The 253118-nt window shown below is 43.3% G+C and overlaps 1 protein-coding gene across 12 annotated transcripts; it reads left to right on the top strand.

Moving 5' to 3' along the window:
* The first annotated feature begins 23202 nt into the window (after positions 1 to 23202).
* On the top strand, positions 23203 to 229882 carry TANC2 (tetratricopeptide repeat, ankyrin repeat and coiled-coil containing 2). Of its 12 annotated transcripts, none has more exons than XM_077917510.1 (28): positions 23203 to 23399; positions 47899 to 48050; positions 48324 to 48423; positions 91731 to 91802; positions 97400 to 97582; positions 130150 to 130260; positions 154151 to 154299; positions 166954 to 167143; positions 172827 to 173090; positions 178869 to 178994; positions 179963 to 180244; positions 181323 to 181456; positions 183145 to 183376; positions 183496 to 183662; positions 185613 to 186220; positions 189828 to 189936; positions 191400 to 191522; positions 197382 to 197618; positions 199288 to 199473; positions 201999 to 202092; positions 207606 to 207739; positions 210135 to 210258; positions 210982 to 211157; positions 213475 to 213607; positions 215051 to 215142; positions 217822 to 217968; positions 219938 to 220038; positions 221616 to 229882. In XM_077917510.1, exons 3-28 carry the CDS (start codon positions 48357 to 48359, stop codon positions 223558 to 223560), a joined length of 6186 nt encoding a protein of 2061 aa, XP_077773636.1. In that variant the 5' UTR covers positions 23203 to 23399; positions 47899 to 48050; positions 48324 to 48356; the 3' UTR covers positions 223561 to 229882. The 12 variants fall into 12 exon arrangements, with proteins under 12 accessions (XP_077773636.1, XP_077773637.1, XP_077773635.1 ...); XM_077917509.1 differs by lacking the exon at positions 23203 to 23399 and adding an exon at positions 23471 to 23830; XM_077917511.1 differs by lacking the exon at positions 47899 to 48050.
* Positions 229883 to 253118: the final 23236 nt, after the last annotated feature.

The following is a 253118-nucleotide window of genomic DNA, read 5'->3' as shown; positions in this document are numbered from 1 at the left end:
GGTTGGCAGGAGCAGGGAACAAGCAACGGGAGCTCACCCCGTCGTGGGGATTCGAACCGCCGACCTTCTGATCGGCAAGCCCTAGGCTCTGTGGTTTAGACCACAGCGCTACCCACGTCATAAAGGGCCATATATTATGTAATTAGCCAAAGCCCTTGGGAGAAGACGGATGTTTTCACCCAGCACCTAAAGATATGTAATCAAGACACCCGGTGAGCATCCCTGGGGAGAGCACCCCACAAGCAGGGAGCCACTACAGAAAAGGCCCTGCTCTTGTGTTGCCACCCTCTGACTCTCTCGCAGAGGTGGCATGGTGTCTCAGTGTCTTCATTATGTAAACTACTAATCTGTCAACATAATATTGTATTATACCTTGTAATTGTCATTCGCATCCGTCAGTCTTGAGAGACAGTGGAAGGGAGTGCGCCATGGGGGGGGGGGGTGAAGTCAAACCATTGGAGAGTTACAGCGCCTGCTGCAGCTGCAGAAACCAACACAGAAGAGACATGTTTTATTGCAGCTGCGGCAGATGAAAGCGTCCGGTTGCGCTGATGCAGGTGTAATGTGGCGTTTCTTTCTCGGTGTTCCCCCCCAGTTGTCATGTCTCCTCAGTTCACTGCTGTGGGTACACAACCTGATTGCTTCCAGGCAATGCGGTGGTCATCTGCAAGGGATTGCCACAAAGCAGGGTTGATGTTGACAGACTTCATGCCATGTTTGTATAAAACTTTGTAACGCAGGGTGTCCGTATATTATATATACACTGTTGGCATTGTTGAAGGAATGACATAATCCCGGGCATAGTCATCGAATAGTTGTCACCTGTTGGTAGCGGACCATTCAAAATTACCGTATTTTTCGCTCTATAAGACGCATCAGACCATAAGACGCACCTAGTTTTTGGAGGAGGAAAACAAGGGGGGGAATTCTGAATCTCAGAAGCCAGAAGAACAAGAGGGATCGCTGCGCAGCGAAAGCAGCGATCCTTCTTGCTGTTCTGGCTTCTGGGATAGCTGCGCAGCCTGCATTCGCTCCATAAGACTCACACACATTTCCCCTTACTTTTTAGGAGGGGAAAAGTGAGTCTTATAGAGCAAAAAATACGGTAGATAGCACTCCTGTCCGAGACAAAGAAGTGTGGTTGCTTGCCCAAGAGCACCAGGAACATGTAAATATTACTACAGTATTGTCTTACTTGATGGGTGTAAAGTGGAGCTCAGGGAAGGGTAGGGGGCAAGCCCTGGTACTCAGGTTACTGCCACATAGCCCTTCCCTTATGTGATGTAACGATGATGTAGTTGTGATGTCGTTTTATGGGTCTTACTGGTAATTTTGGAAACTGACAGAAGTTTGAACCCTCCTTTGTTCTGGCCTTCTCTCTGCTTCTCCCATGTGGAAGTGCTGTTGCAACAGTCTTGTTGAATAAAGATCAAGCCTACTGGCTGCTGTTTTGCTCCTATATTCTTGGCTAGCATCTTTGTTTGGTAATCCAAAGTGAGCCCAAGGATTTTCCTTCAACAGCATCCCTCTGTCCCAGTGTGGTGTAGTGGTTAGGAGCGGTAGTCACGTAATCTGGGTAACCGGGTTTGCGTCTCCGCTCCTCCACATGCAGCTGCTGGGTGACCTTGGGCCAGTCACACTTCTTTGAAGTCTCTCAGCCCCACACACCCCACAGAGTGTTTGTTGTGGGGGAGGAAGGGAAAGGAGATTGTTAGCCGCTTTGAGACTCCTGAAGGGGAGTGAAAGGCAGGATATCAAATCCAAACTCTTCTTCTTCTTCTTCAAGAGACAATGGAGTGCACCTCCAGGGGTGAAGTCAAACAATTGTGTTAGCAGCACCAAAGTGACCCCCTTGGGTGCGTATGGAAGTCTTGGGCTGCCCAGGCGACAAGACCCCACTCTCGGCCTCACCAGTGGTTCAAAGGACAGCAGAGCAATGCATTTGGCACCAGCTTGGCTGAAGGAGTTGCCGGAAGGAGATGTACAAGGCACCATCCAAGTGTCGTAGAGACTCCACTCTGGATTTGTGTAGAGTTTGCTCTTTAGCCTTTTTTTTTCTGACAGAGATATCCCTCCAAGGCAGTGGAGGTTTAGGATAAGAGTTTTGGGTGTTAGGGTAGGTGTAGCACCTCTGAAGGGGGAAACATCATGCTCCTTTTGCAGTGTAGTCATACCTCATATTACGTCCGCTTCGTGTTACATTCTTTCAGGTTATGTCCTGTGGCGACCCGGAAGTACCGGAAAGGGTTACTTCCGGGTTTCGCTGCTCACGCATGCCCAGGAGCACAAAATGACGTCATGCGCATGCGCAGAAGCAGTGAATCGCAACCCGCGTGTGTGCATATGCGCCGCTGCGGGTTGTGCTCTTTTCATGTTGCGAACGGGCCTCCAGAACGGATTCCGTTCGCAACCAGAGGTACCACTGTAGTTTGTCCACCTTTGGTTTCTACCCTGCACTCAACTCTCACCTGTCAGCATATATATTTCAAAATGTAAAAACCAGGACACCCCGAAAGTTATTGAGTTTTTTTGAAGGAATGCCGAAAACCCTGATTTTTCAATTTACTTCCCTAAGATCCAGGACAAAGCACCGCCTTTCAGAAATTTCCCCTGGAATTCAATTCCGCCTCTGAAATCCTGGTAATGTATGGCAGCCCTAGCCTACAACAGTGGCCAAACCCCCAAGAAGGGCTTTGACAAATGGCTAATAAGTTGATAAATGACTTTCAAATGACAAATAAGAATAAATAAAATAAATAAGTATTTAACGGTATTTTGTGTGTGTGTGTGTATTTGCTGCCAGTTGCATGAAGACCTTCATGTGACAAGTGACTAATAAGGTTAATAAGTAAATTAAATAAATAAAATCTTGATGGTTGTGTGTGTGTTTGCTGCAAGTTGCACAGAGACTTTGAGAAATGGAGCAACCAATAAGTTTAATAAATAAGTAACTAAAACAAAATATTTGATCCTGCTTCTGTTTTCATCTTGGGCGCTCGCGGTGCTCCCCAAAACCCCGTGTTTCTCCATTGCTTTCTATGGGCCCCCAAGGGCGGCGAGGCGGGATAGCCTACTGAATATTGTCTTCTTCTTTTTTAACTCTCCGTTTCGTATTACTCTACATTTTTTCTATCTCTGTGGCAGGATGCGCCGGGGGGCGGGGCTGACTCCGGAGGGCCGGGCTTCAGCAGCTGCGCGCGGTGCGTCAGGAAAGAGCGATGAGCCAATCAGAGAGCTGGGCGGGGAACAGCGCCGCGGGGGCGGGGGGAAGAGGAGTGAGCGAGCTGGGAGTGAAGAGGAGAATATTGGACGGGAAGCATCGCATTTTGATTGCTGCTCGAAGGCTTGCAGCGCCGACGTTTGCGCAAGTCAGCCGTCGTCATCATCTCTACGCAGCCAGGGACCAATGTGCAGCTCAAGTACAGAAATACAGAATGCAGAACGAATTCATATAGCTCACCTGGGATTATTAGGTGGGAAGGATGGGATGAGAAACCAAACTTCCGAGGAAGGCTCCCGTTGAGTAACACTTTAAAATAAATTTGCAAATGTGCTAAAATCAAAGAAGACAGCAAAATAAATAAATATTTATTTCCTCAGGGTGCCCACTGATCAACAACCCAAGCAATTCATTACAAAAGGTATTAGACATTTAGGTAAAGGTACCCCTGACCATGGGGGACGCGGGTGGCGCTGTGGGTTAAAGCCTTAGCGCCTAGGGCTTGCTGATCGAAAGGTCGGCGGTTCGAATCCCCGCAGCGGGATGCGCTCCCGTTGCTCGGTCCCTGCTCCTGCCAACCTAGCAGTTCGACAGCACGTCAAAGTGCAAGTAGATAAATAGGTACCGCTCCGGCGGGAAGGTAAACGGCTTTTCTGTGCGCTGCTCTGGTTCACCCGCAAGATCTTGCCCCAAATCAGTACTGATGCCACAAGATCCTATCCCAAATCAGTACTGATGCCAGTACCACTTCTCTGACGACAGCAGCAGGTAGCGGCGGCAGGGCTGCTGGTGCTGGTGGCAGCTGGCAGGGCTGGGCGGCACTTCTCATTTTGCCTCGTGTGGCGAGATGGGACACACCTCCACTGTGTGTATTTTAAAACAACAGCATGTTCATGAAATGAATTCAAACCCAGTGCATATGTCAACTGTAGAACAGGTACAATTTTTTCAAGGGGGAAATGGCTCCAAATGCCAACTTCCAAGCTATCCAAAACAATGTCACGCAACTGTTGATATGCGTGATGTAGTGAGAAACAAAACATTCACAAACCCTGTATCCAATCCTGATAATAAACAATATACTGTGACAGGGGGCGGGGTGGGGGGAAGAGAGAGAGAATCCTGAAAAACCAATTTATTTGTTTATTGCCCTGTTTATTCCTCAAAATAGGTAAAGGTAAAGGGACCCCTGACCATTAGGTCCAGTTGTGGCCGGCTCTGGTGATGTGGCGCTCATCTCACTCTATGGGCCGAGGGAGCCGGCGTACAGCTTCTGGGTCATGTGGCCAGCATGAATAAGCCGCTTCTGGCGAACCAGAGCAGCGCACGGAAACACCGTTTACCTTCCCACTGGAGCAGTACCTATTTATCTTCCCACCGGAGCAGTACCTATTTATCTACTTGCACTTTGACGTGCTTTCAAACTGCTAGGTTGGCAGGAGCAGGGACTGAGCAACGGGAGCTCACTCCGTCGTGGGGATTCGAACTGCCGACCTTCTGATCGGCAAGTCCTAGGCTCTGTGGTTTAACCCACAGCTCCACCCGCGTCCCCTCAGAATAGGTAGCAGAATGCAAATGGTGATTCTGTGTACCAGTTCTGTTACCAATGCCAGGTAATGTGTGAAATGGATAGAGAGGAAGTTGGCATGTTGCAGGGTTTGTCATGTGGATTATTGCTTACAAATAGCAAAATGTAGACTCTTTGGAAGTTTGGTGACTTTGGTAGTCTTCTCATCTGTTCCTATGCAATGCATCAATTCGATTGGTTCTGATCAGGGGTTGGGAACCACAGGCCAAATGTGACCCTCCTCAGGAGTCTTCCCGGGCCACAACATGCATTAGTGCTGCTCCAGACCCTCTCAGGTGCTTTTGCTGGGGTGGCATTTGTAATTGAACTGTGATAACACCACTTCAGGGACGCGGGTTTTTGTGTGAAAAATAGGTTTCGGCTGGGAAGGAGTTAATAACATTTCAAATAATGTACTGATCTCATTGCTCCTATGTGTATCTTGTCTAACATATGCCCCTGCATAATAATCAATTCATTATTTCATTATTGCAGGCGTTTCGGTTCTAAAACATTGTTCTTGGGTATCTCTGACACATCCCACTGTTTTTTGCAACAATTTTATTTATAAAAGGGATGCGCTGGCCTGTTCTCTCTGTTTTTTGCACCATCCCTATCCAAAGTGTTTGTTCTCACTTATTCAGTCTCACTATTTGAATTCCTATAGAACCATTGCTTTTTGAAGCAATTTGAATCATGATTTGTTTTTCCGATCTACAGAAGGAGAATATCTGCCATTCACATATAAAGGTAAAGGGACCCCTGACCATTAGTTCCAGTTGTGACCGACTCTGGGGTTGTGGCGCTCATCTCGCTTTATTGGCCGAGGGAGCCGGCGTACAGCTTCAGGGTCATGTGGCCAGCATGACTAAGCCGCTTCTGGCAAACCAGAGCAGCGCACGGAAATGCCGTTTACCTTCCCGCCGGAGCGGTACCTATTTATCTACTTATCTACTTATTTATCTATTTATCTACTTGCACTTTGATGTGCTGTCGAACTGCTAGGTTGGCAGGAGCAGGGACCGAGCAACGGGAGCTCACCCCGTCACAGGGATTTGAACTGCCGACCTTCTGATCGGCAAGCCCAAGAGGCTCTGTGATTTAACCCACAGCGCCACCCATGTCCCATCGCCATTCACATATAGAGCACAGCATAACTTTATGAAGACAGTATGAAATGTTGTCATAGGGTGTATGGTATATTTAAATACCTTAAGAATATGTGTTTGGGTGCTTTGATACGTTTGTGGAATTTATAACTTCCTCAGCTTGCTGTGTGAGAGAGCAGCAATTGCAGTCGTTTTTATTTCTTCTTTTGTGTAGGTTTTGTTGTAGAACGCCTTGCAGCCGTCTGATTGCGAGTTTACAAATGCCTGAAATAAAAGCAAAATGAAAATAAGTAATAAAAGCAAGTGCTGCTTCTAGAAATCAAGCAGAATGTTGAAGGTCATTAGGATTCAGATAGAACAGTAGGTAATATGAAAATACAAGTCCCCAAAATGGAATGTGCACAGCTAGTTCAGCAACCCACTCTTAGCTGGGTGTCCCAGGACACAGACAGGCCAAGCATTTGAAACTTAGCCTACATTTGGTTCTGCAGTTGTCTTTGTTAAGTTGTGGGTGAACATATCAGACGACACAGCGATTCTTCAAACAGCTCTTGTTTATTCACAGGCCAGAACAGAACTGAACTGAAGGGTTCAGTCAGCCTGCTTATATAGAGCTCCAGTACAACCTAACTGTAACAATTTTCTAAAACTATCCAATCACTGAACGTCACTTTCTATCCCTTATTTGCATAACTATCTACAGATTCCCCTGCTGTCCCAGGGTGAGAACTCCAGTACATAACAGTCTTTGTCATCTGTGCAGGCGCAAGAGGGACTGAAACCCGCTGCCTGTGCTGCTGTAATGCGTCAGATCCCTGAGACACCACTTTGGAGCATGGATGGGGAATCTGTGATCTTCCATCTCCTATTTCCCCTCACCACTGGCTATGCTGGCTGGTACTCATGGTGGGAGTTAGGAGTCCAACAATATCAGGTTTGCTACCCCTGCGTTAGGGCTTGTTGTTGTTTAGTCATTTAGTCGTGTCCAACTCTTCATGGCCCCATGGACCAGAGCACACCAGGCACTCCTGTCTTCCACTGCCTCCCACAGCTTGGTCAAACTCATGTTAGTAGCTTCGAGAACTGTCCAGCCATCTCGTCCTCTGCCGTCCCCTTCTCCTTGCATCCTCCATCTTTCCCAACATCAGGGTCTTTTCCAGGGAGTCTTCTCTTCTCATGAGGTAGCCAAAGTATTGGAGCCTCAGCTTCAGGATCTGTCCTTCCAGTGAGCACCCAGGGCTGATTTCTCCTCCAGCACCATAATTCAAAAGCATGAATTCTTCGGCGATCAACCTTCTTTATAGTCCAGCTCTCACTTCCATACATCACTACTGGGAAAACCATGGCTTTAACTATATGGACCTTTGTAGTTAAGGTGATGTCTCTGCTTTTTAAGATGTTGTCTAGGTTTGTCATCGCTTTTCTCCCAAGAAGCAGGCAACTGTTAATTTCGTGACTGCTGTCACCATCTGCAGTTAAGGGTACTATGGAAAAAACTGAGGAGCCATGCTGCATTAGACCAAACAAACATCTAGTCCAACAGCTGTTCTCTCATAGTGGCAAATGAAATGCACACATGATAAGGTTACCAGATGTCCCTGTTTCCCAGGATTTACAAGTCAGTCCCCATACAAAATCCATTGAAGTTGAAAAGTGTCACCGGATTCATTGAAAAAAATCTAGTAACCTTAACCTATGAAGTTCACATGCAGAGCATGAATGGGATAGCTCCCACCCCCTCTGCTGCCATGTCCTCTGGCAACACTCTGAAGATGGACAGACGCAGTGCTTTTTGTCTGCGTCTATTTTTGCTCCTCACCAGCCTTACATCTCATCTTATTACAGGGTTCGTATGAAACCCTCTTTCTCTTTCAAAACCCGCCATCGGCAGCCTGTAATTTAAGCAACGAGAGACCTGGACTTCTCGTCCCTTTCTTTAAACTTTACATCTACTGTGATGGGGAATTTCCGTCCCTTGTAATCAGTTACTTTGACAGAGGCTTTCAATAAGCCCCCAGCCACAGAGTAGAAATAGGCTTGTCCATTTACCAGAACAGATAAAGTCAATGCCAGACAAGGGAAATAATTTCCCCCCTGAAAGAATATATGATTTAGGGCAACATTTTTTTTCTTTTTAAAGGGGGAACTATCTCCAGAATTCCGTTGTCAAATTCCACATACATGCACATTTTTTAAGATAGTGAAGTAGCAAAAGACTGGTAATGCGATCCCCATGCATGTTTCCTAGGTAGGAAGATAGTTTTGTTGTGTTCAATGAAGTTTATTCCCCCAAGCAAGTGTGCCTGAGACGAAAATCCTACGCATTTTACCAGGAAGCAACTCTCATTGCATTCAGTGGATCCTACCCCTAGGTAAGGGGCCTGATCCTGGACAGCATTTGTGTGAGACTAACTTGGGGGGTTTATTTTTGAGTAAGCATCCTTCTGATCGTGCTGACATCATAAACCAGGAAGATCTTGCCTCCGTGTCCCCGTTAAGTAATAATACTGGGCTATCAACCTACTCTGTTTGAACAGTTGCTGAGACTGGGTTAGTTTCTAGTTACGCATTTCTAGGGATTATCCCAGAGGGGGGCTAAATATGCAAGTGGGTCATTCAGATCTGGTTTTTACGTGTATGTGTGTGATTGAAGAAGAGAAGAAGAGTTTGGATTTGATATCCCGCTTCATTGAGAGCCAGTGTGGTGTAGTGGTTAAGAGCGGTAGTCACGTAATCTGGGTAACCGGGTTCGCGTCTCCGCTCCTCCACATGCAGCTGCTGGGTGACCTTGGGCCAGTCACATTTCTTTGAAGTCTCTCAGCCCCACTCACCTCACAGAGTGTTTGTTGTGGGGGAGGAAGGGAAAGGAGATTGTTAGCCGCTTTGAGACTCCTGAAGGGGAGTGAAAGGCGGGATATCAAATCCAAACTCTTCTTCTTCTTCTTCATCACTACCCAAAGGAGTCTCAAAGCGGCTAACATTCTCCTTTCCCTTTCTCCCCCACAACAAACACTCTGTGAGGTGAGTGGGGCTGAGAGACTTCAGAGAAGTGTGACTAGCCCAAGGTCACCCAGCAGCTGCATGTGGAGGAGCCGGGAAGCGAACCCAGTTCACCAGATTACGAGTCTACCGCTCCTAACCACTACATCACACTGGCTCTAACATGTTAGGTTCCTAACATTCCAGGTTTTTTAATATATTTCTGCATGCCACCCCAATCTCTGAGCGCTGCAAGACTCCTGGGGTTCCAGGCATTTATTGAGGGTCCGGTTTCCTTGGAACCAGGGACAGCAAATATCTCATATGTGCTGTGTTGAGATCCCTGAGGGAACAACTAATCCGAACCAGGTTGTTAAAATTTGGAAAGCCCTCAGCATGTAGGAACTGGTAGAATCAAACATGCTTTTCTCATTTGGGTTGCCAGAAACAAAATAAAGAGGTTGCAGTCAGGTGAGGAAAAAACAGAAGCGAAGGAGGAGCAGGGATAGCAGGCAACCACCAAAATGTCACCACACATGACAAACCTCTCACCCACCCCCAAAAAACCACCAAAGAGCTTTCACGTCAACAGTGTCTGTGGGTGTATATCACATGTTATTATTCCTTGTTTAAATTTTCCTGGGAATCTGTAAATCCACATTAAATAAGGAAAAGATAAGGGCTGGCATTTTGATGACGACTGTTAAGTTGTGGGTGAACATATCAGACGACACAACGATTCTTCAAACAGCTCTTGTTTATTCACAGAACAGAACAGAACTGAACTGAAGGGTTCAGCCAGCCTGCTTATATAGAGCTCCACTACAACGCAACAGTAACCACTTTCTGTAACTATCCAATCACTGAACATCACTTTCAATCCCTTATTTGCATATGTGGACCTGAGTGAAAACTATCTACAGTATCCCCCTGCTGGCCCAGGGCGAGAACTTCCGTACATAACACCGATGACATTATGTGGACAAAACAACAACTTCCAAGTAGCACTGATTCCACCATAAGCTTCTACCTGGAAGAACCTTGGGCAACAAGGTTGTCTTGGGCAACAAGGTTTGGGACTAGCTTGAAACCTGGTATTCTTTTTCAAGCAAAAGGGCCACCTTTCAAGTTTCTTTGAATGGGCAGAGACCACAGAAGTTCCCTGAGTTCCCTCATGTTTGCAGATTTCTTATGGTGGCTGTTGTTCAGATTCCCATCTTAGACTTGGATTTTATTGATACTGTCTAGAGTCTTATGATGAATCATGCGAAACTGAAGATGTTGTGATGGCTCAGGGGTCCAGGGTGGAGTTGTAGAACCACACGCTCCTTGTCTTGGAGAATGTGAAAATACTTCATTTAAACAGCCACCAGCACTCATCACTTTGGGCTAATGAGAAATGTATTGCAAAAGATCTAAATAAGCCCCCCAATATACTTTACGAACTAAGGAAGATAAAAACTCTCTTAATAAGTAGGGTTGTGTATGAATTTATTCTGAAGGATAGATTGTAATAAAACAAAAATGTTTACAGAAATCAGAGTTTCGAAGCATTTAATTTTTTTTTTAAAAATAAAGCATTTAAAATATGATAATATACACTCTTAAATCCTGGTCGTTCCCAATGTGTTTGTGTCAGGAAGCTTTTAGTTCTTGGTGGCAGAAAAAAGCTTTACATTCACCCAACTTTACTAGAGAGTGTATAAATTTGGGGAAATAACTTTAAAAACCGCAATACATAAGGAGAAACAAAAATGTGCATGTTCAACAAAATTGTATATAAAAATGTATATGTTAGGCAAAACCTGAACCAAATGCTGGTGAATTTTCATGATGACCTTTAAAAAATAATAAATGCAAACTGATATAGAAATGTGGAGAATGGAATTTAAGATTGAAAAAGTGAGAAACTAGAATTGACAAGTTTGCCCATCCCCATGTTCACCCTATTCTAAGAAAAGAGGGAACACAGTAATATTTTCCACTAGCTTTTCAGTTAATATAATACTTATGATATTACATTACAGTATTGGCAATTAAATTTCTCATTTTAATTCTTCTGGAGATTACATCAATTTAATTCACTTAGAAATAAATTAATTAATATGTATTTTGTTTCATTTGAATGATTAGTTGAGTTGTTGATCATTTGGTATATTGGGGAAATGAGTGAATTTGTATTTATGAATAAATAAATGTCTATCTGGCGGGATGTGGGTGGCGCTGTGGTCTAAACCACAGAGCCTAGGGCTTGCTGATCAGAAGGTCAGTGGTTTGAATCCCTGTGAAGAGGTGAGCTCCCGTTGTTCGGTCCCAGCTCCTGCCAACCTAGCAGTTCGAAAGCACTTTAAGTGCAAGTAGATAAATAGGTACCTCTCCAGCAGGAAGGTAAATGGCACTTCCGTGCACTGCTCTGGTTCGCCAGAAGCGGCTTAGTCCTGCTGGCCACATGACCCGGAAGCTGTACGCTGGCTCCCTTGGCCTATAGAGTGAGATGAGCACGCAACCCCAGAGTCGTCCGTGACTGGACCTAATGGTCAGGGGTACCTTTCCCTTTCCCTTTACCTAAATGTCTATCTAATACCTTTTGGAATGAATTGCTTGGGTTGTTGATCAGTGGGCACCCTGAGGAAATAAATATTTATTTATTTTGCTGTCTTCTTTGATTTTAGCACATTTGCAAATTTATTTTAAAGTGTTACTCACTTCATAATAGGTTTTGTCATTATGTTTTTCTTAATTAACAGAGCCTAAAACTACAATTAGCATGTGGGCATCTGGAAGAAGAAGAAGAAGAAGAAGAAGAAGAAGAAGAAGAAGAAGAAGCTGTTAGACGGGGTCCTCAAAGGTTCACATTAGGGTAATGTGTTCATAAAAGTGCATAAACGAGTGCAAAATAGCATACAAAGTACATTATAGAGGGGGAGATTGCTTTTCAAAAATGTGTATTTTATGCAAAATTGCATTCAATGATGTGTTTATTAGGATAAATTCACGCTAAAATGCTGCTGAATTTTCATGAGGACTTCTTTCTTGAAAATTCACAAAATGATGAGGAAATGTGGAAAACTGAACCTAAACAGTTCAGCCTGAACAGTTGGTCCCTTACCTTTCGCGCCCCGACCTGGCCACAGTGATCCATGTGATGGTCACCTCCAGGCTTGACTACTGTAATTCGCTCTATGCGGGGCTGCCCTTGAAGCTGTCCCAGAAACTCCAGCGGCTGCAGAATGCTGCAGCGAGACTCCTCACGGGGTGTCTGCCATGGGAGCATATTCACCCAGTGCTTTTCCAGCTGCACTGGCTTCCGGTGGAGTACAGGGTCAGATTTAAGGTGCTGGTTTTGACTTTTAAAGCCCTTCACGGCCTAGGACCCTTGTACCTACGGAACCGCCTCTCCTGGTATGCCCCATGGAGGACCTTAAGGTCCATATATAGCAACACCCTAGAGGTCCTGGGCCCTAAGGAAGTTAGATTAGCCTCAACCAGAGCCAGGGCCTTCTCAACACTGGCTCCAGCCTGGTGGAACGCTCTGTCTCATGAGACCAGGGCCCTGCGGGATCTGATCTCTTTCCGCAGGGCCTGTAAGACAGAGTTGTTCCACCTGGCCTTTGGCTCAGAATCAGTTTGATTCCCTCACCCTCTTTCTTTTCCCCTTTCTCCTCCTATGAAGAGATTGCTCCCTAATTGTTTTAATGTTGTATCTTAATCTTTTAAATTGTATTTTAATCAACTTGTTTTTATTATTGGTTGTTAGCCGCCCTGAGCCCGGTCTTCGCTGGGGAGCGCGGGGTATAAATAAATTATTATTATTATTATTATTATTATTATTATTATTATTATTATTATTATTAAAAATTGGGAAAAGCCTGTTAATCAAGCCTTCATCCTTATGTGCTTGCACAAAGTTCGCAGGGAGAATATATGATGCCAATTGTTGTACAGTGGTACCTTGGATTACAGGCCCTTCAGGTTACAGACTCCGCTAACCCATAAATAGTACCTCGGGTTAAGAACTTTGCTTCAGGATGAGACCAGAAATCGGGCAGCGGCAGCGGGAGGCCCCATTAGCTAGAGTGGTACCTCAGGTTAAGAACAGGTTAAGAACAGTTTCAGGTTAAGAACGGACCTCCAGAATGAATTAAGTACTTAACCCGAGGTACCACTGTATTGAGTTTTCATTCTGATTTGTTTCACGGGAGATTATATGATGTCGCATCAAGCAATTGTTATCCCACATTTTCCATTGCATTTTCCTGCCCCTTTCATTACCTCAAAAGGGCTGGTGGGTTGTTTTTTTCCTGGGGAGGGGGGGATCCACTTTAATTGTGTAACCTGAACTTGTTCAGTCCCACCTGTGATATATTGACAATCTGGAAGCAGCCCAAATGTAAATGCATATACAGTGGTACCTCAGGTTAAGTACTTAATTCGTTCCGGAGGTCCGTTCTTTACCTGAAACTGTTCTTAACCTGAGGTACCACTTTAGCTAATGGGGCCTCCCGCTGCTGCCGCACCGCCGAAGCACGATTTCTGTTCTCATCCTGAAGCAAAGTTCTTAACCTGAAACACTATTTTTGGGTTAGCGGAGTCTGTAACCTGAAGCGTATGTAACCTGAAGCGTATGTAACCCAAGGTACCACTGTATATTTATCCTAGCCTACCAGTTTGACAGGTGAATGCAGTTGAGTTGGAAAATATAATACATTTGAGCTTTGTTGTTTTCTATTTTCCTCTTTGCTTTAGGTCTTTAGGTAGCTTTGGCATTGGAGAAAACTTACCTCTGGAAATAGGTTAGCTAGAAACACCGCCCCGCCCCCAATGAATAACATTACTGGATAAATTAAACACTGGATAATTGCAGCCTGATGCAAAAGCTTATCTTCTTAGTATGGCTGGAATTGTTTGTCACTTAGTTTATCACCACTAACTTGTACAATTTGGGGGCGGGAATGAGACCTACCATATGCCAGCTATGATGCTTGGGGAGTGTGTTTTTAAAAAATAATAATAATAAATAAATAGGGAAATGGGGAGAAATATATTCTTTAGCAGTGCCTCAAAACTTGGGATCCATTGCTTATGTATGATCACCATGGCAACCAGGAGACTAGAAGAAGGGGAAATGCCTTTTATGGCCTATTTCCGTATTGAGCATGGCCAGAGCGGCTGCCTGCAGAATCCACGGTTTCTTAGCAACCTGTTCCTTATGCTGCAGTCGCTAGGATACACTGTCCATTGCAAAGCGAGGTGGGGTTTTGGTTTTTTTGTTGGTCTCTCCCCCCCCCCCCAATTTTAGCAGAGGCTGACATCATGATCATATGTTCCATTCTGCTTACTTTTGTTTCCCCCCCCTCTCCCTCCCCCTTTTTTTGCTATGAATAATTAGTATGAGATAAAGCTGTAGCAAAAAACTGCTGTTCCTCCTTTGTCATTGCTGCTGCTGCTGCTACTCCCCCCCCCCCCCCACGACCATGATTATTTAATGCATTAGAGAAAGGACAACAAAGGCACTCAGATCTCGTCTTTGGAAATAAATGTTCTCTTTCAATGTGATGCTTATCAGGTAGATTCTCCCCCTTGTTGGTAGTTGGCACCATGTAAACCTGGGGGGTGTGTGTGTGGAAATGACATAGCCCCCTAGTTTTGTGATTATGTAGTGGGTGGCGCTGTGGTCTAAACTGCTTGGGCTTGCCGATCAGAAGGTCGGTGGTTCGAATCCCCGCGACGGGGTGAGCTCCCGTTGCTCAGTCCCAGTTCCTGCCCACCTAGCAGTTCGAATGTACATCAAAGTGCAAGTATATAAATAGGTACCGCTCCGGCGGGAAGGTAAATGGCGTCTGCGTGCACTGCTCTGGTTCGCCAGAAGCAGCTTAGTCATGCTGGCCACATGACCTGGAAGCTGTATTTCAGCTCCCTTGGCCAATAAAGCGATATGAGCGCCATAACCCCAGAGTCGTCCACGACTGGACCTAATGGTCAGGGGTACTTTTACCTTTACCTTTAGCCTTGTACAGTGGTGCCCCGCAAGACGAATGCCTCGCAAGACGGAAAACCCGCAAGACGAAAGGGTTTTCCGTTTGCGAGTTGCTTCGCAAGACGAATTTCCCTATGGGCTTGCTTCGCAAGAAGAAAGCCCATAGGGAAACCTCCGGGGACCTCTTTTAAATGCTGGCGGTGGGGAGCAAAGCCTTCCCCCCCCCTCCGGCCTTCAGAAGAGGTCCAGGAAGGCCGGCGGGGGCCGAAAGGCTTTGCTCCCCACCGCCAGCATTTTAAAAGCAGTCCGGGATAGCAGGGAAGCGCTTCCCGCTATCGCGGACGGCTTTTGAGGGCAGGCAGGGGGGAGCAAAGACTTTCGCTCCCCGCCCGCCTTCAGAAGAGGTCCTGGACCTCTTCTGAAGGCGGGCGGGGGGCGAAAGTCATTGCTCCCCCCTGCCTGCCTTCCCGGGAGAGCGGAGAAAGGCAGCGCGTTTCTCCGCTGTCCCGGATGGCTTTTGAAGGCAGGCGGGGGGGGGAGCAAAGACTCCAGGACCTCTTCTGAAGGCGGGCGGGGGGTGAAAGTCTTTGCTCCCCCCCCCGCCTGCCTTCAAAAGCCATCCGGGACAGCGGAGAAACGCGCTGCCTTTCTCCGCTCTCCCGGGAAGGCAGGCAGGGGGGAGCAAAGACTTTTGCCCCCCGCCCGCCTTCAGAAGAGGTCCAGGACCTCTTCTGAAGGCTGGCGGGGGGCAAAAGTCTTTGTCCCCCCTGCCTGCCTTCCCAGGGGCTTTTAAATCGCCCCGGACAGCGGAGATTTTTAAAATGCTGGGGGTGGGAAGAAAAGCCCTTGTCCCCCCCCCCCAGCCTTCAGAAGAGGTCGGGGGACAGACTGTCCCCAGACCTGGTCTGAAGGCGGTTTCCATAGGAACGCATTAATTGATTTTCAATGCATTCCTATGGGAAACCGTGCTTCGCAAGACAAAAAACTCGCAAGAAGAAAAAACTTGCGGAACGAATTAATTTCGTCTTGCGAGGCACCACTGTATATACTTAGAGCAATCTTCCTATAGTGCTATCCAATATACTATTGAATACAGCGTACATATTTAGGGTCCGGCCTTATACGCAATATGCTAGCTGGGGGAAAGCGTTTTAGGATATAGTAGAAGACCTGCGGTGCTGCCAGAACCTCCCATTTGCCTCAACCAGTGTAACTATGCTGGTTCAACCCAAGAGGTGCGCAACTCCATGTGAGTGTATCTGCATCGCTACACAAATTGACCAGTGTTGGCAGAAACAAGGGTGGGAGCAGGGAAGGAACAGATATATTCAAAATCCTAAATTCCCCTTGTCTCTGAAGAGCCCACATCGTTGTAAACAATATTATTATTATTATTATTATTATTATTATTATTATTATTATTATTATTGAAGTCAAAAAGGTACCACTGAACTCAGTAGCGGGCACAAACCAGCCTCCCCAACTCCTGCGACGAAACCCAGCTTACCACAACAAGGACATGATTCAGGCTACATCTGTGAACATTGACAGCACACCAACCCTGGTATCTAGCTCCCTGACAAGAAGGCCACAATTCAGGGGACAGGCTTTGTCTCTATTTGTATTGTTTGTATTTTTAATCTTTGTTGGAAGCCGCCCAGAGTGGCTGGGGAAACCCAGCCAGATGGGCGGGGTACAAAGAATAAATTATTATTATTATTATTATTATTATTATTATTATTATTATTATTATGGCATGGGCCCATATATCTCTGACCACACGTTCAGATACGGAGCACACACAAAAGAGACACACAAAAAATAGGACATACCCAGGGATTTTTTTCAGCCAGAACTCAACAGGAACTTGGTTCCTGCACCTCTCAGGTGGGTGCCATTGCCATTCTAAGAGGAGGTGTTCATGGTGAGTTCTGGCACCTCTTTTTCTAGAAAAAAAATAGCACTGGACATCTCTATTTTCATCAGAGAAATGTTGGAGAGTATGTTTTAGTTGGGCCATACGTCATAGCTCACTTCAGGCACATTGCTCTCTACTTTGCTTCCATAGTGTGGAGACACAAGTGTAGAAGATTCCCAATTGATAACCTGACATATTTTCATTAACCTCCCCAGTGTTAGAAGGCTTCAAATGTTTCTTGAGCACCTTTGCTATTTTACGACACACCTGGGGAATGGAGTGCAGAGCACGCACTGGTGGAAGGCAGAGCATGATGGCTTCATTCCTCTTTGGTGATGTTTCAGTATCGGTAGCAGAACACTTGCAGTGCTAGTGTCTTCCGCCAAGACAGTGAATGTTCATCTGCACCTCAGGTAATATAAAACCAACAACAGGAAAATAGGGGTGTTGACGCAGATTACACTTTCCATACTCTCATTATATGACATTTCTCTGACCATTATTATACCTGTCTCTTCAAGATGAGTAGCTTTGGGTTCTGCCCTTCACAAGATACCTGGGCACTGTTAACAAATTAATACCTGTCAAGTGTACATTAGGCTGGTGTTGTAATGATTATTCAGTAATACATCCGAGCAAGAGGTTCTGTATCATATCTTCTATGCTGCATGCCAGGGTGTGCTGTTAGTTTAACTTGTAAATCAGTAATAATGTCTGTTAAGTAAGTGTCTCAATGTCTTCATTATGTAAACCACTCATTTGTCAACATGATCTTGTATTATAGCATGCAATGGTCAAGGGATAAACTGTGGGAATGTTCAGGGAGGCAGGAGAGGATATATTGTTTAATAATATCCTTCCTAACTTGCGTTAGCAAGTCCCTTTACTTAACAGACTGCATTTCCCTTTTAAACACACAGCGGTTAGCTTGTTGCAAGCTTGTTTAAGCTTCTCAATTTAGGATTCCTGGTAATCCCCCTTTCTCCCCCTTAAAAAGAATAGACACGACACAATCTTTTGTAAAGTATAAAAGAAGTTTACTCACGCATTCAGTTCACAGATGGATCCCTGAAGGCAGACTTGTGTTACAAAGTATATACATGTGGAACTACCCCATATGGGAGTTAGTCCCAGTGACTGCAGATAGGCAGTCACTTGCTGTTCACTAGTCAAAAACAAGATGGAGAAGAGGAGAGTGTGGTACCTGCCTTGCCCCTTTTGATACCTGGGCAGGTAAGGTCACACCCACCTCTAGTCACATGCAGAGGAAGTTTGCCCCAGCTCAGGAGGAAACAGGAAGTTTTCTGGAGCAAACATCCCCTTTCATGTCCACTCTAGGCATGTTGTATTTGACTGCTCTCTATGTGTCACATCCCACATAAACCAGGGAATTGCACATTTATTAATGATGATAACTTGTGAATGTTCAGCTACACTCCTTTCAAGGCTTGCGTTGCCATTACAACAGCCATATTACCAATGGTGTTCCTATAGGCATAATTCATACATAACAACGTTCAGGAGGTCTTATTGAAGTGATGCTTTCGAGAATTATTTCTGAATATATCCACCCAAAATTTCCCAGGTATTATGGGGATTCTTAGTCACAGATGATTTATTACATAATGTGTGTTCTGTTGCTTTCCTGTGGTAAGTTGTGCTTTACTTCAAAGTAGCATGACAGGGGGTAGCAGTTTTTTCTCCCCCCCCCCCCCCCCAATTTCTCTCCTTCTATCCAATCCTGCCTCTCTGTTAAGAGGAGTACAGGTAAGGAAAGGAGTTTGACTGGGCTGAGATCTCAGCCTATTAATAGTTTATTTTCACTTAATTTATCAATTGGCTTATTTATGTTATCTCAGGTATACTCTTTATTTCTCTATTTTTTAACTTATCACTTCCTTGCTATGCTAGTCCACTGACTATACCGAACAATGGCTTCATCTAATGAAACTTTGCTCCCCAATTAAACAGAAGAGAGCAACGCAATCTTTCTGAAGGAGCATCCAGACACAGTAACTTTCAAAGTCTCAGCCTGAGTGAAAACTTGCCTGTTATATCTTCTGAAGGGAAATTTTGACACGTAAATCCAAATTGCCTAACATATTTGCTCTTGTGGCAGTTTTTTGATGTCTCAGAGGAAATAGAGTAGGGAATCTATTTACCTACCACAGACACATTAGAATTTTATGAAATTGTTCCAGGGTCCAATTAAATTATTTGTTCTTACAGGTGTACTACAGGGTGACACAAACTAATTGTTTGGGATGCTTCTTAACTAATATTACTACTTTTCTTGGTGGACACTACTTTTCTTGGTGTCTCATAGATCAGTTGCTTCCTCATCACACTTTAATTGGATGGTTACGTGGGAGCCGGTTGAAGCTAAATCCTTCGAAGACAGAGGTCCTGTGGCTGGGACGGGGCGATATGGGATTGGGGGGGCAACTCCCATCTCTTGCGGGGGCGCAATTAGTGCCAGCACCGTCCGTTAAGAGTTTGGGTGTAATCTTCGACACCTCCCTTTCCATGGAGGCGCAGATTGCAGCTATAACAAAGGCGGCATTTTTCCATCTCCGCCAAGCTAAGCAGTTGGCTCCTTACCTCTCTCGCCCTGACCTAGCCACTGTGATCCACGCGACGGTCACCTCCAGACTGGATTATTGTAACTCGCTCTACGTGGGGCTGCCCTTGAGACTGACCCAGAAACTCCAGCGGGTGCAGAATGCTGCAGCGAGACTCCTTACGAGGTCTTCGCTGCGAGATCACATTCACCCGGTGCTATACCAGCTGCACTGGCTCCCGGTGGAGTACAGGATCAGGTTTAAGGTGCTGGTTTTAACCTTTAAAGCCCTATATGGCCTAGGACCCTCGTACCTACGGGACCGCCTCTCCTGGTATGCCCCACAGAGAAACTTACGGTCTTCAAATAAAAACATCTTGAAGGTCCCAGGCCACAGAGAAGTTAGGCTAGCCTCAACTAGAGCCAGGGCTTTTTCGGCTGTGGCTCCGATCTGGTGGAACACTCTGTCACAAGAGACCAGGGCCCTGCGGGACTTGACATCTTTCCGCAGGGCCTGCAAGACAGAGCTATTCCACCAGGCCTTTGGCCAGAGCACAGCCTGACTCCCTCCCTCGGCAATCTTCACGGAGCTCTGGCCCAATGGTTGCCAGTGGCTTGAATTAATTAATTTTTATAATGAATGATTTTAGAATGTTGTTTATGTTGTACTTTTGTACTGTTTTATTGTTGTTAGCCGCCCTGAGCCCGGCTTCGGCTGGGGAGGGCGGGATATAAATAAAATTTATTATTATTATTATTATTATTATTATTATTATTATTATTATTATTATTTTGCTCTGTGGCACATGCAGCCAGGCAACATAAAAGTCTGAGTTTCTTTCAATGCAATCTAACTTTACCTTAAGTTTACTATGTTTTTAAGAAGCCATTTATCCCTCCCCATCACAACACAGTGGGATCCATTCAGAATGGCTATTTTGGGAGAAGCTGATGCATGATCAACCCTGGAATCCCAGATGCTGTTGACAGATCTGTGTTATTTCATGAGCCTATCACATGTTGGATCTCTGAGAGTGGTATAGTTCCATGTTTGGAGCTCAACTTGACTTGTATACTAAAACAGCACTGTGGTGCAAAGATTAATTCCAGCATTTGAATGCAAGTGTGGAACAAGCAGGTGACATTATGATGATGATGATGATGATGATGATGATGATGCAATAACCACTGTTAAACATACACCATCCAAAATAACACCATTCAGATTTCAAGGGCAAATTTCCTTCTGTCATTGTTGTCATCCAGATGGCGACCTATAAAAACTTAAATTCAGCACGGCAATAGAATTCAATAAGATCTGTCAATAGTAAAAAAAATATAGTGTTTAATTCTTAGTGGTATATGGGACAGTATTTCAAGGCAGGCTGTGTACAGCATGAGACACTACAGAATGTGTTGCTTCCTGCATGCAGTTTGCACAGGGAGTGTCCCGCTTTGCTTAACCAAACAATGTAATTATATAGACTGCACTGTCCTATCCCCCCCCCCCCTTCAGGCCTTGGCTTCTGTTGCAGGCAAGAAATAAAGATGTGTATCTAAAATCTGCTGCAGTCTTTTAAAGGCATGTGGGCACTGCTGGTGAAGAAAAAATATGTGCTCTTTTGACATTGTTTTCATTTTAGTGGAATACAGTAGACTAGGTGCAGATGGTGACAGCAGCCACGAAATTAAAAGACGCCTGCTTCTTGGGAGAAGGGCAATGACAGGCCTAGACAGCATCTTGAGAAGTAGAGACGTCACCTTGCCAACAAAGGTCCGTTATAGTTAAAGCCATGGTTTTCCCAGTAGTGATGTATGGAAGTGAGAGCTGGACCATAAAGAAGGCTGATCGCCGAAGAATTGATGCTTTTGAATTATGGTGCGGGAGAAGACTCTTGAGAGTCCCATGGACTGCAAGAAGATCAAACGCATCCATTCTTAAGGAAATCAGCCCTGAGTGCTCACTGGAAGGACAGATCGTGAAGCTGAGGCTCCAGTACTTTGGCCACCTCATGAGAAGAGAAGACTCCCTGGAGAAGACCCTGTTGTTGGGAAAGATGGAGGGCACAAGAAGGGGGTGACAGAGGACGAGATGGTTGGATAGTGTTTTCGAGGTTACCAGCATGAGTTTCACCAAACTGCGGGAGGTAGTGGAGGACAGAGGTGCCTGGCGTGCTCTGGTCCATGGGGTCATGAAGAGTCGGACACGACTAAACGACTAAACAACAAAGTAGACTAGGTTCATGCTATATATCAGTAGCAAACTTAGTTCTCCAAGGAAGCTTGGGCATAGCTGGTGGGCAGAGTGGCAGCTGCCCCCCCTAAATCAAGTAAATAAATAAAAATAGTTAACTAAAAGTAGAAATAATGAGAATATTCAAAATTGAAATGATCGCTGAGGTCACTTGGGTTTTGGGCATTATAGCTCAACTGAGCAACAGGCTTCTGCAAACGGACCAATCGCGTCAGAAACAAAACTATTTCCTTGTTCAGAATCTGCTTAAAACAATGGCTTGTGGTAAGTTGTGCTATCTCTAATTGCCTATTTTCATCACATTTGAATTTATCCTTAGGTGAGGTAAGTGTTGCAGGGCTGTTGTTGTTTAAAGTGACCCTTGCCACTGTCCCCAAGTCCTATTGTGTTCAATGGGGCTTACTTCAAGGTAGATCGGCACAGAAGTTAATAACTGTAGTTTTAATTATTTTTGCAAGTCAATCAATCATTTTTATTGTATACAGTGGTACCTCGGGTTAAGTACTTAATTAGTTCCGGAGGTCCGTTCTTAACTTGAAACTGTTCTTAACCTGAAGCACCACTTTAGCTAATGGGGCCTCCCGCTGCCGCTGTGCTGCTGCTGCACGATTTCTGTTCTTATCCTGAAGCAAAGTTCTTAACCCAAGGTACTATTTCTGGGTTAGAGGAGTCTGTAACCTGAAGCATATGTAACATGAAGCGTATGTAACCCGAGGTACCACTGTATATAGCCAAAGGCCTTTACAATGGACGGCAGAGAATAAAAGGAAACTTTCATCTAAAACCATACATGTAACCTGTAGCAACCACCTACCCACCCAGAGGTGTACCTGGGGGGGGGGGGTCCCTGGAACTCTTGGCAACGGAGCTGTATCAGTGCCCCCCCCCTGAAAAAAAATCACTTTACTTCAATATGCACATTAGAGATTAGGACAATTCATGTCCCCCAAGTACTTGAAATGTCCCGAATGACGACAAGATGGGTGGGGGGCGCAGCATAAGAAGGAAGCGTTTGATCTTACCCCATGACAGCAGAGGCGCATCAATACACACACACACGTCACCGAGGGGCTATTTTTCCGCTCCTGGCGGGGGGGGGGGGGGGAGAGAGAGAGACTTGGTTTCCCCAACCCCCAGGTACACCTCTTTACCCCCCCCCCCCATTAATGGCAATGCTTCCTTCCCTCTTCCTTTAGGGAGCATCCCCGGTTCGTGAAGACCCCCCCCCAGCTCTATTTCGAGAGATGGAGACCCTTACTCCTGAAGGGTCAGGGGCGTGCCTTGAAACGTGCAAGGGAGGCGGCGGCGGCGGCGGGTGGGGGGCTCGCAAACCGGGAAGGGAGGAAGCCGAGCGGCCACACCCCCCCCTCCCGTCCCGCGCGCACCCGCGCCGGCCAGCCAAGGGAGGCGCTTCCTAACCCCACCCACCACCTGTGCGCTGGCAATCAGCTGCGGCTCCTGCTGTTGCTGCCGCCGCCGCCGCCCCTCCTTCCTCCTTCCCCCGAGGGGAAAACGGAGAGAGAGAGTGCGCGCGCACCAGGCGCCCCCCTCGCCGCGCTGCCCGGCCCTGGCAGGCGCGTGGCGCGTGCGCGGCAGGCGCATGCGCGCGGGGGGTTAGCCCTGAAGAAGAAGAAGAATAAGGCTCAGGAGAAGCGCGAGGCGGGACCCCCCCCCCTCCCCTTTTCTATATCCCAAACCCCGCCGTCGAGCGCGCGCGCGCGTGTGTGGAAGAGGGTGGCGCGCGTGCGTGCGCGCGCGCACTCCCTCCTCCTCCTCCTCACTATCTCGTCATTTGCTTCTCCCTTGATTGGTGAGGTGTGTGTGGTGAGGGGGGGGGAAGGAACCAAAACAAAAGCGGCCGGGCTGACTGACTGACTGACTGAGGAGGCGGGCGGTTTTTTTTTGGGGGGGGGGGTCAGCCGCCATCCCCTCCACGGTACCCCCGTCAGCAGCAGCATCGCCTCCCCGCCCCCCTCCTCGCCTTGGCTTGTGTCTGTGTGGAGGGAGGAGGCAGCCGCTCCTCCTCCTCCTCCTCCTCGTCGCTTTCGGGATGTGGTGAGGGAGGCAGGGAAGGCTCGCCCGCTCCCTCCGCCTCGCAGCCCCTCCCTCACCCCCCCCCTCACCCCACCCTAGAAAAAGAAACCCTCCGGGGCAAGAGGAAGGGAAGGAGGTGGAGCTGCCGCGCCCCGGAGGCAGCCGGACGCCCCCCGCCCCACTCACGCCCCCACCCCGACGCCCCTCAGGAGGTGAGTGTGGGATTGGCAAGGGGGGGGGAGCAGGGTGGGCGCTGGATTGGGTGTTACCCAGGCGGGGGAAAGTGGGATTCTGTCACCGTCTCCCCCTCCCCCTCCTCCTCCTCCCAGCTGGCCCTATCGCTCCACAGCCTCGATGTGGAAGGAGGGGATAGGTCGCCCGCGCCGTCTGAAGGAGTGGTTGCGTGACAGCGAGCCCCGTGCACACGCGGGTGCTGGCCGGGCATCGCTTTTCTGTAGATGCCTCCCGTCCTTCCCCTCCCGGGCGGGCGGACGGGCGCACCTTCGCGCGCCGGCCCGACACGCATCCGCGTCCGGCTGCCATTAGCGATGCTCCTGCTACACGCGTAAAGTTATAGGTGGTATGTTAATAGTAATTAATAATAATCATACCTTGCTGGATTGGCCGGCCGGGTTTAGTCGTGGCAGGGTCGCTTGAGGTGAAAAGCACACGCTCTGAACGTAGAGCAGCGGGTCTTAATTCTTAGATCGGGGGCGAAAATGGGGTGGCGTTTGGACTGGGAGGAGGAGGAGGAGGAGGAGGATGTTGCTGTTTGGGAGCATGTTTGGCGAAGAGGAGGATATCCTGGGCTGCTGGTATCCTTTCTCTCCTTCGCCTCCCCGCCATCCCAGTTTGCCATGGTCTGAGGTCATCTGGTCTTGCACGGTGTATGTGTTTGTGTGTTTTGTGCTTAGTTAGAAGTATGTTATTACAGGCGATTGGGGGGGGGGCATGAATCATCTCAGTGACTCAAAAGGGGAAGGGGTTGTGGTATCTTGTGGGGCAGTCGAATTTGCTGACAAGTATTAAATCTAGTGGGGCAGGAGTTTGTGGTACCTTGCTTTTTGTTTTGGGTGACAGATGCGAATGTGGGAGCAGCTTGAGGGGGGGACATCTTCGTTCAGTCTGCATATGTAAGAGTTGGGTCACATCAACCTGGGTGTGTTCAGAGTGGGGGTGCATCATTACTATGGGTTTTGTGTACAGTGGCGTAGCGTGGGGGGTGCAGGGGGGGCCGGCCGCACCGGGCACAACATCTGGGGTTAGGGCAAATCCACAGGTTAGGAGGCGCAAATCCACGGGTTAGGGGGCGCAAATCCATGGGTTAGGGGGCGCAAATTACTTGCCTTGCCCCGGGTGCTGACAACCCACGCTACGCCACTGTTTGTGTAGATTGGGGGCAGGGAGCAGAAAAATCCCATGATGTACCAGTGTAGGCATGAAGCCCTTTGAACAATGATGTCAGCCATGTATAGAGAACAGAGGGTATATTGACATGAAGAGCATGAGAAATCTTTCCGCCATGGGCTGGAAGGTAGAGACATTGAGTCCATATGGGTATTGTAGGGTGAATGGGCATTATAGCATGGTGATATTGAATTGGCAGTCTGTTGTCGAACTGGAGGGGTGGGTCTCTTTAGGACTTGTTGATATCAGGGTGACAAAAGGTGCGTGTTATACAACATTCATACTCATAAGCCTGGATGCGGTATAGCGATTACAGTGGTCCCAGTTGGTGTGGAGGAGGGCGGGAAAGTCTGTTTTCAGTATTACTGATGAGGTAGCAATTATATTGGGGAAACTAGTAATTACTTTAAGAAATCTGAATTCAAAACTTGGTGGCCAGTATTTGTATTGGAGTCAAATAATTCACACACAATAACTGAAAGTAGAGACCAGTCTAATATTATTACCTGTTTCAGTCGGAGCAGCACTAAAACTGTATTAACAGACGTAATATGATATATTGGCTTGTTATGGTTGAAGTGAAGAGTTGCTGTTTAACATTTATTTACTAAAAGTGCTACTATGGATGTATTTACTATTTAACTTTACAAGAATCATGGTCAACTACTCTTCCTCAAACAGTGTGACCTATATACAAAAATGAGGACGAATCCTTTTTCCCCCAGAAGTAAATTCCACTGAAATGATGCCTAGCTTTGATAGCTTCAGCAATTTCCTCCTCAATTTTGTTTTTGTTTGTCTTATTATCAACTTTACATTTTTCTTTTTTCACTTGGAAAATACTTACTCCCCCCCCCCCGATACTAAGGAGTTAAGACAGTTGGGAATAAGCCCCATTAAATTCAGTGGGACTTGCTTCTGAGTAAAGATGCATACCCTTTTGGGCTTGTTTGCCTTTCCTGATGGTCTGTGGCACTGAGCCTCCATGATAGTGGTTGCTTAATTCTCCAAACTTCAAGAAGGGTCCCCCCCCCCCCTTGTTCTGTGTGCCATCTAAAGCTTTAAACAAATAACACAATCGTCTAATTTTGATAGATGCCACTATTTGAAATTATTGTGTTGCATATGTTGTAAGCAAGACTGTGGGAGCTCTACTGTCCCTTGGGGGAAATGCTGAGAATTTATCCATTTTCTATTAATAAGATGCTGGTGCCTAGGAGTTTGAAACATTACTTCCAATTCTGCTTTGGTGGGATCCACTAGAAAATCTTGTGATGTAGAATTTGTCATTTATTGGGGTGCCATTTGTGGCAGGAGTTAGGGAAATAAAGTATAATTCCTTACTTTCATATCATTTTTAAAAAATTAAACTTGCATGTCCTTAAAACTGTTGGAATATAAAGGCCTATTAGAAGGAAATGTATTGGACGCCATTCTTTTTACTTTCTCCAGAATTTAATTTTACCTTATGTTTAGCTTGATTTCACTGTCTTGAGAAAGGTGAAGAAAAGTTTAGGTTCTACTCATACAACTGGCCAGTTCTGTGCTAGCCAGCCACTGAATTACTTTCATGTCTGTTCCTGTTGGGATACCAATTTTATGTTGGTGGATCCTTGGGTAATGATATAATTTCAGGACTGCGAGCCTTATTTAGCAGTGTTGTTGCTACAAAAACCAGAAGAATCTTTAACTCAGATTTCCCATAGCACTGGACTATAGAAAATGTCTGAGGTGGTTTGTGAAAAATTGTTTGCTATGCCTTACAGAACATGTACAGAAACATATCACTGGTTTTCTTTGGTTTGCTGTTTGTCAAATAGTGATTTTTGAAACTTCAGATTTTTGGTACACTTGTTTGGGTGCAAAGGCAACCATTAGAACAGTTTGGTCTCGAGAGTTTTTTTTAATAGTCTGCTTCTGTATAAGCTTTCATTTTGTAAATGGCGCAGTTCCACCCAATTGTATCTTTGTAGAATGTATTGCTAAGGTTTTGAAATTTTAGAAATTAAGCTTTTACATAGGAGTAGCTTTTATATCTTACTGCAATATTGGACTACAAAATGTGCATATGCTCCTATTCTGAATGTGAATATTTAGTTCAATGGTACTATTCATGTTGTGTGTCTTGACATATTTAAGGCTTTAGTTCTTCACAGGGAAGGCTTTGTATGAGGACTAATGGGTGGGGAAATTAATCTGTTAGAGTAGTATGCCTAAAAAGAAGGAAAGCAGATGAATCATGCTTGTTGACATTTCATTTCACTTGTTCTCAGTATTTGCCATTTATTCATGCTAAAAACGCATTTTGGAATATCAAAATATGATTTTGCATAGACAACTAGAATTAAAGCAAAAACATCTATATTAAGGTCCAATATTATGTTTTCAGTTATTGCGAAACATGAAAATAAGATTTCAGAGAAAATGACAACAGGATAAATATACCTTTAAAAAGATCTGACACAGACACCAAAGTTCATATTTATACACGTCTATTTGAAAGTAAGTACCATGGAATTCACTGAGGCTTTCTTACAGTCAGTGGATATAGGGGTTGCAACCTTCATTTTCTTTGTTGTGCTTTAAAGCGTTAGGTTTTGACTTCACTCATTTTTCTTCATATGTGAAGTAGGACAATTACTCCTCTTGGATGTCTGTCCCATCCTGTCTTAGAATAATAGGGTGAGTTAAACAGTAAATTTGGTTAAGGATGAAGGATTCTGATTTGTACTACATTTGGACAAATTTGCAGTATCCAAGGTCTGCCTTCATTCTGTTTGAGTCTTGTGGAGGCATAATGCTCCCAGTTTGCCTAGCACTAGGGAGCAGGCCATGGGACTGCAACCTCCCTCCAGTCCCTGGAGTGTGAATTCCTGTCACAACTTAATTATAATAAAGCATCACATTGGCAGAGATGTACACCATGGTCAGAGCTATTCAGCGTTCCCACTTAATGAAGATTTCAAACTGCGGTTTGAACCCAGCTCCAAATTATGGTTAAGGAAAAGCCCTAATTAGGCAGGTGGTGGAAATTTGCACTCCAGAAAGGAGGGATTGGGAAGGGAGTGCAAGATCCATTCCTGAGCTAACTGGGAGTGTTACACCTGCATTTATTAAACATATTCATCAAAATGTATTACTCTCACTTTCCATTAAAAAGTCTCAAGGAAGTTTTAAAAAGTTATGAGAGCAGTAAAGGAGTGAAGCAGTAAACAAAAATTCAGATAAAGACTTGAATGCAATTAACAATTCAGCAGATTAAAGTTTAACCATTTCAAGATCTCAGTTAACAATTAGCATGAAAGGGGTTGCATGTTGTGGCCTCCCCCAAAATACATTTAGTTGGGATTAGAGCTAGGGTGGGGAACCTGATTGTGTCCTTCCAGATGTTGCTGGACAACAGTCACCCATGAACATTGACTCTGCTGGCTGGAGCTGATGAGAGCAATACAGTGGTACCTCGGTTGTTGTTTTTTTTAAAAGATATTTATTGAAATTTTGAACAGTAAAACTAACTTCACAATCAAAACAAAAAAAAGAAAGAAAAAACATTATCACAGTCAAATAAAAGCAGAAAAATGCAATACAAAACATAAAAAAGTAGAAGAAAAAAGACATAAAAAAGACATAAAAATCCAGTTTCTGACTTCCTGACTTCCCCACATCCCTCCTTCCTGACTTCCCCACATCTCCCTTTTCTGTGTTCCCTTTTGCACAGTCGTATTCAGCAGTACCTTACCCTCTTTCAAATCTTATTCTATGTTATACATTTCAACTATTATGTCTCCAATTTTTCCCTTTATATCATTTTGTTTAAATTTGACATAATGTTATTCTAGCTTTTTCACCCTTATTCTTATAAAACATTTTTTACATATTCCTTTCAGCTATGTCACTAATGCCATATTGTCTTTATAGCCTGCATCATTTTAGCATTCAAACATTTTGCAATGTTTTTGCAAGTAGTCTTTAAATTTCTTCCAATCCTCTTCCACTAACTCTTCTCCCAGGTCACGGATTCTGCCAGTCATTTCTGCCAATTCCATATAGTCTATCACTTGCATCTGCCATTCTTCCAGAGTGGGCAAATCTTGTGTCTTCCAGTGTTTTGCGATGAGTATTCTTGCTGCTGTTGTTGCATACGTAAAGAAAGTTCTGTCCTTCTTTGGCACCATTTGGCCGACAATGCCCAAGAGGAAGGCCTCTGGTTTCTTAGGGGGTACCTCGGTTTTCGAACGTCTCTGCTGACGTACATTTTGGTTCCTGAACGCTGTAAACCCAGAAGTAAATGCTTCAGTTTTTGAACATGCCTTGAAGTCGAACTTGCCACACGGCTTCCGCTGAGTGCAAGATCCTGAGGTCTAGCTGTCGGCTTTTGAGTTTTCGGTTTTCGAACGTTTCAGAACCTGAACGGTCTTCCGGAACGGATTGCATTCGAAAACCGAGGCTACAAATTTCCCACCCCTGGACTGGAGAGCACTTTTGCAGTGGTTGCCCGTGGTTCTGGAACTCCCTCCCATGTGAGGTCTGCTTTACTGCCATGTTGATCACCTTTACTTTTTAGGAAAGCCTCTGATCCTTAAATAAGAGGTGGATTTAGGCTCAGAGCCTTGGGAGCACCACAGGGGGTATCACAACTGTGATGTAGAATGAAAGGTAAGAGGCATGGGGCATCAAATTTTGGCATTGTACAAGGCACCGTTGAGATCTGAGGCCTCAAGGTCTGCTACTGCTTAAGTATATGGAGTTCAGGACAGATAAAAGAAAGTATTTCTTAACACAGTGCATCCTGGGGGAATCTGTTCCCCCAGGAGGCAGTGATGACCACCAACTTGGATGATTTAAAAAGAGGATTCAACAAATTAAAGGAGTGGAGAGCTATTAATGGCTACTAGCCACAGTGGCTAAGTGCTGCCACCATGGTTAGAGGCAGCAGTTTTTTTAAATGCCATGTGCCGAGGGCCACAGGTGTAGAGAATACTCATGTGCTTGAATCCTGCTTCCTGGCATCCTGCATTCATCTGGTTGGCTGCTGTGAGAATAGGGTGCTGGACTAGATGGGCCATTAGCAGCAGCAGGCTCCTCTTACGTTCTAATTCTACCATATATTGTTTTAGCAGAAATGGTTTTAGTGGATGCTTTCTATTTTTCCTTTTAGATTCTCAGCATTGTTTTTTTACACTTGTATTATAATGCTTTCAGGGACGCGGGTGGCGCTGTGGGTTAAACCACAGACCCTAGGACTTGCCGATCAGAAGGTCAGCGGTTTGAATCCCCGCGACGGGGTAAGCTCCCGTTGCTCGGTCCCTGCTCCTGCCAACCTAGCAGTTCAAAAGCACGTCAAAGTGCAAGTACAGCGGTACCTCGGGTTACATACGCTTCAGGTTACAGACTCCGCTAACCCCTAAATAGTAACTCGGGTTAAGAACTTTGCTTCAGGATAAGAACAGAAATCGTGCTCTGGTGGCGTGGCGGCAGCAGGAGGCCCCATTAGCTAAAGTGGTGCTTCAGGTTAAGAACAGTTTCAGGTTAAGAATGGACTTCCGGAATGAATTAAGTACTTAACCTGAAGTACCACTGTAGTTAAATAGGTACCGCTCTGGCGGGAAGGTAAACGGCGTTTCCGTGCATTGCTCTGGTTCGCCAGAAGCGGCTTAATCATGCTGTCCACATGGCCCGGAAGCTGTACGCTGGCTCCCTCGGCCAATAAAGCGAGATGAGCACCGCAACCCCAGAGTCGGCCTAATGGTCAGGGGTCCCTTTACCTTTACCTTTATAATGCTTTAAGTTTCTTATAATCAGCTGGCAGACCTAAAGGTATCGTATTCCCAACTTGTTCAGGGCATTTTGAATTGGAACCAAAAGCAGACCAACAGCCAGGGAAACTGTTGTAATAAGTGGCTCTGGTCAACAGATTGGCCATGACATTGTGGACCTCTGAAACTTCCAAATACTTTTAAAAACGTAAGAGGAACTTGCGTCAGGCTGGCAGACCATCTGTTCCAGCATATGGTTCTCACAGTGGCCAACCAGATGCCCGTGGGAAACCTGCAAACAGAACCTGAGCACAAGAGCACTCTCCCCTCCTGCAATTTCCAGCAGCTGGTATTTTCAAAGGTAGCTCCACATGGAGCACATTGCAATAATACACTTGCAGTGTAGCCAAGCCATGGGTTACTCTGGTAAAATCAGATTTTTTCCAGGAGCAGATACGGCTCATCTACCAGCAAAAAAGGGCAATTTACAGCGAAAGATACACAGAGAGGGAACCTAAGCAATTTCAATTAGCAGGGCATTGTGACATAGCCACAGCAAAGGCACTATCTCTTTTGTTCACTTGCCAAATCTCCTGAAATGCTATCCAGAACAAGGTCTTTGACATTAATCTTAATTCCTAGGCAGGCTTCTCAAAGAGAGAGGTCTCTAAGGTAACCTGGTCCTAAGCTGTTTAGGGCTTTAAAACCTATAACCAACACTGCTTGTACAGCTGCTTTTAAAAATGTTTGAGTAAAACTTTCCATCCCATAACTGGATTTAAAGATGTATTGTAATATGTCTAGATAATCCTTATAATCCTGGAAAATTTGGAGTTGAAACATCTCCCTATGGTTGAGCACGTTGCCCCAAAATAGAATATTAGGTACAGTCAAACCTTGGTTCTTGAACGACTCCGTTTTTGAACGTTTCAGCTCCCGAACACCAGGAAGTAAATGCTCCGGTTTTCGAACGGTTTTCAGAACCCGAATGTCCGATGTGGCTTCCGCTTGAGTGCAAGAAGCTCTTGCAACCAGTCGGAAGCCGTGCCCTGGTTGTCGAGCGTTTCGGAAGTTGAACGGTCTTCCGGAACAGATTATGTTCGACAACCAAGGTTTGACTGTACTATAAAACCTGCCTGAACCCTGATGCTAAGTCTCAACACTGCTTCTTTAAGGCTGGATGGAAAACTCCTTTTCATTCCTCTTACCAACTTGGCCAGATCAACTATGACTGCTTTTATCAGGAGGCAGAGCAGGAAGAACACACAGATGGTTGGCCTTTCTGCTCCAAGAATCCTGCACACATCCTTAGGTCTGCACAGGTACTTTGTCCTGCCTACTAGTACTATTGACCAATGGCCTTCTCCAGTTAAAAGAAATAACTTTGGTACTGAGTGAGGAGGGAAAGGCCTGACAAGTCAGCAGTGATGAATACTTCTCATAAAGGAACATGTTTTTGGAAGACTATGGTGATAATATGGAATAATAAGAACAACTTTGCATATTTCCAGGAGCCTTTTTTTGTATTCAGATTTTCTTTCCTAAATTGAGATTGTTCACATTATCTATCAGTTGTGAATAACTGAGATGGCTAACTTCTATGTCAGTGATTGCAGGAAAATGTGACTTTATATGGTATATTGGAAAGTTCTGCCTTTCTTTCACATGGGATAGAACATGGGTTGGGTACTTCTGGCCTATGGGCCAGATCTGGCCCACTAGGCTAGGTTCCTAATTTGATTCACAAGTCACAACACTTTTCCTCCAGCCTTCTCCACCTGTCATTTGCCTAATGTGTCATTACATTAGATATTAACATTAGATATGGAACAGGTAAAGCTGTGGATGCAAAGGAACAATTGGGAGCCTTATAGGACTCCCTACTGTTCCTTTGCATTTGCAATTTGTATTTGGTGCTGTTTAAATTTGATGCTAAATGCAAAGTCTGCTGCATTTGGCCTGGATTGCATCCACTTGCGAGTTTGAGCGGATCCAACCAAGCAACACAGCTTGCATTCTGCACGAAATTTAAATAGCAATGAATACAAACCATGCTTCAAAGGAGCAGTTGGTCAGGAAGGCTCCCAGTTCAGTTGTGTTTCACACTGAATAAAAATTGCACTGCTTTGGGCTTGCTCTAATTGGAAGGTCGATAGCCCTGTTAAACTGTTAAAACATGTGGAGGGTTAATCAGAATTGTATCCAGCCTGCTGTCTGAAGCAGGTTCTTCACTGTGGCATGAAAATAACTTTGGTTGGTTTTGAGATCCCACAGTTCAGTATTTATTTATATTTATAGGTATATGTATCATATTTATATTTATATGTATCATATTTATATTTATGTTTATATTTATTTATTTGTATCCCACATAATCTGTTTTGCAAAGAGCAACAGCATCTCTTGTGCTGGAGATCCATTTTAAACAGGAATTCTTCTTAGCTTAGGATCTTGGTTTGCGTAAAGAAACGTAGTTTTGAGACTCATCCATTTTCAGATGAATTTAAGGTAAGGCTTTCAAGTTGTCACAGGTTTCTCTGAAAGCAAAAGCAATTTTTTCATCATGCATCCTTTAACAGATGTAATAATTTTGTGTAGTTACATGTTTACTGTCCTTGATTAAGCTAATTCACATAGTGGTAGCATAAAGTAAGAAACTATGATATCTAGATATATATCTATACTTTTAATTTTATTAGCTTTCTAAGAAACATGATATAATTATAAGCATAACAATTGGTCCCCCCCCTCCCCCAGAAGACCAATACAGTAAATTTTCCCATAGATCTATTTGCACAGTTGGTCGGTGCCAGTCATTTGAATACTTTATAAAGTGATGTCATATTTTAGCAAAATCGTCTGTATCAGTTGCATCATGGCGTGTACTCTTAGTTGCTGTAGTTTCTCAGATAAAGCAATTGTCCATCCTTCCTGTGATACTGTGATCTCTTTATTTAAAATATCATTTCACCCTTTTGGTGAGAAGAGCCTCCAAAGCCTCTAAAGAATTCAGCGGTGTGACCACGAATACTTATGGGTACTTTAGCTGGAGAAGATGACCCTGTTGTGGATGGATGCTTCCATACAACCTTGATGGAATAACATAGGAGAAACATGTTAGAAAATCTAAAAAAGGAATGAATATTCTAAAGGCATGGGGGGGGGGGATGGAGGGGTGTTACGTTTAGTTGTCCTGTTATATTTTGTTATACATCTATGAAAACAAATAAAATTACTTTTAAAAAAGTAAACACAATTTTAAAACAAATGATGATACTAAATAGAGATTAAAAACCATAAAGCAATGAAACCAGATTGGTAGCAGCACATTAAGAATTATTCTAAGCATAGGTAAACAGCATGGAATTGACAGTATATCTGAAAAATAGTGAATATGGCAATAATTGAGCTTTCCTGGGTAGAATTCTTGAAGACAGGATGCCTTTGAAAAGACTCTTCCACCTGCCTAGCCTCAGGACTCAGCTATATTGGCAAAGAAAAAGTACTTTATATGCGTTGTTTATGTATTATAACACTGTGATACCAGATGGCAGTGTAGAGTTCCATTTTTGCTAACCCGATTTCTCATACAAAGTTTACAATGCATTTAACGAGTACCCAGAGAAGATCTTAATTGCTGGGTAGACGCTTGCTTTACACTGCACCTGAACTGAAAAGCATCTCTTGACTGAATTCGGAGAAAGTGTAAATCTTAAAGACAGAGAAACAATTTTAACTTATAATTAGGAGTCCATGTACCTGTAATATTCTGCATGGTTCAATTTGCAATGCCAGCTATAGCATAGACTCTGTACCCTGGGCAAGAGTCAGTAAGTACATTATAATTATTGAATGAGGCTTGGTCATGGACTTGGGGTTAAGTTTCTCGAGTTTATAAATCTGTGGTCTATACCTTTGCAGGCAAATATATTAAAGTATTGACTAGTGTGTCTGTGAATATTTGTGTGTTGTATTGTGGCTTGACTGGTGGCTCTGGCAAGCTACTTGCTCAGAAGAAATTGTTACTATTCTGCATTCTAACTGCAAGGATGTCATCTTGGTTAATATTTACGTATTTATTTTATTTATTCCACAATATTTAGAGATCATTTGATTTTAACAAAATCTCAAAGCAGTTTAATATTTGTCCACCCTCCTTTACTCTCTTCCACCTGGTTTCTACGTTGGAGATTGCATATAAATCATGTGGGGAATGACAAGTGATTTCTGATAAAGAAATCCGATGCAGGGAAGGAAATAAGAGTGAATAGATAAGAATATGTAACTGACAGTCGAATACATAATTTGACAGTTTTGGCTATCCTCCCTCAAGAATTTTTCTATCTACTTCAACAGTCACTGTTTAAGGGAGTACCCAAAACTATGTTTGTTATAAAAATATGGGTGCAGCATTAATTTTCATAAGGGTGTCCTGTTAATTCTTTAATATTCTGCTGAGTCTGCTTTCTCCTTTCCCCATCAACATCCCTTTCTAACCTTGATGTAGTATAGTCCTGTGACCTACTTCCTTTCCACTCATTAACATTCTTGCTTATCACTGGCCCTTAAACCTGGACTTAAATTAATAGAAACAACAGAGCTCACACCTGAGTAATTGTTTCTGGTTGACAGAAGATTGCTTTACTCTGTTTATATTTAGAAATTCATGTGTACCTCAGTGGAATGGAAGGCTTTTTCAGAAAATCAAGCAAAACCATCAAGCAAAAACATAATGAAAAATTAAAATAAAAAACACATCCATTTAAACTAAGGTTCACAACTTTATTACTAAACTATCTGTGATGGAATAGATGGTTAATTAACCTACTTCCCTTTTCTTCCTATGTTCGTTGCCTGCTGCTTAGGTGAGAACCAAAAATACTGTCTGCATTGTTTAGGTCACCCTATCTTGGCACAAAACATCAATTCAGTGCTAAAATTGAACCTTGCACCTCTCTGCCAGCATCCCTGAAAGGTGTGTCTAGGAGACCATTGACAGCAGCCTGTGAGTTTGGGGTCAATGAGTCCCAAGGCTTATTCCTTTTCCATGGTGTCTTGGTGACATGTGAGGAATCGTCCATTCTTTCAAGAAAAGGTGAATTTCATTGTCAGTATAGAAATCAGTCAGTAAGTGCTTGATGCCAGGGATGGAGAATGAAAATCTCCAGTGATGTGTGCCCCCCCAAAAAATTAGAAAATGTCCCAGAAAATTAGTTTAATTTACAACAAGAACGGAAAGAAACCATAAAATAGGCAAAACCATTAAAGCCATAAATAGTATGAAAAGTATTCATCCGCCAGCGGTCAGTAACAAGGAAATGTAATTCAGCATGCTTATATTACTTTTATTTAGTATTACTCCAGGGCAGATTTTTGAAAATCCAATTTCTAAATAAATTGTGCCCAAGTCCCCAAAACCTTTACATATGCACTCTTGTACATATTGTAATTTCTATTCTGATTTGAGATGCCATATCATTTATCCTCTTCTGTCTATTTTGCCAGGGCACCCAAATGAAAGATTTGTAATCCCTTGTTTATTGGATAAAGTCTTGTATCACTGGACAGGTGGCTAATGTTTTCAAAACTGCTATATCCATAAGAGGTCAAATGATGGACTGTATTACAGGGACTGCATTAATTGTGTTCTGTATCTAAACTGGATCAGGTCTTATTACTGTAATTAAGGTATCGATTGATTACTTGTATTTAGTAAACAAAACTAAAAACATTGAAATAGCCAGGCTTGCCTAGTTTTTATTTGTAATTGGCATTCATTTGTTGTTGCTAATGAATTTAGGAAACAGATCTTTTGTGTGCAGAAAAATAAAGCAGTGAAGTTTTTTAAAAAAACAAAAAAACTTCCTCTTCACATCACTGACTGTAGCTCTTCCCCTGTCCAAAAAACAAAGGCTAAGAAGAGGATTAAGGCCACATTCATTCTGATAGTCTAGTTGTACCTTAACCTCAACTGAAGCTCATAAAGTTTCTGTATGTTGTGTTAAGATACTGTACTTGACCAAAATTGGGTGAATGTTGCAATCCAGTTGACCCAGTTGCAGTCAACCTGCTTATGATGAATGTTCTCCTGGTCTTTGGCATAGCCTGCCACTCTGATCTTGACTTCATGCTCCTTATTCACTTTCCCTTCCCATTCCCCCCCCCCCTTTTTGTTGCTGCAGGCAGGGAGTAGCCCTCTTTCCAAAATAATATTGTGCAACTCTAATAGAGTAAGCATAGTCACTGCCCACCCATCTGTGGGTTATCCCTGGTTCTTGCAGGATGAAGGCATAATGACCTTGATTCTAGCAGGTTCAAGATCCTGTTTCTAGCAAGTTGATGATATGGCCGCACCCAGCCATACTTGTTTATATGTCCTATGAGGAAGGCCAAGCTGCTTGCTTAGGGCCTAGAACACCCCCATCCTGCCCTTTAATGTGATATTGAGAAGAAAGACACAGCATCTATACCCTTATTATCCACTTAAATCAGGAGAGTCAAAACTCCCTAGTCCTCTCCATCCCCCAGCTATGTGGAATTAACCTATTTGCACTAGTGCTGTCTTGTAATAATTATTTTTTTGTCTTCATTGGATGACCTAGCTGTTCATTGTTCGCTCATTCAAAATCCTGTTAGAAAGTAACTTAAGTTTCTTTCATATTTCCTTCCTTGTATTGGCCTCTGGTTGCCTAGATCAAGCTCTGCTCTATAGGTTGACGTCTGTTTCCCTTTCCTGCTCCAACAGCAGTTGGATTATTATTATTATTTTTTCCACTCCTTGTCCTCAGATGAAATTAGTTCGGTGTTGGATGAATGCTGTTTCCTGGAGAGCCTTTCTTGGTGGCATGCCTACTGCTGCCATTGATGCCCACTGTCATGAAATACAGTAGGCTGGGTCTCTCCTTCGCATGTGTGTCAGAGAGAGGGGGGTTGGGGGAGTTATTTAGGTATTTCCCCCCCTTTTTTGGCACAACCTGCCATGCTGGTGTATGCACCTGCAGGCTTTACTCCTAGCTGTCACTTGTACTATGTGGTCTAAGGGGAAGAGAGAAAAATTGTGTTTTTACTGTATGCAGTTTCCTTTAAGGTACTGGGGCAGGGCTGGCAGCAGCCCAGTCAGTTCACTGTCCCTGGACTGGGAAGAACCAAATATATGCTGGTCCAATCTAACTTCCTCAATAGCACCCCTTCATTTTTTTTAAAAAATAATTTTTATTAATTTTCCAAACATGTAATAACAACAAACAATAAAACAGAATAAAACATACAAACAAATAAACATGTATAATTTCATAAACTCATTTTCCTTCACCTTATTTCTCATACCTCCCTTTTTCTGCATCCTTATTTTTCCTTTTAACAGCAACCCTCCATTTAATTAATTAACTCGTCTTCTTTATAATTCCCTTAGATTCATGATTTACAGCTGCAATTCTCTGTTTCTTAACACCATAACATCTCAGCACTCCTGAATATTACAACAATTTTTAAGATATATTTTAAATTTCTTCCAATCTTATTCCACTGTCTCACTCCCCTGGTCACGGATTCTGCCGGTCATCTCTGCCATTCCCATGTAGTCAATCACCTTCGCTTGCCATTCTTCCAGAGTGGGTAGCTGCTGCGTCTTCCAATACTTTGCCAGAAGAATTCTTGCTGCTGTGGTAGCATACATAAAAAAAGTTCTGTCCTTCCTTGGCACCAATTGGCCCACCATGCCCAGGAGAAAAGCCTCTGGTTTTTTAGAAAATGTCCATTTAAGGACCTTTTTAATTTCATTATAGATCATTTCCCAGTAGGCTTTAATCTTCGGGCAGGTCCACCAAAGGTGATAGAAAGTACCTTCAGTCTCATTACATTTCCAACATTTATTATTGGGCAGATGATAAATTTTTGCTAATTTGACTGGGGTCATGTACCACCTGTAGATCATTTTCATTATGTTTTCTCTCAAAGCATTACAAGCCGTAAATCTAACACCAGTATTCCATAACCTTTCCCAGTCATCAAACATAATGTCATGACCTATGTCTTGTGCCCATTTGATCATAACTGATTTTACTGTTTCCTCTTGTGTATTCCATTTCAGCAGCAAATTGTACATTCTTGACAAATTCTTAGTATTGGGTTCTAACAATTCTGTTTCCAATTTCGACCTCTCCATCTGAAAACCTATTTTCCTGTCCTGTTTGAATACCTCGTTTATCTGAAGGTAGTGCAACCAATCTCGTACTTTAGACTTTAATTTGTCGTAACTCTGTAATTTAACCCTTTCACCATCTTGCTCTAAAATTTCACAATATTTTGGCCATTTGGACTCCATATTAAGTTTTTTTGTCTCTTTAGCTTCCATTGGTGATAGCCACCTGGGAGTTTTACTTTCCAGTAGATCTTTATATCTTATCCAAACATTGTATAGTGCTTTCCTGACAATATGGTTTTTAAAACCTTTATGTATTTTTACCTTGTCATACCATATATATGCATGCCAACCAAATCTATTGTCATACCCTTCCAGATCCAAAATGTCTGTGTTCTCAAGAAGCAGCCATTGTTTCAGCCAGCATAACGCTGCCGATTCATAATAGAGTCTCAAGTCCGGCAGGGCAAACCCCCCTCTGTCTTTTGCATCAGTTAAGATCTTAAAGTTTATTCTGGGCTTTTTGCCCTGCCAGACAAATTTTGATATGTCTTTTTGCCACCTCTTGAAACAGTCCATTTTGTCCAGGATCTGGAGTGTCTGAAATAAAAACAACATTCTAGGCAATACATTCATCTTGATGACAGCAATTCGGCCTAACAAGGAAAGTCTCAACCTTGACCATATTTCTAGATCTTTCTTCACCTCTGTCCAACATTTATCATAATTGTCTTTAAATAAATTCACATTTTTAGAAGTCAGGTTCACACCCAGGTACTTCACTTTTTTTGTTATTACTAAACCTGTTTCACTCTGAAACTTCTCTTTTTCTGCCATTGTTAGATTTTTCTCCAACACTTTAGTTTTTTGCTTATTCAGTTTAAATCCTGCTACTTGACCAAATATCTCAATTAGTTCTAATACTCTTTTAGTACTAGTATCTGGCTGCTGCAAAGTCAATACAAGGTCATCTGCGAATGCCCTTAATTTGTAATTTCTGGCTCCGACCTGAACTCCTTTAACCAATTGGTCCCCTCTGATCATATTTAACAAAACCTCCAGGACTGTTATAAAAAGTAAAGGGGATATTGGGCATCCCTGTCGTGTGCCTTTTTCTATAGGTATTTCTTCCGTAACCACATTGTTCACAATCAACTTTGCTTTTTGCTTCGAATATATAGCACCTATACCATTTTCAAAACCTTGGCCTACCCCCATCCCTTGGAAATAGCACCCCTTCATCATTAAACAGTTTCCTCTTTGTAGGACTTCTCAGCCATTGCTGTCCTGCTGTGATGGAGGGGAGTCCTGAGCACTCTCCAGTCTTTCCACCACTGCCCTGCCAAACTTCTTTTCAGTCATGCTGGACTGCAAAGCCCGCCAGTGCCAGACAAGCAGCAAAAACAATGTTTTCTTGTTTCTGATACTTCACCTACAACAGGGTGGTGGATGGTCACTGTAAAGCAGTCCTCAAGTAGCAGTCCTTCCTTTTGGTGGCTTATCACAGCACTCTTGCCACAGCTTGATCAGCCTCTGCCTCTCATACCTTTCCAAGGAGTGGAGGTTAAAGACGCTGCTCCTCCCACAAAGAATTCACCATTTTTATTTTAAAATGAGAAATTGTTTTGAAGTGAGAGTTCTGACACGAATATTTGACACACATATTCCTGTACCACTACACTCAATTGTATGGAAGTGTTTAGAAAAGATACACCTGGGAGTATAATGTTTCAGTGTAAATGTGTAATATACATAACATTTTTATAGAAGTCGAATTATCGCTGGATTAAGCATAGAAATGATGACTGTTGAAATGCTTACTTCTAGAGTATTTCCTTGGTTTTTGCACAAGTTGTTTCAGGCATGTGTCTTGATTAATATTTGCATTCATAGTATGATTACTTTTGTGCACTGTTGACTTTTTTCAGCTGTACTGATGATATATTTCCTCTTCCCTTTAAGTTGCATTCACATAATTGGTGCCATGTTGTTTATCTCCTAAACTATGTTACCTATTTCTGCAGGCTACAACGATATAGCTATGTAAGCAGTCTGAAAGGTGGCATTATTGCCATGGCAAAGGTGCCAATTTGTGGTAGCTTCAAAGTGGGTAAATTAGTAATTGCCATACTAGTTCGTTGAAATGATACTTCAGTGTGTGACAGTGGCCACACCCCAGGAATGGCTTTGACTGGCCAGCTAAACCAGGCAAAGGTAGCTGATTGGTCTCAAACCCTCAGTGAGTTGGAGACTTCCCCTGCATGTGAAGGCAGGCTCCAGCGAATTGAAAGGATGAGACCAATAGCAGGTCCAACAGTTAAGAAGGTGGTTTCTGCACGATCTGTAGAGGGAAGTGAGGGGCAAATGGATGGCTGCCGAATGCTTAAAGAAGGGTTTTGAGCTCTAAGGCCAACTCTAAGGCAAGTTTCTGCTCTATAACCAACCCTTAGCATTTGTTTTTATCCTCTCTTCCGTTTTATTTCTTAACTCCTTTCAGTGCTTCGTTTTGTTGTTTTAATTTATTGTTTGATCTCGTTGTTTTATTGTTCTAACTCCCCTAAACTGTGAGGCTGCATGAAGCTGGGCTGGGCTGAGCACTCTACTAGGCAGTGCCAAATGCAAGGTCAAGCCAAATCAATCAACCTGGTAAGGCATCCCATCTCGGAGAAGGAAAACTTAGTTCCTAAACCCTCTGCCTTTCGGGATATCTTTGGGAGAAGAAAAGGCTAAGGAGTAAACTCTACACAAATCTGGAGTGGAGTCCCTAAGGCAGTTGGATGGTGTCTTGTATGCCTCCTTCCAGCGACTCCTGCAGCCAAGTTGGTGCCAAATGTATTATGTACTCTGCTTTCCTTTGGACCACATTAGTGAGGTTGAGAGCAGGATCTTGTCATCTGGGCAGCCCAGGACCTCCATAGACAGTGCCAAGGCTTGTGCCCTAGGAGGGTTGCTTCAGTACTGCTAACACAGCTGTTTGGCTTCACCTCTGGAGGCACACTCTATTGTCCCTTGAGACAGACTGATGCCAACAACAACAGCCTTTTAAACAGCTTAGCTTGGATCACTTATACCCTATCCTGAAAAGTGTTTACTCATGATGTAGTTATCAAAACTGACGGGAAAAATAAACTCTATTGATTTATGTTAAATCCAGACAGAGTAGATTTCCTGTGTGTTAGATTAAATTGTCAGTTGACTTGTAGTATAGATAATATTTTTTCTTTGGGGCCTTGGGTTGCTTTGACATGCTGAAATACTACCTGGATTTCTTCCGGGGAAACACTGAGATGACTCAAGTCCACAAGCTAACCACGGTTTGTCGTCATGTCGGGTATGCAGCTTAGTATGGCTTTCAAACCAGGATCTGAAACCCAGCAAAGCAAGCACTCACACCAAGGGGACACTTTTACTGTTGTCTAACAAAATGCCTTCATTTTAAGATACAGTAGCTTTAGTATACTAGTAAACACATATTACATTTATGCAATTTTAGAAGAGATTATCACTGTGAATCTTACAAAGTTAATATAGATTCTGAAACAGGGGTTGGAGAGAAAATAGATTATTTGCCAGGAAGCAGCACATTATATCTATTTCTCATTTGAGTTGGCTCTTCTGTCCCCTTTGCCATCTTGTCTTATAAAGAATACATTTGCATGTTTGGTGGTAATGAGAATATGTCCATTGGATAGAAGCCTAGGGATTTTATTATTTATTTTCCTCAAGAAAAATGATAGGAAACTTTAGCCTGGTAATGGATGGTAGAGGGATATATGTGTGTCCCAATGGTTTTTATTTTAATCTTGCACTGATACAGGACTGGATTTAAGCCTAATACTCAGATATGCTTCTGAAACTGTTTGATGTAACCTGTTGGAATATCCAGTTGTGATTCTGGTGCAACAAACTGAACACAGCTTCTACAGTTCATATCTATTCAGTGTAGATGCATCTCAGAAGTAGGTAAAACTGATACTAGATTTAGATTTATCCATTGTTGTAACTTCTGGTCTTGTCTAGTTGAAGGTTGGAGGATGGATGACTGTGTTCTATGGAGGGATCATACTGCGCAATGATATTATTCACATGCTGGAGTGTATAAAAGGGTTTGCAAAGGCTCTCCAGGGTCCAGGTGGGTTGGTTCACCATTGCCCTCCTCTTCCGTGCTTTCAGTGCTGGAACTTGATCTCACCAGTTCCTCCAGATCTTCCAGACTCAAGGCCTGTTGCCCCTCAATCAGTTCCTCTTCCTCCTCCTGGATGAAGTCAATAAAGCCATCGCCATCAACTTGCCTCACCGTAATGTTCTCAGCCTCATTGGCAATACCTGGAAATCCCTTGAAGTCGTGAATGCATTCCTTCCACAGCTTGTGCCAGCATGTTTCAGGTTTCAGGCTTGGTTGCATCCACTGCCTGCTTGATGTAGGTGACACACATGGCAGTGTTGAAGGACTTCCAGAATGCCATGAGGTTGAGATGTAGATCAGCATCCATCATATTGATCAGCGAGGCAAAGGTGAGCCTGGTGTAATGAGGCTTGAAGCAGTGAATCAGCCCTTGAGCCAAAGGTTGGATGAGTGAGGTTGAATTGGAGGGGAGAAAGGCAACAGTGATGTCGTCGTGTGCTAATGGCAGCTCCTGCGGGTGACCAGGAGCATTGTCCACCATCAGCAGCACTCCAGCCTTTTCTCCTGCAGGTAACACCTCACCTCCAGAATGAAGCACTTGTGGAATCAGTCCAGAAAGCTTGTAGGCCTTCTTGTTGGACTGCCAGAAGATAGGCACCAGATTCTTGTTCTTGCCTTTGAGGACATGGCTTTTTTTTTTTAGCTGTACACCATGTCCAGCTTGATTGAATGCCTAGCCACATTGCCTTCTCTGCTTTGTCAATATAGTCTGCTCAGGCATCTTCTTCCAGGACAGGCCTGTCTCCTCTGCTCTGAAGACCTGCTCTGGAAGGTATCCTTTCTCCTGCAGCAGCCTCTTTAGCTGCTCAGAGTATGCTTCAGCAGCCTCCTGGTCTGTGGATGCAGCTTCACCAGCTGCCTGTACAGTACTTGCCCAGTTAAGTGAAAAAGCAGATAAATGGAGCCAGACTGGTACCTGGGAATAATCTGCACCAGCATGGACCTAAAAGAGAACATGACAAAACACTATTTATAATCTAATAGCTCTCAACTAAAACCACACATCATCAGTGATCTGCAGCCCATCCTGAATAATCACACTTCCCTCTCTCACAGGCCTTGAGTGTTAGGTCTGTACTTGCTTACAGACAGTGCCCAGCCTAAAACAGGCATTTGCTATCAGCAACAGGCCATATATCAAGAGAGACAAACACAGAAGCCAGCCTTGCAGCAGGCTGAGATACCAACTTTATCCCCGTATCTTGCAGGCAACACTATTACAGGGCTTAATAATGTCAGCCACATCAGTGGTTTCTGTGTGTGCTCATATACTTGCCATCATCTCCCAGCAGTGCCTTTCTGCATTCTATATAGGACAAAACAAACCAATTTCTATGCAAAATAAGAAGTAGACTTCAGCCTAACGTTAGAAATAGCAATATGCAGAAACCAATAGGAGAGCATTTCATTATACCTGAACACTCTATAACTGATTTTCAGGTGGTCATCCTTGAACAAAGGCACTTCAGAGGTAAACTCTAGTCTGAATTATAAGTTATTGGGGAATTAATTTTTGTCACTTGCAGCTTGAATTGAGATTAAGGTTTTGTGGGGTTTTTTTTATTAAAAAAAAACATTCTATATGTGCTTGTTTATTAGTTTACCAATCCCAGGATGTTTGTGTTCTCAGCAACAGTGCTGTGGCAATCGGTCATTGCTTTTAGATAACTGTTGCTGTCTGTTACTTTTGCATTTCATTTCCCTCTTACCTCACTCTCTGACATTCCACCTCCCCCGTTCATTACTTGGCAATTTAGGAATACAATTCATGCATCTGATAAATAATTATTATTTTAATTTCTATACTACCTTTCTTCTGAAGTTCACATTCCGCAAGCGGGGAGCCACCACAGAAAAGGCCCATTATCATGTTGCCACCCTCTGCCTCTGTCATGGAGGGGGCACACGAAGAAGGGCCTGATACGATAATCGCAGGATCCAGGTTGGTTTATGTGGGGAGAAGCAGTTCGTGAGGTATTGCGGTCCTGAGCTGAAGGAGACTCTAGTCCACAAATGCTTATTTCCTAACATTTTTTCTTAGTCTTTAAAATGCCACAGGATTCACTGAGTCTTATTTTTAAGCCTGACTTGCATGAATCCAGAAAATCTGTCTAATATAAAATAATGCTTGATTTACCACTCCTTTTTAAAGTACCAGGAAGCAACATTCACAATGGCTGTTAAAAGCTTATTCAGCATAGCCTGAGAAGATTTCACAAACCAGATTGGACAGGGATTGAGTGAACAAGTGTGGAGCCTCAGAATTCCAAGAAACCTGTCCACATATTTGTGCAACAACAGTTGCAGCCCTTCTTAGGACTGCATGAACTATGATACACTATTGGAAGCAGGTATAAGTGATTTAAGCTGCAAAATGTTTTGCAAATTGGTCATAGCGACAGTACTTCCCTAGGAGTGGGTGCATGTGATAACAGTTATCTGTTGTGTGTGTGTGTGTGTGTGTGTATTCCAAAATACCATGACTCTTGGATTCTAATTGAGAAAGTGATTCCTGTTGACAATGCAGCCTACATTTTTACAATATTTTCAGCTCCACTTGTGACATTGAAATTAGGGACATACCATGTGTACAGGTGACAACTGATTAACACATGTCTGAAAGGTCCGTGATCACACATGTGCACACAGTGCCAAACCTGTAAGTAGTCAAAAATGTCACTAAACACGTCACTAAAAAGGGTGGAATGGAGGCAGGATGGGGGGTAGAATGGACTCATATGTGGGGGGTAGAATGGAAATGGTCGTTGATTGTATACTTAAGATCAAAGTAAGAGAGTTTGTGTGTGTGTGTGTGTGTGTGTGTGTGTGTGTATACAGTGGTACCTTGAGTTAAGAACTTAATTCATTCCGGAGGTCCGTTCTTAACCTGAAACTGTTCTTAACCTGAAGCACCACTTTAGCTAATGGGGCCTCCTGCTGCCGCCGCGCGATTTCTGTTCTCATCCTGAAGCAAAGTCCTTAACCCGAGGTACTATTTCTGGCTTAGCGGAATCTGTAACCTGAAGCATCTGTAACCTGAGGTACCACTGTATATATATATATATGAATATGAGACACATGTAAAGAAACTCGTAGAAACATTTACATTCACATCAATAGTAAACAAGTAGGGGTGGGACGGGACATTCATAATGGAAAGAAAGAACATGGTTTATGAAAGTTGATGTTCCAAAATATTTTAAGTAAAGACTACCCTTTGATGAGTGCACACAAAATAGGTTTATCAATCTCTTAATTTCGCTAAAAGTGCAGTATCCCATATTCTCCCATACTAATCACACTTCAGTGGGGCCACTGTTTCCAGTTTGTAGCTATACGTGTTTTCGAAGCCATGACTAAGTTTACAACTACTTCAAGAACAATATCATTGATTGAAGCTTGAAAATGTAGTGGCTAACCTTTTTGGGGCGAGGGCAGCATTGGCACATGGACAGCTTATTTGGGGCTGCATGTCAAATATATGTGTCAAAAGTGTAAAAGTGGGCATTTACTTTTTTTTAAAAAGAAAACTATAAAGAGGGGGTGGGTCTTGGAGGGTCCTAACAACCTTTTGGCATCACAATTACAGCAGGGGGAATGGTCAGTAAAAGAATTACTATTGTTTTTTCAAATAAAAAATGGGTTTACAAAAAAACCTTCTTAGTGGGGTTAGGGTTAGGTTAAGTTAAAAAGTAATAATTAAAAAAAAGGAAAATGGAGAGGAGCCTATCGCCACTCAACAATCTTTTGGTTTTTTGACATCACATAGAAACACAATAACAATAATTTCCTATATTTATTTTTAAAACGGTGGGATTTTTTTGAGTGTGTGTATATTATGCAGTAAAACAAAAACATAACATAACAAAAATTATGCAGGGAGGGATCGATGCTACTTATGGGTTATTCAACCCTGCCTGAATGGGATGAATATCAAGGTTTTTATTTGGGGGGGGGGGGTGGAATTCACAAGGTAAATGGCAGAGGGGAAAAGGTAACACAGGCACATACTGTGGTCTCAGTTTGAACACTCAAGGCTTGTAGTAGCTAACCTAAATCTAAAGAGATGGGAGAACCAGTCATGGATTTCTGTCATTTAATATAGTTCAACCTTTAATCAGATACTGGAACATTAAACTTTTCTTATATTGACTTGGTTTATGATTAGGTCTGTGGGTACTCTGTTGTTCCAGTTTTTGCCATTCTGTCCATATATGCTTGCTTTGCAAAGTTTATTTTAACTTGCTATGGAGAGGAGTAAGGACTTAAGCAGGGCACCAAATGTGTATTCCCGGCAAATCTTATTAAGCAAACCCTCTGAGATTTGCCCAAGTTTTGCCTCTGTGTAACAGTTGTTGGAAATCACAGGTGAGAAGACTGCTGTGGCCCTTAAGTCTTACCTGTGGGATTCTCATAGGCATCTGGTTTCCGCTATGAAAACAATGGACTAGATGGGTCCTAATCTAGTTGGGCTCTTCTTATATTCGTCCGTGATATTACCTCCATGGTTTTAAACTTACCTTAACATCTAAAAGAGCTGGAAGAATTAAAGGTGAATCCTGCACGTGTTCAACATTATTTGAGTTTTCTGAGTTTGTACGCAGCCCTAGGTGCAATCTTGTAGAAATCTTTGTACAGTTCAATATCCTTGGCAAATACTAATAAATAAGGTTGATAATGGGAGCCATTCAAGGTTTGTGTAAACAAATTCACCCTTCAAGTATCCTGAGCCTGTTCCACTAATACAGCTTGGTGGATCTTTCATACCTGGTCTGTTTCTTATTTATGTAGGTTTGGTGCTCTCAACTGCCTTTGCAAGACATGGCCTCTCTGCAATAAAATTCTGGATTCCACATTGTTACCAACATGGGGGCTACTTTGCAAATTTTACCCCATTTGCAGAACCCAATCATGGCAGCATTTTGCCCCAAACTATTAAACAGGTGAGGCAGAACAGAATCCTGAAATATGTGCTGACCATGGTTACTCTCTGGAAGAGAAGAAAAATTACAATAGAAAATTAGCACTTTATTTCATTTACGGGTTTAAGATTTATTTATTTTTTGAATGCTTAGTTTCCTACAAAGAGCCAGTTCAGATGTTACATTATTAATACAAATAGCAGTTGCAGAGACACAATGAATCTTTACGTTGTTCCTTGCTGCTAATGACCAAAAATTAGTTAATGGATGCCTTTTATTTTTATATTTATACAGCTTTGGGGGCGAGCTGATTAGACCAGAACAGCCATGTTTCGGAACAGTCTCAAGATGCTTCTTACGGGTGGGAAATCAAACCGCAAAAACAGATCCAGTGGTAAGTGAAGGAAGGAGTATTTGAATGCAGCACAATCATCCCAGCCCAGCAAATGAAATTTGCATGTAGAAACTGGCTGCAAGGTGAAGTAGAATATTGCCATGCCAGTAATATAGTGATTCCATTCCTTATTCCATATCCTTATTGAGACTCAACTAGTGGATAGACTGCTCCCCGCATTGCTAAGATCCCAGACGACTCGAGTTGATGCTGGTGATGCTCCTGAGACTTCAGTTATTTTGTCACCCCTTAATATAATGATAACAGTATAACTTTCAAGCCAGTTTCATGCCTGATGAGCTGAATAATACTGAATGAGAAGGGAAGAAAGAGGAAATGATTCTGATGATTCATGTGATTGCTGGGCAACCAGAAAAACTTCCTCTATATCTTCTAGATTGTAATCCGGTAAGGCCACATTAAAAATTCATATTTAAATGGGTGTGGCTTCAGGCTTGTGTACCCAGATCCTCTGGGCCACGAGTCTAATTAGACTTGGCAGGGGTCTTAATTTGTGCCATGTGACATGTTTACTGCAAACCATGCCCACCTGTAGCACACCTGACAACATACGTGACATCAGCTTTGGGCCAGCAAAGATGCAAAAGGACAATGGAGAGTCTTACAGTGCTCCTTGGCAAGCGGATCTTGCATTCACCACATTTAAAATTTGGTTTCAAATGCAAATCCTGCTGGGATTGGTTGCACTCTGGAGCTCCTAACTGGAGATCCTGAATACAACCAGGTTGTCTGAAAATCAGAATTTGCACTCAGTTCCAAACTTTTTGCAGTGATCTTCATTTGCAGCTGGTTTTAGCTCAAAGTGGACTGAAAAGAAAGAATTGGGAATTTTTTTATTTTTTTTGAAGTTGGGTCTGTCCTGAAATCATGGTTATGTCAGGCTATTGGTGGGTGGCCCCATCCTTCCGTCATAATGGCTCATAGTGGTTGGGGGGAACTTGCAACACTCTTATTTAGAAGTTGGGCACATTGAACTCAGTATGATTTGATTTTGAGTAAATATGCATAGGATTGGGCTGCAAATGAACTAAACCCTGTGTGAATGAGAGCCATTGTGCTTTGAGTTTCAAATGTTTCTGCTATAATATACAATGTTCCTTTTGATCTGAAGAAAAATGTTTGTTTTGTCATATAGTGCACAAAAGATGAATTATCCACAGACTTCTTTGCAGGATAATTTCTTTTCAAATTCTGGCAAGACTTGATGACTTTATTTTACAAAGTGGCAATATGCCTAATGTGCAGTGTTTTATTTAGTTGCTGTCCAAGTTGTGTTCTGGAGTTTCTGGAAAAAATGTTACTGTGATTTCCCCCCCTGCTACATAAAAGTCTTTGATGGGTTTGCAGGACTGCCACTGAGCACAAACCTTGAATCAGTGAGACCTGTTGGTTTGTGGATCTACAACAACAGTGTGTTTTTGCTGGAATATGAATTGCACACTTTGATTTGATATTTAGAAGTCAGAGGAACTATGTTCATTATGCAGAGTAAGCTTGAAAATAGGAAGCCACTCTATGTTGGATATTTAATAGACAAAGCATAGTTTAAAAAAAACCTTGTACCTAACCTGCTGGCTGTGTTTTGCATATCATGGTAAGCCATGACTCATGGCTTACCATGAACACACAGATGGCTCTAACGTCACTCCTTCCTGCTGGTGAGTGGGAGCAACGAACTACTATCATTGGCTTAGCCTTATGTCTGAACTAGGCATCATGGTTTGTTTCACTTAAGCAAATCGTGATCAATTTTATTTATTTTTCAAGTTCGGTATTATGCCTTTCAGCTATAGTGAAAAGTACTGTAGCTTCTTTCATTTGGGTTTTATTTGTTTTGATTTTTACAATGAACACATTGACTTTTATCAAATTACAATTCTTTGCGGTGTTTTCCCAAACTAAGCAGCTAGCACCAGCAATCAGGATAAATGGAAGTATGCTGAAGATGTCAGAATTTGGTGATGTGGTCCCGTAATTCTGGCTGACTCTTATTTCAGCTTTCTCATTTTGCATCACCCTAGCGGAGTTGTTTTCAGCTTTTTCACTCACAACTTCTTGTTAGTTCTTTTAGATTCCATGATATAGTAACAAAAACTATAACAAAAGAAAAAACAGAAATTGGTGTGTGTCTGCATGTGTGTGATTACATAGATATCAAAAGTTTTACACTTTTACTCAAAAAAGCACTGCTTTAATATGAAGTATTGGGTTTTTAACTTGCAAGATGAATGCGAAGGGATGCACTCTCAATTATTCTTAAACACAACATTAGGGCTATTACAGTTGTACCTTGGTTCCTGAACGGAATCCCAAAACCAAAGCATGGCTTCTGATTGGCTGCAGGAGTTTCCTGTACTCAATCGGAATCCGCAAAAGCAGCGTCGAACGTTTGAGTTCCAAAGAATGTTCAGAAACTGGAACGCTCACTTCCAGCTTTGTGGTGTTCGGGAGCCAAAACGTTCGAGTTGCAAGGCGTTCAACAACCAAGGTATGACTGTATAGTGTTTAAGGTTAATGCTATCCATCTAATGAAGTAAGGTAAAGGTAAAGGGACCCCTGACCGTTAAGTCCAGTCATGAACGACTCTGGGGTTGCGGCGCTTATCTTGCTTTACTGGCTGAGGGAGCCACCACCCGCGCCCCTGAAGTAGGGGCTTGCAAATGAAAGCTCATGTCAGAAAAGGATTGTTTGTATTTAAGTGCCAAGGAGTCTTTGATGTGTTTTCTATGATAGACTAATTATCTGCAATTTAAATACAGATCAGGTTTCAGGCAGTATTTAAATTAAGTGGTGCATCAAAGTTAGTTCAGTGAATACTTGTGTAAAACCAGCTTGCGGGGACATCTTATATTCTGTGTGTTTCCCTGGTGAGAACTTGTGGAAAGAGTATGAGGCATGGGTTGAGATTCCCTCTCAGTCAAAAGTTGAGCAGGTAGTTTTGGGCGATTTTTGCCTGTAAAGTGAAATAATAGTGACATACCACACAGGGCAGTTGTATCCTTTTCCATGACCTTTGCTTCGCCAACTCTACTACCATCAGACACCCTGTGATATGATGTTCTTTCAGTTGTGTTCATTCTTTTTTGCTGCCCCTCTTTACCTGGAAAATGCACAACTCTGATCTGTAATTGGTGCTCCGTTCTCTCCCCTCCTGCCCCTTCAAATCCTTACTTCAATCCAACATTTTATTTGGAAGCCTTTGGTTTAATCTCTTCATCCGCAACCCCATCTGTAACCAAACTTAAATATTTGAAGCTATATTTGATTCAGTTTCCCCCCACTTTGTCTCCTCACTGCCTTCCTTCTGTTATTGTTTCCCAGTGTTGCTTACCAGCAGGGATCTCTTTTTTTGCTGATAGAAATCTTTAATGTACCATAATTTTTAATTATTTACTACCATCAGTGCACACACACACACATAGTAACAAGATGACAGATCCCTACCCCAAGAAGCTTACGAGGTCATGCAGGGCTTTGATGATTAAGGTAAGGAGTTTGTCCTAAATCCAGGCTTGGATGGGAACCCAATGTAAAGCAGTGAATTAGGTGAATGAATTTGGTGGTGGAGTTCTGGATAGTGGTGAATAATGGAAGAGAAATTGGGTGGCAGATGGAGAGTTGGGGATGGGTTGATTTTTTGTTTGATTGATTGTTTGAAGTAGGGGAGGAGCCAGAGGATGATGATAGGACTTCAGCAGCCAGGAGTCTGGAGGGGATAAGATCAAGGGAGCATTTGGGTGGGGTTAGATGAGGACTAGTCAACTTGTCAAATAATAACACAGAAGAGGGATGTAACTCAAAGCACAAAGGTGGATCTGCCTTCCCAAGTATGGAGTGAAGATTCTGAGGATCTTAGTGGGGAATGGGAGAGACCGTTGAACTATTGCCTTTCATTTCTTCCATTTCTAACTGTAACAACTTTAGTCCACTTGGTAATTGCTTTTTAATTTTTAAATATTCAATAAACTTTTTATAAACAACAACATCATCATCAACAACAACAACAGATAGTCAACAATACCTGGTACCCTTAAATGCTTCCTTTGATTTTAGCTGCTATCTTTGCAAACCTCAGAACAATCCAAGGAGGCTTTGGAAGGCAGAGTGTATAGAACGATTTCTGCCATTCCCCAGAGGAAGAAGAGACGTGTGGTGGTGGTAGGTAACTCACTATTGAGGGAGACAGAGGCAGTAGTGTGTGGAGGAAACAGGATGTCCCAGGAGGTGTGCTGGCTTCCAGGTGTAAAGATTCACTATGTGACAGAGAAGTTGCCAAGTCTTATAAAGTCCACTGACCACAACCCCTTCCTTCTGATTCATGTGGGTACAAACAATACGGCCACACACCGCTTTCAATGTGTAGCTCGGGACCATGAGATTCTGGGCAGGAAGCTGAAGAACCTTGGGGCACAGGTGGTCTTTTCATCACTCCTTCCTGTTGAAGGTTGTGGCCCAGGAAGAAAGGATAATACTGGAGGTAAACCACTAGTTGCACAGGTGATGTCATCAGGAAGGGTTTGGCTTCTTGGATTGTGGTCTCTACTTTCTTGAGGAAGGACTTCTGGCAAGAGATGGGCTGCACTTCACAGTTGTTGGCAATAATGTGTTTGCTAAGAGTCTCGCGAACCTGATCAGGAGAGCTTTAAACTAGATCATAGGTTGTCAACCTGGTCCCTACCGTTCATTAGTGGGTGTTTCAGGATTCTAGGTGGGCGGTTGGGGGTTCTACGGCACAAGCTGAATCCTCCTTCCTTCAAGCACTGGTGGGTGGTGGAGAAATTTTACCATCAAGAAAGATGCATTAGTGGGCTGTAGGTATAAAAAGGTTGACTACCCCTGAACTAGAGGGATACAACATTACAGACGATTGAAGAACATCTGGTACTGTGGATGATAGATTCATTACTGCACAGGTAACTGAGGTGGAGCTCCGGAAACCTGCTAAAGGGCAAGAAACTTCAAGAAGGAAGCAGCTGGAGAGAATGACTAATGGTTTCATTTGTCTCTACACAAATGCACAGAATATGGGAAACAAGCAGAACGAATTGGAGCTTTTAATGCAGGATGGCATGTATGACCTGGTAGGCATTACTGAAAACTGGTGGAATGAGACTTTGGAAGGCAGAGTAGAATGCAGGAATTCAAGCATGATGGGAGGAGGAGTAGCATTACAGTGGTACCTCAGATTAAGTACTTAATTCTTTCCGGAGGTCCGTAAATAACCTGAAACTGTTCTTAACCTGAAGCACCACTTTAGCTAATGGGGCCTCCTGCTGCTGCCACGCCGCCGGAGCACAATTTCTGTTCTCATCCTAAAGCAAAGTTCTTAACCTGAAGCAATATTTCTGGGTTAGCGGAGTCTGTAACCTGTATATGTACAGGTACCACTGTATATGTAAAGGATGTGTGCATTTGTGAAGAAATCCATAACCTGGCAGATTTAGAGTATATGGGTAAAATTTTGTAGGGGAGAAAAACCAACATCAAGCTTATGTGGATGTCTGCTTGTAGACCGTTAAGCCAGATTGAAGACTTGGATGATGTCTTCCTAGAGCAAATTACCAAACATTCAAAAAGGAGAGATGTAGTAGTCATGGGAGACTTCAGCTTCCCCAATATGTATTGGAAATCAAACCCTTCCAAGAATGTAAGGTCCAACAAATTCCTCCATCATCTTGCTGACAATTTCATCTCCCAGAAGCTGGAAGAAGCGACAAGGCTATTTCATTTCCCAGAAGCTGGAAGAAGCAACAGGGCTATTAGTCAATAAGAGGGTCTCATTGACTAAGTGAAAGTACTGGAAGATTTGGGAGAAAGTGATCATGTTCTCCTGGGTTTCATGATACAGAGGCAAGGGAAAGTTGAGTGCAATCAGACATGCATTTTGGATTTAAGAAGTCCAATTTCCAAAAGGTTGGATGAGATCCCATGGTCAGAAATACTCAAAGAGAAGGGAATCCAAGATGGATGGGAGCTTCTTAAGGATGAAATATTGAAGGCCCAAATGCAGATGATTCCAACAAGAAAGAAAAGTGGGATGCACCTAAGGAAACTGGCGTGGCTGCATAAGGAGCTTATAGATGAGCTGAGATTTAAGAAAGGCATGTATGTATAAGAAATGGAAGAAAGAGGAAATCGCAAAGGAGGCGTATACATGTATTGTGAACATTTGCAGGGTAAAAGTCAGGTGGGCTAAAGCTCAGAATAAGCTCAGGCTTGCAAGAGAGATTATAAATGATAAAAAGTAGTTTCTTTGGCTATGTTTGAAGCAAGAGGAAGAACAAGCGAGTGATAGGTCCTCTGTGTGGAGAAGATGGGGAATTGCTATTCGGTGAGAGAGAGAAGGCGGAACTGCTCAACACCTACTTTGCCTCTGTCTTCTCCCAAAAGGAAAGCAATGCCCAACCTGGTGATAACATAATAAATGATGTAATGAGGGAGCTGCAGCCCAAGATAGTTAAGGGCTTAATGAGCTGCACACAAGGGTACTAAAGGAGCTTGAGGATGTAATCTCAGAGTCTCTGCCTATAATCTTTGAGAATTATTGGAGAACAGGGGAGATCCCTGCAGTCTGGAAGTGGGCAAATGTTGTCTCCATCTTCAAAACTGTCAGCTGATCTCTGATGTTGGTTATTGGTGAGGGCTCCTGGAATATTAAGACAAATTCCACTTCTGCTTGCACTCCTTTCTTTTTAGTGTAAAACTGTAGTTATCCATGAGTGCTGTCAGAGCCTTAGTGATAGAATGAGATATATATCAAGCAACCTCTGCGTAAGAGTGATTTGGTTGTTTTGAATCTACCACTTTGAATGTCCCTGCATAATGTAAACACCATATAATTGTAAATTTGTATAATATATCACATTTGTACTTATTATCCCCTACCCAGACTGGATCAATATCTCTCTAGGTAAAGGGACCCCTGACCATTAGGTCTAGTCGTGGCCGACTCTGGGGTTGCGGCGCTCATCTCGCTTTATTGGCCGAGGGAGCCGGCGTACAGCTTCTGGGTCATGTGGCCAGCATGACTAAGCAGCTTCTGGCGAACCAGAGCAGTGCACGGAAACGCCGTTTACCTTCCTGCCGGAGCGGTACCTATTTATCTACTTGCACTTTGACGTGCTTTCGAACTGCTAGGTTGGCAGGAGCAGGGACCAAGCCACGGGAGCTCACCCTGTTGCGGGGATTCGAACCGCCGACCTTCTGATCGGCAAGTCCTAGGCTCTGTGGTTTAACCCACAGCGCCACCAGCGTCCCAATATCTCTCTATGCATAGGTAAATTAAACATGTTATTGCTTGTGACTGTGTGGTGCAGATTTTCCAAAGTTTGACAGGTCAAATAAGCATTTTTATTTATTAAATAAAGAATGAATTTATTAAATTTCTATCCTACCCTTCCTTCCAAAGGAGCCCAGGCCGCTTGTTAAGCCCTTTTTGGTATACCTTTACCACTGAAACGTAACTGCTGCATTAGCTAATGCTCTGGTATAGTACCAAATTATGTATTGCTGGTGAGGAACCAGTAGAGGGAGTACAGACATGTCCGTTCTACTCCTGCACTAACTTCTGAGTTATTTGTTGCCCTTCTGTTTGCATGCATCTTTCCTGGTCAATCTAAAGGTTCTTGACCCTTTATCTCACTTTTTCCATATATATTTTGAGCCTGGACAAAAATGTGGCCATTCCATTCTCTTTTGCACAAGAGCTTATAAGGAATGAAGTTGGGGCAGGCACCATACCGCTTGAACTCTTTATTTCTCCAGAAGACTAGAACATGATGCAGAAAGGACCATGTCACCATTTTATTAGCCTCTTATAAATGAAAAGTCAGTAAAAGCATTACCAAAATAGTTTTGGAGGTTTTGGCTTTTTACAGGACACTTTCTAGTGCACTGGAGCGATTTCACATTTCTACTAGGGCTTTTAGGATGCCAATACTGCGTTGCAAAGTGATTTTGAAGTTCCATGTGGATTTGAAAGCTTCTTGTGGGGCGCTGTGAGGGCTGGGGAAGATAAAAAGCCTCTTCAGGCTGTTGGCACCAGTTTTCTATGTCTTTCAATTCTTGCCTGTGCTTGCTGTTGCGGATTTTGTTGTTACTATTATTATTTTTTACAACACAGGATTAGTTTGGAAACAACATGGTTACATTTTGAGTAAATATTTTGGAAATTGAATTATCTCAGAGGAAGAACTGATGGTTAAATGTCTTTTTTGGAACATACTGGCTGGCTTTATTTAAAAGCAGCTATAAAGGGAAATTGGTCTGTTTCTCCTTCAACACTAGTTTAATAAAACTTACTAGGTGTAAAGCACTCCCGAGTTGCATCTATATTCAAACAGATAAGGTTTTCTTCTCATGGAAGGGCTGTTTCTGACATGGCAGAAGAGCATTATGCAGAAAATAATTAATTGTTCTTTTCTTTTTGCAAGCTCTTGCACAAGGCTTTTCACAAGCAATTGTTCAAATACTTTTCAAAAAAAATTTTTTTTTAATAGAAAGCCAGTAATCTCTCTCCCTCCCACCTAAATTAAACCATTCAAAAACCTTACAAATTTGAGGCCCACAAGAAACCATATTCTGGAGTCCATATGTTGTAATTCATGGCCAAAGTGCCTATGCGTCTAACTTTCTAGGGTAGCACCACAGTCATCCTTTAATTCTTATTTGTTGCAACCACAACATCTACTGTGTATTGAATCAAGAGTAATTGTTTATTTAAAATAAAATACTAGTTATACAGTAAAATAAAAAATAAAATATTTTAAAGCTCTCTCAAGGCAAGTTACATAAAAAGGAAAAGTTAAAATTGCAGTTAAAACATACCAAAGCCAGCTTCTCAGCACAGAAGGGTTATTACTTTGTAAAACAGAGTGTGCAACATAAAAGCAACTAGCGGAAATGTAAGGCATAATTGAAACTTGGCAACGTCAGTGATTATGCTCTCTGTTCTATCCTAGTTCCTGCTGTACGGAAGCTACTCTGCTTGATAGGACTGTTGCCCCTCCTGTTTAGTCCCATGCAGAGGACAACTAGCATGTCAATTGTTGAGGCATATTCATATTCAAGGTATTCTTGCAGAATATGGTACATATTTCTGACTATTATTTACATAAGGGGGGAACCCCTTTTGCTGAGTCACTGCACAGTGGTATCTCTGATTACGTACTTAATTCGTTTTGGAGGTCCATTCTTAACCTGAAGCTGTTCTTAACCTGAAGACCCCTTTAGCTTAATGGGGCCTCCTGTTGCTGCCGTGCCGCCGGAGCACAATTTCTGTTCTCAACCTGAAGCAAAGTTCTTAACCCGAGGTACTATTTCTGGCTTAGCAGAGTCTGTAACCTGAAGCGTATGTAACCCGAGGTAGCACTGTATATGGATTATAGTTAACAAAATCCCACTCAGTTGCCACAATTAAGTTAGTTGTGTTGATTAACTTCAGTGGCTCTACTCTGAGTAGGACTAGTGTTGAATACTGCCCTTTGTGTGCAGAAGATCTAGCAGCAGTCTGTTGAACGAGTACTAAAAGGATAACTAAACATGGCCTGGTAGAGTTCAGTGCATGAAACCATAGAGACCAACTACCAGTAAGATTAAGCATAATTGTTAAAACTAATATTCCAGCTTGATTACAACTATCAATTGCAGGAGCACTGCTGGTCATTCCCCAGTATATTGAGGCTCATTTGATAACAATAAACTGAGCCTTTAGTATCATCTACTCAGTATTGTGGAATATTCTGCCAGTACATATTCAGCAGGCGCCTGCTAAAAACTTCTTTTTTCCATTCGTTAAGAATGCCTCTCAACATAATGGTTAGCTGTTTTCTGATTTTTATATGGTTATTACTGTGTGGTTTTGCTATCATTGTTGTAAACCACTGTGATATTTTTCATAAATAGTGGTATGTATATACATATTTTTTTAACATAGGTAAAAATAAGGATCTAACATAACATTTTGGCATATTGAACATCATGCCAAACAACTGTTACATGCAGAACATATAGTAGGGATCATGCAGTTGCACTCACATTTTGCTTCCAGCATTCCTAGAGGCATCTGATTGGCCACTGTGAGAACAGAATGCCGGACTAGATTGGTTGAATTGGCTCCAGGATTGTTTTAGGACCCGTTAATTAAAAAAGGGGGTTATTGGGAGAGCACAAACTATAAAATCTGAGGTACGTGAGAGTCTAAAGTAGGTAAGGAAACAGCTGGCATTTTAAAATTGAAATTCCCAAAGAGGAAACAAAAGCTTGATTTTGACAACTAGAAATACAGTGGTACCTCGGGTTACAGGCGCTTCAGGTTACAGGCGCTTCAGGTTACAGACTCCGCTAACCTAGAAATAGTACCTTGGGTTAAGAACTTTGCTTCAGGATGAGAACAGAAATCGTGTGACGGCAGTGTGGCGGCAGGAGGTCCCATTAGCTAAAGTGGTACCTTAGGTTAAGAACAGTTTCAGGTTAAGAACGGACCTCTGGATATACCGTATTTTTTGCTGTATAAGACTCACTTTTTCCTTCCTAAAAAGCAAGGGGAAACATGTGCGTCTTATGGAGTGAATGCAGACCTCCGGAACGAATTAAGTTCTTAACCCGAGGTACCACTGTATAAAGTTCCTAAACTTTTATCTAGGTTTTTCGCCTATCGACAAAGGAAGAAATTGGTTCTTCCCATCTAATTAACAGCAACCATGCAAGGACAGCAAAACAAATGTCAGGGACTTGCATTTGGTGGGAGACACCAGCTGGAGAACCCCCTAGGGGAGCCCCCCAAGATGAGGAGGGCTCAGAGCCTGGGGAGTGGTGGTGGGATACTGAGGACAGGTTGGAGGTTGAAGGGTTGGATACTGAAGATGCAACAGGCTTTAGTGAGTAAGAAGAACAATGTGCAGAAAGCAGTTCAGACTTGGCTGAGGGTGATGAGGAGGAGTGGCCAGAGGCTGCAGAAGCATCCCAGAAGCTTGCCAATCCTACTGTGCTAAGTTCTCCATCTCCCTTGTCTCCCAGTAGACGGAGAGCTTTGTGTGTTGCAGAACGAAGAGCACAGCTTCCTCCCTGGCGTAGTTTAAGGCAGCTTGAGAAATGTCCAGCTGAGGAGGAGGAGACTTAAAAAGGAGTAGAGGGAGGATTATCATCATTATTCCTGTTCAGGTCCCTCAGTTTTTTGAGTACCTGAGAGCTAACGACAAGCTTGCTTAAATGTGCTTCCCGTAGCAGAATACTCTGAATGTATAAAGAAAATCCCTTGGAGTGCCAGAGTATTTTTGTGTAATTTGTTGGTGGGGAGAACCTTACACATTTTTAATGGAGTATGAAATGCAAATAGAACTGTAAGCTAAACATATTTTTCCATTATTATTATTATTAAAATTCAGAAGGAAATCCAACCATGAGAAATTAGTGTAGTTATTTTACACTAAGAATAGGTATGTCATAGTCAGAACAGCAAAGTGCATTGTATAGCAGCTTTCTAAAAGCACTCTAAATTTAGTGGCCCTAGGTAATGATTTACTTGGTAATTTTTAGCTAGGAATTAATCCTTCTGTACTGTATGTAACTATAGCAAGTATAATCAGACTGATGTGTTCGTTTGTGTTTAGTTTTCTGCATAATCCTTTTTTGTTGTTGTATGCGTGCATGATCTCGTTCTCTAGATTCGTGTTCAATATAAAGCTAAATGCTTAACAGAACTTATACCCACCCTCCCCTGGCACGGAAATTGTATGATACCTAGTATAACCCCCACAATCAAAGATGATTGGCTTGGCTGAAAAGAAATGTAATGCAACTGATGGGGGGAAATCTCCTGCCTCTCAATTCATTTCTGGAATGGTATGTTAAATTTGCCATTTTATTAATTTTCATTCAAACAACCAATAAATTTAAATTCATTGGAAAATGGACTGTGATTTGGAAAATGGATGTGAGTCTACTGCGAACATAAAGGATACAACTCTTTATTTGCATTGCTTGGGAATAACAAATTTCAATATTATATCCAGACATAATTCTTTCCATCTTAGTTGTATTTGTAATATTTTATTTTTATTTTTTCTTACTTGCTATATTGATGTATCTATTTTCTGCTTTAATGAAAAAAGAAAGAAAAAGAAAAACATTGACTCAGTGTGTGGCAGCTGCAAAAATGACAAATTTCCTGATAGCGTTTATTAGGAAAGGAAAGGAAAATAAAACTGACAGTATTGTAGAGCCTGCATCAGAGCTGTAGTATGGCCACATTTATAATACAGGCATACCTTGGAGATATTGCAGGTTCAGTTCCAGACCACCACAATAGAGCAAATACAGTGGTACCTCCAGTTATGAACTCAATTCATTCTGGAAGAATTAATTCTCAATTCATTCTTAACCCAAAACCATTCTTAACCTGAGGCGCACTTTTGCTAATGGGGCCTCCCGCCGCCACCGCGCCACTTCTGCTTGCATCCTGGGGCAAAATTCGCTACCAGGAGCACCTATGTCCGGGTTGGCGGAGCTCGTTACCCGAAGTGTTGGTAAGGAGGACGGTATGTAACCCGAGGTTCCACTGTAGTACAATCATGCGAGTCACACTGGCTGCAGGAGTGGAAGGGGAGAGACCTGGCTCCAGCCCTAGCTAGCTCCACTCCTGTGGCCAGAAGAGGGGTGGCGATGGCGGGGGGCTTCCTTCTCCTGGAAGCGGCCGGGCTGCCTGCAGCTGCACCCGCGTCCTTGTAAGGAGCAACATTTGTGAACCGCAAGAAAAGCAAAGTACAAAAAAATCAGGCGTGTCTGTACTGTGGACGGTTCTGGTTGTCACATTTCAAAAACAATACAGTGCTACTTCGGGTTAAGTACTTAATTCGTTCCGGAGGTCCGTACTTAACCTGAAACTGTTCTTAACCTGAAGAACCGCTTTAGCTAATGGGGCCTCCTGCTGCTGCTGTGCCACCGCTGCACGATTTCTGTTCTTATCCTGAAGTAAAGTTCTTAACCTGAAGCATTATTTCTGGGTTAGCGGAGTCTGTAACCTGAAGCATATGTAACCTGAAGCATATGTAACCCGAGGTCCCACTGCATTGGAGAACTGGGAATGCTGCAGAAAAAAGGCAACTGAAAATGATCATGGGGCTAAAGCATCTTCTGTTTGAAGTAAGACCACAATGGTAGGCTTTTTTTTTAGTTAGAACAAAGACAACTAAAGGACAATGGTAGAGGTGTAGAATATTGTGCATGGTGTAGAGAAAGAGGATGGTGAAGTTACCCCTCTGATAATAAAAAAGGTTAAAAAATATACTAAATAATGCTAAAACACAGGCCAGCTAACGAAATTGCTTTGTAGGAGATTTAGAATGGACAAAAGATAGAACTCTCACATGATTTTTGGATTTAATTGCCACAAGACCATTAACCTAGATTACTTAAAACGGGTTATGCAAATTGATGGCTTGCAGTTCTCTCGCTGGCTACTATTCATAATGGGTGTGTGGAGCCTCCAAGTTTACATTTGGAGAGGTGAGGAAGCAGTGTGGGAAGAATATTGCTTTCATGCCTTGCTTTTATAGGCTTCTCAGGGGTTTCTGGGCAACCACCATGGGAAACAGGATGCTGCAGCAGGTAGACCAGAGGTGGGAAATTACTAGCAGTGCACAGTGCGCCCTAATTAGGCATGTAGCCCTGGACCCTTGTCAGCCCCTCAACGTGCCCCACTTCTGCTCTCATGAGCCACTGAGTGCCTCCCCCAATGTCTGTGACTCCTCTGCCCCTCTAGTAGACTTTTGAGCTGTTCACCTTTGCGTAGTTCATAAGGTTCTATGTCTCTTTCAGAATGTGCCAATGGATATCTCAGACTAATGATTAACTAAATGCAGTCTGCAACTCAACTTTTTCAAGGTTTTGAACTGTTGACTGAACTCTGTTCAGCTTGAAGATTTGCATTCAGACTGTGAAATGTACTTATTCATTGGTCACTAATTAAATGTTAGAGGCAATTGCTGTAGCACATCATTATTTAGAGATAGAAAAATGACAAATACTAATGGCTAGTGCATATTGCAAAGCAGCTGTTATGTTTGTGGAGTGTGAAACCATGCAGAATATACTGAAGGGTGAATGTGACTAATATGTGCTTGTAAGCAATCCCACCTACTTCCCACCCACCCTGTTGCTAATCCCCCTCCCTTTACACCTTGCCCCAACCCAGGCATAGGCAAACTTGCCCCCCCCCCCGATGTTTTGAGACTACAATTCCCATAATCTCTGACCACTGGTCCTGTTAGCTAGGGATCATGGGAGTTGTAGGCCAAAAACATCTGGAGGGCTGAGTTTGCCTATGCCTGCCCCAACCCCTCCTCCCTTGCAGCTTGTCCAACCCCCTCCCTCTTCCCCTCACAGTCAACCCAACCCCTTCCACCATAGCTTCCACAGCTGCTCCTCCCAGCTCGCCCAAATAACTTCATCATATTCCACCCAACTCCTCCATATGCCCTCACAGCTACCTCAGCCCCCCATCCCTTCATTTCCCCTATTGTTATCACCACTGGCTGTGGGGAAGAGAATGAAGGGGAAACTATATCAATGACTGCTAGACTTCATCCCTCATTTGTCTAATAGTTTAAGGTCATCCAAGCTGATGACCATAACTACATAGATTGAAAGTAGATTCCACAGTTTCACAATGTGCTGTGTGAAAAAAACACCTTCCAATATTTGGCTTCATTTGTCCTGGATTCTAGTATCACGAGAGAGGGAGAAAAACTTCTGTCTACTTTCTCTGCACCATTTATAATATTATACACTTTTATCATGTCTCCCCCACTCTCATTTTAGAAAAACTCCACCTGTTTTAACCTTTCCACGTAGGGGAGTTACTGCAGCCTTCTGATCATTTTGGGTTGCCCTTTTCTGAACCTTTTTCCAGAAGAAGAGACTAGATTTATCTGGCATTACCCAACTCATCTGTAAAGGTTTTAGGTTGCTATTCTATGCATACTTAACTGAGAATTAAGTTTCATGGACTGCTGTGGGACATGCATAAACATACACATGATTGCACAGCTGGAAACACAGACTTAATGTGGACTTGACTTTTGGTACTGCAGGATTAATAATAATAATAATAATAATAATTTTATTTATACCCCACCCTCCCTAGCCAAGGCCGGGCTCAGGGCGGCTAACAACCAATTATAAAAACAAGTTGAATGATTACAACTTAAAAACAAGATTAAAATACATATTATTAGTGATAATATGACAATCTGGTGATCTGTACAAAAAACCCCCAAAAACACTAGCCATTATCATGCTTCCTGATGTTAGTTAGGCTTCAACTATGTTTCTTTTAAGCACACAAACTGAATTAGCATTAGCAGTCTAAATTTAAGTATGATCCACTGAGTGAAAAGCCAGCTTTTTTTATTTTTCTGCCACTGTTGCATCAATAATTCTGACATTTAATTAAATTATTTGATTTCTCCCTCTGCACTTTTCTGACTCATACTTAAGTATACATGACTCATCTGATCATATAACAAATCCTAAATGTATTCTGTAATCTTCACGGTTTATTCTCATACTGATCACCGGTCTGCCAGTGTTGTTATAATTAAAGGTAGGGGAAAGATATAAAGCCTTATATGTGCTACTGCTGCACTGGTGACTTAAATTTATATTCGTGGAAGGTTTGTGAGCTCTTTTAAACAGCCTCTTAAGAACCCTTCCTTCCTGTACCTCCACTGATAAAGTCATTTCAAGATTTTCAGTTAAATTCTGCTGTTCAGAGATTTAGTGGATATGTTGAGGTGTGAAGTATAACATGAACTGTTAGGTGCCTTAGAACCACTTTTGGCTACAGTTTCATTGTAGAGATCTCTATTTTATTCACATTAGGAGTAAATAATATTAGGCAAGAACCCTTGCTATACAGTACTGTATTAGATGCCTGCTTAAACCTTTTTCTTTTAGCAAGCCATATAATTTAGTTATGTATATCTGCTTTTAAAGTCTGTTGATTTTATCTGTATATTGCTGATAATTATTTTATATCAAAACCTAAAGAAAAGAGCAATCCCAAGTACCTTTTAAAATTCTAGTGAGAGGGGCTGTTAACCGGAATTGAGTTGCCAGGAGCCATGATGTCTTAGACTATACTCATTAAAACTGATGTTCAAAACTAGAGGATACTTTCTAGCCGAGGTGCATTCCACACAAGGGTGTGTTTATGTCCAATATTACCACTGTAAACCTCATCAGTTCAGATGGTGGCGTTAAGATGGTGCTATGGTGAAGGAAGAGCCTAAGTATTTTTCCACTACTCATAAGTCACCTGTGCTTCACAGATTGCTGTTTTATATCCATCTCTGGTGCGACCACAATAGGAAGTTCTGATTGCCTTGTCTCTTGAAGGCTTATAGTAGAGCTAGGCAGAGAGTACGGAAAAACTAAAATAATAGAAGCAATGGAGGGTTGTCTTTTGGAATAAAGGCTTAAACAACTGGAATTTCTAGATTAAAGGGGAGAATGATGGGAAGGGCAATTATACAGCTTTATAACCTGCTTAGAAGTTTATCAAGTAAGCAGTGTACAAGTTTTGTTAAGTAAAATACTTCAAAGAACAGTGGAGAGTGTAAAACCAACTAGTATTGATCCTTACAGGTTGTAATGGTGAAGTCAGCAACAGATGGAGTGCATTGCTCCCAATATGTTCTCACTGTTCGATATGCTATGCTCATTTGGCTCTCATTTTTAAAAAGCTGGAAACCAGAAGTTCCCCTCCTTGGAGGCAGATTTTTTTACTTGCTCTCTAGTGGGATTGACAGCCATTCTTCTGTTTAGGTGCTAGTGATGAAGACAAAAGCTATGGAGTATGTTGCTTCTGTCAGCTCCCAAAGCGCCAGACACTAAGCTTGGGCATTGTTCAGTCTTGAAAAGAGGGAAGCTTGAAGTATCCTCCCCCCATGCAACAGATTTTCAGCCTGGCATGTTTCCTTCAAGAATTTGAGCTGCCGTTTCCGGCATGTGGTAGTGGTGCAGGCAGCAGCTAACGCAGGCTCCCTCAACCTCAGCCCTCCAGATGTTTTGAGACTACAATTCCCATCATCCCTGACCACTGGTCCTGCTAGCTAGGGATCATGGGAGTTGTAGGCCAAAAACATCTGGAGGGCCGAGGTTGAGGAAGCCTGAGCTAATGTAACATACTTCTGCAGCATTCTCCCTGTCCTGCAAGCTGTGCTCAACTGCTTCTCATACTTAAAAAGGAGGGAAATTGGAAGTTTCCTTCCTGAAAGATACTCATGATCATAAAATATAGTGAACACTGAAAGTTAGATATAAAGTTTAGACTGACCAATTATTGAGGTGGAAGTCCACCTGTATTTAGCCTCACTTGAAGATCAGGGTCTAGCTCCCTGTACAATGGGCATCTAGTGGCTATCTTCTTATTTAATAAAGTGTAGGGACACGGGTGGCGCTGTGGGTAAAACCTCAGTGCCTAGGACTTGCTGATCGTATGGTCGGCGGTTCGAATCCCTGCAGCGGGGTGAGCTCCCGTCGTTCGGTCCCAGTTCCTGCCCACCTAGCAGTTCGAAAGCACTCTTAAGTGCAAGTAGATAAATAGGTACCGCTTTATAGCGGGATGGTAAACGGCGTTTCCGTGTGCTGCGCTGGTGCTGGCTCGCCAGATGCAGCTTCGTCATGCTGGCCATGTGACCCGGAAAGTGTCTCCAGACAGCGCTGGCCCCCGGCCTCTTAAGTGAGATGAGCGCACAACCCTAGAGTCGGACATGACTGGCCCGTACGGGTAGGGGTACCGTTACCTTTACCTTTTAGGGGTACCCAGACCCATCCTGTGCATTCAGAGCATGTTGAAGGGTGATGCAAGGCCAGGTGGCAGGAAACCCGTACCTTATGAACTGCTCAACAAAGTACATCAGGCCTTGGCCTCAGATTTGAGATCATCCTGTTCTGGGCTGTTCTATCCCTAACATTGTTTGGGGCCCTTTGTATGGGGGAATATGTGACAGAAAGACAGGTCACACAAACGACGTCTAAGTGATGCCCAACTGTCAGGGATGCTTCAGTTGTGATTTTGCACAATGTGGAGGGTGGACTAGTTGGTTATGACTAGGATTCTATGATGTGGTATTGCAGCTGAAGGCTGTCACCCTCTATGTAAGATTCTCAGAGTCAGGTCAGAGGAGCTGGGGCAACGCAGTTTATTTCTTTGTTTTAAAATTTTATATATGGATGTTTTATGATGGCCTATATTTGTAATGCCCAATAAAGGTTTGGTTAAGTAAGTAAGTAAGTAAGTAAGTAAGTAAGTGAGAGCATCTGGAGAGCATTCCTAATAAATTTTTGAGAAATGGTTCAGGAGTAAAAAAAATGTAACTCTTACTATTTCTAAATGGACATATAACTTATTGTCTGTTTTCTTTGAGAAGAGAAATGTGTTTGGTAGTATCTTGTGACTAACTTTTCTGAACATAAGGTAAAAGGTAAAGGGACCCCTGATCATTAGGTCCGGTCGTGGCCGACTAACAATATAATGAAAACAGATAAAACAGTTACATGTGTAAAAACAGGTTAAACAACTGGATAAAGTGGTACCTTGGTTTACAAATTTAATCCGTTCTGGAAGTCCGTTCCTTAAACCAAAGCGTTCTTAAACCAAGGTGTGCTTTCCCATAGCGGCGGGGGACTCAATTTACAAATGGAACACACTCAACATGTTCTGCTTCCAAGGCAAAGTTCACCTACTTCCGGGTTTACAGCGTTCTTAATCCAAGTTGTTCATAAACTAAGCTGATCTTAAACCAAGGTAAGGTAAAGGTAAAGGGACCTCTGACCATTAGGTCCAGTCGTGGCTGACTCTGGGGTTGTGGTGCTCATCTCGCTTTATTGGCCAAGGGAGCCGGCGCACAGCTTCCGGGTCATGTGACCAGCAGGACTAAGCCGCTTCTGGCGAACCAGAGCAGCACATGGAAACGCCGTTTACCTTACTGCCGGAGCGGTACCTATTTATCTACTTGCACTTTGACGTGCTTTCGAACTGCTAGGTTGGCAGGAGCAGGGACCTAGCAATGGGAGCTCACCCCATTGCGGGGATTCGAACCGCCGACCTTCTGATCGGCAAGTCCTAGGCTCTGTGGTTAAACCCACAGCGCCACCCGCAGCCCTTTCTGAACCTAGTTATTGTGAAAAAAGCATAAGCTGTGGTTGGCAACAGCCTACTTAATCATATGTAGTATTGGAAGTGGAGACAGCAACATGATAATGGGATAGATGAAAGACTTTCAGCCTTTCCACCTAGCCTAGTGCTGTGATGTGGATGCAAGTTGCCCCATTGTGAATCATTTGGTAAGCAGGGAAGGGGTGCTAACCTGCGTCTCAGTTGATGTGCACGAATCATTGAGGGGGTTTTTATTGGGGGGGGGGCTTTATGACCTGTATGTGCATATGAGTGTGGGTTAGCCACATCCCTACTGGCATGTGGACCCTGGAGGGTTGTTCAATAAGTGAATGTGGCCCTTAGACTAAAAGAAATTAGCTACTTTTCCTGCTCCATGTGTCTACATGATTTGCCGTTCCTCAGAGCTAACTCTTAAGTCCTGTCACACTTTCTCCAGGGAGATTAAAAGGATCATTTACTGGTTTCTTAGTGTTCTTGCTCTTCGTACCTGATTTGTGATCATTCAGTCTTTGCCTTAAGGACCATTTAGTCTTTGCCGATGGACACATGAAGCATGAAATTAAGTTTACTATATCCTGAGATGTGTAGGTGTAAGGACCATTGATGTGATGGATTTTCATATCTACTCGGTTTACATATGGCTGATATTTGCAAGATTTTGTTCATAAACTAGAGATGCTGTGTTTGTCCATGGTAAGTAGTATTCAGGTTATGTGAGCGTTTGTCTGTATGCCAGCAGTGGTGTGCCTCCTGTGGTTTCTCTGAGAACAGGATCATTCCAGAAAATAGGTTGTAGTTTCCTTATGAAGCATTTTAAGACACCCAGCAGTGAGCTGCAGGTAATAATCAACAGGAGGTCTGTCTTTTCGCTCGTGGTGCTTTTATGTTGAAGTAGTTGTCTTCTGAGAATTGAACTGGTCATTGAAATCTGGAGATGTTTAAGGAAGCTTATTTCAAAAGGTTCGGCTGGTTGTCACAACTCGATAGATATGAACAAATGCGGTTGTAGTGTAAGGCTTGGTTGTGTTGTGTGGCATGTATAAAACAGATCTTACTGTAAAGGCATAGACGAATGTGTAATTCTCACTTGGATTCTGATATAAGCAGACTTGAAGCCCCACATACCCCTTTCATCAAATTGTGGTAACAAGGAAATTAATGTTCAAGGTGGAGTAAATAATGCTCAGATTGATAGTAAGATGGAAAGAACTGAAGGTAGGATGGGACATCTTAGGTGACACTTCGAAGTGGGTCCATATTAGTCATGGTTGGTTTATTTATATACCACATTTCCCACAGATTTGTGCCAAAAGTGGTTAATTAGGCAAATGCCGTTGATTTAGTTAAAGTGGGGCTGCATAGCAGCTAGCTGGGAATCTTTCTAAATCTGCCATTAAAAAAAGATTAGTGTATTGAGGGGGCATACGTGTACCTATTGCAGTAACTTGCAATAGGTATAATAATGAAGGTATAATTTATCATGAATTTAAAGCAGTATGTATCTTCTGAATTTTGTGGGCTTGCAGAACGCCTGTAGACCAGGTGGGCCATTATATTTTATAGTAGTTTCCTGTGCTGTTATTATAAGCGGTTGATACTGTTAACGCTTTTTGTCTTTGGATAGACTTCTGTGTCATCTCTATAAAAGCTTTGCTTCTTCACACTATTGCATATCAGTAATAATCACTGTGATCCAGAAAATATAATCTGCATGTGGAAATCAGCCTTCTCCCTGCGTACTTGGTGTACTGGATGTATTAAAAACAGGCATGTGGTGGTATATGCGCATGTATTTTGGGTGGATGGATGTAAATACATTAGACCAGGCTTCCTCAACCTCGGCCCTCCAGATGTTTTTTGGCCTACAACTCCCATGATCCCTAGCTAGCAGGACCAGTGGTCAGGGATGATGGGAATTATAGTCTCAAAACATCTGGAGGGCTGATGTTGAGGAAGCCTGCATTAGACACTGGTAGTGCACCCATAGCTATGTGCCATTCTATAGAAATATATTTGTGTGCATACTTGTATGCAAGTTTGTGTACTAGAAATTTTGCTTCTTGTAAACAGACTTCTTTTGCTTCTGCAACTCTCCTATGAAAAAACATACTGCTTATATACCATTGTAGAAGTAGAAAAATATCAGGTTTTTTGATGCCTTTAAGCTTACTAAATTTCAGCTTATGAAAGAGAACTAGCAATAGTTCTTTTTGAACCAGTTTGAAATTTTGAAAACCGCTAGCCTGTGTAATTTCTAATCTACAGGGAAATGAGAACTGCCTAATTTAATACTATGCAAATGAAGTTTCACAGAGTTACTTACCACAGTCAACTGAAATATTATGTGATTAAAAATGCGTGGGAGGAAAATGGGAGACTTAATTTTTTTTAATTTAAACCTTGCTTTAGAAGAGAACATACGATTTTCAAAACTGAAGCTAAATGGGTGTAGGTCTGATTAGTGCTTTGGAAGTGGGACTGTCTAGAAATTCCATGTGGACTGCCTTAACTTCCATGGAAGAAGGGCAAAATATACCGTATTTTTCGCCCTATAAGACACACTTTTCCCCCTCCAAAAATGGAGGGGAAATGTGTGTGCATCCTATGGGGCGAATGCAGGCTTTTGCTGAAGCTTGGAGAGCGAGAGGGGTCAGTGTGCACCGATCCCCCTCTCTCTCCAGGCTTCAGGAAGCTATCCCCAGGCTGCGAAAAGCAGCCTGCTTGCCCTGAGCACGGGGCGCCCTGAAGCAGAGCGCCCCGCCCTTCGGGAAGCTATTTGCAGCCTGGGGAGCCCTGTGGGAGTTCCCGCGGCTGGGGGGGGGGATAACCTGGCCTTGTTTGGTACTGATAACATGGTGGGCTACAATTGTACGGTAATTATAAACAACAATTAGTAAAGAAGAAAAATCTTCAGAAAAGACAACCAAATAGAAGAAGACTTAAACAGTCACTCATTAAAAACCTAAAACAGTTGGGTAGATGGGTATGTCTTCACTTGGCACTGAAATGAGAACATTGTTGTCTCCTGGCATACCTGTAAAGGGGAGGGGGGCATTCTAGAAATGAGGCAATATCACTGAGGCTGCATTAACTGAACAGCATGAGTTGAATATCTTCATTAACTCTATATCAACCGTAATGTTAAGTTCAGTGAGAATATTAGTGACTTTATCCACAAAAAGTGCCTCACAGATTTGTTGCAGCAGGCTTCTTATGTTATACCACCTCCCTATGCAGGCCTGCTTTCACCACCTGGAGGTGTTACGCTATTTGGCAGAACTTTGGTGGACTTGAGATGCAATGCTGTCAAAAAAGTGAGCTTGATTTGCTGCAATCCCTGCTGCAAAGTAGGCACAGTAATAAACCCTTGTATTTGATCATCGTTAATCTGAGACTTGTGCCATTTGTGTTCTAGCTGTCATCCTGCTTGCTTTATAGGCCTGCACTTGCCCAGAAAACCAGAGAGCCAGTCAGGCTCCGCCCTGCAGGAGAGAATGATTGGGAGTGATAACGTCAGTAGCCCTTTGAAACAAATCAGATGGAACATTCAGACTAAGGCTTTCACAGGAGTACCAACCTTGCCACTTGGAAACTCCTTTAGAGCATTCAGGAATCCATGGGATTACATCAGAAATAATCTTGGGTCCCTTTTGTGGGTGGGCTCTGTTCTCTCCCCATATCTTACTGTTAGAAAGTTCTTCCTGATTCTTAGTTGGAATCTCCTTTCTTGTAACTTGAAGCCATTGGTTATTGCATCTCCTCTCAGTCTCCTCTTTTCCAGGCTAAACACACCCAACTTCCTCAACTGTTCTTCATCAGGCTTGGTTTCTAGACTCTTGATCATCTTGGTCGCCCTCCTCTGCACACGATCCAGCAGAATCGAGTGGTACTATTAACTTCTCTTGATTGGGATGCTATATCTCTGTTGATGCAGCCTAGAATAGCATTAGCTTTTTTGCTGCTGCGTCACACTGTTGACTCTTATTAAGCTTGTGGCCTGCTTAGATGCTTAGATCCTTTCACATGTACTACTGACAAGGCAGGTGTTCCCCCCAACCCCCACTCATATTTATGCATCTGGTTCATCTTGCCAAAATGTAGAACCTTGCATTTGTCCCTATTGAAATTCATTTTATTAGTTTGGGCCCAGTTCTCCAATCTGGTAAGGTCACTTTAAATCCCAGTTCTGCGGCATTGGCTACCCCTCCCAGTCTGGTAAAAGGTAAAAGGTAAAGGTACCCCTGCCCGTACGGGCCAGTCTTGACAGACTCTAGGGTTGTGCGCCCATCTCACTCAAGAGGCCGGGGGCCAGCGCTGTCCGGAGACACTTCTGGGTCACGTGGCCAGCGTGACATCGCTGCTCTGGCAAGCCAGAGCCGCACACGGAAACGCCGTTTACCTTCCCGCTAGTAAGCGGTCCCTATTTATCTACTTGCACCCGGGGGTGCTTTCGAACTGCTAGGTTGGCAGGCGCTGGGACCGAACAACAGGAGCGCACCCCGCCGCGGGGATTCGAACCGCCGACCTTTCAATCAGCAAGCCCTAGGCGCTGAGGCTTTTACGCACAGCGCCACCCGCGTCCCAGTCTGGTGTCATCTGCAAATTTGATGAACAACTTGGCTTCATCAACCATCACTGCTCACCCCTAACTTCAAACCATTTATGAACAAGATAAAAATTATAGGTGACTTAGGAAACCCAGTCAGATGGGCAGAGAATAAATAATAAAAATATTATTTATTATTATTATTAGGTTCAACATAGATCTTTGGGGTGCTTCACTTTCCTTGTTCCTCCATTGTGAGAACTGCCATTTATTCCTACTCTCTGCTGCTTTTACTATTTCCTGATCCATAAGAGGATCTGTCCCCTGATTTCACTGTAAGCAAATGGTTCAACGATACTTCCATCTGATTATCATGTAAGCACTCCCAGTTAAGTCCAGTAGAATGGGTGAAATCGCCCACTATTAACTATATTCTGCTTCTTTTGTCCATTCCATTATGCTGCTGATATAGTGGGCATATCAGTGTGGAGAACCTGAGGCCTAATGCAGACCTCCAGTTCTCTCTATCTGGCCCTTGGGACTCTGTCCAGGCCACACCTCTTCCCCAAGTCATATCTCTCACTGGCTCTTCTCAGCACCCTCAAGTGCTTTTTCTTGTAACTTGAATCCATTGGTTCAAGTCCTACCTTCCAGAGCAGCAGAAAACGAGCTTCCTCCATCTTCCATGTGACAGCCCTTGAGATATTTGAAGATGCTTATCATATCTCCTCTCAGTCTCCTCTTTTCCAGGCTAAACATACCCAGCTTCCTCAACCGTCCCTCATAAGGCCATGGACACTACCTCAGCATCCATCTGTAGGGCACCCATAAGCGGTGGACATGATCTTTTTGGGAGAGGGTTGCAGTTCCCTCCCTCACATACCTGTAAAAGTCCAAGCTCTCAGTCCATTGTTATCGTTACTCATCAGCACCTTGATCTTACCTGGATTGAGCTGCAGTTTCTTTGGCCTCTAGATAGTCGAACTTGAGACACCTGTTTATATTGATCTCACAGCTAACTTGATTTGATGACAAGGAGATATAGATATATGTTACCAGCTTACCAAAGACACCATCATCCAAAAAACCAGATGACCTCTCCTAGGTGCTTTGCTGTCTGGTCCTTGGAACTCTGCCAAGGCCATACCCCTCATTGGCCCTGCTCTGCACCACCCCCCTCAACTGCTTTTACCTAACTGGATTGTGTCCTTTCACTGTGATACTACCTTTTCCTTGCCTGGATGAAAGATGGAGACTGGTGTGTGTGCATGACCACACCCACTTTTGTCACACTCATCAGTGGTATGTGCTGCTTGTGAGGTTGCCCGTGAAGGAATCAGACTGGAAACAGGTTCCTACTCTTGCCTTACAGACTACTGTCACACTACCAATTCCCAGATATTAAAGGCCTCCCTCACACTAAGGGCCTAACCACGTTCATCTCTGACTTTGGCACATTCAGTTGTATAGACTCTAGGTGTAGTACCGTAATTTGAGAAAAGACCAATAGTAACCAACAAAGCATGAGGACCCTTATGATCTCCTGCTCTTGCTACCTTTGAAGTTGCCATTGTTGGCAATGGCTCACTCTGCTCACAATAGGTTTCAGAGGAGAATACCCTTGCACCCTGGAAATAGCTGCCAAGCAGCCAGGCACCTGTTGTCCTTCATAGGGATGGGGCTTCCTCCTTTGATATATGTTGGTTCCAGCATGGTCCACCTCCTTTCTAGCAGTAAGCAAATAGACTTGGGGTAGTAGCAGTCATTATGGATGTTAAGTGCCTCTCCCTAGTTCTCAGCTTTTCCAGCTGCTGCTCTTCTGCAGCTTTTCTTTCGATAGATGGATTTTTAATTGAATTTGTAAGCTGGCCTGGGACTATGATGTGGAGAAAAATGGGATAGAAATTGAATGAGCGGATGAATGAAATGAAAGTTAAGAACAAATGCCTTAACTACCTGATGACCAAAATAGAAGAGCTATCCTGATCTTTCGTCTCCCCCTGTTCTTTCAGTGTCCTCTTCTGAAATCACACTTCGGTTAGCTATGATTGGGATTTATTGCACGTCTGATTGCAGCTTTTGAGTCTTCAGGTTGAGGGAAAAAGCAGAATTACTTCTGTAGTGGACTCTATGTTTTCTGTCCTTGCAAGAACAAATTATGGAAAATCTTGGTAGGAGAGCGAGCACATTTTGTAACTTCAACCATTTTACTGTACCAAGCATTTTGCTAGATAACCTCCCACCACCATACGGTTTTATAGCTTTCACAGATGGTTTTGAAGAGTATTATGAAAGATCTTGTGCCAGATTTTAAGAATATCACCCCTGTAGTCTAGTTTTTTTTACGCTTCTTGGTTAAAATTGCTTTTTGAGCATTCAGCAACCTATAAAATGAATGTAACCTGTAACATTTCTGAACAGTTTAGGTTGAGTTTGTTCTTTGTTATTATTGGAGAGATTTGGATTCAAATCCTACCTCATCCACAAAAGCACATAGGCTGATTTTGTGCCAAACACTATATTTCAGTATATGGTTGTAAGGATAAAATGGAGGAGGCCATGCCTAAGGCCCTTGGTTGAAAGGGTTGTTATAATTTTATTTTGCCGTTTCTGTAAGAAACTCAGGCTGGTACACATTATCTTCTCCCATTGTATCCTCACAACAAACCTGTAGTGTAGCTAAGAGATAGTGACTGACATCTTTCAACTTTTGTGACCTGGGCTGGCATTTTAACCCAGGTTGTCTCAGTCTGAAAGTAACTACTACTACTCCATGGCTGTCAAAAATTGTAATGCCTTGGGCCAAAACCTACTAGAAACTGAAAATTGTAGAGTTGGAAGGGACCTAAGGGTCATATAGTCCAATCTCCTGTGATGCAGGAATCTCAAGGGCAGCGATAATGAGAAGCAACAGGATTAATTCCTTCATGATTCCAGTCATAAGTGAATGACTACCATTGGCCCGAATGAGGGGAAAAAAAAGTGTTGCGGCTGAGGCATTGTTCATTTGTATGCAAAATCTATACCTATCAAGCTGTGGGGATTCCATTTAGGCATTATATATGTATTTTATTTTCAGAATACCTTGGGATGAATTGTATTATTTTGCAAGTGTCCTTGAAGTATGGGAGTTCCTCTGCCATCCATCCAGACATTTTAAACACTAAAGCTGTGTATTTTAAAAACTACAGCTTTTTAAAAAAACGATGGTCATTGCAATGCAAAAAGCTTTAGAAGCGTGTGCCTTTAAAGTAACTTAATGCGGTAAGGTAAAATATTCATAATCCATATGCATACACAGCTATAATTGTCTGGCCTTCTCTATTGGTTTAGATATCAGGACATGCATTGCCCTGGTGCTACTTGATATGCATCCTGTCTCCTTAAGTTGAGATTTTGCCGTGAGCATCCTAAGGGGGGTGCTGATTTACCGTGACGCAATGGGTTAATGAAGAATGAAAGTAGAGCACAGACATTCTACTGAGAAGACGTAACAGCTTGCCTGCAGCTGTAGGGCTCTACGTAGGCACCTGTGGGTCTCAGTGTGTTTAATGCACAGACTGCAGTATGAGGCTAGCACTGACATTTGCTGACTCCAGTATACTCCTTTGCCTGCTGTTCTGCCAGCTTCTGCACCATCCAGAAGACAGGCAAAATGGTGCAGTGTGTGAGAGGCTTCCTTAAGAAACAATAACCTTCAGTATGATGCAGAGGTAGGTTTGCAATGCCGTTTAGCTGCACAGAGAGGGGGAGAGCAAGAGGAATTTGCTTTAGCAAAAGCATTCTGATTATACTAACCTATTTAATCCTTATTTTAGTTACAAGGATTTAAATATTGCAAATAAAATAACATTTGCATGCCAATAGAAATAAAATTGACCATATTACTTACATGCATTGTGCAGTATATACTGGTTTTCCTTGTTTTTAAGAAATATTTTTATTCTTATGTCAAGCTGTATTCTGTAGCTAACATTACAGCAAGCTCCTTTTAGTCACAAATTATTTTCAAGTGAGGGAGGCAGGAGAAAAGAATAAAGTTTTATTTTATAATAGAGTGGAGGATTCTCAGTTGAGATGGCAGAGGAGGAAAACACGCAGTGGAAAATGAATGCTACACTTGCCACTTTATCTTTTATTGATGAATGCAATACCCTGTTAGGTTTGAATTGCAAATGGTCAGCATTAAAAATAGTGCCTTTGTCTGACTGTTGATCAGATTGATCCTGTTGGAGACAGGGAGGGATATAAAAGAGCCACGAAGAACCCGAGAAAACAAACATTTAAGAACAGTTGGCTTATGCTTTATATTTTTTTGCTCAGAACATTGTGTGTCCAAGATAGCTTTAGGTTATTAGATTGATATGAAGATACAACAACCGTACAAACATTTTAATAAAACCTGACACAGAATGATACCTCATTGCGACATACTATTCCTTAGCTTTTAAAGATGGATTTTATGTTTGTTTTTGAGCAACCTACTTTGGCATGACTCAAGCTTTGGCCGCAGGATGCTAGTGATTAAGGAGCATGATAAGAAGGTTAAATTAACTGGCCACACCTGGGCATTTGGAGGGGCATTTTAAACTGTGATATTGTAAGTTTATAATTAAGTTACTCCCACAGAAAGTGGGAGTGAGAAACGTTTTAAGCAGTGCTGTGTTAACTGAAGGGAAAAGGGATCGTACAGATTGCTGTCCTTTGGTTAAAGCTGTTAGAAAACCTTTGCTTAAATAATTGCTTCTGTCAGTGTACCTCAAGATAAAAACCTCTCATATACATAGAAATGGTGTGGTGCTATGGATTATGATTGTGTGCAAATTACCCAACATGATGATTGCGTTCATGGAATAAAATGGTTACACAGGAGAAGAATGGAAATTTAATGGAAATGCAGTTTAATGCAGTTTTGTATGTTAAGAAGTACAGGCCTGAATGTCACCCATGCTGAATACTGGTACTATTTCATTTTCATCCTCTTATTTTGAGGAATGGAAGGCTTTCCCCTTATGTTTCAGTAGCATGTTGCTGCTGACCGGGTAGTCACTGGTGTGTTTCAATTGTAATCATGTTATTACTTGAAAGCAGCAAATTATTTGCCAGAGTTACATATGTTTGCTCTACCTACTAAGGCTTAACCATGTGATAACTTCTGGACATCTTAATGTCTCTAGAATGTTATATAATGCTGATGGAGTGATTGCAGATGAAATGGAGTAATATGATTGGTTCTGTAATAGGATACAGTAACAGTGGGAAGTGTTATACCTTTCTGATTCAACCTCACCTTCAGCATGCTGGTGAGAAACAATCATTTCTGTTAATTTTTAAAGTTAAAAAATAAAGATGAATTGCAGTGAGAGATGTCTTGAGCTGTTTCCTTTAGAGAGCAGCACGTTTTGTCTGGATCAAGAGGTACTCTGTTCTTTATTGTGTAGTGAATATTCACATATTATGCTATGCTCTTTGAGTTGGTTTCTGTTAGACAAATGATTGCGCTATATATTTTGACATACAGGCACTTTGCAGTTTGCAGGAGGAGGTGTGGGCAATCGCTTAAAAATGGGATGTAAAATTTTACGTTCGTGACAGATTAGCTGAATAAAATTGTGGGCCGTTAGCTTCGAAATTGTTTTACTTTATCTTTAAAAAGGTGTAATTTTGGAGATCATTGACACGCCTTGTAATTGGCATTCCTACAGCAGGCTATTGCAGTCCTAGCAGGTAGAGAATAAGCAGTCTTCCTTCGACTGCTTATTAGGTCAGAATAATGTATGCTGGCCTTGATATATTTATTACTTATTGCAAGCTGATGCAGTGAAACACACTTCTTGCTTTATGGATGACCATTTCCTTTTAACCTAAAATATTTAAAAGGCTAATTGTACTCTGAAGCTTCTTGTTGCAAAAGGTACCTGTTTTGAGATAATAGAATTTAAGCCTTGTTTTTGCTTGTGTTTCAGAGGCTGCAGAATGTAGATGGCTGTGCAGATAAGAGTTGCAGATAAAAATGGGATGTAGCAGTGTTAGAAGCAAAATATATTCTGTTATGTAAAATATTTGTTGCAATGTATTGTTTTAGCACTTACATTTCGTGATCATCTGGTATGCTAATAGAGAGGTAGAATAGAGACATCTGCTTGTTAGTCTTTCATGCTCAAAACAAAATGGCTGGTGACTCCCATTGCTGCAAACTGCAGATGAAAAACTGGCTGCAATTAAAATATATTTCCAGTGAAAGGGGAAAGCACAATGATTTTGACTCGATGTTTGGTGCCAGTTGTTGTTTGCAGAGAAGAAGAGTAAAACAGTAGCTTCTTATTAGAACAAATTTGCAAGCAAATAGCCTGGGCTGTGATTTCTAAACAAAGTTTTAAATGCGAGATTACATGCCAGATGAGTATTTTTAGTTCCGCTTTTGTATGTGTTTATTATCTTTTTTAGAGCAACTAATGTTTCCATTTATTTAAAATAAAATATCATTTAATTGCTGCATGTGAAGTGCCTCAAAGAAAAGTAAATGAAGTTCAAGTTTCTGAATACGTAGGCTTAAAAATATATCTCAGGAGGGGAAAAGGCTGTTCATGTGTGTACTCAAAGCATCTTTAGGGGAGCAGCTGTTATGGGTTTAAATGTAGGAAAGTGATGTTACAGAAGATAATCCTCAACTTTCTGGGATACAAGGAATTGCCCTTCTAGCCCCTTTTTCTAAAGTGACAATTCCAGACATGACTTTTCAATTTCCAGCTGGCTGTTAATTGAATATATAGATCCACTCCCACAGTGGAAGTCACTTGTCTGCTCTGCTCTGACCGAAGCAAATGCAGTCTCTGTGTGGAAATGATTTGGTCATGCCACACCCAGCAGCCTCTTAAGGCATACATAACTGTGTGGCAGTCTATGCACACACAAACACCATTTATTTCTGGCCACAGCAATATGCGCAGAAGCTTCTGCTGCCCCAGGACTGTCATTCTCAAGATGTAGCGTATTTTGACAGTGGGCTAAAGAGATTCCCTCCCCCCGCCCCCAATAGTTATTCTCCTGATGGCTATTGGAAATGTATTGATGATCCAATTGAATTTACATAGCAGCAAAGAGCTTCATCATCGCATATGTGACTATAGAATCAAAGAATAGTAGAGTTGGAAGGGATCATGAGAGGCCATAACTCAGTGGTACAGCACACTGCATGCCGAAGGCCACACATTTTATTCCTGGTATCTCCAGTGAAAAGGATTGCAGATAAGAGACTTGGGAAAGACCACAGGCAGCTAGCTTTGACTGAAACCGCTCTGAATTGGTTGGAGGAGGTGGAGCATCAGCTTGTACCCATTTTTCACCCCAGAACAAATATATTTCGATATAGTGCTTACCACGTTTAGTCATATTTATTTGATTGGTTGGTTGGTTGATTTTTTTTACAGCCACCCATCAAGAACTATTTCCTGAGGAGCTTACAACAAAACCATATTAAAATGCAACATATAACAATTAAATGCAACAATAACCAGTAACGGACAGGAAAAAACCCTAGCCCCCTCTAAAAAAACAAAACCTTAAACACAAACAACATAAAACAATTTGTAGCCTGGATTTTAAAAACACAATTAAAAAGCCTGGGTGAATGAAAATGTCTTAATCTTGGTGCAGAAAAGACTAGGAGGCTGAAAAGCAGGGTAAAAATGTAACAAAAAAATAGCTATACTGCAGGGTGAAGTATGGCCAGAAGTGGCAGGGTGCAGGAAGTTGAAGCGAACCCCAGAAACCCTTGGAATCACTACATCCCAGGATACTTTGCACCGTTTTAGAGGACTCTGGGCACATTTGAACTTTTCACAAGGCAATGGCTTCAGCCACAACTTGGGTGTAGTTCCTTCCAGCATATCTTGTGTGTCCCCTGTTCCCGCTTGTTGTTGTTTAGTTGTTTAGTCGTGTCCGACTCTTCCCATGGACCAGAGCACGCCAGGCACTCCTGTCTTCCACTGCCTCCCGCAGCTTGGTCAAACTTCATGTTCGTAGCTTTGAGAACACTGTCCAAACATCTCGTCCTCTGTCCAGCCACTGGGGAATGGGGGCTGAGATTTGCCACCAGGATTCAACTGCCAGCCCTAGAATAAACAGTACTGGACTGGCTAGACCCAGTAGTCTTAACAATTATAAGACTATTGATGTTCAGAATAATAAAAAAAGACAGAACATTGGGGGGGTTTACATGCTTATTTATTTTCAGATCTAAATTCAGCAAAGTGGATAATGTGCAGGATTAGTACCTCTTGGTTCCAGTTCTTGTTTTTTTCTTATGGGCCCTCCACATTTTAGGGGAGAGTCTATAGCTCAGTTGCAGAGCACATGCTTTTGCACGCAGAGGGCCCCAGTTCCCTGTCATTTCCAGTTAAAAGGTTTCAGATAGCAGAGCTAAGAAACATCTCTTCCTCTGACTCTGGGAGAGAGCCCTGCCAGTCAGAGTAGACAAGCCCTGGCTGGCTGGAATATTGCTCTGACATTATCAGGCAGCTTCAAATTATACTGCTAGTGATACTGAATTAGCTATTCCAGGTGGCTGTCTTTCTAAAGAGGAAGAGGTCCCCTCTTCTCATCTCATCTCTTTCATGAGATGCTTTGAACTGTTCTGTAAACGCACTGTTATAGTTACTGCTGTTATTACTGTGTAGTTAATACAATTAACTCTGTGATGGCTATAGGTGACTTTTTCTCATCAAGCTCCTGTCATATTAGTTTGTTTACATGATCTGCTTTTCTAGACAAGGGAATGGGAATCCAGTGAGCAAGGAGCTTATATGAAATCACTGGAATTGTTTACCTTTAAGCATGGTTGATCTTTTACTTTCAAACAGCAGACTCCCCTGCCATATCTCAAAAACAATATTTCACTCCCCAGCGTCTCAAAAGCAGTGTGCCTTGCAGCTTCAGAGCTGCTGTTTTGGGCAAAGCATGTTTAAGGCTGCAATCCTATGCACACTAAACGGTGACTAAGCTGAAATGAATACAAAAAAAACCCCACCCTCTGAGTTAACGTGCATAGGATTGTGCTGTAAAACACACTTTTGACTATTTGGCAAGTGAAAAAAGATTTTGAGAAGTTCATTTGCAAAACCATTAAGATAAACAGAAGCAGGGAAGCAACCAGGGAAGCAGCTGGGCCATGAGATAGCAGGTGGGAAGATAAACATTGCAGAGAATCCAAATAAAATATTTCTGTTCATTGAAGCTAACAGGAGCTTTCCCTTCTTGCAAACAGCAGGTGGGTCAGCCAGGTCTGGGGCTGCAACTGGGGTCAGAAGGCTAAACCTCCTCTACCCTGATGTCAGGGTCCCAATCAGGACTGGAGTCCTGCATGGGCTATTTGTGAAAGCAAAACCCTGGTTAATGTAACATGTAGTTTGCCCCTTAGATGCCAGAGATAGACTATTGTTTTACTTGTTCAGCTTATTATAGATAGCTTGCAGCTTGTTCAGCTTGAGGATGGTATTTTGAGCTTCCCTGGGTGGACCTGTGCTCAGAAAGGCAGTAGATAAATAATTTTACATTGAAGGATGGCGGCCAACTACGTGTACCCTTCGCCTCGTTCTTTCTGGTTAATTAAAGCTGCCAGAACTAGTTCTCATACATAGGGTGGAATTCAGTGTTGCACCATTACAAATGTCTTACCTGTGCAAACATTTTAGCTTGACAGACAGAACAATCTCACCCTCCTCACACTCTCTGTTCTGGGTTTTCTCCTGATACCCTCCTCGAACCATGGGGGAAGGGCAGAAGGGGAGAGGGGGAAAGCCCCACTGCGCAAGTGAAAGTCCTTGTGCGTGGCTTCAGCTGAGGAGGCGGTGAATCCCACTCTTAGACATTGGAGGTAGCCAATCTTCTGCTCAGTTGGTGCCTCTGCGAATTATTTTAGACCTTTTATGATCTGAGTTCTAACTTTGTTTGGGGATAGAAAATGACTTCCAGAGAATCCCAGCAGCAGCACCCCAGCACAACCCTAGCGACTTGCACTGAGAGATGGACTGAGAACATGCCAACTTGTTGATTCTTGTACACCTCTCAGCAGCTTTTGATACTATCAACCACAGTATCTTTCTAGGTCACCTTGTCAGGGTGGGAATTGCTTTATATTGTTTTCTGTACACATTGCACATACTGGACACACCTCTTGCCACTGAAATTGGGCTTGAAAGAACATTTTGTCAAGCCTAATGCCTGGGGGCAGCAGGAAGAATGAGTGTGTATAGGCAATTGTTGTCATGTTTCTGTGCATGTGTGTATGGTGCCTACAACAATTTCTCTGGTTTGCAAATGTGCTCATGGGCCCCAAACGATTGGTGACCCATTTATGGAAGGATGTTTCCAGAAGGTTGTGCTGGGAAACTATTGTCCTTTTCTGTGGTTGTCTCTGTCTTGTACCTCATACTGATTCACATCAACATGAAATTTTGGCAAATGTCACCCAGAGGTTAGTCTGAATAGTTACAAGCATATTTTTCTCATCATTGTAGGGAAGTTCTGAAAATTCTGAACTAGTGTTTGGAAGCAGTTTTGGTGTGGATGAGGGCAAACAAGCAAACAAACTTATTTCAGAAAAGCAGAGATATAGTGTTGATGGTAGACTTCACTGGTCTGGTTGGAAGTATCTGGTTTGTTTTCTGGCTCAAATTAAAGTACTAGAAATGACATTGAAAGCTCTAAAAAGCCTGGGATCATAAGGACCGTATTCATCCATTTGAATCTTAAGATAGGCATCAGAGGTCCTGCCATTTTTCCTTACTGATAGCTGGAAAACGAGGACAGGACTTTTTTGGTAGTGACACTATAGCTGAGCACTTTCCAGGAAAGTCTAATAGCCTTTCTCTTTTTTCCATTTTTAGAGGGCAATTATGTAAGCTTTTCTTCATTTTTTGCTGCTTTTTAATGCTGCTGCGTGCTTTTAACTTACATGATTTTTATACTGCATTGCTTTTCTATTACTGATACTGCTTCAAAAAATAAAAATGAGAAACATTGTGTAAATAATTTCAATAAATTGTATTCCAACTTTGTTTTCTAAGTGGCAATGAGAGGTCAGGAAAGGTCAATATATGGGTTTTAAGTAATAGTTGGGGGTTTTCCCAGATGCTTTAAGTATGATTATAGAATAGAGAGATTCTTTTCTTATTGCTATCAGGCTTCTAAACTATCCCAAAATAATGTCCAGTCAAACATCATGGCAAAAGATTCCTGCATTGCAGGGGGTTGGACTTCCCTTCCAACTCTATAATTCTATGATTCTGTGTTGCAGAAAATGCTGAAGAGAGCATTTGTGCTCATGTCATGCAAACCAGGCACCCATGAACCTTATAGCCTTACAGTTTGTAATACTCATTTTTATTTTTAAAAAAATCTGTCCCACCCTTCTAATGCATATGTATTGCTTAGTGTGGCTTATACAGATTATTCTCTGTTTTGGACAGGGCTGCAGTCCCCCTGAAGTGTTTGGTTGGTAGTCTGAGGGTTCTCCTTGATCTTTTTTTGTCACTTGATCCCTGGGGGTATAAGTAACCTCCATGCAGACTTCTGCATTTTCACCTGCCACATTCATGATGCCCAATGCGCTGCTGCTGCTCTCTGGTGAGCATGGTAGACCAGTGTTCCCCAACCTTGGGCCACCAGCTGGTTTTGGACTACAATTCCCATCATCCTTGACCACTGGTCTTGCTAGCAAGGGATGATGGGAGTTGTAGTCCAAAAACAGCTGGAGGCCCAAGGTTGGGGAACATTGTGGTAGACAAACAACCTCCCACTCATGTTTGAGTTTGCAGAGGCAGGTGGGGATCATACTACCCGATCCCTGGTTTGTGGCAGTTTCTGCCTCCCTCTCTAGCTGCAAGGTTAGGAGAAAAGCTGGGGGTTGCTCGGGTGATTGTAGAAGAGACTCCTGCTGCATCTTCTCTCCAAACAGCCAAGCCAATGAGGGATAATGGTACTTCCTTAGCTGTTTGGAGGAGAGACATCCAACTGTTCTGGAGGGAAGCATCCAGCCAGCATACCTTACTGCTCTAAGTGGCCAACCTGCCCTGCAGGACTCAAACCACCAAGCTGCTTGGGAAGGCTGGACACAGGCTTCATGGTCAGGCAAAGAGTGTAGTTCCTGCTCCTAGGGGCCTTTACATGTGAGCTGTGCAGAGGGGAAAGGCACAGCATGGGGAGAAAAGAGAGTGGAAAGTTATTTCAAAAGGGGTTGTTGAGAGTGGGGCAGCAAAGGAGAAAGGCTAGGGGAAGCTGAGGAGCTGGGGAGAGATGCCATGAAGAAGAGAAAGAAATGATGGAGGGAAAGTGGATGGGCAAGAGAGCAGAAAGAAGAGTGGTCTCTCCTAGACTGAAAAGACCTGCGACAGACACTGCTATTCGTTTAGCAACAGCTGATGGACTTTGTTTATTTATTTATTCCTCAAATCTACTGTTGCCAGGTAACCAGGAGTGATTTGTGTTGAGTCACTGTGGAGTGTGTTAATTGTTCATTAATTGTTAACAGTTTTTATTCTTATGAGATAAAGAAAGACTGTTATAATTCATTAGACAATTAGAGTGATTGCCAATCTGCCCCTCCTTATCTTCATTACAGAACTCTGAGGCATTAGAAGAGGAACCTGTTGACCACAATTTTTGACTTGGGCAAAAAGTGTAGGCCATTGCCTCCATTGAACAGAGTTCCTCTTACCAGCTTAGGCTTGCAGTTGGAATACCAGCTTATCTAGACAGCAGGAGCATGTCCTCAGTTATTCATGATCCAGTAACCACCAGATTTGGACTACTATAATGCATTATGCATGGGACTTCCATTGCTGATGGTAGCTTGCTGGGACTGGGTGTTATGCATGTTCATATTATATTGGTGCTCCATCCACTGCACAGGCTCCTGGTCTATTTCCATACTCAATCCAAAGTTCCAGTTTGAGCTTTAAAGCCCTTCACAATTTGAGATCAGGGTACTTTAAGAATCTCTTCTCTTCATATGCATCTGTCCAGGCTGTTAGGATCTCCATCTGCCTTCTGTTTCCAGCTGTCCTCATTAATTAAAGTGTAGTGGGTGGCTTCTGGTGAACATGCCTTTTCTGTAGTGGGGCCCTGATGATAGAACGGTCTTTCAAGCAAAGCTCACCTGGTGCCCAGGGATCTTCACTTTGTCACAAGTGGCTGATAGTCAAAATGCAAAATGCGCCTGGTGTCTGGGGAATTTCGAACACTGTTTCGGGCTATGATTCTACACTGGAAAGAGCATGCAAGTTTTAGATGTAAAAAGTGGGAGGAAACAACTATAAAACCCATAAAGCACAGCTGGGGAATACCAAAGCCCTGTAATAAATAATTAGCTCAGTTTTGGTAAGCTATGGTATGGAATTCTTAAGCACAAACAAGTAACAAATACCTTTCAACATCTAAAGATTTATTCCTCTCAGCACTGAGCAATTGAAGCCACTTAGAACTAAAATGGGACAACATACCATCAGCTCCTGAAGAGACCATCAATGGCCAGAGATAACTACAGTGGTACCTTAGGTTAAGAACTTAATTCGTTCTGGAGGTCCGTTCTTAACCTGAAACTGTTCTTAACCTGAGGTACCACTTTAGCTGATGGGGCCTCCCGCTGCTGCCACGCCACTGCCACAATATTTCTGTTCTCATCCTGAAGCGAAGTTCTTAACCTGAGGTACTATTTCTGGGTTAGCAGAGTCTGTAATCTGAAGCGTCTGTAACCTGAAGCTTCTGTAACCCGAGGTACCACTGTATTGGACACACTTTTCCTCACTTGACCTGGGAATGCTTAAGAAAGACCTGTGTGCTCTGAGGGAATGTGGAAGCTAGGAAGCCCAGGCCAGGGAGCTTGTGCCACCAGTTCTTGAACAGACCATTAGTTGGCCTAAGAGGACTCTGTTGCTCTATATTTTATAAAATTTATTTGTCTTAGTATTTTAAGACCAAACTGCGGGAGGCAGTGGAAGACAGGAGTGCCTGGCAGGCTCTGGTCCATGGGGTCATGAAGTGTCGGACACGACTAAATTGTATTTAAATTGCAGATAATGAGTCTATCATAGAAAACACATCAAAGATTCCTTGGCACTTAAATACAAGCAAACCTCTTCTGACATGAGCTTTCATTTGCAAGCGCCTACTTCAGGGACAAGGGACGCGGGTGGCGCTGTGGGTAAAAGCCTCAGTGCCTAGGGCTTGCCGATCGAAAGGTTGGCGGTTCGAATCCCCGCGGCGGGGTGCGCTCCCGTCGTTTGGTCCCAGCGCCTGCCAACCTAGCAGTTCGAAAGCACCCCCGGGTGCAAGTAGATAAATAGGGACCGCTTACTGGCGGGAAGGTAAACGGCGTTTCCGTGTGCTGCACTGGCTCGCCAGATGCAGCTTTGTCACGCTGGCCACGTGACCCGGAAGTGTCTCCGGACAGCGCTGGCCCTCGGCCTCTTAAGTGAGATGGGCGCACAACCCTAGAGTCTGGCAAGACTGGCCCGTATGGGCAGAGGTACCTTTACCTTTACCTTTTACTTCAGGGACATGGGTGACAATGTGGTCTAAACAACAGAGCCTAGGGCTTGCTGATCAGAAGGTCGGCGGTTCAAATCCCTGCGACGGGGTGAGCTTCCATTGTTCGGTCCCTGCTCCTGCCAACCTAGCAGTTCAAAAGCATGTTAAAATGCAAGTAGATAAATAGGTACCGCTCCGGCAGGAAGGTAAACAGCATTTCCGTGCGCTGCTCTGGTTCGCCAGAAGCGGCTTAGTCATGCTGGCCACATGACCTGGAAGCTGTACGCCGGCTCCCTTGGTCAATAAAGCGAGCTGAGCACCGCAACCCCAGAGTCGTCCGTGACCGGACCTAATGGTCGGGGTCCCTTTATCTTTACCTATGCAGTTTTTATGGTTCTGACACTGAGATTAATCTTTAGTTGTCATCAGCTGCAGAAGTATATGGGTGGGGAAGTTAAGTTGCTTCCTTAAAACTGAGATAATGGGTTGGTTGTGTTTTCCCGGGGACAGGATTTTGGAAGACGGGGCTGCATCATGCCTGTTAAGAGAGTACGTAAATAGTATCAAACTCAGTAAAACTACTACTCATTTCCTCTCTATCCTGTATGTGAATAACTCATAATCTATTTGTTAAAGTAGTGATACTCATAAAGCTGCTTCTGGCTTAATTTTGTTCTTCTTTTCTTAGGTGCCAAATGAAAAAATGGCATTACACCATCTTCACTTAGGTGTGGGAGACAGGGGTGCCATCTCACCCTCAGGATTGTGGGTGCCCGCTACCGCAAGGTGGACATGTGACGTCACATGCGTACGCATGTACATAATAAATTAAAACAGTTCTTTTAACAGATAGTTAAAAAGACTCTTCTTAAAAACCTCCCTTAAAAGAATCAAGTCTTCAAAAAAGTTACAAGTAAGTCTTTAAAAGAATCCTTCCAAAAGAATTTAAAAATTATAATGTAGCACCTTAGAGACCAACTGAATAGTTTTAGGTATAAGCTTTCATGTGCCTGAACCCCACATTTATATTATTATTGTGGGTGCCCAAGCACCCACGGCACCCTGCAGTTAGCTCCTATGGTGGGAGCGATAAGAAATGCCGGGAGCTCTAGAAGGAATTGTGAGACTGAAGTCCCTAATGTAAGGTGTGAGTTGGAAGGGCACCAGATCCGTAGTCTGGAGACTGTGTATTGCTGTTTTGGTGGGAAGCACCACTCCGTCATTTCTCCAGCACCACCCTTCCACCAACAAGGTGAACACAGCCAGAGATTCTTTGCAAACAGATTTCCTTCCAACAACAGGAACAGGCAGAGTTGTCCCAGTTCCTAGAGTTGCCCAGATGTGGCTCATCTTTGTTTAATGCAGTTCCCTGTTGCAGTGTATTTCTCCTCCATGCTGAAGGAACCTTGCCACAACTATATGCTTGTATTTTACAGATTACTGCTTTGACAAAAAATAAACTAAAATATATGCAGTAGAAAAGCATCTAAAAGATATAAACACAATTTCTGTAGCAGTTATATAAAAAATACCCAATATCAAATGAGTGAACTGCATTGTTCATTATATTACTATCATGCCCACCTTTCAAGAAACATGAGCATAGGAGGAAGGGAAGCTTAATAATAATAATAATAATAATAATAATAATAATAATAATAATTTATACCCCGCCCATTTGCCTGGGTTTCCCCATCCACTCTGGGCGCTTCCAACAAAATATTAAAAATACATTAAAACATCAGTCATTAAAAACTTTCCTAAACAGGGCTGCTTTCAGATGTCTTCTAAATGTCAGATAGTTGTATATTTCTTTGACATCAGATGGGCGGGCGTTCCACAGGGCAGTTGCCACTACTGAGAAGGCCCTCTGCCTTCAGAGGGATTGACTATACTGTAGATACTATCAGATCAGAGGAAGCCAAAGGAACTCAGGAATTCAGCATATGTGACTGTAGCAAAGCAGTTGGTTGATAGCTTTTATGATAGCTTAGCTGATTGTGATATGGACAAACAGCAAGGCAATTGGACACCAGCTCCATGACACACCAGGTACGCTTCATATTAGATAAATTTTCAGACTCCTTGGATTTTTCATTTCCCATGGAGGCATTTGCTTCCAAGAGCATAATTGTTAAGGGCTATGGAGAATTTCTGTCATTTGCAGTTTGGATGTGGCATTCTCAAATCCACTGTTTGTACATGCTGTTTGACCTTAGTTTTCCCTTGAGTAATACTTGTCACAAATGAATCATTGACTCATACAACCTGTGCAGAATTTAATTTGATCAGCCTTGTACGTAAGAACTCCTTGCAAGCAAGTGCATGGAATTAATTCTGTGCAGGCAAGTGAGCAGGCTGGCATAGGAATGAGAGATTTCTCAGTCCCTTCTCTGCTATCCCACCAGGTAGAAAGCTTTTTTAATTTTTGCTAGTCTTCTAAGAGTTCTTAAAAAAACAGGCTAGTAACTTTTCCGGCTTGATATATAAGACATGCCACTGTACTATTCTCCATTCTATTATGTGCTGTACCAATAATACCTAGAGAAGTCAGGGAGCAAGGAAGACTTTGACCAGCCAGAGGGAGGAGCTGGGCATTGATGGCGCTGGAGGCAGAGGGGAAGGGCACAATCCTGTCACAGAGAGCTAGGCGCCACCTTCATTGGGGCATCAGATACACCCACCCAGATGAGTATGGATGGGTGTGCCTTGCAGATCCATAGGGAAAGAGGATCTCGTGAACTCGCTCATCTTTAAAAACTTGGCAAGAGGTGTGTGCCAACTATTGGGACATCTTTGTAGCTTTTGTTCAGTTGTGACTTCTGGACCTTGTGATGGCTGCTGAGGTTGTACTGCTATGAGCCTGAATGAAGATCTCTTCCTTATTCTCAAGTAATAGCTGCTCTCATGGCTTTGGACGGCAGCACGACAATGGAGAACCTCAGGCCTGGAGACCACATATGGTCCTCCAGACCTCTCTATGTGTCCCTTGGAACTCTCATGCGGTGACACCCATACCTAGCACTTTTTTTGAGTGCTTCATGCTTGCCTCAATGGAGAATAGAGAGGATTGTGAGTGTGTGAACAAACTAGGCTAATACACAAAGGTAAAAATTTACATTTACTCCTCCCTATTTTGTCTCTGGCCCCGCCTACCAGTTAGCATTTATCCCCTGATTGGCTGAAAAAGATTCTTTACCCCAGCTGTAGCAAAATGCCAAAAATCCTTTAGAGACATCAGCAAAACAAATAAGGACTGCCAACCTATGAAATGGTTTTTGTGTTACTCATATCTTATGCCTTTTAAATAATAGATTTTTGATTAATTGATGGTGAAATAAATTTATGGGAGTCTTTCTGAAGTACGTGTAAGTGATTTTGCAATTTAATACGCAAACTGCCTTCTCCTAAATCTGTTCAGAGATCCCACCTTATCCAATGAAACTCACCTAAGTGTGCCTAGAATTGCAGCCAAAACTACCATTTGGTATTGATTGTCTTTAATTCCCTATTTTTGTAATATATCCAGGTTAAAGCGGTGTTTGAAACTCTCATTGTTCTAGGCGCATTTTGCGACTGGGAGTTTCATTAGCGTGAGCAGTTGCTGAGCCTAGGATTTCAGGTTGAAACTGCAGTGTGGAAGGAAAGGAGGATCTTTTTCTGCCTCCCCACATCCAGCTATTCTCTGAAGCCTATAGAAGAGACCCTCGTAATAATATTTTGGGGTGGGTGGGTAGGGGAAAGACTAGACCATGTGTAAAATGAACATAATATTTTAGCTGCAGTTCATTCATTTTCAGCTTTCTATTCTTGTTATAAAAAAAGCGTGCCTAGACATTCCGTTGTTGTGCCCATAACCTAGGTTGAAGGTGTCATATCTCAGTTTCTAACACTGCATCAAAGTAGCATTGACAAATAAAGAAGCAAGAGCTAAAACTGCTTCCTAGCAATGAGTCTATCAAACAAACTGATTTAAGTTTTGTATCTTTTTTTCTTTATTGATCTCCAATTGATGTTTGGCTTGACAGTAACATGATTTTCAGAATTTTAAGTGTTTACTCCTGTAGACACCTTCTAGACTTGGAATGGTGGCATCAAAGATATTTGGGGAAGGTTTCCAAGGAGAATCTGAGGCCTACGTTTCTCTGTGGAAGTAATTTAGCATTGGCAGTCTCACTCTTAAGTGTGTGTGTGTTTGTGACTCTTGCTTGGGCAGACTTAGATTTTTTAAGGCTATGTGGTAGTGAATATCACATCTGGCATGGAACGCTTCAAGTGTGAAGCCTGTCCTGCTACTATTATCTAGTATTGTCTGCCTCCTTTGCTTTTTCATTTGTAATTAAATTTATAGTTTATATACTTAATATAAGCTTCAGCTAGCTGTTAATGGCTTTACTTCAATGCACATTCTAGTTTGAGTATGCCACGCATTCTGGTATATATGTATTGACATGTTTATCTATTGTAACTAATCTGGTAATTTGATCAATGAGAATGACGTGTGGTTAATTGCATAAGATTTCCATGTCCCCATTTATCCACAAAGGTTTATTTGCATGTTAGTTTCTGCTGCTGCAACTTTTTTTTTTTTCTGAACAGCCTCACAGTATAAGAAACACTTGTGTATTATGATTGTATAATAAATTCAGTGTCAAGGAATATTTCACAGAATAAGCAGCTGGTTTTCAACTACCGGTTTTATTCTGAATATTATCAACTACCGGTACTTCTTTCGATCAGTTTATCTAAATGGCTTAGATCTCTCTTGTAAAATTAAATGATGGGCATTGTGATTTTGTCCAGATATTTGTGGAGGCATCGGGAGACTCTTAAAGTAGATTTTGGGGGCCTTTGGTTCAGGGACGAATGACACGAACCAAAGAGATTTTGCTCTTGGGTTGCTTTCTTCCTCTTGCAACCAAAAGAAAACCAGCTGGCCTCCTAGCCTGATAGTGATGCTACTGGAAGAGAAGCTGCGTCTGCCAGATCTATCTGCCTTGCTGATTTACTTGTGCTGTTTTGGTTCCCCTGCAGATGGAGGAAGCGAGGAACCATCAGACCGAAGGCAGGCAAGCATAGACTACTGTCAGAGCCATTCTGGGCAAGGTAAGTAAACCGTGGGTTTCCAGATATTACATATCCCTTGCAGAGCCCATTTGTGATATTATATTTTAATGTATTTCAGTCTGCAGCGATGCACAATCTTTTTAGAAACGCCAAACATTTAAGGATGAAGATAGACTCCTGTGAATAGTTTTATGCATGTACTTCCGTTAAATGTGATTTAGACAAAATAATGTTCTGTTTCCTTGAATTAGTAGCCTCCACTTCTCCTCTTGTAGTCGGCTTTGTTGAGTATACAGTGGTACCTCGGGTTAAGTACTTAATTCATTCCGGAGGTCCGTTCTTAACCTGAAACTGTTCTTAACCTGAAGCACCACTTTAGCTAATGGGGCCTCCTGTTGCTGCCGCGCCGCCAGAGCACGATTTCTGTTCTTATCCTGGAGCAAAGTTCTTAACCTGAAGCACTATTTCTGGGTTAGTGGAGTCTGTAACCTGAAGCATATGTAACCTGAAGCGTATGTAACCCAAGGTACCACTGTACTTTATTGGGAGTACAAATATGCATAGCTGTTGGATAATGGAGTTTGATAATGCGGCAGCAGCTTTCTTCAGAGAAAATACCACATCAGAATGCAGTTCAGTTGGGTTGCTTCAAGAAATCAGTGGAAACATATTCTGAGCACTAACCTGCTTGCTCCACTAAATCAGATCTGTGCCAGCTGTTTGCAGACTTCCTCTTTTGCTCCACCTGCACAAAATTTCCACATTTATTTATTTTGAAGCATTTAAAATCCACTTGATAGTTTTAAGTTCTCTAAGCAGTAGACACTTTAATATTTCTAGGAAGTAATTAAATCAAAATATGAAAGATGAACCTTCGTCTCATATCTTGAACAGAAATCTAATTAAATACCTGATAGAAAGTTATCTAATTTTCTGTCAGTAACTTATTAGCTACACAGATTGTGGAATGTCTGTATTACAAGTAAGCTAGCAGACTGTGGCATTGGAGATTACTTCATTTTTTATTGTAGGTCTTCACTGTTCCAATCCAGAATATGACCACTTGGTCATTCTTGTGGTCCTGCTTTGGGAAGAAGGGCAGGATAATGAATTTAATAAATACATTATAACAGTATTAGTGCTAATGCCTCTCTAAGGCGAGATGAGCCAATGGGTTGTACCCAGCAATGTCAGTTTGGTTTGTGCAGAAAATCTCATTGCACAAGGTGCAAACTTGTAGTGGAACAAGTTCAATGTTAACTCTCTTTAGTTTAGCACACAGGTCTTTCTTAAGCATTCCCAGGTCAAGTGAGGAAAAGTGTGTCCGATACAGTGGTACCTTGGGTTACATACGCTTCATCTTACATACGCTTCAGATTACAGACTCTGCTAACCCAGAAATATTACCTCGGGTTAAGAACTTTGCTTCAGGATAAGAACAGAAATCGTGCAGTGGCAGCAGGAGACCCCATTAGCTAAAGTGGTGCTTCAGGTTAAGAACAAACCTCCAGAACGAATTAAGTTCTTAACCTGAGGTACCACTGTACGTTGGATAGATAGAGCCCATGCCTGTCTGTTTTTTGTTTTTGTTTCTACAATTGCTAATAAGTTCTCTAATCTAAACAGTTCTCTAAAACATATACAGGAGGCAATCTCCTCATCATTGTTTGCATGGCTAAATAAACAGAGTATGGCTTTCATTGGAGGAGAAGTAAAGAACGGAGAATGAGAGAAGTGGATGAGCAATTGAATCTGCAACACTTAATAGGAAAGACTTGGGAATATATTTTATTTATTTATATAGGGATTTATATACTGCCTTTCTAATGCATGCAACTTACTCAGGGTGGCTTTCTGTAGTTGAAACCATAAACTCATAATAAAATAACAATATACAAAACCAGGCAATGTGAGATAAGATAGGGACATAATAAATAAAAATAAACATAATTGAATAAAACATTATCTATACTGTAAGGCAAAACCTGCTGGGATAAAAATGAAGAGTCTTCCAGCTGTTGGAAGATGGCAAGAGAAGGACCAGTTCAGCCTCATGGCGCAAAGAGTTCTGCAGTTTCGGCATAGCTATTAAGGAGGCGCTTTCTCTAGTTCCTGTCAATTGTGCTTCTGCCATGAGTGAAACAAAGAAGAAGTCTGTCTGTCTGTGTGTCTGTCTGTTTGTTTAATTTGTATACCACCCTATACCTGCAGGTCTCATGGTGGTTCACAGGATAAAATCAGAATATAAAACCACAAAATAAAAAATAAAAACAGAAACAGAAACAACCCAGTACCTCCCCCCAAACACATTTAAGGGAAGTTTTTAATGTTTGATGCTTATTGTATTTTTAATATTCTGTTGGAAGCTGCCCAGAGTGGCTGGGGAAACCCAGCCAGATGGGCATGGTATAAATTATAAATTATTATTATTGTTATTATTAGGGCATAGGATGTCAGTCAACTAAAGGCTTGGTTATAGAGGAGCATTTTTGCCTAGTGCCTAAAAGTGTATAATGAAGGTGCCAGGCAAACCTCCCTGGGGAGGGCATTCCACAGACAGGGAGCCACCACAGAAAAGGCCCATTCTCGTGTTGCCACCTTCCAGAACTCTCGAGGAGGGGGCACACGAAGAAGGGTCTTGGAAGATGATCTCAGGGTCCAGGTAGGTTCGTATGGAAAGATCTGTGGAAGTGGACAGGATGAGATGGGAGGAATGGCCTCTAATGTATCCTTGATTCAAGCTGTTTAGGTCTCTAAAGTAATCACCAACACTTTGCATTGCGCCAAGAAACAGATTGGCATTCAGTGCAGTTGCTGCAGGAGAGGCATGGCTGTCCACTTACATTCTTGTTGATTCATTCTGGACCAAGTGATGTGTCTGAAGACTCTTCAAAGACAGGCTCATCTAGAGTGCATTGTGATAATCCAGTCTGTATATGATTAATGCACGTGTTGGCATGGCCAGGTATGATCTCTGCAGCAATGGGTGCAGTTAGTGGCTCAGCCTAAGCCAGGTATAAGCACTCCTGACTGCAGCTGCCACCTGGACACACATATGCTGAGTTAAACCCAGGAGCAGCCCCAAACTGAACCTGGTTCTTAAGAGAAGTACAGTAGTACCCCATACAAAGCACATTGAACCCCAGCTTCAGATTTTTGTCCCTTCTGACCCAGAGCACTGCTGCCTTGTCTGGATTACGTTTCAATTTACAGTGGTGCCTCGCAAGACGAAATTAATTCGTTCCGCGAGTTTTGTCGTCTTGCGATTTTTTTCGTCTTGCGAAGCACAGTGTCGGAAAAGTTTTGGAAAAGCTTCAAAAATCACCAAAGTCTTCAAAAACCTCAAAAAAGGCTACCACACCGCCTTCTATGAGTTGCTCCTCGAAGTCAAGTCACAACTGTATTAACGGTGTTAAGAAAAAGGAAACAAACTTGCAAGATGTTTCCATCTTGCGAAGCAAGCCCATAGGGAAAATCGTCTTGCGAAGCAGCTCAAAAAACAAAAAACCCTTTCGTCTTGCGAGTTTTCCGTCTTGCGAGGCATTCGTCTTGCGAGGTACCACTGTATTAGCAGTTTTGCCGATTAAGCTTTTTACTGGTTTCAGAAGTTAACCTTATTCCCTGTCCCAGTGGGTTGCTATTTGAACCTTGACTGGGGGATCCAGTTGGTGCATTGACCAGAATTTGGCATGGTATACACTGGCCTTAATTGGATGAATTCAAATGCTCAGTATTTCTTACTAATTTGTATCTGTGCCCAGAAGGCATTCATTTGAGGGATTGGGCACTGTTTCAGTTCTTCTGATCAAGGCAATCCAGAGAAATGAGCTACTCTGTGATGTGCTAGTCGGTGCTAAACCCACGTTGGCAATGCAATTTATAGAACTGGCTCCCCAGGCTGAGAACAGGGATGTCTTGAAGGAAAACTGGCTTCTTTTTTATCATAGAGTCCACCTGAGAGCGCAAGGCTTTCACTATGGAAATTTAAAGATTTTCCAGTTTTTGATAGTTTTAGGACATTCCCCCCCTTGTCAAGGACCAGCTTTCCTCAGAGCTAATATTTTGGGAGCCACATTAGGGTGAGTAGAGCCAGAGACAAAACTAGAATCATAGGACTGTAGAGTTGGAAGAAACCCCAAAGGACATCTACTCCAGCCCTCTGCAATGCAGGAATCTCAGCTAATGCATCCATGACAGGTGGCCACCCAACCTCTGCTTAAGATCTTCCAAGGATGGAGAGTTCAAAACCTCCCAAGGGAGACCGTTCCGCTGTTGACCAGCTCTTACTGTCAGAAAGTTCTTCCGAATGTTTAGTTGGAATCTCCTTTCTTGTAACTTGAATCCGCTGGTTCAAGTCCTAAACTCTAGAGCAGGAGAAAAGAAGCTTGCTCCATCTACCATGTTACAGGCATTGAGATATGATTTATGTGGAGATTGTTCAGTTTGGTTGTGTACTTTTGGATGTTTTATTTATTATGATTATTTTTGTTAAGTTTATAATTATGTAATTTCCCCCCGTGTTGTAAACCAGTACAGTGGTACCTCTGGTTACAAACTTAATTCATTCTGGAGGTCCGTTCTTAAGCTGAAACCATTCTTATCCTGAGGTACGCTTTTGCTAATGGGGCCTCCCGTTGTGCATGCACTTCTGGCACACAAATTTCCATTCACATCCTAGGGCAAAGTTCACAACCAGGAGCAATTGCTTCCGGGTTAGTGGAGCTCGTAACCTGAAGCGTTCGTAACCGGAAGCATTCACAACCAGAGGTACCACTGTAATAATAATAATAATAATAATAATAATAATAATAATAATAATAATTTTTATTTATACCCCGCCCTCCCCAGCCAAGGCTGGGCTCAGGGCGGCTAACAAGCAATAATAAAAACAAGTTGAATGAATACAACTTAAAAATAAGATTAAAATACAACATTAAAATATTGAAACATCAAAATATTAAAATGCAGCCTTATCACAGGAGGAGAAAGGAAAAAGAAAAAAGAAAGAGGGGGAGGGAATCAAATTGGCTCCAAGCCAAAGCCAAAGGCCAGGCAGAACAACTCTGTCTTACAGGCTCTGAGGAAAGAAAGCAGATCCTGCAGGGCCCTGGTCTCACGAGGCAGAGCGTTCCACCAGGCCGGAGCCAGAGTTGAAAAGGCCCTGGCTCTGGTTGAAGCCAATCTAACTTCCTTAGGGCCCGGCACCACTAGGGTGTTGCTATTTATGGACCTTGAGGCTCTCCGTGGGGCATACCAGGAGAGGCAGTCCCGTAGGTACGAGGGTCCTAGGCCGTGAAGGGCTTTAAAGGTCAAAACCAGCACCTTAAATCTGACCCTGTACTCTACCAGGAGCCAGTGCAGCTGGAAAAGCACTGGGTGAATATGCTCCCATGGCAGAGACCCTGTGAGGAGCCTCGCTGCAGCATTCTGCACCCGCTGGAGTTTCTGGGACAGCTTCAAGGGCAGCCCCGCATAGAGCGAATTACAGTAGTCAAGCCTGGAGGTGACCGTCGCCTGGATTACTGTGGCCAGGTTGGGGTGGAAAGGTGGCATACAAATTTAAGACTTTATGTATGTATTTTAAACAAGGAGGCAATGCTTGGTTAATGATATTTTATTTGTTATATTTCTCTCAGGTGGCAGCTCCACAGAGAACGACTGTGCTTTTGAACCAGAGTATGCTATCCCAACACTCCCAGTGCCTGAAGGTATGCAGCACATTCGGATTATGGAAGGCATGTCCCGCTCTCTCCCATCCTCCCCATTACTAACACATCAGTCTATCAGTGTTCGGCTCCAGCCCATGAAGAAATTAACTGGTAAGGAACTTACACGAGTTGAGTTTGAAATGTTGAATAAAGGTTGTTTCCACCATCCCACCGAAAACTTCCACTCAGTTTCTTTCCACAAAGCTCCATTGATAACCCCCTTGTCTGAAATGGTACAAGTTGAGCAAGTTTGGGCTGTATGCAATATTCATGTTAGAAGTCTTCTACAAACAAAACAAATTGTATTGAGTACCTTGCAATATTTATAAGAAGTGGGATAGAAATCGACCTTTTCTCTGTTCACAGAAGTCTCATATTCTAGTGTGATCAAAAAAGAGAACAGGGATGCCGTTGAGCTCCCATTGAGTTTTCTGGGATAAGTAAATGGCCCATAACCTGGGACATACTTGAGGGTTCAGAAGTTGCTTCTCTCCCCAGGCCCTGGGACTTCCTGGTGCAGATATGGGGCATAGCCCCTTACAAGCCAGCTGCGATCCTGGTTACAAGTCCTTTTCTTTCTCTCATATAAGCAAGCAGCTGTCATTCCTTTCTGCGATGGAACATAAGGAACTGCAGTTGCAGACAACATTGCATTGGGGTGCAAAACTGTATGCCCTGGCCCTCTGAAATGGGTATGGCACTTCTCTGCACTCCTGGCTTGTATGAACAAAACAAAATAAGAACCAAGTTTCTGAGGTGGAAATTTTCCACCCTTTATATAATTTCAGTAAAAGGTAAAGGTAAAGGGACCCCTGACCATTAGGTCCAGTCGTGACCGACTCTGGGGTTGCGGCGCTCATCCCGCTTTATTGGCCGAGGGAGCCGGCGTACAGCTTCCGGGTCATGTGGCCAGCATGACAAAGCCACTTCTGGCGAACCAAAGCAGCACACAGAAACGCAGTTTACCTTCCCGCCGGAGCAGTACCTATTTATCTACTTGCACTTTGACGTGCTTTTGAGCTGCTAGGTTGGCAGGAGCAGGGGCCAAGCAACGGGAGCTCACCCCGTCGCGGGGATTCGAACCGCCGACCTTCTGATTGGGAAGCCCTAGGCTCTGTGGTTTATCCCACAGCGCCACCCATGTCCCAGATATACTCAGACTTCGCTCAAAAATATAACTCTTTATCCTCTGCTCAGGGCCTGAACCTGAGGTTATATTTGTAGGGAACAGAGGCAAAGGCCAGGTTTGGGAAAGCAGACATGGTCTCGTATTTTGCTTCGTCTAAAGCAGAGGTGTGGAACATGTGGCCCTCAAGATTTTACTGGACCCTTAGCTCTTTTCAGCCCCAATGAGCATAGCCAGTGGTCAGGGATGATGAGAGCTGTAGTCCAACAGCATCTAGGGGCTGTAGCTCCCCACTTCTGATCTAAGATAATGGCGTCAGTGATGTTGGGCAGGAAGTAAGGGCTAGAACTCTCAATTCCTTCCTCAACTCTACTATTCATACCTGACAGGGCTTGAATTAGTTGTTAATTAGGGCTGTCATGCAATAAAAGAAAACTTAATTGACTCATTGTTTGAGCTTTAGTTGATTAATCAGTTTGCATAAATATGTATATTAATAATGCAGTACTTCTGAAAAAAGCTATCTTTTTAAAGATGATGCACTTATCTCACAGCAGACACCATGAGAGATGCTTCTTCTGGCACATCAGCTACAATATTTGTTAGTAGTTAAATTGATTTTTTTTTTTTAACCAAAGACACTAAAGTGCAAACAATATAAAAACCATCACTATTCTCATATACTTTATCTTAAATAATGGCAAGTATTTCTTTCTTCACGTTTTCATGTGGTTTGGCCTTTTTTTGCAACCGATCTGAGCCAATATTTCAACAATGACAATTGATTAGTTTTTAAACTCACTTATTTCTTTCTTTCACATAATTTATACACCACTTGATAGTTTAAAAATAACAATCTCAAAGTGGTTTACTAAAAGAATAAAGCAATATAAAATACCTTCCCAACCATCTCTACATGTGAATTAGAAGCAGCAGTTTATTGTTTCCTTTGTTCTTCCCACCTGCATCCAGAATGGAAAGATGCCAAAGTAACCATTAAATCTTTGACACCAGTTTGGCTACCCAACCTTTCATTTTTCTACCCTACCAGCCTATGCATTGTGTTGGCTGAGTCAAATAAAAATGCTTTACTTAATTGCATTTCTGGAAGAATATACATGGTCGTCTAACTGCCAGAGCAGATTATCTATTAGTGTGTTCTTCACTTGATGTGTTTTTAAAACAAAAAGTTATCCCAAGGTGGCAATCAGGATCCTAAAAACTTTTTTTAAAACCCACCACTAATTAAAATGTTAAAAACTAGAAGAGTAGCACATATCCTTTCAGACCAATGATTCAAACAAAACAGTTAAATGTTATCACACATTAAAGCAAGAATGATATACAGTCATACCTTGGGTTACAGACGCTTCAGGTTGTGTTTTTTCAGGTTACGGACCGCCGCAACCCACAAATACTGGAACGGGTTATTTCTGGGTTTCAGCAGTCGCGCATGCACAGAAGCACTAAGTTGTGCTTTGCGCATGCGCCGAAGCGCAATCCGTGTGTGCACAGACGCACCTATGCGGGTTGCAAACATGCATCCCGCACGGATCCCGTTCGCAACCCGAGCATCCACTGTAATAGTGCTATTATTCCTGCTGTTCAGCCAGTGATTTCATGGTTACTTACAAATGTCAGTGATAAGGCAGTCACTTCCTTTTGGCTTACATGATGTGACACAAAGGGAAAAGGGGTTGGGAGAGTGGAGGAAGGGAAAGCGGAGGTAGCTCCAAAAGTTGCTGGTTTTTCAGCAGAGTGGATGGAGAGGCGCTGCAGTCCCATATCTCTCTCTCTCTCTCTCTCTCTCTCTCTCTCTCTCTCTCTCTCTTTTAGTCTCCTATACCCTTATGGAATAGCTATTGTACATGACAGTTGAGGGAGGAGCCTGATGGAGCTTGTTATACAGCAGAGGCTGCCATTCAAAGAATAATTCAAAATCCAGCCATTCATTTTTAAACGAAGGTGGATTGTAGTAAAAAGGTCTCTGAAACAATGAGGGAGACAAATTGAAATGGAGTTCCACAGTGACCAGGCCACAACTGAAAATGCCCTGTTTATTATACCTGCCAATGTGTCCAATATGGTGGACATATGAACATGGTCATTTGGTGATCTTAATGCCTGGACATATTTAGGCTCAGGAAACTGTATAGGGTAGCTTCCCGCAGCCTAATGGCCTCCATATATTTTTGATAGCTCTCATCACTCCTGATGAGGCTAGTTTAGGGAATTAAAAAGGTCAAGACCATTTAGTAGGCTCTGAACACCTGATGTTCTCAAGTGTCCATCGGCTGCATTCTGTACCAGAAGCTGCTGGACTGCCTTTAAAGGCAATTCTATGTAACGTACATCACCATAGCTTAATCGGGACATAACCTAGATATGAGTAATTGAGATAAAGTACACCATTTCCAAATAGGGCCTCGGACTGGTGTTCCACCTAAAGATGGTAAATGACACCGCAGATGCTGCCTGTGCCTCCCCAGATAGCACTGAGTCCAGGAGGACCTCCAATATGCAAAACTGAATGGTTCAGAGAGAGTGGAATCCAATCCAGAACCAGTTGCAGACCTCCATCTACATAGGCTGACCTTTCCTCCCACAGTACCGCTGTCTTTTCAGAGTGGAGTTTCAGCTTGTCAGCCCTCATCTATCCCAAAAAGGGGCGCGGGTGGTGCTGTGGGTTAAACCACAGAGCCTAGGACTTGCCGATCAGAAGGTCAGCGGTTCGAATACCCGCAACGGGGTGAGCTCCCGTTGCTTGGTCCCTGCTCCTGCCAACCTAGCAGTTCGAAAGCACGTCAAAGTGCAAGGTGATAAATTGGTACCACCCCAGCGGGAAGGTAAAACGGCGTTTCCGTGTGCTGCTCTGGTTTGCCAGAAGTGGCTTAGTCATGCTGGCCACATGACCCGGAAGCTGTACGCCAGCTCCCTCGGCCAATAAAGCGAGATGAGCGTCGCAACCCCAGAGAGTCGGTCACGACTGGACCTAATGGTCAGGGGGCCCTTTACCTTTACCTATCCCAAAACTACCTCCAGATATCTGTCAGTAGGTGGAAATGAGAGGTAGAATTTAATGTTATCAGCATTATTCCAAAACTCCAGATGACTTCCTTTCCCACCAGTGGCTTCATGTAAAAAGCCTGGGGACAAGATGGTGCTCTGAGGCACCCTAAGGTACCATGAGGTAGAACAGAAGTCCTCTTGCGCCAGCATCTGGATTCATCTTGCAAGGAGGAACCAGATCCACCACAGCATTCTGTTTCCCAGATTCACTCCAGCTAGATGAGCCAGAAATAGACCATGGTTGAGACACCCAGGGAGAACCAACAGGACTGCACCCCTCCCATCATCCACCAGGTCACTCAATGCTGCTGTTAGGATATTCCTTCAATCTTCTATTTTACTAAACTTTCTTAAAAGAGACCAAATCTGTTCTTCCTCTGTAAAAGACCTGGGATGAGAATTATGCCAGTTGAGGCTTTTGGAATGTTGGAGTGTGGAATTGACACAACAGGATATATTTGACAACATTCTTCTTAATTCAGATTTCTCAGATGTCCTACATTGCATGAGTATCTCTGCAGTTTCAGGAAGTGTACTTAGGCTGGTAATTTTTTAATTATCTTTTTGTAGTTGTAGAAATAAATTAATATTTACAGAAAAAAGATACTACTAAGAAAAAGAGGAGAGAAGAAATAGGAAAACACCCCCCCCTTAATCTGACTATAATTGAAATATAATTGAAATGTTGTAACTTTTGTGCTTCTCTGGGTTCAGTAATCCTATCTAGCACATTGTAGCTTTTACTTAATTAAAATAAATGGAATTAGTTTATTTTATTTAGTAAATTATAAAGTACTTAAGCCTCATATTGACACTTTCCATTGGAGGTTTTCCCATCATGGTAAGACCATGTCAGACTAGAATTGGTGTAGAATTGCAAATCTTTTGGCTATCAAACAATAACAAAGGTGTAAATTCATGCAGCCATTTCAATCCAATTTAACTATTGTGATAGAAATGTTATGATTAATCCTCTCATAAAATGTTGTTGTTGTTTTTGGAATTAATTTTTTAATCCTGGTGTGGCCTGAAATTAATCAAAATGTGAATTTATAATCCCTACGTGTCCTACTTGTCAGATTTGTAACATAACCTTTTTGACACCACCTCTGTCTGAAAAATAGTTTTGTCACTTGTGGCAACAAATTGTCTATGATGACAAAGTGTAGAAACTTTATTGGTCAAGTTATAACCTAATTGGAGAGCTAATCTGGAGTCGTTAGATCACAGGGACCTGGGTCGCATCTCTTTCACTGTGGGACCTTGAGCCAGTTACTAGCCTTGTCTCTCCTACCACAAGTGACTATTTTGAGAATCAAATAGGATAACTATTACAGGCACATCTGAAGGCAGCCCTGTTTAGGGAAGCTTTTAATGTCTGATGTATCACAGTATTTTAATATTTTTTTGGAAGCCACCCAGAGTGGCTGGGGAAGCCCAGCCAGATGGGTGGGGTATAAATAATAGATTACTATTATTATTATTATTATTATTATTATTATTATTATTATTATTACGAGTTCCTTAAAGGAAGGTAAGAATACAAATATGATAATACGAATAAAATATATTTGGTGACCGAATTAACTGTGTCCCTATGGAGAAGTTGTGAATCCAGGTTGCTGTGTTTGACAGAAAAATAAGGCAGGCCTACATGGTGCTTAGATTTTTAACGTTTCCATTTCTGTATTTTGTAACATATCCATAGACAAATTAATGGAGGATGTCAGGGAACTGCCATCAGTGCCGGAGGGAGAGAGCAAAATCCAGAGGGATTCCAGAGAGCGTCCCAGGATTGGGAGAGGCAGCCCATCTTCTGGGGAAGAGAATCAGCGTAGCACCAGTGGAGAAGGGGGGCAGATAGGGGAAGCGGCGAGGCGGTCCCATGACTCCTTGCCGGGGACCAGCGGGGAGAGTAGAGGTCTTCCGCTACCTACGCCCTCCTTGCGCAGAAAGCTTTCGCGCAGAGAGAGTAGGAGGAGACTAGGCGTCAAAGAGCTTCTTTGCTGGAAGAAGTTTAAGAAACGCCCACTGACGGATTCTGCCAGCGATTGAGACAGCCACGGGAGAGTGGCTGTCCGGACAGAAAAAGTTCACTTAGGCAACCCAGCCAGGTGTTTGCACTGGCTTACGCATGAGCAACCCCTAGAACCACTACAGAGGATATGGCTATCAAGAGCTACAAGTTATGGTGGCTATATTAGCATCAGTATTGTAGTCAACTGCAGTATGCTTCTGAATGCCTGTTCCTGGGGATCATGGATGGGAACGTGCTACTGCTCGTGGGCCCTGCTTGTGTGCATCCGGTTGGCCTCTGTGCAAAGAGAACTTTGGTCTGATCCAGCAGGGCTCTTCTTAATATTATTTTTAGGTATTCATAATATCCATACACTGCTTTTCAGCCAAGTTTGGCATCTGAGCTGGCTTCCAAGACCCACACAAAGATACAATATAAGTAGGATTATGTTCATGTGTGGGGAGGGCATTCTGGAACCCTGGTAATTGATGACCCTGTTGGATTCTGCACTCTTATTTCAAGAATTAGGGAGCAGAAGAAGCTGCAGATGGACTCAGGGTTGTCTGATGGTAAAGGTGCCAACACAAAGAACTAGCCCATCTGAGAATACTGTACTTAATAGGCCAGAGGGTTAGCAGGCTGCCTTTGCAGGTAGAGCCAGGATGTCATAACGGAGGACAGGTTGGGTACATTTCTGTTCTTCACAGGCAAGATAAACCCATAATGCTATCTTGAATAAAAGGACCGCAGGGCGTCTTAGCTATCCCTGCCGAACCTGGAATGCGGCCAATTCCTTTGCCAAGCAACTCAGAGCCTTCAGAGAATTGTTGGGGGTGGAAAGGGAGAGAGGCATAAAACACAAAAATAGTCTGCTGTGGGTGGAGTAATGCTCGATGAACATATAAGGTGTGTGGTTTTATGAAGAAGCTGTGAAAGAGACTGCATCATGGCCCAAAGGCACAGGAATAAACCTGTAATTCTTAGCTACTTATCTTCACTTGCATGGTGCAAGAAGCTCTTCTATCTTTCCTTCAAGATGTGTTTGCAAGGGGAACATACCATAGACAAATGGTTTCGAAAAATGCAGAATGGTTTGAGAGTCTGACGAGAAAGAGTAATATTGGGGGAAAGAGCATTGCTATTGTCACAATTATTTTACAATCAATTGTAGTGATACCTTGGACTCATAATGAAGGAAGATAGTGCAATGTGATTTTGTAGATCAAATGTGAGACTGATATTCTGGAAAGTCAAAAAACATCAAACATCATTTCCAAACACATAATATAGCCAGTTTCTTACCGTTGTCTGGTTTGAGCATCTTGCCTAGGTCGAGGTTTTGTGGCTCTTGAATGCTGGAGACCTAAAAAAGGTTGCAGGGATATAAGATACCAACCACTCTAAAACAAACATGGGAGCAAGGAGCTGTCCTTCCTTTAAAACAGAAATGTGTATTTTATTAATTCCATTTAGGAGTTTTAATCTGGTGCGTCTGTAATAGCATGGATAGAGAAACAATATATTGTTGGACTATAGCTCCCATCATTCCTGGAGACTACAGGTTCCCTCGGCCATTATATATCTATATATATATCTATATATATCTATATATATATATACCTATATCTATATATCTATCTATCTCTATATCTATCTATCTATCTATCTATCTATCTATCTATCTATCATTATCTATATATATATCACACACACACACACACACACACACACACACACACACACACACACACCAAGATATATATATATGTGTGTATATATACAACAAGAATGATATGTTAGAATATTGATGCTATACCTGCTCTACTTGCTGTCCTGGCTGTCGCATTCTGTACTACTTGAAGTTTTTGAATTGTCTTCCAAGAAAGCGCCTCATTAAGCTCCTAGCTTGTGTAAAGGTGTATTTAGTTGTAAAGCAACATGTTCTGATTGGTATGGTAACCAGTTAAGGTGTGTACTTGCTTTGGAAATACTGTATATGAATTTCAAATTGGAAAACGTGAGTTAAATTACTTTCAGTTTGTCTTCCCGCTCACATCTGTTGGTTGTGACCTAATGTTCGGAATAAGCGTTGCTACTCCCCTCCCCTGGCTCCTGCAGAAGAGCCCCAAGGGTGGCCGTAGCCTCTGTCACCTCTAGATACCCCAAGCAGCTGGTGTGGAGTCATGGGCTATGCAGAGAGCCAGCACAGAACTACAGAGGAGTTTGTGAGGAGGAGACAGAGCAGAGCAGCAGTGGCAGGCTGAAAAAGGAGTTACAAGGAGCTGGTAGGGAGGTGAGGAGATGGCAGGCAGAGGACAAGCAGCTTCCTGTGAGTGGAGGAGGAGAGCAGGCATGGCAGGAGCCAGATCAAAATCTTGAGTGAGGAGGAGAGAGGAATGTAGAGGAGAATGGGCAGCTGGAAGAAAGAGACATGGAGGAAGAGGGCAGGACAGGTGGCATTGAGCCAGAGACGCCAGAGGAAGAGCAGAGAGATCAGGCAAGTGGAGGGGGTAGAGAAAGAAAGAGGCAAGGGTTATTGGTGGATTGGGGAGCAGCCTCTTGCAGGAGAGAAAAGGAATCCTAGGGCCAACTCTGAGAAAGCAAGGGATAGTACAGTGGTGCCTCGCAAGACGAAATTAATTCGTTCCGCGAGTTTTGTCGTCTTGCGATTTTTTTCGTCTTGCGAAGCACGGTGTCAGGAAAGTTTTGGAAAAGCTTCAAAAATCACCCAAGTCTTCAAAAACCTCAAAAAAGGCTACCACACCGCGTGCTATGAGTTGCTCCTCGAAGTCAAGTTGCAACTGTATTAACGGTGTTAAGAAAAAGGAAACAAACTTGCAAGACGTTTCCGTCTTGCAAAGCAAGCCCATAGGGAAAATCGTCTTGCGAAGCAGCTCAAAAAACAAAAAACCCTTTCGTCTAGCGAGTTTTTTGTCTTGCGAGGCATTCGTCTTGCGAGGTACCACTGTATGAGGCAAAGCAATGTGGTGATGGGAATACCTTTTGGAGGTGGTCCTCAGCCCTGTTGAGAAGATTGAGGAGAAGCACATCAAAACTTTTCAGAAAAGGTGCTGCAGGCAGAAGCAAGACTCCCCCCCCCCAAAAAAAAATTATGAAATAGACGTCAGTGGGGGCCTCCTCCTTTCCCAAGCTGCTTCTTCTTGCCAATCACATTTGGATTAGTATATTTTTATGTTAACAGAAACTGTCAAACTCTCATACTAGTGTCGCATGTGGTTTTTTTTTACTGGCATGAGGTTGAGGAGTGGCTGTTTGTGATGCCGCTGTTGCCCAAACACACCATAGTGATTTAAATTAATCATTTAAATCAACCATTTAAATCGTTTGGGTTCAAAGCAACTCATCCTGATCAATTACTAGGATCATTATGTCTTGCCGGTTTCTGATCCCAGCTGTTGCCTTTCGTGTGCGTAAGATCCACTCTGTGCTTGCCATCACTGTAGCAGAGTAGGAACCCAGCAATGGCTCTTGAAGAGGCTTGCAGCTGACACCTGGGGTGGGTTATCCCAGGCTTGGAGCTGAGTCTCCAGCCAGCCCTCTGACATGCTGAGCTGCTATTAGTCCTGTTTTCTGTTCCAAACATATGATTGATAGAATCCTAATTCTCAGCCAAACGTTTTTCTCCCTTTCCCTTGCCTAACCGCTGCAAGAGGAGCCTTTGTGTTGTTTCAGTGTTACTGCTGCTTACTGCAGTATTCCCAGTGCAAACAGTTTTTCTTTTTTGAGGTGATAATGCATGTGACAATTTGTTGTGACTGAAAATGAAGGCTGCACAGACATGCAATAGAGAGAAGGTAAGTGTTAAAGGGTTTATTGCTTTTTAATATAAACCATTCCCGGAATCCATGTCACAGTTCCTTACATGGTAGTGCTTTTTTTCCTGCAAGTTGCCATGACAACAGCAGCACTGCACCATTCATCAGCTCTGGACTGGGTTGCATCGCTAGCCTTCGTGTTACTCCTGAATGTTAAGGAGCATATCAGTGAATCATTCACTTGGTATACTGCGCCATTACCTTCATGTCCCTTCTGTAATTTACTCCGACAAGGGGTAGGACAAATTAAAGTGCGCCATAGAGAGATTCCGTATGAAAATACTTAATTTAACCCCCAGGGAGCTGCAGAGTCTACTACTTGTGTGGTAGTCTAGAGAAGAAGGGTTATTTTGTGCTAAAGGACTTAATAGCGAGAGAAGCTTAGCATTTATGTCAGCTCTCCTGAAATTGACCTTGAATTGGCTTTCCTTGATCACCCAGAAAAGGCAAGCACTGTAGGGAGATTGGCTTTTGGGATCAAACCTCACAAGACACGTAACATCACACTGATGCTGTCAGCAGTGATATGGATCTAGCGGCAAACAAACCAAGAGGGTGGATTGCTGGCAACGTTGCCTGTGAAAGAGCAGGTTTTTTGTCTTACTGGCAGAAAGATTGCATTCTCTCGACTAATGGGGAGGAAGAACTGAACCCTGTAAGTATATGGGGAGGAAAATTTGCATCTTGCATGTACTCTAGCTGAATCTTTTTATTAATATTTTCAGGCCTGCTTCAAACATTAAAAAAAAATCATTGCAGCAAAAGGGTTTTTGTCTCTTGAAAACTCTTGTCACAGAAACCATCAAGAGGCTGCTGTTGTGAATCAGAGGTGGTGTTCTGAGATTTCTGATTGCTTGCTTACAGCTCTTATATAATGTATTTAGTATTGCCTTTTAAAATAAGATGTTCACTTTTACATTGAACTAGTGAAAATTTATGTTATAGTAATATTATTTTCTTTACCTTAATAGAGTATTACTAGTTGCATTATTTTTTCGCTTTAAGCTGCTGAAGATCCTATTACTTGGAACATGGTATCTAATAGATTGCTGCTGCATTCAAAGATGTTTTTCAGCTCATGTTTTAATATATGGCTGGATTATGAAACCTGCGGCTCCCAAGAGATTTTCACCACCCACAAAGGAAAAAATAGACTTGCCACTTGCAGAAGTTGTTTATGTACTAATAAGCTACTCCAATGTCAAGAAATGCAGCCAAGGTTATGTGTTCTAGATTTTATTGCTAGAAACAGTAAATGATTTCATTTAGCATAACTGTTTACTAATTTTGAGTGCAGTGAAAAACATGAGTAGCAATTTTTGCATTTTCAAACCAGTGTATTTAGGTTTTTTTAAAAAATATTTTGTTGAACTGGAATCTTCCTTGTTTGTGAACTAGACAGATAAAAGTATGTATTGAATTTTCAGAAAAAAATATGAAAATACATAATGTTCCCCTTCCAAGCCTATTCTGGTATATTTGCTTGGAATAATATTTAAATGTGTAAAGTGGCTTGAGAGATAGGTCAGGTCAAGTGAATATAAATTTTATAACTTGTTTAAAGATGGGGGAACCTTGGACTTTAGCCATAAAACTTAACAACTATAGAACTAAGCAAAAGCTGTTTGGCTTGCTGCTCATTCAAGCTTGTTAGGTTTGCAGCTTTAAGCCAACTGACATGGAGAGAAAGTCCCTTGAAATCAGTATGGCATTTTCGTACATTGCTGGAGTGAATTAATTTTATTTCTTATCTTCACATTAAATATTTTTTCCTCTTTGGGATGTTATGTAAACGTTTTGCCCTTCACAATTAAGACGGTACCTCTGTGAATTACTAATGATAGAAGTGCAACTTGAGTTGAAGGAATTTGGAATATAACCTCAGTTCAAAATGCCTCACTCCAGTGCAAGGTGAACCGAAATCGTGTCAAATTTGGGCCTAGGCTCATACTGGAGTTCACTCAGAATCATCACCACTCCTGCTAACCAGAAGTAGACATACCTGCCTATGGGGTTGGGGCAGCAGCAGCAGCAGCAGCAGCAAAACCTCTCTCCCTCTCCTCCTGGCATAGTATGAAAGTGGAAGGCTTGGAAAACTTTTATGTATGAGATACTGCTTCCTTCCCTGCCTTTTGGCTCTTTGGCAAGCAGCTCATCTAGATGTCTGCTTTACCTCCAGACCTGGACAGGTAATCTCCATCACCATTTGATGTATGCATCAATGTAAATGAGCACCACAATGGCACTACAATGGTGAATGAGGTAGCCACAAAATTGATGGAACAGTGAGGAAATTTTACTACACAACTGCCATGTCTATCCAGATGGCCAGTTATTTGGCATGCACATCAGCCTTCTCTGAGGAAAAACTCATCTTGTTCCTGAACCACCTGCCTCAAGGGAAGGAAGCATTCCAACTTGTGAAACAAGTAAATGCAAAAATTCGTGTCACCGACTGTTGGTCCAAAATGATTGCCAGAGTTGTGTGTCTCTATGGACACTTGTGGCTACTTTCCTAATCCCAGATACTGGCAGTTTGGTCTCGCATCAAGGACCTTCCATTTGATGACAGAGATTGTTTTGTGACAAGTCTGATGGAGTAAGTCCAGAAACAAAAATCAACAGAACTTACAACATTCCAGTAATTCTCTTAAATCCCACTTCTAGTTTCATGGCCTCTGCCCAATGCCAGAGTCTAAAGTCACTTAAGAAACCCCCCTTATTGCATTGGGCTAACAACTTTAGGTCTTGGAGGTGTAGCTGTGCTGGTCTGTTTAGTAATCTTCCTCCTCATCTTGTAGCATCTAAAAGTCTTACCAGATTTATTATGGCATAAGCTGTGTGGACTGGAGTTCACTTTTATCAGATGCATGTAGCAGTGTCCTCAGTTGGCCATGTGTATACATGGTTGTAGAGGGGGGTGGAAATGTAAATGTTGAAGTTACATGACAATGAAATGCAGAAAAGCAGGTTCCCAGCAATCCAGTTAAAGCTAAACAGGATGCAAAATAAGCACAGTGATCATCCGTTGCATATCATGCTAGTACTGGGCCGAAGTATTTGCCCCAGACTTTTTTCAACATTTTTGAGTGGTGAAATCTCAGAACTTTCAGGTTGAGGTTTGGGCAAATAAGGTAGGTTCCCACCTGAGGGTTCTCCCTCCTTCTCCACACCCCCTTCTGTCTTTCTCTATCAATAGAGGAAAAAATCCTTATGGCTGCTTCTGATAAATACTAGACTGTCAGCAGCCCTGTAGCAGTCCCTTCTAATATGAGACAAAATTCCCCTATGGGGATGATACTGTATCACTTTCTTGGGGATAGATGGCTGCCACCAATGGGTCCTGGTGTTGACAGAAATATGCAATAGGTTTCTGGATGAGGCATATAACCTGTTTTTCACACTTGGCCTGGATGCTGATTATTGATTTTGTAAGAAAGGAATACACAAGTAAAATGCCTAGCACAAGCATGTCAAAAGTAAAGTTCACTCTGTTGTATGTGACAAATCAGCCATGGCTTTCAGTCCATCAAAGCTTGATAAGTCCAATTTATGGCTCCGTGCTGGCCACAAACTACCGCATACAAATTTGATAGACTTGTGCTAGACAATTTTAAGAGGGTTGTGTATTTTTACAATATATGTTGAGGACATTGAATGTATCATGTGAGGACTGAGCTTTACAGTGGTGCCCCGCAAGACGAACGCCTCGCAAGACGGAAAACCTGCTAGACGAAAGGGTTTTCCGTTTTGGAGGCGCTTCGCAAAACGAATTTCCCTATGGGCTTCCTTCGCAAGACGAAAGCCCATAGGGAAATCTCTGGGACAGCGGGAAAGTGCAGCGCGTCTTCCCCACTGTCCTCGGACCTCCTCCGAAGCCTGGCGGCGGGGCGGAGAGACCTCCTCCCACCGCCAGCCTTCGTTTCTCCGCTATTTTGAAGGCAGGTGGGGGGGGGGAGCAAAGACTTTCGCCCCCCGCCGGCCTTCAGAAGAGGTCCAGGACCTCTTCTGAAGGCGGGCGGGGGCGAAAGTCTTTGCTCCCCCCTGCCTGCCTTCCTGGGAGAGCGGAGAAATGCAGCGTGTTTCTCCGCTGTCCCGGACGGCTTTTGAAGGCAGGCGGGGGGGGGGGGGAGCAAAGACTTTCACACCCCGCCCGCCTTCAGAAGAGGTCCAGGACCTCTTCTGAAGGCGGGCGGGGGGCGAAAGTCTTTGCTCCCCCCTGCCTGCCTTCCCGGGAGAGCGGAGAAATGCAGCGTGTTTCTCCGCTGTCCCGGACGGCTTTTGAAGGCAGGCGGGGGGGAGCAAAGACTTTCACACCCCGCCCGCCTTCAGAAGAGGTCCTGGACCTCTTCTGAAGGCTGGCGGGGGGCAAAAGTCTTTGTCCCCCCTGCCTGCCTTCCCCCCCTGCTTCGCTCCCGCCCGCCAGCATTTTAAAATCGCCCCGGACAGCGGAGAAGTCCCCCGCTGTCCCGGGGTTTTTTAAAATGCTGGGGGTGGGAAGAAAAGCCCTTGGTCCCCCCCCCCCCCAGCCTTCAGAAGAGGTCGGGGGACAGACTGTCCCCGGACCTGGTCTGAAGTCGGTTTCCATAGGAACGCATTAATTGATTTTCAATGCATTCCTATGGGAAACCGTGCTTCGCAAGACGAAAAACTCGCAAGAAGAAAAAACTTGCGGAACGAATTAATTTCGTCTTGCGAGGCACCACTGTATTTCTATATTATTACATTTATATCCCACTTTTCCTCCATGGTGGTGGATATACTTCACCACCACTCAGTTTCTTGTGATGTAGATGAGGCTAAGAGACAGTGACTGGCTCAAGGTCAGGTCACCCACTGAGCTTCATGGTTGCTTGAGGATTTGAATCCTTATCTCCCAGGCCCTGGTTCAATACTTTAACCACTACACTCACACTTCACAGGCCTCATTTAGCCAAATTTCTTTAGGAAGAGTTTCTGCTTGGCTCTTTTTATGTATGCTCTGATCCATATTATCTCTGCCTCTTGTGAACAAATATTATTATTTTCCCCCTACAGTAGAAGTGATTTTTATTTACAACACTGACAAGAAAGCATTCTAGCAAGTTCTGCAACGCAGTGGGAATCCCTGTATCTTTCAGTAGAGTCATAGCTGGTTATGTAAGGCAGGAAGCAATTTGTTCTTGTGTACAAGATTAAAGCACACACACACACCTTCCTTTCTGTATTGGAGAAACAAAAAAGAAAACAATATTTTCAAGGGATCTGCTTTAACTAGCTTGGCAGGCTTTGTTAATGGTGCATATTTTATTTGTTTTATGTAAATACTCTTTCCCAACTTGTTCTTCTGATTGCTTTGAAGTATTAATTTCCTTAAGAAAGAAGGTCAAGGCAGGCCACTTACATGGGAGAGCAGAATATTTCTATGTGGTGTGCCATAACCCATGTGCTGGATTATTACTTTCTTCAGTAAGCGCAGCAACAGCAGCAGCATCATGTCTTGACCATGAAGGGGACAAGAGGGAGAGAAAAATATCACCAGACCTAGATGTATGGAACCTACTAATGGCAGCAGTTAGGTAAGATGGTAGGATAGGCTGCAGGTCAGAGGATCAGGGTTGCAGGACCTGAGGTTGACAACTTTGTCTAATGAACGTCAGAGTTAGACAGAACTTCGTTGGTATAAGATCTGAATTCCAAGTCAGGCTCTGCTTTCTTGGGTGAGTGAAGAATGCATCCTTACTCTTGTATCTCTGTGGTACTAGTGACACCTTGGTGGATCTTCTGGCATCTCTGTTAAATGGAGATAAGTGATAGGTAGGGACGCGGGTGGCGCTGTGGGTAAAAGCCTCAGTGCCTAGGGCTTGCCGATCGAAAGGTCGGCGGTTCGAATCCCCGCGGCGGGGTGCGCTCCCGTTGCTCGGTCCCAGCGTCTGCCAACCTAGCAGTTCGAAAGCACCCCCGGGTGCAAGTAGATAAATAGGGACCGCTTACTGGCGGGAAGGTAAACGGTGTTCCGTGTGCTGCGCTGGCTCGCCAGATGCAGCTTTGTCACGCTGGCCACGTGACCCGGAAGTGTCTCCGGACAGCGCTGGCCCCCGGCCTCTTGAGTGAGATGGGCGCACAACCCCAGAGTCTGTCAAGACTGGCCCGTACGGGCAGGGGCACCTTTACCTTTACTTAGGACAGTCATTCTGGTTCTCTGTCCAGGTAGACAGTGATAGTGGATCCAAGTTTTGTGCCCATATGCATTTTACTGATCCTACACTGTTCCGTTTTATAATGGGCACTCTATACTGGTTCAGGGTGGCTGTGAAGCTACTCTGTGGTGGTCTTGTAGTGGTCAGTACTGAAGCCTTTTGTAGGCCCAGACAAAATGCTTTCCTCTCCCCTGCAGGATACAAGAGAGGGAAGTGAATAAAAGGCTCCAGTAATTGCCATTTTTGTTATAATTGAGTTTTATAATGGAAAACCAAGACGAGCTTTTAAAAGCAGAAAAACATGATATTCTTAAACAATGATTTTGAGTACAGTATTTTGCATTGGGCTGTGCTTACAAATATTAAGTATCTAATGATCCATTTCTGTCTCCCCCCCCCCCCCGAAGGGTTGAATATATGAGTTTGCCCATGCATGCATGTTCCACAAATTGTATTTACTGGGTGTGTAACCTAAGAATCACCGGCCTATAAGAAAACAGAAACCAAGAGAGAAGAGTTCTTTAAATAGAATTGATCAGCTAGAGGGTCTTGTGGTTAGGTACTGTGAATATATATATATATATATATATATATATAGAGAGAGAGAGAGAGAGAGAGAGAGAGAGGTTGAATCTCATAACTTTAGAGTTAATTTCAACATTTACTTGGTTTCTTTGAATAAATATAGCATGCAGTGGCAGGTTTATTTTCAGCTTGAGTCTTTTAATGGAGTAACTTGCGAAAGCTGTCCATACGCCTGACTTCTGTCTTGTGATATTCCACATTAGCTGCATATTTTTAGAATCATTTTAGGCTGTAATTCCTGTAGGAGTGAAAGTGTCTCCTCCTTTTGTTCCTACAGAAACAAGAGTACTTATAATAGCAGGCATGGTGAGTTATGGAACGATTGTGTTTTGTTTAATGCAGTTCCTTTGCAGTAGTCTCTCAGAGTCAAAAAGAATTCTAAGAATATATAGTATAATTTAGCTATGGTCAGTATCTTAAGCTTTGATACATTTGTATTATAGACCTTGACGTATAGATGTTATAGAACAGGATGTATAATTTTGTGATACAAATGAGTCAGTGTTTGAGAAGTCCTGACAGATTCAAAGATTTCTGAGGTTTTAAAAAACATAATGAGCTTGGATGTCATTTGGATTTTATTTTGTGTTTTTCCCATCAGGCTTTCAGATAATGCCACTTCAATCCCCGAGGGTTACCAAATATATAAAATGAAAGCTGGGATTCTACTAAAGAATTCATTTGTTACATAAATGTGCTTTGTACATATGCAAATGTGCCTCCAGATATGTTAACCAACCCTCATCTCACCAAAAATTCAGAAAAACAGAGGCAGTAAATACCCTAAGTCAAACAAATGCAGTGTTCTGTCTCTTTCCTTGGAAGGTAGAATGGTTCCCTAAACATAGTTTTGTCATGTTGGCATTCAGAGCGCAAGTGATATTTTTCAGCATTTAACAGTGTTGTGTAAGTTGGTCCTTAGGGTGGATTGTTAGAAAACTGAGCACACTACAATAGACATGGGTCATTGTGCTGTCTTGGAGACGATATTTTCGGTAGAACATAGTCCTGTTCTATAGCTTAGACCATAATATGGCTCGATGCTTATACCCCAAGTAAGGCCTGTCCGTGCCTCTATCTCTCCTTTCCAGAAAATTTAAGGACAGACTTGTTCTCTGTCCAGGATATCCCTTGCAAATAAACCACCAGGACTTGTGGAGGGGCAAATTCTAAGCACTGAAGGTGGAAAGGTTGTATCTGATCCAGTGGAGTTGCATGTCCTCCTGAACATCAAGATGTTGATCTAATTACCATGATAGAATGTCTGTGAATCCTCACCCTCCTTGCTGGTGGAAGAATAGGGGACATTAAAACTTCTACTGCTATCATGGAGATCATGGCTTTCAGTATTTGTACTTCAGTTTGTAGGGCTACTTGCTGTACCTGCAGTGTCTGGAGTGTCTGCACCATGCCTGGACCTGCCAAGTCACCCGAAGAGTTATTTGTCTTATTAAGAGTTATTTGTCTTATTTATGCTCAGGACCAGTTTGCTGCAGCCTGGCAAACTGTCAGAGCTAAACCGTATATAAGTGTCAAGTGGGAATCAGTAATAGGGAACCAGAGTAGTCACTGTGAATTTTTGTCCCCATGAATTTGTCAAAAACCTGTTTGAAAAGCCATCTAGGTAGGATCCTTAACCACAGTCTTTGTAAACCCCCAGTATACCATACTCAGGGGTATAGAGCTTCTGCATATAGAGGTTCCATTGAGATACACTAGCTAGTAATCACCAAGAGTCCAAATCAGTGTTAGAGGTACACATTTTCTGAAATGGAGATTTCATTAAGTCGCCTAAACCATCACTCGAAGCTTGTCAAAGACTGTTCATTCCCGTTTTACAGTATCTTGGAGGCTGGGACAAAGAACCAGTTACTAGCTGAAAGCCATCATCTATATTCATATCAGAGCCAACCTTAAATGTACTACAAAGACCTACTAAGATTACTGTATTATTCATCTGATGAAGTGTTTTTTTGGCCCACAAAAAAAACACACCCAAAAGCCTGTGCTGCAATTATTCTGTTAAATGTACTGCAAGACTCTATGCTGTGTTTGTTACAACAGACTTAAGAAGAGTTACGCAACATTACATACCCCTGGAATGTATATTGTATGTACGATTAGAAAAGTTCTTGTTGACTGGGAGATATTGTGGATTTATTTTGCAAGACTGTCACATATGAGTGAACAGTTCTTGGGTATTTACTATTGGGTGTTTATTTCTTCTTTATGCCATAATGTGAAAGTGCAGCTTTTAGCTGAAACGGAAGTATTAAGTGAATTGATTTCTTCAGGGCAGAATACATAAGATGGGTAGGTGTAAGCCGCCCAGAGTGGCTTGGGAAACCCAGCCAGAATGATGGGCTATAAATAATAAAATTACTATTAGTATTATTATTATTACTCCTACTACTACTATGTGTTTCCTTATCTCTGGTGCCTGGTGAACAGCAGTATATCCCCACGAATGAAAAGTAAAACCATGTATAATTAGAAGTTTCTAATGGTACACAAAAGTGCAGAAATTAAAAGTAGAATCCCAGATATTTGATTTTTGTGTTCATATTTTATAAGCTTAGCCTGGAGTTTATTAGACTACTTCTAGGACTAAAATCATTTGTGAAAAATAGGCAGTTCTCTATTTAAAAGAGCCTAGCTTTTCAATAGTCAAGATGCCACTTCCTCTAATAGTGGGTGACTTACCATGGAGTTAACATACATACACGCAATAAACATTAAATAAGGTATGTTTAGAGTAATTTAAAATTGGAAGTCATTTGAAAAATCTTGACTAGCCAAAGAAACCATCACATGGTGCAGCTAAGCATTCCAGTCTACAAAACTTTTATAATTACCTCTACCTTTTTTGCTTAGCATAGTGTGTGACATTCAGGAACACATTGACAATCATAAAGTTGAAAATACTCTAAACGGCCCTTAAGTTGTGCAAAATGAGCACAAGTACACACCCTTTAAATCCCATAGAGCAAATGGTTCCCATAAGAGTGTCACTGTCTCCACTTTCCAGAAACAAGTGAATACATTTTTGTTCTAACAGGCTTTTCCGGCTAGATAAATGGGTTTTTGCCATGAGTGGCTGTACTGTACAGTGGTGCCCCGCAAGACAAATGCCTCGCAAGACGAAAAACTCGCTAGACGAAAGGGTTTTCCGTTTTTTGAGTCGTTCCGCAAGACGAATTTCCCTATGGGCTTGCTTCGCAAGACGAAACGTCTTGCGAGTTCTTGCGAGTTTGTTTCCTTTTTCTTAAAGCCGCTAAGCCGTTAATAGCCGCTAAGCCGTTAATAGCCGCTAAGCCGCTAATAGCCGCTAAGCCGCTAATAGCCCTGCTTTGCAAGACGAAAAAACCGCAAGACGAAGAGACTCGCGGAACGGATTAATTTCGTCTTGCAAGGCACCACTGTATTTTGTGTTGTTTTAGTTCTCTTCTAAATGTGTCAGCCTTTTGTGTTTTTAATTTGTTTTGCTGTTTATATTGTACATCACCCTGAGATGATAGTGCAGAAGGCGATAAATAAATTGATGATGATGATGATGATGATGATGATGATGATGAAGTTGATGATGATGATAATAATAATAGCATGTGTATATAAAAAAATAACCTCTTCTGAACCCACTGGATCATACCAAAGCTCATATGGTCCAGAATCCTATTCTGACCATGGCCAATCAGATGCCTATGGGAAGTGCTCAGGCAGGACATGAGTGCAATATCACTTTCCTGCTAGTTTTCTCCTTCAACTTGTATCCAGAGGAATACCCACCTCCCATTATGGGAAGAGAGCACACAGTCATTGTGACTAGTAGTCATTAACAGACTTATTCTTCATAAGTTTGTCTAAAGGTAAAGGGACCCCTGACCATTAGGTCCAGTCGTGGCCGACTCTGGGGTTGCGGCGCTCATCTCGCTTTATTGGCCGAGGGAGCTGGCGTACAGCTTCCGGGTCATGTGGCCAGCATGACTAAGCCGCTTCTGGCGAACCAGAGCAGTGCATGGAAACGCCGTTTACCTTCCTGCCAGAGCGGTATCTATTTATCTACTTGCACTTTGACGTGCTTTCGAACTTCCAGGTTGGCAGGAGCAGGGACTGAGCAACGGGAGCTCACCCCGTCGCGGGGATTCGAACCGCCGACCTTCTGATTGGCAAGTCCTAGGCTCTGTGGTTTAACCCACAGTGCCACCCATGTTTGTCTAATCCCCCATTTAAAACCATCACAGTGGTGGCCACCATGACACTGTGCAGTTATGAATTACATAGTTATGAATTACTAATTTTCCGTAGTTCAAAGTAGTACTTGTTTGTGTCTGTCCTTCAGGGTGGTTTTTAGCTTGAGTCTAAGCACTGTTGAGTCCCCTAATTTGTTTTCAGGCCCAAGCATCCTTCAATAATTTTGTGTTGTTTTTTCCAGTTGAGATTTTGTACTACGGCAACCACCACTATTGTTTCATAATTGTGATTTTTAGATGCAACAGAATAAGGCTCATTAAGGCTCGCAGAATAAGCAGGTCTAGAACCTGAGCTATGTTTGGAGTGGTCTTGCTATTTAGAAATGGATTGCTACATGTCTTGAACTCTTTGAATCAATAGCACTGCAGCACTTAAAACATTTTAACACCAAAGGCCCCTCATTGCAGCATTAGATAGTAACTGGTTAGTGTCCAGCATGTGAGTCAGCTTCTGGCAAGAGAATTCATCATTATTTAAGTGGAGGGGGGCAGGAACACTTAGCTTAATCTGCAATGGCTGGATGTTTGCTTTATTTAAAATCAATAAAAATTATCCTGCTGTGGTCAGCAATAAAAAGCCTTGTGGTGAAACTTGAGGAGGAGTACGGGATAGTGGGGCAGATTTGCTGCCCCACATCCAAGCAGCCTGCCAGAACGTCTCATTACCATTGCTATCACTGTCCCCATACCCTTCTTTCCCCTTTAGTACAACTAGAGAGCCAGATTTGGCTCAGAGGCCGCTCAGTTATTGAACCTTACACAATGCGGAAACCTTATACTGCAGAAAAGCCAGAAACAAATATTAGACTGCATGGATACACTGCTGCCCAGCTCCTGTTCAATTCAGCAAATGGGAGAAAATTCGCAGAAGGTTTCCTCCTGAATGCCTTAATTTGTCCCTTTCAGTCACCAGTGCAGATGTAAAGCTGGGGATCCCTTAATCGTAGGATTGCTCACTTCCTCCTCACTCTAGCGTCTGTAAAAATGGTAATATTCCAGTAGACGTTTTTGATAAATTGACTTTTGAAACTGACTTTTACTCTAGGCTGCTGCTTTTAATATTTTGGTGTAACTTTGTTTTCATAATTTTGATTGCATTGTTGATATTTTGATATGGTTTGTAAGGTATATTGTTACAGAAAGATAGGATGGAATGCCACAGCAATGCCCCCCAAAACGAAAAGTAACCTCAAAGACAAGATAGCTCTCAATTCCATTGTCAGCTGTAGAGTGAGAAGGATGAAATCTCATATGTATATTGTGGATTTCAATACTTCTTCTGTTGACGTTTGAGGCTTTTCGCATACCTCAGGTTATGTGTGTTGTCGATTAGACCATCAAGTTACAAAGCTCTTTTAAAAAATAAATAAAAATACAACAATTAAGCCTATTTCTTTTGAGAGCTGACATGCTATTTTTCAATTGTACTTTATTAATAATGTTTCTAAAAAAGAAGTCTAAATAAATATTTCCTAATTAAATACCAGCTCAATCATAAATGGCATGCCACAACAAAATAATGTAAATAGAAAAAGCAATTATATTATTAGCAAGCTAAATGGATTTAAGTATGGAGTAAATCACATAGAATCAAGAGATTAAACTACTTCAGCAACAAAAGCATTAAAATGTGTTTTTGTTCTCGCTTCTTGCATTAGGAATGGTTCCGAAAGTGATCTGCTATTCAGCCAAAAAGGGATGGGTGGATGGAATAATGCAAGCAGTGCCAAGAAATGTTCACTGTTATCGTATTGAGTAAGAGTGCATCCTTCTTGCAGGCCCCAGCTTCTTGCTTCTTGCTTCTTGCTACACTGCAGGCCTAGATCCTCTCCCAGGCCGTTGTCCTTGATCCTGCCTTGCTCTTGAGTCTTGCCTAGCTGCTCATTCCTGGCTTATCCTGTGGCTTCTGGACTGCTGCCCATGGCCCAGACTTGCCGCTTTTTGCCTTAGCCTGGTGCCCTTCATTTATTATTAGGCCACAGCAACTATGCTGATTGGAGTTGATGGAAATTGTAGTCAGACAGCATTTGGAGGGCACCAGATTGGCAAAGTAGGGATGCGGGTGGTGCTGTGGGTTAAACCACAGAGCCTAGGACTTGCCGATCAGAAGGTCAGCGGTTCGAATCCCCGCGATGGGGTGAGCTCACATTGCTCGGTCCCTGCTCCTGCCAACCTAGCAGTTCGAAAGCATGTCAAAGTGCAAGTAGATAAATAGGTACTGCTCCGGTGGGAAGGTAAACGGTGTTTCCGTGCACTGCTCTGGTTCACCAGAAGCGGCATAGTCATGCTGGCCACATGACCCGGAAGCTGTACGCCGGCTCCCTTGGCCAATAAAGCGAGAGGAGCGCCGCAACCCCAGAGTCGGCCACGACTGGACCTAATGGTCAGGGGTCCCTTTACCTTTACCTTAGATTGGCAAAGGCTGCTTCGCCTCTTATAGCATTGACTCTCTCCTGAGGAAGGACGGAATCCCAATTTCTCGGGCTAGGAAAGTGCAACAGTTTTGAGGTAGAGGAAGACCCACCAATCCCAAGTTTGTTGAATGGGGTCTCTTTAATTCAAAGCATGGGCTCTGTGTCTGAGCTACAGCTCCTTTTCACTAACTTAAGCTGGGCTTACCCAGTTTCCTCAGTGCAAAGCCTAGTTCTCATCTTGCTGGTGCTTTTCCTCATGGCTGGACCCTCCCTTAGTGTCATCACTGAGCAAGGCTTTGAGGAAGTATAAGCAAAGGACAAGAAGTATCCCAGCTTTGCTAGTCTCAGTTATACTTTTGTTGAATTTCTGGTAGTGATTGTAATGGATGCATTTTTCGGTGCGGCTTGTCATACCAGAAGGGATTTTTAAAATCAACTGTTAACTTTCTCACACTGTCCTATTTAGCCCTAATTGGTTGCTGTTAACATATGTTCTCTCACATTTGTACACCATAATGAGGCTTTTTGAGGTTATGGTTTAGGAATGAGATTTATAATGATTAATAAAAAAAGTGCATTTTTAAAAAAAGATATTGGTCTGATATAATGCAAAATGAAAGCCCACTAATTCTAAGTGAGAGATGCTTGCCATCATTGCTTTTGGGAAGCAAGGTCTCTGAAGTTGTTTCTGTGTATTCTTACTATATGAAGAATTCTCATTTAGTTGCTTATGGTTATCCTAATGACTTTTACCGACAGGTTTTTGAGAAAAGGAGATAACTATCACCATAACAAATCTCAGAAGCCTGTTGCCTGCAACTCTTGTGTACATGGCTTGTGCAAGGTCTTGCAAATTCAGATGTAGAATACAATATAAAAAGATGAAAGATATAAAAGTGTTATTTCTGCATTTCTTGTGGCCCCCTGATTCCTGTTAAAAAGGACCTGGATTCTAAGAGAGGTCATGCTGAATCATGGGTGAAAATAGATGGGAGCCTCATAAACAGTTTGTGTTGTGCCATTGTGTGGGGGTGGGGGTGGGTAGGGTTTCCTGTTCAAAAGAAAAGAAAAATCACACAGAAACACACAGATATCCATTGGGCCCACCCAAGGTTTTCAGAAGCCCAGCCATAGTAAAATCATATTGAGAACCTGTTGGGATTTGCCTAATTTTGCACTTTAAAGAAGCCACATTCTGCAAATATTTTCATGGGGATTTATTGCAAAAGGGAAAGTGAGGTAAGAAAAATGTGGTCCCCACATATGTTTTGGAAAAGTTTCCAGTCATAATTAGAATCCATGCTTCATAAAGAAAGGGACATTTTTAGCAACTTTCAGGTGGGGATGGCAGAAATCCATTAATTTTAATTGGTGTCTGTGTGTGTATGTGAATCTTATTTTCAGTTGCGGTGGCACAAGGCCACCAGCTTCGCTGCTCTTTCAAGCGCTGGTGGAATCGCAGTTAAATCAACCCGGCAAGATTCCTTTTTGCTGCAGAATGGCTCAATCGAATTGACACTGCATTGTGACATTCCTTTGTTGCTGGATGCCCAACTGACATCCATGGTATAAAGTGCCTTTCACTATAAAGTGCACCAGCTAGAACCTCTCCACCCCACCCCCTCCTGACTCCTGGATAGACCTGCACTATCCATGCTCTGATAATCTCAAAACTGTATGTGGTTCTAAATGTTATGTCCAGAGCAGTATTTCTTGAACAATCTGTGGGTGAAATTCTTTGTCTGATTGTGGCAGTCGTTTCAGCAGGGTTTACAGAGCATTCTGTGGTCTAGAACCAGATAGAGGCATGCGTTATTGCTAGATGCCATCTGCCAGAGGGGATTTACTGAAAACATTTTCTGGAGAGAGCTTATGAATGCCGTTACCTGCATTGAGTCTAAAAAGAGGGCAGGTAATACATTGAAATAAAACAAATGGTAGAAATAATAATAATAATAATAATAATAATAATAATAATAATAATAATAATAATAATTTATTTATACCCCGCCCATCTGGCTGGGTTTCCCCAGCCACTCTGGGCGGCTTCCAACAAAACACTAAAATACAATTAAACATTAAAAGCTTCCCTGAACAGGGCTGCCTTCAGATGTCTTCTAAAAGTTTGGTAGTTATTTTTCTCTTTAACATCTGGTGGGAGGGCGTTACACAGGGCGGGTGCCACTACCGAGAAGCCTGGTTCCCTGTAACTAGGCATTGGCAAGGGAGGGTTAAGTGTATGTGAGGGGGGGAGGGAAGCGCCATCGCCTCCCCCCACTGAAAAGGGTAGTCTGATAAAGGACTCCGAGGGGCGTTGCCCTGTCCGAAGCCTATGGAGGTGTGGGCCCAAGGCACGCCCCCAAGCTGTGACTCCAGGGCAGTTCCTAGTTGACGTGCCTCAGCAGGACTCCCTCTACTGGTGGTTAACCCTTACCGGTCTTCATGCAATCGGGCTGAAGCCAGCTAGTTGATAGGGCCAATGCCTAAGCCAATACCGCTCATTCCTGTAATCAATAAAGTTGTGGCCTATTTCGCCCATTAACCTTAATTCTTGGTGTCCTGTGTCTTTATTTCTTCCTGGGAGGGGGCGGGAACTCGCCACGCAACTAAATGATGCTATCTCTTATCAATTTTGGCACCAACTTAAAGACTTACTTATTTACCTCCTAGGCCTTTGGGTAATTCGTTGGTCTCTGCTGCGGTGAAGCTTATTTTATTGTCCTGTTATTTTCTATTTTCAGCCTGTTAATGTGTTAATTGGTGCTTTATTGTTGCCAGTTATATTGTTGGCAAATATTTTATTACCAATCCGTTATAATGCACTCTGGGATCTTGAAGAGTAGAATAAAAATATGTTAAATAAACAAGCAAATAAACTTACCCAGGAGCATGTCAGGATGCAAAGTTTTAGAAGCATGAAGTTTGAGAAGCTGTATGACAGACCTCTCTACTTAATGATGAAAACTATATTTATAACACTCTTCTTTACCATAAAGCCTATGGTTTATTTTATTTTTAAAATAATCCCTGAGGTGAATGAGGGCAAAAGAGCGAAAAACTAAATTTGGGGATGAAGATGAGTTAGTCACAAATATGTATCAAGGATATTTGGACACTTTTAATAAAATACGGAAATGCATTCATTTAAACAAGATGCTAAAAATGCTTTTATTGTATCCAAAGATGTAAAATGGGAACAGAGGAGTACAAAGCAATGCTGGGGAAAAGCCCTTGGTTTGTGTTGCTTAATTTAGCCATTCTTCTGCCTAGTGACTAAAGTGAATCATGCAAGGTTTAGCTGTATAATTTGTGAAGCAGTTTTGAATTCAAGAAATATGAACATTTGGTGTGTTTCTACTACTTATAAAATTATAGTCATATTCTTAAAAACAATTGTGATTCTGTGATCCTTAAATAGTTTGTAAACCCTAACTCTTGGCTATAAAGACAATTAGCAGCAAACTACTAGCTTGAACTGCAAGGGACCAAATACCAAAAATAATTAGAAATAGATTTAAAAGCAAATGTGAGGAAAATAACCCAGTGCAAACTTCTTTTCCTTTCTTTGATGCATTTTCTAATTCAAACTAATAGTTTATATGTTAAAAATATTTGTAAGATTGTTTGCATTTCTAATTAAAAGCTAAAGGTTGTATTTCAGCCAGTAGAAAAAGAGCCTTTGAAATTGGTAGTTAGGCAGTATTTTTAATTAATGCAGCAGATTTCTGCCATCCCACTCTGTCTTCTAAACAGATACCTTCCTCAGTTTATTTTTAAAATAAAACTTATTTGGCTAATAGAAGTGTTTAGCTCTGAGTTATATATCTTGCCATATTTTGGATTTTCTCACTAGGAATCAAGAGCAACGTGGCATCTGCTTGTGATAGATTCCAAGATTGGAGCAGATCATTCCATAGGCAGTTGAAAAAGGAAATAAATCACCCATTCTTATGACCTTTAATGAAGGAACATACATGCCGACATGTGATTTAATCATGAATTTTGATTTAAAATAATGAAACCCTAGTGTAGCTTTTCCAAAACCTATGGGCAGTGCGTTTCAGTGATCCAACATGGGGGGATGGGACCTGAATCTGCGAAGTAGACTCTTAGCCTATGTAGACTTGTGCTACGAAAGCATAAATTGATCAAGACAATATCTGTGCATTTAGAGTATAATAATATTTCTGTGCTATCAAGGTGGGACTGGACTTCATAGCTGGCTAGTAGAAACTAATGCTTGCCTAACCAAGGCTAGCCATAACTTATACACCCCTCTCTTTTATAAATAAGCCTACTCAGCTCTGTAAGTGAAGAAATTGCCCCAGGAGTTTGGATCTTAATCAGGAGAGTAGGTCTGGGATAAAATTTGAATCTCATGTCTTTAATTTTATTTGTCTCTTAATATTAGAGAATTAGCATTTCGTATTTTCTTTAGATGGTATTCCATACCATTACATTTAGGTCACATTAATATAGATTTTTCTTCTTTAAATTAGGGGGGGAGCACAAATTTATTCCCCTGGAACGTTGTTCTGTTGCTGAGAGAACTATCCAAAGATCTGTTCTTTTCTGGTTTCAGGTTGTTCAGTATATCAAGAACATTACAGATTTCAGAGTGCTATTTGAATCTACAGGCATTATATTAGGAGGCTTGATTGCCTTGCTCCTTGTTGCAAATCACAAATCAAGGGATCTCTTAATTGGATACCTGCAGATTATTTCCTGGAATGGTGGTTATCTTTTCGGAGTTATATAGATTCTACCACTTGTCATATGCAAGACCTTAGAGGCTTAAAACTATTTTTATTTTGTATGCCCTTATGTAATGGGTTGTGATGCTGCTACGTTTTCCTTGTTAATGGTGTTCCTTATTGATGTTCATTAGCCCTTTATATTCTGACTTCCTGGTGCCTCTGTTGCTTACCTGTTATGCTCTATTGCTATTTAGCTCTTCTTTTTTTAAGTGTAGGCACTTCCAATATGTAGTAGAATAAGGATATTCTTGTTTTTTGTTTCATGTAATTATTGTATGACTTATCGAAATAATGTAAAATTAACAAGTTTGTTTTTTTAAAAGGAATGTACTTTTAGCCTCACAATATCCCCAGACTTAGGTTATGCCACAAGAGGATGTCTTTTCCAAAAACCACAGAAAGATTTGCATAGCTGAGCAAGTCCAGCATTCTGTTCTTTACACCATTCTGACTCACATTGTTTAACGTCTGTAATTGGATCTTACAAGTTGATGATGCGTAACTAGCAATTAATGTGCTGCTTCTCTGCAGTGGATACTAGAGTTCCTTTAAAGCTTTGCTGGGGTCACTCAGGGACTTGTTCTTGATGTTAAGATATTCTCTCTCTACACATCTCTGGGTGACATCATAAGTCTCATAGGTTTCAGTATTGCTTATATGCTGATGACACCCATCTCAGCTGCTCTAACATGGAACTCCCCACCACCACCATATCTGTTCCTGAATCTCTCTATATTTTTGTTGATATTGTTTAATCGTTTAGTCGTGTCCGACTCTTCGTGAGCCCATGGACCAGAGCACACCAGGCACTTCTGTCTTCCACTGCCTCCCGCAGTTTAGTCAAACTCATGCTAGTAGCTTCGAGAACACTGTCCAACCATCTCGTCCTCTGTCGTCCCCTTCTCCTTGTGCCCTCCATCTTTCCCAGCATCAGTGTCTTCTCCAGGGAGTCTTCTCTTCTCATGAGGTGGCCAAAGTATTGGAGTCTCAGCTTCAGGATCTGTCCTTCCAGTGAGCACTCAGGGCTGATTTCCTTAAGAATGGATAGGTTTGATCTTCTTGCAGTGATCCATGAAGGGGCTTTATATTTTATGTAAACTTTGTATTTGGGTGCTTGATTGCTTTTCCCAATTCTTCTGTTCTGCCTCATGCTCATGCTGCAATTTTGAACACACTTAGTTGGGCATAAGTTTGGCACCTAAGTCCCACTAAGGGTAAACATGCTTAGCTGGGTACTGTTATATGTTTGGTTCCTGTAGGTTTTGTCTACAGAGCTGCTCACATATTTTTAGTTATATTTGCTGTTTTTTTGTTGGTAATAAGTTCCATGCCTGCCCCTTTCATATTCTGTATGCTTTGTCGCCTATCTCTGTGTTCTTAGGTCCAGTAACAAGCTTATCCACTGGGATACATGGGTCGAGTCATCTTGACCACCATCGTTGTAGATCCAACAGTTATAATAATTGCTCAAAAGAGTTCCACTGATTTACAGTCTGGGGTACTAAAATGCCACACTTCTTCTAATAATAAGGAAGAGGAGGAGTAGTTTGGATTTGATATCCCGCTTTATCACTACCCGAAGGAGTCTCAAAGCGGCTAACATTCTCCTTTCCCTTCCTCCCCCATAACAAACACTCTGTGAGGTGAGTGGGGCTGAGAGACTTCAGTGTGACTGGCCCAAGGTCACCCAGCAGCTGCATGTGGAGGAGCGGAGACACGAACCTGGTTCGCCAGATTACGAGTCTACCACTCTTAACCACTACACCACACTGGAAGAGGCTAGGACGGGAAACATGAATGTGATGAGTGCCACTTGTGTGCTTAAAGATCTTCACTAGCTTCACGTTTGCTTCTAAGCACAAATCAGAGTGTTTGCTTTGACCTGTAAAGGCCTAAACAGCCTAGGACCTGGGTGTCTGATGGAATGCATGCTCCTATTTCCCCGTTTTTGTTTATTACTATAAAGAAACATACAGGAATATACATCAGTGTTGAACACACTAATGTGAACATGTTAGCAAAACACCTCTAGAATTTCTTTGGAATAAAGCAAAAACAAACTCTATTGCCTTGATCATGCAATATTTGATGAAGCATGGCTACTTTTCTCTGAATTTTATCCTTCTTTCTCTTTGTTCTTTCAGTCCAAGATAATATGGTAATTCTGTTACCATTGCATATTCTGACATTTTGTTTAACCGGTCTTTCACAGAAGGTGTTTATGTTATTTCACATACAAAACCAGTGTTGTCATATAAAATACTATTTCTTCATGTCATTGATGGACATACCCATCCATAGAAATTAAAACATTATTTTTGATATCAGTATTCTAATTGGTGTAATTCTTTTTGAAAACATGTATAGTTTTTTCATTGCTTGATCAGATGTCAATTTATTAAAATGAACTCCTCCAATTGTTGAGGACTTTGTTAAAGGTCCCACCTGCAGAGTTGAAGTACTTTGCTAACATGGGCATAGCCTTCTAGTTGGCACCCTGTTTATGGAATGTCCCAAAAAAACTGTCCATCAGGCTCATATTTGTCCATCACTTTGGTGTCAAACAGTTCTGTTTATCTAAGCATTTAGTAGCACTTTAATGAACTCTTGTTTTAATCTGGTTCCCTCCCCCCTGTGTTCTGAAGCTTTATTATTTGTTTAAATGTCTTGACTTTTGAGATTTGTCAAGTGGATTCAAGTTATTGTTTGTAAGCTGTCATAGGGACTGCATGGTCAAAAGGTGGCATAGAAATTATGAGCAATGTTTATCACTTCACCCCAAAGTCTCTTAATTAAGTGCTTTGAAGCAGTCACATGATTGCTTTGTCACAAGCTCAGCTCAGCCTACAGATTTGTCAGACCAACTTTTGTCCTGTGACTTGCAGGGCGAATAAGCAGAAGGCATGCTTTTCTTAAATTTATGTCCTGGTGCCCTTTAGGTCACTCAGAGGAGCATTTTAGGCTATCACAAACAGAGGTAGGTTAAGATGAGATTGCAAACTTCCCCAAGATCTGCCAGTGGGACTCATAGTGGAAGAGGGATCACATCCTGAGTATTTCAGTTAAACCTAGTACTCTGGCTTCCCTCCCAATCTAGTTTTTCAGGTCTAACAGATGCTTGCTTTATGAAATAATTTGTGTATTATAAAACAATGGAGTAATTTAGTTAGGATTTTATGTACTATCAACATAGTAACTTAGTTATAAATATCTTCAATCTGAATTCAGCAATCAGCACCATTTCTTTCGTGGTTGACATGTTTTAAACCGTAATTATGAAGCTCTAAAAAATTGTTCTAGAAATCTGTTCACTACCCACACAAATGTGTAAGTCAGCCTTTGGGAGGCTTGCGTCTTCAACCTGTGATGAAGTGGAATCTGTTTAAATACTTGAGCTACCTTCTTTGGCGTGCAAGTTCACATGATAGGCTGCCTCCCACATTGCTTCCTTGCTTTAATTCAAAGAGGTGAATGATTTAATTCTTCTTTTTCTTTTTAAGGAACAGATTTTCCTATAATTTAATCATAGCAAATTAATCTTCATTAAATGTGAAGATTGTTTATTCTTCCTAAATTGAAATTTGCACGTGCTGTTTTCCTTTGCATAAACTTTCTCCTGGGAAGGTGGTGACAGGCTAGGTACCTGCTGGGTTGCTATAGAGATGGTAATTTTTCAGATGCTTGAAAGCTCTTCAACATTGGTTTTAGAACATTTGTTCAGATACTTTTTTTATTCTTCTAGGGTCTTTGGCCAAATAGGTTGTGTGGGTTTTTGCATGTCCTACAGGAAGAGATTGCTTTCATTTCACACATTAATGTGACTTGGTTATACTTTCTTCTGTTATCTGAAAAAGCTAAAGTCTGTCTAGAAGATCAGAGTACAGTCTCATAAGGCCTCCATTCAGTAAGCAGAAATTGATGGTATTATTTGCACAGTTACATATTTGTGTGCCCTTAGGATTGTGCGGAAGCTGTAACTGGAAGGAGTCTGGTGCATGGCTCTTTTGTTCAAAGTGGCTTATAGTGGCAGTGAAATATGGTTCCTTTAGATTACAACGGAGGGTGAATTATTCCCATCACTTGTGCATGATCTGTCCAGGAGACATAACCTTTAGTATGCAATTCTAACCATACTTATATTGGTGTAAACCCCATGGGACAGAGTGGAATTTGCTCCTGAGTAAATATGTGTAGGGTTATGCCATTAACTGTTTTTATTTCACCTGGAGGTGGTTTCTTCACGTAAGTTTTCTCAAAAGACAGCGTGGGAATTTGCATTTTTAATATGACCCACCTCTTTTCTGAGAAATGTAGAGTTCCCTTTTTTGGTTTTACAAAAGGGAACATGGTCTGGGCCTGACATAGTTTGTTTAGCTAAATGCTTCCATGTGTTATTTACTGTTCACTTTCTCATGACCTTCCTTTGTGTTTCCCTTCTTCTTAAGCTCCTCTAAGGAAGGCGAAATTTGTTGAGAGCCCTCGAATTCCAGAATCTGAGCTTGGCTCACCAACTCTCACTTCTGCACCAAAACTGGACCTTGATGCCTACTGCCCTGGTAAGCATGCATGCAAAGGCCTCACTGCGTTCGAAGAGAGACACCATTTAGACCTTGATAAATAGCTTACAGGTTTTGTGTGCTTATCAAATCTGGCAGTTTTAAATTTTGGCAGCAGTTGCTTACAGTACTTGATGCTTGAGTTCTTAGGTGTTAAATTAAGGCTTTCCAGAACTGAAATTACTTTACAGCCAGCATTATATCTCTGCTGGCTCATGTCATGGAGAATGTTTGGAAAAGTTACAGCATTCATTTTTAAAATTGTTTTGTAAGATACATTGTGTTGCTCATTCCCTCTGTGGCCTTGGGTGTTGGCGGTTGCTACAGGGGCTGCTTGGGTGCTTCTGGGTCAGGCAACTACAGATGTGAAACACTGGTACTGAAAGCAAAGACAAAACAGGGTTTTTTTTGCCTATTTCCCAGCCAGAGGTGGGGGACATGTTGTGCTCCTTCTGGGGTAGCTTGTCCACCTTTGGTCCCCACTTTGCACTTCGCTCTCACCTGTGGCTCCTAGAAGCTCTCAGCATGTGACAGCAAACACACCACAGGAAACAGCTTCAACTGGCTAGCTAAACCAGGTGAGGATAGTCAATGGATTTCAATCCCTTGGTGACTTAGGGATTTCTCCTGCATGTGAAGACAGGCTCTGGTGGATTGAGCAGACAAGACCAATAGTGGGTCCAATGGACAAGAAGATAGTTTCTGCATGTTCTGTAGAGAGAAGTGAGTGGCAGATGGAGCTCGTCAACCTGGGAAGATAGCCCATCTAGGAGAAGGAAAACTCTGGTCCTAAACCTCCACTGCCTTGTGGAATATCGTTGGGAGAAGAAAAGGCTAAGGAGTAAACCCCACACAAATCCAGAGTCGAGTTTCTAAGATGATTGGATGGCGCCCTGTACATCTCCTTCCGGCAATTCCTGCAGCCAAGCTGGTGCCAAACGTATTGCTCTGCTTTCCTTTGGACCACATCAGCGAGGCCAGGAAGGGGTCTTGTTGTCTGGGCAGCCCAGGACCCCCATACACACTACTCCATACATTTTTACCATCTGTGTGAAAACACTGGATGAAGTCATATGAATTGACAAGCTGAAACAGAATCCAAACAAGATGAATGTGCTTGTACTCAAACATACTGGTGATCTAGGTGAAATGTTCAACCTGTCTTGGATGGAGTGGCATTTCTGATGAAGCAGGTTTCTGTCTTGCAGTATTCTTCACTGTGTCATTTTTCCTGGATACTTGGGTGAAGGTGGCCATTAGGGTGCCTTTTATCTACTCCAGTAGATAAACTGGCTGTGTGTGATCTTTCCTGGAGAAGTTGAATTTGGCTTCAGTCATTGGTCCTTCGGTTGCCTCAAGGATGGACTAGTGACGTTGGCCTGGAAACTTCATTAGTCCAAAGTGTAATAGCCAGACCTTTGTCTGAAACCTACAGGCAGGAAATTATTACTGTCTGTCATATGTCAGTTTGTTAGCATCTTATCCTCTTCTGGGCTCGATTCAAAATGCACGTTGAAGCATTGGCTGTAAAACGGTTTAGGACTAATTTGTCTTATGGATCAATTCCTCCTATATGGACTTGCTTGGGAATTAAAGTCAACTTCAGAGGCCTTGCTCTTGGTGCTGTCTTAAGATGGCCACAAGTGCCTGTGAAAGGCTGGGCTTTTTATGTGGTGGTGTCATAGTTCTACAGACTCTTTCTCTGTGCCTTTCCCACCAGAAATTGAAGACACCTTTGTTTCAGTTGGCTTTTAAGGTACAACTGCATTGTTTTAACAATTTTATCTTTATTTTATGATACAGTACTGTCTTGATACCTATACAGTAGTAGAATAGCAGCATAGAATATTACATTCTATTATAATACAAGAGTGCCCCAAAAGTGCGCCCTCCTCCTCACACAGCAAATCTCCCAATGTTTATGTGAGCAGACTGAGGAGTGGATTTGGGCAATGGCCAGTTGCTAGGGCACCCTCTGCACGGGCTTTAGAAAGATACCTGCACCTGACCAATCCCCCGTCCCGCTCTCTGCCATGCTTGATGCTCATGGGGCACTGAGGCTGCCACTCGGCTAGGTCGCTGAGCTATTGGTCCTTTGTTCCAGCCTATCAGTGGGCAGTGCCGAGGAGCTCTGCCCTACGCCACTGCCCCCTTGCCAGCTGGTGCTGCTGGCAGCGCTGGCGACAACATGGAATAGGAGGACAAGCGGGTTATCAGCTGCAGACCAGTCAACAGAGTGGAGTTACAGCTCTCCAATCACCTGGACAAAAATAATTGAAGTTTTTATGTTATGAAAAATAAATATTAGGCATCACATTTGGTTGTGTGGGGGCCCCAGTGGAGAGATTAAAGCAAAATACTTTACAATTTGACTGAATAAATGATAAAGAAGTGAATAATTAAATGTATAGATTGAATATATAATCTCCTAGGAGATACAAGTAAGAATACCTATACTGGTTATTTTAATACATTAATAAATATTTTACAGTGTTGCCCAGATATGTGTGGATTTGTATTTTCCTGCATCATATTATACCAGTGAGGCACTCTCCAATTCTATAAGCATATATTGGTCAATTTGACCATATATACTATGTGCCATACACCAATTAACCAGTCATCCAGTGTCAGAGTCCTTAAATTAGAACAAATACTTGTTCACTCTGCTGTCAATAAATGTTGGACCGGTTCCCTGTCATCTGCTAATTCCAAATCTTTAATGCACCCAAATAATATAACTAATGGATCTGTTGGTAAATCTGTTATTTCAGTTTCTTATTTACTATCCAAAGATTTGCTGAATATCAGCATTATGTACTTTATACCCTCAGCATGAACTACTTGCTGTTCTGTAAATACAATTAAGATGTAGTACGGTTAAACACCATTGAAACAGAAATTTATAAAAGCTTCCTTTAAAACTGATACTGACTATACATTTTGAACAAAGCAGATACTTTCTGTCTCAAACATTTGTAGAACTAGATATGTCAACTGGAAGCAGGGGTGACTGTAGGTAAGAGTAATCTCATTCTCCCCTCTACATCTAAACAGGGTTTTGACTATTAGCCAATTGAATTGCAAAGATATTTCTTTTCCAGCAACAGGTTACGCCCTTTCAGAGATTTCTGGGCGATAATCACTTTGGACAAGGGAGTGTTGCCTGGAATTTAAAAGGTTATGTTATAGAGATTATTCGTGCTCTTTTAGACGTACCCTCTGTGGTTTCAAAAGTTCAACTTCAGTTACAACTTCAACAGGAAATAATGGGGTCTAGTTCAGAAAAGTGCAGTGAAGGTTTTGCCACCCATTTTGTAGGGGAGGGAAAAAAGGAGAAAGACAAACACCTGTATTGGATACATGGGTTAATACAAGGGTCAAAACTACAAAACTTGAAACTGCTTTCATAAAGGGAATTCCTGCTACTATTAGAGAGGAATAATGTTTACAATAATGGATTCATAAGATATTTGTTCTCATGTTTTTTTTCAATAAACAATCCAGAAGTTTCTTTTTCAAAGCATTAATTCTATCATGCAACAACAAGCTATCACTGTGCTTTGGAACACATAAAAAAAAAAAAGCCTGACTAGCTTTTCAGATACCTTTTAATTGAATAACTTTCTAAAGAAATGCCTGAAGTAACTGATATTATAATTTAAGTCTTGTTTATTCCATTATATTTTATTCCAAGAAGACCCATTTATCCTAAATAGAACCCAATAAGGCAGACATGTATGTACAAAGTGCAGTGGTACCTTGGTTGTCAAACTTAATCTGTTCTGGGAGTCCATTTGACTCCTGGAACCATTCAGAAACCAAGGCGTGGCTTCCGATTGGTTGCAGGAGTTTCCTGCACTCAATCGGAAGCTGTGTTGGATGTTCGGCTTCCAAAAAACGTTCGCTAACTGGAACGCTCGCTTCCAGGTTTGCAGCTTTCGGGAGCCAAGCCGTTCAATAACAAAGGTACCACTATATTTTTTATGTGATAACTTTTAAAGGCCTGCTGAAAATGTTTCTATTCCACCAGGCCTATGTAGGCAATGAAGAAAACATCTTTCAACAATAGTTATTCAATGTCTAATTTTAATTACTTTTATGGTCTTTATTGTATAGCTTTATGTATTATTGTAAACCGCTTTGATTTTATTTAATGAAGTAGCAGTATGTAAATATTTTATAAATAAACAAAAAGGAGCACAAAATTTGGCAAAAGAAATGCAAACAGACAATAAGAGATGCTAGAAAAGAGCCATTGCTCAAAATATAAAGACCAACTACAAAACAATTAAATACATTAATAGCAGGAAACCGGCTAGAAAGGCAATTGGACCTTTGAAAAACAAGGGCTCAAAGGTGTGCTAAAGGCAGATAAGGATTTTGCAGAGAAGCTGAATGAATTATTTGAATCTACCTTTTCAGTGAAGCTATAGGGTAGATCCCTGTGCCTGAACTAACTTTCACAGGAAGGAACAGAAGCAACTAGCGGTGACAAGAGATGACATTTTAGGCCTTGTTGGCAAAATAAAAACTGATATATCACAAGGTACAGATGGCATCTACCTGAGAGTTCTGAAAGAACTCCCGTGAATATTACTCTGTGCGACCCGCTGTAGCTTCTTATTTTATCTACCGATGGATTTCCTCCAGAGTTCAGAAAGGAACTGGGAAGGAGATGTGGTATTCCTCTACTCTTCAAGATAGGAAAGTGGTCAAAGCCATTAGGGAAGTGTCTCATGTGTTCTAGAAGACTCTCTGCAGCTGGCCTGGGTATGCACAACTCCTAGGGCTGAACTGTATGGAAACCCACTTAATAAGCATCAGTTACAGGTAACAGCAGTCCTGGTTTTATCCTTTCACTTCTTTCTGTCTTCAGTCTTTTTTGGAAAGACACTATGGGCACTACTATCTGGGGTCAAATAGCTCCCTTAGCTCATTTCCCGCAGACGCAGAGATAAAGATTTTGTACTTTGGGGCAAGACATTGCTTTCTTTAAAATAAAACAACAACAACTCCCCACCCATCTGGCTGGGTTTCCCCAGCCACTCTGGACAGCTTACAATATATCTAAAAACATAATAAAAACATCAATCCTTAAAAACTTCCCTAAGCACAGCACATAAAGGTAAAGGGACCCCTGACCATTAGGTCCAGTCGTGACTGACTCAGGGGTTGCGGCGCTCATCTCGCTTTATTGGCCGAGGGAGCCGGCGTACAGCTTCCGGGTCCTGTGGCCAGCATGACTAAGCCACTTCTGGCAAACCAAAGCAGCACACGGAAACGCCGTTTACCTTCCCGCCGGAGCGGTACCTATTTATCTACTTGCACTTTGACATGCTTTCGAACTGCTAGGTTGGCAGGAGCAGCGACCGAGCAACGGGAGCTCACCCCATCACGGGGATTCGAACCGCCGACCTTCTGATCGGCAAGTCCTAGGCTCTGTGGTTTAACTCACAGTGCCACCCACATCCCTTTATAGCATCTAAAAACATAATAAAAACAATCCTTAAAAACTTCCCTAAGCACAGCACATACTTGTCGTTATTTGGAACTTGCATCAAAATAATGGCCTGTATTCTCACCTTTTAGCATGAATATGCCTATTCAAGCTTCCAGCCAACCACCCAAGCACCTGAAGTGTATGTAACCTGAAGCGTATGTAACCCAAGGTACCACTGTATAAGGAGTGATCAGGGCTTTTTTTCAGCTGGAACGCACCAGAACTGAGTTCTTTGGTGCATTCCGGCAGCTCTTTAGGTTGGGGCTGTGCACAGCACCTGGGGTTGTGCGGTGTGCCAATCAGGTTGCCGCGGCAATCGTGTTGGTGCGGCGATTGTGGCTGGACAAGGTGGAGGTCGGCAGCATCATCGCCGAAAGTGGCGGTGGGGGGGGGGGCGAAGAAGAGAAGGTGAGTGCCCCCCGAAGAAAAGCTCAACAACTTTGGGCGGGTGCTCAGCAAGTTCCACCACCTCTTTTTCTAGAAAAATAAAAAGCCCTGGGAGTGATCATGTTGTTATTAATTGCAATAATAATGACATGCCAGCTCTATCTAAATTCTGTGAGCTCCTATGACTGCACTCATGCCATAGGCTAGCAGCCTAAACCACCATCGCCCTCCCCACCCCAGCCCACTGCGAGCTATTTTCAGCCATCTTTCTCTGCGACTGTGGGGAAACTGCGGAGAGGAAACCAGAGGCTGTTCACCTGATAGAGTAGCACTTTCAGTGTTCCTGCTCTTCTTCCTCTTTGTAGGAGTCCTCCTCGCTCCTGCTTTAGATGGAAGAAATTTAACAGGTGGCTGCTGACTCTGCTCTTATTCACCATCCTCAAAAGGGAAGGTTCCAGTGTTCTCATAGTGTTTAAGTGTTTCACAGTTGCTGCCCTGCGTTGCTGTAGCATGTAGTTTGTGCATCTGCAAAGAGATCCCTTTGACTTACAGCTCCAGGTACGTAACATGTAGCTTGGTGGTGGGGTCTGCTTTGAGGTTCTGCTTTTGATTCCCTTCTGTTTTGCTTGAAACCCTAGCACAGCAGAATGCAAACGGCTGTGGATTTGCATGTCAAAACGTACGTTTTCCTAACTTGCTAGTTTTTATTCTCTGCAGATTTTGACGAAATGTTTGCATCTCCGTGTAGTCTGCAGAAAATGGCATGGTTAGAAAGAAAGGGCCTCCACGACTTAACCTGATATGTTCCTTGACTCTTCCGTTCATCAGTTGACTTCTTCAGTATCTTGAGGGACTGCAGGCTGTTGCAGATGTGAGAATTCCATTAAATCTTTATTTAGCTGCAGCTCGCTGCTTGGCTGCTTCTGAACTTGGACTAGTTGCTTGGCAACCTCATGTAGGCTGTGCACAAAGGGAGCACAATGCAGGCAGACAAGACTTTTATCTGAAGAGTTGGGGAGGATCTATTTTTAGCCGTTTTCTGAAATTTTGACTGCTGAGTTCTCTTAATATGCACAGGTATTGCATGGAGATTGTATTCTTGTGATGTGGACACTGACATATGCAATACTTTGATAAGTCACACAGAGTTTTCCAGTTTGAAACTGGTCCTGAGAACAAGGTCAGAAAAAGAGGCAATGGCAGACACCACGGTTTCCCCTAGGAGAAGGCTGACTTCAATTTAGCCAGTGAAAAAACGTTGAAAACCAATTGTCGCAGTTTAGCACAGGCTATGTGTAAGGATGCATTCCTAATCCCGTCTGAGACCTGGAAGGTTAATATTACTTAAAGAAGCATTTTGGAATAAGATAAAAATAAATGGCAAAGTCACAAAGCATATGGGAGAGTCATGGAGAGAGCTGTTTATGTGTCAGCAATGCAGTTCCATATGTTAGGATATCTTTCAGGGGAACTTGACTCCCCCCATCTCCTCTCACCCCTCCCTTCTCTTCAGAAAGGACTGCAGTTCATTGGAGAGAAGGGAGCAAAGAATCTGACTTGCTGGGGAAGTTTGCAGCATGTTTACATACGCGTGTTTGCAGATGATGAAAGGAAAAAATAGAAGAAAATAGGCTTTTTAAGGTTTCTGTTGAGAATACTGGAAGCCAAAACTCACCAAAGGGAATTACTTTGACATAAAAAGGTTTGTTTTTCTTGCTTCCCACCACCTCTCTCCACTCCCTGTTGTGGAACATTCCATATGAGGTATGTGCTATTTTCTCCTGTGATGAAATAGGGTTAGTCCTCAGAAACCTCAGGTAGGAGAGGGGGAGAGGAACTTCGTGTTGCCGTTCATACTTAACATTTTGAAGTCAAAACCAAGGTCTCTGGCCTTAATTTTTCTTCTTATTCCCCCACACTGTAGTTTCTCATTGCACTCCAGAATAGTTAAGTCCTTTGTTGCAGAGGTAATATTTCAATTATTGTAGTGAAAATGTTGACCCTCATTTCGTAATTTGAAGATTATTGCTGCATGCTGCCTCCCCCCCCCCAAAAAAACCAGGATTCTTTTCATACTGCTGTGTTTTCACAATACATTTGTAATGCTTTATAGAGAGAATTAATGTAAGAAAATGCCAAATAAGCAGATTATGTTTTACTTATAATCTTACATTTTGCCATTGCTTTCATATCATGAAGATTTTATCTGATCAACAGTGGAACATTTATTTGTATTATATTTGAAGTAGTCCTGAGATAATTCAAAAGAAGGTCTTTGGAAGCCTATTAATTTGATCCTGGACGATATAATGAACCAAAAGGCCCAAGGTGGCTTGAATACTTCAGTTTATAGTGGAACCTCGTGTTATGGATGGGATCCGTTCCGGAGGCCAGACCATAACATGGACCTGATGCAAACCGAAGTACTGTGTCTGTGCACACGCATGGTGCAATTTAGCGCTTCTGTGCATGCGTGAGCGGCGAAACCCGGAAGTAACCCGTTCTGGTACTTCTGGGTTGCCACGGGATGCAACACAAAAACATGTAACCTGAAGCGGATGCAACGTGAGGTATGACTGTACTTGGGACAGCCCCACAAGATCTCAAGGAAAAGCATCTCAGAGCCCAAGCACTGAGAGGGCCTTGCCCAGTAAGCTATAGCCTTACGCCTCTTATTTGCCTTGCTGTGGCGGGCTCTTGGTTCCAGTATCCCAGAGTGACTACTACAGTGGAACCTCGGGTTATGGCAGGGATCCATTCCGGAGGCCCTGCCGCAACCCCAAAATGACACACATCAAAGCCCTGTGTCTGCGCATGCGCGATTTAGTGTTTCTGCGCATGTGCGAGCGGTGAACCCAGAAGCAACCTGTTCTGGTACTTCTGGGTTTGCTACAGACGTTTGCTGAAGCGGATGCAAGTGGAGGCGGATGCAGAACAAGGTTTGACTGTAAATGCTTGGTAGAAGATGTTGCCCTTGTGAAATCTCACGTCCTACCTAGAGATTTTAGTATGATAGAGTCTTCCCAAAATAGGCAGCAAAATGTGAGAGAAGGGATGTGCGCACCATTACATTGTGACAAAATTTATTTTTTTTACAACAGCTACATTTCTAAATAAAATTAACATTGAGTAGAACATGGTTAAAAAGAACCCTGGAATGCCTTCCCACAAGGATGCAGAGAGTGAACACATCTTTAAGATGGCTGTCTTTTATTAGCTACCTCCCAGCCAGCATTGTTCCTTTTCCTTGGCGGCTGGTGCGATTCTTCAAATGCTGCTGTTAGCATGGTGCAGCCAGTCACCTTACAGAGTTACTTTAAAGAGCTGCAAACTACTTTGGACTCTTTGAGTCTGTAGAAAGGAGTCAAACATAAGATATGGCACAGAGGCAAAAGGATCTTAAGAAATCCTGCAATCTTAGTAAAGGGTTCAGAGAAGCACAGATGGGAATGGGGAAAGGAAGGAGCTGTTTCTGTGTGTCAGAGAGAGAGAGAAAGAGAAAGAGAAAGAGAAAGAGAAAGGAAGAAGTTATTAAAAGGAAGTAAGACACAAATGGGACGCAGGTGGCCCTGTGGGTTAAACCACAGAGCCTAGGACTTGCCGATCAGAAGGTCGGCGGTTCGAATCCCCGCGACGGGGTGAGCTCCCGTTGCTCGGCCCCTGCTCCTGCCAACCTAGCAGTTTGAAAGCACACCAGTGCAAGTAGATAAATAGGTACCACTCTGGCGGGAAGGTAAACGGTGTTTCCGTGCGTTGCTCTGGTTCGCCAGAAGCGGCTTAGTCATGCTGGCCACATGACCCAGAAGCTGTCTGCGGACAAACGCCGGCTCCCTCGGCCAATAAAGCGAGATGAGCGCCGCAACCCTAAAGTCGGTCACGATTGGACCTAATGGTCAGGGGTCCCTTTACCTTTTACCTTTTAAGACACAAATAGGTATGTGGAGAACTAGGTAGAACATAAGTGTTCTTGAGAACCTAAAAGTTTATTCAGAAATATGAAATGTATTCAGCATGTATGGATTTTTAGTTAAAAGAGAACAGAAAAGAAAGCGCTAAGGTAACAGATTATTCCATCACATTGCTTAATTTGCAAAAGAAAGGAACTGGAATGGTTCAAGCATGATTGAGCACCATGCTCTGCTTTGGAAGCCTGGCACCAGTTAATTCTATGCTAACCAGAATAATGTTTGCCCATAAATCCCACTAATTTAAGTGGAGCTTATTTGCTGGAGCATCTGTTTAGGATTACAACCCAACACTCTTGAAACAGGCTGAGGTAGCTTAATATTCCTGGACCCCAAATCTTACTCATTCCTCAACTTCCACTCAATACAGTAGGACGTAATTCTGAATAACATGCAGAGAATTGAACCGCAAACTGCAACCAATGATAATTCAATCGTACCTCATGTTATGTTCGCTTCATGATATGTTTTTTCAGGTTGCGTCCCACGGCGACTCAGAAGTACTGGAAAGGGTTACTTCCGGGTTTTGTCACTCGTGCATGCACAGAAGCACTAAATCGCGCTTCGTGCATGTGCAGAAGCGCCAAATCGTGCTGCGCACCTGCGCAAATATGGCACTTCAGGCTTTTCATGTTGAGAACGGGCCTCTGGAATGGATCCCGTATGCAACCAGAGTTACCACTGTACCAGATGAAAGTTATGCATTATTTTACATTTGAGAATGCAGTGTGTGATTTTCTGTGCTGTTCCACTGCAGTGAAAATGTCATGTGCCTGCTCTACTATTCATGAAGTCATTCAGTATATGTTTCTGTGGGGCTTTTTTTTTTTTGATGGGTCAAAATGATTTGTTTGTTGCATTGACTATTGCTTCTGTGCTATGTCTATCTGCTCTGAACCACCTGCCTGTAAGGAAGCTGTGTGAATGAATACCCTGTAACTTTAAGAACTGGCGTCTGCTTTCTTCCTCCTCCCTCCCCATCCCTTTTCCCTTTTGTGTTTTGTCTTTTAAACTATAAGTCTGAAGGCTGGGGCTGTCTTATTTTTTATTCATCAGTAGAGCCATTCTGGGAGGGTTTTCAATTGAAGATAAGGAAAATGATTTAAGTAAATAATGGATGCACTGATAAACTTAGGCAAGTCAGCCTTGACTAGCAGTAAAATGGGAAAGTAGGGATGAAGGAAGTGGTGTTTGTGAACAGCCATTGATATGGTAGTCGGTGGTTAGTAAAAAATTTTTTTGCTATAGATTCACTCAGTCTTGGGCTTGTCCTCTCAGCTTTAGTGTTTCCCACTTGTAAAATGAGACAGATGCTTTTTACAATGACTTTCACATTATTAATTCCACAATAAAAGTTTTTTTTGTGTGTGTGTGTTAGAGATTTGTGTAGGTTCTCTGTGCAGCCCAAATTACAGGGGGCATGATTCAGGTGAGGTTTCTGGTTATCCAGGTCAGATCATGCTGTTAACAAGGCATCTCCAGTCAAATAAGGGACTCCTTTAAAGTCCCAAGTTGCTCTGTTGGCTTGGGTGCCCAAAATTTCAACATTTTGCCATTTAAAATAAAGCAGCTACTGCATCTTTTTAAAAAAGAAAAGCAAAAGCAATCTATTTATTTTTATTCTGCTGCTTTTCTTTTCTCTCTCTTTCTCCACACCGGATTAAGTTAGTTTTGTTCTTAGCTTGCAAACTTTTTAAAAAGCTTAGGGTCATTCTTCAGTTCGTCTCTGTTCAGTTGAAGGGCTCTTAATGTGATTTATTCTGTGCTTTTTATTCTAATCCCTATCAGTTTTCCAGCAGAACACGTTTGATTTCACTTATTTTTCCTTGGGTTTGGGCTAACTTTTCCATTACCCCTGCTGCTGCTGCATGTGTGCTGTTTGTTGTCCAAACTATATACATTTACAGTTGTTGTTTTCCTTCCAGTTTTAGTTTGCTAACTTAAAGTTTCATCCTGCTGTCTTTGGTTTCAAGGTACCTGTGATTTCATCACATTGAATTACTATTGTCCAATATTATTAATAACTGATGTTTTCTCCCTTCCGCTTTGTAGGCCTCATACTTTCCCAACACTCAGATAAGCCTGCTTGTCTCTGAAGTAGGCTCCCAGTGGTGTTAGGGACAGGCAACTCTTGTCTTAGTTTCTCATTATTCCGGTTGTGTTCTACACATTTCCACATCGTTTGCTGGATTGTTTTTTAAAATGCCCTCATGAAAAGTAATCAGCACTTTTATTTCTCACAATGCACACATTTTTACATGCCGTTTTGCCTAATACCTAGTACCTCGAACGCCTTGGCTCCTGAACAAATTGGCTCCCAAACAATCAAAATCCGGAAATGAGTGTTCCGGTTTTCGAACGATTTTTGGAAGCTGAACATCTGAGGGGGCTTCCGCGGCTTCCAATTGGCTGCAGGCGCTTCCTGCAGCCAATCAGAAGCAATGCTTTGGTTTTCGAACGTTTTGGAAGTCGAACAGACTTCTAGAACGGATTCTGTTTGACTTCGAAGGTACAACTGTATACTTTTTATTATCTTTTTATTTTTTGGGAAAGCAGTTTCCCCTGGTAGAATTCAAAGCAATTTCCCTAAAACATTTTTTACTAATATATGCATTTATATGCACAGTTTACCCCAGTAGACACATTTTTTACATATTACTTGGCTGGAGAAATTTTTGAAGGTTGGCCATGTTTTGGTTCACATATTTTTTTCTAAAAGTGTAATATTTACTTCCCTTCAATGGAGAACTTCTCCATTGTCGCCAAGAATTGCTGCAATGAAAGATTTTCTGAAAAACAACGGCAGCCCCCTGTCTACATCTCAGACAGTCATGTCAGGGAGGGGAGGCTATGTAGCATAACCATTCAGCTACATTCCCCCCCCCCCCCATCTGACAACTTCATGGCTATGGAGGCTCTAGTAGATGAGGGAGCTTTGTCTGTTACAGAACTATTAACATATTGGGAGCCAAAACAATTACCGTATTTTTTGCTCTATAAGACTCACTTTTTCCCTCCTAAAAAGTAAGGGGAAATGTGTGGGCGTCTTATGGAGTGAATGCAGGCTGCGCAGCTATCCCAGAAGCCAGAACAGCAAGAGGGATTGCTGCTTTCACTGTTTAGCGATCCCTCTTGCTGTTCTGGCTTCTGAGATTCAGAATATTTTTTCCTCTTGTTTTCCTCCTCCAAAAACTAGGTGCATCTTGTGGTCTGGTGCGTCTTATAGAGCGAAAAATACGGTATTCTGGTTATTGTTTTTCAGACTTTTGAAATAAATACTAACTAGGGCACTTAAATCTTCCATTTCCCCCCAAGTGCTACTCTAGGCTGTAAACCATAGAGAAAATGGATCGGAAGTTAATTTCTAAATGAGATAAATCAAAAGAAAAACTTTGGATTTTACCATTAACTTAAATGATAAAGAATGTTACATTTAGCCTTGTTGGCCTCTTAGGAGACTTTGCAAGTTGGAAAATTAATGCATTCTCTGGGTTCTGTGACGGGGTGGGAGCAGATATATCAGAAAACAGGATACCAATGTGGTTTCAAAATGTTGAGATAAGGGAATTCCTTTTATCAAAATGTGGTGCGCAGGGTATTGTCACTCATTTGCTAATCTGCAGGAAGTGTACAACATATGGTCAACTTTTATCTTTGTATAGCGTAACCACTCAAAGAGCTCCCTTGTCAAGTAGGAATCTGGTAAAAATGCAGCATACTATCTACTACAGTGGTACCTCAGGTTACATACGCTTCAGGTTACAGACTCCGCTAACCCAGAAATAGTGCTTCAGGTTAAGAACTTTGCTTCAGGATAAGAACAGAAATTGTGCTCCGGCGGTGTGGTGGCAGCAGGAGGCCCCATTAGCTAAAGTGGTGCTTCAGGTTAAGAACAGTTTCAGGTTAAGAACGGACCTCTGGAACGAATTAAGTACTTAACCCGAGGTACCACTGTACTTCATTGCACTGGCTCTCTGCAACTTCAGGAATATATTACCAAGCTGGACGTGTCAGTGGTGGAGAGATTTTTCAGGAACTTTTTCATCTGAGAGCATGCCATTCTATAATGTCAAGTTTGAGGAGATGGGCATAAAGGTTCCCCAGTACTTATTTGACTCATGTTTATGATATCAGCAATTTCCCTTATTTAGCCATCACCTGAAATGGGACCTTCTGTCTGTAGGCAAGGCCCCCACTTCTCATAGCTACTGCATATATGACCCCAAAACTCCTTTATGCATATGGGTAAGAGAGGGCACTGTGGGTAAAAGCCTCAGCGCCTAGGGCTTGCCGATCGAAAGGTCGGCGGTTCGAATCCCCGCGGCAGGGTGCGCTCCCACTGCTCGGTCCCAGTGCCTGCCAACTAGCAGTTCGAAAGCACCCCCGGGTGCAAGTAGATAAATAGGGACCGCTTACTAGCGGGAAGGTAAACGGCGTTCCGTGTGCTGTGCTGGCTCGCCAGAGCAGCGATGTCACGCTGGCCACGTGACCCGGAAGTGTCTGCGGACAGCGCTGGCCCCCGGCCTCTTGAGTGAGATGGGCGCACAACCCCAGAGTCTGGCAAGACTGGCCCGTACGGGCAGGGGTACCTTTACCTTTTTTTAAGAGAGCTATGAGGGACACGGGTGGCGCTGTGGGTTAAACCACAGAGTCTAGGACTTGCCGATCAGAAGGTTGGTGGTTCGAATCCCCGTGACGGGGTGAGCTCCCGTTGCTCGGTCCCTGCTCCTGCCAACCTAGCAGTTCGAAAGCACGTCAAAGTGCAAGTAGATAAATAGGTACTGCTCCGGTGTGAAGGTAAACGACGTTTCCGTGCGCTGCTCTGGTTCGCCAGAAGCGGCTTAGTCATGCTGGCCACATGACCCGGAAGCTGTACGCCGGCTCCCTTGGCCAGTAAAGCGAGATGAGCGCCGCAACCCCAGAGTCGGCCACGAGTGGACCAAATGGTCAGGGGTCCCTTTACCTTTAAGAGAGCTATGAACTTAAGTTGCCATCTTGACCACTGGCAAACATTGCCCTCCTGCCTTGGTCTGTGTTTCCTTTTAAGTGCTGGATGAAAACCTTTTTATTTGTTCACACTTTTTAGTTGTTTTAATTTGGATATATGATATTATGCTCCCCTGCTGTGTTTCTGTGATTTATTTATTTTTTGTAATTGTATTGCTTGGTGATTTATTTTTTGTAGGCCTCTCTGAACGTTTCAGTTGAAGAGAGACCAATAAATACTTTTAGTAATATAGATATTGTTGACTAGGGCAACAAAGGCAGTTCGAATCCTGAATAAATTTAGGGCAGAATAACCAAACTATTGTGGGAATATAAAGTATCCTGAAGTTGCGGACTCAGTTTGCCAGTCAAGCTAATGCTGGGCATTTTCATACTTAAAATGGCTCAAATATTTTGCGCAACGTATTTATTCAGTAAGGAATATTTAGTCCTAATTGTGCTTACAGTGTCCACGCTTGAACCTCGGGTGTGTAAAGTAATAACGAAGATGTGAGTTCATTGCAGCATGGAGGACAATTTTCCTTCTTACTCATGAACCGCAGTCATCCCACTCATATTTAATATCTAGGGGAGGACCTTCCAATTGAGAGTATGGGATATTTCAATGTCTAGTGGAGGCCCAGCACATCTCCTGCGGGAAATTAAGTATCACAGCAAATGAAAGCAAAACAGTAGTTAAAAGCTCAAATTTGGGAAACTGTTAAATGAAATGTGAATCGACTGCAGTGTCTTAGCCAAAGGTTTGTGGCTGGAAGACTGCAAATGTTAACTGAGCTGGAGGAGTTTGTGCCTTCCCCAGCCCCAGGTTTTTTTGTCTCTTTAAAATGTTCCAAATTAAGTTTTAATATTTCTATATTTCCTCCTGTAGTAGTGCTTTCGTGATCTTTTAATTTATTATGCTAAACAAAGATCATTACTCTGTTGTCCCAACAACTGTGTATGAATAATGAGAGCAACTGTGGAGATTCTAGGTTGCATGATTGCTGACCTTCCGCTAAAACTTGCCCCCTCTAATCAAGCCCTGTCCATGTAAAGGCCAAATGATCCAACAGAGCTGGGTGTGAAACATTGCAAATTATTCTGATGAAAATTACTGATAAGCAAAGTATGTTAATTTATTGAGCTGGACTTTTATAAGCAGACAAAAGGAGACATTCTGTGTGGGACAGAATTCTTCTGCCAATAGGGAATACAGCTAAAGAAGAGTACTTGTAGAAAATGAAAGAATCTCTTGCACATCCCTTCCCCATATAGGAGACCTTAACTTTTCCCCACACTCCTGTTTTGCTGTGAACTGTTTGAGCAGGGATCAGACAGACTTCTTGTAAATCCTCTTTTGCATCTTAGCAGAACATAAGTCACTTTCTGGCCATCAGTGGACAGGGGCAACACTGTTGTGTCCTAAATGTCAAGATCGCAGAAAGAAAAGTAATGGTATTATTCATTCATTCATTCATTCATACCCCACCTTTTTCCCTGACAGGGACTCATAGTGGCTTACAAATAAAATAGGAACAGCTAAAAATATTTTTTATCGTTAAAACAATCAAACATTAATAGAAATAATACCGTATTTACACGAATCTAATGTGCACCTCAATTTTCAAAACCTTGAAACCAAAAAAGTATTTGCTGGCAAATGTAAATGTGCCATCAAATTTTATGTGCACCCTAATTTTCACAATGTAATTTGGCCAAAAATAGTGTGCATTACATTCAGGTAAATACGGTATATGTCCCCCCCCCCTCATACACACACTCACAACAGACACGACATGGCACCAGCCCTCTCATTAAAAGCAGTCAGCTCCCCAATGTCTGTTGGAACAAGATGATCTTTACCTGCCAGCAGAAGCACAACAAGGAGGGAGACAGTCTTAACTTTTTCTAGGGTGGGCGTTTCAAAGTCTGAGAGCAGCCACAGAGAATATGTGTTAATGACCGTAGTCCAGCAATTGCGAGGGGGAATGAGGCAAGTGGGAAGGAGAGCTTCTTTGGGGCAGCATTTGCCCCTCTCTTGGGCTGCCCATGTGAATGAAGTTCATTGAGCTAGTTGCTGGGTGAACTAAAGGTGAATTAAGTTTGTTTTAGGATAGAATTTTAAAGGGTTTCTAGTTAATCAGTCTTTATCTTCAGTCCCTCCTCACCCCCAACAGGAGGCCTGAACTCATAGCCTACATTTTTTTAATAAAGAAAAGTAAGTCAATCAGGCATCTTTAAAGAATGTTAGAAAGCAAAATGTGGAGGCAATACTCTAAAACTTATTTAGGCAAATATGGAGGCGCTGCTGTTGCTAAGGTTGCTTAGTCACTTAATCACTGTTGCTAAGCAATCCGAAAGAAGCAATGTATTCTTCCTCCTGGGGAGATTCACACTCTTCCAACAAGAGCACTTTGCAGTGAGAAATACAGGAACAAAGTAAATGATGACTTGTCCTTATCAGCTGCGTGGAAGGCAGAAATTAAACAGGGTAATACAATAATTGGGAAAGCCTCACCTTTTCACATTCTGCCAATCACACATTATATTATTTCAGTATCACCTGATTTACTTTTTTACACGGTACTTCAGCACAGCAGCGTGTAACATTCTGGATGCTATTTTTGTTGTTGTTCTGGATGAACTGAACTATCAGTTCACTTTGTTAAAGGAAGAGCTTGCTCCTTTTTGGGCAGGATGAACCTGTACTAGAAATAATAGCTGAAAATAGTTGGTGTGCTTTGAGTACATTTTGGTTAATAATCCAAAGAAAGCATTATCACAAATGCACCACCTGTTGTTGCATATATATATAGAATGGTTGAGTTAGCTGGAGAAATGGGCAAGAAATCAACGAAATGGAGTTGCTGAAAAAGAATTAACCTGTTGATGAGTAAAAACTTAATTAAAACATACTAGAATGCACTGGAGTCAAATTGGAGAAGCTATAATAACATTATGGAAGAAATACTAAGTTTCAAACCCAAAATATTCTTGCTAAGCATTAACAATATTTGGAGAGAAAGAGGGGGTACTGTTCCCAAAACAGCCAAGCTAATATATGCCAAATATTGGAAGACTCTAGAAATACCTAAATTAAGGGAATGGTATGTAAAGTAATTGAATACATCTGTTTTAAGTCAACTAACAAGGGCACTGTAGAGGAAACAGGAAGCATGTAATTAAAATTTGTTTGAAACAGAATAGAGGGTTGTATTCAGTGTAGCACTAAAGTAAATGTCTTATTGGTGCAAAAACAGATAGGGGGGTTGGCATGGAGGGAGGAGAGGGGAAGAAATTACGCTAGGGCCAGAATTTTGTTGCATACTGCCCAGGGTTGCCATCCAGTACAAAGATGGGGTGCAAGGTAAAGTATTCTGCAGTTGGAGCTTTGTATGACACTGGAATCAAAGGTGTGCTAAAGGAAGAAATTTAGATCACAAAGAAGCTGGCTACATTGTCTGCATCTGTCTTCATCGCAGAAGATGTAGGGCAGGTCCCTGTGCCTGAACAAACTTTCTTGAGAGTTTGAGGAAGTAATGAGGCTCTAGGCCTCACTGACAAATAAAAAAATGCACAAAGCACTGAGTCTTGAAAGTTCTCAGATTTGAAATTGCTGATATTCTAACCAAAGTAACTTGTCCCTAAGGTCAGCCTCCATCCCTCAGGATGGGAAAGTGTCCATCGTAACACCAGTTTTTTAAAAAAAGGGATTGAGAGGGGATATGGGAATATTAAAGGCCAGTTGACATATGTTATGAGAACACTGGTGAAAACCATTATTGAAGATTAAATTGTCAAGTACAGTGGTACCTCGGGTTACATACGCTTCAGGTTACAGACTCTGCTAACCCAGGAATAGTACCTTGGGTTAAGAACTTTGCTTCAGGATGAGAACAGAAATCGTGCGATGGCGGCGCAGCAGCAGCGGGAGGCTCCATTAGCTAAAGTGTTGCTTCAGGTTAAGAACAGTTTCAGGTTCAGAACGGACCTCTGTTCTAGTTGCCGTATTCCCAAAAGTGAAAATCCGGACAAAGTTGTTGATATTTTATTTTATTTTATCTCTCTCTCTCTCTCTCTCTCTCTCATCTATCTATCTATCTATCTATCTATCTATCTATCTATCTATCTATCTATCTATCTATCTATCTATCTATCATCTATCTATATCTATCATGTATCTATATCTATCTATCATCTATCTATCTATCTATCTATCTATCTATCTATCTATCTATCTATCTATCATCTATCTATCTATCATCTATCTATCTATATATTGCCCTACTTGCCTTATGTCCCGGACATTGTGCTGATTCAGCAAAAATCCGCTGGATATATGGCAGCCCTAATATAGATAAATAGATAAAAAATGACTTTTGCAAAAGTAAGTCTTCACGGATGCTGTTGCACCTATGTGTGCACTGTAGGTAGTTTGATTCCATTTTTGTTTGACGTGACACATCTTTTTGAGGGAGATCTGGGAGAACATCCAAGCACATTTCAGTTTTATTAGTGCCCATGTATTGTTTACTCAGCAGGCACCATCCAAATACGAATCCTTCCACCTTGAAAGGAGCTAAATGGTTGATGTGTGTAACACCCAAATTGTTTTGTTACCTTTAAGCCCTAAACTGTTTGGGGCCAAGTTACTTGAAGTAATTGCTGTGCATATAGGTCCTAACAGACCCTGTTAGCAGACCCAGCATCAAAATCAGCCAGACCTAGTAGCTAGAAAAGGTTGTGGCCCTCTCACTTGAACTCCCTTCCATGTTGTTGTTGTTGTTTAGTCGTTTAATCGTGTCCGACTCTTTGTAACCCCATGGACCAGAGCACGCCAGGCACTTCTGTCTTCCATTGCCTCCCGCAGTTGGGTCAAACTCATGCTGGTAGCTTCCAGAACACTGTCCAGCCATCTCATCCTCTGTCGTCCCCTTCTCCTTGTGCCCTCAATCTTTGCCAACATCAGGGTCTTTTCCAGGGAGTCTTCTCTTCTCATGAGGTGGCCAAAATATTGGAGTCTCAGCTTCAGGACCTGCCCTTTCTTTAAGGTAAAGGTACCCCTGCCCATACGGGCCAGTCTTGCCAGACTCTAGGGTTGTGCGCTCATCTCACTCTATAGGCCGGGAGCCAGCGCTGTCCGCAGACACTTCCGGGTCATGTGGCCAGCATGACAAGCTGCATCTGGCGAGCCAGCGCAGCACACGGAACGCCGTTTACCTTCCCGCTGGTAAGCGGTCCCTATTTATCTACTTGCACCCGGAGGTGCTTTCGAACTGCTAGGTTGGCAGGCGCTGGAACCGAACGACAGGAGCGCACCCCGCCGCGGGGATTCGAACCGCCGACCATGCGATTGGCAAGTCCTAGGTGCTGAGGTTTTACCCACAGCGCCACCCGCGTCCCTGCCCTTTCTTTAGTCTCTTTTTAAACAGGCTTTTAAAGATTTTCCTATTTCAGCCTGCTTTCAGTTACTGTTGATCTGGAGTTCTTGTTGCTCTTTCTGGATTGGGAGTGATTGCTGATCTGGACTGGGTTGTTTTCATGTAACTGTCTTATTTTAATCTTTTTACATGTGTACTATGTTTTTAAATTGTCTTTGTTTAAGCTGATACTAGTTTTACTTTGCAGAGTCTTTTGCTTGAACTAGCTGGATGTAACTACCTAAAGAAATTAATTGCTCTACAGAGTTCCATGCAAAGATATACAGAGTTTTTAAAAAGTGCATAGACACTTTTTGTTATGTTTACCCCTCTTTTGTAACTGCATAATTAGCTGTTTTGGGCTTTTCAAAGAAGCATAGGGGAACACAATGGAATGCTTGACTTGAATACGTTGTTCTTTCATCCTAGAACTATTAAGGCCTCTTGTGAAATAGTGGCTCAAAATCTGAGCAGGTGTGGTGAAAATTCTTATCTCAGTTTTATTTTGTGTGTATGAAATTGGATGCACAATAAAATGGTCTTCTGCTATGAATGAATTTCTCCTGAAAACATCTTGAGAGTATGAAAACCCCTTTTGAGACACATTTAAAAGACAAGTCACGCTGCATTATTAATATTCCGGTTGTTCGTAAAACGGCACTCTCTGCTTGCACCGTATATCATTCCAGGAAACAGCTGCTTCAGCCAACGACTGTTGCTTAGAGCTCTCAGACATTTTCCTTGTGAGTCAAGAAATAGTTTCTCCTCCTCCTGAGTGTAGCTAAGCTGCTGCAGAGTCTGGGGCTAGATAGAGAAGATGGTATGTCTATTCAGCACTTGCCGTATTTTTCGCCCCATAGGGCGCACCGCCCCATAGGGCGCACCTAGTTTTTTTGGGGGGGAAGCAAAGAAAAAAAAATTATTTCCCCCCCAGGCGCGGGGCTGGCGCGGGGGAAGCCCGAGCTTCCCCCGACCCCAGCCCCCAGAACAGCCTGCTATCCGCAAGCCTAGGGAGCCCAGCGGGAAGTCGCCCTGGTCTCCCCAGGCTTGCGGAGAGCTGTGCGAAGCCCAGGTGCGCTCTTCAGCGCGCCCCAGGCTTCGGAATGAAGGCAGCTCTGTGCAACCCTTGGGAGACTGGCGCGACTTCGCGCCAGGCTCCCTAGGGTTGCGTAGAGCTGCGCGAAGCCCGGGACTGCAGGAAGCTCTGCGCAACCCTTGGGAGACCGGCACGAAGTCGCACCGGTCTCCCAAGGGTTGCACAGAGCTTCCTGAAGCCTGGAGAGTGAGAGGGGTCGGTGCGCACTGACCCCTCTCGCTCTCCAGGCTTCAGCGAAAGCTTGCATTCGCCCCATAGGACGCACACACATTTCCCCTTCATTTTTGGAGGGGAAAAAGTGCGTCCTATAGGGCGAAAAATACGGTACTTGAGAAACTAGAAGTGTTCACTCATATAATCTGATCACGCCAAGGCCAAACCTCAATGGCCCCCTAGAATGGTGCCACTTTTGGACTCATGGCCAGCCCTGACCTGCGCCCCCATTCAGCACGGATACCACCTTCATCGGGACCATCTGGTTCTTCTGCTGTTGTTGCAAGTGCCACCACTACTGATTGCTCACCTACCCTCCTCTCCCTGGGCCCAGATGTGTCTCCTTGATGGGCAGGCAGGAAGGCAGTCATGCTTTGTAGAGCCCTTCTCAGTGTCAAGCTCATCAGCTTGTACCTAACTATGCTTGCCCCTATGCCAGCCCTGGACATCATCGTTCATATCATCTATGCCAGATACCATTGAGCGGTAGTTACATGGGATAAACATTAGGATCTGCACAGTCTGCGCATCTTTCTCATTGTCATATTTTGTACATTGCTGGTGTCTCTTGAGGAAAACCCGTTTGCTTTGCTACAAATACTTGCCTACTTCACTGAAAACCCTGAGGAAGTTCTGAACTGAGACCTCCAGGAAGATAAAAAAGGAGTGGCCACTGTTTGTGTTAGGATCACAGGGTACAAATATCTGCAGAATGGGGTGAGGTTTGTTTTGTTTGCCTGTGTCACGGTGTAGTGTAATAATACTGGGACAAGACATGCTGCTCTTTGAGCCTTCACCTATCTCAATTCAGAACCATCTCTCAGAACAATCTAGCTAAAAGCAGTTCACACATCCCCTTGCCTGCTGCTTTTATGTTGAACATTTAAAAAAATGCTATTTATTTGTTTTTTAAATAAACATAAGCTGCCATGGGCCAGTTTTGATAAGTATATGAAAATTGCACTGTTTAAACATGCAATCCAAGAGCAACTCTCATGAGCATATGTGTGTATAAACATTTCTTGGCTTGAGATTTATGGATGTGTTTCTAAGTTTAAGTTTGTAACACTGAAAACAGTAGCAAGGGCCTAGTATAAGAAGAGTTTTCTGTACATCCAGACTCAACCAGTTTTGTTCAGAATTGTTCATACGGGTTATTTATTTTTATTTTTTTAACTTTTATTTTGCTTTAAACAGGTACATATAAATATAGACAACCAAAAGTACAAAGGAAAATTCCTTAATCGTAATGGGGGGGAAAAAACTTTAAAAACTACAAAAAATATCAAAGTACATAACACAGAACATAAGCAACTATGGAAAAGATAAAAGAAAAGAAAAAAGAAAAATAGAAAAAAAGAAAAAGAAAAAGGAAGATGAGCCAAAGCAGGAAGGCTCATCTATTGTACACTTCCGTCAAGCTCACAACAGATCATTATTCCTAACAATTATCTCTATCTGCATTCCAAAGGAATCCCTCATCTTGGTATCAGGGAACATTTCGCCAAGCGGCATCATTCTAAACATAGCCAGATCTTTCTTGCTGAGCCCTTGTCCCCTAAATAATTATTTAAACATTCCCATTCTTCTTTCACATAGGTGTTACAGTGGTGCCTCGCAAGACGAATGCCTCGCAAGACAAAAAACTCACAAGACAAAAGGGTTTTTTGTTTTTTCAGCTGCTTCGCAAGACGATTTTCCCTATGGGCTTGCTTCGCAAGATGGAAACATCTTGCAAGTTTGTTTCCTTTTTCTTAACACCGTTAATACAGTTGTGACTTGACTTCGAGGAGCAACTCATAGAACGCGGTGTGGTAGCCTTTTTTGAGGTTTTTAAAGACTTTGGTGATTTTTGAAGCTTTTCCAAAACTTTCCCGACACTGTGCTTCGCAAGACGAAAAAAATCGCAAGACGACAAAACTCGCGGAACGAATTAATTTAATCTTGCGAGGCACCACTGTATTTATTTGCTTGCTTTGCAATTGTGGACTTGCAAATTTCTCTCTAGGAAATCGGAGTCTTAAGTATTTGGTAACTTTGAAGAACTTTTCTCTTTATTAAAAAAAAAGTTTCTAGCCCTTATAACAGGCAGTTGGATTGTTCCTATCCTATAGGTGCTGCAATGAGATAATTTGTTTAGAAGTGAGCAAACACTCTTGGCGGGAGAAAATGGAACTATATATTTGGTATATCATCATCATAATCTAATTTGAATATTGAGAAGAGATAGTGAGGTGGGAAAAACCTGGGAAACATTGGATAATGATGTTGTGAAGTATAATTTTTACAGGTGACATCCTATTTCCTCCCCTCTCTGCAGGTGAAGCTGAGCAGGAACTGGGACCCCCTCCATCTGTAGATGAGGCAGCAAACACACTCATGACTCGCCTGGGCTTCCTCCTGGGAGAGAAAGTCACGGAAGTGCAGGCAGGGCAGCAGTACAGTATGGAAGTACAGGAGGACAATCAGGTGGGCTTGTTTTGTGCCGATTGATAGTGATTTGACTGTGTCTTGTTTCTTGATGTAATGCTTGATTTGCAAAATGTGGGGTTCTGTCAAAAATATAATCCCCGGAAGCTATGGCTCATAATCTAAGATTCATCGGAGATTACTTCATAGGCTCTTTCTTCTCTAGTGGCAGAGGTGGGGGAACCATGTCCCAATGAAATACAAAATACTGATTTCGAATTGTGATGCAACCGTAGTAGATTGGGACACAGCTGAAGTGGGTGCAAAGCTTGTCCCCTGTGGCCCAACTTGTTCCCACAAGCTCAGATTAGTGGAGCAGGAGAGCTGAAAATAATGCCAATATATTTCATATCTCGCAACCAATGCGCCCCTTGGGTTTCAGATGTACATTGGTAAGGTAAAGGTAAAGGGACCCCTGACCATTAGGTCCAGTTGTGACCGACTCTGGGGTTGCAGCGCTCATCATGCTTTATTGGCCAAGGGAGCTTCCGGGTCATGTGGCCAGCATGACTAAGCCGCTTCTGGCGAACCAGAGCAGCGCACGGAAACGCCGTTTCCTTTCCCGCCAGAGCGGTACCTATTTATCTATTTGCACTTTGACGTGCTTTCAAACTACTAGGTTGGCAGGAGCAGGGACCGAGCAACGGGAGCTCATCCCGTCACGGGGATTCGAACCGCCAGCCTTCTGATCAGCAAGTCCTAGGCTCTGTGGTTTAACCCACAGCACCACCCACGTCCCTTTTGTACATTGGTAAAAGGTAAAGGGACCCCTGACCATTAGGTCCAATCGTGACCGACTCTGGGGTTGTGGCGCTCATCTCGCTCTATGGGCCAAGGGAGCCGGCGTTTGTCCGCAGACAGCTTCCGGGTCATGTGGCCAGCCTGACTAAGCCACTTCTGGCGAACCAGAGCAGTGCATGGAAATGCCGTTTACCTTCCCGCCGGAGCGGTTCCTATTTATCTACTTGCACTTTCACATGCTTTCGAACTGCTAGATGGGCAGGAGCTGGGACTGAGCAACGGGAGCTCACCCCGTCACAGGGATTCGAACCGCCAACCTTCTGATTGGCAAGTCCTAGGCTCTGTGGTTTAACTCACAGCACCACCTGCGTCCCCTGTACATTGGTAGGCGAGTCTAAAAAGCCCAGGACACAAATTTTCATGGCGCTATAGCAGTTTGTTTACCAGAAGTAATGTATTTAGTATTAAATCTGTAAGTGCGTACTCGATTGTGACCAAACTAAGCCTCCTGGGACTCCTAGACCAGGGGTCAGCAAACTTTTTCAGCAGGGGGCAGTCCACTGTCCCTCAGACCTTGTGGGGGGGCGGACTATATTTTTTTGCGGGGGGGGGGGGGAGAATGAACAAATTCCTATGCCCCACAAATAACCCAGAGATGCATTTTAAATAAAAGCACGCATTCTACTCATGTAAAAACACCAGGTAGGTCCCACAAATAACCCAGAGATGCATTTTAAATAAAAGGACACATTCTACTCATGTAAAAACAGGCTGATTCCTGGACTGTCTGTGGGCCAGATTGAGAAGGCGATTGGACCAGATCCAGCCCCAGGGCCTCAGTTTGCCTACCCATGTCTTAGACCATGGAAATTTGTGTCCTAGGCTTTTTAGTCTGGTCTACCCATGTACTGGGACGTGGGTGGCGCAGTGGGCTAAACCACAGAGCCTAGGACTTGTCGATCAGAAGGTCGGCAGTTTGAATCCCCACAACAGGGTGAGCTCCCGTTGCTCGGTCCCTGCTCCTGCCCACCTAGCAGTTTGAAAGCACGTCAAAGTGCAAGTAGATAAATAGGTACCGCTCCAGCGGAAAGGTAAACTGCGTTTCTGTGTGCTGCTCTGGTTCGCCAGAAGTGGCTTAGTCATGCTGGCCACATGACTCGGAAGCTGTACGCCGGCTCCCTCGGCGAATAAAGCGAGATGAGCGCTGCAATCCCAGAGTCGGTCACAACTGGACCTAATGGTCAGGGGTCCCTTTATCTTTACCCATGTACTATTTGAAACCAAAGGGGCACATTGGTTGCCAGATGTGAATTTTTTTTCCAGCTCTCCTACCCCACTAGATAAATAATTTTTCTAGCCACAGATGGGGGACTCCCCCATTTACATTTTTAATGGGGGGAGGAGGGGTGGGATGCTCCCATTTCAAGCTAGTTGTGGCTCTGCTACAGGCAGCAGAGTTCTTGTGGAGCTCCCAGTACCATGATCTACAAACTAATTTTAAAATAGAATGAAAAGTACCGTATTTTTCGCCCTATAGGACACACTTTCCCCCCTCCAAAAATGAAGGGGAAATGTGTGTGCGTCCTATGGGTCGAATGCAGGCTTTCGCTGAAGCCTGGAGAGTGAGAGGGGTCGGTGCCAGAGCCCTCCCCCGGCTTGCGCGGAGCTGACTCTTATCCCGAAGCCCCGGCGCGCTGAGCAGTCGCACCGGGGCTTCAGGTAGCTCTGTGCAAGCCGCGGGAGGGCTCCCACGGCTTGCGCAGAGCAGCCTGTTCTGGGGTTGGGGGAAGCTCGGGCTTCCCCCGCCCCAGCCCCGTGCCTGGGGGGGAAAATAAATTTCCCCCCTTTATTTCCCCCCCAAAAAACTAGGTGCGCCTTATGGGCCGGTGCGTCCTATGGGGCGAAAAATACGGTAACTTTTGATTTTTGAATGTTTATTAAATAAGCTGAGTTGTACATTCTAATGATGTTAGATAAAACAGGATGACAACTACCGCAAATAATAATTAGTAGCTAGGTTTACATTGAATAACAAAAATTAACAAATATATCCAATAAATATTAAATTACTTAAATTTAAATCGAGTTAACCAGAATCCCACACAGTTTTTCAGATCATTCCCATAATAGAACAGAGTTGCTCTGCATCATTCCAATATTGAATGAAAAGGCTTCATTTGTCAATGACGATATCACTGTGTTGCCTTCCCTCTATAACCTATCAAATTTGTAAGTTTAATTGAGTAAACTATATCTCATACCCTCAGGCACCTGTTCTCTAAAGACAGTGGATTGATCTTTTTCCATTTATGACTGACAGTCATTCAGGCAGCTGTTAATAAATGAAGTACTATTTCTGTGCCCTCAGTTTAAAACGATGCCCTTGACAAAGCCAAATTAATTAACATTAACAATGCAAAAATTAACAATGCAAATGAAATAATTTGTAGACATTTCTTCCTCCTGATGGCTCTAGTTAAGGCGCTTGCAAATATCTTAGGATTGCCATATTTCAAGTGGTAAAAATCCAGACGCAAAAAGTTTTTGAGCTTTTTTAGGTCAATTGCCCGATAGCCACTCTGCCGTCGCTGAGCCAAAGCCTGGGTCACCCGAGCTTGAACCAGAACCGCCTGCACACAATTATTTTTTATATTAACGCCCCCCAGCTGCAAATGAGCCCAGCTAGAAGTTCTTTCCTGCCAAAGTTTAGGTCAACTTTGCATGGATATCACTATTTCTTATTTCAACAATGTATATGCTACTTAATCACAACAGTCTCTAAGCAGTGTGCAAGAAACTTAATGCAATAAGAATAAAAATCAGTTAAAATTACAAAATTAGAATTGTTAAAATGCCTGTTGGAATAAAGAAAAAAGTATTCAGGGAGCACCAAAAGTTCAACAGGAAAGGGGGCCTGGCCTGCATGACTTCAGCCAGGAGTTCCATAAAGCATAGCTGTCAACCGTCCCTTATTTGGCGGGAAAGTCCCTTATCCTAGCACTGTGTCCCGCTGATGTCCCTTATTGATGATGTCCCTTAAATTTCCCGGGTTTCAAAGGAAGCAGCTCCTCTCCCTCCCTCCCTGCCGGCCAGGGAGGAGGGAGGCTCCAACTGTGTTGGCTGGCTGCGTTGCTCACCCAATAAGGAGTCTAAGAACAACTGGGGGGTGGAGCTTGCATGCCTTGTGCCGATCAAATTGGCCGCGTTGCCTGGGGACTCGCCTTTGCTCAGCTCTTCCCAGCGGAGAAGTGACGGCAGTTTTCCTTGCTGCATCCCCTTTGCCGGGTTGCTGTGCTGTGGGAACCACCACTTGAGGCTTCGTTTGGCTGCTGGATGGGCTTTCTGCCTTTGGCTCGGAGGGGCTCAGAAGCTGAAAATACCTGTGCTGGGAAAATCCCTTATTTTGGCTGCTGATCCCTTATTTTCGAGGCTGCTGGTCCCTTATTTTCAAATCTGTAAGTTGACAGCTATGCCATAAAGTTGGGCTCCAGGTTGATATGAGCTGTGCCTGCGAGTCATGGGGCACCATTAACATTGACCCCCAAAGACCTCTGTGATTGGGAAGACCCTCAGAGCAGACTGCTGGTTGCACAGAAATCCACTTCATCTCCTTTACTCACTCCAGGCTGAGTCGGTATTGAGCAGTATATGAGTGCAAAAGCAGGGTCAATGTTTCTTGCACTCTCAGTACCCTAGCTCTAGATTTGGTAGCTAAAATTCTTCTGTGCAGACGGTATTCGTACCCAGTTCAAGTCATGGTACCCTGAGTTCATTCATATTGACAGTCCTGCTACCAAACTCAAGCCTTGGGGCATTTCTTGGAAGGGGCAGTTCTGATATCTAGCTCAGGCCCCAGTATCTATAGTTCCTTGGTGCTGGCAGAGATTCTGTTTCTGATTCCAGCTGTCAGTACAACAGTTTTTGATACCCAACTCAAACCTTGGGAAATGGCATTTTACCAAGACATCTTTCTGAAGTCCTTTTGCAAGTGGTTTGCTTGCAGACAGACTTCAAATGCGAGCCCCTTTCAAGTTGTCACAGGATGTCATAATGGCATCAAGTGATTGACACGTAACGTTGGCCTGCGTGGGGTAGAGTGGGAAGGATCTGGTGTACCATATGGATGCACTTATGCCCTTCAGCTTAAATTGTATTGAGATTTTAATCGTAATCTTTTGTGGAGTATATAAACATTCTTATGAAAAAATAAAATGCGTTGGGAAGTGGAATTTCACGCAGTCCCACCTTTAAGGTCATTCCATTCCAGCTTGAAAGGTGTCCTCAAGTGACAGCCTCCCAAACTGGGATTGGTTGGTTGGCTGTCTTTGAAGGCACAATCCCCATCCACCTCTTTGAGATGCCTTGTAGGTTTGCAAGTGGGAAATGTCTGAACTCTCAGCCCATGCAGTCTCTACCTGCAAAGTCACCCTCTAGCTGGCTATTAGGTGGCTCTGCACTGGGTGACGTTTAAGGTGAGAATCACATGGAGCTAGCTGACCTGACTGGAAGAATGCGGGGCCAGAAAGAAGAGGAGTTTAAAGAGTTCAAGGACTATTTGAATAAATATTGTAATACAAAAATTATATATATGCAGAATCCATCTCCCTATGCAGAATCCATCTCTTCACACGTTCCAAACTCCTTCCAGTTCATAGAAACAATAAAGAAGCAAAACCTACATCCCAATGACCTACTTGTGAGCTTCGATGTTGTATCTCTCTTCACACAAGTGCCCATTAATGAAGCCTTGACAGCCATTCAAAACAAATACAATCCCCCCGAATACATCTTGGACCTGACCAACCACTGCCTAACCAACACGTACTTCATCCACAATGGACAAAGATACAAACAGATAGAAGGAGCACCTATGGGATCACCCCTCTCACCGGTCATCGCAAACCTGTACATGGAACACTTTGAAACCAATGCTTTAGACAAGTCAGAACACAAACCCAAACTTTGGCTCAGATATGTTGACGACACCTTTGTAATTTGGCCACACGGGAAGGAAAAACTGGACAGCTTCCTCACACATCTCAACAGCCTACACCCCAAAATACAATTCACTATGGAAATAGAAGCCAACAACCAACTTCCCTTTCTTGACGTCCTAATCTACAAAAAACCTGATGGCTCCCTAGGACACACTATCTACCGGAAAAAAACACACACCAACCGCTACTTACATGCACAATCACACCACCACCCTGCACAAATAAACTCCGTAGCCAAGACTCTCATCTCCAGAACCAAACGCCTGGCTGACAAAGACCACTTGACAACTGAGTTACAGAATCTCTCAAATGTGTTAATTGCCAATGGATACCAGCAAAACAGGGTTACGAAGCTAATCCAAAAAGAAACACCCCCCAAAAACCAAGACACAGAAGAAAACAATGGCATGGCCCTCCTTCCTTATATCAAGGGCACTACAGATAAAATTAGCAAAATCCTCCATAAACACAATATCAAAACAGCCTTTTGCGCCAACCAAAAAATAGCCAATATCCTCAGAAACCCCAAGGATAAAATCCAGTTGGAAAACCAAGGGGTCTATGAAATACCCTGCAAAGTCTGCCCAGCCACGTACATTGGACAAACAAACAGACGAATAAATGCACGTATCGCAGAACACAAGAATGCCGTCAAAAAAGAAGAAAAAACTTCCTCTCTCTTCCAACACATGAAAGAAACAGGACACGAAATTAATTTTGCAGATTCCAAATTGCTCTCTAACATGGAACATCACCACAAGAGAATAATCATGGAAGCCATCGAGATAGAGAAACACCCTCACAACATGAACAAGCGTGACGACACATCCCGCTTGCCAGACATCTGGAAATTAGCCCTCCCCACAAAAACTGACACCAGATCCAGAGGCACACAGAACGCCATCACCAATCAACCACACCAGACCCAAACCCAGACCCTCTCCACAGATAAATTACAGACACCATCCAGTAGCCAAACCATGGTGGCACCTCCGGATGCTGCACCCCCCTGCAATCCCTACACAGATCTGGCTGGCACAGGCCACAAAACCACAGCTCGCCCCTATACACGAAGCCAAGCCAGAGCACAACTAAATGTAGTACACCCATCTTCTCAGAAAAACTCTTCACAAAGTTCAAGAGGTCAAGACACAAAGGCTTTAGCAACTAATCCACACCTAATGACCCACCTAAGTGGTACTCAGGATATCACTCAAGAAATCACTCAAGATATCCCTCAAGCAATTAAGGAACAAAAGAAGAAAAGGCACACTAGCCTGGGAACTTCCTCTCTGCCCAGAACCTCCTCAACAGTATTTATAGGAACTCAAACACTGAGATCCTGCTCTGTTCCAGTAACAAGAAGCCGAAAGCACCAGCCTGAAGATGACGAGTGAGACCTCGTCGAAACGTTGCCTAGACACCCCAACTTTTACACGGGAAGATACCCGAGGACACCAAAACCTGCACTCCTGTACCCGTGAAAATCTACGAAAGCATATATATATATATATATATATGTGTGTGTGTGTGTGTGTGTGTGTGTGTGTGTGTGTATGTAAAGGTAAAGGTACCCCTGCCCGTACGGGCCAGTCGTGTCCGACTCTAGGGTTGTGTGCCCATCTCACTTAAGAGACCGGGGGCCAGCGCTGTCCGGAGACACTTCCGGGTCACGTGGCCAGCGTGACAAAGCTGCATCTGGCGAGCCAGCGCAGCACACGGAAACGCCGTTTACCTTCCCGCTAGTAAGCGGTCCCTATTTATCTACTTGCACTTGGGGGTGCTTTCGAACTGCTAGGTTGGCAGGCGCTGGGACCGAGCGACGGGAGCGCACCCCGCCGCGGGGATTCGAACCGCCGACCTGACGATCGGCAAGTCCTAGGCGCTGAGGCTTTTACCCACAGCGCCACCCGCGTCCCGGATATAATTATATTATTATATTATATTATATTATATTATATATAAAAATTAGAAATTACTTGAAAGAAAGAAATAGGCCTAGGAGTAAATTAAGTTATAATTAAATAAATGGGATTTGGAATGTTAAGAAAAGTGAATAAGATGGACTATAATTGGAAATTGTTTTAGTTTAATAATGATATCGGAAAGCTGTTACTTTTAATTACAAGGAAACTCACAAGGGAGGGATTTGAGGAAGTCAACCAAGATGTTTAAAAGGTCGGATTTGTGAAGAATTAAGTTTGTTGTTATTGTTTATCTGTTTATTGTTCCCCCCTCCCCCCCCTTTCTTTTTTCTTCTTCTGTTTTTGTGTATCATTTTGCTTTGTGGTTTGTGTTATCACTGTGAAAAAATCTAATAAAAAAATTATTTTTTTTAAAAAAGGAGAATCACACGGGTTGACAACTATCACAATCCCCTCTTTCAAAGCCACTTATTTTCTGGCTGTCAGGCAGTTTCTTGTGGGGGCAGCCTGACAGCCAGGGAAGCAGTGTGCCTGGGTAGCGTTGAAGGCAAGGATGTGTACAAACATCCTTTTTTGTTAGTTTATTATTTTTAATGGGCACTTAATTTAATACATCAAAGCAGAGAGCAGAGACTTCCGTTATAAGTGGTTCCTTGTGTTCAGGGATTAAAAAATAGACTCCATCTTCTTATAAAAAGCAAATATGCTTCTGGAAGGCAACGACAGGAAGGTATCTGTGGAGGAATGGTTGCATTCTGTAATAGATTTATATCTCTGAGCTAGTTTTTGCATGAGCAGGTTTCTGATGGGCTTTGAATACTTTCTGTGTATGTAAAGGAAAAATAATACCTGTAAAAGCTGTTTTCTGCGAGTGGTACTTTCGTTAAGGGCAGTGATAAGGCTGTAGTGAGGCATGGGCAAATTGGGTTGGTTTTGTTAAGAATTCCTCTTGTCCCAAATCAGTGAGTGAACGTAATCACTTTGGCCTAGATGCCGTGTGATGCCTTGGAATTATATAGCAACACAACACAAAGGCCCTAACTTCAAATAGCCTGGTAGAAAACTCAGTGAGACTTAAACATGAAAAACAGCACTTAAAATGGGCTGAAGCACTAGAAGGACCTGGCTAATTAATGTCAGATACATGAGATAACATTCATGTTATATTTTGCTGAACTAAAATTTCCTTTGTTTTGCCATTTTGAGAAATATTAGCAATTTGGTCCCTATGATGTACATGGGTTATATGTCCTTGAACAAGGGACTGATAGCTGCTTCAGTTTGGGCCTGGTGGAAGGGGGCAAAAAAGAGTTTTCCAGTTGAGATTCCTTCCTCATGCAATGAGCAATCTGTAGGAGAAGATTACAAAGTATGATGGTGCTCTGAATCAGCTAGCAGGAGGCTGTTATATTAATAGCACTGTTACCCCTTTCCTTCAACCCTCTTTGAGTCTCTTTCCACTCATTGTAGCTTACTGCCACTACACATAGCAGCAAACCTACCTCTGGAATCTGTCTGTCCTGGGATTGATTGCTCAACGTAATGAATCATTGTGGGGGAAATTGTTTGGATTACCAACCGTTGCCTTGCTAATCATAGTATCTGGTGTTTGGTTGAGAATCGAGTTATTAATTAGACCTTAACTTTCAAATCCCATTAAGTAAAGAAAACCACTCTGAGACACAACAGTTTGCAGACTGTCCCTTTTGCCGCTGGGAGTTTCTTACATAACCAGAACTCCTGAAAAGCCACTTACAATCAATAAAAAAATAAGAGCCCTGTTGGTTCAGGTGGGGTGCTTGGGCTGCTGGCAGTGGTTCTCTTGCCTCCAGTCATTCTGTGTCGCTAACAGATTTTGTGTTTTGCTATCTAGTGTAAAGGCTTGTCTTTCTTTGCTTTATTGGGAAAGGTGCTCTGCTTCTTGCCACACTTATGTATTTGCTTTCCGAAGAAGTGAGAATTTTGACAAGCGACAGTAGAATTTCTGCAGCAAATTCTATCGCTTCCCTCACAGATACCCAAGCAACTGTCCTTCTAAATTAATTCTGGCTATATTTTCATCGCCCTACTTTACAAGAGTCAATTGCAGACATTTCTCACATCCATAATGCTTAAACAATTTTTTTATATCATTAAAAAATTAATACATCTGATTTAAGATTCATATAACATAAGGGACGTGGGTGGCGCTGTGGTCTAAACCACTGAGCCTCTTGGGCTTGCTGATCGGAAGGTTGGCAGTTCGAAACCCCGCAATGGGGTGAGCTGCTGTTGCTTCATCCTAGCTCCTGCTAACCTAGCAGTTTGAAAGCACACCAGTGCAAGTAGATAAATAGGTACCACTGCGGCGGGAAGGTAAACTGTGTTTCTGTGCGCTCTGGCTTCCGTCACGGTGACGTTGCACCAGAAGCGGTTTAGTCATGTTAGTCACATGACCTGTGGACAAACTCTGGCTCCCTCGGCCTGAAAGCGAGATGAGCGCCGCAACCCCGTAGTCATCTCTGACTGGACTTAACCGTCCAGGGGTCCGTTACTCCCCCCCCCCATATAACATAAACACACACACACATATATGAAGAAAACAAATTAAATACCAAAGTATTCCTGATTATTAATAACAGCACTCCCAAATTTGTTGAGTTGTGTTTCATTTGGTTCCCAGTTTCATTGTTTGTATAATTTTTGTATAGTTACTACCCTGTTTTTCAATGCTATTCTATTTTTCAGTCATATGAAAGTCTTCCACTTTGTGGCAAGGGTTAATCTGGCCATTGTTATAAAATATAATACAGCTTCTTATGTATTTTCCGCTTTTATATTTGCAGATAATTAAGCACACATTCTAGTAGGTTAGGAGCGACGCTATTACCGAAAATTTCTTTAACATTTCTGTTAACTGTTTCTGTATATATTGGTGCTCTTTATATTGCCACCACATTTGGTAAAAAATCTGCTGTTATAAGGCAAACGTTGGACAGGAAAGGCTTTGAAAGTTTTCCTAGTAAAAGAGTTTAACATTCCCAGGGTTTGTTTGCTTGCAATCGACATGTACATCTGGAAGCCTGTGGGAATGGTCTCACAAATACATTAAGCAAGACAAGATCATTGGTGCACTAATGGCTGAGGAGCAGCACACATGCTATTTGATCTGTTTCTCCAATGTTTCAGGTTCCTTATGCTTAATCAGGGCTCAGAGCACTGGAGAGCAGTAACAAGTACCAGTACCAATTTTGGTTCTGAGTTGGCATGTGCATTTTTGGTAGGAACACTGTCACAGACTGCAATGTGGGTGGCCTATGATGGCTTTTAAAAGTAACTTTTTTTAAATGTGCAAAATTAAAGCAGCTGGCTTTTTCAGCACGCTATAAGCTGAGCATACAAACTCTCTTCTTCAACAGCTTCAAAATTGTTTGTCAAATTAGACATCTTGAAGCCACTCATCTCTGTGCATGGTTTTGCAGACAGTTAAAGTAAAATAAATCTTCCCTTTTTGATCAATACCAACCTCATGCGCCTTCAGCTTTGGATTATTCTATTATGCAAAGGAAATACTTTATTGGTTGCTCTTTTTCAAAAAAATTAAATTTGGCGTGAAAAATGTTCCCTGTGAGAAAAAGGGGAGCTGTTTTGATACGTCCTTCTTTATCCGAGTACAAAATCATTGTCATATTTCGTGAATGGAAGAAGCACTTACAAAGCAAAATCAGATGCCAAGAGAGCTTCCTGAGCAGAGTCATTGGGGAAAGTGCCAGACTGCAAGTCTTTATTGGATTTCCTGTATATATTGTGCCAGGGATGCTAAAATAGAAGGAAACTCAAATAGTCTTCTCGGCTTTCACAGCTGTCTTGCTTGTGTAGAAAACCATTTTTGCCAATGTTCTGCAAAATGCTGCCATTCCGGTACTGGTATCTAGCACAAATAATGACATTATGCTGGTTAAAATATGTGTTGCTTACTACTGGGGGAAAGCGGAAAATAGAATTATGTGTGTCTTTTCTGTGGCTAGCTCTCAAAGTAGCAGGTATGTGGGATACAATCGAAATACAGCATTTTAAATAGGTATTATGTGAGGAGGCTATCAGTTCCAGATACAGTGCAACTTTGGGTGTACTTTCAAGTATTACACCAGCAGCCTGTACTAATTTTGCAGGTTTTTGTCGAAAGAATGTGATTTTAGTGCATTCGGCACCAAGAGAAAATGGTAGGGCTTAGAATGGCCTGGAAGTGTAAGAGAGGTTACTTTAGAACCATTGTCTTAGCCCAGATGACATTCCAACAGCCAACTCCCGTATTTTTCGCTCTATAAGACACACTTTTCCCCTCCTAAAAAGTAAGGGGAAATGTGTGTGCTTCTTATGGAGTGAATGCAGGCGGGAGGCTCTGCTCAGCGCTCCCTTTAAAAAGCTGCGTGGAGCGTGTGTGTGGCTCTTGGGGGCTTTTCCCTGAGGCGGGAGAAGGGCTGCCCTTCTCCCTCTTCTGGGAAAAGCCCCCAAGAGCCGCACACACGCTCCGCACGCTCTTTAAAGGGAGCACGGCTCTTGGGGGAGCCTTCCTTCCGCTGCCTGGGAGAGGCTGCGCGCGACTATCCCATAAGCCAGGACAGCAAGAGGGATCTCTGTGCAGTGATCCCTCTTGCTGTCATGGCTTCTGGCTTCACCGTGCAAAGCGTCTTGAGGGCAGGGGAAGCCTTCATCCCACTGCCCTGAAGAGGCTTCGCGCGGCTATCTCAGAAGCCAGAACAGCAAGAGGCTATCCCAGAAGCCAGATCCCTCTTGCTGTTCTGGCTTCTGGGATTCAGAATATTTTTTCCCTTGTTTTCCTCCTCCAAAAACTAGGTGCGTCTTATGGTCTGGTGCATCCTATAGAGCGAAAAATACAGTATATTTGTTGTTATACTATATAGATGCTGAAGTATGAGCCAGAGTTCAGTGTCTGAATGCTATACTAATAGATTGCAATGACTGAATTGTTCCCGTTTTCAATTTTGCAGACCTCAGCAGTGTCCCAACGAATAAGTCCTTGTTCCACGCTGACCAGTAGCACTGCTTCACCACCTGCCAGTAGTCCCTGCTCCACCCTCCCTCAAACTAGCACCAAGGATGTTATAGCAAAAGACTGCAGTTATGGAGCTGTCACCAGCCCCACTTCTACTCTTGAGAGCAGAGACAGCGGCATAATAGGTGAGTCATGTTCATGGGCACCAGTAATGCTATGTGTCTTGGAATCATGTTTAATAGAATGTTAGTGACATGAAGAATTGGCATGAAAGTGCTGAATTAAAGCTTACTAAGACTGATTCTTATTTGCTCAGGCATGAAAAGAAACAATACTTTCCTACTACAGGATTAACTTAATAATGAGAGGGTGATTGTATTAATACAAAGTGCTGCTGTTATGAATAGTTACTGTGCTTATTTTGCATACAGCTAAGCGTCAATTTAATAGTTGTAGAGTGTACTTTTTGCATTTCATTGCCATTTGATCTCACTATGGACCACTTACACACACACACACACACCCTGAGGATAGTATTTCATTCACTGGGTGAAGTGGACTTTAGTCAATTAAAAGCATATGTCATAATAATTCATTAGTCTTTAAGGTACAACAAGACTCTTTGTCATTCTAACCTTTCTTTGGGGTAGAGTACCGGTATATCCATGGGATGCTCAGTAGATGAGCCCTCCAGTTAACTTGCAGAGCTTGTATCAAGAGAAGCAGTCTCTCAAAATAAATGTATTTCACAGAGTCATGATCAACTGCAGAATCCCTATCATAGTACAGTTTTGTTTCTCCTGTTAGCAACAAAGTGCAAAGCTTCTCCAGGTCCTTGTGCCAAGGTGCCAAGGGGACCTAACTGCTGTTGTCACCTTGGCTCAGAAATTTGCTTCCATCGGCAGTAACCCTGATTCCCAAAGTGTTCAGGAAAATCAGAATTGAGAGAGTAGATATAATCTGTGTTACCTCTCAGTAGTACCGGCTAGTGAAGCTATTGATGTGATACCAGAGAGACTTCCACTGGAGCACAATCTTATCAACTCAGGGACTGGCAAATGTCTGCCTCTTGGTTATCTGACAGAAATGATCTCAACAGCTTTCTACAACACAGTTTATGAAGTAATGTGGAAGGTGTGTATTTTGTAGTGCTGGAGGAAGAGAGCCATAGCTCTTTGTGCTTCTTTCAAGTAGAAGTTATAATTGCTTTAACTTGTCCTGTCTCTCCTCTGTTCCCCAAATCCTTAAAATACTTAACCAGCTTTTTAAAAGATGGAGTTTTGACATGGGAAAGAGGACAGGTTTATGTGTATCAATAGAGCACTATCTTGCCATATTCAACATTTTCTGTTGCCTCAGTAATAAAAGTTTTAGCTGCCAATTTCTTTGTGCAAGACATTTACCTCTCAACCCTTACTCTATTCTCTGCAGTAGAAAAGTTATCAAAATAATTCTAATATATACTTCCCCATTATAAATTGTTAGAATTTCTTGTTTGGAATAATGAAAGGCAAAAGGGTTGATACAAGTGTGTCTAGAAAACAGATTAGAGTTACCCTTTTCAGTGCAAGCTGTATTAAGAGCCATGTGTGAAGAATTCGCAATCAGGAGGAGACAAAGTACCAAAAAGAATGGAGTAAATTTTTGATTTATATAAGTGAGAACTGTACAAATTTGAAAACATTGGCAGGATTGAAGTAAATCTTATGTCATGTTGTAATATTTAATCAAAGAAACTGTGAATCATAGAATGGAATAGGAAAACTGGTGGAAGGGAAGGACGGAAGTCAACAGCTCTACGGAGCATAAAGTAGGATATATGTAATAAGATTTGATGTTTTATTGGTGTTGGTGGGTGTTGGTGGGTGATCTTAAAATCTCAATAAAAATTATTTTAAAAAACAAAACAAAAACACAAAGTAAATTCTAAACTAGCAAGCAAGTTTGTAGTATATTTGTTTCAAATGAGAAAAAAGAGAGATTTGTGCTCACCCAACACCATTCCTTTGATGAACCACATTTCTTTAACCAGAGGCTGCACCGGAGGAGTCTGTTCTTGCAGAAATATTCACTGCTTGGTTCATTTCCATGAGGATCACGTGAAAATTCTAATCAAATGCTCATTCAGGGATCTGTTTTGCTTCAGTGGCATCTTGGTAGGTCTGGCTCATAAGTCTCTCCAAATCCGCTGCAACTTCTCTCAGAGAGTCCTCCTTTTTCTTTCTTCCTCTTGTCATTCCTGCTCTGGTTCCTGGCCCACTCTGTCCGGTGGTTTGATCTAAACCTTTGATCAAAAGCCCTGAAGTCTTCATCTGGGGCCATCTCTTGCTGGACTTGAGAGGTTGAGCCATTCAGGCTAACTGCCAGTAGTTTCTGTTTCTTTCTGTCATCTCCATTTTACTGAGCATGGTCTCAATATGAGGCAGATATGCTTCTCAGACTGCCTGGCTTCCACCGGCTTGTGAATTAATCCTACTGTAAGAGATTTGATCCATCCCACCAAGGCCATTACACGAGGCTTTCACACAAGGTGAAAAGGTTTAAGGGTTTCCCCCTCACCAATGGCTACAACTAAATCTCCTTCAAGCCACTATTAGAATAGGTTGCACTTTCACTAGTCAGCAGCTATTCATATAGCTTTTTGCTCTAGTTTGCATTGGAAAGCCAGAAGGTAGATAAAGCCTGCTTATTTCCAGCGTCTGACTGTAGTACTCCAGTCCAAGCTCATTAGATACTCATACATCTTGTGGAATGTCTTAACCAGACTCAGATGGGATCTGTGCAGCTGGGCTTTTAGGTCAGCTTTGATCCCTTTAGCTGCTGAGCAAGCAAGGCTTTCACCTATTCCTGTGCAGCCTTCAGGGTTGCTTTAAGTCATCTTCATCTCCTAGTGGGATACCCTGATTCTACTAGAAGCGGTGCGGCAATTTTCTACATATTGGCTAAATCACATCACAACACAGTTTCTCCTGAAAGAAACCTTGCTCTACTTCTGACACTAGGGTTAAGCACTCCGTACTTTCTCAAGTATGAGAAATCCAGGGAACTGTACTATGGGATTTAGTTTCCTTTGAATGAAAGTACGCTACATACTTAAGTTGTCACTGAAGTATCTGTTTTATTTACAAGCATAGTAAAAGGAAATAGATTTCAAAAACAGGCAGTAAAACTGGTGACCCAAGGCAGCTCCCCAGCAGAAGCCAGTGCAGATGAACTCACATCTGCCTGGCTGCCTACCTCCATCTGTGTCCAGATCTGTCTGACCTCAGCATCTCTCCCCCATCTGCTTCTAGTGTGCATCCTGTCCTTCCTCTAAACTCTGATGGGTGCCTTATTTCAAAGGCATGGGAGAGGAAGTCCCTGGCTACCCATTGGTTTAACAATAGGTCCATTTGCGCTAATCAAGGCAGCCAAACTCATAACAAAGATTACTAATGGAAGCAATAGAAGCCTCAAAGGAAATTTGTTGCAAACTTAAGTTTATCGTTCTTAGATTTGCCGGTCCATGTTGAGTCTGCATATTATCTCACTTCAATTGCAGTTTCTCTCTGCCTCTCTCATAACCCATAAGGCAGAGATTTTCAACCATTTTGGGTCCACGGCTCCTTTGACCAGCTACATTCTTTCTGCACTGGATGCCTGCCCCCCAGCCCTCACACTTCCTTTCTAAAGAAAAGCTCTGGTAGGGTCCTAGAGTCCTCCTTCCTCCTTCCAAAGCATAGTTAGTGCGTTCCCAGATTTGGGAAGTGGTGGGAGGGTTCTAGGACCCTGCCGGAGCCTCTCTTTGGAAAGGGTGGGGCGTGGAGTGTCAAATTGTGCCGCCTGTGGGTTCCATGTCAGAGTACTCTTGCGGCCCACTTGGTATGAAAAGTTGGACTGCCCTTGTTTATAGCTTGCTAAGATAATTTCATATGGTGATGTATACACTAAGAGGATCTAGAAAAATCTAGTTGACCAGATTTGTGTAGGACGTTCCTCTGGTCAAGCTCATGATTGGGCTTAGATAATTGGTTTGTTTATTCCTTGGCTAGCTGCGAGCCAAACTGGACCTCATCATGCACACTCCACAATGTCTTTGACAGTGCGGTGGGCTCCAATCCCACCTCCAACTGTTCCCCTTCCACCCCACAAACTTCTTCCTTGCTTGCTCTCATTCCCCCATGTTTTTCCAAACTCCCTTCTAATGCATGATGCCGCCCATGTGCCTGGCTGCTAGATCCAGTGCAGAGGAGGCAATTTCAGGCCTCTCCTCACCCTCCACCCCAATCTCAAGTTCTGGTGCCTGTTGCACTGCTATGCAATGTACTGGATGCAAGCACACAGGGAAGTACAATGTGCTGGGAAGATGGAGAGTTGAGAGAAATGTCTATCACTTATTTCCTCACTCCTGCCTTCAGCCAAAGTAGCAGGAGCAGCCAAGTAAGTGGATGGAAAAGAAGGAGGCTTGGAGGATCATATGCATTGGGGGTGGCAGGGACATGGCTTGAGGGCTGTGAAGTGTTGAATTCTCCTTTGCCTCAGATTGAAATATAAACAGCAGAGAACAGACTCCAAATTTCATATTTCAGGGCTGGGTGATATAATGCCTGCATACACAGAAGCCCAGAGCCAATGGCTGGGAATCAACCAATGAGTCCTGTCAGCAGAATCCCTGTGCAAAGGCTCCTCTTTGCACAATGGGGATTCTCTCTCTTCCCCTGCTTACCCCCTCAAAATTGGTTTGGGGGAGTCAGGAAAGTGGGGATCATTTAATCTAGCAAGCTGAAATGCTTGCCCTGGCGGAACAAATTGCCTTCGTGCAGCGTTGAGTTCCACCCAGTGATTGTGTCCTGTTTGAATGATAGCTAAATTAACCCCGTTGGAGGTAATGTGAGAGAATGACAGAGAAGTGGGAAGTAGCCGTCATCTTGAGTTCACTGTAGCAACGAACAGATTGATGAACAGAACAGCTGAGAAGAAAAGTCAGGGCTCCTGTATATATTATGTTGTAAGAGCAAAACTTCTGCTTAATGATGAACTCCAGCAACTAACAGTTTGGCCTTTGTGACCTTCATGTTTCCTTAAATACAATTTGTGGTGTTACATTTTTCAAACTGCAAATCTATATTTGCATATTCATCTCCCCTGTAATTCCAAAACTTGCATTTATGTGGCAGAATAGTTGCCATATGTCATCTTATATTCTGTTTCTGATTGTCAAGGGGAAATATACTTGCTTGCCTAGCCACAGTAGACAAACACTCATGCATAAGAGGAAGGGGGATGTATCAGCAGACTGAACTTCAAGGTTTGCAGAAAACAAAACAAATAAAACCTGAAAGGTATCAGCAAAGATCCTGGTCTTTCTCATTTAGTTGTTGTTGTTTTTTTGCAAAATTCAGAGCAAGTGCAAATAATTGTCCATATTGCAGGTTGGAAGGGCATATATCTGGGAGAGAGTGGCTTAACTGCAACATTTTGTTGTGCGGACCAATTTGGATTCCATAATCTTTGAATTTACAGTTCACTTTTTGGTATCTAAATGCAATGCAAAATTATATTAGGGTTGTCAGATTGTTAACTGAGAGACCTCACCTAAAATTTGTACCTGAAGGCTCTGCAGCACCACCTCTCTGCTCTAGCCTTAACACTGTTTGTCCCATCGCTCACCAGAGATCTAGGCTTGCCCCACAGCAGACAGGAGTGGATAGTATACAGATCAGCAGTGGGGTAGCAGGCCAGAAAGTGCAATGGCTGCATTCATACTCTTATAAGGCAGCTGAAGAAATAGACATGGTTGAACCATGGCAATCCTTGCCTTCATCTGTAGAGTCACACTTGAATTAACTGCCTCCTTTGTTATTCATGTTCTCTGTTTGTTTGTTACAGCAACACTGACAAGCTATTCTGAAAATATGGATCGTGCTAAGTATGGAGGGGAAAGCAGTAAAGAATTAGGATCTGGAGGAAACTTGAAACCTTGGCAGTCTCAAAAATCCAGCATAGACTCTTGTTTATATCGAGTGGATGAAAACATGACGGCCTCTACATACAGTTTGAACAAGATCCCTGAAAGGAACTTAGAGACTGTTTTATCCCAGTCAGTACAATCCATTCCACTCTACCTTATGCCTCGCCCAAACTCTGTAGCAGGTAAGAAATTCTCATTAAGTCCTAAGGTAAATTGTAATTAATGGTGAGCCAGAAACTCGTTACTTACATTTTTATCACCCTTGTAAAAATTGTGTGAATGCTTCAGGTGTTTAAGATATTATTTCTGAAATAACATCCCACACTAATTTTACATTTCAAGTTATCGAGTGTCTCCTAGTTTTGTGTCCCATGGATCCTGCCTATCTCTACCTCAGTTGTGTTCTTGGCCATGAGAAACTTGCTGAAGGATTACACAAAGCAACATCTCCACTCTTGATAGTTTCAGAAGTACTTGCACAATGTCACTTGCTCTTTGTTTAATTTAACCCTCATATTTAATTAAATCACATAAACTTCTAAATGTGCTAATGAGAGATTAATGAAAAGCTGCTAAAGAGTGATGCTGCGTGAACCAAGTAGTGAAATTGGGAGCGGAGGGGAGCCAAAATAAGTCTGTACAAGGCCACTGTTTGCAAAACTACGAACTCTAATCTTCTGTCATTTCCCCTACTGCTAGCAACAACTTTAATCCAATCTGGGTCTGCCTTACTTCCAACTAGCTGCAAGTCAAACATTTCTATTGGGTAGTCGCCAATCCTAAATTGACGAGTAACTCCCTAGAAGAATTTCACATGCAGGCATCGACCATTTTAGGCGCATCCATGTTGGGTGAAGACGCCAAGGCCGGTGCCTCCACCCCAACAAAGCATTGCCCAGGATTCATCACTCCTGTCCCATCAGGGTGATGTGACCCATATCTAAGGACATGAGCACACAACTAGCAGAGTCCAAACAGAAGCTTACCCTTGAGGAGTAACATCTAAGCCTAATTTATTGCAAATTAAATCAAACGTAACAGAACAAAGAAAAACATGGCTTCTTTCTCTGTTTTTCTTCCTTGGGGAGAGAACTGCAAAAACAATAGCTATACAGTGGTGCCTCGCAAGACGAAATTAATCCGTTCCGCGAGTCTCTTCGTCTTGCGGTTTTTTCGTCTTGCGAAGCACGGCTATTAGCGGCTATTAGCGGCTTAGCGGCTATTAACGCCTTAGCGGCTTTAAGAAAAAGGAAACAAACTCGCAAGACGTTTCGTCTTGCGAAGCAAGCCCATAGGGAAATTCGTCTTGCGGAATGACTCAAAAAACGGAAAACCCTTTCGTCTAGCGAGTTTTTCGTCTTGTGAGGCATTCGTCTTGTGGGGATCACCACTGTACAGAGCGGAAACAGTGTATCTCCCTTCCTGCTCACAAGACTCCAATAATCAGTGCTCGAATGTAAACAGACATGTGACATGTAACAATCCCACACATCTGCAGCACGGGAGGAATGGAATTCTCAACAGTCCAATTGATGTATGATTGCTGACACGTGGGTCCTTTTGGACCCAGAAGAGGGTAGAACCGGGGTGGTAGTGGTGTAATGGGGTGCAATGGGGGTAGGGCATGCTTATGTCCATTCAGCAGATGCACACGGGAGCTAGGAACAGAACCCACACACAAAATGGTTGGTGCTTGTAGTAACAGACCTCAAGTGGTACCCGGAGAACCACAAACGGTTTATATCAGTGATATTGCAGAAAATAATAGATACTGGTTTGGGACACAGATTTGCTGAGCTTGTAAGCTTGGGAGAGGTGCCTATCAAACATTGCTTTCTTCATAATTTGCCTGCGGCTGAGAAATGAAATTCTCCACATGGGTGGGGGACATTTCTTCCCAGATGTCTCAGTGCTGGACGCAGAGGCACTGGAGAAAAGTCTTTTGTTTCATTATAAAGGAGAGGTGAAAACATAAGCTAGTGTAGGGGTTCCCAAACTGTGGTCCATGGACCACCAGTGGTCTACAAAATTCATACAAGTGGTCCACAGTGCGTTGATAAAAAGGACAATTAACAATCATACAGCATCTAGTGCACTACAATTACTACAACAGGCAGGAAAAACAGCTAAATGGTCTTCCAGGACCCTCAGCAATTTTCAGGTGGTCCATGAAGGAAATGTTTGGGAATCGCTGAGCTAGGGGAAGCTAGCAAAGCCTGTAATAAAATGATTTGCAAATGCTATTGGTTGCTTGAGTTAGGAAGCTTCCTAGAACTTACTTGGTTAAACAAGCCTAAAGGCTGCGTAGCTTTCCCCCCCTCGAAGTTTGAGAGCATCACTAGACTTGCTCACCTTGTCTGTAAATCTTAAACATCCCCCTTTGGGGCAGGGTGCACTTGTTTTAGAGCTGAAATTAATATTCAGGGCTTAGGACAAAAGATAGGTGGGATTTTGAACCAATCTGATATAGTACATTAAAAGTCAATTTAAAATAGCTGGTGACTCATTTCCAACCTGAACTGAGGGAAGTTTGCCCACCCCTAGTTTATATCACAAGGGCTTTATAGAATCATTAAGTACCCTTAATCCTAGTTAAGCTATATTTCCTTCACTCTTGGAAAGTCTTATCACAAGCGCTGCTTCCCCTTTTCTTTTGCAATAACTTGTGATTAAGTGTTACCTGGAAACTAAATCTGACTGCATGACCTGAAGACACACGATCCAGAAGTCTTGCTAAAGTTGAGCAAGCTTGGATATGGTATGATTTCGTGGGGAAAAGTCATGATATCAGTGAAATAAAATGCAGTGGTGCCTCGCAAGACAAAATTAATCCGTTCCGCGAGTCTCTTCGTGTTGCGGTTTTTTCGTCTTGCGAAGCACGGCTATTAGCGGCTTAGCGGCTATTAGCGGCTTAGCGGCTATTAACGGCTTAGCGGTTTTCAGAAAAAGGAAACAAACTCGCAAGAACTTGCAAGACGTTTCGTCTTGCAAAGCAAGCCCATAGGGAAATTCGTCTTGCGGAACGACTCAAAAAATGGAAAACCCTTTCGTCTAGCGAGTTTTTCATCTTGCGAGGCATTCGTCTTGCGGGGCACCACTGTGTTTATCTCAGCAGCACCCCTCCAGACTCCAATGGACCCTAGACTGCAAGGCATTGGCTAATATAAATGGGGGGCGGGCAGTAAAAGGTTTAATATTGTAGGCTATACTGCTATCTAGATCCTGATAACTTTCATTTCTCCAGTCTTTGCCACCCTCAGCTGTCTGAAGATCTCCTGCTCCCTTAAACAGTTCCAGCTCACCTTTCCTCTCTTGCTATCCTCCTCCCAGAGCACCTTACTTCTTTCAAAGACCCCCTCAAAATCTACTTTTTTGTGAAGCCTTTGACACAGTAGCCTGGTTTGCATGTAATGCTGAGTTAAACCGGCTTACCTTGAGCAAGAAAATTCTGGCCACCTGGCTGATCCCTCGCTCCTCTGCCTCCTTCACTATCAGGAGCTAAGTGATTTGGCTTAGCGGTATGTCTGAAACGGGGCTTGTGATTTGTCTCACTCCAGACAAGCCATGATCTGTAACCAAGCTTTGTTCATGGCTTGCCATTTGTGGTTTGCTTGGGAGAGACAAGTCCCAAGCACGGATTTGCTTGTGATGATAAGCTCCTGGCTTAGCTCTTCGTACCACAGCAGCAGGGAGAGAGAGGAGCGAAGCAGCTGCCAGTTTTACATTGTGTGATCAAGGCCACTCTCCTAGTTCTTGTGCCTTACTGTACCTAAGCCTAAGTATCTTTAACTGAAGTAACACATATTCTTTTCCTGTTTTCCTCTGCCTGCCTCCACTTCCCTCTCCTTCCTTTGTTGTCTCCATTGTGTCTAATTATAGATTATATCCCTTTGGCAAAAGGACATCGCCTCTTGTAACTCAGCAAAGCAAAATGCATACCAATTATGCTGTATAAATCAGTCATCTTCATTGCCCAAAATAGCCTCATATCTATAGAAATCTTTGACATGCTTCTTAGGACAAAGAGGTCATTTTTCTTTCCTTTGACCATAACTGTTCTCCATATATTCTCCACCTTTCTGCTGAAATAATACTTCATCGTTTTTATTTTTATTTTACTGTGGAACTGTTCAAAACAACATTTTAAAAGCATCTAAGCAATTTGTTTATTGTATTTATTCGTTCAATAAAAACTCAAAGTATTTTACAAAATGCAAATGCAAGTGACACCTTTGCTTTGTGTGGTTGTATATTATACTTAAAATTACATATACATTCTGTGCTGGTTTTCTTTTTCCTGTTCCACGCAATCTGAATACCTCTCTTGCAGTTCTCTTTTGTGGGCTGAGTAAAAGGAAAATATAGACTGAGTGATTTTTGTGTGCATTGGATTTTAAGTATTTTGCATTGTTAGTGACTGAAGCCATTCAGCATTCCTTAATTTCAGCTGAGAATATTTACAGTGTACAACATCATTGTTTTCTATGTAAGCCTTCTAAAGAACTAATCAGGCTAAAGGTACATTACAGTATGCTGCTATATCATTTTATTCTCACAACAGCCCTTTGAAGTTGGCCAGGTGGAGAAATAATTACTTGCTCCAGGCTGTAGTTTATGGGTGAGAAGGTATTTTTGACCTGTGGTTTCTCTGTAACATATATTTTAGCCTTATGAACAAAGAGCTGCCTCCACCTAGTTATCAGGGTTGAAATGCATCTATTTTCAGGCATTGCATACACCTACCATTAGGTGACATGAAGGCATTTTATAGCCGGATGGAAGTATTCATGGCAATGAAGTGTTTGCCTCATCAAACTGCAAAAGGGTCAGTGAGAGAGCTGGGAATCTATTTACCGCAAGGTTTCAGGCTCCAATATACTCATAAACAAATCCCAGGAAAGGAAGGTCCAACTCTGTATGAACTCTAGATATAGTACCTGACATGATATATATTCTCTTGGAACTACTCAATCTAGGGCCAAAGAAATAAACAAGTGGCTACTTTTAGGTCATTTTGCTTTACATTTCTATCTTTTTCTAAATTAATAGATATTAACATTCTAATAAGCATGACCAACATATCTGATGAAGAGTTTTTGTTGACTTTTCTTTGGTCCTGTGTTAAAGAGCATGAATTATTTGCTTTGATCCAATGAGCACAGCTCAGATGCTATACACCAGGGGTGGACACCCTCCAACCTGTAGGCCAAATTAAACCTGCCAGTCCCTGGAGGTTGGCCCACCCAACAGTTTTGGGCAAAGCATGCCCACGTTTGTGGGCCTGGCATATATGAAAGTTCAAACCGCAGGTTAAGGAAGAAGAATCTCCAGCGCACTTTCGGTATGCCTCTGATTCTTCCTTTTGAAGACGAAACACTACACTTTTGAATATGGTGCCTTTTCCCGTCGCCCTTCAATATGTATTGAATGAAGAGTGCTGTATATTTACTATAATGTCTTAATACCAATCCCAAAATCCCTCGTACCTACGGGACTGCCTCTCCCGTTATGCCCCACGGAGAGCCTCAAGGTCCATAAATAGCAACACCCTAGTGGTCCCAGGCCCTAAGGAAGTTAGATTAGCTTCAACCAGAGCCAGAGCCTTTTCAACACTGGCTCCCGCCTGGTGGAACGCTCTGCCTCATGAGACCAGGGCCCTGCAGGATCTGATCTCTTTCCGCAGGGCCTGTAAGACAGAGTTGTTCCGCCTGGCCTTTGGCTTGGAGCCAATTTGATTCCCTCCCCCTCTTTCTTTTTTCTTTTTCCTTTCTCCTCCTGCAATGAGGTTTCAGTATTTTAATGTTGTATTTTAATTTTGTTTTTAAGTTGTATTCATTCAATTTGTTTTTATTATTGCTTGTTAGCCGCCCTGAGCCCGGCCTTGGCTGGGGAGGGCAGGGTATAAATAAAATTTATTATTATTATTCGTGTGTCTCATCAAGCATTCTATTCATTGGCAGCCACAAGCTCAGCCCATTTAGAAGATCTAGCTTATCTAGATGAACAGAGGCATGCTCCCCTACGAACATCTCTGCGGATGCCTCGCCAGAGTATGGCTGGTGCTCGCACACAACAGGACCTAAGAGGTAAGCATTATGTGTGTGCAGCTGTGACATATCCCGGGGTCTTTAGCAGCTACCACCCTAGTACAGATGCCTACTGAAAGTGTCAACATTCTGAGAAGGAGCCTAGAGCAGTCTGGGCTATCTCTGGCTGTGCTACAGTAAGTTATCCCGAGCTATCCAAAACATAATTGGAGTTGCTTTAAAGCAGGGTTTCCCAAACTTGGGTCGCCATTTGTTTTTGGACTACAATTCCCATCATTCCTGACTTGCTGGCTAGGGATGATGGGAGTTGTAGTCCAAAAAATAAACACCAAAAAAACAAAACAAACAAAAAACCAGCTGAAGACCCAAGTTTGGGAAATCCCGCTTTAAAGTAGTAAGATTTGAATAAAAAATATTTACCACTTTTTTGGCCACTAATAGGACAGTATAAATGGTGCTATCCACATACAGTATGAGAACTTATATGTACTGGGGGATTCCCCAGCTATGGCAAAAAAAGACTGTATATTAAGAAAGATTACTTTATATATTTTAAAAAGAGGCAGAGAGAGAAACCTTTTCAAATGTATGTGTGGTGGTGGGTGGTGGGTGGGCCTTTGTATCTGCAGTGTCCTTCCCATAGTAACAGAATCTTAAAAACAGTTAAAAGCGCCATAATTATTGAAAGACAGAGCAGAATATACAAAATAGAGGAAGGGAAATCTGCCCACCCCTGTTTTTATAGTCGGTGTTCAAAAACTGAAGGTGGCATGAGGCCGTTGGGGACCTTCCCCCCCCCCCGACCCTTCCCATCGAATTACATTTCCTTCTGCCTTTTTTGAAATTTCCCAACTTCTCTGTATTTGAATAGAGCAGTGCTATAGTAGCGAGTGATACCTAAGTTCAAATGGATCCCTTGAAAAGCACACCATTGTTCAGGACTAGAAGGTGGCACTCGGCGCTTCCTAGTTACTGAATTGTACACATGTTTTTCCCCCCCTTTGCAGTACGCTTTGCACCTTACAGACCTCCTGACATCTCTCTGAAACCGCTGCTTTTTGAGGTGCCCAGCATCACCACAGAATCTGTATTTGTTGGCCGGGACTGGGTGTTCCAAGAGATAGATGTAAAATTGCAGAGTGCTGATGCCAGTGTGAACAGAGGTGTGGTGATCGTTGGAAATATAGGCTTTGGCAAGACAGCAATCATCTCCAGACTGGTTGCGCTGAGCTGCCATGGCACACGGATGAGGCAGATTGCTTCTGACAGCCCCCACGCATCCCCAAAACGTAAGTGAAGAGATGTACTAACTGGATAAATCTGTTGTGTGCTTATATAGGTTAAGGTAAAGGTAAAGGGACCCCTGACCATTAGGTCCAGTCATGACCGACTCTCGCTTTATTGGCCGAGGGAGCCGGCGTACAGTTTCCGGGTCATATGGCCAGCATGACGAAGCCGCTTCTGGCGAACCAGAGCAGCGCATGGAAACGCTGTTTACCTTTCCGCCAGAGTGGTACCTATTGATCTACTTGCACTTTGACGTCCTTTCTTACTGCTAGGTGGGCAGGAGCAGGGACCAAACAACGGGAGCTCACTATATAGGTACATATTATCTAATGGAGATGTGCTCCTGTATCCTGTACGCAAGCAGGTTGGGACAGTTCCTTGCATTTGTAGGTGTGAGAAATTATAGGGATTCTGAACTATTCATTTTCCAGTCATATACTATAAGAGCTTGGAATTGCTATAAATTCAGCTTTTATTTCCATTGAATCTAGACTTGTCTTTCCACTTACTACCGCTCAGATAAGAGTGCTGGCAGCTATCTGCCTATATACTGAAACATTTGGGTGCCAATCTTTACAATGAGGACAGATGCAAAGAGTTCTTAGTGACTTCTCCACAATTAAGACTTCTTCCTCTGGAAATCATACTGAGTTCAAGCCAGAGGATGATTTGGAAAGCTATTTTTAGTGGCCAGGAACATATGTCAGCTTGGGTTTATTTAATGTACAAAGCTTTGAATAGGTTTGGTAGTACTTATGCATCAAGAGCCTTCAGGGTGACATAAAAAGCCTAATAGAAAAGTGCTTTTATTGATGGTGGAGAGGTACTGTGGTAATTTCATTCTGGGGACTGTAGGCTATTCTAGTTTTATATGGTGCCATTTTGGCTGCATTGCCTTAATGTCCAGCTGCCCACTCCTATATTCCTTTATTTGACTCCTGTTTTTCCATGACCTGCTGTTTACAAATGTTGGCTTGTGTAAGGGAAATCGAGCTGTCCTTCTAGGGTTCATAGATGTGATTTGCTTGCTTCTCACTCTTTCCAGTCTAAGTCCATCTTTCCGCCTTTTCTGCATTGCAGATGTTGATGCAAACAGAGAGCTCCCCCTCACTCAACCACCTTCTGCTCACTCTTCTATCACAAGTGGAAGCTGCCCTGGAACCCCAGAAATGCGCAGACGTCAGGAGGAGGCTATGAGGAGGCTTGCTGCCCAGGTATTACTTCCCCACCCAAACTTTTCATTCTGTTTTTCTTTCATATGGATGAAGCAAACCAAGGGAAAGGAATAGTGTACTTTAAGTCCTGCTACAGATACTTAACAACTATTTATTACACTATAAGGTAAAGGTAAAGGGGCCCCTGACCATTAGGTCCAGTCGTGGCCGACTCTGGAGTTGTGGCGCTCATCTCGCTTTATTGGCTGAGGGAGCCGGTGTACAGCTTCCGGGGCATGTGGCCAGCATGACTAAGCCGCTTCTGGTGAACCAGAGCAGCGCACAGAAACGCTGTTTACCTTCCCTCTGGAGCGGTACCTATTTATCTACTTGCACTTTGACGTGCTTTCGAACTGCTAGGTGGGCAGGAGCAGGGACCGAGCAATGGGAGCTCACCCCATTGCGGGGATTCGAACTGCCGACCTTCTGATCGGCAAGTCCTAGGCTCTGTGGTTTAACCCACAGCGCCACCCGCGTCCCTTTATTACGCTATGGCCATGCTAAAATTCCAAAAATATTCCTTCTGCTTGCACAGAGGTTCCACTAATGTCAGAAGATCTCTTCCACCTCTTGGGGTTATTCCTTCACCAGTGTTGAGTGGGAAGTCTTTCCTGCAATGTGATACTATGAAGATACTTGCAAATGCTCCCTTTCTTTGGTGGTTGGCTGGTTTGTTCTGAACAATGAAGTCACTGTGTGGAAGTATTGCTAAGTTAAATGACCACTGTTTTGTTTTTGTGGGAGGGGAAAGAGTTTAAAATACACAACTGCATCAAACCATTATGTAACCCAGTGTTTCCCAAACTTGACTATCCAGCTATTTTGGGACTACAGTTCCCATCATCCCTAACCATTGGCCCTGCTAGCTAGGGATGATGGGAGTTGTAGTCCAAAACCAGCTGGAGACACAAGTTTGGGAAACACTGATCCAACAGATAGACCCAAGGTGGCAAACCTCCAGCCCCCAAGCAAACCTTGGTCCACCAGGTGTTCCAATTTGGCCTGCAAGGGCATTTACTATACCCACTTGTCACTTAACTGACATCAGCTAACTGATGCCAGCTCATGGACAGGGGGGCAGAGTTCAACTCTGCCTTGGCTGCGTGAACAGGTGTTTTCAGCCAAAGCAGGGTTTAGTGGGGGCACTAAAGCCTGCTCAGTTTGACTGTGCACACGTCTTCCTTACTGGGAAAAGACTCCCATAGCCAGTGCAAACATTCCCGGTTTTTACAGGTCTCAAGTGCGAGAGAGACTTATTCCACCACCCTTGCAAACTGCACCTCTCATGCGATGGGGAGGGGAGAAAGAAAGTTTCCTTTTGCAAGCATTAGTGGAATGTGGGAGAAGTCCCTCCTGCAGCTTATACCTGTAAAAAAAGGGGCACCTTGCTCAAGGATGAGGGAAGCAGTTTCCTGCAGTCCTTGTAAAGGAAGAGTTAGGAGACACACCCCCCCGAGCTACAAGTACCCTTAATAAAGTACAGTTCCTCAGATCCTATGGGGGAAGCCATGACCATTAAAGTACTTTAAATATATGGTCTAGGTGTGAACCTAGTCACTCTGCCCCTCATGTCAAAGACTTTTAGCACAGGATCCTCCTCCTTGTTAGACTGAGAAACTAGCAAGCAAATGTGGCTATTTTTTAACGTCTGTCTGCTGAGAAACTGATGTTTGTTTCCCCCTTTGCAGGTTGTTGCGTACCACTACTGCCAGGCTGATAATGCCTACACTTGCCTTGTGCCAGAATTTGTACACAACGTGGCAGCCTTGCTCTGCCGCTCCCCACAGTTCGCTGCCTACAGAGAGCAGCTGTTACGGGAGCCCCATCTACAGAGCATGCTCAGCTTGCGGTCCTGTGTTCAGGATCCCTTAGCTTCTTTCCGGAGAGGAGTTCTGGAGCCCTTGGAAAGCCTTCATAAAGGTAGTGAAAAGCATGAGTTTACCTTGATAGCAACGCACGACTGCGGCTTCATTTTAAAAGCACAAGGTGAACCTTTCTGTCCATATCTTTCTCCCACCTCCCTATTCCCAAACTCTCAGAACGAAAGATCCCCGATGAAGATTTCATCATATTGATTGATGGGTTAAATGAAGCTGAATTTCACAAGCCTGACTACGGGGATACAATAGTATCATTCCTCAGCAAAATGATAGGGAAATTTCCATCCTGGCTGAAGCTGATTGTGACAGTCAGAACAAGTTTACAGGTAGGTTGGGGACTAGTTTTTCCACTGTTCTGTTATGATAATTGCTTTTCTCTGAATGGGAGCAGACACCTTACGTGGCCTCTGCTGTGATGGGGCTATCTGTTTGGAAGCAGATGATTCATGCACAGTTTGCAAGGCATATGCACTGGTTGGGAGGAAATTTGGGACGCACAAATGTTTATTAACCACTGCAACCTTACGGTATTAAGGTAGCTGTCTTGTTTAATATTACCCTGACAATTTCTAACTAAGAGAGAAAATAGGCAGCCACCTTCATTGTCTACAGCTGCAAATAGAATTAGTTCACTTACTAAAGCTGAAACGTTGACTTCTTAGGAAATAAAAACTGTTACAGTTCAAAGGAAGATGATGTTTCCAACCAGTATTTTAAGAAGGCAAGGCCACAGTTAGGTGCACCCAGCTGGACTTCCGGTCTTTTCTCATTGTGCCTCTACATGAACTGCTTTTGAAACTCCTCCAGCTTTCAAGAGTGCATTGAATGCAATAGAGAAGATTGATATATTAAAAAGAAGTAAATCCTCCCCCCCCCCGACATTGTGGTTAATCCTATGATTCTCTGAATTGTTCCCAAGACCAAAACAATAATGGCAGTCAGTCATTTGCAGCTGCTACATTTGGATAATGAAAGTACATCTACCCACCTGCTGGTTTACTGATGAATGGTTTGACTTCTTTAAAAAATGGACTTTTTCAGCAGCAGCAGCAGATTTCCCCCCCTCTTCATTTTTAAAAAATTAGTTTTTAACGAAAGTGCACTTGTCACCTTTGAGACTAGTAAATTTATAGTGGTGTGAATATTGATAGACAACATAACATGCGTAAATATGATGGAAAAGGTGATAGAAGAGTTAAAGTACAAAGGAGGATAAAATACCTTCATATGGCTATCAGGGGCATAAAATATTAATAGAACACATTTCTAGAACATCTGCTTGCGTTTTTAAAAAGTGCTGGAGCACTGGACTTGCAAATGGAATGTGTAACTTAGGGGAATACAGTTTTCTCAGTGAGAACCACCTGTAATCTTCAAACCTTGAGAAGCAAAAACATTTATTAGTTGATTCTAACACTGGCTTAGAATAGCGCTGAACACTTGACACCTTTCCTTCCAGCCAAGGTTCTCACATTGTTATGGCAGAAAAACAGGTGGGAAACATAAGCACAACCCTATTGCTACTTCTAATCATGCCTTTCACTGTGGTTCCCATACCTTGGACTCCACCCAGTGTGTTGTTCCATCTTTAAAAGTGCTGATTCCAGCCTCGTTCCAAGGAGAAAGCCCATTTTTATTTATTATTACTATTTAAATTTATATCCCACCCTTCCTCCCTGAGGGGGATTCTCTTTTCTATCCATTGCTGTGCACATCAAAATCCTGTTCTTTTAAAAAGATGGAAGAGTAGCACTAAAGACATCTACACCTTTGGAGATCATGCTTCTCTTGGGCTCTTCTGCGGGGGAATCAGACTTCTGGCTTCTGAAAAGAAGACTGATGAACCATGATGAAAATACAGAATGATAATGATGGCATGACATGGGTGCCCCATAAAAAAGTGAATGAACAAAACATGGCAGTTTCACACTAAACTGCTAGTGTAGAAGCACCCTAGGTCAGTATATAAAGGGCAATGAAAGACCAGAAACAAATCTGTAGAAACTGTTGATTCCATTGTCCCTTTGCTCTCTTGGTTGTGGTTTTGAAAGGCAGTTTGGAAATTTAGCTTTGTGTTTATTTCAAAGTCAGTTTAACTGTACCACCCAGGTTTAACAAGTGGTGTAACCTCATTTGGAGCCAGTATGACAGCATGTTTGGCCTATAACTCATAACTATGTGTGCCAGTATTTATACTTCCCAATGGGAGACTGATTGTATTTCTCCCATTTTTAACTTCTCCATTATTTACTTTATTCTTTTTTTTTTCCTTATAGGAAATAATTAAGTTATTACCCTTCCATAGGATATTCCTGGACAGACTGGAAGAGAATGAAGCTATAGATCAGGATCTCCAAGCCTACATCCTACACCGAATACATAGCAGCTCTGAGATACAGAATAACATCTCTCTTAATGGCAAAATGGACAATACAACCTTTGGCAAACTTAGTTCTCATCTCAAAACCCTGAGTCAAGGATCCTACTTGTACCTTAAGCTCACATTTGATCTAATAGAGAAGGGCTATTTGGTGTTAAAAAGCTCTAGCTATAAGGTAGTCCCCGTCTCCCTTTCGGAGGTGTACCTGCTTCAGTGCAATATGAAGTTTCCAACACAGTCTTCCTTTGACCGGGTGATGCCACTCTTAAACGTGGCTGTGGCATCTCTGCACCCCTTGACCGATGAGCATATTTTCCAGGCCATCAATGCAGGAAGCATTGAAGGTTCCTTGGAATGGGAGGACTTTCAGCAAAGGATGGAGAACCTCTCCATGTTCCTTATCAAGCGCAGAGATATGACCCGAATGTTTGTCCATCCATCTTTTCGAGAGTGGCTGATCTGGAGAGAAGAAGGAGAAAAAACCAAGTTCCTCTGTGACCCTAGGTAAGTAACCCATCACCTTGTGACAGGAGAAGATGGATATGAGTCACTTCATTTTTCATTAATATACCTCTGTGTAGTATCATTGAGATGTGGATAAAAAAGATGGTCCATTTATAATAGGAAGAGAACCAACCGTGTGTGTGTGTTATTGGGTTGATGTCGTTTTTATTTTGATTATGTATTTTGTGGTTTTATATTCTGATTTTCTTCTGTAAACCGCTCTGAGACCTGCAGGTATAGAGTAGTAGTAGTAACAACAACAACAACAACAACAACATCAATTTATTACTTATACCCCACTCCTCCCCACTCTGGGTGGCTTCCAACACGAGATATAAAATACATTAAAACATCAGTCATTAAAAACTGATATCTTCTAACGTCAGATAGTTGTTTATTCCTTTGATGTCTCAACTAGGGCCAGGGCCTTTTCAGTACTGGCCCTGACTTGGTTGAACTCTCTGTCACAAGAGACTAGGGCCCTGCGGGACTTGACATCTTTCCGCAGGGCCTGCAAGACAGAGCTGTTCCGCCTGGCCTTTGGTTTGGACTCAGTCTAACCCTTATGTTTCCCTCCCCTTATGGTTTTGATAACCTGTATTTTAAATTGGTTTCTCTCTCCCCCCCCCCCCCCATTATGTTTTTATTGTAATTTTACTGGTGTTAGCCGTCCTGAGCCCAGCTCTGGCTGGGAAGAGCGGGATAAAAATAAATTATTATTATTATTATTATTATTATTATTATTATTATTATTATTATTATTATTATTATCTGACGGGAGGGCATTCCACAGGGCGGGTGCCACTACCGAGGAGGCCCTCTGCCTGGTTCCCTGTAACTTTGCTTCTCGCAGTGAGGGAACCACCAGAAAGCCCTCGGCACTGGACCTCGGTGTCTGGGCAGAACGATTGAGGTGGAGACGCTCCTTCAGGTATACTGGGCCAAGGCCGTTTAAGGCTTTAAAGGTCAGCACCAACACTTTGAATTGTGCTCGGAAACATACTGGGAGCCAATGTAGGTCTTTGAAGAGTGGTATCTATATTCAGCAAATAGCAACAACAACACTAAGATAATCATTCTCTGATCACTCTATTTATGGAAGTCTGTGAAGGAGTATCAAAAGGTTGGTGATGTTTGAGGGCATACACCTTTGTGTTTCCTTGGATGTGACTAAGGAATATGATCACGTGTCAAGATCCTTAATGATTATTCATTGTATTTATTTTTGAGTCAATACCTCCACATTTAACTTGATGTTAGAATTTGCTTTGACTCTGCTTAATGATGATGATAAGCATTTTGGTGTTCAAAGAGTTTTATGTACATTTTGCTGTTGTAATCTTTACAGAACAAAAAGGAGAACAGGCTCTGGTATTCACTCATGCACAACTCTTTATTGTAGCTCAAAATGTTTCAGAATATAAAACTCCTTCAGGAGCTTGAACAAAGCTAGAAGGTTCTTAAAATACCCTGTTCTTAAAATCTTGAAAGCTCAAGAACCATCTTGAAAAAATGGTAGAGCCAAATGTTTATTGTCTCGAGATCAGTTGAACGTAGATCTGGAGGGCTTTACAGATGGAAGAAAACTTGTAGGGGGAAGATAACAGTTTGAAAGACAGGAATAGAATTCAAAATGACCTCAATAGAATGGGAAACTGGGCCAAAATTGGCAAAATGAAATCAACATAGACAAATGCAAAGTTATGCATTTAGCCAAAACAACATAACTAATTGAATGCACAGGTATAAGATGGGGGCCACCTGGCTTGGCAGTAGTAGATGTGAAAGAGATCTGGAGACTGTAGTCAACCGTAAGCCAAATAGGAGTCAGCAGTGAGTTTTCAGCTGAAAAAACCCCCTGAATATGATTTTAGGTTGCATTAATAAAACCATCTTTTGCAGCCTTCCAAAAGCTGCTGCTCCTGCCCTGAACTGGATTCCACTCGTTATTAGTGACTTCATTCTCTACAGAACCCACTTGCTAATGCAGCAATGTGTCTACTGAGAAATAGCAGAAAGGCAATGGAGTGCAAGGCTCTGGGCCAGAGAACTGCATGTCCAAGGGTCAAAACTCCTCAGCAAAGGAACAGAGCTTCGGGGGCGGGTTGGGGAATAGTCAGGCACAGGGGGTATGTAAGGGCTCCATAGGGACTAAGCACTTGTCTGAACAAGTCATCTATGATCTGTCCAGGGTGCTGAAAGTCCTGTCTGTGACTGCCTTTGCTGTCCAGTGGTTCCTGACCTTGAATGGGACATCTGCATGGTTTTTGTGCCTGCATTCACCTCAGTTCAAACCAGTTTACTGGACAAGCTTCTTCCCAACACTACCATGGTCTCAGCCACATCTGAAGTGGACATGACTCCTCCGTAGTGAAGTATCTTTAAAGTTCTATCAATAAGATAGATTCATAAGTTTGCTTCCTCTCCCCTTGCAAGAAAAGAAAAATGCTCTGCTTCAACCTCCACCTGCTCTATGACTGCAGAAACAAAGGGAAGCATTCCCTGGCCTTTTACCACCACTGACAACTCCAAGGGCACCTGGGAGGCTCCACCCAGCCTCACTGGAAGAACTTTGTGACAAGTATGAGACCAGTCTGGCCCCATTCACTGGCTATTGAAGCAACAGCCGCTGCAATTCTTGCTTTTCTCTTCCATTCCTTTTTCCTTTTGCATCATGTTTGTAAGCCTATATTAAAAGCCTTATGATTATGATTTACAAGGATTATTGTTATTTAACCATATAATCTCTGATAATCTTAACAGAAATATTAAATTATGAGACTTCTTTGATTGCAGGTAGCCAAAAATTGTAACGTTAAAAAGGCATACCGTAAACTGCCCTGCGATTCTCAGATGAAGGGTGGTATAGAAATTTTAATAATAGTAATAGTAATAATAATAATAATAATAATAATAATAATAATAATAATAATAATAAATAAATAAATAATAGCCAGTCACTGCAGCTTTAAACGCAAGTCCCAGCCTGGAAGCATGAGTAGTGGTGGTTGATTGATTCTGTCTGCTATCTTAAAAATAGATTCTTGTGGCACTTGCCTTGATTTCATTGGTTGAGCTCTTCAAAGGGGTGAACTAGATGGATTTTATAGTCACTAAGTTCCCCTTCTTCAATAGGGCACATGCAGAAATAAACCGCTACTGCTTCCAGCTCCAGAAAATAGGTATTGCCCACAGCAGTGGGTAAGAATTATTATTATTATTATTAGTCTGTTTATATCCTTCTGTTCTATTAAAAGTACTCACTCAGAATAGAATCCATCATTAAGTGTAGCTTCCTACAAGAAGGGGTCACCTCAGACTTTGAAAGATCTTTGCTTCTAATATCTTTCCTCTATGTTAGTTCTCCTAGAGAGAGGAATGAGCTACAGTGCTATCTAGTAGTTCAGCAAAGGTTTGATCAAAGCTGATGAACAATTAAGGACAACGTGGTCCTGATGTGCATCAGAGTACAACTAACAAGGGTTATGAGGAGGAGGGATAAAAGGTTTATCTCCTTCATTTCCCAATCTGAGTGCTAACTGTCAAAAGATACATTGGAGTTAGAATTCTAACTTCCTCCATGTTTCTTCTTTTCTCTTTTGCCTAGGAGTGGCCATACGTTGCTCGCCTTCTGGTTTTCCCGTCAAGAGGGGAAACTCAACAGACAGCAGACTATTGAGCTGGGCCATCATGTTCTTAAAGCACACATCTTTAAGGTAACAAAAAATTGTGCAGTGATATCTTCACTTTGGATTTGAATGACGTGGTACTGGTGTTTTCAGAGTACATAAAGAATGTTAAGTTTCTGAGATCCTCACTAGGACCTAGCCTGGTCAGCCACAAATTGTGGTGAAGGCCAAGGCCCTGTCCTCAGGTATCCTCAAAACAGGAGGAATAAGTTATGTGAGGACGCTGTCTCACAACAGCCATCCATGATTTTCTGCTGCTACCAGACAGCTGATTCAGCAGAAGGTGACCAAGGGTGAGGAAGAGGAGGCGAAAGAAAGGTTCTTCATTCAGCTTCATGGACCTCTTCAACCTTTTCTTTCCAGTTTTGGGAGAGAGAGGGGAAATAAGAGAGAAGGTCTCTCTCTTCCTTAGATCTTAGGGTAAGCAGCTGGCAGGAGGAAGATATTGGTGCCCCCAAAGGGAACTGAATTTGGCCTGGAACTGCTCGTTAGTGACTTCCACCCTCCCTAGATCTGTATCATTATCCCATTCTTCTCATACCAAACACGGCCTATTGATCGGAAATTAATTCCTTTGATCGGAAGTGAAAGCCCTTTGGCATGAGTAGCTTTAAATCCCTGAACACTAAGGAATGTTTGAGAAGTAATTAATTATTAGAGGTCTCATTAGCAGTCTTGATTTCTGTATGAGAAGTACTAAGTAGTAATATCAAGCAGAGTATGTTCTAGTCTAGCTTAGGATTTTCCATTTTCTGAGTCAAAAGATTGCTCAGTGCTGCAACCAACTTGCTAAGAGCACCTTAGGAACATTCACTGTTAATTGTAAGCCCCATGTCTTGGCATACTGTCCCAAGGAATATGACTTACAGTGTGCAAATTTTATTTTTGGAGGGGGCTGTAGACAAGAGCTTGGGTGACCTTCCCAAGAAAGGTTCCTAAAAGAATCCTTGGGAGGAAATGGAGTATTAGATTGCATTGCCTTTTTCAAAAAAGTTAGGCTATTTATGATAATGATTCTTTTAGAATAAATGTTCTTTATTCAGCACTGGCTCACCTCTTTCTTTGATTCTTCTATTTTTTGTTGTGTCTTTTTGCTAGTACTTGTAGTATACAGCCCACTAGATGTAGGGCAAAGGGATTACATCAATTCTCTCCCTTTCATGATAGAATGTTGCACCTTGTACCCAAGAGTTCCTACTCATGTGATTTGGTTGGAGGTTGGGGTTGTTATTTGAAATGTGGTAGACTTCAGAGCATTTACAAAAGAGTAACTCTTTGGTGCTCTGACGTAACTTGCACCGAGTAGTAGGACTTAATCCTTGGAGTTGCGTCCTCTCCAACACTCCTACTTTCTCTTTAGAATACAATATTTTTGTAAAGTTGACAGTGAATCCTTGCTAGTCAATTGGGGTTAAATGAGCCGTGTGTTAGTGATGTGTAAAATAAAACCAGTACCTTGGATTATCAAATTTAAAGTCTGTCTTTTGCAGGGACTGAGTAAAAAAGTTGGGGTTTCCTCCTCAATTCTCCAAGGGCTTTGGATTTCCTACAGCTCGGAAGGTCTTTCCATGGCGCTGGCCTCTCTGCGGAATTTGTACACCCCTAACATAAAGGTACGAGAGGGGAATAATTTTTATTGAGACTATGGCAGGCAAGGGAAAGTATTAAGTTTTTCTTCTCTACTCCCTTCTCATGGTGGGGTGGGGCTACAGCTGTTGTTTACATCTTTTATAATGTGCATGTCAATTGATGTAATGTCACATCTAATTCCGCCTTTGGTCAACTTTAACCCTTCTTCATATCTTTACAACCCCTTAGGCAGCCTCATAAAATGTCTCTCTCCATTCTTCCCATTCAGTAAGAATTTCGACTTCTCTTTCTATCACTTCCTCCTCTTTTCAGCTTTCATTTTATTTCCAAATGATATTTAAAATGCAGAGAAAATGTAACGTCTATTCTAAATAGGCTTGGAGTTATAAGGCAGCATACTTCCAGGTACCAGGTGTTTGGGACAGACAACAGGTTTTCCTTGAATATGGGCTTTTGAGACGCATCTGGTTGACTCTTGCCTGGTAGATATCAAGGCAGATTGGGTTTTTTGTTTTGCTTTAGAACATTTCTGTAGCGCTCTTCAATTTGAAATGCAAGTATTGTTCGTAAAATAGCATTAAAACACATTTAAAAATAAAGGAATACCGTATTTTTCAGTCTATAAGATGCCCCCTATTTTGGGGGTCTCAGATTTAAGAAAATGGGGGGAATGGCCCCGTGTATAAGGTGCCCCCTCATTTTTTACATTATTTTTTAGGGGGGGAAACCTAGTCTTATACACGAAAAAATACAGTAATTATTGGCAGCACCATACATTAAAAGAGGTAGCAAAACAAAATATTAGTACTTAGATTGTAATGTCGAAGATTAAAGGAACTTAATATGAATCTTAATATCAAAATTCATTTCTAGATCCATTGACAGATGTTTTCATCCTTTTCCCTGCTACAACCATCAAAAATCTGACTCTAACCCAGTAATTTCCAAACAGTGTGCTGGGGCACACTAGTGACATCTGAGCTATATAATAATAATAATAATAATAATAATAATAATAATAATAATAATAATAATTTATTATTTGTACCCGCCCATCTGGCTGGGTTTCCCCAGCCACTCTGGGCGGCTTCCAACAAAGATAAAAAATACACTAAAATGTCACATATTAAAAACTTCCCTGAACAGGGCTGCCTTCAGATGTCTTCTGAATGTCAGGTAGTTGTTTATCGCTTTGACATCTGATGGGAGGGCGTTCCACAGGACGGGCGCCACTACCGAGAAGGCCCTCTGCCTGGTTCCCTGTAACTTGACCTCTCGCAGTGAGGGAACCGCCAGAAGGCCCTCGGAGCTGGACCTCAGTGTCCGGGCAGAACGATGGGGGTGGAGACGCTCCTTCAGATATACTGGACCAAGGCCGTTTAGGGCTTTACAGGTCAGCACCAACACTTTGAATTGTGCTCGGAAACTTACTGGGAGCCAATGTAGGTCTTTCAAGACCGGTGTTATATGGTCTCGGCGGCCGCACCCAGTCACCAGTCTAGCTGCCGCATTCTGGATTAATTGTAGTTTCCGGGTCACCTTCAAAGGTAGCCCCACGTAGAGCGCATTGCAGTAGTCCAAGCGGGAGATAACCAGAGCATGTACCACTCTGGCGAGACAGTCCGCAGGCAGATAGGGTCTCAGCCTACGTACCAGATGGAGCTGGTAAACAGCTGCCCTGGATACAGATTTGACCTGTGCCTCCATGGACAGCTGTGAGTCCAAAATGACTCCCAGGCTGCGCACCTGGTCCTTCAGGGGCACAGTTACCCCATTCAGGACCAGGGAATCCTCCACACCTGCCCGCCTCCTGCCCCCCAAAAACAGTACTTCTGTCTTGTTGGGATTCAACCTCAATCTGTTAGCCGCCATCCATCTTCCAACCGCCTCCAGGCACTCACACAGGACCTTCACCGCCTTCACTGGTTCTGATTTAAAAGAGAGGTAGAGCTGGGTATCATCCGCATACTGATGAACACCCAGCCCAAACCTCCTGATGATCTCTCCCAGTGGCTGCATGTAGATGTTGAAAAGCATGGGGGAGAGGACAGAACCCTGAGGCACCCCACAAGTGAGGGCCCAGGGGTCTGAACACTCATCCCCCACCACCACTTTCTGAACACGGCCCAGGAGGAAGGAGCGGAACCACTGTATGACAGTGCCCCCAGCTCCCAGCCCCTCAAGACGGTCCAGAAGGATGTTATGGTCGATGGTATCAAACGCCGCTGAGAGATCCAGCAGAACTAGGAAACAGCTCTCACCTTTGTCCCTAGCCCGCCGGAGATCATCAACCAGTGCGACCAAGGCAGTTTCAGTCCCATGATGAGGCCTGAATCCCGACTGGAAGGGATCCAAATGGTCCGCTTCTTCCAGGCGTGCCTGGAGTTGTTCAGCAACCACTCGCTCAATCACCTTGCCCAAGAATGGAAGATTTGAGACTGGGCGATAATTGGCCATCGTGGCCGCATCTAAAGATGGTTTTTTAAGAAGCGGTTTAATAACCGCCTCTTTCAGCGGGTCTGGGAAGGCTCCCTCACGAAGGGAAGCATTCACCACCCCACGAAGCCCATCGCCCAGTCCTTCCCGGCTAGCTTTTATAAGCCAGGATGGGCAAGGATCCAGGAGGCAGGTGGTTGGCTTCACTCGTCCAAGCAGCCTGTCCACATCCTCGGAGGTAACAGGTTGGAATTGATCCCACACAACTTGACTAGACAGGACTCTAGCACTCTCCCGCCCTGGCTCTGCTCCCACAGTGGAGTCTACTTCTTCCCAAATCTGAGCGATTTTATCTGCAAAAAACTTTGCAAAATCATTGCAGGAGATCATGTGGCCCATACTGGGCCCAGGTGTCGCAGGTGGTTCCGCTAAATTGTGAACCACCTGAAAAAGTCTCCTGCTGCTGTTTTCTGCAGATGCAATAGAGGCGGCGAAGAAGGTCTTCTTCGCCGTCGCTATCGCCACTTGGTAGGCTCGACGTTGAGCTCTAACCTGTGTCCGGTCAGATTCGGAATGGGTTATCCGCCACCGGCGCTCTAGCCATCTCAACGATTGTTTCATTGCCCTCAGATCCGTGGAGAACCACGGGGCTCTCCGGGCTCCATGCAATCGGAGAGGGCGCTTTGGAGCCAAACAGTCAATAGCCCTGGTTAACTCCACATTACAGCGGGCCACCAGGGAATTGGCTGAAAGGCCATCAACATGGGATAAAGCATCCCCTACCACTCTCTGGAAACCAATTGGATCCATTAAGTGGCGGGGGCGGACCATCCGAATTGGTCCCACCTCCCTGCAGAGGGGATGGGTCGCAGAGAAGTCCAGTTGCACCAGGAAGTGATCTGACCATGGCACTTCTTTCGTTTCGCTTTTACTTAGTGTCAGATCACCAACATCCATAGAGGTAAACACCAGGTCCAAGGCATGTCCGCGGCTATGGGTTGGGCCAGAGTTATTCAGGGACAGCCCCATGGAGGCCATGCTTTCCACGAAGTCCCGAGCAGCCCCTTGTAAGGTCGTGTCGGCATGGATGTTAAAATCCCCTAGGACAACCAAGCTAGGTGTCTCCAGGAGGACATCCGCCACGACCTGAAGCAGCTCGGGCAGGGAATCCTTGGTGCAGCGGGGAGGTCGGTACACCAGTAGGAATCCTGTACTGCCCCTATTGCCCAACTTCCAGAACATGCACTCGGAAAACTGGGTCTTCCCAATAGGACGCCTGGTGCAAACTAATGACTTCCTAAAAATCACTGCAACCCCCCCTCCCCGCCCACATGACCTGGGTTGCTGTGCGTAAGAGAAACCTGGTGGACAAGCAGCGGCAAGGACAGGCCCATCCGCTTCATCCAACCAAGTCTCTGTCACACATGCCAGGTCAAGTCCTCCATCCATGATCAAGTCATGGATGGCAGTGGTCTTATGAATCATTGACCTGGCATTGCACAGCAGCACCTTCAGGTCATGTGGGTATCCCTTGCTGATTCTAGTATCCATCCGGTCAGGACCAGACCCGGAGGCAGGGATAGTCCTCAGACAACGACTAAACCTGCCTCCTCTGTAATGACATGGTCTGGTCTTAGCGTAACTCCTCCTCCTACCCGTGATCACTGAGATCGGTTGTCCCAATGCATCCTCCCCTGTGGAACATGCCCCAGCCATTTTGTTGGCTGGGACCCACTCCCAGGCAGCCCTGACCCCTCCCCTTAAGAACAAGATAACACCTTAAAAAACAACCAATAAAACAATACAAACAAAAAACAGTAAAAATTACAAAAACATAAAATCAAACAAATTCCCAGGCCCAGTAAACATCCATCCCACCCCCACCCCCCCACTTACAAAAAATTCAAAGGAATTTAAACAAAACAAAACAAAACAAAACATTTTAAAAGCACTCTGCACCCCTCCAGCAGTAACAGCAACTGTTCTAGTGATGCCCGTCAGGCCCTCTGCAGCAGAGCACAGCAGTCCTTATGGAGAGGCTTCAGGCCCCGCCCTGGGCCAGATGGTGAGTGGCAGGAAGGAGCAGGGCCCTCAGACACTCACACAGGAGGGTCCTCCTGGGCAGCAGAGCGCAGCAGTCCTTATGGGGAGGCTTCAGGCCCCGCCCCGGGCCAGATGGTGAGTGGCAGGAAGGAGCAGGGCCCTCAGACACTCACAGGAGAGTCCTCCTGGGCAGCAGAGCGCAGCAGTCCTTATGGGGAGGCTTCAGGCCCCGCCCCGGGCCAGATGGTGAGTGGCAGGAAGGAGCAGGGCCCTCAGACACTCACAGGAGAGTCCTCCTGGGCAGCAGAGCGCAGCAGTCCTTATGGAGAGGCTTCAGGCCCCGCCCCGGGCCAGATGGTGAGTGGCAGGAAGGAGCAGGGCCCTCAGACACTCACACAGGAGGGTCCTCCTGGGCAGCAGAGCGCAGCAGTCCTTATGGAGAGGCTTCAGGCCCCGCCCCAGGCCAGATGGTGAGTGGCAGGAAGGAGCAGGGCCCTCAGACACTCACAGGAGAGCTAATCACAAATGAGTTGTAAACGTAAATAAAATAATTGAGGATCTGAACGTGCTTCCTTCTAATCGCTATCCTCAGAGGGCAGGTAATTCTGCACTCTGTCTGCATCTGATTGACTTAGTCATACCTGCTGCAAATGAACACCAGAATTCCTTAACCTCAAAAAAAAGAGCGCCTACTGCATCTCAGCTTGAGTCACAGCTTTGAGAACAATTCCTCCCAGTCAAAAATAGCATCAAGGTACACAGAAACACACTAGTGCATTGGAAAGCACATTCAGTGGTGATCTCTGGAGAGTGTGTGCTTAGGGAGGCAACATCAGAGCATTATTGGAAGTTCCAGAAAGTAAGAAATTGTTCTGTCAATGGAAATAACCTTGCCTACCATAGAATGTCAATGAGTTTGGTAAGACGCTGGTGACTTAAAAGGAAAAAGGAGCATGATGATCACCAAATTTTTATTTGGATTGGAATTTAGCCAATGTACCAAGAAGGAAGTTCTCTTTCTCTCTCCCACACCAGAAAAAAAGATTTTGCAACATTCAAGGTGCTGGAAAGAGGACAGGGGAAGTAGAAAGAGAGAGAGAGAGAGAGAGAGAGAGAGAGAGAGAGAGAGGACGAAACGTCTACCCCCTTGTTAGTGCCAGAGGACAGCGGAATGTGGGGAGCGGAGACGGCAGTAGCAAATTTAGAACTCTTATGGGGAAAAACTAACATTTCCCTGTGTATTCTCTGCTTTGGCTAAGAATTGCTAGACAAATCAAGCTTGTGGCCGGGGAGGGAAGCTGCTAATCTCTAGTACACGAAACTCTTTCGCTCCGTTTTTAATTGAGAAAATTGGCTCGTTTAGAGAGTGCTGATCTCATCCGTTCCCATTTCTTTCTGTTCAGGTCAGTCGGCTACTGATCTTAGGAGGCGCCAACATCAATTACAGAACTGAAGTTCTAAACAATGCCCCAATTTTATGCGTCCAGTCTCACCTTGGTTACACGGAGATGGTAGCTTTGCTGTTGGAATTTGGAGCAAATGTTGATGCCTCTTCGGAAAGTGGCCTAACGTCTCTTGGATATGCTGCTGCTGCTGGGTATCTAAGCATTGTTGCCCTTTTGTGCAAGAAGCGAGCGAAGGTGAGGAAGGTGGCTGTCCTGTTCTCAAGCCTAAGCAAGCAAGCCACGGTTGGGCTGCCCATGTCCCATAGACTCCAGTCCTAATTGCTTGCATGCTTGTAGCTGTGTCTTCTAGCTACTCTCCGGGGTAGTTACGCTAGCAAGAGCACGAGCAACAATTTCATTTCTGTTTCTTCATAAATGTACTCCACAATCTTCACTGGTATTGCGGTCTGCAACTAAAATCCGAAAGCAGTTCATTGGCAACTCAGGTTTGGGTAAGGATGTTGCTGAACTGTTGAAGGGATAGGGTGCTAATCTTGTTTGTCTCGGCGTTTAAAGTTCTCCTGTTTTAATTTGCTATCACTCAGATACAGAAAGCAAAGCTAGAGTTCATAATCTAGTTTTGCACAAACATGGTAAATGCCAGCTGTTGGAGAATATGCCTTTTCCCTTTTTACATGACACTTCGCACCAAGTGAGTAGGAGTAGCTAATATCCCTAGGATGGTATTCCAGAATCTAATACATCATGAAGCGTATCCTGGCAAAACCAGGAACTTTAATGTAACATGGATTAGGGATATGATTTAACTATTTGTTCAGGAACATGTCTTTTAAATTGTCATACCTGTCTTCATAATAAAGATGCCTAGAAACTTGTTTTCATTTTAGGTTACAATTAACTCTTTCAGGCTCCTGAATGTTGTAAAAGTTCCTGAAGGTGGTCCTCAGGCACAGACTTTTGTCTTTACCTGGGCTTTTGGCCCTTAAAATTGAAAGGGGGGGGGGATTTTGGCCTTTTTTAATGGGGCAGGATTTTTTCATCCCACCTTCTAATTGTATAGCTCTGTTTTTAGGCGGTTTTGTTGTTTTTAATGTGAGTTGTTTTTGCTCACTCTGTAAGAATATATCTATAATATAATACATAAGTATAAAACAGAACAACAACAATAGTTTTTGGCAGATTCTTCGCTTCTAGCATGGTCCATTTTGGCTAACCTCAGAAAACATCCAGGAACCAACACCTCTCCAGGAGCCTGCAATTTTACACTGACTCACTAACCAGCTCAATGCTTTAGGTGACATTTGTGCTGTATAAGATCACTATGTCATTCTGTCTTGTTGCCAAATGACAGTGTTTGCTTCTAGAGAGCTACTGTGCTTTTCAGTGAACATTTGCTGTTTCCCAAAAGTAACAGCAAAACGTTCACTGAAAACCATAGGTTTAGAAGCAAACACTGTCATTCGGTAACAAGACAGAACGGCACCTAATTCCCAAATTAGATGTAAAAAATAGATTTCTTCAGACTAAATTTGCTTATTGGAGTGGGACTTGGTAGATTTTACCAAATGGGGGAATGTAGCAAAGAGGTTTGCAGATCACTGCCGGTGCACATAGCAATTGTGTGTTGCAAGATTTGTCCTGAGTTTATATTCTAAACTCCTTTTTAAATGTCATTCCTCCTTGCAGATGAAATCTGTGAGAGTGGTTTGTGCTGCATGTGAATAATGTACTTGTGGACACAGAATACAGTTGTCATTACAAAACTGGCTAGCTCTGCATATATGGCCAGAGAAACATGGAGAATATTTCCCATGTGAATGTGGCAGTGTTAGAAATGTAGGAACTGAAACACACAGCAGTTGAGTTAAATTTTAATCAGCCATTTTTCCCTTTTCTTGAAAAGGTGGATCACTTGGACAAGAACGGTCAGTGTGCACTGGTTCATGCAGCTCTCAGAGGCCACTTGGAAGTTGTCAAGTTTTTAATCCAGTGCGACTGGACAATTGCTGGGCAACAGCAGGGAGTGTTTAAGAAGAGTCAAGCCATCCAGCAGGCACTGATTGCTGCTGCCAGCATGGGATACACCGAGGTAAGTTGTCGCTCAGCCTTGCTGAATCCTCACTGGCCAAGCGTCCTTTGTGTTAAGGCAAAATACTGAGTAACTGTTTTTATTTTATTTTTTTAAAGTAATATTTATTAGAGTTTCAAATAATACAAAAAACAAAAAGAACAAGAACAAGGAAAAAAACGAAAAAAAACCATCCTTTACAATCCCATTTTCAATAACTTTTTTCCTCAACTTCCCCTCACCTCCCCTTCTTGTATTCCATGTCCCAATATTTATCCAACAAGTTCTTATCCCTAAATTTTTAACCTTAATTTGTTATTATATTTATTTATATTATAGTTTTAACCTTGATTTGTTATTATATTTAATTCAATTTATATATCGACTTTTAATTTATATACCTCAGAATCATTTATATTTGAGAACTTTTCCTAAGGTCGGCCCAGTTTCCCTTCCACGAATTCCCCATTCTTATACTAATAACAACACAAATTTTAAAAAAAAAGAATAGAAAAAATCAAACACCCTTTGGATTTCCAAACCCCACCCTCCCTTCCCCGGTTTCGATCCCGGAACCATTGTCCATTAGTCCATCTGCTATCAGCCTGGCAACCTCACATCCGAGGCCCTTAAGTCTCTCTCAATCCCTCTCTGCCGGTTTCTTTGAAAGTCCCTTATATTTAACACCAAGTCTCGGAGGGGCACTATCTCTATTATGTCCATGTTCCTTCCAGCCAGACCTCCATGTTTAAAGGTGGAGCTCAAATCTTGTTTCTTAATCCTTTTAAATCCAAATGTCCCAAGAGCTCCAGCTTCCACCTTGATCAAATTTATAGTCCATAGATCTTCAGATCCCCACAAAGGGAGATCTTTCCATTCCTCTAACTGTTTTTAAAGCTTGAAGTGCGAGGGAGGGTTATGCAGTTGCTACGGGAGCCTAGGTACGCCTTTGCATGCAGCGAACCTTTCTGACCATCAAGTGGCTTGAGGGAAGTCACCACACCTATAGCTCCGCAGCCAAAAGCTGTGGACCATCTACTGACTTCTTCTTGTTTAAAATAATTTGCTTGCCTCTCCTGTACTAGAAATGACATACAAGGTGGCTAACAACAAATCATTAAGTAGCATAAAAACAACTGCAAGAAATGATAGAAAATCAAAATTACAGTATACCAATAAATTGCAGATAAAACATTTCAAGCAAATTATACAAATTGAAGCAATTCCAGCAGCCCATACCATACAGAAACAATGACCGGGAGAAATGAATGTGAAATTAAACAAGGAAATGAACATAATACGAAAAGCCTGAATAAGTAGGATAGAATTCTCCTAGTATCTAAAAGAAAATTAACGTGGCTCTTCTGTGGGCTCAAGTTCCATAGACAGGGTGCAACCACAGAAAAAGTCTTCTCTTAGGTACATGAGAGCATAAGAATAGTACGCTGGATCAGGCCAATGGCCCATCTAATTCAGCATCCTAGGCTCACAGTGGCCAACCAGATAGAACATGAGCATAAGAGCACTCTCTCTTCCCATTGCTGCCTCTGACTGTGGAGGCAGAGTATAGCCATCATGGTGCATAACCACACATCTAACCTCTGATGCACCTGGGGAAATGTTATCAGGCAGGCTTAAGTGGGAGCAGGCAGTCCTTAAGGACTGTGTTGTCTCATTAGCTGGGGTAGAGGGTGGGGAACTTCCTTCCGCCCAAAGGCCACTTTCCCTCACAGCCAACCTTCTAGGGCTTCAAAGGTCAAAGGAAAGCATAGTTGTCCTGTACAGAACTAGCTCAGGTTTCCTAAGAAGTTTCAAAGTCAGCCGGAAACATTATATACTCTTAATATAATATCCAGTAATTAGTCTGGATGTTCACACATGGATAACTGGTGGCACAGCTAGCATACCGTATTTACTTGAGTCTAATGCGCCATCGAATCTAATGCACACCTCAATTTTCAGAACCTTGAAACCAAAAAAAGTATTTGCTGGCGAATGTAAATGTGCCGTCGAATCTAATGCGCACCTTAATTTTCGCAACGCAATTTGGCAAAAAAGGGGAGCGTTTGGTTTGAATAAATACGGTACTAACAATCGTTGAATGTAGGCTAGAATTTTGGGTGTATAGTGGACCCCTTTAGTACATCAGGTTCCTCATGAATCTTCCCTTGCGGGGTTTTTTTAAGGTTATTAAGTGTATTTTTTTTAAAAAAACAAAAACAAACCATTGTGACATGTTTGTTTAGTTGGATACTGTTTAAGATTTATGTCCTGATACTGTGTGCTATCTTCTAAAGGTGTTTCCAAATAAATAAATAAATAAATTATGGTGGGGGTGACGGTGTGTGTTTTTGTTGTAAAGGCAGATAATTATTTTAATGGGGCTGGGGAGTATATTTCCTTTGTGCCTGGGAAAGTGCCTGATAGGGAATTTGTTCACTCTGTTTCCATTTGTTTTGTTCAAAGCAGTTACAGCTTCAGATTATCAGTAGCTTATTTTTAGACACGCAGAGAGTTCAGAAACTGACAGATTTCTTTGTTTTTAGATTGTCTCCTACCTGCTTGATCTTCCAGAAAAAGATGAGGAGGAGGTAGAACGAGCACAGATCAACAGCTTTGACAGTCTCTGGGGAGAGACAGGTAAATTCTGTAGACTGTTTATGGCTCCCCTTGCATCCGTTGAATACATGTGTGATGTGCTGAAAGAGATTGGCTATCCTCTGGGAAATTCACAGCAGTGCCAACATAAACCTCTGTCCCTTAATTTTCAGGGTGTTGAGAATCGGTTGTTCCTTCTGAGTTTAAGGAGGAAAAGCTTATAAATATTTTATTTATTTCAATATTTATAGGCCGCACATGAATAAAATTACAGCAAGGCAATATGCATAAGAACGTGACATCCCAGTAAGAGCAGTAAAAACATCAATTAATAAATACTGCTTGCTAAAAGAAATTCACCTCTCGGCAGCTTGTCTGAATAACACAGTTTTCAGGAGATGTCTAAAAGAAGGCAGGGACAATTCTTGCTCAACCTCTACCAGCTCAGTCTCTAGTAAAATCCAGCTGAAGTGGCCCATCAGAGGGTGCCAGTGATCATGCTGGAAAATATGGAGTCAGGAATTACCGTATTTTTCGCTCTATAAGACACACTTTTCCCCCTCCAAAAATTAAGGGGAAATGTGTGTGCGTCTTATGGAGCGAATGCAGGCTCCTTGGCTTCAGCGATAGCAACGCGAAGCCTCCAAAGCACAGAGGGAGCGCTCCCTTTGGAGGCTTCGTGTTGCTTTCGCTGAAGCCTGGAGAGCGTGAGGGGTCGGTGCGCACCGAGGCTTCAGGGATAGCCGCCTGAAGCCTCTGGAGCGCAGCGGGAAGTCCTGCTGCACTCCAGAGGCTTCGGGTTCATTTTGCTGAAGCCAGGAGAGCAAGACTCCTGGTTTCAGGGATAGCTGCCTAAAGCCTCCTGAAGTCTGAAGCCAGAGGCTTCGGGTTGCTTCGCTGAAGCCAGGAGAGCCAGAGGGATCGGTGCGCACTGATCCCTCTGGCTCTCCTGGCTTTGCTTTGCTGGAGAGGCGCTGCACAGCTTTCCCTCTCTGCGCAGCGCCCCTTCAGCGAAGCGGGAGGAGAAATGGAAGGGGTTCTGTTTCTCCTGCCGCTTCGCTGAAGGGGCGCTGAGCAGAGAGGGAGAGAATTTTTTTTCTTGTTCTCCCCCTCTAAAACAAGGTGCGTCCTATGGTCGGGTGCGTCCTATAGAGCGAAAAATACGGTAACGCAGGAACCTTGAACCTGTCTTGGTAGTGAATTGGCAGCCAGTGTGGCTCTCTTAGCAGAGCAGTAACATGTTGCAAGTAACCTGCTCCTCTGAAGTGGACCTGCCACTGTGTTCTGCCCTAGTTGCCGCTTCAGGACCAGATGCAAGGGCAGCCCCACGTAAAGCATATTACAGTAATCAAGCCCCTTGAGGTTACCAGTGCATGGACCTCTGAGGCCAGACCTTCTCAGGCCAATAATGGTTGCAAGTGGCATATCAGCCAAAGCTCATACAAGTCAGTGAGATGACATGGGCCTCTAATGAAAAAGACAGATCAATGAGTACCCCCAAGCTGTGAACCTGCTTTTCAGAGGGAAAAGAAGAACGGTCCATCCCATTTTAACTGAATTCTCATTGTATGGTCTTATCTGATTTTTATTTCATTGTATTGTATTCCTTGAGCACCACTTAGAGACTGTTGTAATTAAAGGCATATAAATTGAAATAAAAAACAAGATGAACCACTATAACTCCTACTCCTGCAGAAGTTATACTCTGTTGTACATTTTGCATGCTTGTGGTCAATTGGCTGCCTTGCTTATTTTCATTATCATGTTGTCTTCAAACTGTGCTGCTAAGTTGCATCCTAACCCAGCGATGCTAACATGATAACAAAAGTCAGCCCTTGAATTAGCATTTATTACGTGAGTTTCTGAAGTAAATATCACAGATGGTGCCCTACTCCCCAGTCCTGCTGCTCCCACATTACTGGGGTGTGTGTGTGTGTGTAAATCAGGATCAGACCTTGGTTACAGGTCATGGTTCAGATTTAGAGCTAAGCCAAACCATGGTTTAGTTCTGGGTCGTGTAGCAACAGCAGGACTGAGGAACGAGCACAGCGGCCATTTGCCCTGAGCCATAGTTCGGTTTAGCGTTATGTGTGAACCAGGTCAGTGTGTGCTCTTACTTATCTCTGAACAGTGCTGGGTTGGATACTCAAAAGAACATCCTGATAATCCACTACAGCAGGTGCCTCCTTATTTTTGGCAGAGAAATGTGGCATTATAGAAGACAGTTGCTTCATGGCTTCTAATTACTAATTTAAAATAGGTTCATTTTGCACAGCTAGCAGATTCACCTATCTCAATGAACTTCTGAGAGATCTGGATCAGGGTTATTTTACAGAAAATGTTCATTTGCATGGAGAGAGGGTTGGTGTGAATGCTTCAAATAGCAGAGAGAGAAGCCAGGCCAGAATATTCAAAGAGGCAAATTTAAGCAGCACAAGACAAAGGACTTGGTCTGCTGGAGAATGGGAGGGCGAGGTGGTGGTTGGGAGAGAAATTGCTTTGCCGGCAGTTTATTGTGTCAGTCTGGGAAAGAGCAACTTCAGAAAGTGCTTTCGTCTGTTTTTCAGGGTGAAAGTGTCTCCTCTAACCCAGACAGTACACATTATGCCAGGCACAAGGCACTTCCATGTTACACAAAACTCTGGAAGTCTTGAGAATGAATGATCGCTTGGTTGTACAGAAAAGGCTTTTGCTGTCTGTGGGCTTTGCCTTGACCTAAGAAAGGACCCAAGTTTGCATTTAGATGGAATCGTGTCTGTCTGATGGTTGCATTACAGGCTTTTCCCTGGTGCACTCTCAAAAGTATTGCAGGGTTTTGTTTTGTCTTCTTAAAAGCGTCTGTCCAAATTGCATTTTGGGGACCAGGGAGTCAAATGATTCAGTGCTTTGGTTCAGTTTCAGTTGAAATTGAAGTTCTTCGTGCTCAGCCCAATAATTTTAGAAACACATCCAGCACGCCTAATTTAGTTCAGTTCTAATTCACGTGAGAAAATGTTAATGCCATTCACGTGGTGCACATATGAACAGATGACCCATGTAATTGTACTGTTCTATATGGTTAAACGTTGGGACGCGGGTGGCGCTGTGGGTTAAAGCCTCAGTGCCTAGGACTTGCCAATCGAAAGGTCGGCGGTTCGAATCCCTGCGGCGGGGTGCGCTCCCGTCGTTCGGTCCCAGCGCCTGCCAACCTAGCAGTTCGAAAGCACCCCCAGGTGCAAGTAGATAAATAGGGACCGCTTACTGGCAGGAAGGTAAACGGCGTTCCGTGTGCTGCACTGGCTCGCCAGATGCAGCTTGTCACGCTGGCCACGTGACCCGGAAGTGTCTGCGGACAGCGCTGGCCCCCGGCCTCTAGAGTGAGATGAGCGCACAACCCTAGAGTCTGGCAAGACTGGCCCATATGGGCAGGGGTACCTTTACCTTTACCTTTATATGGTTAAACACACTAGACAGAAAAGTCTGCCAGTTGTACATAAATTTGAATATGGGGAACATAATAGGTTGATTTGGGATTATTACTTAATATGTAATACCATGAGAAATGTAGCAGTTCAAGAAATTTAAATGTATTCACCCACCCCCATGCAGACAGATTTCCCCTCTCTAATCCTTTGGAATCAGGGCTGGCCCACCCATGAGGCAAGGTGAGGCAGGATCCCCAGGGGCAATAGATACAGCCTGTAAGGAATGTATCACCCTCTGCTGCTGCCTCGATGGCGGCAGCAGCTGTTGCCCATTCATTGGAGGCCAGATCTTCCACCTCCCTTGCAGCCCCTGCCCCCCAGTGCTGCCTCTGCAGTGGCCTTTAGAGAATAGGAGGTACTGCTGGTCTCCTCCCACCCATGTTCCTGATGTAAGATATCCATCTCCTGTCCCCTTCATCCATCCATTCTTCCCTGGCCGGTTGGGCTAAGGGGTGGGGTGCCATTTTGTGGTTTGCCTCAGCTGTCAAAATGTCTTGGGCTGGCCCTGCTTGGAACTGCCTGCTTAAGAACATGTGCCCTGGGGAATTACTGTGCACTGTACTGCCAGCGGTCCTGCACACCTGGCTACTGCAGATGCAGCCTGATGGGAAATTTATTGCTATTATTTTTATTACAAATATTTATTGCTATTATTTTTATTACAAAGTACCATATTTTTCGCTCTATAGGATACACTTTTTCTCCTCCAAAAATGAAGGGGAAATGTGTGTGCATCCTATGGAGCAAATGCAGGCTCCTTGGCTTCAGTGAAAGCAATGCGAAGCCTCCAAAGCGCAGAGGGAGCGCTCCTTCCACGCTCCGGAGGCTACGCGTTGCTTTCGCTGAAGCCTGGAGAGCGAGAGGGGTCGGTGCGCACCTTGGCTCCTTGGCTTCAGTGAAAGCAATGCGAAGCCTCCAAAGCGCAGAGGGAGCGCTCCTTCCACGCTCCGGAGGCGTTGCTTTCGCTGAAGCCTGGAGAGCGAGAGGGGTCGGTGTGCACCGGCCCCTCTCACTCTCCAGGCTTCAGGGATAGCCGCCTGAAGCTTTTGGGGCGCAGCGGGACCTCACACTGCGCTCCAAAGGCTTCGGGGTTGGCTGCGCAAAGCCTCCGCAGGGCAGCGGGGTGAAGGCATCCCGCTGCCCTGCGGAGGCTTGAAAGGCTGTCCCCGAAGCCAGAACAGAGAGATGGAGCGCTGCACAGCGTCTCACTGTTCTAGCTTGGGGATGCCGGGGCTTTATGGGGAAACCCCGGGCTTCCCCCTTCAGCCCTGACACTGATTTGATTCAGAATATTTTTTACTTGTTTTCCTCCTCTAAAAACTAGGTGCGTCCTTTGCTCGGGTGCGTCCTATAGAGCGAAAAATACGGTACTTTGTAATAAAAATAATAGCAATAAATATGTGCTTAGATTTATGTACAGGGGTGGGGGGTGCTACCCCAAACAAAGTATTCTCTCTGATAACTTAACCTGGATGTGGAGAATTGAACTTCAGTCTTTCCTCGTCTCTTGTTACTTAACATATAGCAATTACCATGAATGATACAGATTAAAAAACAACCACCCCATTTAATGTGTTTTCTAGTCAGTTAAGCATGTGAAGGGAAGCCGTGGGAGTGAGCACGCTAACTCCATCCTGTCCCCAGTTGAAGGATGATCTTCTGAGTTGGGGAGTTTTCTGTGCTCATAGAGGCTACCCACACATTTTAGAAACTGGGGAAATGCATGGGGGAGAGGAGACTCCCTGCTTTCCGGATATTACCCTCCAACATGGAATGGTAGCAGGAGGTGGAATTAGTGTGTTCGTTCCCTTGGCCACTGGATAATGCCTGAAGAGGGATAAAATCTTTCCAGGGTCTACGCTACCCTTTATCTCTTGGGCGAATCTTGGAAATTGTAACCTAAAGCCTTTTTTTATTTTTGGACCACAATCCTTTTATCATGTTCTTTTTTTAAAAAAGAAGCCTGTAGGCAGGGATTGTTTCCACTTTAGCCATCACACAGCACTTAGGTGCATACCATGGCTGGAAGTTCATGCAGTAGCAGCAGCGGCAGGCTTTCTTTTATTCTGATGGGTCTTTTCTCTCTTCCAGCCCTGACTGCTGCAGCCGGACGAGGCAAGCTGGATGTTTGCCGTCTGCTTCTGGAGCAGGGAGCAGCTGTAGCCCAGCCCAACCGACGGGGAGTCGTTCCCTTATTCAGTGCTGTTAGACAAGGCCATTGGCAGGTAAGGGGAGTGGGAGGGAGGTAACAGCTGCCGGTCCTTCTCCTAATAAGGTAACAAGTATGTATACAGCTTGGATTTTTGGAGCTGCTTCCTGTATCATTTACTGTATTTTTCGCTCTATAAGACGCACCAGACCACAAGATGCATCTAGTTTTTGGAGGAGGAAAACAAGAGAAAAAATATTCTGAATCTCAGAAGCCAGAACAGCAAGAGGGATCGCTGCGCAGTGAAAGCAGCAATCCCTCTTGCTGTTCTGGCTTCTGGGATAGCTGCGCAGCCTGCATTCGCTCCATAAGACGCACGCACATTTCCCCTTACTTTTTAGGAGGGAAAAAGTGAGTCTTATAGAGCAAAAAATACGGTACATCACATGGGCCTTTTGGTGGGATATCCTCAACAACGTGAGAGAGGTTTCAACATGTGTCTCCCTATGGTGAAGTCCTGGGAGGATCGCTAATCGATTTTCAATACCTTGGTGTTGCCACAGCATCTTAAAAAATAGATAGGTGCCTGTCTGAAGTTTTCTGTATTTTAATTACGGAGGCTTTTAGATGTATGTGAGTTCTTCAGGAATGCAAGATGCAAAACAGGGAGCAAGGGAACCAATAACTGCGGCATTCATAGGAATGCAGAAGGAAAGGAGATTGCTTTGACGTACTGCCATTTGGTTCATACCAATGTTCTTCCTCCCTCCTTTAAATGTGTGTGATTCACATGTAAACAGTGCCTAGCTCTCATTAGATGAAAGCTTATGGTTCACAAATGCTGGTGGAGATTTATTGTGCTGGAAGGAACATGTTTTACTCCAAAGGTGTCAAATGTTCCAATTCAAATTTAAGCAATTTTTTCTACATGTAGAAAGCCCCATTAGCCTATTCCAACATAGGCAATTCACTCTTTATCTTCCATGTAGCCCTTTTGGCTTCTCCCACACACCTCAATAATGTCCCTACATGCCTTTTAGCAGTCCACGGTTCCAGTCTGTTCCCACCTAATATTTGATAAATAAGTGTGTTCCCTGGTTGGCATTGTGTTTTCTGGTTGGTATGACGGTTGGTAACTCAGACGGTCACTGCATTAATTTAGAAATATGGGGTTGCCAGTGTTTTTGCAGCAGAGTTATTCCAAGACAGCCCAGCATGCACAGATATAGATAAAGAAAACATACATTATGAGAGGGACCAGATAGCTCATGGTAAATGACATGGAGGCAGCAGGTGGGAGCTCAAATCACCCAGAATCTACCCGAGAGTGTACCTTAGTAGCCTATACCATACATTAGCTTATACCATTGGTGGGGAACTTCCATCCCATGGGCTGGGTGCAGCCCCTGTGAACTCTTAATGTGTTCTCCCACCCTCTCACCAACTCTGTTCTGCTTCCAGAAACTCACTTAGCAGCCTCCATTGAGAATCAACATGGAATATGATGCTATGGAATATGCTGCTATGTCTTTCTCTATTTCTCCACTCTCTCTGCGGTTTTCCCTCTTTCTCCATTCTCATCCATGGTGCAGTTGTACACATGATGCCTTGCTTGAGCGCCTTGGCAATCTCTCTCTCCATCTCTCTCTCTCTCTCTCTCTCTCTCTCTCTCTCTCTCTCTCGCTCTCTTTTTTCTTTCTCTGAGCTTTCCCTATGCAGCCTCCAATAATTTGGGGTGAGCAGATTTAAACAAGTCTGTACATCTACTGTTGTATGCTGTCTCTCTGGAGGGAAATGGCGGAGGACCTTTTACAGGGAGGGGCTCTAGAGAGACAGCTTGCTCCAGTAAGTAGGTGATGAAAACATGGATCACTTTGGAGGTGCCCCACCCCACCCTGAGGAAGAATATTCAGGCTGCAAAGGTGTCCTTTCAAGGTGTGCTGAGGGTGAGCCAAAGCTGGGCAGAGCCACAGAACCTATTTTCCAAGGAAGCCCAAAACATTTGAATGTTGCAATTTGAAAATCCCAACTGGCCTCCCCTTCCCCTTCCCCAGCAGTAAAAATAACATAATGTATAGTCACTGTGTGTGTGAATGAGGAGTGAATGTGTGAAGAGAGGCATTTCTGTGAATAGGGTGTGAAGCAGGTGTGGTTGTGAGTGTGAATATGTTGGGTTGAAAATGATTCTTCACCCCTTGTCTAGAGGAAGGATGTGCAGAACATTCTGAAAACTTCACATCCATTTTAAATAAAAGTATTTCTTAAATGTAAATCCAATGGATATATGAGGAATGTTTGGAGGTGGAAGATTTTGAAAGTACTAGACTTAAGTAGGTGTAGCATAGTGACATTTTAATTGCAAACTGAAACTTGTCGTGAGTACAGAGCGTAGGGGCTTATGCATTTTTTTCCATGGCGCTCAAACTGTGCACAATTTGTACTCAATGCATCCTTGCTTTGTATGCTTTCAGATTGTTGATCTCTTGCTCACCCATGGTGCAGATGTTAACATGGCAGATAAACAAGGCCGGACTCCTTTGATGATGGCAGCTTCGGAGGGGCATTTGGGCACTGTAGAGTTCTTACTAGCACAAGGTTAGTTGGGAGTCGTGTTGAGATTAAACCCAAGTATGTGTAAGCAGACTCCAAAATTACTGCGAAGACAGACCTTGACATTCGCTTTCCACAAATTTCATACCATTGGATGAAATCATGCAAGCTAGACTCAAATCAGAATTAGGATGCTGTATACGAATGTTTCATTTACAGTGGAATAGCCTTACTTAGTTGATTGACTTTTTACAGGGTCGAAACTTTGTGAACAAAGTCCCATCTCATGATTTTCAAATTCAGGTGCCAATCCCATCCCCAGTCTACAGATTCAGAAAATCTCAGCTCAGCAGAATAGCTATTGGCATAAATGACCAAAATCATGCTGCTATTCTGGCTGGCCACAACCTATAGAGATTGCACCAGCCGTGTGTTCCTCTATCCTTTGTTTCTTCTCTCTAGGAATCAGATCTATCACGTCATTCTTTTCCAAATGGTATTATTACCTTTATGGTCTGACAAGTAAGCACTTCAGATGTCAGCAAACTAGTTGATGGCAATTTTCCTCCAAAGATATCTGCCCAGCCAGTATATGGAATATTGCAGGGGACATAAGAGACTCTTAAATAAGGCACACACTTCCATGGAAGAAAAATAATAATTCCAGGAATGAAACTCTAAAGAGGGGCACTGTGAGTTGCAGGTGGGTTTAGCGTAATTGGAAATACCACTAAGCAGTCTTACTCTGTGTTTTGTTTCCCCCCCCAGGATCCTCCATTTCCCTAATGGACAAAGAAGGACTTACTGCCCTCAGCTGGGCTTGCCTAAAGGGACACCTTTCAGTAGTACGAGCTTTGGTGGAGAATGGAGCTGCCACAGACCATGCCGACAAAAATGGGCGCACTCCATTGGATCTAGCTGCTTTTTATGGTGATGCAGAAGTGGTAAGTGCTTTTTTTTTGGGGGGGGAGAATTCAGATCCAAGAGAGGAGGTTCAGGATGATGTCAAGCTTTGGAAAACCCTTGGCAAACTTAGTTTAATTAAATTTGTATACTGCCCTTCACCTGTAGATCTCAGGGCAGTTCACAACATAAAAATACAAAATAAGAAATACAGAATACATCATAAAAATGAGAACAAAAACAAACCAATGATTCCCTCCTCCGCAACACATTTAAAAGGGCATCAGATGTCAAAAACCCAAAGGCCTTGATGAAGAGGACATTTTTGCTTGGTGCCCAAAAATGTATAATGAAGACACCAGCTGAACCTCCTTGAGGAGAGCATGTCACAAATGGAGAGCCACTGTAGAAAAGGCCCGTTCTCATGTTGCCACTCTCACAAAAGGGGCACGTGAAGAAGGGCCTCATGTGATGGGTCTGAGTAGGTTCATATAGAGAAGCATAATCCTTGCGGTATTGCAGTCCTGAGCTGTTAAGGGCTTTACAGGTCAAAACCATGGAGTTTTCTTGGCAGGGATACTGGAGTGGCTTGCCAGTTCCTGCTCTAGGTGGATCACGTTTAGTCAAAACTCTCCACTATGACCTGTCCGTCTTGGGTGGCCCTACACAGCATAGCTCATAGCCTCCCTGAGTTATTCAAGCCCCTTTGCCATGACAAGGCAGTTTGACCAAACTGCGGGAGGCAGTGGAAGACAGGAGTGCCTGGCGTGCTCTGGTCCATGGGGTCACAAAGAGTCAGACACTACTAAATGACTAAACAACAAGGTCAAAACCAGCACTTTGAAACTAATTGGCAGCCAATGTAATTAGGCCAGGATCAGTGTAATATGCTCAAACTGAGCAACCTGGCCGCTAAATTCTACACCGGATGAAGTTTTCAAACCGTCTTCGGAGGCAGCCCTACGTATAACGCATTGCAGTAATCTAACCTTGAGGTAGGCAGAGCATAGGCAACAGTAGTTAATCTGTCCCTGCCAGATAGGGGTGCAGCTGGGCCACCAGCTGAAGCAGATGGAAGGCACTCTGCACCACTGAGGCCACCTGAGCCTCAAGTGACAGCAGAGGCTCCAGAAGTACCCCCAAGCTGCATACCCACTCCTTCGGAGGAACTGTAACCCCATCAAGAGCAGGCAAGCTGCCATCCATCTGATCTACAGGGAACCAGGCAGAGGGCCTTCTCGGTAGTGGCACCCGCCCTGTGGAACGCCCTCCCACCAGATGTCAAAGAGAAAAATAACTACCAAACTTTTAGAAGACATCTGAAGGCAGCCCTGTTTAGGGAAGCTTTTAATGTTTAATAGGTTATTGTATTTTAGTGTTTTGTTGGAAGCCGCCCAGAGTGGCGAGGAAAACCCAGCCAGATGGGCGGGGTATAAATAAATAAATAAATAAATAAATAAATAAATAAATAAATAAATAAATAAATAAATAATAATAATCATCATCATCTAGGGAACCGCCCACTAACAGTGTCTCAGTCTTATCTGGATGGAGCTACAGTTTGTTGGCTCTCATCCAGTCCATTACCGAGGCAAGACAAGGATCCAGCACATCTACTGTCTCACCTGCAGATGTAAAGAGGAAGTAGAGCTGTGTGTCATCGGCATATTGCTGACAACGTACTCCAAACCTCCGGATAACTCCACTCAGTGGTTTCATGTAGATGTTAAACAGTATAGGAGATAAAACTGAACCCTGAGGAACCCCACATTGGAGGCTGCATGGGGCTGAAAAGCACTCCCCAAGCGTCCAGCCAAGTAGGACCGGAACCACCGCAAAGCATTGCCACTCACCCCTAACTTGGACAGCTGCTCCAGGAGGATACTGTGGTTAACCACCTTCAAATTCTTATCCTACAGTAGTGGTCAACTTTTTTGGAAAGCACACCGAGGGAGTTTTGCTTCTAATGTACTGATCTGAAAGAAAAAGGAAGAACAGGCCTTAGCCCAACGGTATAGTGTCAGGCGAAAGTAGACATCCCACTTTAACACAATGAAGTCTGCAGCTATTTGCCGTGTGGCATATATGTTCTCTCCGGTATGGCCTGGAGTATGTGGTTGGCATATATGGGTGGTTTTACCTTTGAGCCGGGGGTTGGATCTGATGGCTTTTTGATTCATTCCAGCTCTTAAGTGCCTTCAGGAGTCAAATGAGGTGAAGGAATAAAAATAGTTGCCATTTTAGCTCAGCATCCCACTCTCGGTTCTTTTGAGGTCAAAAACCTGCACTTAATTGCATGATCATAATGCCTTTGACTTCCAGGGTGATGCTTATTTTCATTTGATTGCTTACTTGTAGGTTCAGTTCCTGGTGGATCACGGTGCCATGATTGAGCATGTGGATTACAGTGGGATGCGCCCCCTCGACAGGGCAGTGGGTTGCCGCAATACTTCTGTTGTTGTCACACTACTGAAGAAAGGAGCCAAGATAGGTAGGGAACAAGTCAAAGAAAAGAAAACCCACCTTGTGAATCTCTCAAGAGCCCTATTTCCTCCCAGGTTGTGCAGACATGCAGCACTCCTATGAAAAAGGCATGTCCGGTTTTGAAAGAATGCTGCTTCTGTTTCACCAGCAGAATGCCAGCATTCCTTTGTGCTTTGGCTGCTGCGTTGTGTTAATCGAACATTGGATTTCCCCCCTTGCCTAGCTCTTGGCAAACTGGGGGAGTAACTCCTAATGAGGTTTTTCCTCTGAGAATGACCACCACTTCGACGGTTCTGCTGTGCTGCTGTGCTGATATGCTGCTGTCAGCTGTTGCTTTCCTTGCTCTGTAGATGCTTCCAGGTTTGGGTATTGCCTGCACTGCTCTACTCCCCTACAACCCCTCGCGTCACAAGGGAATTTGCTGGTGCCTTGGCTGCTATGCTGCCTGCCTCTCACTGCTGCTTTTTCCTTTTTTTTAAATTCACCATCATCCATTTTTTCTCCCTCTTCTACAACTTTTTTGTTTTCTCCTTTTCTTCAAAGGCTGTCAGACGCTACCGAGTCGACCACGAGGTATACATCACTGCTGTCATCATCCAGCTTGGTGGTCTGACAGCTCTGCTTTCTCTTCTATGGTTTTGCCTGCCTGCATTCTCTCCCTCTCTTTTCATTTTTTCTCACCTTCAAACAATTATTTTTTTCCCTTACTGTTGCAGAGAATAACTTGACCTCAAGACCTAATTCACTTTTAAAATGCTGCCAATTTATTTTTTTTCACTCAAAGCCTTCTGAAATGCTTCCCCATGCCTTTCTGGCTGTTTGAGAACTCCCCTATTTGACAATTAGCTTGCCAAGTGAGACCATGAAGGCTTGGTGGATTTGTAAAAGCCTACATAAAACAGCTGTAGAATTGGGCTCTTGGACTGCAATAGAAGGGGAGTGTATCCAAAGTACTTCGCAGGTATAAGCCCTGTTTGAAGTGAGCCTTGTTCTGAAACACCAAATATTTTTAAAACTCTGTTCACAAATATACCACAAATAAACTTTCAGCCCCAAATACATCCAGATTGCTGTAGCATACCATATTTAAAGTTTACATGAATTGATCTATATTGTTTGTTAAACCCTTTGATTTCTTCACTAATCACATTTTCCAGAACGTAACTGTCTTTACTTCCCACCAGTGCTAATTGGTGGGTATTGATGCCTTCTTCTCCAACATTTGTGAATCATTTCAAATGAGCTGCAAGAAAAGATTGCAAGGGAAAGGGGTTTTTAATTTGAAGCATTCTTGTGGGAACCCCACGCTCCTTGGGTTGGCTGCACCAAGTTGTTCTCTCCAGCAGAAATTTCTCTCCCCCCCAGGATGTTTATCCACCTTAGCTTTCCTCCCTTACCACCTTTTGCATTGTATGAGTTTTTTACCCATCATGCATCCTGTACACTACAGGTCCCGCAACCTGGGCGATGGCCACCTCCAAGCCAGACATCATGGTCATCCTGTTGAGCAAGTTGATGGAGGAAGGAGACATGTTTTACAAGGTGAGAGATGGAAAACTGAGCTCTTCACCAAGTATCAGTAAACGACCTTGTATCTAGTTATCAGTGTTTATTTCTTAGCTGCTGCAATTGCATCAAAACAGTTGCATCAAAACAGGGACGTGGGATAAAGATTAGAGATATTAAGAAAAAATTTCTTTTTATTTTTGGAATTAGTGCAACATTAATGAAATATCAGGGAACATGTTGGAAAGGAACTAATTTGGCTTTAGTAAAAAAGATTTAAGGAGTTATGTATGAATATGGTTTAAATTTTGAAATTTTAAGGTTTTTAAGACAAGATAAGGTTAAAGAAATTAAGGTAAATTGAATAACAGAATATATTAAAAGATGGAAAAGATATGTTGAATAAGATAGATTGTTAAGATAAATTATTTAAATTAAAATTGAGAAATAAGGGAAGAATTTGCTGGAATAATGAATTAAATTAGAATACAAAAAGGGAGGTGTGAGGAGGTTCAAGAAATAAGCAAATGAAAGGATGTAATTTGAGATAACAGTTCCTAAGCTTTCACATTTTTTCCCTTGCTCTTCTGACTATGCCACAGGGTGACTGAGTGGGTGTCAAGTCTATGATGTTTCTTTATTCTGCACTCTCTCAGTGGCTAAAAGAACCTAATTTGAATAATTTGAATTCAAATGAGCAAGTGTATATAAATGTGCTTAATTTGCACAATTCATGTGCATCAGTTAATTTGTAATTTTTAGCACAAGCAGTCCTGACAGTAGCTTGAATTGCTGAATGAATAAAAATCCCCTAGTCTCAGAATCCCCTGGCAGCAGGTGCCCATTACTCCAAAACACTGCAGTACATCTAAGTTAATAGTTGCCACTGTAGAACATCTCTTTATTTTTGATGTTTTGATCTTGTGGCACTGCCCATGGCCATTGGGATTAAATGTCAGCATGTCCATAGAACTTAAGACCCCATTGAGCCCTGTGTCTGACAGGGTTGTCCGTAGCATCACTGCTTGACTAAATTGCTGGGCTTTGTGAAGCAAAACAGCAGCAGTAGCAACAACCACAAAAACACTTTTATGTTCTCCAATATCTGGAATAGCTTTCTTAGAATCAAGGTGGTTCTCTTAATTCAGAATCTTGAGCTACTGCTTGGCTACAGTTTATACCTTGCACTAAAAATTAAAATTCTGCACCACATTGCTACTTGCCTTGGGAGGAAAGCCTCTGCTGGTGCCAATGGGATGTTGCCATCCAATGTGGATATTATGATGATATGAGCAGAAGACGCAAAAGGATGCACTAAGCTCATGGAATGCCTTGCCCCATGAAAGTTGTATAGTGGTACCTTGGCTTTCGAACAGCATGCGTTCCGGGTGTCCGTTCGACTCCCAGAACCATTCAAAAACCAAAATGTTGTTTCCAATTGGCTGCAGGAATGTCCTGCAGCCAATTGGAAGCCGCGCTGGGCGTTCGGCTTCTGAAAATTGTTCGAAAACAAGAACACTCATTTCCAGGTTTCGATTGTTCGGGAGCCGATTTGTTCAGTAGCCAAGGCTTTTGGCTTCCAAGAAATGGCTGTACTTGGTTTCCTCCCTTGCTATTTTCTGCTGGTTGTTAACCATTATATCTTGGCAGGGTTTTGCTGCATCTGACAGATAAACCAAACAAACCTACAAAATTAACTGATTCTCATGGGTTTTTGATTGATAAGTGTATATTGTTGTTTTTATAAAATTGTAATTTGTAGATATTGTAAGCTGTTTCTCCTTTTGCAACAGCAAGGGGTGGGATATAAATGGTTTCATAAAGTAAATGAATAAATAGATGAATAAAAGGAGATGCATTGGAAGCAATAGGCCTGAGGTACAGAAACTAGAGTCAATGGGGGAAAGACAGGTAATTTAAAAGTATGTGCCTCTTACGTTATTATGGAGGTCCCTGGGCACTGACCCCTCCATTTCCAGGACTGGAAGTGGTATTGTGGGCAAGAGGCTCTTTCCTGCCAAATCCATCCTTGAAATCCTTCTGCTTCTATAGTGGGGAGGCCATTAATAGTTCAATATTTCCTTCAGCTGGGAAATCAGCCATGTGTGTGTGGGGGAAACATCCACTTTTTTCTAAGCCTTATGTCAAAGTAGTACAGGAAGAGGTTCTGTTTGGCAGGAACCTTTGAGCAGTTTATATTACTGTCAGGTACATGTTGTTAGTCAGTCACTTGTGTTCTCATTGGTCCCCTGTCCATGGTGAGACGGACAAGTAATTGACCAGGTCACTTCAGACTAGTACCAATGTGTGCAATACTTTTGGACATACTTCCACGATGTGCCCAATCATTCTTTGAGCTAACCTTTACCCAGTGTATTTAGTATTTACAGTCAATCCAGTGGCATCTTAAGAAAACCCACCTAACCATTCTCTAGGGTCTGAGCTTTTCAGCTGTGCTAAGCTTTCTCCCTCCAGTATCAGAACAAGAAATCTAGAAATTAATTTACAATCTACAGAGGAAAGCTTTTCTCTTAAAGACTTCCATGCAGCCAAATTTCATTCGGCAAGGAACGACAGCTGCCATGCTTATTTCTAGATCCCTCTGATGCAACTGTGTAGGCACATTCATCTGTCTTCAGCGATTGTCTTATAACTGCTACAATGCTGAAATAGAAAACTGAGTGGTGCATTTTGACCTGTTTGCCGTTCTGCTAGAAAGGGAAAGTGAAGGAGGCTGCCCAGCGCTACCAGTATGCTCTGAAGAAGTTCCCCCGAGAAGGGTTTGGAGAGGACCTGAAAACCTTCCGGGAACTGAAGGTGTCACTCCTTCTCAACCTCTCCAGATGCCGGAGGAAAATGAATGTAAGTGGCCTCCTTCTCAAAGCCCCTTCCTGGCAATGATCCTTTCCCAGCTACCTTTCCTGTTCCTAAACCACTCCCTAACCAGACTCTTTCCCAGACTCCTGGAATGGCCTTGAAAACCTCCACCTTTTTGTAACCTGGTTGTCCTTCACAGAGCACTGGCGTTTTACAGTTCTGAAACAGCCAAGCCAATGGTTTGAGATTAATTTCAAGCAATTAAAAATTCATCGCTATATAAAAGCAGCTGTTATAGCTCTCTTTGATTTTTTTTCTCTCAATGTCTGTATGTGTGCAGATTGGAGGATGCTGTCGGACTTGTAATGCTGTCATAGCCTTCTGAAGCTCTTGCTTTCTCTTAGAGCAGTGACTCAGAATCAGAAACACATAACCCCCACACCCTCCTATCTTCCTCCTGGAGATGGGCAACAACTTGCATTAGTTGCAATCTGTTCCTGGGTCTAAAAACATAGCATGGGAAGTGTTTTTACAAGTGCGTGAAAGAGAAACAATACTGTTTATTATCTGTAATAAACAGTATTATCTGTATTATCTGTAACTAATAACAGTATTATCTGTAACTAATACTGTTTATGCTAGGAATCCAGTAAATGTCTCAGCAATATAGAAGCCAACATATATAAAAAAGCTTTGCGCATTTGGATTTAAAGTCAAGGATTTGGCATGCAAATATTTTAAAGAATAGACATGTTTTAATCATATCTGTTAAGTGTGGCCACAGAGCTAAGAAACAGAGTTAACTTAACATTAGCACTTTGCAGAAACTGTTTAAAGGTAAAGGTAAAGGTACCCCTGCCCGTACGGGCCAGTCGTGTCCGACTCTAGGGTTGTGCGCCCATCTCACTTAAGAGGCCGGGGGCCAGCGCTGTCCGAAGACACTTCCGGGTCACGTGGCCAGCGTGACAAGCTGCATCTGGCGAGCCAGCGCAGCACACGGAAACGCCGTTTACCTTCCCGCTAGTAAGCGGTCCCTATTTATCTACTTGCACCCGAGGGTGCTTTCGAACTGCTAGGTTGGCAGGCGCTGGGACCGAGCAACGGTAGCGCACCCCGCCGCGGGGATTCGAACCGCCGACCTGACGATCGGCAAGAAACTGTTTAGGGAGTGCTTTAATAGGGAGGACAGAAGCAAGAAACTAAAAATGTATGTATAAAACCAAACATACCCAGTGAGCATATCCAGACCATTTTGAAGGGTTTTCTTAACCTTTCCAAGGTTTGCATCCTCCTTTTTTAATGGGTACCAAAATAAAATTCAGAGTTACTGTATAAGTAGAGGCTTACTTGAATGCCCTCATCTCAGGGTTGGGTTGCATAGCTTCACTGCAGCCATCCACTCCAGCCAGAGTTAGCAGCCGTTAAGGTACCCTACACTGAAACATTCGGCCTAATCACAGTTGGCAGGGTGAGTAGCCAGCATTGAAACTGGCAAGGGGCAAAGCTGTGCAGCTGTGAACCCCTTCACATGTTCCTTTAGCACGCAGTTCAAGAGAAAACCCGCCCCCCCAAAAAAGGTCATGAGAAGAGCAGATTGATGGAAAGTTCTGTTTCCAACAGTGCCAAATGTAAAGGTCTAGGCTGCACTTTTAGATTAGCGGTGCAGGGAGAAGATCAACAATAAGTACATACACTAAAGAAGACCTGTCGAATTGACAGAATCCTATATCCAGCAAGGTTTCCAGGGCAGACACAGTGACAGCAGACCGACTGAAGAGACACACAAGGAACGAAGTGAGTCCTTATAGGCCCAGCCTGGGAGTGGATAACCTCGTAACTTCACAAAACAGGGTTGGATCTCTCGATACCAGCTATCTGTGACATGACGTCAGTGTTGGAAAATACCAAGTCCACATATAAAAATATTTCCATGTCATATTATTATTTTTTCTTCCCAAATTCTCTGTGTGTGTATATATTCAATGACTTATCTACGCACCTATTGTGATGGCAGGATTTTGGAATGGCGGAGGAATTTGCTACTAAAGCACTGGAGCTGAAACCGAAATCTTATGAAGCTTACTATGCAAGAGCAAGGGCCAAACGCAGCAGCAGGTGAGAGGAGAGCCAGAGAGAAATGAAAGGTTCTGTTCTCCTGAGGTTTGGGTGTGACACATTCCAAAAACGCCCCCATTCCGCACAAGTGAATCGACAGCAAGGGATTGCCCAAGGGGAGACTATAACTCTAACCCTCGGAAATACCAGGTTAAGAAACTCGCCCTCTTCCATTAAGCTGAGCACCTTCCACAGTTCCAAATATAGTAATTCTGTAAGCTGGACCATAGTGTCCTCAGAGCATTCTGTCAGTGCTAGATTTATTCACATCACCGAAGCACGCAGCAGCTGAGCATCTGGAGGGCATGTTTGGGGGTTAACTAGTGACTGCTCTGTGCTCGAAATTAGTTGTTGCTGTGGGATGGAAGCAGTGGGATCCAGTTGTATCTCATCTGTGTTCTGGTTGGTGCTTAAAGGGGCCTAGCTCATCTGCTGCAGGTGGGATCACATTTCAGAATCCTGAACTGACTGGAGAGCTTTGCCTTTCAGCCACTGCTAGCCTCTTTGCTCAGCTCATGGAGTAGGGTACCTGCTGTGACTGTTTGGAGCTTTGTTTTGTTCCAGAGTTTCTTTTGTACCTACCCATTTGATCATCACTGCTGAGCTGGAGGCCCTGCAGTTCAACCTCTCAGCTCAAGGAGGACCCACTGAAGTGGCAATAAACCCTCGTCTGGGTCTCTCACTGCTATAATTAAACTTCCATTCCAGAAACAGAGCTCTGTGAATTGAGCCACACTTTCCCTTCTTTTATGCATTCATATTCGGCTCCCCACTGCTTGCAATAAATTGGCAACCAATTTCCTTTCGGGGACTTTCCCACATTTCTTCACTCAGGGTCCATTATACCACTTTTAAAAAAAGAAAGAAAAAGCTTTCCCTTGCCATACCATGCCTTGCCTCCTAGCATCAGCAGTCAGGGGAGGTCAAAGTTTTGGGGCTTGGGGAAATTGTTGTGTTTTAAAAAACCAAACAATAAAACGAAATGCATGAAGGGCGTAGAGGATATTCTCTACCAATCGCAATCACATTCGAGTAGATGACTGTTTTGTTGAAAAGCTACCAGTGTCCCTGTAAATGACAACCCACCTCCCCCCAAACTCCCCACCCTTCTGTTCCTCCAAAGATAGCCAACGGCATTGTGGGCTTGTGTCAGGCACTCTCTCCCTTCCTTGTTCCCTTCATTCCCAAGAGAACAATTCTCAGAGCAGAATGCATTGGCTGCAGGAAGGCCAGAGCTTGCCACTTGCCCGGAGCATCGTAAGGGCTTAAGCTCAGACCTTAAATAGTTGGAGGGGCACAGCTAAACCTACCCTGCATACCATAAAGTTGCCTTCCTTGTTCCCTTCATTTCCAAGAGAGCAATCTTGGGAAAACTGGCTTGTGTCCTCTGCCGTGGAAATGGAAGAAACAGCCAAAGGCTGAAGAATCTGGTTCTTGCAGGACTCGGAACATCCTCCCCACCATGGCTAGCAATGCTTTTCTTCGCAAGAAACTTGTTGCTTAAGTCTTCCCAAATCCGTTCCGATCCAGAGTAACTTTGGTTCTTCTTTTTTTGTCCCCTCTCTTGGGTCGAGCAGGCAGTTTTCAGCAGCGCTGGAGGACCTGAACGAGGCCATCAAGCTCTGTCCGAACAACCGTGAGATCCAGCGGCTGCTGATGAGGGTGGAGGAAGAGTGCAGACAGACGCAGGCGCAACTACAGCAAGAGCCTCTTGCGGTATCTGAGCCTGAAACGCAGCACGAAGAGTTGTATGCAGTGCAGGACATCTTGGAAGAGGAGTACCTTGAGCAAGATGTAGAAGAAAACATTTCTGTTGGCTTGCAGACGGAGTCACGGCCGAGCCAAACTCTGCCCATCATCCAGAGCCCACCTTCTTCTCCTGCCCACCGAGACTCTGCCTACATCTCCAGCTCACCGCTTAGTTCACATCAGGTCTTTGACTTCAGGTCAAATAGTTCTGTGGGGTCACCAACAAGGCAAGGGTACCAGCCCACCTCCCCAGCACTCTCCCCAACGCACCAGAACTCCCATTATAGGCCTAGCCCAGCACACACATCTCCTGCGCACCAGGCCTCGTCTTATCGCTTTAGCCCACCTCCAGTAGGTAGCCAAGGGAAAGAGTATCAAAGCCCACCTCCTTCTCCCCTTCGTAGAGGCCCTCAGTACCGAGCCAGCCCTCCAGCAGATAGCATGAGTGTCTACAGGGCTCAGTCCGGCTCACCCATACGATATCAGCAGGAACCCAGCATCAGTCAACTTCCCAGCCGGCCAAAGTCTCCACTCTCCAAAATGACACAGAGGTCCTTCCAGATGCTTCCGCTGCCTGTTGCAGTCCCCCAGCAAGGGCTCAGGTTGCAGCCTGCCAAGGCACAGATCGTCAGAAGCAACCAGCCGAGTTCGGCCGTGCACTGCAGTACTGTGATCCCGACGGGCACTTACGGCCAGGTGGCCCACTCAGTGACCAGCAAATACCAGTCGGCGTCGACGGAAATGGCTGCTGGCCAAAACCGGCTGGTCTACCAGACCTCCATTGGGGGAATAGTAGGGGATGGGCGGCCCATGCAGCACGTTCAGGCCAGTCTCAGTGCAGGGGCCATCTGTCAGCATGGAGGGCTGGCTAAAGAGGATCTTCCACAAAGGCCTTCCTCTGCTTATCGCGGTGGGATGAGATATAACCAGACCCCACAGATCGGGCGCAGCCAGTCCGCTTCCTATTACCCAGTCTGTCATACAAAGCTCGATCTCGAACGTTCCTCCCTTCCCACTAGCCAGCTTGGTTCGCCAGATATCTCTCACTTGATACGAAGGCCCATGGCAGTAAACCCCAATGAAATCAAACCTCACCCCCCGACCCCAAGGCCTCTGCTTCATTCTCAAAGTGTTGGCCTCCGATTTTCCCCTTCCAGCAATAGCATCTCATCCACTCCCAATCTGAACCCCCCCTTCCGCCCTTCTGCTTCTATTCAGCAGATGGAGATCCCCCTTAAGCCAGCCTATGACAGGTCATGCGATGAGCTTTCCCCAGTCTCTCCGACGCAGGGCGGTTACCCCAGCGAGCCTGCCCGCTCCAGGACCACACCTTTCATGGGAATCATTGATAAAACGGCCCGGACTCAGCAGTATCCCCACCTGCACCAACAGAACCGAACCTGGGCTGTGTCTTCAGTGGATACCGTCATAAGCCCCACGTCCCCAGGAAACCTCCCCCAGCCAGAAACGTTCAGCCCGCCTTCCTCAATCAGCAGCATTGCCTTTTATAACAAAACCAACAATGCACAGAATGGCCACTTGCTGGAAGACGACTATTACAGCCCACATGGGATATTGGCCAATGGCTCCCGAGGAGACCTCCTAGAGAGAGTTAGCCAAACCTCTTCGTATCCCGATGTTAAGGTGGCCAGGACACTGCCTGTTGCACAGGCGTATCAGGACAACCTCTATAGGCAACTCTCCAGAGACTCCAGGCAAGGACAGACATCCCCTATCAAACCAAAGAGACCATTTGTGGAGTCTAATGTGTGAAACGGACGTGTCTTGGAGTAAGAGCCTTGTTTTCAGCACACTTTTCCCGGCTGAATTCCCACATTACACTGCTGTTTTTCTTCCTCCCTTTTTGAATTTTTCATTCACCTAGCAGGCCACCAACTAGGGTTTCTTTCTGTGTGGTGATGAGGCAGTCCAAGACATGCTCCAAACCCTTTGCTGCACACAGCTGACCTCAGATAAAGCCAGCACTGTACATGTCTTCAGCTGTCAATTAGGCAATGTTAGTACACGGTGATGGGGCTGACCTAGGAGGAATCACTCGAGAGAGGTAACCAGCTCTTTGAAAAAAACAAAATGCAAATTTCAAAATTTAGATTGGTTTGAATATAGGCTTTAAAACACTAAATTTTCCTCCAGAGTACTGAGCCCTTTTGACTTGGAAATTGCACTCTTTCAGTCAGCACAGTGCTGTCCACATTGTTTTGTTGTGTCCAAAGAGCTTGTTGACCTGCACAGAATGGGGCTTTTATTTTGTTCGTAATACAGTGAGGAGCTATGCATAAAACCCATCCTGCTTTATCTGGTGTGATAGGACTGAACATTAGTATTAAGGGTTCATGGTTGTGAATTTTTCAAAATCCTTTCCAGCCAATCTGTTGGTATGGACTTCCACGGGTAACATTGCTTTGAAAGGCATGTTCGGAATGATACTGTTTGGATTTCCTCTGAGGCAGTTGAACAAATATTCAGGGAGAAATCAAAGTTCTCTCCACTTCAGCCAATCAGTGGGCGGCTACCTCGGTCTGTATATCGGACTTCCTGTCCATTTTCAGTGGGCTTGTCCTCCTAATGGAACAGCACCTTACCGATTCACACTCCAGGTATTGTTCCCAAATCAAGAAAGCTCATTATAAACTGTGAGGTGTCCTATCATTTGAAAACGTGATGGGGGAAACTGAGAAAGAGAAGCAGAATCTGTACAGGCACTCCCATTGTGACGGTTAATGCCCTCCCCCTAGAAGTCAGTATTAGTACACTCGTAGCAACGCTTCCTGAGTTAGAGACCCATTGAGCCATCTCGGCATTCCTTTTCCGGCTGACACTTTTGGAGTGAAGCACTCTCTTCCACTCTTCTTCTCTGGTTGTGGGGCACTGCGACTTGGGTCATTTAGACCAATACGATACTGACGTTTGAGGAATATGCTCTTAAGTGTTAGAAACTGGAGCTGTTTCCCCAGGCCAAATACAGAAGGCAGAACTGGGTGGGAGAAGATCAGATGTTGACAAAAATGATGGCGAGGAGTTTTGAGGGCAGTTAAAGGTCATTCCTGAGTAGCAAGGGCTTTTCAGATTCATGCCTCTGTAGGTAATCCGTGAATGTATGCAGGTGCTCAAAAGGTCATCAGAGGTACAGTGAAATGGCAGGAATGCAAAATCACACCTTGCCCTTTCTTCATTTTGGCTGGACAAAGGATAAAGCTGGCTTCCTGTTAATTAAGCAGGGATTTTTCCTCCACGCTATGATTGCACCAGCCGTGGACGGCTAGTCTTTTGTCCCAGCTGAAACGGAGTTCCTCATTTCTGTTATCAGGCTGTGCAAAACAATACAATGATTTCTGAAACAAAAATCAGGTATATACATACCCTTTGCTTCCTATGATTTACTTTCAGTACTTGGCTTCTTTCTGAAGTCCGTTTGCTGTCCTCAGGAGTCCCTCTCTATAAATAGAAAAGTGATTAGAAAAGGCATTTCCATTAAACAGCAAGGCTTGCACCTTCAGGTGAGGTTGGCGGGTTCCATACCTGGAAGTGTTACTGACAATATGTTTATGCTTTAAGGTCCTGGAATTCAGAGACACAAAAGAGATTCATGTAACAGTTTCAGGAAATCTTTTCATTCTCAGAACGAGTAGTCCTTGTTTGAGTGCGAAGGGGATGTTTTCAAGGGTTTGTTTTACTTCGGTTTTTACTTTGATCTTTGCATAGGACTCTTTTTGTACATCTTTTTTCCAGCTCTTAACTGTTGTATTCCAGAACCTGCAGTAATAGAAAACACTTAGCAAAAGAGGTGTTAGCATAATTTCTTCTGCTGCTATGGGGCTTGCCAAGGTGTACTGGTGCCCAGCAAGTCCAGAAGTTGGCAGCTACATTTTTCGGGAATATGCTTTCCCACTGTTTCAGCTTGCATGTTGAAAGGGACAGTGCTGTGCCCTCTTGTGAGTGTGTGTATGAGAGAGGGGGGAGGGAGCTTTCGTACATAACCCAAGATATAAAGAAGGTGCAAATTTGCTTTCCTTTATTTTGGCGATGGAAAAAGCTACTTCCTGCTTTCCCCACACGTTACTTTTGTTGTCCTGGGGAAGTAAAAAAGGGTTGATAACCTCCCCCCTGCACTTGCTATATGTAGGGAATCATCCTTATGATTTTAGTGTTGTCTTAGACATTTTTTTTCTGCTTTATAAAGACAGATTACTTTAAACTCTTAAAAACTGGAATACACACCACCAAACAAGAATATGTTTGCATGTGTTTATCGGTGATTTTTCTTAAGAGATTTGTGGCAACTACTTTGGAACTGCTTGTATCATGCAGAAGATAGAAGCCATTTTACTGCAGCGGACAGTGGAAGGTCAAATTAATCGTTTCCGTTGTTTGCCTTTTGGGCTACGATAAAAGATCCTCGCACCAAATTGTTTGGTATGGCTGGAGTGCACTGAGGCATTAACCTGCTGTCTTTCCCGATAAAGCAAGTAGAGAAACGCAACCAAATTTAGCTGTCTCCACCATGCGGGAGGCGGAGGAACAATGTTGCTGTCATGCCGATCCGATCACCTTTGCAGTTCCAACATACGAATCTTCTTGATGGCATAATGCTGTAGTTCTTGAATCTGGCTGCTTTGCTCTGCTCTTCACTGCCATGGGGTTCCCAGTACCATATCTGTTTACATTCAGTGTTTAGTGAAAGAAATGGCATGCACATCCAAAACGAGGTTTTAATACTTCCACTGGGCAGGGTTTCCCCCTCTTCTTCTTCTCCTCTCCCCCCCCCCCCCCCCGGTACTGTGTTGTGATTTCACAGGATTTTTGCACTGATGGGTTTGTCACCTGCTCTCTTTGTAAATGGGGGGGGTGCACTTTACAGTTTCATTTGTCACTATGATAAATGCTGGTTATTTAAGTGTGATCAGTGTCTTCATTAGAAATACAACAGAACAGCTCTCGTCTTTCAGTGTATTAAAACAGAAGCAATGACTCAAAATATATAGCACAAGTATTAGCTGTTGTACATAAGCATCAAAAGGCGAAGTACTTTTTTCAATATAAAGAGAAACATTTGCTGTGACTTATCGAACTGATCTCCTAGCAATTCTCTTTAGGAGCACCTGAGGCTTAATTGTGACTGCTTTTAGTTACCAGGTAACACACATCTCAGCTGAAATAGGAGGCGTTTTTTGTCTTAGAAGTTGGCAGGAGGCAGTTCCTTCTGTTTTTGCTCTTAGCTTAGACCTCGGTTGCTCATTGTGTCCTCTCCTGAAATACAATGTGATAGAGCACAAAGTAATTTCTTTCGCTGTCCTTTCTGCAATTGAAATGCCTTTCCAAGTGAGGCTTTTTCTACTCAGGAAAGTGTGATAGAATGGCTTAACACTCAAGAGAAGGCTCCCAGATGCTTTTTTATTTTATTTTAAGGGCCATGTAAAAATAACTGCACCTGTCTCCCTCTCTAAGCTGGAGTTTTAGAACTCTCTTTACCTGCACAAACACACCAAATACTCCAGTGGCATTTCTGCTTTGAATGTATGCCCGCGTATGCCACCGCTTCATGTCATTCTAACACTGCAGAAAGCTTCTAGGCTGAGTGGAAGGCTTATTCTAGAGCTAGAATCTAGTTGCAGGTTTATGGTGCATGTGTTACGGCTCTCGAAGCAGTACCAGATGCTTCTCTCTGAGGACCAAGGTAGACCTGTCCTTAATTGCGTGAACGCAGTGAAGAAGCACATTTTTGTTTGTTATGTTAGTAGCTGCCCATATCTGAGCAGCCTCAGAACCACAGGGACCAGGAGGGGGAGTTCCACTTTGGTCCCAGCAACAAGTTCTAGAAAGCTGCCAATGGAGTCTTTCTTTGAAATGTAAAGAACACCTTCTGGACTTTGGCACACTTAGAGACTTCTCCCCACCCTCTGCCACGATCTCAAGGTTTTGCAGGCTTCACCATGGCTGCTATGTACATACCAAAATAATTTGTGTGCTGTACTTTAATTGCATTCAACCAATTAACTTGACCCTGGTTTGAGTCTGCCTCCTGGGGTCTCGCCACTTGGGTGCCTATAAACTGATGCTGGCACCTGGAAATTTGAAACAGGGTGGAATTCAACACTAGGCCTACTCAGAATAGGCTCACTGAAATTAAAGAACATGACTCCATTAGGTCTTTTCATTTCAGAGGGTCTACTCTTGAGTAAAAGTCGGCTGAATTCCACCCAACTAGTCTGAGCTGGCTCTTTAAAATAGGGTGGGAATCTGAATACATTGCAAGGTCTGCTTTGCTCCAGGGGAGAGAGCTATCAGCTTGGAACATGCTCTACTGCTAGCTGTAAGAAATGTACTTAGAGGTAAAGAGTTTATTTGAGAGTGGCTGAAAATGTGCCTGCTGTTGCAGTTTCAAAGAGGCAGAGGCTGTCCACATATGCAGAACATTGGGGAAGGAGAACGTTTCCTTTCAGATACTAAGCCTGAAGGCTGTTTTTCTTTTATTACATAGCATTAGACTGCGGAGAAAGGGGGGAGGGCGAAGCCTGCACATATTTTGAAAGCCCAAGTCACTGGCCTGGCCTTTTGCAGCAGTTAACAAAATTGCTACCGTTCCAGATCCACACAGAAAGTCATCTAGTAAAAACCAAAGTGCCAGCTTCTCCACGCCTTACATAAAGCAACGAACATCACTGCGTGCCTAGAAATTATTCTCCTTCTCTGCTTAAGGTGGCCCCTTGCAAACTCTTGGGTGGCAGGCGACATCTCTCCCCATTTCCCTCTTCTTAAATACGCTGGGAGTCCCAGGGCCTTCATCTACCGGAATTCAGCTTATAAAAAGGGCTTAGAAGGGGACGAGAAATAATGTACCTCCTTTGACATGTTAGATGCCTTCACTAAATGTATGGTTGCTGTGGAAAGCGAAGGAGGAACTTGGGGTACAAGCACAAAGGGGTGGAAAACCTGAACTGCTCTCCCCCCCCCCCCGAATTACTTGAACTCAATTGCTGGATGATTTTTCTCCCCTAACAAAAACATATTAAGGGCTGAAATTACATAGCAGGCTATTATTATGTTTGCAGTTCTTGATTATAATCCACCTGCTATACCAGACTAGGCCCCTCCTGGCAAATAAAACCCTGTTTTCTTCTTGACAATTCTTTGGGATCTTCACAGAACTGCTTTCCCCACAGAAAGGCAGACACCGCTGGCTTGGGGCTGCTGCTTCTGATTCTGAGGCTACTGGGAAAACGGAACGAGGTTTTTGCACTTTTACGCTTGCTTAGAAAGGGAAAGAGAGAGTTGATGCTTTTTCTCCTGGCTGCCGTCACACTGAGTCCGTGAGCAAGGTGGGGCAGTTCAGCTCTGTTCTGCCTGGACATGCACCAGACCCTGAGTCCATTTCCTAGGAGTACCCACTGTTATTTACCGATACTGACATTTCCACAGAGTGCAAGGCACTGATCTGTATAGGTCCAGGGTTTGGGGTATTTTTGGAGGGGATGAATGTTTTGCACCAGTTCAAACGTGTTTCCCATTCCGGTGGTGTTCTTTCATTTTGCATTTTCTTCCCTATGAGCATTGCAGCATTTTGCCTGCCTTGTCTGCCTCTGTACAGTAACACAGCACTCCTTTGTATTAAAGAAGAAAGAAAAAAACCTTTAAGGTTTGCCATCCTTCAAGTCACTTGCTGGGAAGACACTGAGTTCTTTTTCCTTTTAGCTTTTCTATAATTCTGATGTAAAGGATTTTCTCTGTACAGTATAATAATATTCAATTGCATGTTCTGTTCTCTTACTGATATATTGAATCACCAACACAGTTGTGATCTTTTGCAGCAGGGCAGCCGCACAAACCCCTGCGCTCAGCTAAGACTCTTGGCCACTCCTGTATAAAAGGAAAGAAATGTCTTTCTTTCCCTTCACTGTACTTGCTTGAGCAGAGTTTTATTGTCTGTACATGTGAGCTGTCAGATAGACGTGGAAAAAGTTCAAAAAGAATGCATTCTCCCCTGCCCCTCCCTAATGTATACAGATTGTAACCTGTACAATGAACTGTATGTATGAAAAAAAAATGTACTTATTTATAAATGGTTAACACTTGGAAATATTGGGTTGACTACTGTGTTCAGCACATCTGCTTCAAATATCTAGCTGGTGGAATGGGGGGGGGGGACGGGGACGGGACACATGGTTTCCAGGTGCAGCTCCTCAGCTAATTTGCCAGTTTTAGTTTACACCTTGACTTATGAGTTGATAACACACCATGTAGCTTGGCTCCTTGCAAACTACAGTGGTACCTCGGGTTACAGACACTTCAGGTTACAGACGCTTCAGGTTACAGACTCCGCTAACCCAGAAATAGTACCTCAGGTTAAGAACTTTGCTTCAGGATGAGAACAGAAATCGTGCTCCGGCAGCACAGTGGCAGCAGAAGGCCCCATTAGCTGAAGTGGTGCTTCAGATTAAGAACAGTTTCAGGTTAAGAACAGACCTCCAGAACGAATTAAGTACTTAACCCATGGTACCACTGTACACTTCTTGGCTTCATCAGCTCCCATTTCAAATACTTATACCATTGGCATATTTGTGCTCAAGTTGGCAAGACATGATTTGTTTTCTGATTGTGAGTTTTTATGTGGCCAGGGGGACTGGGGTAGTAGTGCTTCAGTTTCCATTGGTGAAAGACGGCACAGTTTGTTTAAGCTAGCCTTACAGACACCTCTGGTTGTTGGCTCTCCATGTTGGAGTTGTAGAGTTGGAAGGGACTCTGAGGATCATCTAGTCCATACACACACACCACAGTGCAGGAATATGCCGCTGTCCTGTACGGGGATCGAAGTTGTGACCTTGGCATTATCTGCACCACACTCTTAACAAACGGAGCTATCCAGTATCTAGAGAAGAATCTCATACACATACAAATGAAAACCATTTTACCTTTGTGTTTGGGAGGCTGCTAAAGAAAGGAACCTTGACAGAAAAACTTCGAAGTAGAGATGTACTGTAATTAAATGAGGGGTTGAATCTTGATGGATATGATTTTAGACCTCGCTGTGGAAGTTTAGTCACTGCATTTGTGCTAACACATCATCTTCCCTGAGATAATCTCTAGTCCTGGTCTTCAGTAGAATCTGGCTTTGTGTAGCACTGATTAGCTAGCCCTTGCATAAGTCGCAAACCTCTGTTCGGACAGAGCTGTGTGAAATAACCACTGAAAACTTTTAGAACTGTAAAAACCTGAACGGATGAATATGCAAATACTGAAAGAATACAAGAGCAAGTGTAAAGCACAGGTGGGGTAATGAACCACAAGAAGCAATCACATGTTCAAATTGGAGGTTGTATGTGTGTCTTTACAGGAGCAAAGCCAAAGTGAAGCTGAGATCACCCCACAGCAAAATGAACCTCACATCTGTTCCTGCTTAAAGGTATGGCCTTACAGAGGATGACTGCTATGTCCACAACACATTTCAGACAGGATTACAGTAATCATAGTTGCTGTAGGGTGGAGATTGTAGAGAGGCTTGTTTCTGGAGGCACACTACAGACACACAGTCCGATGCACCCACTCTTCAAACCTGATGTTAATCCATGCTCTAGCTCAGGCACAGGCAAACTCGGCCCTCCAGATGTTTTGGGACGACAACTCCCATCATCCCTGACCACTGGTCCTGTTAGCTAGGGGTGATGGGAGTTGTAGTCCCAAAAACATCTGGAGGGCCGAGTTTGCCTACGCCTGCTTTAGCTGCATTGCAGTATATAGTTAACATGCCAGACTATGTTCTTAAGCATTTTCGATATGCTTGGTGACTTGTGAAATTCAGACTAAGTACTATGCAGCCTAGTTTTTTGTATGTTTGGAAGCAAGACCCATTTAGTTCAGTGAAGCATTCTTCTAAGTAAACATTAGGAGTGCATCCTTATGTAATCCCAACCACTGCCTACGTCTTGCTGCAAATACTGACTGAAATCAAACTCGTCCACCAAACACAAAATATATGGCCGATACAAAAACAAGTTGGCCTGTGCTGAGACAACATTTAGGTTAATGCTTTTGTTACAGGGACTGAATGGTTTTCATTTTCATTCTGTTACACAATCTTCCAATGGAGAATTTGTGGTGCTTGCAAAGAAAGGTAGCATCTTAATCAATTTCAGTGAGTTTCCAGAAAAATGAATATATATGTGTGTGATGCAGATACTTAGCATTTTCAAGCACCTTTCAAATACCCAGAGCTATAACAAAATAATCCTCAAAATGGCCCTGCAAAAGTTGGTCAATAGTATCCCCTTATTACAACTGGTGTATTGAAACTCAAGTCAGTAACTTGCAAAGCAAAGACTTCCATTACATAAGAGACTTAAATGAAACTTAAATGTCCTATCTAACATTGGCTTTTCAAATCCTATAAATGGGTATCTTTTCTCTGCCCAAAGCAAATGAAGATTTATTGATTTATAGCAATTTGAACCATTGGAGGACTAAAAGGAATTCCACCACCACCAAAGACTCCCAGAATAGTTCATTTTCTGCATGCAATTGCCAATATCAGAGGAAAGGCCTTGCATCAAAAATCCTTGAAAGATGATGGATTGTCAGATTCTGGATTTCTATAAAAACTCAGTGAAATAAGAGAGGTTAGATTTTTAAATCAAATCTCTACAATTGAGGAAGAGGAGGCAATCGCAAAAGCAACACTGTTGACTTGGTCTTTCCACATGCTGCGTTTGGTCATTGCTATGAAAAGAAACGGAGAAACTATCAAGTCTTACTTAAAGGCCCTTATTATTGGGGGCATCAGAAGTCTCTCAAGTATCATTTCGAAACTGATACACAAGATAATCTTTTAAATAAGGTAACTTGCTGCCTTCCCCAAACCCAACAACTTTTGGATCCCATCCAAGCTGGGATCAAGCCCAGAAATCTCTTGTCCATCAGCTATTGATTATTTTTTGCCCATTGCAGCAAAAGCCTGAATGTGAAGAAAAGCCACTTCCAGGGGTGGGTGGGAATGGGGGCTCAATTGTCACCATGGTTTTTAGCCACAGGCAGCAGGGCACAATCCCCATTTGCAGTAGGAATTCTGACAACACCCTCCCGTACACAGTTTTGGAATGGGAGCGCTGCTCACAATGCTGTATTTTGAGGGGCCAGTGAACATATCTGTACACAAACAAGATGTGCTGTGGTTGTGCAATGGTGAAATAAGGATTGCTTACCTGTGTCCATGCTGCAACACAAATCACACTGTCAGCACCACCTGCTGGCTCCACTGTTGGTCCTGGGTCAAGATGTAGCCCTCGGCTGTTCCAAAGGCGACCTACCAGGAGGGGAACCAAGATACTGACAAGGATGCTCTTGACAGAAAGGAACTGTAGGTTCCCTTAAAGAAGTGTTTGCAAAGGGAGCGTGTTAAAATTTGCATGGGTTCTGCAAATGTTGACATGGCAAATATTTTCTATTATACTTTTGTCATGGCCACAGACCCACCCCACCCCCTCGCTCCTTCCCCTAAAATGATACTGGATCTGGAGCATAATAGGTGTACAAAATAGTGTCTAGCATTTAAAAAGAACAACCTGGGAAAAATGAGAGAAGCTGTGCTTCAAGTCACTTCTGATAGCGAGTCTCACCCTTGGGGGAACTCAGACCACCCCGCCTGGAGAAATTTGGTGAAATTGTCGCCACCCCGAATTTCTCTGCCAACAAATAGGATGGAGAATTGTAAGAGGTGCACAGCTCTACATTGCTGGGCAAGGCAGAGAAAGAGCTGCAATATGGAGAAGGAATGGGATTAAAAAACACTGGTTGTTTTTATGTGTGCCCAAATTCGCCTCTTCATTCTTATGCTACGAAGATTCCTTTCCCAAGTCTGATGATCTTTAGAGAAACTGTTTAGCAGCTTTGTAACTTGTGTTGCAGTTGCCTGTGCTCCTCTTGCATCAATAGCTCTCGTGTCTGCGCTTGTAGAAGCCAAGGGTGTTTCAGCAAGGGCTGAGGTGGTTTTGCAGCACAGATAGGCAAGCTCCCTGCAGACTGAATTGAAATTAGCTTCCTGGGGGCAAAAGCTCATCTGTACTGAGAGAGTCCGCTGCCTGCTTTGTGTGTGGCTGTAAATTGGTACTGGGCACATATACCATATTGTAATCCCCCACCCGATTTTCTGAATTTAGCTAGAAGTGAAATAAAAATGGCTGTCCTACATGGTACTTAATACTGTGCAATATTATCCTGCAGTGCCCACCCCATGGCAGGATCCTGGCTTCCTCTTTGAAGCCAGAGCAATTTGCTCGTCCCCCCAATGATGATCACAATTTTGTAATTTCATAACTTCGTAATTGCACTCATAAAAATTAATGAGAGTTTGCTCTGGTTGAGATGAAAGCCCCTCTCCCTGAACTGGGGCATAAGATGCAGAGAGGAAGCCTATAATTAAAGGAGCCCGTAGCCTTGAAAGGCTTCCATTGAGCTTTTCCAGTCCACACTGGGCCAGGCTAGTGCTGCAATAGTGTTTCATGGCCAAAAATACTGCCCAGAATTGGTTCAAGAAAAAGGCAACAGCACAGCTCAACAACTGGGTGGCAACAAGAAAAATCTGTGTTCAATTCCAGACTAAACAGCTAGTTTGGCTTTGCCTGCCTTGCACTCACCCAACATCATCATCCATGGCAGGCAGCTGTTTGGAAAATTTGCTCCAAATTTTCAAACACACAAACAGTACGTTTCTGAGCACAATTCAAAGTGTTGGTGCTGAACTTGAAAGCCCTAAATGGCTTTGGCTCTGTATACCTGAAGGAGCATCTCCACCCCCAGTGTTCATCCCGAATACTGAGGTCCAGCTCCGAGAGCCTTCTGGCGGTTCCCTCCCTGCGAGAAGTGAGGTTACAGGGAGCCAAGCAAAGGGCCTTCTCAGTAGTGACACCCTATGAAACATCAGGTGTCAAGGAGATGAGTAACTATATAACCCTTAGAAGACATCTGAAGGCAGCCCTGTATAGGGAAGCCATTTAAGGTTTAATGTTTTATTATGTTTTTATATATGTTGGAAGCTGCAACCCAGTTAGATGGGAGGGGTACAAATAAATTATTATTATTATTATTATTATTATTATTATTTATTTATTTATTTATTTATTTATTAGGAACAAAAGAGGGCATTAAATCTAGATGGGAGATAATAGTTCCTTGAAAACATTTTATGTTATTAAGTGAATTGGCCTAAACAGAGAAAGTTGTCAGCAAACAGCAAGTTGCTTGGTCTGGTCAGGTGGTCTCGGCATGTATAGAACAATCAGCAAGAATTTCATTAATGGTTAAAATTAATGACTTTCAGCAAATGTTGACACTGCACGTGCAGGATCTCATTCAACATTCTCAGCCAGAGTAAAACAAATGAAATGAGGTTTAGTTCATAAGGCAGCTGAGCATTATGAGCTTGACAAAGACATAGAATGAGCAAGGTACATCTATATTGTATTAAATCAGTCTGAGTTTAATTAAATGGCTAAAGGCTATACTAAGTGACCTTTACTATGTAAAAGCATAAGACCCCTATTGGATTGGACTAAAGGTCCATTTAAGCCAATATTCTTCCACTGTAGCCAACAAGATGCTTCTGAGAAGCCAACAAGCAGGAAATCAACACAATATTGTATATATTTAATTTGTTAGTCGTTTTAACTTGCCCAGGGCAACCCAGAGCAACTTACAACCAACCGCCAAACAAACAACCCCACACAGATACAGTAAAACCAAGGGGGGGGGGGGAGAGATACATTAAACACATCCAACCCACTTCTAAAAGGCCACATATAGTTAAAGGCCAAAGGCCTGGGTATCTAGGAATGTTTTTGCCTGACCCCTGAAGATATACAGTGATACCTCAGGTTACAGACGCTTCAGGTTACGCGTTTTCAGGTTGCGGACCGCAGGAAACCCGGAAGTACCGGTAAGGGTTACTTCCAGTTTTCACTGCTTGCGCATGCACAGAAGCACAAAATCGCACTTCGTGCATGCGCAGAAGTGCCAAATCGCATCTTGCACGTGCACAGATGCGGCACTGCAGGTTATGAACACTGTGGGTTGCGGACGTTCCTCCGTCAAGGATTACATCCGCAACCCGAGGTTCCACTATATAAGGAAGTTGGAAGGTGAGCATCCCTGGGGAGAACTGTCCACAAACGGAATAGTCCTTTCCCAGAAACTAGACAGGAGGTATAATACAACTGCTATGGCTAGTAGCTATTGATAACTTCATCCTCCATGAATTTGTCTAATCCCCTCACTTTAACAACCTATTTCTTGCTTCTACTGACACGGAATATTGGATTTACCCAAAATCAGAAAGAGACATCGCTGTAATTAGATGTAGATAAACACTGAAATACATGAAAGTAATGTTTTATTAAGCAGCGCAACACCCAGATCCCGTGCCTCCCCATAACTCATTTTACTTGTAACCCTTTCTTTAAGAAATCAGGATGACTCCCAACCTCAGGGAGGTTCATTAAACTTTCTTGAGGCAGCAGCCCTGTTCTAAGCATTACTGAGGAAGAACTAGATCAGGCATAGGCAAATTCAGCCCTCCAGATGTTTTGGGACTACAGCTCCCTAGCTAACAGGACCAGTGGTCAGGAATGATGGGAATTGTAGTCTGAAAAAACATCTGGAGGGCCAAGTTCGCCTATGCCTGAACTAGATGTAGGGCCTCAATAGCCAGTAATTCACTCCCCCAGCCCCACATCCTCACACCTCCCCCCCATCAAGAGCAATCCCAGAAGTTATTGCTAGAAGTGTGTGGGGGTGTTGAGCCCAAAGTCCAGTGCAGAAATGGAGAGACCAGAAATCTTACTTGTGTGTACCCTTGCTGCAACTTTCCTGCTCTTAATGGGGCTGAGTCTCTACTGCTACACTTTTATATTATGTATTGAAAACTGCATGGCTGGGGAAGATGAAGAAGAAGAAGAAGAGTTTGGATTTGATATGAAGAAGAAGAAGAGTTTGGATTTGATATCCCGCCTTTCACTCCCTTTAAGGAGTCTCAAAGCGGCTAACATTCTCCTTTCCCTTCCTCCCCCACAACAAACACTCTGTGAGGTGAGTGGGGCTGAGAGACTTCAAGGAAGTGTGACTGGCCCAAGGTCACCCAGCAGCTGCAAGTGGAGGAGCGGAGACGCGAACCCGGTTCCTCAGATTAGCAGACTACCGCTCTTAACCACTACACCACACTGGCTCTCAGACTTTATCACTACCCGAAGGAGTCTCGAAGCGGCTAACATTCTCCTTTCCCTTCCTCCCCCACAACAAACACTCTGTGAGGTGAGTGGGGCTGAGAGACTTCAAAGAAGTGTGACTAGCCCAAGGTCACCCAGCAGCTGCATGTGGAGGAGCGGAGACACGAACCCGGTTCACCAGATTACGAGTCTACCACTCTTAACCACTACACCACACTGGCTCTCAGACTTCTGTGATACTTAAGGTTCTCCCAAAAGAAACAGTGTGGCTTGGTTCACTTTTCTGACAATTGTGTATGGCAGACGCTGTCTCCCTGGTTCACTCGCCGTTCCCTGGACAGTCACTGAGGCAGAGTGCTCAGTCATAGATGATGCATTGACTACAAGAGTCACCACATCAAGAAAGAAAGAAAGAACCCCTACCTCCCAAATGCAGATCTTGGTGAATCACATAAACCTGATGTATGTCGTACACACTCTGCAAGACTGCTTTTTAAAAAATCATTTGGGTGAGGGAGTCTCATGGAACACGGTTTACAGCTCAAGTGCTCTTGGTTCACCGAAAAATTACAAGCAACTTTTTGTGTGAAAGACACACCTACTTCAGAATCCACGAGGAAAAACTGGTCATTGCCTTCCAAAGGCCTTCCTTCCACCCATTTTTCTTACTTGTTTATGTCACTTGACCACTAGGTGTCAGGGAAGGCTCACAAAATTGGATTAAAGTTCTTCAGATTTGGTGGCATTAAAACTTTGCAGTTGTGGGAGGCCTAGATTCACAAAAAAAAATGCAAGATAACGCGGGTGGTTTGTGTGCGAGGAGGATGATTAGAAGCTAGACAGTTGGGATTAGATAAGCCAAACATATCAGACATGTTCTTTATGCATCGAAATGCAAAGTTCTTATGAAAAACCACTAAAATACAATGATAAACATGGATTCCAGACACACAAAATCTGCTTGCAGCTGTCGCCTCTCAGGTCAACTACGTCGACTCTTAGATCAGCTATGCAGCCAATGTCCATATACTCTTAAATAACAACATTTCAAATTAAAATTGCCGTATACATGTCAGCCAAACAATCCTTTTCAACTAGTAGTTTACATCTGTTTTAAATAGTCGCAATTGTAGACCCCATTAAAGGAGATCCATTTCACACTAGGAATACCTATATAAAAAGACGTGTCTCTTTCAAGAGTTGCCTTAACAACTTACCTATGCATTTTAGGACACAAGTCCTTACAGCCAGGTGACTTAAAAAATAAATAAATACTGATGAGTTAAAATACATGGTCATTAGTATTTTGTGCAATTTATTTAAAATGTTTATAACTTGTCTTTCTGCCTACCAGCAGGCCTCCAAAGAGGCTGACAATGTGAAAATTAACACACAATAAACATGTGGTCCTTTTTAAAAGGCCAGTGATAACTGTTGAAGGCTTGGGGAGTGAGGGACTGTGAAGGAAAACGTTCACTCCCCAGCCTCCAGATTTTATTGGACTCCCAACTCCCATCAGTGCAGGCAGTGGTCAGGGGTGATGGAGTTGTTGTGCAGCAACATCTGGACTAGGGGGTCCCTCACCCCTGCCTTAGATGTTGCCTCTGAGGCTGTTGCACAAACTAAATGTATCAACTTTAGTTAGCCTGTTTGCTCCCTGCCTTGGGTTGCTATGCACTGTGCTCTGTGCAATTCAGTTCCTATTTGCAATACAGTGGACACTCGGGTTGCGAACGTGATCCGTGTGGGAGGCACGGTTGCAACCCGCAGCACCGCGTCTGTGATTTGGTCTTCTGCGCATGCACAAAGCACGATTTAGCGCTTCTGCGTATGTGCAAGTGTCAAAACCCGGAAGTAACACGTTCCGGTACTTCTGGATTCAGCACAGTGCGCAACCTGAAAAGGCGCAACCTGAAGCGTCTGTAACCCGAGGTATGACTGTATACGTTTTTATGTTATTAAAATATTTCCATCCCACTTTTCCATTCAAAAACTCACAAGGCAGCTAACAAAATTCTTTAAAATACATAATGCCAGTGTTTAAATGGAAGAGGCAGCACCCTACCCCTTTCCCATTGCTACCAAAGGCTTTTGACTTGGCTGTACGTTGCGCCTACCCTTTTCTTACTACAATTCTGCAGGGTAAAATCTGCCAGCTTCTAAGATGACAACAGAAGAACTTGCCATTCTTAAGAGATTCTGCACTCCCTCCTCTACTGAAAGGACGCTGCACTAGGCTTGGTGCACTGCTTGCTTGCTGCAGTCTTTGTTATGTTCTGCTGTCAAAATCCACTTGACACATGAGAGGAAATGCAAGAGCCTGGGAAGCAAGAATTATCAAAGAGAAAGCCAAGCCATCACTTGGCAGATGCTGCGAGTTACATGGTTCTTCCAGGTTGGGCTTGCTTGTGTGGATTTAGGCTTGACAGACCAAGGCCATGCAAGCTGCTGCTTCTCTTTCAAGCCCGCAACTCAACAGCATGGAAATGCTTGCTGCTTAAAATCAGACCCAGCACCCTGTTTCATCACACATTCTTCAAGCGGAGCAAGGCACAGAGAGCCCTGACAGTTGTTATTTCGGATGACAGCAATTTTGGCACAAGAAATCTTTCAAGCAGAAAAAAAGCATTAGGAAGTAAATAGTTTGGCTTTCAGGTTTGAAATAACCATTTTGATCCTTTGCTGCAAACACTACAGCAATCCTTTTCAAAAATTTTTTGAAAGTGTAGACATAAACATGCTGATCCAGTAGGAGGCATATTATGGGGCTCTGCGTATCCTTAGCTAGCACTGTTGTTGTTGTTTAGTTGTTTATTCGTGTCCAACTCTTCGTGACCCCATGGACCAGAGCACGCCAGGCACTCCTGTCTTCCACTGCCTCCCGCAGTTTGGTCAAACTCATGCTGGTAGCTTCGAGAACACTGTCCAACCATCTCATCCTCTGCCATCCCCTTCTCCTTGTGCCCTCCATCTTTCCTAACATCAGGGTCTTTTCCAGGGAGTCTTCTCTTCTCATGAGGTGGCCAAAGTATTGGAGCCTCAGCTTCAGGATCTGTCCTTCCAGTGAGCACCCAGGGCTGATTTCCTTCAGAATGGATAGGTTTGATCTTCTTGCAGTCCATGGGACTCTCAAGGGTCTCCTCCAGCACCATAATTCAAAAGCATCAATTCTTCGGCGATCAGCCTTCTTTATGGTCCAGCTTTCACTTCCATACATCACTACTGGGAAAACCACAGCTTTCACTATACAGACCTTTGTTGGCAAGGTGATGTCTCTGCTTTTTAAGACGCTGTCTAGGTTTGTCATTGCTTTTCTCCCAAGAAGCAGGCGTCTTTTAATTTCATGACTGCTGACTGGTGACAGTAGCCAGCACTAGGACAATGTTAACATTTTCCAATGGTCATTCACTTTAGTATGTCCCCGGTTCCCTTCTCACTGCGCATGCTGCTGAGCCCCTCTTCAAAAAGCTGTAACGACACCTGTCAGCTCTTCAATGATGTGTATAGAATGGGAGAGGTTGGATTTAGCTACCTTCCTGACACAATTACTGCTTTTTGAAGAAGTGTTCATAGTGCAGCTACATGTGTGTTTTTTTCAAAGGCCGTCTCCCATGGAGGATGGGAATAGGTTTTGTGTTCTGGCACAGCCTCCCTGGGTAGATATGGGGCACAATATTTGGAAGCGATCATGAAATCTGTCCTTTTGAATATCTCTCCTACGAGAGATTTGCCTGCGTTTTTTGCACTTGTGCTCACAGGTTCTCTGCAACTGTACTGGCTGGGTGTTGTATGTGATTTATCTTGATTTCAAGCTGAACATTGTAATTAGGTTCCCCTCCCCCTTCTCCTTAATATTCTAGTGGTTGCAGCTGAGATATGTGCCTGTATGTACATCACAATCAGGCTTGTTTGTTTTTTAAGAAAACGGACCGCAAAAAGTTACATGGACAATCCAAAATGGTCCGCAGTAGATTGTTAAGTCACAGACTTAACAGCAAAACAACAGATACCTGCATTGCATCTCTACAGTTCTTTGATTCTGTTCTGTGATTCTATGGCCTGGAAGGCTGAAATGGAAGGCATTTATTTATTTTTCATTTGAGAAAGAGAATAACTCCCAAGAGAGGAGAACATGTTTTACTGACCCATTTGAAACAATACGATTACCGTAGTACCTCGGGTTGCAGGCGCTTCAGGTTACAGATGCTTCAGGTTACAGACTCCACTAACCCAGAAATAGTACCTTGGGTTAAGAACTTTGCTTCAGGATGAGAACAGAAATCGTGCTCCGGCGGCACGGCAGCAGCGGGAGGCCCCATTAGCTAAAGTGGTGCTTCAGGTTAAGAACAGTTTCAGGTTAAGAAGGGACCTCCAGAACGAATTAAGTTCTTAACCCGAGATACCACTGTATTAGTATGGATAATGATAACAATCTTCTTCCCCAAACAGAAGTTCATGAAGAACTGAGATATGTTATCAGCTAGTGGGATATGAGCAGAAGAACTATTAGATAGAGACAGAGGATTCGGCAACATTCAGTCAATTATATCGTTATAATTGTGTTATAAACATGCGACACCAGATGAGTTTGATCCTTGGGCAATCCGATTTTCCTTTATGAGCTTTAGAATGTGTTTTTCTGTAACACTTTTTTAGATGTCTAGATCCAGCCAGAGTTACTGGGGATGGAGTTTAAAGAACCACAGTATACTACAAAGCTATACCTTATCACACTGTGGCACACATTTTAAAAACTGGCAAACTTTCCTGTATTACCCATGCGGTAGGTTAGCTGCCTGTATTCACCCATTGTCTTAAACTCAGCCAACCTTGCTAATGGACTCTTTTTAGTCTTCAACACCTAATCAACGCTAATGGGTAGCATCTGGCTTCCAGTGTAGTTCATTGCTGCAAGCATTACATAAAAGCCGACCCGTTTCTTTCTGTTGAGCAGCTCGCATGTTGGGAGGGGGGCGGGCGGTTCTTTTGAATCTTTTTATATTATTATTATTTCATTTCTTTTGAATCTATCCCTAATGAGCAGCCTGCACATAGCTCTTTCATTTAAAGTAGGCCTGATTTTATTAAATCTGTCTTGGCTCTTTAAGCGTATGAACCTCCAACAGCCCGTAACAAAATTCTCACTGAGCTGATTCCTCCCTGTCTTTTTGCTGTTTCTGACTGGAATTGTCTAAAGCTTCTGAACTGGAGATGATCCTGGAAGCAGCCAGATCAGGGAGATCAATCTGAGGAAAATGCGGCCGGACACTGAGCTTTTCCTAGCTGATTAAATCCCGCAAATTTTGACCTCCTTGTTCGATGAACTGAGATGTTGTGGACCTTTTTTTTGTTCAGGGAGCAAATATTTTGGGCCCATTAAATCTAGCACGGTGTTGTGCAGTATTCAAGAAAGTGAAGGACTTTTATTGCACATCCAAGTGGGCATAACAAATATCTTTGCTGATATTTCCTTTGGATTTTTGAAACCCTTTCCAGTTTGCACATAGAAAAGTCCAGACTCAAGGAATCATCATCCCTGAATAAAAAAAGCATTTAGCATGTCACCGTGGCCTCTAAGACAGGAAGCATGTCAATGTTGAAACTGCTCAGACCAGTGATCTTCCCTGCTTACTCTCTGAAAAGCATCTCCCAGCCCTATATGAAAAGCATTCTCCACATGTCCTATAGACAGCATCCCACCTTAGCAAGTAAAGTTGGAGTCTCCTTCTGTTGATACTGAATCTTCTTCATTTTCCTCATCTGCCTAGACACCAATGCTACCAGAATATCCATATTGACCTAAGACACCAAAAAAATTGCTCCTAACTTCTTCTCTTAGCCCTCCTGAGTGTCCTTTTGTTATTCCCCCCCCCCCCAATAATTTTTTATTATTTTCTTTACACAGTCATTCTTACAATACATTAATCAACATATAAGCCTTTTTTGCTCTCCCAAGCTTGCGACTTCCCTTCTTCCCTTCAGCTGGTAAAGGTAAAGGTAAAGGGACCCCTGACCATTAGGTCCAGTCGTGGCCGACTCTGGGGTTGCGGCGCTCATCTCGCTTTACTGGCCGAGGGAGCCGGCGTACAGCTTCCAGGTCATGTGGCCAGCATGACTAAGCCGCTTCTGGCGAACCAGAGCAGCACACGGAAACACCGTTTACCTTCCCGCTGGAACAGTACCTATTTATCTACTTGCACTTTGACGTGTTTTCGAACTGCTAGGTTGGCAGGAGCAGGGACTGAGCAACGGGAGCTCACCACGTAATGGGGATTCGAACCGCCGACCTTCTGATCGGCAAGTCCTAGGCTCTGTGGTTTAACCCACAGCACCACCCACGTCCCATCCTTCAGCTGGTATCCCTTATCAAATCCAATTGCGTATTTTAACTTTTTATATCTTGTCTACATTGTAGGAACTACTTCAATCCTGCTAGTGTCTTTAAATTTTTACAGTTATCCTTTAAGTATACAATCAATTTACTCCAATTATCCTGGAATTTCTGATCGTCCTGATGCCGAATCCTGCTAGTTTGGCTAACTTCGCATAATCCATCATTTTTGCCTGCCACTCCGCAATAGTAGGAATTTCTTGTGATTTCCTGAGTGCCCTTTTAAGCACTGCCTTTTAATATTTCCATTGCAGTAAGTCCTCCCCAGTCAGGATACGTCTAACCGTTTGAAAAACCGTATTATGTTCCTTAATCTCCTCACTACATTCATTCGACCACCATGGGGACATATTCTAATCACTTCTCGTTTTGTTCCACTTAGGAATAGCCGGAGTGGCTGCCACTTTTCATAAAATACTTTGCACCCACATCATTGCAGCCGCCATAATCTTCAACAACAGCCAGGCATATAAACAATTCCGAATTAGCCTTCTAAAGTTCATTAGACCTTTGAGCCACATCTATATCATTTCTGATCCCCCAACCCTCATATGAGACCTGGGCATCGCTGTCCATATTGCTCTCCTCAATAACTTCTTACTCACCCTGAGCTTGCAAGACTTTCAGACAGGGCAACAGTCCAGCAAATGAGTCAAACCAAGTGGGAATTCCATCACTCTAAACTACTAGTACATAACCTTCACATAAGCTTTTCCAGAAATTGCTCATTTTTTAGTCAGCCTTCCAACTTTCCCAGAGGGAACTGTGACTAAAAATCACCACACAATATACAAGGACCCAACACCACCTCCAGGAGACAATTTAAACCACCGGTGTCTAGAGGGAGACGGAGATTATATGAATTAAATGCCTTTAAAATATCAACACTTAACTAAAGGGGTATCTAAAGCAAGATATTCAAGGGAGGTCTCCAAACCCCACCCCACCCCCAGCTCAGCATAATTCAAACCTTCTTTAACAAAAATTGCAGCACCTGCTGCCCCTGTCTTTCCAAAGAGCCATGTAAGTCAACTGTCTGAACTCCAGAGACATGTTTCTTGTGCTTGGACCAGGTCTGGGAACACCTGCAAATTAGTCAGCAAATGTTTCAGTTCCTGGCCACCAGCCACTAAACTATGAACCTCCCAACTCAGTAGCTCCAGACCAACCATGCTCTGATTCCAAGCACCCTAAGATCTCATGAACACGCTCACTTCCAAATACTTCTAAGGGGTCCTTAATATCATCATCTTTTTTCTCAGTCTGCAGTTGCTAACTTCAACTATAAATGCAACAAACTTTTCTTTCCTCACAAACAAAGTATAAGTACAGTCATACCTCAGGTTGCGAACGTGATCCATGCAGGAGGCACGTTCGCAACCTGTAGTGTTCGCAACCTGTAGCACTGTGTCTGCGCACGCGTGTGACGCGATTCAGCGCTTCTGCGTATGCGCATGATGTCATTTTGTGGTTTTGCGCATGCGCGAGCGCCGAAACTCCGAAGTAACCCGGTCCGGTACTTCCGGGTTCGGCACGGTCCGCAACCCGAAAACGAGCAACCCGCAGTGTTCGCAACCCAAGGTATGACTGTATAGACTTTCTGCTCCCCCACAATCAACTCCACCTGCACTGAAAGATAAGCAGTAGCATCAGAAACCACAGCATCGGGCGCAACCCTCCTCTGCTCCCTAGACTGCCCAGCTTTGGTGTCAGAGGTAATCCCTTCATTCACTTGCAAAGTTTGGATGTCCCAGGCTTTTTTAGCCACTGGACAATTCCTAGACCAGGTGTCGGGAGCAGGCCAGCAATAAATCACACAGAGTAAATGGAGTTAACTCTTTATTAGAAGAAACAAAGTCAGCTCAGGAGTGCCGGGCCAATGAGCACAGCAACGCTTTCTGGTAGGTCTTGCCCCTATGTGGCAGTTGTGGAGACTGAAGGTCGCTGCCTATCACCTCCTCTCCCGGGTCCTTCCCAAGCAACCTGAGACCATGCCAACGTGCCTCTCTTTGCTCCTCCCTCTTCATACCTCTCCTGGTCCTGGGAGACTGGGGAGCTTGTTGTAGCAGAAGGGGGGGACCCCCTGGCTTCTTCACCAGCCTGAGTCATCTCTACTTCTTGGCTTCCCTCCTCTCCTGTTTCAGCTTCTGCTTCTGAGACTTCTCTCTGCCACAGAATCTCCCAGTTCACTAAGCCCTGTTGCCCTTCAGTCTCTGACACCTCTTCTTCCCAGTCTTCTCCCTGTGACCACTCATTGTTGTTCCACCACCACTCCCCGGGCTCTGAGACTTCTTCCCCAGTAGTTCCCCAACTGGTTCCTCCCATCATTCCTCTGTGTCCAACCAGTTTGTGACACGTATGTTTTTATTTCTCCTTCTCGCCCACCCAGAAATATAGTTTGCCCCTTCTGTGCCCTCCCAGAATTTTTTTTTCTGGTGCCAACACTGACCATATCTAACTATGCCGGTCCTAGCTGAATGTGATGGCCTGGGATTTGGACTCGGAAGGCTGAACCTGAGGAATCCCAGCCTGCACAGGAGTCCCCGCCTCCAGAACCAGCTGAGCCGGGGCTGGGGCCTGAGCCTGAAGGGTCCTCACCTGTGCTGGATCCTCAGGTGCAGGCACCAGCTGAGTCTGCTCTGGCTCCTGAGGTGATGGAGGACCCATTGCCTGCAGGTGCTCCACTCTCAGCCCCGTCAGGGGAAGTTGAGGTTGCCTCTGGGTCTGGTAACCCTCCAGCCTCTCCTGAGCTGCAGAGGCTCAGGGCAGAGAGGTGGAGGGAACTAAGTTCCCACAGGAGGAGTGCTCGCCTCCAGGCCAGGAGAGGCGAGTCACCTGTGGACCGGGGCTGCCCTATGCCTCGGGGCAGATAAAAGCCAGCCAGCCCCAGTCCCAGGTTGCGGGAGCAACATTGTTGGTAGCCTGTTCCTGCCTGCACCCTGTCCTGCTCTTCTGCCAGAGTTCCTGACCTCACCCGACTCCCTGCCTTGGACCCCGCTTCAGCTTTGAGGGAGAGCCTCCATACCTCCTATGAACAATAAAATCATACCAGACCTGATGTGGGGAGGTATCTATTGCCTTTTGATTAGTTGCCAATTTTCACTTCTCTAACCATTTTTCCACCAAGGCCACCTGCCAGATTTGGTTGTACCATATATTTTAAACTAAGCCCCTCTAGGTTCTTCCATGTCTGTCTTTGCAACAGTTAACAGATAACTAATCAAGTCTTTCAGCAGGCTTTTGTTTTCTCCAATAAATAAGGAGAGAAAGTGTATTTATAATGGGACAGGACATGGGGGAATCACAACAGAACATGGGGTGGGTTTTTCATTTGTCTGGTGAGGCTCATGTGCCTGTAACAGCTGTGCTAAAGCCTTTCTCAGTATAAAGATGTAATGGCAAGGACACTTTTCTTCGTGAATCCTAGCTATTAATCCAGCTATGGGAAAAGGACTTAAGCGCCACAGCCTGGAATAGATTGTGTTTGGGATTTAAAACTGAATGCACTATGACGCAACCTCTCAAATTTGTTCCTGTATATTTGAAGCTTGATTATATCGTTTTTCCAACTCAAGCAGGAATAAACTTTGTGTTTAAAATACACAAGCCCAAACAAAAACACCCCTAGGTTTTCAGCCAATCTATGTGTGTTCGTGTGTGTGCAAAAATTGTGTATCTTTATCATAGTGCTAGGGACGTGGGTGGCACTGTGGGTTAAACCGCAGAGCCTAGGGCTTGCTGATCGGAAGGTTGGCGGTTCGAATCCCCGTGACTGGGTGAGCTCCCTGCTCCTGCCAACCCAGCAGTTCAAAAGCACATCAAAGTGCAAGTAGATAAATAGGTACCGCTCTGGCGGGAAGGTAAACAGCGTTTCCATGCGCTGCTCTGGTTCGCCAGAAGCGGCTTAGTCATGCTGGCCACATGACCTGAAAGCTGTACGCCAGCTCCCTTGGCCAGTAAAGCGAGATGAGCGCCACGACCCCAGAGTCGTCCACAACTGGGAGTTGATGGGAGTTGTAGTCCCAAAACAGCTGGAGGGCCATGTTTGGCCTTGCCTGCTCTAAACAAACCAGTTCAACTTAGATTTTGGCTTGTCTATGATGCCCCTCCCCTGAGGACATTCTCCTCCTCCAGCTTGTGTAGCAATTCCTGCTGTTGTTCTACATGGTGAGTCACCAAGACCCCACCTCCTGCAACAACATCACACCATCTAACTGATTCACCAGTTCAACTGCTTTGCTAGCGAATTTCTGCTTGCAAACTCTTGCAATTGCTGCCATCCTTATAGCAGAAACATATTGCTGCATGGCCTGCGCAGCTTCTCGAACCCTGCATTCTACAACCCTGTCTGCAGAGAGCAGGCGGAGGTGACTGAAACATTCTGTTAACCGCTGCCTGAGCTTTATGTCTGCTGATCTTCTTCACCCCAAAGTTTTGCTGCTTTAATTCTGCTGCTTCTTGGCATAACTGCACAACTCTATTCAACGTCTACTCAAGCTCCTCCAACAAATGTCATTGCAACCCAGAATGGTTTACGCCCAGCACCAATCTGATCTCTTGTGAAAGCTTCTCAGCTCTTTGAAAGTTAAGAGGGAAAGGATTGGACTTGCAATTTGAGAGAAACGTTCCAAAAGTTTCTCCGTCTTGCTGAAACCTTTAAATTTATACCTTTCCACTGTCAGTTTTAGGAAGACAGTGCTTCCCACCAGTGCCTTATAGCTGTTTTTCTCGTCAGCAGTCAGCTCAGAGGAATAATACAAGTTTCACGCATCAGTGCCTGCCACATTAAGAAAAATAGCAATTTTCTGAACATCTGTCTTATAATCTATGTAGCAAATAAGAAATGTCTTCCATTCCTCAGCTCCCTAGTGCGATAAAGATAAAGGACTCAGAGCCCTCAAATATTCCACTGTACTTTCACACAATATAAGTCACTCCTGGTACCATGTGTTGTTTTCTGGATGAAGTTCTAAATTCAATGTAGTAATTTAGAGCGGTTACTTAATGAATGAGCAGAAACGTATGTGCAAATTCCACCAATCGAACCTAACCTTCTCTAGTGGGGAGGCTTGCTCTTAAGAAACATTATCAACATGTTCAAAGGTCTGACAAGACAAAGAAAGCTTGTGGATGGTTATAGCCAAGGCAGAGTGAAATGTGACCACACACACACACACACACACATGTTAGATGCAGTCTAGGTTATTGAGTCTTAACTGGCCATACTAGGAACATAGGAAGTTGCCTTATATGGAAGTCCGGCCACTGCTCAGGTATGCACCCCGGAGAGGTCATTTTGGTGTTAATGCAGCAAAAACAGCATGGGAGGCAGCAGTTATGAGTTACTGGCCTCTGCAGCCACATCAGGCGCTGAGATTCCCCAGCAATTTGACTTCACCCCTGGAACGCACTCTGTTGTCTCAAGGCAGATGGATACCAACAACCGTTGCTCCATCTAGCTCAGTACTGTCTACACGGATTGGCAGCCTCTCTCCAGGGTTACAGGCAGCTGTACCTAGAGATGTCATTGGGCAGGCTTCCTCAAACTCCGCCCTCCAGATGTTTTGAGACTACAGTTCCCACCATCCCTGACCACTGGTCCTGCTAGCTAGGTGTTATGTACTGAAGTTCTCACCCTGGGCCAGCAGGGGGATACTGTAGATACTGCAAATTAAGGATCGAAAATGATGTTCAGTGATTGGATAGTTAGTATGCAAATGAAGGATCGAAAGTGACGTTCCGTGATTGGATAGTTTTAGAAAGTTGTTACAGTAACAAGGTACTGGAGCTCTATATAAGCAGGCTGACTGAGGCCTTCAGTTCAGTTCTGTTCCAGCTTACAAATAAAGAGCTGCTTTGGAAGAATCGCTGTGTCGTCTGATATGTTCACCCACAACTTAACACTAGGGATCACGGGAGTTGTAGGCCAAAAACATCTGGAGGGCCGAGGTTGAGGAAGCCTGTCATTGGGGATTGAACCAGAGACCTTCTGCACTCAAATCAGATGCTCTACCACTGAGCCATGGCTGTTCCTACAAAAGGCAAATTATGCACCCAAAAGCACCACTTCAGCCTGTGAGCATTTCCAGCGGCTAGAACCAAACAGGAGCCTTCCAACGTTGTCACGACCAGAAAACAGCAAAGCCTCTCTCCCTCTCTCTCCCTGGCCACTGGCATTCTCTCCCCAGAGTGTTCCTTTCGGCAGAGTTAACAGAAACAACTGCGTTGCTGACAGTTCAGTAATCGCAAAAAGCATCTCAGCGCACTCCAGTGCTGTTAACTTAGCGATCACATGGCTCATCGTGGAGAGAGGGAGGGAGAACAGCAGCTTTTAGGGGTCTGCTTTAGTGGCTAATGCACAAGACTTGCGTCGTGGTGGGGGGGGGGGAGAGGAGCAGTCACAAAACATTCCTTCAACCAAAAGCGGCAGGCCATTATATAACCATATAAATGACTGCCCTACTGCCAATGAGAGAAGCTTGTAGTTTCTCAGTGGGAAGTTTCTCCTAGAGTAAAAGAATCTCACTTCTGGAAGGAAATGCAAATTTTCCGTGTGTTTTCAAAGGGAGACAGGGTGTCATACAGAAGAACCAAGAGTCCAACCTTTAGAAGCCTGGCTCAAAGGATGTGGGAGGGTATTTCAAAGGACAAATCATTCAGAATCGTCCCCGTCCCCCCAGTTCACCACCTAAAACTGGACGTTGGATTTGGGAGGGCTGTTTTTGTTCAGTCCTCCCTGCAAGACTTGCATTAAGTTAGGACTCTGACCTGGAATTGGCTGAGTGCTGGAATATCTAACATAATAAGAAAGAAGAGCATGCACAGAGTGCCTGTTCATCACCAAGAGGCTTGAACTCTGTGTATGCTATTTTTAAGCACTGGCTAAAAGTCAAGTGTCAGATCTTAACCACCAGCCACTGTTCTCTGGGACAAAGGAAGCATCAAAATCTGCCATGTAGCAGATGTGAAGAGGAATCTTAGATGTATCTCCAGAAGTCCCTTTTCTCTGGCTCTCAGGACACTCCCCCACATCACGACCCTTTCCCAGCCACATCTCTCACTGACTCTGTTTGCCCACTCCATGAAGGTTTTTGTCTCTCTGGTAATGCCTTTTGTTGGAGGACTAACTCTGCATTTGTCCATTGTGCTAAAAAACTTCCCCCACCCTCAGACCCTCCAAGTGTCCCTATTTTCCAGGGAAGGTCCTGGATTTACAGAAATCGTCCTGGTTTCTGGCTTGATCCTGGAAGTCCCACATTTCCTTTGTTGTTGTTTAGTCGTTTCTGACTCTTTGTGACCCCATGGACCAGAGCACGCCTGTCTTCCACTGCCTCCCACAGCTTGGACAAACCCATGTTGGTAGACTCAAGAACACTGTCCAACCATCTCGTCCTCTGTCGTCCCCTTCTCCTTGTGCATCTTTCCCAGCATCAGGGTCTTTTCCAGGGAGTCTTCTCTTCTCATGAGGTGGCCAAAGTATTGGAGCCTCAGCTTCAGGTTCTGTCCTTCCAGTGAGCACTCAGGGCTGATTTCCTGCAGAATGGAGAGGTTTGATCTTCTTGCATTCCATGGGACTCTCAAAAGTCTCCTCCAGCACCATAATTTAAAAGAATCAATTCTTCGGCGATCAGCCTTCTTTATGGTCCAGCTCTCACTTCCGTAGATCACTACTGGGAAAACCATAGCTTTAACTATACGGACCTTTATCGGCAAGGTGATGTCTCTGCTTTTTAAGATGCTGTCTTAGTTCGTCCCTATTTTCATTGGAGAAATGTTGGGGGGCAAATTGCCTCTTTCATCAGGAATGGAGAAGCACTGACTCCCCAGATGTTACACTCCCCATCAGCCCTAGCAAGAATGGCCAGGGGTGAAGGGAGCTCCGTTCACAGCAACCGCTGGAGGGCCAAGCGTTCCCCACACCTGCCTTTCACCTTTGTCCCACAGACTCCTGTGGTTCTCCATTGTGAGTTATGATGCACTGATTATGGTTAAGAAATGTGCCTCTTAGGGAACAGCAAAAGCTCTGCAAGGAAAGCAATATTTAATCTGTTTCAAAACAGGAGCGCATTTTGCATTTGTGGCCATTCTGATAAGCAGCATTGATAGCTACACGGTAATTAAACTTGATGACTGCAACTCTGAGAACAGGCATGCTAATCAGCCCTCTGGGTGATATTTTTAATCTTCTCTTTAAGAGAAAATAATGAACTTTGGCACATTATATGGACTCATAAAAGCTGGCAGCTTCTAAGAAATACATGGGCTTCCAGAGATATCACCTCTGCTTCTTTTGCAATCCCCATGGTTCAAGAAGAGAGCCAAGGGAAAACAAATGCTTGCATATATACATGGTGCAGATTTCTTATGGGCTTCTTTTGCCTCCCAACATCCCAACATTTTGCACTTGTCAGATCCTTGTTTGGTTCTTTCCCCCCTGCTTCAAGAAGCACAGGTTGAATCCCACTCATGTGGATTTAGAAACCACCAACAAACCGTGCCTTTGGCTCAGTTTGAGCCTCAGTTTGTTCAGTCTCATAGCCGTACCTGGCTCTGAAGAGGAGGAGCAACAGAACTGTGTGCCATATTGATGACTACACACTCCAAACCCCACTAAGGAACTCGCTCAGTAGTTCCATTGAGATCAGGGGTGGTGAAGACAGATTCCCCAAGCATCATAGGGAATCTCACATTGTGGGTGGCCCCTGTGGAACTGAGCTGAGCATCGGGATTCTTTGATGGAAGACATGGGCTTTAAATATATGGGGTGGATCATCTGCTACCTCATCTTTCTGACTGGAGATACTGGAGATTGAACTGAGGACCTTCTGCATGCCAACCAGGTGATTTGCCACTGAGCTGCCCCAGTTGTACCTGCCAGGTCAACCTCTTCATCCATAATCAAGCCATGAGTGAGTGATGTTCTGTTGTGAGCTAGCCTGAGCTTCTTCCATTGGAGTGGGGAGAGCAGTTTGCCTTATTTTCTAACTCAGTCCAATGTAAACCTGGGGGATGTTGTCCATCTCTATTAATTAGTGGGATGGTGTTGGTGGAGGCAGTGACAGTGTCAAGGGTGAGAGAAGGGGACGTCACAGAAAGCAAGGCCACAAGTAAGCAAGATGCCAGAGGAGGAAGGAAATTGCACCAAAGAAGATGTGGGTTTTTCACCCTGGCCTTCCTGGGGATGTTGGTGGCAGAAAAAGCCTTCCATACTTTGCACAGCACAATCTGAGTTTTGTTTCGCTTCTGCTGCTGCCTTCTGTAGAGGCATGGGTGTCTGCGAGGGAGGGTACTTGTCCCCTCCTGGAATTCTAAAGGTATTTGTTTATTTGTACCCAGTTAGTCTGTGTGCTTGCAGATAATTACACGAGTCCTGTCCTGCAACTGAAGCAATTAGCAGGATCAAAGCAACATCACTTTTGCACCAATTGTTGTGTGCGTGTCACCAGCAACATCTTTCATGGCCTTATCTTTTGATCCTAAGCAGATATTCATCAGTGCTGGCGTCAGTCACCCAAGTTCTGCAGTCTGTGAAGTTAGATGTAATGGAAATGAAAGTGTATGTATACCAAGAGTTGCTGGGAGTAATGGAACAACACAGAAAAACTAGTGAGGAGACCTTTAGCGCAATAACGGAGAACAACAAGAAACCGGCAGGTGACGTGGAAAAAGAACTTAAAGCACCCAGAGAAACAGTGCAACCAAAAACTCCTGCCAAT

This window comes from Podarcis muralis, chromosome 13, assembly GCF_964188315.1.
Source record: "Podarcis muralis chromosome 13, rPodMur119.hap1.1, whole genome shotgun sequence".
NCBI classification, from domain to species: Eukaryota; Metazoa; Chordata; class Lepidosauria; order Squamata; family Lacertidae; genus Podarcis; species Podarcis muralis.
Note: the sequence above shows the minus strand (reverse complement) of the source record. Positions and strands in the feature narration are given on the sequence as shown.

Bases quoted from the DNA above. Each gene is read 5' to 3' on its own strand.
- TANC2 (XM_077917511.1), top strand. From the start codon at position 48,357: ATGTTTCGGAACAGTCTCAAGATGCTTCTTACGGGTGGGAAATCAAAC. The intron at 178,995-179,962 runs GTAAGCATTATG...CCCCCTTTGCAG, and splicing joins CACACAACAGGACCTAAGAG to TACGCTTTGCACCTTACAGA. The intron at 191,523-197,381 runs GTACGAGAGGGG...CTTTCTGTTCAG, and splicing joins TGTACACCCCTAACATAAAG to GTCAGTCGGCTACTGATCTT.